The sequence below is a fragment of the Salvia hispanica genome, chromosome 2 (genome assembly GCF_023119035.1).
Source record: "Salvia hispanica cultivar TCC Black 2014 chromosome 2, UniMelb_Shisp_WGS_1.0, whole genome shotgun sequence".
Taxonomy (NCBI): Eukaryota; Viridiplantae; Streptophyta; class Magnoliopsida; order Lamiales; family Lamiaceae; genus Salvia; species Salvia hispanica.
The window spans coordinates 13,032,191-13,255,494 of NC_062966.1; the positions used below are offsets into that span (position 1 = coordinate 13,032,191).

At 36.5% G+C, this 223,304-nt stretch overlaps 29 protein-coding genes, 1 long non-coding RNA gene and 1 pseudogene across 49 annotated transcripts; 18 read left to right on the top strand and 13 right to left on the bottom strand.

Annotated features, from left to right (window-relative positions):
* Positions 1-2,122: 2,122 nt before the first annotated feature.
* Positions 2,123-2,724, bottom strand: LOC125206310. Its single transcript, XM_048105582.1, has 2 exons — positions 2,544-2,724; positions 2,123-2,436 (listed from the first exon to the last, which is right to left on the bottom strand). Exons 1-2 carry the CDS (start codon positions 2,722-2,724, stop codon positions 2,123-2,125), a joined length of 495 nt encoding a protein of 164 aa, XP_047961539.1.
* A 616-nt stretch (positions 2,725-3,340) lies between these two features.
* On the bottom strand, positions 3,341-8,190 carry LOC125207242 (nuclear transport factor 2). The gene is made up of 9 exons (XM_048106506.1): positions 8,017-8,190; positions 7,766-7,900; positions 6,974-7,280; positions 5,926-6,227; positions 5,191-5,362; positions 4,700-4,821; positions 4,556-4,621; positions 3,801-3,879; positions 3,341-3,578 (listed from the first exon to the last, which is right to left on the bottom strand). The coding sequence occupies exons 1-9, from the start codon at positions 8,053-8,055 to the stop codon at positions 3,526-3,528; spliced, it is 1,275 nt and encodes a 424-aa protein (XP_047962463.1). The 5' UTR covers positions 8,056-8,190; the 3' UTR covers positions 3,341-3,525.
* A 5,106-nt stretch (positions 8,191-13,296) lies between these two features.
* Positions 13,297-14,792, bottom strand: LOC125208210 (plasmodesmata-located protein 3-like). Its single transcript, XM_048107793.1, has 3 exons — positions 13,915-14,792; positions 13,655-13,815; positions 13,297-13,555 (listed from the first exon to the last, which is right to left on the bottom strand). Exons 1-2 carry the CDS (start codon positions 14,669-14,671, stop codon positions 13,661-13,663), a joined length of 912 nt encoding a protein of 303 aa, XP_047963750.1. The 5' UTR covers positions 14,672-14,792; the 3' UTR covers positions 13,297-13,555; positions 13,655-13,660.
* A 4,640-nt stretch (positions 14,793-19,432) lies between these two features.
* Positions 19,433-26,776, top strand: LOC125205142 (probable inactive histone-lysine N-methyltransferase SUVR2). 2 transcript variants are annotated; one of them, XM_048103963.1, is made up of 11 exons: positions 19,433-19,525; positions 21,216-21,466; positions 21,616-21,651; positions 21,790-21,825; positions 21,960-22,485; positions 23,330-24,549; positions 24,688-24,953; positions 25,299-25,365; positions 25,474-25,524; positions 26,028-26,121; positions 26,561-26,776. In XM_048103963.1, the coding sequence occupies exons 2-11, from the start codon at positions 21,278-21,280 to the stop codon at positions 26,581-26,583; spliced, it is 2,508 nt and encodes an 835-aa protein (XP_047959920.1). In that variant the 5' UTR covers positions 19,433-19,525; positions 21,216-21,277; the 3' UTR covers positions 26,584-26,776. The 2 variants fall into 2 exon arrangements, with proteins under 2 accessions (XP_047959920.1, XP_047959919.1); XM_048103962.1 differs by lacking the exon at positions 19,433-19,525 and adding an exon at positions 19,949-20,026.
* LOC125205143 (glutathionyl-hydroquinone reductase YqjG) lies at positions 26,768-28,214 on the bottom strand. The gene is made up of 2 exons (XM_048103964.1): positions 27,122-28,214; positions 26,768-27,054 (listed from the first exon to the last, which is right to left on the bottom strand). The coding sequence occupies exons 1-2, from the start codon at positions 28,103-28,105 to the stop codon at positions 26,881-26,883; spliced, it is 1,158 nt and encodes a 385-aa protein (XP_047959921.1). The 5' UTR covers positions 28,106-28,214; the 3' UTR covers positions 26,768-26,880.
* Positions 28,215-31,348: 3,134 nt separating this feature from the next.
* LOC125205963 (protein PHOSPHATE STARVATION RESPONSE 1-like) lies at positions 31,349-37,034 on the top strand. 2 transcript variants are annotated; one of them, XM_048105198.1, is made up of 9 exons: positions 31,349-31,568; positions 31,806-31,923; positions 32,673-33,381; positions 33,469-33,676; positions 33,768-33,844; positions 33,940-33,979; positions 34,616-34,670; positions 35,949-36,018; positions 36,323-37,034. In XM_048105198.1, the coding sequence occupies exons 3-9, from the start codon at positions 32,740-32,742 to the stop codon at positions 36,671-36,673; spliced, it is 1,443 nt and encodes a 480-aa protein (XP_047961155.1). In that variant the 5' UTR covers positions 31,349-31,568; positions 31,806-31,923; positions 32,673-32,739; the 3' UTR covers positions 36,674-37,034. The 2 variants fall into 2 exon arrangements, with proteins under 2 accessions (XP_047961155.1, XP_047961154.1); XM_048105197.1 differs by lacking the exon at positions 31,806-31,923.
* An 827-nt stretch (positions 37,035-37,861) lies between these two features.
* LOC125207615 (cellulose synthase A catalytic subunit 7 [UDP-forming]) lies at positions 37,862-42,831 on the top strand. 3 transcript variants are annotated; one of them, XM_048107024.1, is made up of 12 exons: positions 37,862-38,002; positions 38,076-38,289; positions 38,420-38,508; positions 38,896-38,974; positions 39,047-39,200; positions 39,304-39,916; positions 39,989-40,126; positions 40,262-40,387; positions 40,484-40,696; positions 40,820-41,338; positions 41,515-41,865; positions 42,027-42,831. In XM_048107024.1, exons 1-12 carry the CDS (start codon positions 37,964-37,966, stop codon positions 42,606-42,608), a joined length of 3,117 nt encoding a protein of 1,038 aa, XP_047962981.1. In that variant the 5' UTR covers positions 37,862-37,963; the 3' UTR covers positions 42,609-42,831. The 3 variants fall into 3 exon arrangements, with proteins under 3 accessions (XP_047962981.1, XP_047962980.1, XP_047962982.1); XM_048107023.1 differs by having other exon boundaries at positions 37,908-38,002; positions 38,073-38,289; XM_048107025.1 differs by having other exon boundaries at positions 37,908-38,002; positions 38,073-38,289; positions 39,053-39,200.
* Positions 42,832-43,247: 416 nt separating this feature from the next.
* Positions 43,248-47,174, bottom strand: LOC125207614 (probable leucine-rich repeat receptor-like protein kinase At1g35710). The gene is made up of 2 exons (XM_048107022.1): positions 43,799-47,174; positions 43,248-43,714 (listed from the first exon to the last, which is right to left on the bottom strand). Exons 1-2 carry the CDS (start codon positions 46,995-46,997, stop codon positions 43,344-43,346), a joined length of 3,570 nt encoding a protein of 1,189 aa, XP_047962979.1. The 5' UTR covers positions 46,998-47,174; the 3' UTR covers positions 43,248-43,343.
* A 21,314-nt stretch (positions 47,175-68,488) lies between these two features.
* Positions 68,489-71,826, top strand: LOC125204784 (heterogeneous nuclear ribonucleoprotein 1-like). Its single transcript, XM_048103516.1, has 2 exons — positions 68,489-68,755; positions 70,672-71,826. Exons 1-2 carry the CDS (start codon positions 68,528-68,530, stop codon positions 71,635-71,637), a joined length of 1,194 nt encoding a protein of 397 aa, XP_047959473.1. The 5' UTR covers positions 68,489-68,527; the 3' UTR covers positions 71,638-71,826.
* A 555-nt stretch (positions 71,827-72,381) lies between these two features.
* LOC125204783 (protein NRT1/ PTR FAMILY 5.2-like) lies at positions 72,382-74,546 on the top strand. 3 transcript variants are annotated; one of them, XM_048103514.1, is made up of 5 exons: positions 72,382-72,398; positions 72,517-72,647; positions 72,726-72,943; positions 73,011-73,582; positions 73,657-74,546. In XM_048103514.1, exons 2-5 carry the CDS (start codon positions 72,518-72,520, stop codon positions 74,495-74,497), a joined length of 1,761 nt encoding a protein of 586 aa, XP_047959471.1. In that variant the 5' UTR covers positions 72,382-72,398; position 72,517; the 3' UTR covers positions 74,498-74,546. The 3 variants fall into 3 exon arrangements, with proteins under 3 accessions (XP_047959471.1, XP_047959470.1, XP_047959472.1); XM_048103513.1 differs by lacking the exon at positions 72,382-72,398 and having other exon boundaries at positions 72,483-72,647; XM_048103515.1 differs by lacking the exons at positions 72,382-72,398; positions 72,517-72,647 and having other exon boundaries at positions 72,810-72,899.
* Positions 74,547-75,552: 1,006 nt separating this feature from the next.
* On the top strand, positions 75,553-81,053 carry LOC125203450 (succinate--CoA ligase [ADP-forming] subunit beta, mitochondrial). The gene is made up of 12 exons (XM_048101792.1): positions 75,553-75,780; positions 76,228-76,338; positions 76,433-76,544; positions 76,723-76,787; positions 77,750-77,827; positions 79,182-79,256; positions 79,351-79,503; positions 79,631-79,765; positions 79,862-80,026; positions 80,217-80,339; positions 80,509-80,580; positions 80,673-81,053. The coding sequence occupies exons 1-12, from the start codon at positions 75,679-75,681 to the stop codon at positions 80,745-80,747; spliced, it is 1,266 nt and encodes a 421-aa protein (XP_047957749.1). The 5' UTR covers positions 75,553-75,678; the 3' UTR covers positions 80,748-81,053.
* A 163-nt stretch (positions 81,054-81,216) lies between these two features.
* Positions 81,217-85,998, bottom strand: LOC125208035 (glutathione gamma-glutamylcysteinyltransferase 1). Of its 2 annotated transcripts, none has more exons than XM_048107578.1 (9): positions 85,842-85,998; positions 84,854-85,010; positions 84,093-84,331; positions 83,799-83,962; positions 83,525-83,576; positions 82,676-82,903; positions 82,043-82,555; positions 81,891-81,960; positions 81,217-81,749 (listed from the first exon to the last, which is right to left on the bottom strand). In XM_048107578.1, exons 1-9 carry the CDS (start codon positions 85,914-85,916, stop codon positions 81,451-81,453), a joined length of 1,797 nt encoding a protein of 598 aa, XP_047963535.1. In that variant the 5' UTR covers positions 85,917-85,998; the 3' UTR covers positions 81,217-81,450. The 2 variants fall into 2 exon arrangements, with proteins under 2 accessions (XP_047963535.1, XP_047963536.1); XM_048107579.1 differs by having other exon boundaries at positions 81,659-81,749; positions 81,907-81,960.
* A 750-nt stretch (positions 85,999-86,748) lies between these two features.
* LOC125203371 (CRIB domain-containing protein RIC7-like) lies at positions 86,749-87,742 on the bottom strand. Its single transcript, XM_048101702.1, has 3 exons — positions 87,550-87,742; positions 87,310-87,459; positions 86,749-87,229 (listed from the first exon to the last, which is right to left on the bottom strand). The coding sequence occupies exons 1-3, from the start codon at positions 87,605-87,607 to the stop codon at positions 86,946-86,948; spliced, it is 492 nt and encodes a 163-aa protein (XP_047957659.1). The 5' UTR covers positions 87,608-87,742; the 3' UTR covers positions 86,749-86,945.
* Positions 87,743-88,785: 1,043 nt separating this feature from the next.
* Positions 88,786-90,434, top strand: LOC125204386 (60S ribosomal protein L14-2-like). The gene is made up of 5 exons (XM_048103040.1): positions 88,786-88,892; positions 88,969-89,070; positions 89,666-89,795; positions 89,874-89,986; positions 90,265-90,434. The coding sequence occupies exons 1-5, from the start codon at positions 88,890-88,892 to the stop codon at positions 90,319-90,321; spliced, it is 405 nt and encodes a 134-aa protein (XP_047958997.1). The 5' UTR covers positions 88,786-88,889; the 3' UTR covers positions 90,322-90,434.
* Positions 90,435-91,873: 1,439 nt separating this feature from the next.
* On the top strand, positions 91,874-94,884 carry LOC125204384 (vacuolar protein sorting-associated protein 2 homolog 3-like). The gene is made up of 11 exons (XM_048103039.1): positions 91,874-92,014; positions 92,113-92,157; positions 92,501-92,535; positions 92,621-92,671; positions 92,773-92,877; positions 92,973-93,044; positions 93,220-93,291; positions 93,394-93,474; positions 94,229-94,264; positions 94,379-94,434; positions 94,638-94,884. Exons 1-11 carry the CDS (start codon positions 91,981-91,983, stop codon positions 94,684-94,686), a joined length of 636 nt encoding a protein of 211 aa, XP_047958996.1. The 5' UTR covers positions 91,874-91,980; the 3' UTR covers positions 94,687-94,884.
* An 86-nt stretch (positions 94,885-94,970) lies between these two features.
* Positions 94,971-100,384, bottom strand: LOC125204383 (casein kinase 1-like protein 10). Its single transcript, XM_048103038.1, has 14 exons — positions 99,836-100,384; positions 99,714-99,754; positions 99,315-99,384; positions 98,667-98,815; positions 98,478-98,573; positions 98,111-98,181; positions 97,957-98,018; positions 97,775-97,838; positions 97,562-97,646; positions 96,942-97,068; positions 96,759-96,832; positions 96,622-96,679; positions 96,035-96,165; positions 94,971-95,565 (listed from the first exon to the last, which is right to left on the bottom strand). Exons 1-14 carry the CDS (start codon positions 99,909-99,911, stop codon positions 95,290-95,292), a joined length of 1,380 nt encoding a protein of 459 aa, XP_047958995.1. The 5' UTR covers positions 99,912-100,384; the 3' UTR covers positions 94,971-95,289.
* Positions 100,385-106,949: 6,565 nt separating this feature from the next.
* LOC125204519 (protein CHROMATIN REMODELING 8) lies at positions 106,950-113,763 on the top strand. 4 transcript variants are annotated; one of them, XM_048103197.1, is made up of 8 exons: positions 106,950-107,135; positions 107,470-107,575; positions 108,129-108,677; positions 108,786-109,191; positions 109,420-110,278; positions 110,665-111,274; positions 111,536-111,994; positions 112,549-113,763. In XM_048103197.1, exons 2-8 carry the CDS (start codon positions 107,483-107,485, stop codon positions 113,227-113,229), a joined length of 3,657 nt encoding a protein of 1,218 aa, XP_047959154.1. In that variant the 5' UTR covers positions 106,950-107,135; positions 107,470-107,482; the 3' UTR covers positions 113,230-113,763. The 4 variants fall into 4 exon arrangements, with proteins under 4 accessions (XP_047959154.1, XP_047959157.1, XP_047959155.1 ...); XM_048103200.1 differs by having other exon boundaries at positions 109,459-110,278; XM_048103198.1 differs by having other exon boundaries at positions 108,786-109,188.
* Positions 113,764-114,138: 375 nt separating this feature from the next.
* On the top strand, positions 114,139-115,341 carry LOC125204164 (H/ACA ribonucleoprotein complex subunit 3-like protein). Its single transcript, XM_048102737.1, has 3 exons — positions 114,139-114,286; positions 114,377-114,419; positions 115,072-115,341. The coding sequence occupies exons 1-3, from the start codon at positions 114,233-114,235 to the stop codon at positions 115,167-115,169; spliced, it is 195 nt and encodes a 64-aa protein (XP_047958694.1). The 5' UTR covers positions 114,139-114,232; the 3' UTR covers positions 115,170-115,341.
* A 17,547-nt stretch (positions 115,342-132,888) lies between these two features.
* On the top strand, positions 132,889-136,245 carry LOC125207749 (NAC domain-containing protein 21/22-like). The gene is made up of 3 exons (XM_048107225.1): positions 132,889-133,246; positions 134,608-134,873; positions 135,568-136,245. The coding sequence occupies exons 1-3, from the start codon at positions 133,078-133,080 to the stop codon at positions 135,997-135,999; spliced, it is 867 nt and encodes a 288-aa protein (XP_047963182.1). The 5' UTR covers positions 132,889-133,077; the 3' UTR covers positions 136,000-136,245.
* A 1,315-nt stretch (positions 136,246-137,560) lies between these two features.
* On the top strand, positions 137,561-139,369 carry LOC125207820 (glucan endo-1,3-beta-glucosidase 8-like). The gene is made up of 2 exons (XM_048107320.1): positions 137,561-137,990; positions 138,080-139,369. Exons 1-2 carry the CDS (start codon positions 137,671-137,673, stop codon positions 139,221-139,223), a joined length of 1,464 nt encoding a protein of 487 aa, XP_047963277.1. The 5' UTR covers positions 137,561-137,670; the 3' UTR covers positions 139,224-139,369.
* Positions 139,370-139,385: 16 nt separating this feature from the next.
* On the bottom strand, positions 139,386-142,484 carry LOC125207822. 4 transcript variants are annotated; one of them, XR_007174024.1, is made up of 8 exons: positions 142,149-142,484; positions 141,365-141,534; positions 141,007-141,067; positions 140,616-140,721; positions 140,350-140,404; positions 140,028-140,212; positions 139,828-139,904; positions 139,386-139,495 (listed from the first exon to the last, which is right to left on the bottom strand). It is a non-coding gene; the product is annotated as an uncharacterized LOC125207822 (long non-coding RNA). The 4 variants fall into 4 exon arrangements; XR_007174026.1 differs by having other exon boundaries at positions 139,490-139,573; XR_007174023.1 differs by having other exon boundaries at positions 139,490-139,680.
* Positions 142,485-149,220: 6,736 nt separating this feature from the next.
* Positions 149,221-150,386, bottom strand: LOC125207821 (protein LIGHT-DEPENDENT SHORT HYPOCOTYLS 3-like). The gene is made up of 2 exons (XM_048107321.1): positions 150,271-150,386; positions 149,221-150,055 (listed from the first exon to the last, which is right to left on the bottom strand). Exon 2 carries the CDS (start codon positions 150,051-150,053, stop codon positions 149,538-149,540), a length of 516 nt encoding a protein of 171 aa, XP_047963278.1. The 5' UTR covers positions 150,054-150,055; positions 150,271-150,386; the 3' UTR covers positions 149,221-149,537.
* Positions 150,387-166,925: 16,539 nt separating this feature from the next.
* On the top strand, positions 166,926-193,810 carry LOC125203913 (structural maintenance of chromosomes protein 1). Of its 2 annotated transcripts, XR_007173465.1 has the most exons (19): positions 166,926-167,581; positions 168,284-168,520; positions 168,828-169,058; positions 170,066-170,304; positions 170,411-170,677; positions 170,768-171,038; positions 171,383-171,507; positions 171,992-172,101; positions 172,217-172,324; positions 172,416-172,555; positions 173,224-173,313; positions 173,410-173,618; positions 174,111-174,280; positions 174,605-174,714; positions 174,907-175,286; positions 176,222-176,340; positions 192,325-192,484; positions 193,026-193,258; positions 193,344-193,810. XR_007173465.1 is itself a non-coding variant. In XM_048102424.1 (18 exons), the coding sequence occupies exons 1-18, from the start codon at positions 167,144-167,146 to the stop codon at positions 177,671-177,673; spliced, it is 3,681 nt and encodes a 1,226-aa protein (XP_047958381.1). In that variant the 5' UTR covers positions 166,931-167,143; the 3' UTR covers positions 177,674-177,908. The 2 variants fall into 2 exon arrangements, 1 of the variants encoding a protein (XP_047958381.1); XM_048102424.1 differs by lacking the exons at positions 192,325-192,484; positions 193,026-193,258; positions 193,344-193,810 and adding exons at positions 177,310-177,537; positions 177,625-177,908 and having other exon boundaries at positions 166,931-167,581; positions 176,222-176,500.
* On the top strand, positions 178,510-180,193 carry LOC125203917 (11S globulin-like). The gene is made up of 4 exons (XM_048102431.1): positions 178,510-178,822; positions 178,897-179,156; positions 179,230-179,646; positions 179,717-180,193. Exons 1-4 carry the CDS (start codon positions 178,525-178,527, stop codon positions 180,101-180,103), a joined length of 1,362 nt encoding a protein of 453 aa, XP_047958388.1. The 5' UTR covers positions 178,510-178,524; the 3' UTR covers positions 180,104-180,193.
* Positions 181,433-183,313, top strand: LOC125203915 (11S globulin-like). The gene is made up of 4 exons (XM_048102430.1): positions 181,433-181,754; positions 181,838-182,094; positions 182,260-182,718; positions 182,794-183,313. The coding sequence occupies exons 1-4, from the start codon at positions 181,463-181,465 to the stop codon at positions 183,187-183,189; spliced, it is 1,404 nt and encodes a 467-aa protein (XP_047958387.1). The 5' UTR covers positions 181,433-181,462; the 3' UTR covers positions 183,190-183,313.
* LOC125203914 (pentatricopeptide repeat-containing protein At1g62260, mitochondrial) lies at positions 187,703-191,561 on the top strand. 5 transcript variants are annotated; one of them, XM_048102427.1, is made up of 4 exons: positions 187,703-189,808; positions 190,429-190,599; positions 190,909-191,018; positions 191,203-191,561. In XM_048102427.1, exon 1 carries the CDS (start codon positions 187,709-187,711, stop codon positions 189,749-189,751), a length of 2,043 nt encoding a protein of 680 aa, XP_047958384.1. In that variant the 5' UTR covers positions 187,703-187,708; the 3' UTR covers positions 189,752-189,808; positions 190,429-190,599; positions 190,909-191,018; positions 191,203-191,561. The 5 variants fall into 5 exon arrangements, with proteins under 5 accessions (XP_047958384.1, XP_047958383.1, XP_047958382.1 ...); XM_048102426.1 differs by having other exon boundaries at positions 187,703-190,639; XM_048102425.1 differs by having other exon boundaries at positions 187,703-190,599.
* Positions 193,811-198,843: 5,033 nt separating the features above from the next.
* LOC125204729 lies at positions 198,844-199,694 on the top strand. The gene is made up of 2 exons (XM_048103441.1): positions 198,844-199,159; positions 199,230-199,694. The coding sequence occupies exons 1-2, from the start codon at positions 199,041-199,043 to the stop codon at positions 199,549-199,551; spliced, it is 441 nt and encodes a 146-aa protein (XP_047959398.1). The 5' UTR covers positions 198,844-199,040; the 3' UTR covers positions 199,552-199,694.
* A 2,555-nt stretch (positions 199,695-202,249) lies between these two features.
* LOC125205254 (pre-mRNA-splicing factor SLU7-like) lies at positions 202,250-206,522 on the bottom strand. Its single transcript, XM_048104084.1, has 10 exons — positions 206,363-206,522; positions 205,878-206,041; positions 205,670-205,782; positions 204,942-205,355; positions 204,628-204,763; positions 204,235-204,534; positions 203,418-203,634; positions 202,749-202,852; positions 202,556-202,624; positions 202,250-202,470 (listed from the first exon to the last, which is right to left on the bottom strand). Exons 1-10 carry the CDS (start codon positions 206,376-206,378, stop codon positions 202,393-202,395), a joined length of 1,611 nt encoding a protein of 536 aa, XP_047960041.1. The 5' UTR covers positions 206,379-206,522; the 3' UTR covers positions 202,250-202,392.
* A 3,944-nt stretch (positions 206,523-210,466) lies between these two features.
* LOC125208191 (thylakoid membrane protein TERC, chloroplastic-like) lies at positions 210,467-215,520 on the top strand. The gene is made up of 14 exons (XM_048107774.1): positions 210,467-210,787; positions 210,882-211,046; positions 211,469-211,608; positions 211,704-211,780; positions 212,211-212,298; positions 212,414-212,494; positions 212,643-212,699; positions 213,394-213,475; positions 213,922-213,971; positions 214,247-214,303; positions 214,394-214,472; positions 214,833-214,891; positions 215,104-215,161; positions 215,248-215,520. The coding sequence occupies exons 1-14, from the start codon at positions 210,643-210,645 to the stop codon at positions 215,352-215,354; spliced, it is 1,245 nt and encodes a 414-aa protein (XP_047963731.1). The 5' UTR covers positions 210,467-210,642; the 3' UTR covers positions 215,355-215,520.
* Positions 215,521-216,371: 851 nt separating this feature from the next.
* LOC125207483 lies at positions 216,372-219,550 on the bottom strand (annotated as a pseudogene).
* Positions 219,551-220,076: 526 nt separating this feature from the next.
* On the bottom strand, positions 220,077-223,299 carry LOC125203429 (WRKY transcription factor 44-like). 2 transcript variants are annotated; one of them, XM_048101767.1, is made up of 6 exons: positions 223,190-223,299; positions 222,108-222,330; positions 221,889-222,011; positions 221,000-221,700; positions 220,722-220,871; positions 220,077-220,427 (listed from the first exon to the last, which is right to left on the bottom strand). In XM_048101767.1, exons 2-6 carry the CDS (start codon positions 222,303-222,305, stop codon positions 220,262-220,264), a joined length of 1,338 nt encoding a protein of 445 aa, XP_047957724.1. In that variant the 5' UTR covers positions 222,306-222,330; positions 223,190-223,299; the 3' UTR covers positions 220,077-220,261. The 2 variants fall into 2 exon arrangements, with proteins under 2 accessions (XP_047957724.1, XP_047957723.1); XM_048101766.1 differs by lacking the exon at positions 223,190-223,299 and adding an exon at positions 222,727-222,997.
* Between the last annotated feature and the right edge of the window lie 5 nt (positions 223,300-223,304).

Below are 223,304 nucleotides of genomic sequence, written 5' to 3' on the forward strand. Positions count from 1 at the left end.
AAATAACACAAATTTTAATATTTTGTTAGTAAAATTTAAAATATATGAATAATGGGATGGGAGAGTGATCAATTGCTAACTCATCCCGAAGTTGCTAACTATAACTAATTTAAGACCATAAGATTTTAAAAATCTTGTGGTCTACAATTTGCCATGTGTAATTTCATTTTTCATTTTTTAATATTAAAAAGATAATAACAAGTATCAAATTTAGGGTTTAGAAATATAATGTCAATACGAGTGTATGAAATACATCAACACGAAGACATAATAATGTCAACACAATTTCATATTGACATTTTACAAGCATAATATTGACATATTATGTAAGGTGTATTGACATAAATCTGTACGTAAAAAATATGAAATTTAAAAAAAAAAAAATCAAATTTTGTGCATGTAGTATATCGTTGGAATCCTTATAAAATTATCTTTAATTTGATATATGTTATATGAATTTAAAGTTTTGAGATTTCTTTTAAAAGTTAGTTATAACTAACTTGACACTAATACCCCTATTGATATTTATTAGAATTTACCCTATAGCCTTATTGATGTTTTTGTTGATCGTATTGATATTTAGTGGTTGATGATCTAGGCCTTTAATTTGAATATCTAATGATTATTATTGAGTTGTAGTTAGCAATTAAGCATTGAGTTAGCAATATAACACTCCCCTATTGGGATGTATTCAAATCCTTTTAATATCTTTTGTCCTTTTTCCTTCTTAATCCTAGCCCCACGATTTTGTCATCTGACGGTTAGATTAATATCACGTGTCATTTAATAATGCACATTTTCATTCTAATAATGCACAGTGGCTAATAATGCAACATTATAGTATAATAATGCACATTTTCATTCTAATAATGCACAACATTATAGACTAATAATTCATTGATCACAATCATCCAATTCAATGATCCAAGGACTGAGATTAAGAAGGAAATAGGACACTTAGGTGCAAAGGAGCCTAACGCACCCCTATGAATATTTTTGCATATTTAGGACTTAGTCCAATTTTGGAAGATTGACTAAAAATGCTAAACTTAATTTATTTCACTTTTTGAGGATGGAGGGAGCACGAGGAGGACAATATTTCAGTTAAAGATTTAGCTGTACAAAATCACATTGGGTAGGAGAGCAAATACTCTTGAAGTGAAAGACTTTATTGGTTGTTAGAGCGTCTTCGCTCCCACTAGTACTTCCCACAAAAACTTTCTGCCACGTCATCATTATGACTTCCCATTGTATTAGGACTTCCTACTAAGACTTCCTATATTAAAATTAAATTCACAATTAAAATTAAAATTTACGAAATTAAAATTCGACACAAATACGAACGGAGAAATGTGAATATTTCATTAAAAAAAAACATACATCATATTAAAAGAAAAAAAAATTACATAGTAGATAAAAAAAAAAAAGCAACCACATCAATGTCCACCCCTCCACGTCCAAACCTCTTCAATGATATCCTCCTGAAGTCGAATATGAGCATCTCTTTGCCGCATGTCGGCAAATGCGCGCAACCGCTCAACCTCTCCATGAGGTACCCCCATGTTCACATTCGCGCTGGCCACGCCGTGGCTTGGACCGGCACCCGTATCATCTTCGTTGGTCCACTGAGTCTGTTCGTCCCCTTCACTCTCGACAATCATGTTGTGCAAAATGATACGTGCGTACATGATGTCGCCGATGTTGGGAATATACCACTGCCGTGTCGGACCCTTCACCATCCCCCATCGACTCTGGAGCACACCAAATGCGCACTCCCTCCTGACGGCTCGCAAAGTAGGACTTCTTTGGTCCGATCGCATGCTTGATCGTCTTCACAAAGACGGGTCAGTTTGGGTATATCTCATCCGCCAAATAGTATCTCACATTGTGCTGGTTGCCATTGGCGACAAAACTGATGGCGGGACCAACGCCATTGCACTGATCGTTGAACATGGGCGACGACTAAAGGACGTTGAGGTCGTTGTTCGACCCGGCGACTCCAAAATAAACATGCCATATCCACAGCCGGTAGTCAGCACAGCTTCAAGGATCATCGTTGGATGCTTGGCTTTGAAGCCGGAAGTGTGTATCCCCTCCAGGCGACGGGGCAGTTCCTCCACTCCTAATGCATACAATCTATGCTGCCCAACATCCCAGGGAACCCGTGCACCGACCCGTGCATATTTATCAGCCGCTGGCAGTCTTCGGGGCTCGGACGCCGAAGATACCGATCCCCGAATATCGATCTAACGCCCGCGCAAAAATTCAGCAGACACTCGACGGCTGAAGACTCGCCAATGTGGAGGTACTCGTCGAACATGTCGGTCGGGCCTCCGTACGCCAGTTGCCTGATTACGGCAGTGCACTTCTGTACGGCCGTGTGTCCGGGTTTGACAGCCGCATCCTCCCCGATCCCGAAAAACTCGTATCTTCTCTCTAAAGCACCCACGATATGCATAAACAGAGGACGATGCATCCTAAAACGTCGCCGGAATAAGGCATCCCCAAAACGCGGCTGCGGAGCAAAGTAGTCCTCATACAACCGAATATGTGCAGCAATGTGGTCCCGGGGTACATGACGTCGGTGATGGATCGGGCGAGGTATCGCCGCCGCCGCTGCCGGAGCAATCGATCAATCGCCTCTTGCACATCGAGATCCAATTCATTATCACTATCACTATCACTAGCGCCTCCGCCACTACCACCCGCACGACTACTCGCCATTCTAGATATACTTGAAAATAGAGTTTAGAAAGAGAATTTGCCAACACAAGTGGTGTGAATGTAATGAAGTTCAACGAGCCCTATTTATAGAGTTTTTTTAAACAAAAAAAAAATAATTTAAAACTCGAACGTCCGCCCGCCCGTGGGGGTGACGGGCGAGGCCATCCAACGGGCATATGGGACGGGCGTGGGCACCCTTCCCCTTCACTACGGCGGACGTCCGGTCGGACGTCGGCAACATCCTATCGCGACGTCCACCATTGGAGACGCTCTTAGTACGAATTCAATGAAAACAAGATCCGTATAAATGAGCTTTTAAGGTAAATACTAGTACTAAGAAAATTGAAAACTTACAATCCATTCCTACACTTAGTATCATTTCTCAACTATTATGCCTTTGAAGTTTCAAATGGAATATAACCAACAGTACAAGGCCGAATTTTTTCTTTTCGGTTCCATTGTTTCCAATAAAAAAACTAACATCTCTTTAATTTCTCACTACTGATACAACAAGAACCCCTCACCCCCAAAATTGGAAGATGAAAAGCAACAAAGAGATTACGGCAAAAACCCATAAACGTGAGAAAATTTGAGTCCCAAGGCCACTCAGAAGATCTCTCAAAATAAGGTTTCATATAAAAAAAAGACATCAAACAAAAGGAAGCATTTGCTTCAGCAATAAAACTGAAAGTCATGGCAACATGCCAACCACTTTTGTTATTGAATGATACAACACTACATCAAGTGCAACACCAAAACCATAAGTTACAAGTTCTAACTCTGGTCTTTGCTGCACTTCGCTCACCTACCAGAACTCCTTCCACCGCGCCCACCTCTGCCTCGAATCCCGCTCCCTGAACAAGAAAATTTCAAGACACGAATATTGTCAGAAAAGGACATTCAATCCATATATATCTTCTGGGCTTTAAAATTCCAGATAAAAACATTGTCTAGTGCTGAGTATTCCATATATCTAGGAAGCCAAAAAGTTTCTTGAATGAAGAGATAAGAAATCCACAGAAAGCAATTAAGGCATATCAAATTTATAATAAAATGTAGCAGGGGGAGATGCATACTTCCACCGCGAGCAGCACCACTGTTTGGTCTTCTCTCCTCAACATATACTTTCCTTCCACCCAATTGAATAGGAGAAGCCTATCAAAGAAAAGGCCGTTAATTCAAATTAAGGAACATAAAAGTGAGGCTCGAGTATGGAGTATAGACGCCATCTAAGACATTAATGATATCATAGATGACAAAGATAAGCTACAACCAGAAACAGACTATGTTTCTTCAAAGTTATAAATTGTAACAACATCAGACTCATCCCAAAAGCACACCACCTACAAAAGGATAATTTACTATAGTCACAGCATGGAAAATCTCTATATGCGTTTGTTACTTTTTTAAGTTGCACGTTTCTCATCTATATAGCTTTCAAATTCTCAACTGATCAAGTGCCAAACTGCTAAGCAGGGGCACCAGCTAAAATGCCCTCAAATAGCATGATTGAAAGAGTTGCCACCTTTTTCTCTAGACACTAGATAAATGATTATACACCATTGTTTTTTCCTCAAAAGTACTCCCTCTGTCCCTATGTAGTTGAGTCGTATTCTTTTTTGGATTGTCCCACTGCAACCGAGTCATTTCTTTTTTTTGGAAAAAAGCAACCTATTTCTTCTCACTTACTTTATTCTCTTTTCATCTCTATTTTTTTCCTTTCCTACTTTATTCTCCCTTCACTTAACACAGTTTTAACATAATTTCTTAAATCGTGCCGAAAAGAAACGACTCTACTACCTAGGGATGGAGGGAGTAGTAAGTTCCATACCTTGAGAGCATTCCGAACACTTTGAATATCTTCAAACTCAACAAAGGCATAACAGACACCAGTATCCTGTATACCAAGATATTTTTCAGAGATTCCACGACCAAATAAATTAAAATAAAAAAACTATATAGGAAAGAAAAATACCATGCGGTTCCTCAAGAAGATTCCATCATACTTGATTCTCCCAAAATTTTCGAACTCTTGCTGAAGATCAAGGGTTGTTACTGATGATGGCAAATTTCTCACATATACAGATTTTGGTTCTCCTGACAAAGTAAATGTCATCAAATTGAATGTGTTAGGGAATCAATTAATTAGCAGTCAAAATATTCATAAGTAGAAAAGTTAGGCAAATATTATAAGCCATATTTCCTGGTCAAGAATCCATCAATACACCTCCTAGCAGGTCATGAGAACAAATAATAAAATGTCATCCACACCCAAAGCTGAGCCTTATATAACATACAAAGATTCAGACTTTTTAAGTTTTAACCATCTTATTAACGGAACATCCCAAGAGTAAGACACAGCAAATACAAAATAATTTGTGGTTTAAATGAACAAAAAGAGGTTAGATATTCAGGCTTTTTGCATGCTTTCATGAGCACAGCTATAAAGAAATTGTCATCCATTACCTTCTTGTGCCGATAAGGATTCTTCCATGACATCCAGACCAGATGATGGAGGAGTAGAGATTGGCTGCTGCACCACTGGCTGTGAAATATGGTCCCAGTTTGTAACAGGTGGTCTCGGAGTGTAAGCTGGTTGAGAAATCGGTGGGGGTTGAACTCTTCCTTTAACTCGCAACTTATAATTCAAGAGGGAGTCGACAATTAGACATAGTTATAATAAGTAACTGGATTTAAAGTTGAAAGTAGGATATATTTGATCTCGAAATCCAAGAAATTTCTAGGTTGACATTTACTAGATAAATTAGCAACACTATAAATGAATGAATATGTCAAGTTTTTAGAAGAGACAACCCGCCTGAGCCTGAAGGTGATAAAGATTGACATATCTCAAATTTCAAAGCTTTAAGTAAGCAAAGATTAATAGCACTTGAGATGCCACAAGAGCTCAACTGTATAAATGCAAAATTGTTCTTATTAGACACATACATGCAGGAACAGTGGAACACAGCCACATATGATCAATATTAAGCTAATACTATTACTCAATCCTAGACTAATGCTTAGCTTTCCCAGTTAATAAATGTGTAGCAGTTTAATATTGAACTTCTGCATCTTCAACTTGCTATCAGGTAGGACAACTCAGTCACATTCTTGGACTGTGACGCAAAATAAATCTAAGCTGGCTTAAAGATAGTGTCAATCTAAAATTTTGTGTAAGCTAAGACAAATGATACTTACTATAGAAGCATAGGTGAGTTTCTCTGGTTCTCCAATGGGTTCCTCCACAAAAATCTGAGGTTCATGCACAGCAGTTTGTGGATTTTGAAGCACGTGACTTGTTTCTTCATAATGTTGTTCCTCTTCAAATCTGTCAACTTCAGGCTCCGGCACCTGCTCCTGCTCTGGCACCAGCTCCGGTTCTGGCTCAGGATCCTGTCGAAGATGCTCCTCGTAATTGTATTCTTCAACTGGTTCAACTCCTTCGACATGAACAGTGTTACCATAATCACCTACCTCCTCCTCCAATGCATAATCGGAAACTGTTATAGTTGTAGAACACACTGAATCAGACTATTGATAACGTGTCTCAACTACCACATATTGAGCTTCAAAAACATGTTGGGCTCAAAATGAAAAGACTTTCTGATCATGAAGTCCAGAAGTTTCATTACCATTAGTCCGTGTAATGAAAAAAGACCACATGAAGTAACGGATATTGAAAAAAAAGTAGGAGTAGTAATTTTTGCAGAATCAAAACTTTCACCTTATGTATTAAACAAACTTCTACTTCAAGAAGATAACTGTGAGTTCATACGAATATAAAATATTCAGGAAAATGTAGCATTGGTGTAGGTTAAGTTCAAATTGGTTAAACATGCATTTACTTCTGCATCAAAATCTTAGCATACATTTAACACATGAAACCTTGTTTAAAGGCATTAATGGAAATAATAGTTTTCATTTATGCCTAATAGAAAGAAAATTGTGCAATGAACTCTAGCCCTACTTCAGTTGAAGAACAAGGAAAGTAATAACTTTGGTAAACTGATACAGTTGAGTATCGGTATGTTCGTAATAATTTTCAGTAACAAGACACTGTATAGTGGTTCAGACTATATCTAATTCAAGTAATGCCTTGAATTTCAGTACATACACCAACCATTAAAAAAAAATTTAACAAACACAAGAACCTTTGCTTGTGCCTCTTAGTGATAAGGATGATATTTGAGCACTATACAGGAAGCATATTGAAAATTTTGAAAAGACTACGTGCAGTCTATTATACCAGGTGGATCAGGAAGATGAGATGAACTAGTCGGCCGATAATCAACATGCTGTTCCTGAACGGGAGCTGAAGGTTGGTGTGTCACCTCATCATCGGCAAAATGAAACATATCATTCAGAACAAAGTAACCTTTCTCTTGAGGAGCAAGGAAAAAGGTCTGCACAAATTTCCTCCAGTAACTGAAGTCTCTCAACTTGACAGAGCCAGTGACAACTACAAGAACACCTCCATTCCATGATTCAAGTGACTTTATTGTCTTGATCTCAATTCTCAAAAAATTAAGAGACATAAGCACCTCATGAATTTTCTGCAGCAAGAAAGACATACAAGTGCATTATTCAACTGCAAAATAGGCTGGGATCATGTAAGCAATGATTACAATCCAGAAGAGATCCAGCAGAAAATTCCAATGCAGATGGATTAAAAGGTTTAGATGGAAGAGCTCGACATTGGCCTCAACGACAAGAGCAAAAGCGAAAATGTTGCTTCAAGAAAGAAGACACTTAAAATAGAGAACAGACAATTTCAATTGCTTCGCACATGAGTAATTAGTACTAAGCTGCTTAAGCCACAGCCAAGGAGCACAAGAGACTGCACAGGCCACCGGATCTGTTTGCACCATATGATACCAAATAAAAAAATCTCTGATCCATGGAATTAGATCCAAATCAAAGTTAACATACTTTTCTACTAATAATGAGTTATAAAAAGTTAAGCAAATTAACCAGAGCCAAACACTTTTAATCGCTCAAAACATAGATTAAGATCTGCGAAGTGTGAAACGGCATTTACCATCATATCCGTGGCGGACTCGCTGAATTCTCCATCAACTCGCATCATAGAGCTCGAATCATTGTAAAATTGATGCACATACTCCCGCTGCTGCTGAAACACCTGATAGTACTGCTGAACGAAGTACGAACCAACCTGAAGAATTTCAAAAACCACGATTAAATCACATAGCTATACGACAGTGAAGAGACGAACTCACGACTACTCGCAAAACATGGGGAGCGAATCCGAAAGGAGATTGTAAGACTTACCTGCGATGCAGTGACTTGAGCTGCGTACTGGTTCGCCATTCTCCGATCGAATCCGCCGACGGCGATGATAAACCCTAGATCGAGATTTCTCGATTCGAAATGGAATTTCGTCGCTCGCGTTAATTTGAATAATTAAAGGAATTTATCCCGCTGTTTCACTGATTTACGAGAACGGCTTTTCGGAAAAGAGACGATAAATTCTTATATATTTCTGGGTTTTTTCGTTATTTTCTTTTGTCAGTGAATTGAATCCGACGTTACGTCACCGTTGTTTCGTATAGGTTTAAGAGGATCTTGACCGTCGAATGTGAATTCTTAGGTTGTGCTATCGAATATTTTGGTTGTGCTATCGAATAATTTGATAATTTAGGTAATCGCAAAATGTGGTAAATTTTGATTTACGAACTTAAACATTTTTTTTTTTTTTTTAAATTCAAACTACTATAAATCATATGTTATGAACATAATAAATCAACCGTGGTTGATATAATTAGTTTAAATATTCAAACTTCACTCAAAATTATAGGGGCACATAAATTTATTTTGAAGGCGTTTTTTTTTTTTGGTTTTTTTGAAGGAGCTTATAACTTGTGTGATTAATCAAAACTCGTATAAATGAGAGAGTATAATGAACTAGAGAGATCATTGTCAATATTTAGTAGTACTTTAGTTTCTTAATAAACATGTTAACTAATTTTGTTACTAATATATTGGAGTTTTTCAATATTTTTCTAAAAAAAATCGTTTAAAATACTTCTCCATATTCCAGCCACGGCCGGTGGCATGGAGCAAATTTTTGACAAATTGAAAAAAAAAATCTTAGTCTTAAAAACCCAATTATGTTTATGTGACTTACAATTTGGAAGACAGACTTCCATCACATATCCATATTGGTCATTCGATTCATTTAATTGATTATCTTTTTTAGTTTGGCATACATATAATACTGATAACAAACCACACACTATAAATTTTGATATTACGTAAAAGTTTACGAATATTGTAATTGCAAAAATTCAAAGAACCTAATTTAATTGGGATATTTCAAAAGTCATGTTATATTTTCTAATTTTGGTCGAAGGCTTTGCAAAATTTGGTAATTAACCTTAAAAATATGCATACATGAACTTCAAAAAATATGTTATTGTTGGGTGATGAGATTCGCATTAGGTGAGATGTCTAGGTTATATAACTCGATCATTCTAATAAAAGAAAATTGCTAAGTGATTAAATAATGGCACACGAAATACTCATTATTTGTTGGGCATAAGTTAAGGATTTGTTTATGCAGTTATTCACTTTCCTAGTCAATAGAATCATTGACCCATATGAATCGCCTTTAATTCACTTTCATTCTACTCATTAGAATTTTCTTTTATCTTTACTTTTTGTTGTGCATAATTAAGAATTTGCAGTTATTTCCTTTCCTAGTTAATAGAACCGTTGACACATACTGATCGACTTTAATTCACTTCCGTTCTATTAATCAGAATTTTATTTTATCTTTATTTTTCATAATTTCCATTGCCTATATGAAGACACATGTCAAAAACCATGACAAGACATCTAAGATTACAGGAGTATATTAGTTGACTTAACTCACTTCCTTTCTAATTATTAGAATTTAAATTTGTTTTTGTTTTTTCAAAATTTTCATAACCGAAACCGTAAGAATTTATCCGAACCGAAACCGTCGATTTTTGAGCCGTGGTTCGGTTCAAGTTTTAAAATTTTCGAACCGAAATCGTGCCGGAACCGTCGGTTCCGGGCGGTTCAAATCCAGAACTGCGAAAAACCGCCGAAAAACCATGAAATCAAGCCGGAACCGCAAAAACCTGCGGTTCGAAACCGTAAAAAACCGTCGGTTCGAAACCGAAACTGGCGGTTTTGGAACCGGAACCGGAACCGGCGGTTCCGAACCGTAACCACCGGTTCCTGAACCGTGGGCACCTCTAACCGGAACTGACCGAATAAGCAGGCCTATCTAGATGTGTTTTGCCTCTATATGTTCAAATCTTCCACAACATTGTTCTAATTATTCATCATTATTCTTCAATCAACTGACGAGGATTATATCATTATGGTTCCTCACTTCATCCTTTACCAACTAGCATATCCTTCCATCTACGAGTCAAGCGATGAGCTGGAACTTTGATTTCGTTGTTAGTTTATTTTTTTATTATCAGACAAACATAAATTTTTAAGGTCGTATAATGGTGAACTCGAACTCGTAACCTTTGGTCCAAGCATGGACTAACTCATGACCTTTGGTCCAAGCATTGACCAATATACCAATTGACCAAGACACATTTGTTAGTTTACTTCATACATTTCCATGCAGCTCACACACTACGCTAATTTCCAAGTTAGCGCATTCGGCGGTCTCGGCGGTATAAAGGGATCACCTACTACAATTCATACTACTTTTCCTAATACATTATAAAGTGAAAAAGTAGATCCTCTATTTACAAAAGAGTAAAAGTCAAAATTGGTCCTGAACATATGACCATTTTATCTTTTTGGTCATAAACATTATCTTTTGGATTTTTTGGTCCTGAACATATGAAAATTTGATCATTTTGGTCCTCCATCAACATTTCCGTTAAAAACTAACGGTCAACGGGTTTAATCCCGATTTTGACCAAATTAAACTTTTAATTCTGATTTTTTACTTCCTAATTAATTCTCTAATTATTTTTATAAATATTCTTTTAAAATTCCCTTATTTCTTCCGATCCCAGAAACGGCGAACCCGTCTACTCCTCCGCCCAGCTCTCGTCGCCCTCACACCGGCGACTGCCGGAGGCAGATTACTACTCCCTCCATCACCATCGGTCAAAATCTCTCTCTCTTAACCTCTCCTCTTCACCCACAAGAACAAATCCCCAATTCTGTCGACACAGAACAAATCCCCAATTCGAAGGCGGTGAAGAACACCGGTGGCTGTTCACGAACAGCGGCGGCAGTTTCTGGTGTGGAGCGGCGGCGGTGTCCCTGACCCCGTCAGCGAGCAGCGAACAACGACGATCTTCGCCGGGGTGGACAGTGACGGAGGCTGCTCTGTACAGCAGCAAAGGCTGAATTCGGACAGCCGAGACGGGGCTGTTTTGGCGGAGGAGACCTACCCCCCCCTGCGAGCTGAGCGGCGGTGGAGAGTGAAATGGGGAAGAAGGTAGCGAAACCTAGGGTGCACAATTTAGGGGTTCTCGCTGAAATTGGGTGACGGAACAGTGGTGACTTAGCACCGACAGCTTGGAGCGATTCTGGCGAGGGGTGAGGATTCGACTACGATATCGGTGGGTTTGGAGTCTTCTCGGTTGTGTCGACAGAATTGGGGATTTGTTCTTGTGGGTGAAGAGGAGAGGTTAAGAGAGAGAGAGAGAGAGTTTGACTGATGGTGATGAAGGGAGTAGTAATCTGCCTCCGACAGTCGCCGGTGTGAGGGCGACGGGAGCTGGGTGGAGGAGTCGACGGGTTCGCCGTTTCTGGGATCGGAAGAAATAAGGGGATTTTAAAAGAATATTTATAAAAATAATTAGAGAATTAATTAGGGAGTAAAAAATTAGAATTAAAAGTTTAATTTGGTCAAAATCGGGATTAAACCCGTTGACCGTTAGTTTTTAACGGGAATATTGACGGATGACCAAAATGATCAAATTTCCATATGTTCAGGACCAAAAAATCCAAAAAATAATATTTAAAACCAAAAAAGCAAAATGACCATATATTTAGAACCAATTTTGGCATTAACTCTCTACAAAATAAAAACCTATTTCCAATATAACATCTGTCGTGCACTGTCTCTCTCATTTTTCAATCTCTTCAGTTTTCAATTTAAACAGTTAATTATCCTTTCTAAAAGGCCCATTTGTTTTGATATACAATTGAAATTCTGGAATCGATAATTATGGAATTAGAATTCCAATTCTAACTCCAATACCGACAAATTTTATTTTGATTGCACAATGTTCTTTATTTAAGTAATTTTTTTAAAAAATAATGGATCATTGTTTTTCATTTTCTTTTTCTGTCTTTAAAAAATGATAAATATAAGTCGAAGCTCGTACCCGAATTAAATAGCATGTTGGATAATAAATGGTTTCAAAAAGAAATTTATGGTTTTGGAAATTATGAAAATCTAAAGATTTAGAAAATTCAAAAAATTATTTTGTACGAAAAATAATAAAATCTCAAAAGTTTGTGTATTTACAAACAAATTACATTATTCTGTTCAAACTAATTAGTTGTTAAAAACTGTCATCTTTTGCCATGGTGACACTTCTAACAAACACATCATCTTCACATGAGAAGATAAATTTGAAAAAATATATATAAAATGTTAAAAATTCAATCATTTAAATTAGAAGAAATTTCTAAAATGAAAAGCAACCAAATAAATAGAGTTGAAAAAATGAGATTCGTCCTTCCCAAACTCAAAAGGAAATTTAAGAAAACAAAGAACTGGAAAATTTCCAACGTCTAATAGAATCCAAATACATTCCACTTCAGTTCTTCAAAAACTTATTGTTTAATTCCATATTATCAAAGTGAATTCGTACACATTAATCAAAAGAAAATGAGTAATAGCCAACACACACATGGCAATGCTAAATAGGCCATCTCAGTATCATAAGAGCCTTCACAATAGGAGCGTCGTCCCGCCGTCGTGCGGACGGCGCCTATTGGAGGAGGAGCGCCTTCGGACGATGCTCGGCGATGGCCACAGGGAAGGACAGGGCTTGACGCCGCTCGGTGGATGGACAACGTCTATTATGTGTCTATTTCACTTGTCATTTTATTTTACTATTTTTTTTAATTGTACTAGTATAATTTTTATTTTATTTCAATAAAGTACTCCCTCCGTCCCCGATTAATAGTCACACTTTGACCGGGCACGAGTTTTAAGAAATGTAAAGAAAAGTTGTTGAAAAAGTTAGTGGAATGTGAGACCCATTTTTTTATATTAGTTTTATAATAAAATGTGGGATCTACTTACTATTTATGATAAAAATGAAGTGTGACTCTTAATTGAGGACGGACCGAAATGGAAAAGTGTGACTCTTAATCGGGGACGGAGGGAGTATGTTTGAGTGTTTTATATATTTTTTTAATCCAATTGATTTCGTTTTTGTTGGTTTAATATTTGATAAACACCAATAATTTAAATGAATTAAACTCGAGGGCTAGTAGATAGTGGAATGATGATATGGCAGGAGGAATTTTTTGGAGGGATGTTGGTAGGGCTCTCTTCCTAATTGTGAATGCTCTAAAGCACTTATCAATTTCAAAGCTCATCTTCACTGCAATCATCCTTTGCTGAAACTGACATTTCTCAATCTCTTTTTAACAAAAAAAAAAGTTGTTCAACATAAAGAGATCAACCAAGCATCATGATTCATAAACTTGGCCATGAAGAAAACTCCACTTCCAAAAGCCAAAACTAGTACTACTATAACCCCTTTCCTTTTTACATTCCCCAATAAAAACAAATTTAATCTGCCACTGCCACTACCTTCCTAATCAAAACCTCCAATTCTGCCTGCCAAAATCAATAATTAATCGTTAATTATCATCGTTCGATCATTAACCAAAAACACACACATTCGTAAAATAAAATAAAAATGAACAAGAGAAACACCATTTACTATGTGTGCGTAGTGTAGGATCGATGATGATGATGATCATAGGCCTTCTTCTTGAAAGCTGATTTCATGAACATCAAACACGCCGTTATGAGCCCCATTCCCGCAAGCCCTCCCATCACTATCGCCACCGTCTGCTGCGTATTCTTCCCTCTCCCTTCAAAATCACCTCCAATTTCAATTGAAACAGAAAGAGAGATGCAATATTACTAGTACATGAAATAGAGGATAGGATCGATCTGGTGTGAGTGATTACCCGACGACGGAATCGAGGAGTGATGGTTGGTAGGAGCGCCGTTAGGGTAGTACGTGTAGCTAATATAGCATTCCAGCATATAAATCTGCGCAGAAACTGCGCTTCCACACTCCGATTTAGCGCTCTCCGCCGCCATTTTCACACAGCTCACGCAGTCGTTGCTGTTCAAATCCCCCTCGCACTGCCCTAGCACGTACACCGACTCGTACCCGCCCGCGTAGAACCGGGTCGGCTCCACGCCCTTCGCGATCCCGCCCAGCGCCGCGTCAAGCCTCTCCCCGAGGCCGGCCCGGGTCGGCCCGCAGACCTTGTACACCAGCTCGGTCGCGCTCGCCTGCCGGAACCCGGCGATCTCGTACCTGATGTAGCAGCCGATGAGCTGGACGCGCGCCGCCACGGCCGCGCCGCAGAGCTTCCCCGCCATGGACGTGGCCTTGGCGACGCAGCGGCTGCAGTCGGAGAAGGAGAGGTCGCCGCGGCATTGGTAGAGGCCGTTGATGTCGCCGGAGGCGGTTTTGTAGTAGTTGGCGGCGGAGGATCGGGAGGTGAGGGCGGAGGCTAGGGTTTTGAGGTTTTGTTTGTAGAGGGGATTGGAGTCGGGGAATTTCTGGTCTGCGCAGCCTTTGAAGACGTAGGTTGTGTAGTCGGAGGAGGAGGCCAGGATGGAGGAGAGAGAGAGGATGAGAGAGAAAATGATTGGAGATGGGCCCATTTCGAATTTCTTTAAATCTCTATTGCATTTGAAGTTGGAGTTCATTTATATAATGAATTGTTATAGGAGAAAATTATAAGGGGACTGTGGTTTTTTATTGTTTCTACAGATTATCGATTGAGATTATAATTTTTGGCTACAATTATGATTATTGGGTTTGTGTGTGAGAGAAGCAGATACAGATAGAGAGACGGTTGGAGTGTGGAGTGCGTGTTCTTTTTGCTCTGCCACCTTTGCAGTTGGCAAAGATTAGTGGATTGTGATTCATATATTTAAAAATTAAAATGGTTTTTTTTTGGTATTATAAAGTGTGTTGTTACTGGTTTTGAGTTTAATCCTATTGCATATCAGCATATGAATCAAATTCAATAAGTTCAGATATGCATCTACTGGCTAGTAAAGTAATGATTAGATTATGTAGCTAGTAAAGTTATAATGAATATGCAACCAACCAAATGCCATAGTCCATTCCATCAACATACTCATTTGTTTTGAGTCAATTTTTTTTCTGCATGATGATACTTGCGTACATATGTTAGCGATTTGATACCAAGAACGACACGAGGATTTGACAACAACTATATGTGTTTATAAAACTTTAAAATGCTCTTTCGACATCTTTCTACGCAACTGTGCCTCTTATTTTAATGCAAAAAGTGCACTTTTTGGGTCTAGTAGGAAAGTTAGCATCTTCACAAAGATTGGATACCTCAGATAAATATCATTGGCGAAATAGTAACTAATGTTATAGCGTTGATTGTTGGCCCGAAGGTTATTGTCGGTGCTCTATTGTTTAAAACATCATTGAAGACGTTTGAATGGTTGAACACGTTGATATCACTGTTCGATACGAGGATACCGAAAAATGAATGTTGAATCCAAATATAATAGTCGTCGACCGCCTCAAACACTATTGTCGGGTGAGAGCCTTTTGTGCCGGCTCATGTACACCCATTTTGTTAGGATGAAACTACCGATTGAAGACTATCTCAAACAAGAAAAGTAAAGCACTCTTCAGCAATTACGTGGTTCGGCAAAGGCTGCCTACATCCACGGAGAAGTCACTCAAAGTTTATTGAATCAACACTCTCAAGAAGATGGCTCACACTTACAAATTGAATGCTCTAAACTAATCACAAGCTAGAGCTCACAAACCCCCAATCTGCTGTGTGTGTGTGTGTTTTCACTCTGCTATACAAACTGAGAATACCGAGTTAAAAAATAGAAGACTTCAACTTGAGATAACCACAACCAATTTCAAAACAGAAAATCAGTTATAACTACCACTTCACCAACGGCTAGTTTTGGCTGATGAATGAGTCTCAATATCTGTTCCCTCCCCGAGCCTTCACCGACTCTTGTCACAGCTTCAGCTCGCTCTCTATACTTCATATTTGCAAAGGGCATAATCCCACACATTTCCATGTCGTGTAGCAATTCTTTAATTGCCAGTGCATGCAGTTAACGCTGTCAACAATCCTAGGGAAGTCGTGACGTGCTTAGTGAAGACGAAGCAATTGCTGACATAAAGTTGGTTGTAGGTGCCCTTAGATATTCAACATTGGATGCGTCGCAAACGCCATTACAAAAATTTCTCTAGAAATTGCGACCAATAAACTCGACAATATGCAAATACTCGTCGAAGATATCCGAAGTTATCCAATCCCGCCAAAGGAGTGGCATTATAAATATTAAAGGTGAGCCACTTTCAGCCAAGTCCAACACAAACACAGTCACATAACTCTTTTTGGGAGGTTGAGAGTTCTCTTGCGACCTTAGCAACTGCGGGGTCAATCTTAACCCCATCAGCGACAGCTGATGGCTTAACCTTATCATCATTAGTTGCTTTCAAAGTTTATTTTTCTTCGTCAATTTCTAGATGATCAGTAGTTTGCTCAGTGCTAGTATGATCATCATCATTGGCAGCTGTCTCAACTCTCAAGCACAATCAACTCGATTGCGGCGTTCTTAATCTATACACTCGTAATAAGAATTTTGGAAAAAAATAACAAGAATGGCGATATAAATTTTTTAATAAAACTAGAAAAATGAAAAGGTTTCATTTATTTGTATGATATTTATTTGTGTGACAATTTAGAAGAAATGAAAAGATTATCTATTTATGTTATAGTTAAGGATATGAAAAGGTTTAATTTACTTTGGAATTCTAACATTCCTTTTTTTTTTACTTTCCCTCCATTTGATAACATTTAGTCTGTCTGGGCATATCACCATAACATGTCATATTTTTTTTTTAAAGTTGTGTTTTATTAATGTATTTCATTTAAAAGCTACGGTATATTTTTTATTAAATGTATTTCATTAAAAGTAATTATTCCCTCCGTCCCAGATAATTCGGGACACTTTGATCCGGCACAAATTTTAAGAAATCTAATGGAAAATGAGTTGAAAATGTTTGTGGGATGTGGATCATACTTTTAAAGTATTAGTTTTATAATAAAATGTGAGTATGAATGAGTTAGTGGAATATGAGGTCCACTACCAAAAATGGTAAAAATGAAGTGAGATAAATTATGTGGGACGACTCAAAATGGAATATTAGGACGAATTATCTGGGACGGAGGGAGTATTTGTCAGTGGCAGTTTTACTAATTTGGAGAGTGGCTTTTAAAATGAATTAAAATTTAATGGGTTTTTTTTGTGTAATCAAAGCCAACACAACAGTTGTAAATTCAAAAGAATGACAAAAGTTACAAAATTTCCTATAAGTATTAATTTCATGAATCAAAAGTTTATTTTTATGTTTATAATTGGTATGTGTGGCAGCTAAAGGGAGAGAGTAGATGGGTAGAGAGGAGGAACATAATAAGATAAGGCAATGATTGACGACTACAATCAGAGATTTTTTTCGGTGGAATTTTGTTAGAAATTCTTTATGTCCGGTGGATTTTTGTTTGATATTGCAATATAGCGTCTGTAGTTGATTTTTGTTAGAAATTCTTACATGCAAATGGAGAAAAAGACCGAAGATTTTCTTCGTTGGATAAGAAAAGGCGCTGGTGCATGATGAAGAAAGTGCAAAAGAAGATGAACTTAATAGTTAATGTAGTATATAAATAAGTTCTCTAAACCTTACGAGTAATACTCTTTTGTTTAATTTGTTACTGTGATAAGTTTTTATTTCATATGATTTAACATTGAACATTATATTTTGTGATTAATTATTTCATGTTTAATATGCTTCAATATTTGTATTTAATCTATTCATTTTTCGCTTACAATGATATTGTTAATAATTTTATTTATTTAATTTATAAATCAAATCAATGATTTAAATTTTTTCAGTCTGTGCATCGCACGAGTGTGAAACTAGTTTTTGAATAAAACCAAAGTGCCCCTTGCTGGATTTGAGCTTCAATGGAGTGACGCAATTGAGTGCCAAACACTCCTATGATTTTCCTTTCGGCCTTTTTTAGATGTTACGCATGTCCGTTTTCTTCTAAACTATCAGCATTCTTCTCTAATACATTACAGAGCTTCTTCGACAACAAATGCTCAATGGATAGTGAGACGTTGACGATGAGTTGGTGAGAAGTTGACAATGAGTTAGTGAGAGTTCCCAATGAGGATGCAGATTTGACTTTTGATATACTCCCCCGTCTTAAAAAACATGACAAAGTTGTAAATGACATGATTTTAATGTGTAATTGGTAAAATAAGATAGATATGAGAAAAAGTAAGAGAGATGGAGAAAGAGAGAGAGGTAGTGAAATGAGCGTTAGGGGATTGTGGGGTCCATATTATAAATGATATGTAGGATTATTATTCGTTGAAATTTTTTCCATATTTAGACTTTGTCTAATTTTGGAGGACGACAAAAAATGGTAAAATTAGTCTATTTTTTGGTAACAAAGGAGTACTTAAAAAAAGAAGGATACTATATACGTGTTATGAGTCTCTCCAATTGGTGATAGGAGGATAGACTCATCAGTCTTATATAGTGATTTCATATCTATGAACACTGATGTAGGATAATTATATTTATAGATTTAGTTTCAATTGCCAATACACTCACTTACACCCTCCAAGCTGGAGTTGGACTTCTTTTTTATTTATTTATTTATTTTTCCTGTTCGATTGGACTACTAACCTAAATTTTAAGCCTAGATAATAACAATGTCCCCGAACTCCAAATGCAATGGGTAGTATGCAAAATAAGAAATAACCTACAAGGAAGATTATTACCAATTTTGTGCCCTAAGCTAATATACTTCCTCCGCCCCATTAAATATAAAACATGGTTTTTAGCAATAAATTTTGTTCAATGTTGTTTTGTGTATTAATAAAAGAAAAAGTATAAATGATGTTTAAATTTTAGCAAACGTCTCATTTCTAATAGGACAACTCAGAAAAGAAAATATTATAGGTCCTTTATCTGTGATTTATGATCTTCTGTCACCAACAGCTCATCAATGATGTTTAGTTTCCTTTTTAGATTCATAATAAGGGCTTAGACTTAGGGATAGGTCGGTACAGTATATCTTATCGAAATCACTATAATTTATATTTTATCAAAAATTTGGTATGAGAAAAATGTACTTTTATCTTATTAAAATTTTCGGAACGGTAAATTTTAATACCGATATCTTACCTCATTGTTGGTACGTTTTACCAAAATTCGTATACCAGGCTTTCAATAAATGAAAATAGAGTATTAGAATTTTTAAAATAGTACTATATTGACTGTTGATTGAGGGATTACGAAATTTTACGATGCGGAGTAAAAAATATTACTCTTTTAGAAATTTAAATTGTTGAATTAATCAAATTTTACAATTTTACCCTATTTTTCCATTGCATTCCTGATTCCCCCGCTCTCTCACATCAAGCTCCCACTCAGGGAGTCTCATGGCAGCTGTTTCTAAATTCTAAGCGACGGTATGAAGAATTCAGCTCCTTCGTGAATTTTTTATTTTCCTGCAAAATCTCGCACACCTTTATACATCTCTATAAATTTCTTCCAAAGTTGTATTTGAAAAAAAAAAAAAATCATCCATTTTTCTTGAATGCATGCTGATTATTTCCTCGACGATTCATTAATTTAAGCTGTAAAGAGTCTCTCTTACATATGGAATGTTCATTTGATTTTTTGTGGCCGACATTTTATGGACACAACCTTTTTCTTCAATTTTTATTTTATTTTTAATTTCCGTTTATTTTGTGTGAGTAATTAGGGTTTATGGTTTAATGCACTATAGTTGAATTCACTCGTCTCCCCTCCTTTTGCGCTTGCGGAGAAATTCTCGTTTCCCACGCGCCTTTGTTGTTTAGACTACGTTTTCATTGCAGAAGGTGGAGTGCTTTTGTTGCATGGGTAGCGTTGTTTCATTAGTAATATGTTCAATCGTACACGAATTCATGGTCTAATTGTTCTTCTAGGTGAGTAAAAACTAACAAAGTTACTAGCATTAGTATTTGTTGGGTTGTTCAATTTGAGTCTGCAATGAAATTGTTAGCTAAATAATTTTTGTTTTGATTAAAAACTTTGTGTGCACTTTATCTGGATATAGGAGTATTTGTTTACTGATATTAAAGATTTCAGGCATAATGCCTATGTGATTCTCGTGAGAGAGGAGAAATCCTATTGCCTCTAAGCTTGAAAAGTTGTCGTTGAATTATCACCAAGCTAAATTGTAGATGAGTTTAAGAGCTTGTCTGAGTTAATTAGTTTCATAGATGATGGCTGATTAAGAGAAAAAGGCCTCATTCTTTTGTTATATCTTTGAAACTATGCTGCAATCATTAATTGTACCGATTGCATATAAGTAATGTTGGGGCCCAAGAAATCCCACACCGGGGAATAAATAAAGTTGCAAGCAATAGATAAGTGTTTCACCAACTATATTAGTACGAGGCCTTTACATTTGATTTAACTTAACCCCTTATAAATGGTGAAGCTTCTATCAATATTAATACTATATAAGTTGAAAATATGCTGCAATCATTAGTATAAGTTGAAAATATGCTACAATCATTAGTATATGCATATATTGCATAATATGCTAACTTTACCCCCTCTAAATGGTGAAGCTTCTATCAATATTAATTTGATTTAACGTGCTCTATTTTCATTCTTAGTATATGTTGATTAACACGTGTTGCGGGTACAGAACATATAAATTACTAACATAATTCCGTTTTCATGCTTAGCATGTGTTGCGGGTGCAAAACATATAGCACCAAAAAGTTGTCTAATGGTAGTTGGTACTATATTAAAGGATACATAGGAAAGAAAAAAAACATTGTGCCGTGTTCTTCAGTAATTTTAGGGGATTAGGAGTTCTCTCGATTTTTCATTTGTCTCTCGCTACCCTTTCTGCCACTTTTATGAATGTGATGTACCAGTTATAATGAGTTTTTGTGTGTGGTTGTTATTTGGCTCGTCTGCTTGGGTATTTGTGCAGTTGAATGATGTTTTGAATGTGCATGGTGTTGAATTAATATTTCTGGTTCTGGGTGGTGGCTGTATCAAACTCCACTAGTTTTCTTTTATGGGGCAGCACACTAAGTACTAATTAGTTTACTGTTTCGTGTGTTCTTCTTATCTAAGTTTTGTTGTGCTTAATAGAAGTCTGAAGGATTATTGGTGCATTCAAAGTTTACGAGCCTGATTTATAAAAATCTGCTAAGATGAGCAAGCAGACAAAAGCTAAAGTTGCCAGTGCCTTTCGAGCTATGAAGGATCTGGGAATCTCTGATACTCTGGTGAAACCAGTTTTGAAGAATTTGTTAAAATTGTATGACAAAAATTGGGAGCTTATTGAAGAGGAGAATTATAGGGCGCTTGCTGATGCTATATTTGAGAGACAAGAAGCGGAAGTAAGTGACTTATGCTGAACAACCAGCTCACTGGTTTCTGTTGAAGTTCTGTTTCCATATCTTTGTTATTTTTGTTTAGTCGCTAGCGTACTTCACATGGTTTGATCAAAAGTGCTGATTTGTAGCTGTTGATGCTTATTTTCATTCAGGCAAACGAGCAATCAAAGAAGACTGCAGACAGGGAAGTATGTTATCTTTCAATTGAATTGCTTATATTCCAATCTCTGCAAAAGCTTCTGTTCATTCATAATTACTCTGCTCATTAATTATAGCAAATTTTACAAGAGATTTATATGTGCTTATATTTTTCACTCATCTTTCAGGCTGCTGAGCGTTCCAAGAGGACAAGGAATGCTGAAGTAGGTTATCCATTTTTTACTTTGCCATCCCTTAAAATTTCAATATTTGAGTGATAATTTAGTTTTGATATTTTTCATTCAATTTATTTTCCTTGATCTTGTGATACTATGTTCTGGTTGATTCTCCAAAATAGAAAAGGTTGGAGGAACAAGCTCAGGCAGCTGAAGAATCACCACAGCCTTTGAAAAGGGTGCGACTCAGATACCAAGATGATCAAAGCACTTCCTGTGTTGCAGCTATTGATACTAGTCCTATGATGCCCCTGGTCATCCCTAAAGACGAACCAACTGAAAGCGAAAGGCCTGATCCTCAGTTACTTAGAAAAGTAAAAGGAAAGCAGCCTATTTCTTCTGAGTCCTTGGTTGCCCGTGAGGTATGTGACCCCTGCCAGCCTAATTGCACCACGAGTCCTCATGCTCTGAAGATCAGAGATGGGGAAAGGCAATCCATCTCTCCTCAAACTGCAACTGTGGAAAAGAGTTCACTGCCTCATAGTTCTCCTCGGGCCACTTGTAATAAAGAGTGGAAGGTCATACGTGGTAGGGTTCCGGCTCCCAAACAGAAGCGTGCTTCAAGTTTTCCTTTAGTTATTCCTAAAGAAGAGCCTGTTACTGATGACATGCCACAACTTGTGCTTCCTCTTGCTGTGATTGATCCAGGTTGGCATTTCCTTTGTGGCTGAGTGCTAATATGGTTCCAGATATTGCTTTCTTTTTTGCTTTTAAAACTATCATTTGTATCTCGATCAAGGTACTAGTCTTAGCTGAATGCATTTCTTGTTACTCCATCCATCCTCTGTGCTGATTAGACTCCCTTGGATCATGAAAATCTACCTCTACGAGTCCAAGAAATTCTTAGTTTTATTTTCTTGTCCAAACTCTGAAAGCAATGCTATTGCATGTTACTCCCTCCGTCCACGAAAAATAGACCACATTGTGAATGGCACGGGTTTTAATGTGGAATTGGTAAAGTAAGAGAGAAGGGAAAAAAGTAAGAGAGAAGTAGTGTTAGTGGAATCTGGGGTCCATATTATTAGTAGTGTTTAATTGTGTTAGGTAGCAAATGTGGGGTCATTTCTCAAACTTGGTCTATTTTTCGTGGACAACCAAAAATGGCAAATGTGGTCTATTTTTCGTGGACGGAGGGAGTATTATTTACTTATTATTTTTCATTTGTAATCTTCTGTTTTTGGGTCTTTGTTTTAGTTTCCAGGGAGTCTTGGTTGATTCATGATGATGGTCCAGTAATTTCTGGATTCTGATTTTTCCTTTTATGTGCTAAATGTCAAGGGGTGTGGCTGTTGTGTAGCTCTCAATAGTATGTTGTTCCAGACTAGGACTTATTTGAGATAACCAATTACATTTTCAGTAACCTTCCCTTCGAGGAACATAATGAGTAATTGATGATGTTGATTACTATCTGTCACTATGTAAGAAACTTATGGCCTTATGCAGAAATTGTTGTTTAATATTCACCATCAGTGTCTTTGTTATTAATTTACAGGGCCATATGTTGAAGGAGATTCATCTGTGAATGGTACAATTAGAGAACCGTCTTGTCTTGAACCCTCAGCTTCACCATCCAGAGATGAAAAAGAAAGAAATGAAGGAACCGGCATTCCAAATGAAGCGAGAACAAATGGTGAGCTTGAACTGGTGCCAAATCAGTTAGCTTCTAACCTAGAGATTGCTTCCTCGCCTCTTGGAGAGGTGAAAATTTCCTTGAGCTGCAACTTGGCTCTTGTAAGGCCTGATTTCGACATGCCTAGTCTTGAAACAGTTATACAATTGGTGGAGGATAAATGTCTCCAATCATACAAAACTTTGGACCCAAACATTTCCGTGATGAATATTATGAAAGAAATTTGTCAGTGTTTTCTAAATTTAAGATCAGATCAGAATCGTCTGGATTCTTCAACCCTAGACGTGCATCCAACAACCATTGACTTACCAACGAAATCTTCTGCTACGGATGATCTTGGCGACGGGGGACTGCAGTTATGTTCTTTAACTGGAGTAAATGATCCCCAGTCTAATACTGAATTACCTGTACCTACAACACCACTGGTTACTTCTTGCAATGGCACAGATGATGGCTGTCAGTTGGAGAAGAGGGGTGATGGGGATGACAACGGAACCCATACTGAGGACAAAGAGCATTATGTAGAAGAAACAAATGATCTGAGCTTGGTGGTTGTTGATCAGACAGTAACTCCTGAAAATTTCAAGCCTGTGCATGATCTTTTTGACGTAACAAAGGGACAAGAAAAAGTCATTGTTTCACTGGTGAATGAAGTAAATAGTGAGTCCCCGCCATCCTTCTACTACATACCTGAAAATGTGGTCTTCCAAAATGCTTCTGTTAATATCTCCTTGGCCCACATTGGAGATAGCAGTTGTTCTGCTTGCTCTGGGAATTGCTTGTCATCATCTGCACCTTGTGCATGTGCACATTTAGTTGGAGGTGAGTTTGCATATACTACAGATGGTCTGGTTAAGGAAGTACTTCTTAAAGAGTGTATTTCCATGAAACGTGATCTGAAGAAACCCAACCAGTTTTTCTGTAAGGAATGTCCTGTGGAAAAGTCAAAGAGTGATGATATCCCTGAACCGTGCAAAGGTCATCTGGTGAGGAAGTTCATCAAAGAATGCTGGTTGAGATGTGGCTGCAGTAAACAATGTGGCAATCGTGTGGTGCAGAGAGGAATAACTCGCAATTTGCAGGTAGCAATTTACTGTTGACTACATCAGTTTTGTATCCCTGACTCTAGCAATTCATTGTATGGACTTAATGAGTTTCTGCATCCTTTGACAATAAATACATAATATTCTCCATGTGTTTTACCTGTTGAGTGTGATCAGGTGTTTATGACCCTGGAAGGAAAAGGGTGGGGTCTGCGTACTCTAGAGGACCTGCCAGAAGGTGCTTTTGTTTGTGAGTTTATTGGAGAAGTTTTAACAAATACAGAGTTCTTTGGTCGCATTTTGAGGAGTGCTAAACCGGACAAATATCCATATCCTGTGGTTCTGGATGCTGATTGGGGTGCTGAAGGATCACTGAAAGATGAAGAAGCGCTTTGTTTAGATGCTTCAAATTATGGAAATGTTGCAAGATTTATTAACCACAGGTAAGTTTGTTTCAGTATTGAACTTGTATTGCAGTTATTTGCTGTCTTTAGTTTCAACTCAGTTGAATTTATAAGGGTCGTGTCAGCTAGATTTGGCATTGGATAATTGGTTTCATAAAACTTTGTTTGTATCCATCGGCATTGTTGTTGTTAAACTAATTATGTTCCTGAAAGTATTTGTTTGTGCTTGAGTAAGTCAAGTACATGACAAAACGTCTTTCTAGAATACCCATTTGCTTTGCAAAGTGAAGATCCAGGAGGATTGTCTTTCAAAGATATGCCAGTTTTTCTGATTCAAATTGCAGATTTTCTTAAACATCCATTTTCTCTTTGCTACCATTTTAGATGTTATGATTCAAATTTAGTGGAGATACCAGTGAAAGTGGAGACTGCTGATCACCACTACTATCGTGTAAGAAGTTGGTTCATACTTCAGATATATTTAACCCTGTTTCTGCCTTTTTCAGTTTTTTAAGACCAAATTTGTGGATGATATTATTAACAGTGTCCCTAAATGCAGCTCGGTCTCTTCACCGCAAGAAAGATAAAGGCCATGGAAGAACTCACTTGGGTGGGTCTAATTATTTCATTTGTCATGCTCTATCCTTTTTATGGTTGTAAAAGGCATAATGTGAAAAAAGCTACTACAAATCAGTAAGGATAAATTACCATTGAGGGGGGAAATGCTATGGCTGATCAAGTAATGAAAAGGCCAAATGCCTAATCACTCTTTTAAATCCTTTAGTATATGGAATCGACTGGTATAGGTTTTTAGTAATATTTCTGTTGTTTTATTGGGAGACGAAGTTCCTTAAGAACTGTAGAATATGATTATGCCTTGCTAACTGTAGAATATGCTTATTCTGAAGTAAGATTTGTATGATATTGTTAATTTCTTTCCAATAAACTATGCTTTCAACTCTCAAGATCTGTATAAGTTCTCTTATAGTGCCGTTATGAACTTCTTACACGTTCATGAGTTAATTGTACGGTGGCATCATTGGAGATTTAGATGTTATCAGTATCAGCATTGAATATAATTTGCAAAGCTGACAATCGACGTTGCACTTTCAGGATTATGGCATTGATTTTGACGACCATGATCACCCTATTAAGGCGTTTCACTGTCAATGTGGTAGCAAGTTCTGTCGCAACATTAGACGGTCAAGTAAGAATGACATTTTATGATTTTATCTCTTGTTGTCCCAGCTTACTGCTCATCCATATATTCCTCTCAACAGTTCAGCTGTAATATAACTATTAAGGATGTGCATGATAAGAACTCTTCCTTACTGCTGATCCATATATTCCTCTTACCAGTTAGTACTATTAAGGATCTGCACGATAGAGAACTCTCCATTCCTTCTCTTACACACATCCCCTCTTCTATGATTTATACCTACTTCAATTTTTCTTTTTGTTACTGCTCTACTTTTCAGTAACAAAATATAAGTGTGAATTCTCTTCTTCAGTTAGAAATTGTAATTTAGCCCACTATTTGTTGAAACTTCTACAGATGGAAGTTATGATCATTACTGTTAATTTCAAATTTGGTCCATATCTTTCTTAGTTTTACCAGCTCCTAACGAGAATGTTTTGTGCTGTAGGAACTAGAGGTTCAAGAATATGACTAGTTGGCTTTGCCCTAATTCCAACTGACAGAAACAGTTTATCTCGTTTAAGGGATTTTTGTGAATGCCATTTTTTTTGGCTTGTGCTTTCATGTAAATCCCCTCCTTGGATTATTCGAGGGAATTGATACTTTATGTAAGAAAAACCTTGCTTATTTTGTTCAAGAGACCAGTCTTGGAGGCTTATTTTAATTTGGTGTTTGCTTGCATTCAAAATTGCTCGTGCAAAGACGGCCCAGGAATGTAATTGAGGGAGTTGACCAAGAGTATACATGTATTTTATAGCTATTCTGACACTACACGACGGCGTTTAATGATAACAATTCTCTGTTATGAGGCCTCGCTAGCGCTTCACGTTCGCATGCTGCAGGAATGGCTGGTCGAATGTTACTCGGATTGAGCGGGAAAAGCGTTTTGTAGTATCCATCCATAATTGCTCCAAAATTGCATGTTTCTGCAACTCCACTCATCTGTTCAACCCAACCACATACATATCAACACAAACTCAACTAATTTTGTATAAATGTGTTGATGTACCTGGTAAATGTCCCTGGTGTATCCATGGAGGTTTTGATACTCGAGGAGCTTCTTCTTGGTGCACTTGAAGAGCACGTTGTAGACGAGGTCGAATCTCACCAACGTCGTGAACAGACACACATCCGCGAGAGTGAGTGTGTCCCCACACAAGTATCTGTTACTCCCCAAATGCTCTTCCACCATTTCCAAAGTAGTGAACAACTCATTTGCTGCACTATCATAAGCCTCTTGGCTCTGAGCAAATCCACACCTGTAAACTCCATTGTTGATGTTAGGATAGATGATATTGTTCCAGCGATCAATCTGTTTCTTCAAGGGCGGAGGAGCAAGATCCAATCCGGGATTGGTGGCGACGTCGTTGAGGCCGGAATTGAAGAATTGGATGATGTCGTAGCTCTCGTTGCAAACGACTTCCTTAGCATCGGCGTCCCACAGCATCGGCACCGTGGACCTGCCGCCGTAGCCGCCGCGCCGCAGATTGTACACCTCCTTGAGAGTCCTGCACCCATTCGCCCCGTCCGAACCGGGCGCCACGACGCCCGTGTCCGTGTCGGCGGCGAAGGGGCGGAATTCCCAGAGGCCGTCGGCGGCGGGGGAGGCGACGGAGAGGGGGACGGCGGAGTGGAGGCCCTTGAGGGCGCGGACGATGAGGGTGCGGTGGGCCCAGGGGCAGGGGAGGCCGACGTAGAGGTGGAGGGAGCGGGTGGTGGTGGGGGGGGAGAGGCGGAAGGGGGAGGAGGGGCGGGTGTAGCGGCCGGCGGAGTCGGAGGGGGCGAGCTGGGACATCATGAGGTGCCAGGCGGCGGACCAGGTGGAGCGGGCGGTGGAGACCAGGAGGTTTGGGGGGAGGGATTGGCCCCACAGGAGTCTTGTCACGGTCGTGATGGGGTTTTGGGAGGCCGACATTTTCAGTCTGCGGCGGCAGACGGCGGTGGACGGCGGTACGAGGAGGATTGGGGCGCCGAGGAATGTTGATTTCGACATTGGGTTGATGTTTCTTGGCGCAACCAATTTCTCTGATTAATTTTGAGCTTTATTTTATTGGGAATTAGTAGTACTCCTATTAGATTTGGAGACAATTGACGGTTAATGGCTGTTAAATGAGGCTGAATGTAATCTATCCATCTTCGCAGTATAGTGTATTTTAGTCTAATTATTTCTTGGGGTTTTAAACTTTTAACCAATTCATGACCAACATAACCTCTTGTTATTGATTTTGTGCCATAATTTTTAAACCAATTCATGACCAACATAATACACTATTTTGTATTTAAAATGGAAATATCAGTATCATATGGGCCTATCTCACATATCTTAGCCAAAAGGCCCAGATCTATATCAGCTATCGAATATGTAGATGCTTTATAGTAGTAACTTCAATACTAGTATGGGAATTTAAAAGGAGATGGCATGACGTACTTTGTCCATCTTCAATGTTGGATACAATTTTCGTTCTTCACTAGAAGTTTTTTCTACATCTGAAAACTTCTATTCACTGGTGATCTTGTTGCTTATGGAGTATTAATGACATTAATTCTGTAATTTAAATAGAATTTACAATGTCAATAATGATTTTACGTTTATAATTAAAATAAATACTCTATAAAATAAAATAAAATGAATAATGCTTACTTGATGAAATGAATGTGATGCTGATGAATGGTACTACTTCGTGATTAGCTTAGTTAGATAAAGTTTGCACTTCTCCCCCTTAAAACTAAAAGCAACACTTTCTTAGGTAGGAGTACCTCCCAAAGCAACAAATTAATTAGTCATTAATTTAAATATTTTCAATTCATACCCTATTGTTCCAATAATTTTCTCACTTAATATTAAACACATATTTTAAATATTAAAAGACGAGAAATTTAAGATGATATCACTCATAACAAATTAACAATTAACATGAGGTGTGTGTAGGGCCGTATGCAGTCTTTAATCAAAAAACAGAAGATTGTCTAAACATAACAATTTTTCGAAATAAAGAAATTGCTAACCATTTAGTTGGAGTATTTAAGAAATGTAATTGCTAAACTAAAAAAGTAGTTTATGAGTAGAACTTAGGTACGTATGATTCATCATGCGGACAACCTAATTTAGTACCGACTATAGCTTTAATTAAACACTATTGGGCTAATGAATCCTTACAGGTCACTAATCATGAATTATTGAATTCAATTAACATCAATCTCCTAATCACTCCCCAAATAGCATTTCGACTAGTTTATTAGTAAATGATTTTTTTAGTCATAGTTTATAGAATCCTATTGTGACGCATTAGCCAAAATTGGAAAAATTGAAACACAAGTCTCACTTTTTTCCACTTACTCCATATTTTAAGATTTGATCAAGTATGAAGTATTCGTCTTGTACTCTTCCTTTTATTCTTGTAGTTTTATACATGGAAATATATTATAGAGGCTTTGAATTGTTGATTTCGACTGGACATGGCATCAAGCAGGGCATCTGGGCACAAAACGATACTTGGACCCAAACACATTGTCATAACAATAGTAGTAATAATTTAATATTTATATTGGAAAATGACCACATATATTCATTTCATGAGAACCCTACATTTAATTGAAAATTCCAATTATAATCCAGCCACTACATGATGGACACGTATCAATAATCCCACAAAAAGAAAGGAACCAATCCACTTCACTGCCACCGTGCCACGTCACCAAATTGCCCTTTTGGCCACTGAAGAGAGCACAATGTAGTGATATGCCAATTGCGTTTGTGATTCCACAAACATTATTTTATGCATTGCATCTAATCTCCCACATGACAATCACTAGATTTAACAAAATTCTTTTGTACTACTATTATTTATAATTTCTAGGGCTTTGTAGTGGATCTCTATAATTATTTATTGTATACAGTTGCATGTAGATCACATTTGTTTTTTTTCGTTCATACCTAAGTCACAAAATTTTTTTAGTAAATTTTATTGTTTATCTCCAATTCCCTCTTCATCTGATCTAACAAATGCTATATACTCTCTCCGTCCCAGTTTTAGAGTGCCAATTAGTTATGACACGAGTTTTAAAAAAATAGTGGAGTTGTAATAAATGAAGTGACATGGTGGAGTGTGTAATAAATAAAGTGAGTTGGTGGAAAGTGACATGGTTTGACTTTTGAGTTTATTTTTATGTAGATAATGACATTTGAGTATAATTTTGATGAATAATTGGGTAAAATTTTATGTTCAAATATGGAAGATTCAAATATGACTCCTAAACTGGGATGAACTTTTATGGCAAAATATGACTCGGAACGGAGGGATTATATTTTTTTGAAGTCCACTAATGTGAGAACTGAGTAGGGATTCGTCACTACTACATCTTTTTCATTATTTTATTCAGTTAAAAGATAAAAGAATAATAGTCGCATTCATTGAGAATATTTTTCATTTGTATTTTCGTCATACAATTTCCAACCACATTTATTTGTCTGTAGTAGTAATATTTTAATAGGAAACCTACAAAAAAAGTTGGTACTCGCTTGTTGAGATCGGAATTTAAATGTTTATTGGTTTCGTATACAACTAAACAAAGGCTATAAACTTCCAATTTTAATTTTAGACTCACTTTATATAAATCGAAATGATATTACTATCATATTTTAATTTTGTTGTAAATTATAGAACTTTTTTTGTTTTTAAACTAGACATCTCCCTTCGTCCTATTGAAAATGACGCACTTTCCTTTATAATTTTTATCACCGAAGACACCCATTACGAAAGATAAAAACCTATTTATCTTTACTTTATTTCAGTATCTTACTTTATTCTCCCCACCTAACACACAAAATAAAACTATATAAAATCTTGTACCGCCCATAGAAGGGGTTATCCCTTGGAACGGAGAGAATTTTAATGACCAATTCTCTTGCAGATTTAAATACTCTGTCTAAGTGGAACAATTGACTCAATAATTTAAAGTCGTTTCGTACCTAATTAAATACAAAATCACCGGCATAGTTAAAGCTGAATTCAATAAAATGATTTATTTTCTTAGGAATTCCAAGGAAACAAATGTAAGAATTTAAAAAAATGATCATACTGGAGGAGATATATTTTCGAGTAGTAAAAAAATCCGACTTACATATTTTGCTACAAATAAAAAAACTTAAGTCATTACTAAAACATTTAATAAAAATAATAATATAAAAAATATGAAAAACAGAAGCATAAAATTGGAAGAAGCCAAATATCTGTAGAGAGAGAGAGGCAAAGGAAAAAAGGCGCACTCTTACTGTACCGTTAAAGCACTCCCGGGGTTCGTGAATCGTGACCCGTAGAAAAGTCCAGATTTTGTCCTTATAATCGAAGCCTCTGCACGCTCGCAGCTATGCTCTACCATCGTCTGCCTATAGCAAGCTCAGCCATCTTTCTGATCTTTGTCTGCTCACTGGTTATATGACTCCTTTGTGGTTTTAGGTGAGGGCTTCACGTTTATTCTTCGATGTTCATAAAGAAATTTTAATTATGAATTACGAAGCGTGTCAATTTTTGTGTTGATTTTTAAGATTATTCATTTTTTGCGTGGAGTTTTTGAATTGGTAATGGATTGAGGCTCTCTTCCCCTTTGTGTTTTTCTGTTAGGATTATGTTGTTCTTGACGGCCTGTCGGTTTTTTAATATTGAGATTATTATGATATGAAGTTGATTTGTAAGGTGTTTTGAGTTGACAAGAGTTGAATTTTGGGATCTATTGGGGAAGATGGAATGTGCATGGTGGATTGCCGCATGCTGGTTAAGTTCATGGGGAAAAATTCATAGCGCTCAAGACTATGTAAGAATTGCAATTGGCACTAGTACTAGTAAAACATCACATTCCTAGAGCCAGTCAATCAGTGGAATTGTTTTTGTTTGATAGATACATAGCCCATGGGATGAGATGAAAGAAACTTAGTGATGCATGGTTGATTAAAATACCATTTTGCCAAAAGTAAATCATTTGTTAAACTTCATTCACTCTTACTTTCTTTATGATTGGGCTGTTTCCAAATGGGGGGTTGCTTCTACATCTTCCTCTCTTGATTATGAGAACCAAGATGTATGATTTAGTTTTCAGTTAGGTTAAAGAGTTGTGTTCTTTAAGATTACATGACACCATATATTTCAGTTTGCCTCAGTTGATTACATGGAAGAAATACTGCTCACAGATATAAAAACAACTCTAATTTTACTTGCATGAGAGTTACCATAGGAGTGACTTTGGCAGAATTCAACCAGGCACATATCCATTTTCATATATGAACCTTGTAGTAAGTTATGCTTGCTTCTATCCTCATAATATCCAAGAACAGCTCTGGTTGCGTTGCATTTGGCCATTGTAAAAGTAGGTTTCATGCTGCAATATGTAATTAAATGTTTAATCTATGCGAAAGCCTGTGCCTTAACTCACAAGTGATAAAATTTTTGCCTTGCTGTTGTCAAATGGTTAAGCATATACAAGCCACGATGTTAATTGCAAGCTTTCCTTCAAATTTTATTCTTATTGTGAACCACCTATATGCATTTGTGTTTTATGTTACACAGGGGCCTGGAGAAACTGAGCTTGGTTGTTAAAGTAAATTTAACCTTTTGAGGATCATACCAACCAAGAATGGGAACAAAGCCAGCTTTATCTGTTCAAAGACCATGTGCTGGGCAGCTTGGTAACTGTGGGGCGTCTGGAGCTTTATCTTCTTCTTTGTCTGTGCTTTTGACTTCTGAAGATGGAAATTACCCCAACTTTCCTGACTCCCATCAGGGTTCCACGGAGAGGAGGGTATTCAACCAGCATCCTCCACCAGTCATTCCACTATTGCCTTCCAGCGAAGGGGTTGTTGGACATATGTTTTCTTCATCTTCAGGATTTTCTAGTGATCTTCAGTTTTCATCTACTCCGCAACAAGAACAACATCCATCACAATCCCCTTTCATTTCCCAATCAACAAATAGCAGTTCTGCCATTTTAGTACAACATTCTAGTGGTTCCGGATTTCTCCAATCGACTGCATCAAGCCATTCTAACAAGGATAATATGAACGCTTGGAGTACAGATGCTCCACCTGATTTTTTTAATTTTCAGAATAGTCAACCTGATGGTAGCAACAGTTTTTCTGTTGAGGTACCACCCGAGGATCTTGGTAAACCAGGTGAGTGGCAAGATTGGGCTGATGAACTCATTACTGATAATGATCCTTTGACATCTGATTGGAATGAGATTCTTGCTGATGCAAGTAATGTGGATCCGGAGCTAAAGGTTTAATACCATTCATCTGTGCACGAATGATAACTCTTTTGTTGCCGCTTTTGTTCCCCCCTAACCTCTTCTTTCTTTCTTTCATAGTTATTGCGTCAAATGTCAAATCAGTCAACATGTGTGCCAATGCAACACCGAATATCCCAGCAACCTATTGCTACATATAAAGACATAAGCAGTGCTACTGGGCAATCATCCTCCACAAACTCAGCTCAAGCCAAGCAGCGCATGCGTTGGACTCCCGAACTTCATGAGGCCTTTGTGGAGGCAGTCAACAAACTCGGTGGAAGCGAAAGTAGGTGCCCTTACTTTGCGTCCGAAGAATGCTTACGGATCCATGAGTCTGAAAATCACCTTGTTACTCCACTTTTGAATTTTGATTGCAGGGGCTACTCCCAAGGGTGTCCTGAAAATAATGAAAGTTGAGAGCTTGACAATCTATCATGTTAAAAGCCATCTGCAGGTATGCACATTACACAATCATGTTGTAGACCTACTTCTATCATGATTCAAATTGACTGTTCTTTGCTAAATGTGTGATCTGTTTGTTAACTGCAGAAGTACCGTACAGCTAGATATAAACCTGATAGCACAGAAGGTATGTGGCAATTTATGCTATTTAGCTCTTCACTCTCCATTTGTTTGAAAAAGGGGTTTTACAGTTGTACTTGATTATTATGTTGCCAGTCACTGCTATATAACATCAGATGCATGTAGCTCATACCAATTCATTTTTATTGACGAACTGTTTTAGATGCACTTTTGCTTTCTTTCTGTCCTGTATCCCATGGCATGGATAGGTAGATACTAGCCTTCTGTTTTTCTTGTGCCTTCTCTCTCCATGTCAAATAGATTACTTACAAATTAAAAATTACAGACTTTTTTAGTGGGCCTGTATGTCTGGTAATTGCAACATTAAAATTTTGAAGACCGCGCCATGATGGACTCGAACCTGTAACCTTTGGCCTCATGCACTAACTGCTCTACTGCTAGGCCAACACACCACTAAAATTCCATAGTATTATGTCATCAAAGCGTCATAATTATATGAGAAGTTTTTCCTACTTTTTTTTAGTTTTGTTCTGCTTTTTCTTTCCCTTGGTTGCATATTTATAAGTTGTCATCACCTTAAAATGGTTGAAAGAGACCACTGGTATACTTGATACGCCATACGATTCTCCCATAATCAGTTGTATATTTTTGCATAATATCAAAGCCATGTTTTCTCTTGCAGAATCTTTGGAGAGAAAGACTTCAATTGAAGAACTTTCATCTCTCGACTTGAAAACGTAAGTTTACTTCCCTTTGTTGGGTCGTTACATCTGAGATGGATATATTTTCTTTCGTATAATGCATGTTGTTCTTGAGGGAAATAGAAACAGACAGTTTTAGAAACTGTAGGTATATTAGCCATAATAATTTTATACAAATTGTTAAGCATATTTTATCTCTATGGTTTTGTAGGTTATTTGCAGTGCTTCCGTTGATATTTATTTTGTTTGATCATTTGCGCTCCTTCTAATGTTCAATATTAGTACATGACTCTTGGATTAGTATGTAATCACCAAATTCACAGGCTAGTCCCTATTTGAGAATAATTGAATAAGTTTGTCGGGTGTGTGTGCACGCGCGCTATATGAATTGGTCTGCAAATTGGTCTCTTCATTGATTTAGAGGCAGGGGAAATAAGTTTAGGGGTGAGGATATACCCCACTATATAAGTTGGTCTAGAAGCCCTTTCCATATGGGAGGGCAGTCCATCTGTAATGGCCATATGAATCTTATGTTTATTTTTATTTTTTTCCCACTAGTCAAGAGTATAATTGCATCAGATTCAGAGAAATATTTATAGCTGCTACCCTGCCCTTATACATACACAAGCCACAACTCATGCCTCCTGGATTCTGTGTTTAGTTACTGTTACCTTTTGTACAAAACTTACCTCAGTCACTTTATAGGTTTATGCTATTAGTTGAAGATGTGTATCAATAATTTGACTAACCTGTAACAGCAGGACTGCAAGTAGGATTCTGGTTATGCTATTAAAGTTTGTGAAAGGATAACGCTATAGGTTTTGGACATTAGAAAATTTCGAAACCAGGGAACCACCACAAACAATTAATGTATAAAAATGCAGTAGGGATTCAGCATGAGCTTCAGATAGCTCTTCCACATGGGATTCCAATCAAAGAACACTGCGTTCTCATTTTATATTCTGAATAATGACTGTAAAAATGAAAAGGAAGTATTTCCTTTGCGAACTCCAGAGAGCCTCACCATTTTGAACATAAATTACTTTCCTCGTTCATGATCATACATATTTTGTTTCAAGAGGATAACTAGTCTGTGAACTATGAATCTGTCTTGTTTTCGTTCACATAAATTGCAAATGTTGGTTTCAAGGTTTAAATTAAGACAGCACTTACAAGCAATCTGGATCTGGCACAATGCATGACATTTTTATTATAAAAAGTCCTGTATTTTATATGCCTTAGATCAATGTCGAGAGACTTTATACCTTTATGTTTTCTGGCTGATTATTGTGCTCCATGAACATTATGGATCAGGGGTATTGAGATCACTGAAGCTCTGCGGTTGCAGATGGAAGTACAAAAGAGGCTTCATGAACAACTTGAGGTATGATGTTTTGATTTGTGAAAATTTTGCAAGAGACCGCTAGGCACCAACTTACTGAGCCTGCGTAGTATTTCCTTGTCAACATGCCCAAACTAGTGGCACACTTGAATCAAACTCTATATACATTTGCTAGTTTCAGAAAATGGGAAACAAGCAGAACATAATGCTGACTGCTGATATGGCCTTTGTATATCTGTATCCATTGGACGTGTAATAAATATGCAAAGCGTCACTGTATTTGTATATACTGGAGGCTATTCTAGTCTTCTCGTACTGTTCTGACACTGGTTATTATTTTTTGCAGATCCAAAGAAATCTACAGCTACGAATTGAAGAACAAGGAAAGTACCTTCAGATGATGTTTGAGAAGCAGTGCAAATCGGGGCCAGAGTGGGTCAAGGGGGATTCATCTACCAGCGAGGACCCTCTCAAAGAGTTAAAAAATGCATATCAAAATTCACCTACCAAAGATAATTCGGGAGTAGAAACTGATAAAAGTAATATGAGAGGTGACTTGGCTAATATTCCCTCTGGATCAGGAGAAGATCGCCAGCTAGTGGGAGAGAAACAAGAACTGTCTAACACCGAAGTTCTTCAGATTTCCAGTGCAGAAGTTGAGGAGCAACCGTCAAAGCGTGCAAAAGTGCATGATTAAGCTCCATGTTATCTTCTAGATGCTAGCAGGACCAAGTTGATAAACAAAAGACCAGTCCCTAGGGGAAAGCTCTCTGGTTTAACGAAGCTTTGTGTGCATTGCCTCATCGTCTCGAAATTTACTTTTGAGGGTATCTCAAACTGATTGTCTTAGAGGGTCCTTATGGATTTTTCAGTTTTTTCACCTCAGACACTAGCAATGAGGAATTTTTCTCGTAGACGTGTAAGCTTATTATGTCGTAGTGATTTTAAGCCATTATTTAGTAATATGGTTTCTGTAAATATGAAGTTTCTTTGAACATGTCAACTGTCAGACATCTTTGTTAGTTGAGTTTGCTTAGAAATTTCGTCTTTGGGCACTATGCAAAATATCTCACCGTGACTTCTAATTTTGTAACTGACATGCTGATCTGAGTAAATCAATGAAAATGAGGGTTAGGATTAAAAACTTTTCAGCATGAGAGTTTCTTTAATCCCTCTGAAATGAATTATGTCAATCAAACCTAAAACTGACGCATTAAATCGGAGAAGGAAGGTTGGAATCAAGGATTTATGGCATGAAATTTGTGTAGAGCCCAATTGATTTGAATCACATAACAAAAACTTGATAGTGTGTGTGTTTGTTACTGATATTGAGTGTGATTCAAGTTACTATTGGAGACCTTTGCTTTCTATGAAATGAAAATCGTTGCTTGCAAAAGGCCCAACAACCAGAAGACAACTATAAAAACATAGAAATAAAATATTAACACAAGAGGTTTCAAAGAATATTAAAAAAAAGCTGGTAGTAGTAGTAGTAGTGTGATGGAGAATTTCATTTTATGCTTAATAATAAAGAAAAATCTCTATCATAAGGAAAATACTTACTTGCTATCAGGTGTGGGATCCAGAAGTTGGCGATATTGATGCCTAAACCAAAACAATACTAATAAACAGAGAGAAAAGATCACCTCAATTTCAATAATAGTGTAATACAAATATACATTTCTATAACACACATTATAGTTGAAGAGTCTACAAGGATGGTCACATGATATTTTAGAGGCAAATATGATGTTTCTTTCCCATAGTGACAGATAGAAGAGCAATTAGCAAGCAATGTCTCTCTTTTCTCTCTCTCACACACACACCTAACTTATCTTCCAACCAATGCCGACTCCTCACCAAGAAGCTGGTACGTACACACACACACTCAACATTCTCCCCATTGTGAAAATAGGAATATATATTTCTTGAAAACTCTCACTTCATTCCCTCCCCATCTCATCTCATAACTTGTTTCATTTCCACCATGGCTGGCCTCTACACCGGCTCCCATGGCCGCCACGAGGTAACTCACTTTCTTCTTCTTCATCCTTTTTTCGGGGGTGATGCTAATATGCATGCATGGATGTGAATAGCAGGACGATGGTGTGGTTCAAACTCATGCAAACGCGACGTTGAAAAGCAAAACTTGTAATATATGCGGAGATGAGATAGATTTGAAGGAGAATGGGGAGATGTTTGTCGCATGCCATGTTTGTGGATTTCCGGTGTGCCAGCCTTGCTACGACTACGAGAGGGCTGAGGGCCAGCAGAGCTGCCCTCAGTGCCACACGCGCTACAAGCGCCACAAAGGTTCGTCTGCTTTATTACAAACTATGTTTCATAGAGTCAAGATTGGTCAGTCGAATTCAAATTAATATTCAATGAAATTAAAATATTATGATGATTCATGTTTGGATCTAAATATTAACCCAATCATTAGGTTGTCGTCGGGTTGAAGGTGATGAAGACGATGCTGAGGATGACTTTGAAGAGGAATTCCAGCTCAAGAATCCCACCCATCAACCTTCGGTAATTCATTCTCACATTGCTTTTCATTACTATAACGCTAATTATTTATAAATAAGTTTCAGTTTTCATTGATACACAAAAAGATTGAAGAGAAAATAAAAACGTCTAAAATGCTAGTAGCAACATCCCTTTTCACTTATAGTTTTTTAACAATACACTTCAGATTGATCATTCTAATCTGATTCATCTTTTTTTTAGATCACATGTTTTTAAAAAATTTCTGAAAACAAAATAAAAAATTTTCTCAAACTTTATTTGTAATCTACGGTGGTTAAGAAAATTTTAAAAAGAAAACAGAAATTAAAAAGTTGAAATAAGAAAATTCAAAAAAGAGAGAGCAGAAGCAATAGAGATAGCGGATCAATAACATTTTGCATCACATGACAGGAACATAATGTTAATGGCGATTACAGTCACCACGAAAGTCATATCAATGGAGGAGCCATTCCTTCCGTCGCAGGGAGCGGTAATCATACTTCAAAGCCCCTTTTCCACAGAATCGCTACTTTAATTTGCTGAGCACGTGAATATTATACAGTTACAGGCAAAGATTTCGACGGTGAAAAGGAAGCTTACACCCCTGAGGAATGGAAGGAGAGGGTGGAGAAATGGAAGACCAGACAAGAGAAGAGAGGCCTCGTTACCAAACCTGAAGATGGAGGAAATGATCAAGACGACGACGATTATTTTCGGTATTGATTTTTAAACCTATTTATGGTTTCGACTCGAAATATTATGATTTTTTTCAGCTAAAATTGTGATATCTGTGCCAATTGTTTGTTATTTCTCAATCAGTGTGGCTGAAGCTCGGCAACCGTTATGGCGGAAAGTCCCAATCCCTTCACGGCTAATCAGCCCCTACCGCATTGTGATTGTTATACGTTTGGTCATCCTGTGTTTCTTCTTCCATTTTAGAATCTTGACCCCAGCTTATGATGCATTCCCCCTGTGGCTTATATCTGTAATCTGTGAGATATGGTTTGGTGTGTCTTGGATCCTTGATCAGTTCCCCAAATGGCTCCCTATTACTCGGGAGACCTACCTCGACCGCCTTGCCTTGAGGTTTGAGCGCGAGGGCGAGCCGAGCAAGCTCCTCCCGGTTGATTTCTTTGTCAGTTCAGTGGATCCTCTTAAGGAGCCTCCCATTATAACAGCAAACACCGTGCTTTCAATCTTGTCTGTTGACTATCCGGTGGAGAAGGTGAGTTGCTACGTGTCTGATGATGGCGCATCCATGCTTCTGTTTGACGCATTGGCTGAGACTGCTGAGTTTGCGAGGAGGTGGGTGCCCTTCTGCAAGAAGTATAGCATTGAGCCAAGGGCACCTGAGTTTTACTTCTCCGAGAAGATTGACTACCTCAAGGATAAGGTTCAGCCTACTTTTGTGAAGGATCGTAGGGCCATGAAGGTAAGTCATGGAAATTTGTGTCTTCTGTTATCATTTGATGGATAGGTCTTCAAGTGTGTTTAACTGTTTCAGAGAGAATATGAAGAGTTCAAAGTAAGAATAAATGCCTTGGTGTCTAAGGCTCAGAAGAAACCAGAAGAAGGATGGGTTATGCAAGATGGCACGCCATGGCCAGGGAACAACACCCGTGATCACCCTGGCATGATTCAGGTACAAAAACTACTGTTACGAAAAAATGTACTCCTGGAATGATGCTTATGTTCTATATCAACTGGTTGATTTATAATTAGGAATTCTAGTGATCCTGGTATAGTGTAAGTGACAGAGAAGCTTTCTCTGTTGCAGGTCTATTTGGGAGCTGAAGGTGCACTTGATATCGAAGGCAAGGAACTCCCGCGGCTAGTGTATGTGTCACGTGAGAAACGCCCAGGCTATCAGCACCACAAGAAGGCTGGGGCAATGAATGCACTGGTAAGTGGCTGCTATTCAAACATCTCACTGCAGTTTTCACTTAGTGCGACATTCATGTGGCTGACGTTTGGGACCTTTTATACGCTCAATCAACAGATTCGAGTTTCTGCAGTGCTTACTAATGCACCATTCATGTTGAATCTGGATTGTGATCACTACGTCAACAACAGCAAGGCTGTCCGGGAAGCTATGTGCTTTTTGATGGATCCCCAAGTTGGGAAGAAGCTCTGCTATGTCCAGTTTCCACAGAGGTTTGATGGAATTGATCGCCATGATAGATATGCTAACCGCAATGTTGTCTTCTTTGATGTAAGTTGTGCAGTATATAGTTGCATTTTCATGCATTTTGAATGATAATACGAACTACAGGTGCACTCACTTCTTTCTTAATCTATATTGTTAATTCTGATACTACAAAATGCCATTTTACAGATCAACATGAAAGGCCTCGATGGCATCCAAGGACCAGTATATGTTGGAACTGGGTGTGTCTTTAACAGGCAGGCATTGTATGGCTATGATCCACCAGCATCTGAGAAGCGGGCCAAGATGACTTGTGACTGCTGGCCTAAATGGTGCTGCTGCTGTTGTGGTGGATCACGGAAGCCAAAGTCTAAGAAGAAAGGACTTAAGGCTCTGCTTGGTCTTGGCGGACTGTATAGCAAGAAGAAGAAAATGATGGGTAAACAGTACACTAGGAAAGCATCTGGTCCAGCTTTTGATCTTGAAGAAATTGAAGAAGGTTTCGAAGGATACGATGACTTGGAAAAATCATCACTTATGTCCCAAAAGAATTTTGAGAAAAGGTTTGGAATGTCACCAGTTTTCATCGCATCGACTCTTATGGAGGAAGGTGGTCGGCCTGAGGGGAGTAGCCCAACTGCACTTATCAAAGAAGCCATTCATGTTATTAGTTGTGGGTATGAAGAAAAAACTGAATGGGGTAAAGAGGTAAGTCGAAACACTAAGCCGTTGCAAGGTCATTTCTGATGGAGTCAATGAACTTTATTTTACTTGATACTTTCAGTCAGTGAAACCTATTGCCTGTACCCTTGCTGTAATATTAATTTTAAAATGTGTTTGTATCTACACGTTAATGATACCTTTTAAACTCGTTTGATCAACAGCTTGGATGGATTTATGGTTCGATTACGGAAGACATTTTGACAGGATTCAAAATGCACTGTAGAGGATGGAGGTCTGTGTACTGCACACCCAAGAGAGCGGCTTTCAAGGGATCAGCTCCAATCAATCTGTCCGATAGGTTGCACCAAGTTCTTAGATGGGCTCTTGGTTCTGTTGAAATCTTTCTTAGTCGTCATTGTCCACTTTGGTATGGTTATGGAGGAAAGCTCAAATGGCTTGAGAGGCTTGCTTATATCAACACCATCGTGTACCCATTCACTTCCATTGCTCTAGTGGCCTACTGTACGCTCCCAGCAGTGTGTCTCCTTACTGGAAAGTTTATTGTTCCAACTGTAAGTATCATCAACCTCAAAAAATCACAGCACGATATATTTAAATTAATTGATTGGATAGATTTTTCTGGAATCCATACCTAAAAATTTGAACTTAGGGCTAAAGCTTATGTTATTGGTAATGGAGACTGTTGCTGATATGTTCTTTATACTTCATGCAGCTGAACAACCTGGCCAGCATATGGTTTATTGCACTTTTTATGTCCATCATAGCAACAGGTGTACTTGAGCTCCGATGGAGCGGAGTTAGCATTGAGGATTGGTGGCGCAATGAACAATTTTGGGTCATTGGTGGTGTCTCAGCACATCTCTTTGCAGTTTTCCAAGGTCTTCTCAAGGTCCTTGCAGGAGTTGATACAAACTTCACAGTCACATCAAAAACAGCAGATGATTCTGAGTTCGGGGAGCTCTACCTCTTCAAATGGACAACTCTTCTTATTCCACCAACGACGTTAATCATCATAAATATAGTTGGTGTAGTGGCGGGAATTTCTGGTGCAATTAACAACGGCTATGGCTCATGGGGTCCTCTCTTTGGGAAGCTCTTCTTTGCCTTCTGGGTTATTGTTCATCTTTATCCATTCCTCAAGGGATTGATGGGAAGGCAAAACAGGACTCCGACAATTGTGGTTCTTTGGTCAATTCTTCTAGCTTCAATCTTCTCACTTGTTTGGGTCCGAATCGATCCTTTCTTGCCCAAACAAACTGGCCCCATCCTCAAACAATGTGGGGTGGATTGCTAGACCAACAAGCTGTCCTATTGCTCTCATCTTTTTTGCTCGTTCCGCTTATATCTTGTTATGTGTAGTGCGTTGTGTCATCAACATTAGTAAAACCAATATGCTTGGATCTCCGATAAGCAGGGTTTCACATCTGCCCATTTTTTACTCCTTGGATGATGTAAATCAATTGTCAATTTCATCTACTTCAATGCTGGATTTTAATGCAACTTTTGCTCCATTCTTACTCATAGTTTCACAAAATTGTCTCATAATTCTGATTTAGAGTTTCTTTTGGTTGTCTTCTTCAGTAAATCACTTGTATCTTATTCGTCACGTCGTAAAATAGAATCTAATGTGGAAAATAAATACTGAAATTAAAGAAGAGGAATTGCTTAAAGACTACATTGTAATGCTTGGATGATACAAAACACATATGTCTTCCTATATAAGTCTTCTCATATAGGAAAACAAGAGTTTGTATCTTCCTATGGAAGGCATATTGCCTTGGGATGCAATTAAAATAAGTTGGTATGATTCTCTCATTTCCTGAGCCAAGTGTTGTCCTCTTTGTTGACTTCTGTGTTCTCTCTATTTTTCTTTCTATCTTCTAACATTATACTCCCCCTTTCACATATATATTGTTGTCATGGAAGAGATCAATTTACTCAGTAGATAAATCTATTAACACTTCTTGATATCTTGGTGGCACTTAAAAAAAAACTTATTCATGTACAGTTCTTGATTACATAATTTCCACTATTTTGAGTAACTTGACAGTTTGCTCACTTTAATTGTTCCCAGAGGCTCTGGTAAGTATGCCTGTGTATGAGCTGACAGATCCTGTGCAACAGAACGCATGTTTGGCCGCAACTCTGGGGCGGTCCTTATGCATGACAATGCAGTAGTTATTACAAAAACCACTTCCTCTGCCATTATTCCAGTGGGAGGTGAAAGCCGCTGATCAATCAAGTCCTTCAGAAATAGTTCTGGATTACCATCCAATGCTGCCTTTTCTGATAGTGAAGATATGAGCTCCCCTGGATGTCTTCCCATCATAACCTCCAACGCCACCACTCCGAAGCTGTATACATCTGATTTCTCTGTGACCTTCATGGTAAGTGCTAGCTCTGAACAAGGAAATGACTTGTGATCAAAAATATATTGGTGCAGGTTTATAATGGATCGAATTCTGAAGTGAGGATAAGTCATACCTGGTGCCATGTAACCATAAGAGCCAGCTGCTGTCGTCCAATTTGATGAGTCCGAGGCCAGTAATTTTGCTGTACCAAAATCCGAGAGTTTTGCCTCCAAGTCGAACTCCAGTAAAATGTTGCTGCTTGTTACATCACGGTGTACAATGGGAGGGGAGCAATCATAATGCAAGTAAGCAAGCGCATGTGCCACTCCTTGAACAATCTTCACCCTCGTTGCCCAGCTTAGTTCCGTGATTTTCTCATCATTACACAGAATATTCCTCAAGCTACCTCTCTCGACATACTCATAGACCAAGTACATCGAACCCTCCTTGGAGCAATACCCATAGAGCTTGATTATGTTCCTGTGTCGCACTTCTGTCAGTGTTCGAATTTCATTCTCAAAAGCATTGCGATTTATCGGTGGGGTATCACTTGGATCTGATATGTTGAGCCTTTTGACTGCTACAACCTGTCCAGCATCCAATTCAGCTCTGTAGACGCTTCCAAATCCTCCTCTTCCAATGCAATATTTTTCGTCAAAATCTTCAGTTGCCCTCACAAGTTCTCCAAAAGTCAGTTTCCCATCTCTCTCCCAAATGAGTGACTCAGAATATTCGTATGTGGCACTGCCCTTGCTTTCTTGGTCATCTTTCTTGGCTTTCCTCCGAAGGATGAGACATACAGCAATGGTGGTTGCCAAAACCAGTAGGCTAGCAACTGAACCAATTATAGCAGCAAGAATCTTTGTCCTATTTCGACTTGGTGAGTTTTCATCACAAGATGTTAATCCTTGTGCAGCTCCACACAAACCAGTGTTTCCTCCGAATGCTCCTGCAGGTGCTTCCCTAAAAGCACCCCCAGTGGGGATTGGGCCAGACAAATTGTTGTAGGAGAAATCAAACGTTATCAGACTGACCATTCCAGACAATTCTGCTGGAATTCTCCCTGAAAGATTGTTGTGAGACACGTTGAGAATTTCCAAAGAGGTAAGCTTTCCCAAGGAAGGTGGTATCGTCCCTGAAACTGCGTTATTACTGATATCCAGCAGTACTTGTAAGCTCGTCAACCCTCCAAGTTGGAATGGGATGCTCCCTGAAATGAAGTTATTTCTCAAGCTCAAGCTCAGCAATCTTTCGCAGTTCCCAAGCGCCGCTGGGATGCCTCCTGTGAGTTTATTTCCTGATAAATCGAGACGCAGGAGCCTTGTCAATTGGCCAACAGTTTGTGGGATTTCTCCACTCAAGGCATTGTTGCTCAGATTCAAAGCTATCAGCTCCCCAAGCATTCCCAGTTCAGCAGGGATTTCACCTGTGATTTGGTTTGAATCCAAGGCAAGAACGCGCAGCTGAGTAAGGTTCCCCATCTCAGCCGGGATCACTCCGGAGATTCTGTTGTGGTCTAACTGAATGTTTGTGAGCAGCGGATACAGTCCCCACTTTGGTGTAAGTTGGCCAGTAAATTGGTTTCTGCTGAGAGAGAGGAAATCTAACTGTAAATGGATTCCAAAAGCCTCTGAAATATCTCCAGATAATTGGTTGCCTTCCAGCCGCACTCTACTTAAGCCTGAGCAGTTCTTCAAGCACTCTGGAAGTGGCCCTGAAAACCTGTTTCCGGTGGCTGTTAATTCTACAATGTTAAAGCCACTGCATAACTCTGAGGGCAGCTCCCCAGAGAAGCTGTTGAACGAAAGGCTAACATTGGACAAAAAAGGACTGTTTTTACCCAGGTCCCGCGGGAGGCGGCCTGAGAGGTTGTTTCCGAACATCTTTAGAGTCGTGAGATTGCCAAGGCTCGATATGGATGGAGACAACTCCCCACTCAATCGGTTGGAGCTGATATCAAGAGTGTCTAGGAACATTAGATCTCCAATGGGGGGGAGGGTTCCGGTCAGATTGTTTGCGAAAAGGTTTATGATTTGGAGATTTGTGAGTTTTCCAATTGTTGGAGGTATTTCACCTGAAAAGTTATTGGTTGAAAGGTCCAGCCCCAACAAATTTTGTAGGTTTCCTATTTCTGGTGGGATTGAGCCTGAAAAAGAGTTGTTAAAGAGAAACAGATAATTGAGGTTTGTGAGCAGGCCTATCTCTGATGGAAGTTCCCCACTGAATTCATTGCCTTGAACTTGCAGTGAGATTAGTTTGGTCCAACTTTTGATGAAACGGGGCAATATTTCACCAGTCAGCCTATTACCAGAAAGTCCAAGCTCAGTTAAATTGTTCAGGTTTGATAAGGTTGGTGGCAAAGGCCCCGAGAATGAATTCTGGGCTAAAGCTAAGTAGGTCAGCTTGTTACACAGGCCAAGCTCCTGGGGAATTGAGGAGTTGAAGCTGTTCATTCCAAGATCTAGAGTTTGGAGATTTGTGACTAGGCCTATAGAAGGAGGGATTTCTCCTGTAAACGAATTATTGAACAGCTTCAGATCCTTCAACTTGGAGAGGTTAGTGATATTTGGTGAGAGGGGCCCTTGGAAAGAATTGGCGGTGAGGTTAAGATATTCAAGTTTGACCAAATTGGTGAATAATGATTCAGGAATTTGGCCTGTGAAGTTGTTTAGAGACAAATCAAGGAAAGTAAGGTTGAGACAGGTGGTTATGAAGTGTGGAAATTCCAAGGTGAGAGAATTGTAGTAAAGATTAAGGTGAGTTAGGAAAGGGAAAGTGGAAAATCTAGACCAGTCAGAACTTTTAAAGTAATTGGAGCCCAAATCCAAGAAGCTAACCTTCCTCAGATTGCCAATCTGATATGGGATTTCTCCAACCATATAGTTGTTGGAGAAGCTCAGGTATCGAAGCTCTGTCAAGCGGCCGATCTCTGGTGGAATGGCGCCGTCAAACAGATTGCTGGAGAGGTCCAAGAGAGTGAGCCTTGAGAGGCTGCCAACAGCAGCTGGTATGGAGCCGTTGAGAGCATTCCCATTGAGGTTGAAAGTGGTGAGATTCCGCAATGCAGTGAAATTGAACAGGTCCAATGTCCCTTCAAGGTCTGCACCGGGGAGATCAATCCCCGAGACAGATCCCCCGCCGTTGCAGCGAATGCCGATCCATCTGCAGTGGTTGGTGATGTTGTTGAGGGACCATGACTCGAGAGAAGCAGATGATGATAGGCTGGATTTCCATCTCATCAAAGCCTCTGCTTCAGTTGTGGATGCTCTTGAAGGAGTCAGACACAGTGTTAGGAGAGAAAGATATGCAAGAAAAAGGTATGCTGTTTTCATGGCTGATGATTTTGTCTATGCACTCGTCTGCTTCATTTGCCTATTTATGGCTTTCTACTTAGTTTCACTGTAACAAATGAAGAGAAAAGGCTTCTATTCTACAGAGATACTGTATAAGGTAAAGGTGACTATGCTCTCATAGTCTGAACATGATCATAAATACATAAATATTTTCAATGAAAGTATCAAATCTCTGATGAAAAACAGGCTTTGGTTTTGTTTTCTTATTCTTAGCTGTGTGAAGGATCCGTGGACCCACCAAATTAAAGTAATGGTTGTTGCTATATACGCATACCGTGTTATCAAGAGTTGACTAAAAATAAAATTTGAAATTTATGAGGTTTCGCAATGACAAGGAAGAATTGGTTTGTTATTTAAGTCTTGTAGCACTATTTAATTTCTTTTGACTTGTCTGCATTGCTTTCGATTTCCGTTGCACCATAAAACTTTAATCACATATTGCTCGTATTCAAGTACTAGTTCTCCTTCAATTGGATTTTAGCTTAACAAATTGTCAAATTCAAGGTCGTCCACATCAATTACAGCTTGAATTCAGAAACCTTTTTTCCTTGAAATTAAATGTTATTGGTATCATTTTCAAATAATTGTCGTATAGAGAATTTGCTTTAACAGCTAGTTTAATATATTCACTTGCACTAAAATAAAATACAATCTAAAGGGGAAAAAACGGAAGGAAATTAATAAAGGAGAGAAAATTGTCGGAAATGAAATTATAAATACACTCCAAGTCTTCCCTTGCCCCTTGAAAAACTGCCCTTAAATAAGTCAAGAACCACAAAGCTTATAGCAACATTTACTTTCTAGTTTCTATAGTCCAATCCAATATTCCACAGCACTCACAATCCAGGTAACTACCTTGAAGTTTACAAATCTTGACTAATTAATTAGATAATCCATTTACTAACGAGATAAATCAGGAATTGGTAACTAACACTATATGGTTAAATTGTGTTCACATTGAATCTCTGGGGTAAGTACCTATTTAATATAGTTCTGGTTGGTGGTATCTCAACAAACTCAATAAAATGACAAAAAGTAAATCAGTTCCACACACCTAAGAAGTCATTAATGTTCAATAGTCTGTCAATATTATTATTAATAAATTAGATGACATAGAAAATTGATAATTTGCTAAAACACTGGCCTTGGTTCTTCAATATGGATTGTCACACACTACTTGACGTAAATTAAAGTAAATGAAAATTAATTTCATCGGAGACCTCTATATATTGAAGGTCTTCTTTTGTAATTTAGAGAAATCTAGAGATCAAATTTTATAATTTCATTTCACCCAAGTAATAAAATAGAAAATTAAGAATAGAAAAGAAACTTTTAGAACTGAGCTCGAGGACTAGAAATTTAGTTGGCATATTATAAAAAAAAAATCATAATATTTGATCAAATTTGATCCGTTCATAATTTATAAAATTAGCTTAATTTCACCACACCCGAGCTTCACGTTTCGATATCATAAAAAAGTGATTCTTATCTCTTATCTTTTTCCACCACCGAACTGCTAATTTCTGTAATTATCGAAAATCATGTACTGAAGATAAAAATTGATAAATATTTTCTCAATTTTTTAAGTTGATGATATTGTTTATCTTCCACTCAGAAAAATAAATGATACTCCCTCCGTCCACGAATAAGAGTCTCGTTTTTTCATTTTGGTCCGTCCACGAATAAGAGTCTCGGTTTATAATTACCATAAATGATAAAGAGACTCATATTCAACTAACTCATTCCACTCATATATCATTTAAAAGTAATATAAACAAGTAAGACTCCTATTCAATTAACCTTCTTCGACTTATTTTTCTTAACATTTCTTAAAATCCACGCCATTTAGAAATGAGACTCTTAATCGTGGACGGAGGTAGTATGTATATATCATTTTCACTGTTTGTAAATATAAACAGTACTTATAGACTATAGTGACTTATAAGTAAATTTTAAGTACTCCAACTCGTTGCACATTAAATATATACTATTCAATAGTCGCGTTTGCATCATACTATTGGAAAATGCAAATAGAACTTATACTATAGTATTACATCTAAATGTATTTAATTACAAGAATATCAAAGCTATATATTAAAAAAATTGTCATGTCAAGCTATAATTACAATTATATAGATGTAGGTGGGTGTATTTGTCAGTCAAAGGTTGAGTCTGTTATAATGATAATATGGTTGACTTAATATCATCATCGGCAGCGACAGTAATTTAATATTTTTTCCCTTTCCCGGTGTTGATTTCGGTGGATGAAGTGTACTATTTTTTAATATTTGAACTTTTTATAGTGTTAATTCCACTTGTTACTGGAAACATCATACTATTACAATTTTGATTTTTGGATTTAATATTATTTATCACGGAGCTATTCGTGCACTTTAATTGAAAAAAATCAAGAAAGAATCATGGTTAAGCCACTACTCCACCAATGTTCAGTTGTGCTTCACTAATTATTACTCCAGGATTCACTTGTGACTTGTGATGGGATTACTATTTTACTACTAGTATTTTACTACTCCTATGTTATGATTTGCTCCATTCAAATGAAATAAATATTGGTATTTCAGCTTCTTATTCTTAATTTTGTGGGATATACATTTATTTATTCTATTAGTACACCTATTTGAGTATTAATACATGGTCAAAGAGAGTCTTTTGCAATTTATGATTAGAAATAAATTTATATCCAAATACTTATAAAAAGATAGCCTCCAATCTACTCTTCATAGCCTCTCTGTTCAAAATCATTTAAATTATTTATCAGTATCCCATAACCCCAAGTTTAAAATAGTGACAGAAATCCAAAAAACTGAAACCAATTAGCACCAGAAATTGGATGATTTGTGAAAAGTTTCGGCAGCTCTCGGAATCTAATTACAAAATCAGCCTGCATACGCAACACATTTATGTACTACTACTATTTGATTATCAAAAAAAAATAGTGGTGGTTTGTTCTTCATCCTTTTTTTTAATTTTATTTTTAAAGATAGATCAATAATAGTTTACTCAATTAATTTAAAAATAACCCAAATCTATGAATCATTGGATCAATGAAACTTGTCTTATTATCTAAGTTGTGTTATACTATCACAACACAAGTTATTCGTTGAAGAGGAAGACGTTTCAATGGTTTGATTGGAGAGAAGAGGAAACAAATTTAATCCTTTTACTAGGATCCATCTAGTTCGACGCCAAGTGTTTCAACTATAATTTGTAATCATTCAGTGCATCTTCCTTTTTGTTGAACTGCAAATGGTGTATATTTGAACCTTTGCATGTTATTATTTCTATTTTAGGGTTCTTTAGGTGAAGATAATATTTTTGAAATTGGGGCTATAGAGATAAACTAGCTAGTAAATCAAAAAATAATTTTCACATTTAATGTAAGAGGCTATAATGAGTAAATTGAGGATATGCTATATAGAATATGTACGAATAATTGAATGAATAATTATTTAAAAGAACTTTATGATGATTAACCAAGAACAATATAGAAGGAACACAGACTATAGAGCAGAAGCGTACATAGATCCATATTGAACTGTGTGGTTGAATTGTTCTTATGACGATTGGAGATGATTAGAGACGTTCTTTACAAATGTAGAGAGAATATTGAGATATCGAATTGTTCTTATGACGTCTGGGGATCATAACCTAACTTATATTTATACTCCCCCCGTGCCACAAGAATATGTACTCTTTTTCTTTTTAGTATGTCCCACAAGAATATGCATTTTCTAAATTTGGAAACTTTTTTCTCTCTATTGAGGTGTGTCTCATTCTCCACTTATAATACTTTGATTACTTTTTCTTTCGACCTCTCTCCTACTTTACCAATTGTGCGTTAATTAAAACTCGTGCCCAATCAAAAGTGCATATTCTTATGGGACGGAGGAATTATAAAATATAAGATACTATATTTTCTATTGGATCCCTCAACAAATAAAAAATCTCATATGGTATCTACACTTCCATAATAAACTAAATACTCCCTCCGTCCCGCTTTAGCAGTCCCATTGACTTTTCTGCACTCGTTTTGTAAAAATGATAATAAATAGTTAAAGTGAAGAAATAATAAAGTGAAAAAGAGAATAATGTAGATAAGACTCTTCTCTATATTATTCTCTTTTTCACTTAATTATTTCTCCACTTTAACTATTTATTATCATTTTTACAAAACAAGTGCAAAAAAGTTAATAGGACTGCTAAAGTGGGACGGAGGGAGTACACTTTAGTCCAAACTTTAAACTTTAATGAATCACTTTAATTGACCAACTGAAAGATAGTCATACACTTTATATTAATCATATGGAAGCCCAAATTTCCAACAAAATTGCCATAGTTTTATAAATACCAAAGGTTCCAAAATGACAAGCTTAGCAATTCATAATTGGTAAATTTCTCTACGTCGTATTATATTATTATTTGTGCAAGAATATTCAATCTGCCACCTGTTTAGTTAAAGGTATTATAATATGTTTGCATGGTAAATGTTATGAATCATGAACATGTAAACAGAAATGAAGCAATGTAAATGCAAGGAGAATTCTTCAACAACCTTCGTCCATGGGTAAGAAAGAATTTACTATGATATCGATGGCTTACAAACAATACACAACCACTCAAGAATCGTAATGTACAACATTCACTCTAATTCTCTCCTCATAACCAAAAGATGAACTGCATATGTTTTTCAGCTCTTGATGAACATCATGTGTTTCCTTGAATGGAATAATTGTTTCCCTTAGATCCTTATATATGGAATTCCACTTTGGCTATCCTCAACTCGCAAGCCAAGCTCGAGTCCAGTTCACTTTGATCACACGCAGCTTGTGCACCTCTCACTCTTTAATTGCACATCACAACTGCTTTCATAACCGGAATAAATAACCCAATCAATCCTAGCCACTAATTATCATCCAACGATGTCATACTAATTCATGGTTATTTTAATAGTAAAAGGTTATATAAATAGAAAATCTATACTAATATAAAAGCCGAGTTTTGACCTTAATTGCAAATATTTATAAGTTTTGGATTGTTTTGTAAAATGTAGATATTTTGGTTGGTCTACCAAAAAATTAATTCAATTTATTAATATTGCTGTTACAAATTAATCACCAATCAAAAAAATTATTTGAATTAATTCATCTAATTATATTTCATGCTATAGACCATGACACTAATTAGAGTGATAAATGTGTTGTGGAAGTTTTCTTCATAAAGATTAATAAATTTTTGGCAGTTACAGATTTTTAATAATTATAATTTAATCTTAGTATTCAATTATAAGCACTACATAGTAACAGCCACATTTTTACACACTATTTGGAATTGTATTAACCATAGTAATTTAATAAAAATTTTAACGCACTATAACTTCTCTATAATTTTTGTCTATATATATGTGTCATTCACTAGCTTATTACTCACTTTCTCATTACCTTTATCTATAATCTATTCCATCACTTTTTTATTAATGGACTTGACTAATTTCTATTGTTAAATCAATTTTCAATTAGTGAAATTATTGAATATTGTAGGATCATTAGTAATTAAATGGATTGATGAACAATATAATTAATTTCAATATTATTAAATTAAAAATTTGAACGTTATTAAAAAAAATCTACAAGACAATCATGAAAAGCTATTTTGATTTTTCAACATTGCCAAAAAATTATTAATAACATAATTAAAATTATTAGCTATTTTGATTTTTTAATGCCATTGGTTTGAATTAGATTAGTGATTTAAAAAAACTATATAATTCTATTTTTTTATCATAGTTTATTTAATTTATGTTTTCAATTTTGTATGAGAAAATTCAATAGGCCGTGCAACGCACGGGGTTAGATACTAGTGAAAAGTAAATGACACTTAAGAATACGCATGATCAATTGGAGATATCAACATGAATAGTTGAAATAATAATAATAATATTAATAATTTAATGTTATTGGCTTAAATCTGAATATGATATTTGGCGGACCCACATACAATGGGGGAGGGGCTTTAGCCCCGAATGAATTCTTTTTTTCAAACTTTTTTCTATTATAAAGTTCTAAAATTTATTCATATTTTATACATATTATTATATAAAAGCCCTTATTAATAATCCAAACTACATAGTAAATTTTGAAAATTTAGCCCATACTCACGTTCATTTTTGCGTCCGCCACTTATGATAATTAATATTCACATAAAATAAAGCATTCTATGACACACCGTGAACCTGCCACTATTTTAATGTTCGCTCTTTTTCAACACCAACCGTATTCTTTCATAAACCTTAGCCACCAACAACCTTTGCAACCATTCTCATGACCTGTAGTTGAGTACGTTATGGAAGAAGCGGTCCATATTTTTATGGAACTCAAAACTTGCAGATAGAAGAAAGACTTATAAAAGAGATAATAGACAGAAAATACAAAACATCATCCTTGGGGAGTTTTTTTGAAGAAAGACTTATAAAAGAGATAATAGACAGAAAATACAAAACATCATCCTTGGGGAGTTTTTTTTTTTTTTTTTGATAAACTAAAATGCTCAAGCTAGAAAAGTGGCGAGCTAAAGAGTACAACAAGAAAGTCCAGCAACAACCAAAGCAAAAAAGCCAAACAAAACAAGAGCTAAGCACCACAAAAGGAAAAAAAAACTACCAAACAAAGAGGTCCCTGAAAACGCACTCCACGCAGCACACCCAAAAGAGAGGAAAGAGCAGCCTACAAGCAGAGAAAAGGCAAGGAAAACGAACCATAACACATGCCCAAGACAAGCCCAAAAAAGCAAGCAAGCACAACACCTCTTTGCATCTCCTGCGGTCACAATGATTTGAAGTTTCATCCATGCAATCAGTCAAGAGACCTCATTTTAGGGGAGTTCCAGCACCAGCCCTTTGCTCGGGTATCTTGGAGTCTTCCATTCTCTGATGTCACCAAAATTTTCCATTGCTTGCATCGGGGAAAATGGGAGATCCGGGCACCATCCTTTCACCCATATGCCTAAGCGCAAAAAAAGTCGTCTCTTTTCGAATTCCTAGTTAGGCTTGAAAGCTTGAAAGATAATCTTATTTTGAATATCCCAAATGGACCATGTGATGACGTAGAACATGGAGATCCATAATTGCTTGTCAAAGTTTTTGAAAGGATTACCGAACTAAGAGAGAAGACACATCCTTGTATGCTTGGGGAGGCAGAGAGACATGTTCCACTGATTGCAACAAAAATACCAAAATCTACTGGATATCTTGCAACTAAAAAAGAGGTGATCAATGGTTTCTGGTTCCTCCATGCATAGAGCACATCGATCATCCTCAATACCGGCAAACTTTAATCTATGTAATCTTTCTTTTGTATCGAGTCTTCCTTGGAGAATGAACCACAAGTGAAGCTGAGCTCGTGGCGGGGCTCGATTCCTCCAAGGTAGTCGACCAAGGTATGATGGTGAGCTATCCTTCTCCATCCGATGGCCAACCTGCAAGACAAAGTTAGATACCGAGAAAATATTTGACTTATCCCCTGACCACACCCTCACGTCCCTCGTGTTTGCTCTCAACGGAGACTGATTCACGACTACCAGGAGGTCACAACTAAGTCTTCTTCCCATGCGAAAAGTTTCTTTCTCCATTTGAATATCCATCTCCAGCCTTCTCCTTCCCACTCCCCCATGTTCTCAATGAGACTTTCTTTTTGAATTGATAGCATGAACAATCTAGGGTAACGATTTTTTAGACTTTCGGTCCCTACCCAATGGTCGTGCCAGAAGCTTGTACACTTTCCATTGCCAACTTTCACTAGAATCCCATTGTTAGCAATATGCTGCACTACGTCGTTAAAGTTACTGAAATCAGTGACCTGGCCCCAAATACTTGTTAAGCTCTTCTTATCCATCTTCTGGAAGTCCCCGATGTATTCAATATCGTGGTTGGATTTTACAATTTCCTTCCACAATGGCTTGTCTTCGTCAGCAAACCTCCACCACCACATGAACAACAAGGCTGAATTTCTAGTAGTGATATCACCCACACCCAAACCTCCATGCTTGATCGGTTTTTGGATGGTTTCCCAAGCTATGAGACTCCCTCCCTTGTCACCGTCTCTTTTTCTCCAAAAAAACCGTCTTTGTATCTGAGCAATACGCCTCACCACATTTTTTGGTATACGGAAGATGCTAAGATAGTACATTGGGAGGCTATTGAGGACTGCTTTGATGGGAACTAATCTTCTTGCTCTTGAAAGATTTCTTGCCTTCCACATTGCGAGTCTCTTTTCAATTTTATCGATAATCGGCTTCCAAGTGCAAGATTTCCGAGGATTTGCACCAAGGGGAATGCCAAGGTAGGTAAACGGCAACTTTTCCAGGCCACACCCCAAATATACATTAGCTTCTACCGCCCATTTCTCATCACAATTCAGCGGGATAAGGGCTGATTTTTGGTAGTTGATCTCAAGTCCTGACATCAAGGCAAAGCATCTCAGAAATTTCTTGTAGTTATCCAGATTCTTGATATTTGCCGGTGAGAAGATGATAGTATCACTGGAAAATTGCAGATGGGTAACTCGGATCTGCTTATCTCCAACCGCGACTCCTTTAAAGATCCCAATATCCCTGCCTCTAATAACTATTCTGTTGAAGGTTTCCGCAACCAACAAGAAGAGAAGAGGTGAGAGCGAGTCCCCTTGCCGCAATCCTCTTTGTAAATGGAAAGGTGACGTGGGCGCTGAAGGGGTTGGCAGCGGAAGCGCACACATAAATCAATTACAAATAATTCAGATCTATTTTTTAGCGGATTATTTAGACAAATTCTATTCGCCTAATTATCTCACGTATCATGCTCATAACTCATATAATAACATGCTTTAAATTAATTGAAACCTAAAACATTCTTTTCTAAGGTTCAGCCATTATACCTTGATGATTCTTCAAAGAATCGAAGATAGTTAGCGCCTTCTCCACGTGAAGTACTTTAGTACAAAACCACAGATCTTCTGACTGGTTCCCGACTGTGAGCTGATATCAGGGTGGGCTGATCTCACCAGTGCACTAGGACTTAAATAGAGAAGACAAAATCCTTTCCCACGGAGGAGAAGAATTCGACCACTCCTAGGAATAGGGGGGGCGAAAATTTTGAATAAAAATTAAGTATATTTTCTGTCTCCTTTATTCTCCTATTTATAATAAGTCACCAGTATTGGGATCTATGGAAGGCTTTGGATATGGGCTCCTCCAATTAGCTTTTTACTAATTAAATTAAACCCAATTTAATATAAGCTTAAAATTGGAATATTACGAGCAGCCACTACAGAAGTAATATTGCACTCCCCATCCAAATCCGAAATTATAAGTACTTCGGGTTTCCATTACTTTATATTTATTTCCCGCGCTTAAGATAGAAACATCCATTAATTAATTATTGTCTGCTATGGACTTAATTAATTAATATCTTATTTATTCCAAGAGAGGAATCGGCAAGAAAATCTTATTTATTATTCATAGAGTAATTAAACTCCAACTAGCTAGGTTCCGAATAATAAAACCTTATTTCAAGCTTCTCTTGAGGATGTTATCAAACGAGACTCACCTCGCGTTAATCACCACTACCCAATATACCAGGCTTATTGGGTTGCGAAAAACCCGCACCATTTGGTAAGTCAAAGTAGTGCATAATCAATACCGTATGCTCAATGCTAACGTACATTGATTGAGAAATAATTTACGAGACCTCGTCTTTCAGTAGATAGCATAAAGACTGTCTCGCTGTTAGATCCATTCAGTGCTATACCACACCAACGTCATCTTATTTCAGTAAGGCTTAGAAATAATCGGACTGACATTGCAACCTTTCACGATAGGTAGTCTAAGCCTATCTAGGTTGTGAAATTATTCTTTTTCTTTGTTTAGAACTGACCGTGTTACCTTAAAGTGAACGACGCCCACAACCGGTCTACTAAAACAAAGACTTAGACTTTGTTAAGTTACTTATACATTTAAATATGCAATAAACATCCATTAAATGTAAAACATAACAACATTATGACAAAAATAATCTGTTTATTCATTTGGAAAATAAAATAAGAGTTTTAACAGTATTCAATCACTCGAAAGGTGATTTCTAGTATACAAACTCTAACAATCTCCCACTTATACTCAAAACAGCTTTCGAGTATACAAAAAAAATGTGCACTACGTCTAATTCTCCCACTTATACTGAAAGCGAGTTGAGGTCTCGAGCGAGTCGAACTCCCATTCCTTCTACATGGCGCTCGAACGGTTTGACCGCCAATGCCTTAGTAAAAGGATCTGCCAGGTTGTTCTCTGACGCAATCTTGACCACTTGTATGTCTCCTCTCTGCACTATATCTCTGATGATATGATACTTCCTCTCAATGTGTTTGCTCGCTTTGTGAGCTCTTGGTTCCTTCGAATTTGCCACAGCACCAGAATTGTCACAATAAATGGTGATGCTCTTGGGCAGATTCGTAACCACACCTAAGTCCATAAGAAAGTTCTTGAGCCATACAACCTCCTTTGCAGCCTCCGAAGCGGCCACATATTCGGCTTCCATGGTAGAGTCTGCAATGCATTTCTGCTTTACACTCTTCCAAATTACGGCTCCACCTCCTAAGGTAAACACATAACCAGAAGTAGATTTCCTCGAGTCCTGATCAGCTTGAAAGTCTGAATCAGTATATCCCAAAGGACATAGCTCGCCTGCTTTGTAAACTAGAACATAGTCCTTAGTCCGTTTAAGGTACTTGAGTATGTTCTTTACTGCAGTCCAATGTCCTTGGCCCGGATTTGACTGATATCTTGCTACCATGCCAACAACAAAGCAAATATCAGGCCTTGTACAAAGCATAGCATACATGAGACTACCAACTGCCGAAGCGTATGGTATCCTTCTCATCTCTGCTATCTCAGATGCAGTCTTAGGACACATCTCTTGAGATAAATGGATGCCATGTCTAAAAGGTAAGAAACCTTTCTTGGCATCTTGCATGCTAAAACGACTAAGTACAGTGTCGATGTAGGGTTCTTGGGATAAGCACAACATCCTTTTCTCACGATCCCTAAGGACCTTGATACCTAGGATGTGTCCCGCATCTCCCATATCCTTCATCTCGAACTGGTTTGACAACCAAGTTCGAACTGATGACAACATCTTTTTATTGTTTCCAATTAGAAGAATGTCATCTACATATAAAACTAAGAACACCACATTCCCTTTTTCTACCTTCTTGTACACGCAGCTCTCGTTAGGGCATTTTTCGAATCCAAACTTATGAACAGTTTGATCGAAGCACTGATTCCATGATCTAGATGCTTGCTTGAGGCCATAAATGGCCTTCTTAAGCTTCCAAACCATGTGCTCTTTGCCCTTCACGGCATAACCCTCGGGTTGTTCCATGTAGATGGTCTCCTCAAGACTACCGTTCAAGAACGCAGTCTTAACGTCCATCTGCCATACATCCCAATCCATATAAGCTGCTATAGACAACAGTATCCGGATCGATTTGAGCATGGCTACCGGGGAGAAGGTCTCGTCGTAGTCGACACCTTCCTTTTGGGTATACCCCTTAGCCACTAGTCTTGCCTTAAAGACTTTAACTCGTCCATCGGGTCCACGTTTACGTTTGTATATCCACTTACTCCCAATGGCAGTACAGCCTTCGGGTAGGACGGACAAATCGTAGACGTCTTTGTCTATCATAGATTGTAGTTCCGAATCCATTGCTTTCACCCATTCGCAATGATCGACATCCGCCTGCGCCTCTGCAAAATTCCAGGGATCTAGTACATTGCTGTCCGAGGAGTGATCCATAGATTCTCCCAAACCAATGTACCTTTCGGGCTCATGAGAGACCCTCCCACTGCGGCGCGGCACTACAATATTAGGTGTAGAAGTTGAAGGTTCGGGAATTGGTTGTACTATAGGTACTTGTTCTTGGTTAATGGAACTTGTGACTGAAGTGAGCTCTTCAAGAGCTACCTCACTGCTGGGTTTATGATTCATAACAAAGTCTTCCTCTAAGAATGTCGCGTGAGTACTCACAATGACTTTCTTGTCTCGGAGACTATAGAATTCATAAGCTTTCGAACCTTTGGGGTACCCTATAAACAAACATACCTCTGTCCTTGAGCCCAGCTTAGTTGGATCCTTTTCCAAAACATGAGCTGGACACCCCCATATCTTGAGATGTTCTAGATTGGGCTTACGCCCAGTCCACAACTCATATGGAGTAGCAGGAACAGATTTTGACGGTAAATTGTCTAAAATATGACTCGCGGAAAGCAAGGCATGTCCCCAAAACGAAATAGGCAGTCGTGCATAACTCATCATCGATCGGACCATGTTCAACAAGGTCCTATTCCTTCTTTCAGCTACGCCATTCTGCTGGGGTGTGCCCGGCGCAGTCGTTTGGGATTCAATTCCCTCTACTAATAAGTAGTCCAAAAACTCGGCACTGAGGTACTCGCCTCCGCGATCAGATCGCAGGCTCTTGATACGTTTTCCATGATGCGTCTCCGCATAAGCCTTAAACTCCTTGAACTTGTCAAAAGCTTCAGACTTAAAGCGCATCAAATAAACATATCCGACTTTCGAGTAATCATCAATAAAAGTGATGAAATAGCGAAAGCCGCCTCTTGCCTCGGTTGACATTGGTCCACACACATCAGTATGAACGAGTTCTAGTGCTTCCTTGGCCCTATTACCTTTCACCCTAAAAGGTCTCTTAGTCATCTTGCCTTCCAAACAGGATTCACACGTGGAAAATGATTCAGTATCTAGCCCTTTAAGAAGGTCTTGATCCACGAGAGTTTGAATCCTCTTTTGGTTGGCATGACCAAGTCTAAGGTGCCATAAGTACGTTTCGTTCATTGAACTTGAAGGTTCTTTTCTTTTCTTTGAAATTTTCGATGCATTATTGAGTTCTAATTTGCGATTATTAAATTGTGTAGATATGATTGTGTACAGATTGTTTTCCATGATACCACGACAGATATAAGAACCATCTTTCTTAATAACACAACTGTCATTAAAAGAAATCGAATATCCATCAAAAACCAATTTAGAAACTGAAATTAAATTTCTTCTAAAAGAAGGTATCAACAAAACATTCTTCATAACCAAAAATCTATCACTACTAAAACGCAAATAAACGTCTCCCACTGCTACGGCCGCCACTTTAGTAGCGTCGCCCAGCTGGACTTCGATCTCTCCATCATATAGCCGTCTTGTCACCTGCATTAAGTCAGGATCAAAACAAATATGATCAGTAGCTCCAGTGTCAATAACCCAAGTATGAGATGAAGTCGAAGCCAAACATGACTCAACAACTAGAGCTTGGTGCATACCTGTAGCCTTGCTCCTTTTAGGGCAATCTGGCTTCCAATGCCCCTTCTCTCCACACTTGAAACACTTTCCGGTTTGCTTCTTTCCCGACCTCCTCTTTTTCTTTCCCTTAGCTTCCTTAGGTGCGACCTGGTTTGTCACTTTCTTCTTTCCTGCGCCAGGCCTAGGGCCAGAGGAACGATGTGACGAACTAACCATCGCAGCCTTAGCTTGGTTCATGAGATCCTCTGCCGACTGAAGTTCAGTCAACAACTCAGCCAAGGTGTAATTCCTTTTGTTCATCTCAAAGTTGAGCTTGAACTGCTGGAAGCTAGGGGGCAGACTCTGAAGGATAATAGTAACTTGGGACTCGGCATCAATGACGCCTCCCAAAACCTCAATTTGATTGAGGTGGCTCATCATCTCGAGGACATGGTCCCTCACAGACGAGCCTTCCTTCATAGACTTGCACATGATACTCCGAAAAGCTTGAGACTTAGCCGTTCGATTCTGAGTACCAAAGAGATTTGTGAGATTTTCCATAATCTCGGTGGCAGTTGCCATGGCGGCATGCTGATGTCTAAGCACTGTTGACATGGAGGCCAACATATAACACTTAGCCATCTCATTCGCCTTGTGCCACCGTCTATGGGCATCTCGCGCTGCCTGCGCGGCGTTAGCCGCCGGCACTGGGGGCCGAGGAGTAGTGAGCACAAACTTGTACTCATCAGCCGTGAGAACGATGTCCAAATTTTGTTTCCATTCTATGTAATTTTGGCCCTCGAGTTTGTTTTCTTTAAGAATTGCAGAAAGAGGATTGAGTGACATGTTGACGATTTAGGTTGCACTGCAAAACAGAATATTTACTATTTGTCATAAACTTATGTGAAGAAATTGAGTAGATTAAACCATAAAACTTTTCAAATTCTCACAACTGTAAAATTAAAATTTTGTACCCTCAAGCAGAGGTCAATACGCATTAAAATTTTAACATTTTTACTGGTCACAACACCGACGAATAGTCCAGAGACCGCAGCACGGCATGGCCGCCAAATGTTGCCTAAGCACGACCATCAGATTTAGCATTACAGAATCTCGTTTCTACAACACACTCCCATAACAATGCTCATGCGTTGATAACAAGACCAAGCTATCTCGTAAATTCTGTTTGAACTTCTGAAACTTGTAATTTCTTAGGATTATTGTCCCCACAGCATGGGTGGCGATAATATTGGAAACTACTTTCTAGTCCATACTATTTACAATTGAGAAGTCCACCTATATGAACTCGCTATTTCTTAGGATTATTGTCCCCACAGCATGGGTGGCGATAAGATTCAGAAATTAGCTTCATAAGTTGTGGACCAATCGATGGAGACCATATACAAACTTAGTTCGTAATTATCGCTTAGATATTTAAGTTATGGTTTTTCATTAATTATCCTTAGCCTTAGTGCAGATTAAAGGCTTAATTAAATTCTGTTGGTATTTAATTGACTGGATAATTAAATCTTTTATAATCTTTTAAACATCTTATTAAAGGATAATATATTAATTACTAAAGTTTAATCCATATTCATGTCTTCTATAAGATTTATCTAAAATAATTAATTATTTATATCTTTGACGGACATGAATAAATAAACTTAAATTAATTCCTTATTAAGATTGGGAAGAGAATAATATATTTTATTATTTAATGAAATCCTACATATCTATCCTTATTAGGATTCTAGATATATAATATAATTAGGAAACTATTAAATTATTCTTGTCCACATCATCTAGGATTAAAAGATATCCCTAGATATGGTCAATAATCTAAATATTCCTAAAATCTAGGGAAATCTTCCCAAAATATTTTATTTCCATTAAATAATAATATTTTAATGATATCTTTTAATTTAGGAATCAAATAATCATTAAAATAATATTTCATAAAAACAAGAACATGCTTCGAAAACAAAAACGCATGCATACATGAATTTCGAGAAATTTAAATCCAAATAATCAGAGCCAAAGACTGGCTCTGATACCAATCGAAGGGGTTGGCAGCGGAAGCGCACACATAAATCAATTACAAATAATTCAGATCTATTTTTTAGCGGATTATTTAGACAAATTCTATTCGCGTAATTATCTCACGTATCATGCTCATAACTCAAATAATAACATGCTTTAAATTAATTGAAACCTAAAACATGCTTTTCTAAGGTTCAGCCATTATACCTTGATGATTCTTCAAAGAATCGAAGATAGCTAGCGCCTTCTCCACGTGAAGTACTTTAGTACAAAACCACGGATCTTCTGACTGGTTCCCGGACTGTGAACTGATATCAGGGTGGGCTGATCTCACCAGTGCACTAGGACTTAAATAGAGAAGACAGAAATCCTTTCCCACGGAGGAGAAGAATTCGACCACTCCTAGGAATAGGGGGGGCCGAAAATTTTGAATAAAAATTAAGTATATTTTCTGTCTCCTTTATTCTCCTATTTATAATAAGTCACATATCAGGGATCTATGGAAGATCTATGGAAGACTTTGGATATGGGCTCCTCCAATTAGCTTTTTACTAATTAAATTAAACCCAATTTAATATAAGCTTAAAATTGGAATATTACGAGCAGCCACTACTGAAGTAATACTGCACTCCCCATCCAAATCCGAAATTATAAGTACTTCGGGTTTCCATTACTTTATATTTATTTCACGCGCTTAAGATAGAAACATCCATTAATTAATTATTGTCTGCTATGGACTTAATTAATTAATATCTTATTTATTCCAAGAGAGGACTCGGCAAGAAAATCTTATTTATTATTCATAGAGTAATTAAACTCCAACTAGCTAGGTTCCGAATAATAAAACCTTATTTCAAGCTTCTCTTGAGGATGTTATCAAACGAGACTCACCTCGCGCACGATTCAACATAATAGCAATCCTAGCACCACTAGATATTAATCACCACTACCCAATATACCAGGCTTATTGGGTGTCAAAGTAGTGCATAATCAATACCGTATGCTCAATGCTAACGTACATTGATTGAGAAATAATTTACGAGACCTCGTCTTTCAGTAGATAGCATAAAGACTGTCTCGATGTTAGATCCATTCAGTGCTATACCACACCAACGTCATCTTATTTCAGTAAGGCTTAGAAATAATCGGACTGACATTGCAACCTTTCACGATAGGTAGTCTAAGCCTATCTAGGTTGTGAAATTATTCTTTTTCTTTGTTTAGAACTGACCGTGTTACCTTAAAGTGAACGACGCCCACAACCGGTCTACTAAAACAAAGACTTAGACTTTGTTAAGTTACTTATACATTTAAATATGCAATAAACATCCATTAAATGTAAAACATAACAATATTATGAAAAAATAATCTGATTATTCATTTGGAAAATAAAATAAGAGTTTTAACAGTATTCAATCTCGAAAGGTGATTTCTAGTATACAAACTCTAACAGGCGCACTGTTAACTAGGATGGATGAAGAGGTTGTTTTAATGCATTCCATAATCCAGCTGATCCATTTCCTCCCGAATCCCATACCCTGCATTGTCTCCTCTAAAAAATCTCATCGAACCGTATCATAAGCTTTCTGGAAGTCAAGCTTAAGTATAGCGCCTTTTCGTTTTGTCTTCTTAATCCACCATAGAACTTCATTTGCGATCAGCACCCCGTCTAGGATCTGCCTATTCTTCACAAAAGCATATTGTGTTTCCCCTATCAGGTCATTTAGAACTATTGAGAGCCTTTTTGCCAAAATTTTCGCTATAATTTTGTAGAGACATCCAATCATGCTGATCGGCCAAAAATCCTTCACCTTAGGGAGCTTCCCAGAATCCAAAAATCAAGAATGAAGTTATACACCTCATGCTCAATGTCTTTCCAGATCGATTTCACAAATTTGAGGTTGAAACCATCATAACCAGGTGCTTTAGAGCCATCACAATCATGCAGTGCTAAAGAGATTTCCTCCATAGATGGCCTCTTTTCAAGACTCTGAAGTTGTTCTTCTGAAATTTTGGGGAGGATGGAGCTATCAAGATGTATCTTTGGTTTCAGCTCCTGTCTGTACAACTTCTTATAAAAACTGAGGATTTCTATATTGATTGTTCTCGGTTTCTTATGCGTTCTATTCCCACTTTTGATTTGATTAATCCTCTTGAATCTTCTTTTACCTAGGGCCACAACATGGTAATATTTGGTGTTTCTGTCCCCAGATTTGATCCACTTTTCTCTCGAAAGTTGTTGCCAGTAGCTCGCCTTTCTATCAAGCCATTTGTTCAGTTGCGTTTCCAAAGCAGCGAGCCTAGCGAAGTCACATTCATCATTATCACCAGCTTCGATCTTTCTATGAGTTCGCACTTGCTCCTCTTCCAACTTGTTAATGTTGCTGTCAATGTTCCCAAAGCAATCTTTATTCCATTTCCTGATCGGTTGATGTAAAGCTTTAAGCTTCTTGGTTGGAGGCATATTCCCTAGCTTTTTCCATTGCTCCTTGACCATTTTTAAAAAGCCAGGATGAGAGAACCAGGTGTCAAGGTTTCTGAATGGGCGGGACTCACGCACTTGCTTGTCTAGTGAAAGCAATATCGGCGTGTGATCAGATATTGAATTTGGTAAGGCTGTGAGTGTTGCTTCCGGAAATCTGAATCCCCAATCTTGATCCATAAAAAATCTATCAAGCCTGGATCTAGATTTGCCTCTAGCCCATGTGAACCTTCTTCCAATTAGGGGTATATCATCAATTCTCATATCCTCGTTCCATTCCAAGAATTCCTTCATACTCCCCATACAATTAGATCCTCATCCTTGGGGAGTTACACCTGCTGCAGCATGGGGAATAGGTAAAAAAATGATTTGACACCTGTACCAACGTAGCAATGTGTGCAGGTTGAGGGTGTTTGAAAGTAAAAAAAATGCCCTTCAAGGCCCGGGGGTGTTTTGGTCCAAAAAAGTCAAAAAAGTGAAAAATGACCTCATTCATGAATGAGTGAATGCTAGGGGTTAACAGTGTTATTATTTTGCTAGAGGTATGTGGTGATAGATTTGAAAACGCTAGGGACTAAATATGTAGTTCACTCAACATTAAAAAGTGAATTACTACATTTGTCCTTGCAAAATAAATTTTTTTGAAATGACATGGGTTGTAATGCACGATTGGTAAAATAAGAGAGATGAAAAGAAAAATGTGTATAGTAAGAAAGAAAGTAGTGCAATTAGTGTTAGTGGATTGTGGGATTCACATCCTAGAATAGAAAGTGGGGAAAATCTTCATTTTATGAGACGACAAAATAGAAATAGTTTCTATTTGTAAGGGGCGACAGAGGTAGTACGTTTCAGAGGCGGAGGTAGTACATTTCAGTTAGTGTTAATGAAGTATTTTTTTTTATCCCCTTCCTACATGTTTGCACTGGAGGGTTAAAATGTCTATTACTTATTTTTTTCTAATTCTGATTTTGACGTTTATATATTTTCTCTCTTTTTTTAGTTATTCCTCTCTCATTTCTTTCTTTCTTTTGCTTTTTCCATCTCTATCTCTATATCTTTGGAGATTTGGGGGCCAAAAAATAGAGTTGTCAATCGGGCTAACCTATTCGGGTTCGGACGAATCCACTTGGATTGTCGGGCTATTTGGGTACAGGCTATTCGAGTTATGAATTTTGGTCATGAATTTTCAACGTTAACCCTAACCCTAACCCTCCAGGTTTTGGGCTACCCCATTAGGCTATTCGTGCCTAAAACTTTTGAAAATAATCTCTTGTTATCAAAATTTTCCTCTATAAAATGATTTTAAATTTAGATATTTTTTCTTCTTAGTTTTAGAATCTTACAAAAATTTTCAAATTTTCATAGTTTTCATAAGAGTTAGAGAGAAGCATTTCATCTCGATTAACTACAACATAAACACTGATAATCAAAATTAAATCAGTCAATTTGAATTTAAGCTTGTGGTCATGTCATTATTTTGGCATTGTTCATAATTAATTATTTATAAAAATTAAAAATCATATCTTACATGAATCATTATTAAAATGACAAATATATTGAGATTTTGATGGGTTAATTCTTAATTTTGTCCTGATTAGTGGTGGTAAGAGTAAGACAATAGTGGCAGATGAAGAGAACATGGAATAATGAATCGAGGTGGAACTTGAAAGTTGATAGTTGGAATCGAGTGAAAAAAGTGTAGAATGAAGATTGAAGAAGACTAATGCTTGTGCCACATGAAATTCAAAAATAAAAAAAAAACCTAAAACTTAATTTTTTTAATTAAAAGTTATAACCTGTCAGGCCGACTCGCAACCCATTCAGGCCAATCCGTTTAACCCACCAACCCTAACGGACTAAAAGGGCTATTCGGACCGACTCATGTGTTTCGGGTTGGATTGACGTCCCTACCGAGAAATATCCTGACAAATTCTAACTGAGTGTTGAATTATAATGCAGATAAATAGAGTAATACGTATACTCCCTTCGTCAGCCAATAAATGTCCCATTTTTCTTTTTTCATCCGTCCGCCATTGAATGTCTCATTTCACTTTTACTATATTTGGTAAATGGACCCTACATTCCACTAATCCATTGTAATCACATTTTATAATAAAACTAATATAAAAGTAGATTTTACATTCCAGTAACTTTTTTACCCACTTACTTTATAAAGTTAAATATTTTTTTAAATTTCGTGCCAATCAAATATTAGATATTTAACTATGGATGAAGGGAGTAATAATGCAGATAAATAGAGTAAGGAGATAGAGATAAAGAGACGGGGAAATAGAGATATTAGATATGGGAGGGAAGAGAGAAAGATGATACTAATACTTAAACAAAAGAAGAAGAAAAAAGTAAATGCTATAGCCGGAAAGGAAAAATGAGTAATTGACATTTCAATCCTCTAATGACAAAAATGTATTCCCTCCGTTTCGGATTAAGTCTTATATTTTGTCATTTTCGTTCATCACCTATTAAGAGTCTTCTTTCACCTTTATCATAAATGATAAGTAAATCTCACATTCCATCAACTTATTTCATTCACATTTTATTATAGTAAAACATATATTTCACTAAGTTATTATTTGACTAACAACTTTTTATTATATATCTTTAAATCCGTGTTGAAACTAAATATGACTATCGAGAAAGTAGTAAAAGAGGGAGATAAAAGTACAAAAATATCTTATATGCGTTATATGTCCACATACCATCAATAATACGGAGTATTAAAATTCACAAGAAATAGCAAATGTTAGAACTCAATTATCCAAGAACCTAAAATGTAGTTCACCTAAAATAAGAACAAATAAAATTACTTGAATTCAACTTTATATAGAAAATTATTTTATTTAAAAATTTCATAAGTAAAACCTTAGTGCCTGTATAATTTACAATTGCATGGCATGGCCTCAAGACCACCCAATTATACTTATTTGAAGATTTACAACTTTGACGTTCAATCTGCTTCATTAAAATTTTTAATCCAATGATCAATAATTGTTTATACTAGCAGAAAGTTAAACCCTAGTAAGGCATATATATAATCATGGAAATTGTTAAGCTACACATCCCGTTTAAAATATAAAATACGAATCATAAATTACTAACACACTTATTATTCTTCACTTAAAAATAGACATTATTTTCATTTTGGTCTGTCTCCTAAAAATAAAAATTTTCTTAATTTTTTATATTAGGAAAACAGCCACACAGTTCACTAACATTACTTTCACTAGTTTTTCTCTCCGTATCTCTTACTTTATCATTTCTTACTTTACCAATTACTACTATATAGTATTACAATTCGTAATATTTCAAAAGTTTCTATTTTTCACTAGCGGAGATAGTATAATAAAAACTGTACTCCATAAACTTACTAACTAATGAAATATTATAATATGTGATTTTCGTTATATACTTAAATTAATATTTTAACCACGAAAATTGTTATTGTAATAGTGAAAAGATCAATGTGTGACCATTTACTTACTAGAATTATTTAAAAAGTGATCAACTAAGGAAACGAGGTCGTTTGTAGGTGACAGGGACGGAAACGACGGCGTTTGTGAGCGCATCACGGGGTCGTGCCCTAATAAAGCATCAAATCTAAAGTGGAGATTGAATTCTCACGCACAACACACACTTATGGACTCTTTCACCGACGAGGCGAAGCTCTTCATCGGCGGCATAGCCTGGGACACGACGGAGGAGCGCCTCCGCGACCATTTCAGCCACTACGGCGAGGTTGCTCATGCCGTCGTCATGCGCGACAGAGTCACCTCTCAGCCCCGCGGCTTCGGCTTCGTCGTCTTCTCCGATCCCTCCATTATCCCTTCTGTCCTCCAGCAAACGCACAACATCGACGGCCGTACTGTAATTCTCTCCCACCGTTTATCATGTTTGCCTAATCGAATCTATTTATGCGCACTTTTTGCTCTTGCCAACTGCTCTACTTTGATGGACGAAGGGTTTACCTTTTCAAATCGAATATGAATTAATTGCGTGATGCGCTGATTGTGTATAGCTATGGTGATTCTTATGTGTTTTTTTTGTTAAAAACATATATCCCCGGCAATTGCTATGGAGTGTTTAAATTAACTGCTACTGACATGTTTAGTTGAAAATGGATTGAGGCATGTAACAGCGTTAGCTACCTTTAATGCATTCTTCATGTCTTTATTCTGAGATCTCAAGTATGGTTGCTAGTACTTGTTTTTATTTGATGGATTAACTTGTGAATTAATCAGTTGTAGGGATGATTCTATTGTTGTGAGGGATTGATGAGAGCATATATCCGGAATTGGGTTCTATTGAAAAATATTTCCTCGTCCCACGCATTCTCATAGGTGTCTAGCTTGCCTTTTTGTTGCCAAGGTTATTAAAGATCAGCAAAGTCATTGTACTTTTTTGCAATTTTTGCAACTTAGGTGATAAATAATCTCTGGGGATTCGATGGTATAATCTTACAGCTCTTCTCCTTTTGTCCAATTTTCTTTATCAAATGTGTTTCCTACTTTGTCTTTGGACCTTCATTTTTGCTGTAATGTATGGGATTCTGAGATGACAGATTATGTTTCTGTAGAAATAGATCTATCAGGTAGGTCGAGGATTATAGTAGTATGCGAGGAGTTCGCGGGGGCGTACAGGGTGAGGATCGACTCGCTGGGGCAATTGAGATTCATCATTCATGTGACGGCAGGGGTGGCTGGGCGGCCTATTTTTCTGTGTGGAATAGATTTTAGCCCAAGCCCCTTATGTTTTAAAACAAAGCCACTCTAAACACTACGCATCGAATCCTTCCCTCTACACCAGAAGGCGCCATTCACACCCTCGGTCTTCCCTTTTTTTTTTTTCCGGCGACCTTCAATAGCTATATTCATTTGCAATTTTCATATGGCAGCCAAGGACCGACCCAAACGGTGGCAACAGATGGTCAAGCAGTGGTGGTCGGTCGGAAACCAACGGGTGGCGGTGGATTGTAGAGTTAGGGTTTTAAAATTGTAACTAGGGCTTAAATTTTTATTTTCTAATTTCAATTCATTTTCTCCCTCAATGATACAAAACTCTGGCGGAGCTTGGGGCTATATGGGTGTTTTTTCGAATCATGTTTGGATCATTCTGCAGCTGATATAGCCTATATGGTGTTTTTGGTTTCCAGGGGTAAAATCCTTGGTTAGTTATTGTTCCTATTGTTCATTGGGTGAAGAGGAATAGAAGAATTTTAAAATAATATTGAGGAGCATGTCATTTAATGCTAGGATAGAACTACATTATGGGTAGCTTTTTGGGTCCTAATTCCTAAGCATAGTGGTTTGGTTTGTAGGTATTTCACATATGTTTGCATCAGATATTGCGAGATAGTTAGACTGGAGTCTAGCTTTATGACTTTTTTCGTTTTCTTTTTTTGGGTGGATATCATGTACACTATTTCCTGATCATTTTTAAAAGAACCTTTTTGTATTATGAAAAATGGCTGTTCTCATCTACACGGTGCGGTAGTGCTGTTATGAGTAATTTGATTATGTACACTATTTGGTGTTTTATGGTGCAGTAATTGTTTTTTTCATTTACTTGTATACTGTAGCTGTAAGCTGTTTTTTAGCTTTCAAAAGCTAATAAGTTGTCTACATAGTATTTATAAGGTTCTTGCCAATATGAAAATGCTATCTCTGGTTGAAACTTTAAAATGATAGGGGTTTTACGGATATGAGAATATCAATTATTCATTTGAGTTTTGAAATTGTGTTTTTTTTCAATGCATGGCCATCTGAAGTTTCTTTTTTATTCAGGTTGAAGCTAAGAGAGCAATGTCGAGAGAACAACAGCAGACTATGAAAACCGGAAGCAATAGTTCTGGAGGAAATTTTGTAGGGTCTGATAATCTTAAAAGCAAGAAGATATTTGTAGGAGGGTTGCCTTCTACCTTAACTGAAGATGAGTTCAGGGGATATTTTCAAGATTTTGGTAGTGTAACTGATGTAGTGATCATGAATGATTCAAATACTGGCCGACCACGTGGGTTTGGTTTCATCAGCTTTACCACAGAAGATTCTGTTGATAGAGTTCTCCAAAAGACCTTTCATGAGCTGAAAGGAAAGCTTGTTGAGGTAAAGAGAGCACTTCCCAAAGATGCAGTCACAGGTGCTGGTTCTCGTGGAAATTCCAGAGGCTATGGTTCACACTTTTCAAGTAATGAATCATACAATAGTCCACTTCCAAGCAGTAGAATGTTACAGCAAACACAACCAACAAATGGTGGTTATCAGCCAAATCAACCAACAAGTGGTGGTTATCAACAGGGACAACCAACAAGTGGTGGTTATCCACCTTATTCAGTTTACGGAGGTGCAAACTATGGTTATGCAGGAAATAGCAATCCTGGCTATGGTGCTTATGGTGGTTATGATGTCGGTGGTCATGGAAGTGCGAATGCTGGCTATTCTGGTCCAGCAGGAGTTTATGGGAACCTAGGTTCACCAAATACTGATTTCTTGAAAAACCAATGGAGTAGCCAACAAGCTGGTTATGGTGCCTCTGGATACGGTCAAACTGGTAACTATGGGGCTTCTGTTCCTTGGAGCAATGCATCGAGGAGTGGTGCCAGTGGATATGCGCAGGCAGGAAGACCTCCGAGTGGTGCTTCTCAATATGTTAATAAAGGGTACAACTTTAATGGGTATGGGGACGATGCATCTCATGCCTATGGTGGTGGGAATGCAATGCATCCCGATGGTAGTTGGAAACCAGAAAATTGAATTCCCAGTGATGATGTGCTTGGTGACCAGTGAGCTTTGTTTGGAGTATGTATCGAGCCTGTATTTGCAGTGTGCTTAAATTTAGTCGTATTATCTTTTTTTACATTATTTCTAAATTATGAATCTAGACACAAATAATAGCGATTTTCCAGACTTTTGTTTTGCTGCTAATATAGTTATTCGGTTCAAGATTTGGAGTGAAATGTTTCGCATACCTTGACGAGCATGATAGTGTTTCAAAGCAAATCCCATTCATGAGTACAAGTAATATTGGTGTGCGATCGTATTAGCTGGTTTCTTGTTTTGGCAACCTGCGGCTTTTGTAGCTGTTACCTTCTCGCAAATTTTTGGTTAGCAGATTAATATGTGATATGCATCCCAAATGTGGAGATATTTCTTCCCATTTGTTATTCTCAAATTTAGAGAATAGATGCAGCAGTCACCTTGGCATATAGATGCAGAGGCGGCAATTTGATTATCAGACATGATGTTTTGTATCATATGAATGACTTATCCTCAAACTGGCATCGTCTCTATCCATTCCCTCCATATGTGACAAACATATCGTTTTACTTATACCATCATTAAGATTGGACGTGAAGAGTTTTTTAAGACCAAGAAATACGACTACTAACAAGATTATCATAACAAGATATGTATTGCAACTTTGGTATATCCAAGCTTCATGATAATTTTAATAATTTCATTGAAAAGGTCTGATTAGTGAAATTTCAATATTCATGCTAAAGATACTCAATTGTGTATGTGATCGATTATTAAAAATATATGGCCTAACTATCCCAATAATTACTATTTATATCTAATCAGTCTAATTGTTTGTAAGCATAGTTTTTTAATCTCTCTCTATTTCATGTCCAGGATGCAGATTGAAGAGAGAGGCCCTGTGGGAGGAACTGGGGACTACACAAACGATGGTACAGTCGACCTTAAAGGTAGACCGGTCCTCGTATCATCGACTGGTAAATGGAAGGCTTGCTACTTCATTGTTGGTAAGAAGGCAATGCACATTCTTTGTTTCCTGTTGGCCTAAGCATAATCATACCATATGCACATGCCTCCTATCTCAGGATACGAAGTATTTGAGAGGATGGCTTACTACGGAATTGCATCAAATCTGGTGATATATCTCACAACAAAGCTCCATCAAGGCACTGTGGAATCAGCAAACAATGTGACTAACTGGATTGGCACAGTTTGGATGACACCCCTTGTCGGTGCATACATAGCAGACACTTATCTCGGTCGATATTGGACTTTCCTGATAGCATCGTCCATTTACCTTATGGTAAATAATCTCATCTGATATTGTGTGATGAGTATGTGTTTGATGTCTTTGCTACATATTATGACAGGGGATGGTATTGTTGACCCTCGTTGTCTCGTTGCCGGCCTTACGGCCCCCGTCGTGTGGCGATGGGGTGAAAGATCAAGATTGTGACAAGAAGGCATCAACTCTTCAAATAGGCATCTTCTTCCTTGCCTTGTACATAATTGCAATTGGAACTGGTGGGACAAAGCCTAATATCTCAACCATGGGGGCTGACCAATTTGATGACTATGAGCCTAAAGAGAGGCTCCAAAAGTTATCCTTCTTCAACTGGTGGATGTTTAGCATCTTTCTAGGCACCCTTTTCTCCAACACCTTCCTCATCTACATCCAAGACAACGTCGGTTGGTCAGTTGGCTACGCACTCCCCACTACCGGCCTTGCAGTAGCCATCATGGTCTTCATTGCTGGGACGCGCTACTACAGGCATAAGCCTCCACTGGGAAGCCCGTTGACTCAGATGGCTAGGGTTCTCGTGGCCACCGTGAGGAAGTGGGGGGTTGCTTCCCCCCACGACCCCAAAGAACTCTATGAGCTGCCCTTGGATGAATACTCGAGCGCTGGCCATAACAGACTCGACCACACTCCTTGTCTCAGGTTCGTTCATAACTAGTTTTCCACCTATGACTCGAACCTCTGACCTACTGGTTATCTGACTGTTGTTTTTGCAGCTTTCTTGACAAAGCAGCCGTGGAGACGGGTTCAAGGTCACCATGGATGCTGTCACCGGTTACTCAAGTGGAGCAGACGAAGCAGATGATGAAAATGATCCCAATCCTAGCAGCAACATTCATACCAAGCACCATGCTTGCACAAACACACACACTCTTCATCAAGCAAGGGACAACGCTAGAGAGGGCGATCGGCCCACACTTCGAGATCCCTCCAGCCTGCCTCTCCGCATTCACAACCATCTTCATGCTCATCACCCTCGTCATCTACGACCGCATCTTCGTCCCCCTGGCACGCAGGCACACCAAAAATCCGCGAGGGATCAGCCTGCTGCAGAGGATGGGGATAGGCCTCGTGCTCCACGTAGTGGTGATGGCGACAGCATGGCTGGCCGAGAGGCGGAGGCTGAGCGTGGCGAGGGAGAACGGGATCTTTGCGAAGGACGGGAAGGTCCCTCTGTCGATATTCATCCTCCTCCCTCAGTTTGGGCTGATGGGAGTGGCGGATAACTTCGTGGAGGTGGCGAAGCTGGAGCTGTTCTACGACCAGGCGGCGGAAGGGATGAAGAGCCTGGGCACAGCATATGCTATGATCAGTTTGGGAGTTGGATATTTCTTGAGCAGTTTGATGCTGTCGACTGTGGCAGATGTTACCAAGAGAAAGGGGAATGGATGGATATTAAACAATCTCAATGTGTCTCACTTGGATTATTACTATGCATTTTGTGCAGTGTTGAGTTTTCTGAATCTTGGTTTCTTTCTGGTTGTTGCCAAGTTTTTCGTTTATAATACGGAGACGGAGGCCAGCCGCCAAGTACCAGAAACCAAGTTGATTGAATGAATGAGTTTTTCTGTATTTATGCAATATACAGAATTTTATTTTTTTTTCATTTTCGTACTGATCTCTCTCAACTAATTAACACAAATGATATTGCTTTGATTATATACAAACAAATAACGTTGTAGGTTAATAATTAAATAGAATTAAATAATAAATAATGATAGCAAATACGTAGAAAATTGGGTTTGAACAATTAAAGAAGAATATTCATTTTATTGACTAATATGTTAATTCATTTATTAACCTAACCTTCAATTGTGATTCAAGTTTTAGTATTGATTACATAACTAAAATCATTGGGATCATTAAATATAAAAGTAAGATGAGATTAAATATTAGATAAATTAATTAGAAAGCATCAGAGTTAATTACTCTCAAACGCTAAAATTCGAAATGTTAGCTATTCACAGACAAATAAATTCGAACTACAAGAAAATTCATTTTTAACATAAAATAAATTTAAAACTTCTAGTGGAGAATTTTGGGGTGGGTATTTGGTTTGGTTTTTGGCCAAACTGTAAAATCGAAATTTCATAAATATTTACCAAAAATCCAAAAAGCCGAAATGCAAACTACAAAACCGAAAAACCATAATTGCACAATACATCTAAAAAATCAAAAAGAATAATTTTATATATTTAACAAAAGAATTTTATCATATCAACCAATTAACATATCCAAACAATTACAATCTTTTTAAAATCTAATATAAATCAACACAAATAGAGTTTAATTTTTAAGTATCATATATTAATAAAAATAAATTTGGTTTTTCAAATTTTTTTTACCTAAATCGAAGCCAAAATTTGAAATTATCTAAAAATATAAACCAAATCGAAAAAAAAAACTAATTAAATTTTGGTTAGATTTGAATCAGATATTCGCTTACAATTATTTTACTCACCCCTAAATAATTATATCGAGTTCAAAATATTATATTATGAATCCATGTAATCTATTGAAATCACATCCGTTTATATACACATGGAATATAAAATGTAGGTTGAAAATACAATGGGGAAATGAAAGAGAAAATAAAATAAGAGAAATAAAAAATGCTATAGAATTATTAGGGTCAGCTCTTGCTTCCTTGACGCGCCTCCGCTTACTGGTAGACGGTAGTAGTATTATTCTTCTGTAAATCTCTGATCCCATTTCCATCTTCAAACAACTTGCGAGAAATGGTGCGACGATTGCTCGGAAATCTCGCTACTCGATCTCTCTCCGTCGCCGGAAAATGGCAGCAGCAGCAGCTCCGCCGTCTCAACATACACGAGTATCAGGTAACGGTTCCCGCGCACGATTGCAAATGTTCCTCACATTTTATGTGCGTATGTATGTATGTTTGTTTGTTGATTCACGCTATATGTTAGCTGTATAGCATATATTGCATCTATGATTTTATGATGCTTTTTCAGAAAATACTAGTAAAAAGGATCAATAGTGGTTCTCTATTTACTGTGGCCGTGGTGACTCGAACGTGACCTACATTTAACATATATGCAGTTCTAGTGTGAAATCAGTGGAGTTTTTTTTTTTGAATTGTATAACAACTCTATACTTAATTTGTAAGTATGCATGTTTTTTTTTTTTTTTGAGAGAGTGAGTTTTGGGTGTTAATAATGAAGTTTATTGCTGAAGAAATGACCAAAGACTTTTGATGTCAGCGATTAATTTGCACTTAGAACTCTTGCCCAATTGGTTTATATCCTTAATTTGATTGCATTTAGGGAGCTGATTTGATGAGCAAGCATGGAATCAATGTTCCCAGAGGTGTCGCAGTGGGATCACTTGATGAGGTCAAGAAGGCATTACGGGATGTATTCCCCAACCAGAGTGAGGTAATGTGGGGAGATCAGAATTAGCATTGTTCTCTTTATTAAATGATGTCAGATTGTAGTCTAGTAATAACGTTTGGAGTTTTCTGTGATCCAGGTGGTGGTGAAGTCACAAATCCTTGCTGGTGGGCGAGGGCTTGGAACATTTAAGAGTGGTCTAAAGGGTGGTGTTCACATTGTGGAAGCTGACAAGGTTGCAAGCATTGCTGGTATGATGGAAAACTTTATGGTTTACTTTTTACAGCTACAAGTTTCAGTTTACTGTTTCGCTTTCACATATCTGATTCTCATTTACGAGTCAATGTGGAAGTGGGACGTGAATAATTGAATTTTAGTACTCCAATGTTTTCTTGCTTATTTTGTACTCATGAGAATAATGTCATTCAGAGCAAATGCTTGGACAAATACTTGTCACTAAGCAAACTGGAGCTCAAGGAAAAGTTGTCAGCAAGGTTTGAATTGATTATTTATTATTTTTGTATCTTATAGCTCTAAATACATTTTCATGAATGGCTGGCGTTGTGACACATAGAAGTATTTTATCAACTTGAGCTGATCGATATCTCATTCATGCTGAGTTTCACCTCTAAAGTCCTCCTGTGCTATGTCATGAAGGATACTTGCGTTTATGCATACTCTAAGTCTCTAACTAGTTTCACACTATCAAGACTTTGAGATATTGTAATTATGCAGAAAAAAAGATGCCCAGAGTGAATTATTCTCCATTTTTAAAGAAGTTTCGTGGAGCTTGCTTTCAAGCCCCTAATGTACAAATAGTATTGTATTGTAATCAGGATCCAAATCATCTTAATAGTCTATTACTTTTGCAATTCGCCCACCCCCTCTCTACTAATTAATATTTTACTATCCCAAAACTCACATTTCAGCAGAATCCTCAACCTTCCAGATCATCACATATGACATATGACATTACATTCAAATTAAATATTCAAACTAGGTCCTATGTATGCACAGAACTAGTAGAAATGATGCCACTGAAAGTCTGAAACTATTCATAAAAAATAATTTCACGTATTTAACATATTATCATGTCTTCCTTAACAAACCTAATAAAAAATATGTACTTCAGCAGACAAACTCTAATGCCACACCAATATAAGTTCACAGTTACACTTATCCTAGCACAATTTTTTAAATATTTTTCAAATGAAACCTTATATGGCTTCAAACAATTTCCTACATATCCTATAGATTTGAATCCTCTTACAGAATGAAACCAAGCAGGGCTTAAATTTTTCAATGCTTGTCTTATAGTGGTCTATCTCTTGTTTGGTATTGATGTCATTTTGTTTCTTCTTTGCTTCTCAGCATACTTGATTTCAAGTTTTAGTTCATCATATGATGATGAGTTCAACGTGAAATTAAATTACATTCAACCATATCTTCCTCGCAGGTTTATTTGTGCGAGAAACTGTCACTTGTCAATGAGATGTACTTTGCCATTACTCTTGATCGTAAATCCGCTGGCCCTGTAAGTTCTTGAAAATGACTTTATGTTTGTTTCAGAGAATTTCATTGGTCAATAGAAGTCTCATTTTAGCCACCCCACCACCCACCCAATCCCATAAAATTCCATTCGTAGACTGAAATCTCGTCATTAAAATGAAGATGGCTTAGAAGAAGCATGGAGCCTTTATTTTTTATGGTGCCTTGGCTGTTTGATTAAAAATTTGGGCATGTATGTTTCTTATTATACTGCGTCTGAAGCTGGTGAGAGTTCCAGCATGCCATGTTGCCATGCATCCTCCTGTCAATCTACTTTAATTTTGTCTATCTTGTTTGAAATTATATAATCAAACATTTATTTAGTTCTAGGTTGCAAAAAAATCATCAAGTATCTTAAGATCATTCTGATACAAATGTGGTAATAGTCTTTAGTTTTCTTTTTTTGTTAGATGTAATAGGAGCTTCTTTTGAATAAAATTACAAGTGAGGATAGTAAATTATGCTAAACTGACAACTGAAAAATATTGAGCTTCTAGGCTGCTTGGAAGAAGATACTGATCTTGCTAAAGGATTTTTCTCCGGCTCCCTGATATTATGTTCTCCAGTCATGGACTGTAAAATAGCTCCCTGGTTATGAAAATTCCATAAGAGCTTTAATCATGGACTGCAACATATAACCTAGTGTCTGTGTTGGGTGTTAGAAATAAAATTGGAAGTAAGCACCTTTAACACATGCTAGTAAGAAAATAACATTTTTTCAAAAAAGTATTGGTAAGAAAAATGAAGTGTATGCTTCATGGTTGTATTTTCTAGAGAAGGGGGAGAGGAAGAGAGCAGTTTGCAAAAGGCCAACCAAAATCACACTTGTAAGGGCAGAAGTGCTTGTAAACAAGTTGGTTAGATTTTACAAGGGCATGCGTATGCACTTTCATGGCACCAGTCATACTGGTAAATGGTTGGTCTCATAATGCCTCTTTAGTTCTCATGGTTCTAATCAAAATATATGGTTGTTTAGATGTGAATCATCTACTGATCCAATACTTAGAAAAAACATCGTCTCTTTTCACCTAGCTGATCAAATTCTAATCATGATTTGTTATTGTAGAAAACCTTGTGGAAGGAAATTTCTTGTCAGTAATCTTATATGCTGTCCCTCTCTATAATTTTGTCTATGTAGTCCGTGTGTGAGTCATGAGGCCTCATTTTTTCTATATAAGGTAGGGATGCCTGCATTCAGTCTCTCTCTATATAACATATTTTGCTATAGTTATGTATGCCCTACAAGGCTAACATTATCTTGTAAATGCTGAAATAAAAATCAGGCTACTCATTCATCAATTTAGTTTTCTGCTGAGCTGTGAACTTCTCTCATTTTTCAGCTTATCATTTCTTGTAAAAAAGGAGGAACCAGTATTGAAGATCTTGCGGAGAAGCATCCAGAATTGATTGTAAAGGTAACATCCTATACTGTACACTTGTATTGCTTTGGAAGATTACTTCTTTGGGACTGGATTGTAGTTGTAACTCTTCCATTGCCCCTGCTTGCAGGTTCCTATTGATGTTTTTACCGGAATTACAGACGAGGATGCTGCCAAGGTAGTTGATGGGTTATCTCCAACAGTGGCTGATAGAAATGCTTCGATTGAACAAGTGAAAAAGTTATATGAACTTTTTTGCAAATGTGACTGCACATTGCTGGAGGTGATTGATGGATTTTCTCTCTCCAAAAGTTTCTTTGTTTTACTGTACCAATGCTAATATTTATATGTACTATTAGCTTTCGTAAGTGTCCTATTATATCTGATTCCGACTGTAATGTGTGAAATAGATCAATCCTATTGCTGAGACTTCTGATAAGCAGTTGGTTGCTGCTGATGCCAAACTCAACTTTGATGATAATGCTGCATTCCGCCAGAAAGAAATTTTTACTCTGCGGGATCCGACGCAAGAGGATCCGCGTGAGGTAAGTTGATCTTGATACACATGAGTTGCAAGAAGCCACTGAATCTTCACTTTAAATTGGTTAATTAATTTTGTTGCAATGTCTATCATTTATCAGGTTGCTGCAGCAAAGGCTGATCTAAATTACATTGGTTTAGATGGAGAAATTGGTTGCATGGTCAATGGTGCTGGACTTGCCATGGCTACAATGGATATCATTAAGTTGCATGGAGGAACTCCAGCTAATTTTCTTGATGTTGGTGGAAATGCTTCTGAAAGCCAGGTATAGGTGATTTGTTTCAGTTGATACCATTTTCCCTGTAATCAGTGTAAGCCGACTGTTAAAATGCCTAAAGTCTGTCACTATGGGTGTCTAAATTTATTTAACTTATACATAGCTTGATAGTTACCTGCGAAAATTGTTCTATTTTAGACTTTCTGTAACTTCTAGCCTTTACTGCATATGGTAACAGGTTGTGGAGGCATTCAAAATTTTGACTTCAGATGAGAAAGTGAAAGCCATTCTTGTGAATATTTTTGGAGGAATTATGAAGTGCGATGTGATAGCTAGCGGAATTGTGAATGCTGCTAAACAGGTACAGCTTGATTCACTTGTGCTTAGTGCTGATTTGGCAGTTCCTTACTGTCAGAAGTTATCACTTTCTGTTGTGCTAGTTCAGCCTCTTCTTAGATCACTTAATCATTCTCATATTAGTTATCACTTTCGGTTGTACAATTCTGAACATTTGTTGGCTTCTTCTAAAGGTTCAACTGAAAGTACCTGTAGTAGTCCGTCTTGAAGGCACCAATGTCGACCAGGGACGAAGAATTCTGAAGGTGAATTTCGAAACAATGCCATCCTTATAAATTTTACTGGACAATGCAGATTATCTAACATACCTCCCCCGGGATCTTTTTCTTGTTTACAGGAAAGTGGTATGACATTGATTACTGCAGAAGATTTGGACGATGCGGCTGAGAAAGCAGTTAAAGCCCTCAGCTAGGCTAAATTCCTGCCATTTATCTTTGGCCTTTATTGCTTTACAGGCTGGTAAATGTTTTTTTCCCTAGATATTTTGGGTTTAAGTTTCATAGTTTTCATTGTCTCCTGAGTTGCGGGAAAGGAGCTTCTCAGCATAAAGAGAGACTGTTGATCTCCATTAGATGTGTGGGGGAAAACTGACTATTGATATTTATTTCTTACGAAACAAATAGCCATATTTTGGTTTCAGAGAATGAGATTTAACTGAGGAATTTACATTTCCTTTTTCAAATTGATTAACAGGATGAATGGATTGGTCTGACTGGTATGACTTTATGAGAATATCTGACATATACGTATAAATATGAAATAAGTACATATATATATATATATATTTGTGTATATGTGAGATGGTCTCATATGTCAAGATTGATAAGATGATGCTCATGATTAGTTGTGTAGGATTTGAATATAGAATTGAAACAGCAAAGTGTAGCAATTCTTTATAACCATTTCCGAAGAGTGTTTCTATTCACAAACTATGTATTGTATTCAACGAGTTTTCAGTTTAAATAACGAATAATTGTAAAGTAATGTATATTTCCTCTGACTACTGTGCTCTCTCATGAGCATCAATATACAGAACAAATTACATGACCAAAAACCTAAAAAATATGATTTCTTCATAACTTTATATATGTACTTGAATCCCTATTCCATGCCCGTCAAGCTAGAAGCATGCTTTTCCTGCCGCAAAGTGCAGCACTCTTTGGGAAGGAAACCATTGATGTAAATTTATAAGCAAGGCCAAAAGGCGAGAAGTCATTGCCAGGTCTTCTTATCCCTGGGCGGAGGACACCTTGCCAACGAGATGGCGCTATCTTGATTGAACAACGGGTTAAAGCACGTGAATTTTTTTGACACGAGGTTTGCTTTGGATAAAAATTGGATCTTTGGGATGATATTGCTACATCGTGCAGAGAGTTTGAGTTGTGGGAAGTACCTACTGTTACTCCAATTGAACCTATAACATGGAAAACAAATGTACTAGAGCAGTTGCCCGAAAATGTTTATTTGTGCTTCAGGTAATTTTGACCTCAGAAGCATGTTCATACATTAGATTCATAGAATATGTAGGAAAAATGAAGTTAAACAAGGGGAGCACCTAGATCGTCTTCTACCTTGTTATCCTTGCATCTCTTCAGCATAAGTAGTTGCCCACGCAAATGCAAAATCTGCCGCATCCATAAAAAACGAGTTAATACCTCGTATGAAAATGATAGAGCCCTGGAACCTATAGTTATTAATAATTCGTACCTCTTCTTGAAGTAATGGATGAAATTGTTCGGTCGAAACCAAATCAGATACTTCCTCAAAAGTCTTTTCGTCTTTAATACCTGACCATGTCTCTGGGGGCAATGCTAGTAGAAGTGCTGTCAAAACATCATTACTAGCTGGGTGCATACCAGAATAACCACATGAGCCAAAATTGGAGCAGCTAGAATCTGTTTGTGATAAAGGGACCAACATATCAACTCCATGCTCTCCATTGCTGTTGACCACTGTTCCAGATACTACGGTAACAGGTTTGTCCCCATTAGTGGCTCTGTAACTTCTCACACATGTCTCCCGGCAGCAAAACATATCTGAAGAACCTGACTTTCCCGTCAAAATCCCCGCCCCTTGGGAGCATACGGAAGCAGCAATGTTAGGCAAGCTATCTTCGCGGCCCAACGTTTGCTTGAACTGGCACCCAAGTGTCTCTGAAGACAGAATATCAGTAACATGCTTGTAAAGGTCAGTTTCTTGCATTCTTTTCAACACCTCCTCCTGGAAAATAGGATTTAGTAAATATAGTGGACCTTCAACATTTTGTTACCAGAATCGATAACAGAAGTATATGAAGATCTGGCATACACAACAAGGCCCACATGGTCCATTGGCATTTACCTTGATACGAAGCCTCCCTTTCTCTTCTTCACTCAAAGTTTGACTGTTATCCTCTTCTCTACGAATCTCTGCCACCCATTTAATGAACTCTGCAAAGTCTGCTGGAAGAGACATGAAGACACTTGCAAGCACATTCTTGACATTTTGCATATTGTCGGAACTTAATAGCACCGGGACATCATCCATCAGATATTTTGCAGTAGTGATCCAACTCTCATGTTTACAGCTCTGCCATGCAGCAAAAAGCATTAGCTAGATTGAACTGCTCAGTAAGCTGCATAAAACTAATTTGAGGAAAGTTCTAGATGACCTCAGTGTCAAATGAATTGCCAGATGCATAGGCAATTTTTGTTGGCAATGCTAACTATTTTTTTGGTCATTGTATAAAACTCGGTGCACGGATTCCAATGATTAATGCACTTCCTCAGTTATTATCTTATAAAGAAATGATGATGCACCACTTTTTAAACCTAGGTTCCTTTCAGTAATACTCCCTCCGCCCCATGTTACTCGAGGCGTTTCTTTTTGGCGCGGGATTTAAGAAAGTTGTGTTTAGTGAGTTAAATAAAGTAGAGGAGAGAATAAAGTAAGATAAAAAGAGAGAGTAAAGTAAAAGAAAGAATAAAGTATGTGAGATTAGATGTTTTGTTTTTAGCAAAAAAAAAGAAATGACTCAAGTAACTTGAGACAATCCAAAATGGAATACGACTCAAGTAACTTGGGACGGAGGGAGTATAAAGAAGATGGTTAAGGAAAAATAAAACATGCCCTGATAAAAGTGCCAGCCATTCTTTTGTTCATAAGGATTGGGAGCAATAGCAAATTATGAACTACGTATTAAAATAATACCAGGGTGTAAAGTAAAGCAGGTGATCTTTGGTGCCTAGTCACGAGCAAAAACCTGCAAATTATCGAGACTGGGTTAAATGGAGAACACAGGAAGGCATCTGTTTCAACAAGAAAATATATAAAGACTTCATCATTGTAAAACAAGCTTACACCCAGAGTACAAACATGGGAAGAAGATGAGAATGACGTAGTTACAAAAGGGAGGAGATATCCCAAAATTTTAATTGGCTACAAAATCAGAAGAGGTGGCAGATAGAAAGGATGATTCACATACCCTCTGTGTAGTCCATTTGATTCATCAACTGTATCCATAGCTTCCCAAAGAAGACGAAGTGGAACCCAGTGAGGAGGATATTTGAATCTTGCAACATCTAGGATCAGAGCCATATCACGTTCAGCGTGATATCCACCAATTGGTGAAAAATGTCCTGTTCCAGTCTGCTAGTGAAAGCATTCAATTTCATTAACACTTAAACAACTAAAGTACTACTAGACAACATAGCCTATCAAAGCAAAAAACACAAGTCATCGTGAATATTTTACAGATAATAGCACAATCAGTATTGACCTGTTTAAATACTCCTCTGTGATATGCTGAAATCACATGACAATCCTCTGAAGAAGCACATGCCATGACATATTTCCGGAAATCGTCTATAGTGCTCTGAGTTGTCCGAAAAGCTTCAACCTTAGCTCCAGCACAGTGAGCCAAGCATACAACTTTCCCGAATGTGATACCTGTGTTCTTTACCTTTTCTAGAGACTCACAGCAATCCAACATGTTTTCATCAAACCATCTCCACGGCCCTGTACAATGCAGAACCGTGAATCTATTAAGTTCATGATTTGAAGAAAAAGATAAACCTAACAATAACAGAAAAAATGCAATATGCAGATGCACCAAACCACTTTCAACACATGTCTCCTCCCAGTTCTGGTAAATAGCGCATACATGTTTTGGAAAGCACAGCATTGATGTTTCGAGTTGCACAAAATAACTGGATAAAAGGTTGCAAGTATTTCAAAGTTCCCAAGAACAAGTGAGAATCATATTTAACAGAACAGTAAATGAAGTTATATAATCAAATTGAGATACGAAACCAGCCTCTAGGCAAAACGAGTTACATGTGAACTAAATAGATAAACAATAACATCGGCTGAAAATTTAATGAAAAATAGATATCCTCACAACACTTCAAAGAGTGAAGCACAGCTGAACATTCCATACAATTTGGCATAGTAAAAGATTTTACGCCTCTTAGGTGATATAGAATCTAGTCCATCACCTGCTACAAATTCACCATATATGTGAGTCACAGTATTGGTTACCTTTCCATTTTCTACGAGGATCAATCGCAAGGGCGTTCAAAACCATCGAAAGGCTAGCCAGACCACAATATGCAGGTTCAGATTGTGTCTGGAAATAAGAAATCAACTTGAAGAAACCTTCCATGGTTCCACTGTGAATGGCTTCTGTAAATAGTTTCTGCAATACCATTCCAAAAAACAAACAAAAAATAGCAATTACTTGACTATGCATAACAGACTGAAACCACTAGATATGGCTGAAAGATGTTATGAAGCATGTAGGTGCTCTTGGCTCATAAACAGCTGAACCATAAGGATGGATATGCTTAATAAGAACATAATGGAAGCAGTAACAGTGGTGTGGCAAATGCGGTCTAAGAAGCAGCACAATATCCACCATGTATTAGATAAAACTCCAATTAATAACCAATCAATTTGAAAACTAGTAACAATTTGAGATCATCATCAATTGCAAAAAAAACTAGTATCTAAACACCAGGCCCTTAATCAAACAGAAACTGCTCCAGATTTTAATCGGCAAGGTCATATAACTAAATAAAAAATTTCCATTGCCAAATACAGTCCATCTACCACCAACTGCCACAGAAACTCTGAGATATCTCTTCTTGGGTTTGACAAAATTATTCTTGATAGTTTAACGCTGGAATGGTCCTAAAGATAAATCATACAAAGACTGTGCATAGCTCTTTAATTTCTAGAACTAATAGCTTTCAACGATCCTACAATCACCGCTAGTTTAATTAAAACTCCCAGAATTGGCTTGTTTTTTTTGTCCTTCGGCAAAACAGATTACACCGAATTCCAAGCTAATTTCAATTCAACATCCCGAACCTCCACATTCATAGTAATATGATATCAGGTAAATAACAATCATCAGAGTCATAATTCAAACAAAAACAGTAGCAAAGATCACTATAGGAAAAAGGGGAAACGCGTGAAAATTAAAGCAATCAAATAAAAAAAACAAGGAAATAGACCGTGGCCATACCTTGCCTTCGGAGGAAGCGAAGTCAATGGCAGGTGGAGAAGGGAGGATACGCCGGTATAAACTTGCCATCGCCATATTCACACAAAATTCCACACGCGCGCGGACGAAGGGTTTCCACCAAGCAAAGTGAGGAGAAAATAATTAATAAAGAAATTAAAATCAGTTAAGGCCCCGCGTAAATAATCGTTTTGAAAAATATTATTAAACCTAATTTGACCACAATTGGGATACATGTAAAAATTAATTACTAAATTAATTAATAATATAGCGACCGAGCTCATATAGAATACTACTACTACTACTATATTGAAAAGAAGTGGGAGCCAGGAATATTATCTCGGAAAAGTAAAATCATGATATTAAATGATTAAAATACTTAGTACTAGTAAAAATTTATATTACGATAAAATTGGTGATAAATATAGCCAAATCTTTGATATTGTTTATATACAATAAAATCGGTGATGAATATACAACTTTAAATCTTTTTCCCAAAATTCAAGCTGAATCGAAGACAACTTAAATAGTTAGCAATATATCAACAAAATATTTAAAGTGATACAATAAATTAAAATTTCAGGTTCCATGTCTATCAAAAGAGGCGATTATGTCAATGCATTGTTTACCCTCTAATTCCTGTATCACGAGATACTCAGGATCTTCCTCTTCTATCACAAGATATTCGGAATCTTCTTTCTCTATTGGCGTCATCTTTCCAACAATGTCAGCTTCCATTTAGGCAAAATTTGATATTAAGTTTGGGTATTTTGTCCTTGAGTTTCTTGTGTACGGTAACACTCAAAAATTGATTATAGTGTACAGATTTATAACTAATAGGCTATTTTCCGAATTATGGCATTCCTAACCTTCGCCAAAAACACATAATAATTTCATAAAAGAACGCTTAATTCAAAGTCTAATTTGTACAACATCATTAGTTTAAAAAGAGTCATATTCATTGTTCACCTCAACCGCTATCTAGCCAAAAACGAAATACAAAAGTCCAAGGAAGGGAAAAGCAATGCAAAAATTGAAAGCAGATTATCACCAATTCCCTCTACTTTGTCTGTCTTCGTCGTCTTCACTCAACTGAGCTCCCAGTTTCTACCCAGCAGGGCCGCTATCGGACCCATAATCAACCATTACATCCCCGCATGATCTGTTCTTGCGGCGCCTGCCTTGATCCGTGCCTTCAGCCTTCTTCCGACGCGCTTTCTTGGGGGCGTCGGGGTCCTGCGCCTTAGCATCCGATGGCTCTCTCGGGGCCCGTTTGGGTTTCCCGAGGGCGTCCAGTGGATTAATACCGTCTGTTGATCGCCGCCGCGACGCTTTTTTACCTTGCTCCTTCTCTTGGGCGGATTTCTTTGGTTTTTGTGCCCTCTTCGAATCTGTCAAAACCACAAACCAAATCATTTTCGCACATTAATAGGAGTTTTTGGTATTTTTGTGTTGGAAATTTAGAATATACCTTCTGACACCCATCTGACATCGGAACCGTCTTTATCAGGTTTGGAATCACATGGTGCTGAATCAGATCCATCCCACCCTACGTGAGCAACATGCTTTACATCTGTGGGAAGCCCAATCTGAAAGTCTTCTTCTGCCTGCTGCTCATCATCTGCACATACAAATTAATTTTTCAAATTTGGAGGGATAAGATAACATCTTTTAAAATTTGCAAATTAATCCAAATTGTGTAAGTACTTACCAAATATTTGAGAAATGTATCTGATGCCTTTGAAAATGCCCTTCATCTTTGTCGACATCTTCGTTTATTTTTCTATGTAGGAGTCAGATTAAGTAGTTTCATGTAGAAACGCCATATGCTTTTGATATTCATGCTAATTTTATGGTTTTTCATCCTCCAGCTACATAGATATATACACAAATTATTGGCATTTTTCAATATATTACACTAACTTTTTAAGATGGAGAAGCAAAGATTCAAGAAAAATATCCAAGTTTTGAGGATGGAATGGTATTATTGATAGTTAATGCACGTTTGAAAACCATTGAAGTTTTCTGTTGGGGAACAAATGTTGGTTTTTTTACTATGATGTCGCTGAACCCGCCACCACTTATAGTTCTTCTCAGCCTCTAACACAATCATTTCAATATTTAATATTTTAATATTTTTTTGAAAAAATACTACTAATTGTATAACATGCATTCAATATTTGTCCTTTTTCTTTATTTTCCACCATTCACTTTTATGCTCGACTTATATATGTCCGCTCTAACCTTTTGGATATTACTCCATTTGTTGTATTATTGTTATAATATGTGTATAAAAATATAATGATTGGGAAATATATAAGCAATTAATTGAATTGAGCATATCAAAATTAAATTATCATTTAAAGGCATTTACTGAAGGTTTTTTTTTACTTTAGATGGTACATTGAATTGATAAAAGTAATTTAAATGAACCTATTTTTTATGTAATGAATTGATGAAATTTGAGTTTGTTTGATCATCTTATTCTACAAAGAGTAAATTCTATGTTTTTATCAATATAATTAAAGCTACAAGATAGGAGAATATTGATAAACATAAAATTGAGTATTAAGAGTTAGTATAATGGTAAAACAAATTTATAATAATAGCAAACGAAAGATTGTTTGTCTTTGCTTCAAATTCATCAGTTAATAAGAATCTAAAATTATCTTGTCAAAATAATACTAAGATATGAAGTAATTTAATAATAATAACTATTCCATTTTCAATATAATTGAGTCATTTCTATTTTTTTTTTTATCTCATTTACTTTGTTTACTATCTATTTAATAAATTATTCTTAAATTTTGTGGTGAAAAGGAAGGTATTAATGGAGTAGAATGGGTATAGACGAGAAATTTAAAAAATATGTAAACATTGTAAGAATTGTAGAAAATCTGACCCAAAGTAAAAGCCCACTTAGAAAAAGGGGTCAAAGCCCAATACTCTGAAATCGAAAAAACCCTAGCAGTATATCCCAACAAACCCTTTCACCTCTACATTTGCTGCCTCCGCCTCTTCTCTCCCACATCACACAACACACAGCACTAAATGGTAAGCTTCTTCTCCACCCGCTACTCTCCTTTGCTCTATTCTCTTTCACCTCAATCTTATTTGTTCTGCTGTGTAGACGTTCAAGAGGTATGTCGAGATCGGGAGGGTGGGCCTCATCAACTACGGAAAGGACTATGGCAAGCTCGTCGTCATCGTTGACGTCATCGACCAGAACAGGGTACGTCTCCCCATTTCGATTTTGGTAATTCGTCAATTATGCTGATTGCTCTTCAAAGCAAATGACATGTAGTGCGATTTATTTGGTTGAGCTTCCTTTACAATTTGCACTGAATTTAGATTATTAAATTGGGAGCTTCTCTAGCTTCTAATGAACTTAGATTATGGATCCTTTTTGTTTGCACCTATATCTATTTTTTGGTTTCTTCTTACTGTATTGATTAGGAAAAACTGTGAGAGCCAGTTTTGTTAGGTTTATAGATGTCAACTTATCACACTATTTTGATATTGGCCAAATTTTTATATAAATGCTGTAATGTTTCTCTACCATTGGTATTCTTGAGTTTTTTATTTATTTGATCCTGTTTGTATTATGTGTTCTTGATTTATTTTGTATCTCAAGTTCCATTTGTTGAAATATTCATTGAACAAGATGATACAACCATTATTTTGACTGTCCTGTTGTTTCGCTACTGATTAGTGATTTGTTCTACTGATATTCATAAATCACATTGATGTTTAGTCTATAGGTGCTTGTGTTGAATGCTTTCAATGGACACGTGGTTGATCTTACAGTCATTTTTCTCATGACACAGGCTCTTGTTGACTCCCCTGACACGGTAAGAAGCCAGATTAACTTCAAGAGGCTTTCTCTTACTGACATTAAGATTGATATCAAGAGAGTGCCAAAGAAGAAGGTTCTTGTTGCAGCTATGGAGGCTGCTGGTAAGTACTCAAACGATAGTATTGGGGTAATATTTTTCCTCCATTGATTGATATTGATTAGAGGCATTATTTCTGCAGATGTTAAGGGAAAATGGGAAAACAGCTCCTGGGGAAGAAAGTTGATTGTTCAGAAGAAAAGGGCTTCTCTCAATGATTTTGACCGCTTTAAGCTTATGTTGGCCAAGATCAAGGTATTTATGCTCTTACTCTGGTATTTGATGTTCATTTGTGCTTCCTGAGTTTGCTCAAATTACTAGGGAGTATTTAAAATTAACAGTGATGTCAAAAAACTGAAACCAACAAGTAATTACCAATTCAATATAGTTTTTCTTGTTATTTGCAAAGAAACATATTATCCCTCTTGTGTTGCTCGAATCACATGATCTTATCCTTGGCTACTTTATTTTCCTTGATATTTATGTCGATGTGCATTCTAAGGCTTAACTTTGCCCTCATCTTTACTTTGCAGAAAGCTGGTGTTGTGCGACAAGAGCTTGCCAAGCTTAAGAAGGAGATTCCTGCTTGAGTAGTATAGATTTTGGTTTAGTATTTTTGAGACTTATTTTGTTTCTTATGCAGCCGCCTTGTTGTGGAAATCAAGAGAATTAAATTTATATTTCAGATTTCTTGCTTCGAAAATTCATTTTGCACTTGACTCTTCCTGTTTTGGCTGTTAAAACAAACTACGGTGTTCAAGTGTGATTTTTGTTAACATAATCACTTTTTTTGAATTCCAAGCTTTGATAGTTATAACAACCAGATAGTTTTGCATGCCAAATTTTCCTCTGAAATAAAGATGATGCGAAGTATCACAGTTTTCTTTTATTTTTACATAATATTAAATTGCTCTTCATTTATCAGTTTTTAATTTTTTATTGTTTAATTTTGAGTAGTGAGTTGTGGTTAATCGTTGGAATCGGTTTGATTAAAATAGCGGCTAGAGATTAGAATGATTAAAACTAATGATGAATTAATTCATCATATATTGTTGTGAAAAAATTGTCCCTACGTAAGCAAAACAATTTTTTTGGGCACATGATTTTTTATATTTAAAGAGTTAAAGCAGAGAGAGTAAAGTATGAGAGTGAATTTTTTACTAAAAAGAGAAATGATTCACTTATAGTATGACATCCCGAAAAGGAATATAGTTCGCTTATCTTGGAATCGCGGGACTACTTATTGTGTTTAATAATGGAATGGTAGAGAAAAGGAGATGAGAAGATCACGGAGGAATACCAACATGGCGTGATCTAGGGGTGGGAATATAGGTATCCATGGGTACCCGACCCAAAAAATTCGGATACCCAAATCCAAATATCGTCTAAATGCACACCCAGTACCGACCCAATATGTTTTTCGTTTACCCAAAAATCTACTACGGGTATCCGAACTCGATGATTGGGTATCCAAATATCCAACTCTTTACATATATTAATAATTAATAAAAAAAAAAGTAAGAATGAAATAGCATGTATTATAAAGCTAGAATTCTCTTCATTCATTGAGCATATTTTATTTTTGTTTCGTATGCTAATTATGTATTTTTATGAACTTAAAAATGTCAAATGTATATAGAGACTTGAAAAAAGAAAGAGAAGGAATGAGAGTAGAGTCACTTTAAATGGAGAAAGAGAAGGAATGATTGACTTATTTATAAATGTTAGAAAAAAATTAACCTAATTAATTATAATTAGGTAAATAATTTATCCCATGCCCAACAACCCTAAATGGTTAAACCTAATTAAAATTTACCGTAAATAGTAAATTGGGTATTCGGATAATAATACCTGATACCCGATTGGGTTATCCAATACTCGACTTATCTTAAATTTCATTATCTGACCCCACACCCAATCCCATTTTATTGAATATCGGGTATCCAATACCCGATATTCATATTCTCACCCCTTATTGACATCCTAGTACTATAAAATATGGTCCACATTGATTTTGCATTTACCTCATTCTTCCTGCCGTCCAAATTTATTTTCTAAATAAGTGTAGTAAATCAACTTGAAAATTTAATCTTAAAATAAAAATATAATATGTGATATTTATAGGGATATAAATGGTAAAGTGGTTCGTTCAGCTGTGCAAACGCAGCAAAGGCTGGTAGAGCTGATCTTCGCGGTAATTTGTGGCGCCATCATATCATCCATTGACACGAATTCCGACCAAATAAAACATGAACATCTTCTCCAAGAAACCTACCGCTAAAGGTTGGGCTGGATGAGTTTTGGTGCCCTATCGTTGACTTTTCATAGGACTAGATGAATTTTCGATTGCGATCTCACTTTTTTGATTCGGTTTATTTCAGAGGCTCTTCGAGAGAGCAAGCGGGAGATGGCCCATGCAACAAGAGGTGTTTTCCTTGGCCATCATGTTTATGTGTATTTTTTTTGTGTTTGTCAGTTCTAGTTTAAGTGTTTATAAATCATGATTCGTAAACGAGATGAAATTGAGGAAATGTATGCGACACCGCAAATCAAGCTAGACTCACGGTGTGTAGATGACCGTATTTCTAAACGTTCAAATGAAATTAGGTTTTTGTTGGGATGATTTTTTCCATCAAGGCATGTGGAATGGAAGTAGTACTATAAGTTTCCGAGCTAACATTTCTTTGTATTTGCAATTTAAGAGACCAAGCCACACAAGCAATATTTTTATAATGCATTGTATTTTGGTGTGTTGTGATTTTAATTTAGGTGTAGAGAGGGAAATTCAGACACTCCAATCAGAGGTATATCAAGGCTTCAACACTTGTTTTTAGCAGTTCTCTTCTCCTTTTGCGTGTAATCTAAGTGTTTCTTGCTTCGTAAATGCAGGAAAAGAAGCTTGTGGCTGAGATAAAGAGAACTGCTAAAACAGGGAATGAGGTGTGTAACAGATTTAAAGCTCTGCATTAGGACTGGTGTGATACTTTATAAAAACTGTACCCGTTGGTCTCCGTACGACTTGTTCTCCCTGCATTTTCCAGGCTGCTACCAAAATTCTTGCACGTCAATTGATCAGGCTTCGGCAACAGATAACCAAATTACAAGGTAGTCGAGCTCAGATGAGAGGTATATCAACACATACACAGGTATATATTTGTTCTGCATTCAGTTCAATGTTTTCTTTTTCCAGTTGCTCTAGTTCGCATCACTGTTGCTTATAACTAGGCATGTCCATTTCCAGGCAATGTCTGCTCAAACGTCTGTTGCTGTTGGTATGAAAGGTGCAAGTAAAGCTATGGCTGCAATGAATAAGGTTTTGTTCCTAATCTCGATATGTTCCCTTCGGTTGCTTTTTCTCCCTTTAGGTGGATAGTTTCTAGAAGCTTACTTCTGATTGTCTACGCAGAATCAGTTGTTGGTTACTTTCTAGTTTGGCTGATTAATTTTTTAATTACCCCATTAATTCTTTGAGTTGCATTTGTCTGCAGCAAATGGACCCCGCAAAGCAGATGAAGGTCATGCAGGAATTCCAGAAGCAATCAGCACAAATGGATATGACTGTAAGTTTTCACCCATGCATATAATAGAGTGTATTTTCTCTTTTATGTGAGTCTATATTGATATTCTTCTTTATTTACTGTGATGCATGTTTGCATTTGTAGACTGAAATGATGTCAGATGCCATAGATGATGTGCTTGATGATGATGAGGCTGAAGATGACACTGAGGACTTGACAAATCAGGTATGTCATCTCTTCTCTACTGAGAGTTGGTTTCATATCATATTTATATTCATGTGCAGATTTCCATGGTTGGAAATATCTGTATTGATCTTTTTGTAGAGAAAGCATATGTTTGCTTCAATAAATTGTGTTCTAGTTTTACATAGGCTAAGGTTTGATATGTAAATGTATATGCTCTTTTGTTACTTTTTGCATTCACAAGAACTATATAGCAACTTTGAGATGAAATTGCGGGTGCACGAAAAAGCATGAAATGCTTCTATGTTTGGAACTTTCTCAGGATGCAATCCCAAAATTATTTTCGTGAACATGACCAATGTATTTAAAAAATTTTCAGTGTTCCAAAACTAGAATGAATGGAAATAAACAGACCAATTTTCTGTCAAATATCATAAATTCATAAGAACCAGCCTCTCCTTTTGTTTTATGATGTCTTATACTGTAAGCATCTAAAACGGATGTGAAGTCCATATCTTATCTTGAGAGCAACAATGCTAGGAGTAATAGAATTTCTGTCAGTAGATAAGTTCTGCAAGCAGCCAATTTTCTTTCTGGGGTTAGGCAATCCAGAAATTTGAGTGCTTTTTTGCACCAACCAAATCAGCTTCTGAACTTCTAATCACATCCAATCTTAAACCTTCAAAAATGTTTTTTAGGATATTTGAATCTGTCAGTCTTGTCAATTTGCAGATCTTGCACTATTATTGTACTCCGTATATTTTACTACTAGTTAATGAATGATATTTTTTTCCAGGTGCTAGATGAAATTGGTGTCGATGTTGCCTCACAGGTAAGGGATTTGTTTTTTTTTTTTTTTAATTTTTTATTCAAGGAGCCTAATTAACTGTTCTATATACTTTTCCAATGTGGTTTACAATTTAATTGTTTACTTCTATCATGGCAGTTATCAGCTGCTCCAAAAGGAAAAATTGCTGGAAGGAACACAGAGGAGGCCGACAGGTATCTCTTTATTTTCTCTTAGCTCTCTCATAAGCATGTTGATCTTTTTTCTGTTATGTAGATTCCAATATTCCACTTTGTATTTGGTTAAAAACGGGCCTATATACCAATTTTCGATGCCTTGTTTCTAAAATTGAGCTCAAGTTGCAGTCTCCGGACCCCCTCACGTATGTACATTGTAATATATTGCATATCTTGTGTAGTTCGCGCATGGATGAACTAGAGAAGAGGTTAGCAGCACTTCGGAATTAAAGCTTGCAGCAGCATATTTTGGATCTTGCTGAATTCATCGTGGTGCATCTTGAATTTTTCCTGTATCATATCTTCTGTACATGATTCCGTCTTAAAACTATAAGTTGACCCCCTTCATTGCATTTTTTTGCGTGAGCACAATGTGATGTCATTAAAACATATATTCTATAATATATACACACATCAAGTTCTGTTTTAGTGTCTTACTGTTAAATTCTTGAAGCCTCTCTCTCGGATTGGAGTTTAGCCTACTAGTGAAAACACAGAGAGCATTAATTCTGATATACTTGAAGGAGACACCACTAGCTAGATGACGTTTATTTACTAATTTGGTAAATAAATATATCCATACCAATCAATGAACGAAGTTAATACAGCTATTTTCTCTAGAAAAATGAAAAATTCCCACCCATCAATTCCTTGGATGAGCATATAATGCACTACAACAGACAACTCGAAATATGAAAAAGAAGGAAAAAAAAAGGTCATGGAGAGTAAATACCGGCAAAAGAAGATTAGGTGAGGGCACATTTACAAGAATGGGATGGAGCGAAGATCTTTCCTTAAAAGAGATGGATGACATGAAAAACATCATTCAGTTAGCTATTTCCTTGATGAGAGGAACTCAAAGCTTCGTAGGTCATCACGAGAGCCGGTGCCTGTCGTTGCACCACGCGAAAAAGCTGATGGCTTCGGCTCAATGCTGGGCAAAAATTTGTGTGTCGTTGTACTGGATAGACGACCATTGCTTGATACCAATTTGCTAGACCGCCCATCAGTAGCCTCAAGCGATGAGCTCTGTCTGCTGCTTGAAATGACTGCTGCTCTCCTTGTAGAGCTCACGTTTCGTGCAGCACGCCCTCTTTCTATATCAAGTTGCTGCACAAATCACCACATCACAACACAACCATCTTTGTCACCTTAAAATGCTGTAAATTTTCTAAAACAGAATAATTTCCTGGGGGGCTGACATTTATATTGACAATATATTCCAAAAAATAGGAACTTTTGAAATGGCACGGGTTTTAATGCAAGTTTGGATAAAAAAGAGAGATGGAGAGAAAAGTGTGACAGTGGAAAATGGATCTCACTTCATTATAGAGAAAGAAATTTCCTTAAATAGAAAGTTTATATTTTAAGGGAACGGACAAAAAAGGAAAAAATTTCTATTTTTAGGGGACGGAGGGAGTATTAGATTTGAGTATTTGGAGGATTACACTATCAAACAAGCTCAAAATTGTTTGATACATCAAAGTATTTGGTTGATTAGCTTATGTTATGTTTATCTATCTGCTATCATCCAAAGTAAGTACGCCCTAAAGAATCTTAGAAGGGAAAAATAACACACCATATCCCTGGATAAATGAACATCTTCTAGTGTTCTGTGTCTTGAAGGTTCACCAAGACGACCAGCTGAAGTATTTCTCCTAGCAAAAGCTTCAATGGCACCCGAGAATCTGTCTTTCATATCTTGCCCAACTGCAAATAAATGACCGATATACAACGACAATCAGATACTACTAATAGGATGCAAACAATAAAAATATTTCAATACGAAACTGAATTGGTTGGTCATAAAATTCAAAATTCTCTTAAGAATCCCTAATGTTTTTTATTTGACATAATGCACTTTTACACTTTTGATCTCTGAATAATGATAGCAATATCATTTTAGTTTCAGGACTGTAGTTTTCTTTCTCTCACAGAAAGAGCTAAGGGATAAAAGACCAAACAAGCACATTTTTAATGCATGAAAGCACCTAACAGATTTCAGCATTTTGGCTGTGAAAAACTTTTAGATGTTGGCTCAAGTTTTTAATAGTAAGAACTCACATTTCAACATGATACAAAGGGTTCTGGTAACTAATTAGGTATGATCCTATAACTTTGTTCATTTTAAAGAGCATAACTAATAATGAATTAATCCTTCTAGACCTGATGTTCTTCTTGGCTTTTCACCAGAGGTTCCAGGAATGGCATTGGCAGACGGATTCTGCAAGCAAATCCACTAGTTTATTCATTTATACTCTGGAAATAAAGAACAGATAAAGATTAAAAAATGCAACTTTAACCCTTGCTTTGGAGCTAGAACCAATCTGAGGATACTTCAATACGGTCCAATCGAACACATAGTCAAACTGGTATCCTGCATGAAAATTTACAACAGTTCAGGCTGAATTACAATATTCTCAAGGAGAAACTTTTAAGCAAGAGCATATCCAGAACGGCCTTGCATAATTTAAAGTATCCATTACCTTCACGAATAAATAAATCTCGAAAGAGCTTCTTCAAGTAAGAATAATCTGGTTTGTCTTCAAATCTTAACGCGCGGCAATAGTGAAAATATGAAACAAACTCTGATGGATATGACTTGCATAGTCCCTGCAGTAATTACACATGTACTGAACCTTTTATTTACTTAGTAGCATGTAATTCGTGAAAGTAAAAACCAATAATGGAGGACACTTAACAGTCATGGACCAAGATGAGAAAGTCAGACAGGATTTACGATTTAAGATCAGGCAAAACAATGATGTATCAAACTTCAGTCTAGTTACTTGAACTGAATATAGATTTTATAATTTTCTTCTGACTTTCTTTTCCAAGATACTTAAAATTGCTTAAATCAACTAAAGGGTTTCAGGCAGCAGCAATCTAAAAAGCTGATGTGGATTGATTTTGCTGATCTTTGGATACTGTCATTAAAAGAAACAGCTGACTCAATAAAGTAACTTTGGAACAACTAAATCTGATTCACAAATCAAATATATTAAGATTCCAGCTGCAAATTTGGGGTTCTAGCTCAGCACTTAATATTGAAGCACATGCATTTCAAACAAGGACCAAGCATGCCGACATGGACTATGGTATGTACCTCTATGGGAGTCAACATTTTCTTCTCACTGATTCTGTCATATTTTTGCTTTTTGGTACCAGCTTTAAGTCCTTGCCAGGGTAGGCTAACAAAAAGAAAATGTAAGTGTGGAACACAAAATCTCAACAACTGTAAAATATAGCAAAAAAAATCATCCTAACATGTAGAAAACGTCTGCAAACAAAATTAAAGTAGTGATCACCGTCAACCAACCTTCCTCTCAGAAAGTACATCAGGATATAACCAATAGATTCTAAATCATCTCTTCGGCTTTGTTCTGCCAAGCACAGGAGAATCAAAAGCAGCTTACAAAAATATTATATCAAATCATTCTCAAGAGGAACATATTGAATAGAAATACTAGTAAACTAATGCTCTAATGATTCATCACTTACCAACCCCTAGGTGTGTATTAACACTGGCATAGCGAGCAGTTCCGATGAGATTCTTGTTTTCCCTGGATAAGAATTTAAGAGGTACAGTCAACAAGTTAACAGATGGAACAACTAAATCGGGGCACAGCCACAAATATTACAAAAGCAAATATACCTATAGGGTATGTGCCTATGAGTTTGGAGATCCCTATATTTCTTAGCAAGACCAAAGTCTATTATGTAAACCTGCAGATGAAAACCAGTGTCATTGAAGAATAAGGTACATGCCCCAGCAACACTCACCAAATTCAGTCACAAGATAAAAAATGATAATATGAATTGAATAAACAAATAGAAAGCTGGAGAATGAAATTGATAAAACTGGAAGTTCATGTTGCTATTGAAAAGTGATCCAGTATCCGTGATTATGCCTGCTCTAGGTTGAATACTTCGCGATTGTCAAATTTCATTAATCATTGTGTATCGAATAGACGAATAGTCCAAACAACAGTAAAGAACCAAAAAATGATAGAAATACATGCCTGGTTTGCTTTGCGCCCCAAGCCCATTAAATAATTATCAGGCTTAAGATCACGGTGAAGAAATCCCTTTGAATGTGTGTATTCCACTCTATTAATCTAAGATTCATCCATAAAAGTAGACATTATGCACAAGTTTATAGCCATAACCGCAAGTTTGATAAGTGAATTGCAAAAACTAAATCATCTTACTAATTGATCTGCAAGCATTAAACATGTTTTTAAGGAGAATTTCCGGTTACAATAGTTGAAGAGATCCTCCAAACTCGGTCCCAGAAGGTCTATGACCATGATATTATACTCATTCTCAACTCCAAACCATTTCAAGTTGGGTACGCCAGCTACATGAAAACATAGGGCAACAGACTCAATTTCATTTAACTCATGCTCGGAAGTGAATATTTCTACAGTATCACCTCAAGACTCGGTGAAATAAGGATAAAAGGACAGGACGACAAAATTCTGTACATAAAAGAAAGCAAACATGTGTAGAGCGAAACCAACAAAAGATCACATTCCATTTAGTCCCGTATGGTATCATATCCTCCTCAGGACACAGACGAGATAGCCATAAAGAAGGTTAATGAACTTTTAAACAATCTTAAATGAACATCATAAAATATGCGATGCAGAGTTACTCAAGAAGACATTAGACATATCATTATGAATTATTAGTACTCCACATATATCTAGACAAGTGCAAATGGGTGAACACCATGATTTCCACTTTCTAAGACTAAACCGCTAATGAGATTATGGTCAATCAGAACTGGCCAAATAATTCAATTGAACTTTATCTTAATATTTTTTATTAGGGGGGGAGGAGATAGAGGTACTTACTTCCTCCCTGTAGAATCATATAAATTTTTGACTCGTAGTGAAGTTGAGGGTGTTTGGTCCTAACAGATTCCTGGTAATCACAGATGTTAGAGAACAGGAAAATAACATAATAACAGTGCCATAGAGAAGTAACATAGGAATTTGTCTTGAATAAACGACTCACGCTTGAGCAATAAAGAGCTTAAACTAATCAGAAGTTAAATGTAAAAACTAGATAAATAAATTTGAACTCGAGAATGATAATGAAGAAAGAACATATACAACGAATAACTGGACAAAGCTGATTAAAAAGTCAGATGTAAACATTCAATTTAGCAGATTGCTACGCTCCAAACTCTTCATAAAACTCGGACAGGTAGTATAATAATAAGAATAGTGAATTAAACAAAAAAAACATACCAGCTTGACAGCTACTTCTTCCCCAGTCTGTATGTTCACACCTACATAGAGACAAACTCAATGAAAGGAACAAGTTCCTCGACAAAATGGAAATATAACCAAGCGAAGCACTAATCGAGTACCTAAATAGAGTTCACCAAATGAACCACACCCAATTTTCCTCCCAAGCTTAAACTTTCCACCCACAACATGATCCATGGCAACGTCGATTAAGTAGCTCCTGATAAAAAACCAGCTCCAATATCTGTTCAATTTCAACCTAAACCCCGAATTTCAAACGTCGCTGGCGCTAAATCGCCCCGACCAAATGCAACACCAACAAAAATAACGATAGTAATATATTTTTTTTCCTCCAGGCTACATTTACATCCCTGGAACCCCAAGCTGAAGCCCTAATTGTAAAAATTAGGAGCAATTGGCATTGATCGCATTGATCATATCCGTGCGAAAATGCCAAAATTAAAATGCGCCAGGGAGGCGATGTTGGTGATCTTTACAGGAAATGCATTGATCGAGGAAGGTGGAGAGGATGGAGAAAAAAGGAGCGAAAAGTGTGGAAGAGAGAGAGAGGCTCTCATGGAGGATAACGTGTAGTCGGTAATTTGCGCGCGGGATAGGGGGAGAGAGAGAGCATGCAAACATTTATGATTGATTGTGATTGTAGGGAGAGAATTCAGGAAAACAAACCATACTAGTACTAGTATTTTCTTAATTATTTTATGGACTTCAAGAGGTGATTAGATTGAAGGATTTACATGATGTTTTGGCAATTTCTAAAAGATATATCTAGTACAATCGAATAAAAAGGAACCGAGACTATAAAATATGTATGCATGATTGATATACTAACATGGTATGATTAGTTGAATTAATGTCACACATGCTATATTGGAAATTATTATCTTCAAAAATACGTAATTGAATATAATTAATGCAACATTTTTAAACATTATATATTATTAATTAACTATCAAGATAACATGATCGAAAAATTACTTTAACGATCAATAGCAGAAGGCGATTAGGAAATAAATAAAAGACTTTCTTGAATTTTCTTCTTTGATGTAGTGGCACAACTCCAACTCCAGTAATTCGTTTCTCTCTTTTCCTCGTTTATATGTTCTATGTGTGATATGATAGGATCACACACTTATATTTATAGGCAAGAGAGGACAAACCCTAATATAAACAATTATTACCATTTCCATCAAATTGTCAAAGTAATTATTTAATTAGGATATTTCTTTTTTACCGAGTAATACCAAAATCAAATCAAATAATTTATCACAATAATTTGATTTGATTTTGTTAGTCGATGATAAATTCCTAGCAATCATAACCTTATATATATTCTTAGACTAAATCAATGCTAATTAGGAAACGTCCTATTCAAATAAATATATTCAATCAATAGCTAATTAATTAGAGAAAAAATTATACTATAAACAAAGTTAATATTTATATTAAAAAAACCAATTCTATTTAAGATTTCATCGCATGTCACACAGGCCCGAGAAAAGGATTCTATGAGACTATAAACGTGAGACATAAACCTTACATGCTAAATATGTAAGCATGATCTCGACAGTCGACACTACTCTTGGCATGACTGGTTATAACACATACCATGCACACCAAATCCTCAGTGCAGTTATGCTGAATATCATTCAGCCTAAAAACTACACTCAGCTATCATAAAAATCAATAATATAGTATACAATTAGTACCTTATAACTATCAAAATGGATATCGGGTATTGGATACCCAATATCCGAACCCGAAATATCGGGTAATTGAATATCCGATATTCGATTTTTTGGGTTTCGGGATTGGGATCGGGTATAGGATTTTTGAATTATCGGATATCGGATAACTCGATACTCGATTGAGTATACCCAAATTACCCGAATTTTTTTAACAAAAAATAAAATTTAATAAATTATGTATTTATTCTATTATTTAAAAAAATAAATAATTAAATCTAGTCCCGAAATCTTTCACTCTTAAGTCATATTTAGGGTCAATATATAAATTGTAATATTTATTATTGATGAATGATTGATGCTATAACTCATCACCCATAAATTAGAACTTAGTTGTCTTTCAAACTTAGACAAATAATGCTCACAAATCAATCATGATCTTATGACTGATGAACTGTTACTCACAAATATGTCATGATATATCAAATACTCCCTCCGTCCCACTTTAGGAGTCCCGGTTGAGTTGGACACATGTTTTAAGAAAAAAGTGTTTGAGTGTGTAATAAATAAATATTGTAGTGGATGTTGGGACCCACTTTTAACACTTTTTTATTAGTTGTAGTGGATGTTGGGACCCACTTTTAACACTTTGTAGACATTTTTTATTAATTTATCGCAACCGAAACTCCTAAAGCGGGACGCCCAAAATTGATCAACCGGGACTCCTAAAGCGGGACGGGGGGAGTAATTTAAAGAAAAAATATTTTATAGTAAGCTATAAAAGCAATATAAACTAAAACTGCTTATAGCATCTCCAATAGACGGACTTCCCCGACGCCTTTTCCACAGCCCTTCCCAAAAACACCTCATGCCACGTCATAAGGACTTCCCACCCTCCTGCCACGTCATAAGGACTTCCACTGCACAATCCGCCCTTCCCATCGCCCTTCCTGCGCGGACTTCCCGCAATTAAAAAAGTTCACAAATATTCAATTTACGTTACGGAGTTAAAATTTCGACATGAATACGGACGGAGAAAATGCAACAACTTCATTAAAAAAAACATACATAATTATATATAAAAAAATTACAATTCAAACAAAAGAAAATAAAAATATCAACGTCCACCCCTCCGCGTCCAAAGCTCTTCTATGATATCGTTCAACGAGCCGTATATATAGAGTTTTTTTATATATATAAAAAAAAATTAAAATGGCGGGTGTCCGCCCGCCCTTCCCGAGACAGTCACGGCCTTCCCGTGTCTTCACGGGACGTCCGCGTCCTCCTCTCCGTGCCTCAATGGCGCCCTTCTGCGACGGACTTCCCGGAAGCCTCTTAGTTCACAATCTTAATTTCTTAGAGCATCTCCAAGAGGAGAGGTAAATGGAGAGGTAAACTAATATAACTACCATATTTACCTTTTTTTCATGAAAAATCATTCTCCAAGGGGAGAGGTTTATGAGATGGTATTATACCTTTTCCCATTTTGAAGAGGTATCTTTACCTCTCCGTCAATGAAGAGGTAAAATCTTATTACTACCATATTTACCTACTTTTCATGAAAAACCCTTCTCCAAGGGAAAGACATTTGAGAAGGTATTATACTTTATATTTTTTAATGCATTTTGTACTATTATTTTATTTTAAAAAAATAGTTTACCTTTCTATATACCTTTTCCCTTTGGAGTGTGTTACTTTTAAGAAGAGTATATTTCACTTTTTAAAAAGGTAAATACATAATATACCTTTTCTATATACCTTCTCCCCTTGGAGATTCCAAGGCTCTTAGAGCATCATCAGTGGCAGCCGTCCGCCGGGCGTCGGACCGGCGTGCCCGACGTCCGCGGTGGACGTCCACTATTGGGAGAGGAGGGGCGACGGACGAACGTCCCATGCGGACACGGGAGTTCCGCGGCGATCGAACGACGTCCGTGGCGAAGGCGGCGGGACGTCCGCCGCTGTGGCATGTGGACGTCCGATAAATTATATATATATTTTTTTAATTCAAACTCTATATATACGGCTCGTTCAACTTCATTTCATTCGCACCACTTGTGTTAACAAGTTTCTATCTCTCTCTATATTCATTTCTTCTGGCGAAATATGTCGCATTACGATAGTGATTCCCCCGTCACGAGCAAGTCACAAACGCATAATATTTCCTCCCCGTGTATTCCATCTCGATTTGGGGGAAATGCCAACGGAAGTGCACCGATGTCCGGGATGATGCCCGGAATGTCGATGATGATGATGCAGCAACCCCAAATGGGGGGGATGATGCCTGGGTATTACAATATGCCCGGGATGATGCCCAGGTACTACAATATGCCTGGGATGATGACGAACCAAATGCAACAAATGCCCCAAATGCAACAGGTGCCGGAGATGATGCCCCAAATGCAACCGGGGGGGGTGATGCCCCGGCTGCAACAGGGAACCACTGCCGTTGCGGGAGGGAGCAGGCAGGGTGTCCCTCAACCACACGGGGACAATGCCTATCGTCCCTATATGGATTTATTGAGCAATGATTCTCCCATCCGTACTTTGCTAAAGACTCGTACTGCCCTGGAGACTCAGTTCCCGGACTCCGAGTTGTTCTCTTTTGATGATTTGGGGATCTCTCCGCGGAATACGCCAGCCACGCAGCTAGCAGCGCCACCGGTGAGGACCCGGAGGCCGATGAAGAGCAAGGCCACTACCTCGCGTGCGGCGACCGATAGTGGGGCGGAGGAGGTAGGCGGCAGGAGAAAGAGGACCATCTGGAAGATTGAGGAGTGCGTAGCGCTGGCAAAGGCATGGATCAGTGTAGTCGATGATCCATACGTCTCGGCCAACCAGGTCATCGACAGAATGTGGTACCGCATTAGTCAAAGCTACCTCGAATGAAAACCGGCCAACGGGAAGGCTCACGATGCAGAGCAGTGTCGGAAACAGTGGGAGCGGCTGAGGAAACAACTCAGCCGATTTGTCGGCCTCTACCAAAAGAACCTCCGGTTAGCAACCAGCGGCATGACCTCCGAAGATGTGAAGCTTCTGTCTCACCAACAGTTTCCCGACAGTGAGAAGGGGTCTGGAGAGTTTAAATATTGGGATGTTTATCTTGAGGTGGAGAATTCCCCCAAGTTTATGACGGGTGTTGAAGCTGGGTGGCCGAAGCGGACAAAGATCAACGCCTCTGGCGTGTACAGCAGCAGTGTCGGTTCCCACGAACTCCCTGAAGCCGAGGTAGAGTTACCAACACCTCGATCGTCTTCCCGCCGCCGTCGCCCGATTGGGCAAAAGGCCGCGACGCGGATGACTAGGGGAAGTTCCAGCGCCTCGCAAGAGGTCCACTCGGAAGCTCCTTCGCAGATCACTCCCTAGCTGAGCAATCTCGTCGAACTGCAAATGACGCAGTTCATGATCGAAACAACAGAGAAGTGGCATGTAGCGACGGATCCCATGTACAAACGGATGTTGAAGGATGAGATCGACACAATGAGGAGAAATCTGAGGCTGCCACCTCTGCCCGATTTTGATAGCACCACCGACGACGAGGAGGACGGGGAGGACGAGACTGATGACGGGGAATGAGACGGGGGCGCATTTGTCGAAGCTTGGGGTAGTTTTTTTTTTGTTGGTTAAGTTTTTGTTTTTTAAAATAATTATGTACTTTTAAAAAAAATAAAGTAGTTGCATTTTCTCCGTATTCGTGCCGAAATTTTAATACCGTACATTGTTTATTAATTTCGTAAATTGTTAATTTGGTGAATTTGTGAATTTTTTTTATTGCGGGTGTTGGTTTCTGGATTTACAAGAGATAAAAGTCGGGCGTAATACAACCCAAAAGAAGGAATACAAAAGAACAAACTGAAACGAAATTACAATGGAAAAATCGAAATAATAAAACCGTAAAAGGAATTTAGCCGAGTCGAGGAGGCCTCTTTCCACAAGACGAAATACCCCCGGTAGTGCTCTTCGGATTGGCGTTTCGTCCCCAAAGATAAAACGGCAACGTCTCTGGTGAAGCAGCACCGCTATTAGCAGAGCTCCGGCGAACTGGATGGAGGAGAGGGCGAGTTTTCGACAGAAAAACAATGCATAGAGAGGAGTGAGTGTATGATGCAGAGTGCTATGAGGATTCTAGTTTCTGGTGTGTAGAATGCTAGAATGACTAGCCTATTTATAGGCTCAGTCCACTGCAGGGGTCAATACAATCTTGATGGCTGTCATCAATGCTAGAAGCTTCTAGATTCGATCATGACGTGGACTATCACGTGTCAGCCACGTTGGCTTACCGCGTCATACTGACGAGGTGTCACCCCGCTTGGCTCGCTGACGTGGAAACGGTGGTGGTCTAAAAGAACTAGACCACTAGCCTTGGGTCGAGCCCAAGCACCAAGCCCACGACCAGGCCCAAAGAACAGCCCAAAGACCAATTGCCAAGATCCAAGGACAAGGGCACGGGCTCGAGGCTCGCGGTGGGGCGGGCGACGCGCGCGTGCGCGCGCGTGTGGGCTTTTACAACCCATCTTAGTCCACTATAATTATTACATGTAGTAATCCTTCTTATTAAATACTCCCTCCGTCCCAGATTAAGAGTCACTTTTTGCCATAAAAGTCCGTCCCAGTTTAAGAGTCACTTTTAGAATTTTCCATATTTGGTCATACAATTTTACCCCATTCTTCATCAAAATTACATCAAAATGCCATTATCTACATTAAAATAAACCAAAACAAAAATCAAAAGGGACCCACCTTCAACCAACTCTACCATTTCACTTCATTTATTACACACTCCACCATCTCACTTCATTTATTACACACTCCAACTCTTTCTTAAAACTCGAGCCATAACAATAAGTGACTCCAAATGTGGGACGGAGGAAGTACTAGTTTAATAAGATTGTAACTTCTAATGTGGGATAATTAACCCTCTTAGTTATTCCCTAGAATTCTCTCATAGCTCATTAAGTTTGCAATTTTGCACAACTTTAATCCATTATTTCTCACTCACCGGGAATCGGATTTGAGAAAATGAATATACCACGGTCATCTACTCCGAACGTAGATCGACGCTATATCATTTAATTTCACAAAATTAAATGTCTCGTTGAAAGTATAATTGGTCAAAGTCCATTGACCGGCATAGATTCCAACAGCGGGGAGTTCGCACGAGAAGGCTATGGGATGTCCGCCACTGTGCAGGGAAGACTATGAGAAGTCCTTATGACGTGGCAGTGCTGGGAAGGCTATGAGAATTTCTTATGACGTAACGGGAGGTGTTTTTGTGAAGTCTGTCGGAAAGACTATGGGAAGTCCGTACCACTGGAGATGATCTTAGTAAGAGTTTGTATTCAGTATTCTATAGATCGAAACTATAAATTACGTAAAATAAAAGGGGAAAAGTATTTGGCGGTTGACATCGCGCCACGTGGTCCCCATATCTGACGAGCGATGCTTCGGCCAGGTCAACAGTTTGCTTCTGAAAATCAGAGGTATAAAATCCCAAAATATAAGAAAATTAAAAATTCGTATCTCTTTTTTCTTTACCGCGGGGATCGATCTTCAACGAAGCCAAGAAGCTTAGCCGCCTCAGCGTAGTCGATAACAACAATATTGCGATCATCCACTTTTCAATGATTTTCTCCAAATTTTGAGTAGTTGTTCGTTTGCTAGAATTTATTCGAGAAATTTGCAGGTGAAAGGTCTGGAGAATTTTCTTCTTTGGAGATTGATAGTGCGTGAGAGCAATTTCCTCATTTAATTTTATGTTTCTTCGGTCAGCTGTAGCGAGTGGTATGAGATTATTAGAAAATTGGAGTGAATAGCGTTCTAATTCGTGGGCATTCGAGCATCAAATATCAATTGTCATACATGTTACTGTTTTATGCATTTGTAGTTTGGTTGAGTGAATTGCTTGTTGTTTGCTTCAGAGACTCTCGACTAATATTAGCAGCATTTTTTGGTTGGAATTTTAATTAATTCTTACTTGCACAATGGCTAATTTGTCAAGTGCAAATACAGTATCAGTTTTCATGTTGCTGAATAGTGAACAAATCATGTGATTGCAGGTGACGCAGTTCAATGGAAGAAGAGGAAGAAGACAGGATTTTACTGAGCACTTTAGGCGTCACGTCGGCCAATCCTGTAGATATTGAGCGTGACCTCATAGAGAAGGTTGTATTCGTGTATCATATGCTATTTTCTCATCTAAAATGGCTATCTTTTCCAGTTGTGTGCTAACCATGATGCCAATGTATTTGTCTTTGCAAATGTTGCCTGTTGTGTGCCCCAATTATGGTATTTGAAGGTATTCATGATAGAATACTAATTTTATTACAATGGCGATTGCTTTGAAATTCCTTTTATCTCAAGAGATATAGGGGGTTGATGTAGTAAATTTGTTTGCTGGTCCTTCTACTCCCATATCCACATTGCTGTAGTATTTGCTACTATGCTTCACTACTGGAGACATTTTGTACCTTTTATCAAGTTATGCAGAATTTTGTTGTCATTATTAAGCCAAGAACCTTGCATGACAGCAAGCTCACATCCAAAACTGAACTACTGTGAAATTTCTGAAAGTCAATGGAAATTATATATTTGCAGTGCCCCAAATTTATGTATGAAGTGGGGCACTTTGTTTGTACATTTCGCTAAATTGTATACATACACTAGTACACACATGAAATATCTTTACTTTGAATTGATGAAATATTTGTGTGGATAGGCGAGAGAAGATGCAGGAGACTCTCATAAAGTTGCTGCAGACATTGAGGAACATGACACTGTAAAGAGCAATGGGACCTCATCTCATGGCCATGGTAACTTGGTTAACAAATTGAGGGCAGTTAACCTTGAATTAGATGCTGTTAGATCTGCTGTAGAACAGTTAGAGGACTTCAAGAGAGACAAGGATCAACTTTCGGATGAGGATGACAAGACAGAGCAGGATAATGCAGAAGGGGATACAATTGTTCGTCAGTCATCATCAAGTGTGACCCTTCAGCATGCTCTTGCCACAGATCGATTAGACAGCCTGCTAAAAACGAGGGCTCAGCTTGAGAAAGAGATCTCCGAATCTTTTAAGAGTAACCAAGATGATGACAGGTTGATAAGAAACCTTGTAAAAGAAGTGCCCAAATCTAAGCGAGGATTGAAAGAGGTTGATAATATAAGCCGTAATAAGAACAAGCGGCTTAAAAAAGTTTCAGTAGATGATGACGATGATGATTTTGAAGCCATTCTGAATGCAACATCTGCGGGGTTTGTGGAGACTGTGAGTGAATTTCTTTATGTTCTTCTTGATTTTGGTCAAGTATACCACCTGAAGTGTATCTAGATATTATCCTTAAAGTTAGCTAATGCATCAATGCTCATGTTATAGGAAAGGGATGAGCTAATTCGGAAAGGAATTTTAACTCCTTTTCACAAGCTTAAAGGATATGAACGTCCTATCCATGAGCCTGGATCATCCAGTATGCACGTAGCATCTGAGGATCCAATGGAATATAATGATCTTGCTTCCTCCAGCATAGCCAGGGCTGTCCAGTCAATTTCGAAGGCCTCAAAAGCACGCCCGGCAACCAAAATGCTTGATCCTGAAGAAGTACCTAAACTTGATGCACCCAGCTTCCCATTTCAAAGACTTCAGACTCCTTTGAAGATCCCTCAGTCCCTCAAAACAGAATCAGACAAGGTCAAAGAAATTACAAGAACGAAAAGAAGGCCTCAACCTGGGAAGAAGTGGAAAAGGTTGATTTCCCGTGAGGAAAAGCTCGAGGAAGAAGGTGGTATGCCAAGGCTGTTCAATGTATTTGTTGGTCTTTGTGTTCGCTGCTCGCATTAGTTGGAAAAACTTTATATGAGATTATATATTAGTTCTAGTCTGTGTCAAGTTCCATTCATTTTTATAATTTATTTTCTCTGAGTTTCCGGTTGTTTGTCTTTGTTATAACGTCTAGTTTTTTCTTCCCCTTCCATGACTAATCTTCTGAGAATTTATTTGCTTACTTATGAAGATTTGAAGACTTCCAGTAACAGAGATGATAACCTTGAAGGTGTAGAAGATGTGGATGATGAGGAATCTTCATTTGTTACGCTTGAGGGGGGATTAAAAATCCCAGAAACAATTTTTAGCAAACTTTTTGACTATCAGAAGGTTGGTGTCCAATGGTTATGGGAACTTCATTGTCAAAGAGCAGGTGGAATAATTGGGGATGAGATGGGCCTTGGTAAAACAATACAGATCTTGGCCTTTCTCGGATCATTGCATTTCAGTGGATTGTACAAACCCAGCATTATTATTTGTCCAGTCACACTCCTACGGCAGTGGAAGCGAGAAGCTAAGAAATGGTACCCAGACTTCCATGTGGAGTTATTACATGATTCTGCACAGGAAACACCCTGTAGAAAAAAGCAACCAAGATCAAGTGACAGTGATAGTGATTCTGATGATTTGAGTGATGGTGATTATGAAGAAAAATCATCGTCAAAAAGCACTAACAAGTGGGATTCTTTGATAAATCGTGTCATGAGATCAGAGTCTGGACTACTGATAACCACGTATGAGCAACTTCGCCTGCAAGGGGATAAATTGCTTGATATTGAATGGGGATATGCAGTTTTAGATGAAGGACATCGAATTCGGAATCCAAATGCTGAGGTTACTCTTGTTTGCAAACAGTTGCAGACTGTTCATCGCGTAATAATGACTGGTGCTCCTATTCAGAACAAGCTATCTGAGTTGTGGTCTTTATTTGATTTTGTGTTCCCTGGGAAGTTGGGTGTCTTGCCAGTGTTTGAGGCAGAGTTTGCGGTTCCCATATCTGTTGGTGGTTATGCCAATGCAACTCCATTACAAGTATCCACTGCCTACAGGTGCTTTCAGCTTTGTAGCATGTTTCTCAAGATTTGTTATAGAATCCAATTGTTGAGCGTGCATGTAACTCTTAAGATTGGTTAGTCAGTATTGTTGTTAGCCTTCTTGAAGTTGCAAGAATTAGATGAGAAGTTATCTGTTTAAGAAATATAAATACTTAAAAGCACAAAAAAAGAGTTTTATTATTGCACCGGAGTCTTAGTACTTGACATTCCATATTTGGTCCTGTCTAAGTAAGCTGTTTTTAATGACCAATCACCTGAGTAAATGAATGGAAAAGAGTATCAGTTTGAAATTAGGCTGCCACAACTGTCATAGTATCTACCTTGGTGTTGGCTTTGTCTCTGCATTTCTCCTCTTTGATGATTGTATATGGTTTTTGCAGATGTGCTGTTGTCCTACGTGACTTAATCTTGCCTTATCTCCTACGCCGAATGAAGGCAGATGTAGATGCTCACCTTACAAAGAAGACTGAACATGTCCTCTTCTGCAGTCTTACTCATGAGCAGAGATCTGTGTATCGTGCTTTTCTTGCTAGCTCGGAAGTTGAACAAATTTTTGATGGAAGCAGAAACTCTTTATATGGAATTGATGTTATGCGTAAAATTTGTAACCATCCCGACCTTCTTGAGAGAGAACATTCTCATGGAAATCCAGATTATGGGAATTTCAAACGCAGTGGAAAAATGAAGGTTGTTGCTGAAGTACTTAATGCATGGAAAGATCAGGGACACCGCGTTCTTCTTTTTGCACAAACAACTCAGATGCTTGACATCATGGAGAATTTTCTTGTTGCCAGTGGCTATATTTATAGGAGAATGGATGGTATGACTCCTGTGAAACAGAGAATGGCCCTGATAGACGAGTTTAACAATACAGATGATGTATTCATTTTCATTTTAACAACCAAGGTTGGTGGTCTGGGAACAAATTTGACTGGTGCTAACAGAGTGATAATCTTTGACCCCGACTGGAATCCCTCAACAGATATGCAGGTATGCATTTGTCTGATCTTAGTTTAGTTTGCATACATTTCTTGAAATAGGGTGCTAAGTTGTTACTTATATTCTTGAATGTTTGTTCCCATAAGTAAACATGGAATGCTTCTATAAAGTTCTTTCATGGGTTTGAGTGGTCGGGTTTCTACTTCAATTTTGATGTGTGTTCCAAGTCTGAATATGAAGAAGTAAATTTGAATTGATTTGGCCAATTGAAATACTTGATACCAACATATAACTTTTTATGGTCTGAATCAGGCTAGAGAACGTGCTTGGCGTATTGGCCAAAAAAAAGATGTAACAGTCTATAGATTGATTACTCGTGGAACCATTGAAGAGAAGGTTTATCAGAGGCAGATATATAAGCATTTCCTGACAAATAAGATATTGAAGAATCCGCAGCAGAGAAGATTTTTTAAAGCCCGTGACATGAAGGATCTTTTCATATTGAATGATGATGGCGATGGTGGCTCTACTGAAACATCTAGCATTTTTAGCCAGATATCTCACAAAGTAAATATTGTTGGAGCTAGCAAAGATAAGCAGGATGAGTCGACTCCCGTGAAACCTAGCACATCCAAAACAGATGCTTTAACAATTGATTTAGAAAACGAGGTAGGTAAAAACATTGGTCAAGACAAAGCCAGTTGCAGTGATGCGAAAGCAGATGAAGAGACAAACTTTTTGCAGACTCTCTTTGATACCCACGGGATTCATGTGAGTTCCTAATTCCTAGCCTCATTTATTTATCTGGTATTTAAATGTCTTCTATAAATATAGTATGACTTGTTGGCCTTAAATAGGAGTATCATAAACAACTTTTTCTGAGAAGAAGGATAACTATAGTGATGGAATACTGTTAGTATTTTAAAGGTAAATTTATTCTGAAGGAAAAAGTTGGTCACAAAACTTTTCAAAGGCAGTTTATGTGATTGATTTTTAGCAAGTACCAACTTCTGCTTCATTTTTGTTTGTTCTCTTTGTGCTACTTTAAAATTCTGGTGCTGAGTCCTTGTAAAAGTGTTACTAGAATATTAATTGTCATGCTAATTTATTAATAAATTGAATGATTCTGTTATATATTGCCATGTTCTCGGCCCTGCCTAGAATAGAAATGATTTCATATTATTACTGTTTATATCTTCATCTGACTATTTAGATATTTTAACATATGTTGCATGATACTTTTAGCTAAAATTAAGCATGTTTCATGAATCAATTTTCGTTGGACTGTTGCCCATTTTTCCCTTCTGATTGGTTGGATTTTCTAGAGCGCTGTAAACCATGATGCAATTATGAATGTAAATGATGAAGAGAAGATGAAGCTTGAGGAGGAGGCCTCAAAGGTAGCCCAAAGAGCCTCGGAAGCATTGCGACAATCACGAATGCTCCGGAACCGAGAAAATATAACCGTTCCAACATGGACTGGAAAATCAGGAGCTGCTGGTGCACCATCATCAGTGAGGAGGAAATTTGGCTCCACAGTTAATTCCCACTTGGTAACTTTGAGGCAATCAGAAGTAGTTTCAAATAATGGTGCCAGCAAGTTAAATAGATTTGCTGCTGGTGCGTCTTCTGGTGAAGCCTTATCTTCCGGAGAGTTGTTAGCTAGGTTAAAAAGAAACCAAGAACAAGCTGTCAGTGATGGTCTTGAACATCAGCTAGCTATTGGTACACCTTCCAATGGAAGAGAACGGTCCGCAGCTAACAGTCATTCTAGATCAGCAAGCAACACTGTAGTACTTCCAGAACTTCTGATTCGTCAAATCTGTTCTTTCATTCAGCGACAAGGTGGGAGCTCAACTTCAGCCACAATAGTGGATCACTTCAAAGACAGGATACCTTCAAAAGATTTGCCTTTGTTCAAGAGTCTTCTCAAGGAGATAGCTTCATTGGAGAAAAACCCTAGTGGATCATATTGGGTTCTGAAGCCAGAATATCACGATCAATGATGTCCACTGAAGCCGTTCTTCTTGGAAATCTTCTTCTGTTTCACGATGGGACACTCATATTTGCTGAACTAACAGGAACACCACCCTCTGGACAACGTTTTTGATGTACAGGGAACATTACTTGGCCTTTTGTCATTCATTGCCACACACCAGGTGGTTAAAGTGAAGTATCTTCACAGTTTTGAGTAAATTTTTTCTGGCTTGGTGGGCGCTGTGATTGTTGGCATGTCGCAGGTTCTCATCTTCTCGTATAAATTCATTTTAAGTTGATTTAAGTGCGTCCGAAGATGGTTTATTGTGGTGCTCAGAGTTTTCATGTGATGAATATCATCATGTCGTGAGCAACGAATGATATTGGAAGTAATCTTCCGACTTACAAATTGTGAATTTATGTGGTGTAGAAAATGGAACTATGAGGGCTATTGTAAGATTAAAATTTTCAAAGTTGAAGGACACCATGAAGGGTGGGGTTAGGGATTTGAGATCTCTCAATATTCATTTGAAATATATATATAAAAAAAAAATCATTTCGCGTATTGTGTCTAAAATGAAAATTTCCATTTTTTATGATCCAACAATTTGTTTGAAAAAAAGAAATCTACTTTTATACGCTGTGGAGATTATTCACGAGCTTCTTTAATTAATATGACACATTTTTAGAAAAATGAAACAATTTTGTAATCAACAAACTAGATTATTTCTGAAATGCGTTGCGACACTATTAGTCCCGAGTAGTTTGAATCATCAATATTTATGAATGTAATGACTAAATGAATTTTTAATTAAACGAATATAAATAGATTTAGCAACAAATTAAAAAAAGAATAACAAGAATGCAAATTGGTTGTACGGACTGCACAAATGGGCCGGTTGGCCCGCTAACCAAATAGGACTGAAATACCTATTTATTGCCAAACCCTTTTGCTAAAGCCGCCAATTTCAAGGGTTGAAGCTGAAGCTCAACATATTTCCCAGATTAAGGTGGTTTTGAGTGTTGGTGAAGATGTATCTCCAATTTTACATCAACGATAACGGTGACAAAGTTTACACCACCAAGGTCTTCCTTTTCCCCCTTCGTTTTCTGTTCAATTTTCTTTTCATTTAATATGTGATTAATCGAATTTTTCTGGCGATTTTCTATGTGCAGAAGGAGTCACCGTTAGGGTTAGCGACAGAATCAGCCCATCCTGGTAAAATTTCCGATTCTGTAATTAATAGTGTGCGCTATTGTATCCTTTCATTCTCCTCATTGAGTTGGTGTGTGAGTAGACGTGGGAGGAGGGGGGTTAAATGAATTAATTTATTTTCTTTGACCATTGTTTTGTGAAATAGCATTGAACCGTGATGTTATTGGTATTGTGATGGAGACAAATTATAGTTGTAGATGATTCAGTGATCAATGACGACAAAGTATTCTATAGCCTGAAACCCCGTCACTGGTATAAGTGCAAGATTATATTTCATGATTGAATATGTACAATGTTTGGATCATGAATTTCAATCTTACAACTTAATCTTAGATGAAAAATCATATCATAATAAGTTATGAAGATAATCATATGATAATGAATTATAGCAATCGAACAACACCTTTTCGTTTTCTTGTGTGTACTATCTACTACTTGTATGCCAGAATCTCTTGGTGGAATTCTGGTTTCATCGTTGTGGACTCTAATTGCCAGCCATTTTACATGTTATTTAACTTGACTTACTGGGTAATCTTGTATTGTGAAAATCAAACTCATAAATTTGAACTGCTATTCGATGTCAGTACATCAGTAAGACTGAATGAAACTTGTTCTGAGTTTTGCGCTTATGTTCTGATTCTTCTCCTGCATGCAGCCCGCTTCTCCCCTGATGATAAATACTCGAGGCAGAGAATTCTTCTGAAGAAGCGCTTTGGTCTGCTTCCAACCCAAGGCCCTCCTCCCAAGTACTGAGTTTGCTAGCGAGATCCATCCCCTGTTGCAGTCTTGCAGATATGGTAAATGCTCAGAAATAGAGTGTGCTGTCTACATGGGCATATATTTGTAGGCTGTAACATTATCATGACTGAATTAATGTTTATCACTCCCTTTTAACAAGTTTATTATTAATACTGTCTTAGTCTTATGATCATGCCTTCTAGTTAGCCCGTTTCCTTTAATATATATCTTCACTGGAATTCTGTTTTAAGCTCTGCTTTGAAGTTTTTTGTGCAAGGAAATTGGGTTTTAGCTTTCACATGCAATACTCGAGCACAACTATAGTTTGTTACAAATGTCTTGTCATCTACTTTCATTATGTTTCAGTATCCCTATTAAAACTTTTATTTAATTTTCTTTGCACGTCGTTTGGTCTTAAATAAAACGTAGATTAATTGAGCTTTAATTCTGAGTGGGTTTTTTTTATAAAATTACATTCAATCTGGACGCGCTTAAATAAAACATAGATTAATCGTTTGTTGCGAACAAACCAATTAATCTTTCTCTGAAACTTTATAAATTTATACTACTATTATTGTCCAGTTTTAACTTTAAAAAGTATTAACAGCCGAATAATACGTCTGTAACGTTGATGGAGTTGTTTATGCGTATCTGATGGTGATTGTGATTGGGAGAGACAGTGTTGTTGAGCTTGAGGATGGAGGATCGCGTGGGTGAACGTTGTGGCAAAGTTTCTTCAATCGAGCTCGCAATTCGCGCGTCTTCCCCTTGGATGGCCCCTTCGAACTCTCAAACCATATGTCCCAGCTGAAACCCCAACAATACCATCAATTTCTAACTTTCAACTTTTACAATCTCATAATATTGACTTTTATGTTTCAGTCCTCTTATTACTTGCATGCATACTTTTGCTAAACAAACTAAGACTCAATAAAATTGGACCCATTTTAGATAGGACTGAAAAGCGAACGTCATACCTCCAAACTCGTATATTTTTGGACTAATCATAATAGTATAATACTAGTAGATAAATAGAAATAGAAATAGAAATAGCTCATGCTCTTTTACGGGAAAATACTTTTACCTTTTTTTTTAATTCACACTTTTGTTACCTCCATACCTAAATCTATACACCTGTGGCCCATACTTTATATTTTCTTTACTTTTCTTCTTTTTTTCACACAAAAATTAAAAAATAATGTGAAGTATACTCCCTCATCCCGCTGTAAGCTAGGCACTCTTTTGGGCACGAAGTTTAAAAAATTACTATAAGAGTTTAGAGGAGAAAGAGTATGGTATGACAGAAAAAAGTAGAGTGGAGAGAATATAGTAGTTGGTAGAATCAAGTACTATAAAAGTGATTAAATTGTGCCTCTTCTATTGCGGGAAGATACGCAATAATCATACAATAAGATGCGGTGGAATATAGGAGTATTATAAAACCTAGTTATACGTTCCCTTACCATGGAAAATCTTATTTTACTTATTTGTTTCATTACCATGGAAAATCTTGTTTTACTTATTTTAATTTCCATACATTCCAGAACGTTCCATTACCATAATGATACTTTTTCTTGTAGGATTTGGTATCAATTTGTTTCCTTAAAACTTTTATTTTACAAATTAAGATTTCCAATACGTATTTTACTTATTTTTTTGGCATAATTTCGTTTTAATATATTCCTATTACCATAAATTATACAAACCTTCAATTATAAATACCATGTAATGAACTGTGAAAACATATTCGGTAAAATTATTACTATTAGTTTACAAAACCATAGGCGAAATGAAAATTCAAGGCATGGTTTAAGTAATTTTGATTTTGCAGTTGATATTGAATGCTAATTCTGTAAGAGTATTCAATATCAAAGATTTGAGGGCCTAATATTGTAATAAGCTCTCAAATCTTTGATATTGAATACTCTTACAGAATTAGCATTCAATATCAACTGCAAAACCAAAATTACTGACACCATGCCTTGAATTTTCATTTCGCCTATGGTTTTGTGATAGTCGATTTTGTAATGTACTACTAATATTGTATTTGTAATTGTTTATTATAAACTAAATTTTTATTAAATCTCTGAATGATAGTTGATTTCATGATGTACTAATAATATTCTAGTATTTGTAGTTATTTCTTACTCCACTATTTACTAAATTTTTGTTAAAGGTGTTGAAGCGAGCATGGAGTGAGGCCGTTAAATCAACAAAGACAAATCAAGTCTTGATCCCACAAGGGGATTGGAACTTGAGTCAGGCGATATTGTCGGGGCCGAACAAGGCCGCCAAGACTCCTATTTTCTCATTTCAATTTCATGATCCCAATGTACTGGATTATGATATCATTAATACAGATGCATAAATATTTTATGAAAGTTTTATTCTTTCGTTTTTTTTTCTTGTCGCCGAAACTATTTTTCTGCTTCAATAATTAGAATCTTAGTAGACATTTTTATTTTAAGAAACATTTATTGATTAAAATTGGAATTCGGCAATGCATTATGAACTTGTATCTGTATGGATTGTGTTCTTCAGCTGAGGGTGATTGTTTCCTTTTAACATTTTTAATTAGGACAGAATCCATTTTATTTGTATAGTTACTTGATAAAAACATCTGTTCCCTTCCTAGCGAATTAAGTGAGTTTAAAGCTCTCAATTAATAATTTCCAGATTCTGAAATAAGTATGAATTACTCTCTGAAATTGTAAATTTAATTCTCAAATGTAACATTTCCGTCAATTAGGGAGCGAATTAAGTGAGTTTAAAGCTCTCAATTAATAATTTCAGATTCTGAAATAAGTATGAATTACTCTCTGAAATTGTAAATTTAATTCTCAAATGTAACATTTCCGTCAATTAGGGTTTAACATAAGATGGAATATTAATATGAAAAATGTACTCACTTGAAAAATCAGCTGTTCTCACTGATTTACGAGTCTTGTCACGTCGAGTGTTTTCTTATAATGATTTACGAACATCGATTGCTTCTTTGATTTTAATGGAGACACTCAATGATTTCATACAAATATTATCATCTTCTAATAAATTGTCGTGTATTACATCAAAACTAAGTGTATAATAGAATGTTTTCGAGGCAAAGTGTGTTGAATGGATACAATGATACATTATTTCACCACAAAAACATGACATCTGGAAAAACCCAGTGTTGAAGTTTTTTAGGTTGGACACAGCCTAACATTAGACTCATCATATTTGTGTTGAAATAAAGATTTGCATAAAAATAATAACACTGAGATAATGATACATATTCCATTTGTTTCCGCTGTGTCCATTTCATTGATAAACACAGGGAACGAATTTCGTCCAATAAAAAAAATTCAAATCCTATGGTAAAAACATGTTCATGTTCGTTGCTGCTGAACATTAGTAGTAATATATATTGGTAAGACTAGGGGTGCATATATATTGCTAACTTAAGTTCCTAACGCTGCTAACTCATTAACGCAGTGTATTAAAAATATCAACACGATGACAATAAAATATCAACACATAATGTCAACACAGTATATTGAAATGTTAATAAAATTATGTGTTGATAGTTTAATGTCATCGTGTTGACATTTTTAATACACTGCGTCAATAAACTAACAGAGTTAGCAATTTAAAAAGTCAGCGATTGATCACACCCCAGTAGGACTATATATTAAATATTAAGTCTTAATGTATTCATTTTTCTATAACTTTAAATAAATATATAATTAACAAATCAAACTTTGATTTTTTTTTAAAATTAAAAATGGAAATAATAATTTTAATAAATTAAAATACAAAAGCAAACTTTTTCCACCTGACAATCTATATAATACGTGGATTATTTGTGACGACAAGAGATTACATATGTATATAAGTAAATAAATTATGAGTATTATTGATTAGAATTTAAAATGATGGGAAAGTCTTGACGTAATACGGAAGTGGGCTCCAACTTCTTACCCTTTGCACGTTGGGCTGAATTTAGATATGGGAATGGATTATCCACGTAATCCTCATTAGTAGTACTATTCCCAATTTTAAGATTATCTGGACTTGGTTAGTTGTTTGTAACTAATATGAAGCTATTGCAAGCATGCATCATAGAAAGTTTTGTTTTGTACTAAGGACTTATGAAATCTTATTTCTCACCTATCTATATAATCAAATTATACAGAATGTGGTCGCAAAAATGTTGGATGTCTTTCAATAATCAGATAATGCAATTAAAATGGTTGCAGAAGGATTTGTAATCAGGGTGTTGAGTATGTAATTAGGGAGTTGAGTGTATATCTATCTATCTATATGTTTCTTTGCATATGGAGTACTAGTTAAAAGTAAAAAAGAATTATAGAAGAAAAGTACTCTCTCCGTCCCCCATTAGCAGTCACAGTTTGACCGGGCACGAGTTTTAAGAAATGTAAAGAAAAATTGGTTGAAAAAGTTAGTGGAATATGGGACCCACTTTTTTATATTGGTTTTATAATAAAATGTGAGTGAAGTGAGTTAGTAAAATATGGGACCTATTACCATATATGATAAAAATGAAGTGTAACTCTTAATTGAGGACGGACCGAAATAAAAAAAGTGTGACTCTTAATCAGGGACGGAGGGAGTATAAGAGGACCTTATAGCATATAGATAATGTATCAGGTATATATAAATAGTATGTGTGAGGAATTGAGTCAACTAATTGATAACATCAGTCATGGAAAAGTATGCCTTTGTTGTAAGCAAGAAGTAACAACGCCGCTTGACAATAAAAAGGGAAATGATAAAGAAATTAAAACTTTACAATTTTGTCAAAAAAGAATGAAGTTTATCTGAAAAGCTGGCTCTCACCTTCTCGCATAAGTTTGATCAGATAAAATATTATCTTATCGACAACGGACACCAAATTTAATTAAATCTGGTTTTTATTTAGATTAAAAGGATTAAGAATCTATAAATAATTAACCTTACAATTGATATGGGAATTAAGAATTAGAAGATTGATACTGAAAGCAAGCTAGTTGTCAACTTCAATGGGGAATCTTGAGATAGTGAATGTAACCATAAAAGATTAAAAATGATAACATATCTATTTATTAATTAAATAATTTCCCCCACAATTCTGTATGCGACACCACGAATTATTTTGGTGACTTGGCAAAAGATTTGATATTTTTTGATTGGTGTATTTAATTACACTCCATATCATGTACAGTCAAATTTTGATGTTATAGGGAACAAAAATAAAATAGAATGTCATGTCATGTCAAGGTTATTCATAATATAGACACACGAACTATTTTCTAGCGATTTGTAATCTCTATACATGAACAAAATCTATTCGTCGACATTAATATTAATATTTGTCAAACCCATTAATTAACATTATTGTTCTTGCCACGCATTTTTATTTTCAGATGATCAGTATTATATTTCAAGGTTTAGAAATGACTGTGGGACGAGTGACGAAATTTTCAGAAAACATTAGAACATGAATAGGGGCGCGCGATGGACCTATAATCACGGGCTCCAATAAGTCAAATAAAATAATCAAATTATTTCATTAATTTATTTGACTTGTTAATTAGAATATAATACTACTACTATAATATAAATTTGGACACTTTAGTAAATTATTATACTATTGATATTTTATTTCACATGAACTGAGCTAGGGTTGTCAAAATGGATATCGGGTATTAGATACTCGATATCTGAACCCGAAATGTCGGGTAATTGGATATCCGATATCCGATTTTTCGGGTTTCGAGATCGAGTTCGGGTATAGGATTTTTGAATTATCGGGTATCGGACCCGATACCTGATCGGGTATATCCAAATTACCCGATTTTTTTTTAAAAAATTAAATTTTATAAATTATGTATTTATCTATTATTTAAATAATTAAATAATTAAATCTAGTCCCAAAATCTTTCACTCTTAAGTCATATTTAGGGTTATCATATGAATTTTGATGTTTATTATTGATGAATGATGGATGCTATAACTTATGAATTTTTTATTTCTAAAAATTTGTAGTAGTTTTTTTTTATCTTAATCGAACTAATTCAAGTTTTTATCAAATTCGAACTATTATAGGTTTGTATTTTTAAGACTTTGTAGTTAATTTTGTTAAAAAAATAAAATCAAAATTAAAATAAAAATCCAAAAATCCGGATTGGATACCCGAGTCGGGTATCTGGGTACCCGAAATTATTTTCGGATCGGGTATCGAGTATTAGATTTTGGGAAATTCAGGATCGGGTATCCGCGGGTACCCGATTTGACAGGCCTAAACTGAGCCATGTAAGGCACCCACAACGCATAGCGTAGGTGTCTCCATCTCGTCTCTCCAAGACGAGATGGCAGCGAGACAACGATGCAAGCTCTGTCTCGTCGCCATCTCGTGTCCGTCGCGTCCCGCATCTCATTCCGAAGAGGCGGCTGGCAAGACAGCTCTCCACGCGACGTGGCGAGTTGTGGTTCGTGCGTGACGCCCACTTTATATCCGTTAAAATTGATTTTTTTTAAAAAAATTTCAGAAAAAATTCAAAAATTGAAAAAATATATAAAAAAAATTCCAAAAATTATACTAGCCGTTTATAGCCGTTTTTTTGAAATTTGTAATTTCTTTTCAATTTTTTACAGCCACCAATCACTTCTATAAATACCAAATCATTCCCACAAATTATCCACCATAAAAAAACTCTTTATTCTCACTCAAACACTCTACATTCTTCATCTCAAAACATTTTTCTTCTCCCAAATTGAATCAATTCATGGATCCATTTGAGCAAATGGAGCACATTTGGGCAAAATTTGGCAACCAGTAGACGCACATGATCTTCATTAGACAACTCTTTCTTCTGCTTCTTTGCCTCCATTTTTTTAATGGTGTGTTTTTTTATTTTTTTATGATTTTAATTATGTGTTTTTATTTTTTATAGAATTTTAAATTGTAATTTTATTTTATTTAATGAAGTGTGATTTTTATTAATTGGATTTGTTGAAAATAAAAATAAAAAATGAAATCTATCTATACATATATAAAAGGGGAGTTTTGGGGGTATTTATGTAATTATAATTAGAATTTTAGGGGTATTTATGATATAGTGCAATTGTTTATCTCTCTTATCTCCTTTTTTTTTCAATGGAAGGGAAGGGAAGGGAGAGAGATGATGTAGAAATGAGGATTGCGTTCATGCATTTGTTGTAGTGGTGGGTGCTATTATTTTTTTTCCTTCTTTTATTATTTTTTGTTTTTGATTATGTGTTTTAGTTGTCCTTTAACTTTTTTGTACATGCACCCAAAATATATTAATGATTTATTGGCACATGTACTGGGATTATATGTGGATGAACGTTCCTACTTATTTATTAATTATTTCAAAAAAAAAATATATTAAAAAATATATATTTTATATACATATATAAAAGGAGAGTGTTGGGAAAATTAAAAAAATAATGTCATTGTTGTTAATTTAAATGCATATTATAACAATAAAACTATATAATACTCCATATGACATGATATTTATAATAATGTTAGCTATTTTATAGTATTAGCATTGTGGTGTTTTTTATGTAATATTTAAATGTTAATTATATATTTAATATATTTTTATTTTAAAGTTAGTGAAATTTGTATTCAATTTTTAGTATATTTAATATATAAATACAATTAATAAACAAATTGTGTTAAATTATTTACTTTATGAAGTTGTTGTAGTTGGATATATCATGGGCTTAGAAAGAATTATTAAGGAGGTAGCTTAGCCGTTTAACATAAATACGATATCTAAAAACTGTTATAAAATTAGATGCACAAAATTAATGACAAATAATTTATTGATTGACAATTAATATTAATTAGTGCCAATTTCATTTTTAATTTTTGGAATTGAAGAGATTAATAAAAATAATGGTATTTAAATAATTAAACGCTTAATCATAATAATGTAAATGAAATAATGGTATTTAAATATATAAACAATATAGTACTACATGTTTTGAGCTTTTTTTCCTATTACAAGAAGATTGATTTGAGTAGTAAAAGTGAACTAAACGTTGATTGACTTGCAACTTTAGTGGCACAATCTTTTACATTGTTCTACTACGTTTCTACTTAGTTACGTTAATTGTACATTATAAGTTAAATGCACATATTAAATTATATGAATAAAATATAAATAATTTAATTTAATTTTCGGCTCCAATAAATAATACCATTGGATGAATAGATGCTTAAATGAATGCAAGCAAGATTTTTTTTGGTTTACCGTTCACATAGCCCTATTGTAAAGCACTTTCTTGATATGAGTATATAAACATATTTACAGCCAAGATTCGGGTAAAAAAACCTCTGCTATCAGTAAGGATTAGCAAGTAGGCCGACCCAATGTAATGGAATATATCAAATACAGATCTAAAACCTCCAAAATAGAATAAGTGATCAACAATGTAAAATTGAACTGTGATAGAGGGAGAATTTTATTGATATTTGGATCATTTGTTGGTCATGATGAGTATATTTTAAAGTTAAAGGTTTAGAATTTAGATTTCAATGTTTGGGTTTTTAGTGTATAGGGTCACTATATTGGGATGAAATAAAGCTCGACTAGAAAGTGTCTCACCAGTGCAATCTTAAATTATAGCTTTTGATAAATAATATCTTAAAATATCATTAGGAGAAGTGGTAATTATACATTCCTTAGGTTTTTTTTTTGTTTTGTGTGATGTAAATTTGCTTTATTTTTTAGTCTCACGGTCAGAGTTATTTTTCTATTTTGCAAAAATAATGTACAATATTATTTTTCACGTATTTATATTTTAGCTGAATCTCAACATGATCACATTAAAATGTCAACACAAATTTGTGGTGACATTTTAATAAAATGTGTTGACATTTAAATTTATGGAATTTTAAACGAATGCTTAAATGAATGCAAGCAAGTTTTTTTTTTGTTTACTGTTCACATAGCCCTATTGTAAAGCACTTTCTTGATATGGGTATATAAACAGATTTACCGCCAAGATTCAGGTAAAAAACATCTACTATCAGTAAGGATTAGCAAGTAGGCCGACCGAGTGTAATGGAGTATATCGAATACAGATCTAAAACCCCCAAAATAGAATAAGTGATCAATAAAGTAAAATTGAACTGTGATAGAGGGATAATTTTTATTGATATTTGGATCATTTATTGGCCATGGTGAGTATATTATAAAGTTAAGGGTTTAAGATTTAGATTTCAAGGTTTGGGTTTTTAGTGTATAGGGTCACTATATTGCGATGAAATGAAGCTCGACTAGAAAGTGTCTAACCAGTGTAATCTTAAATTATAGCTTTTGATAAATAATATCTTAAATCTCATTAGTAGAAGTGGTAATTATACATTCCTTAGGTTTTATTTGTTTTGTGTGATGTACATTTGCTTTATTTTTTAGTCTCATGGTCAGAGTTATTTTTCTATTTTACAAAAATAATGTACAATATTATTTTTACGTATTTATATCTTAGCCGAATCTCGACATGATCACATTAAAATGTCAATGTGTTGACATTTTAATAAACTGTGCTGACATTTAAATATCAATGTCAATATAATATATTAAAATATCAACTTAAGTTTGCGTTGACATTTCAGTATCGTCGTGTTGACATTTTAATACATTGCATTGATGAGTTAGCAAATTAGTAATTTAAGAAAAATTAACAACGGATTACACGCCTGTGGGTTGTGGTCATATTTATTAAAAATATGGAAATGTACATTGATTTTTTTTTTCAAACTTGCTATATCCACATATATTTTTTTTCTATATTTATGTACAGTTTTCAATATTATCATTATATAATACAGTGAAATTTTCTTATCTGAAATTTGTGACACAAATTATTATAAACTCATCATTTGTATATCACAACTTTATTTTAATAAAATTACTACTTTAATCGAATGTATCATTGATATTAATTATTAAATACTTTATAATTAAGACCTCATATAATTTTATTATTTAAAAAAATATTTCATATTTGAAGAGAATAAAGTGGACCATGCATAGTTAATTTGTTATTAATGTTATCATGTAAATTAATTTATAATCTTAAATCAATGTTTAAAATACCTTAGTCCGTGCATAGCACGGGTGTGATACTAGTTGAATGAATAGTTAAGAGATGGAGGGATGTAGGTGCTATCTCTTAGTTAAGAGATGAGTGAAAAAAGTACAGTGGGGCCCGTGAATAGTGAACAGATGAGGGGGTTAAGAGATGGATAAGAGATAGCGTTGTGGATGACCTAATATCATTGATTGAACATATAGTATTTATTTATGTGCATATCTATGTATTTGTGCATTGCGAACACATTTGTAGGAAACGATGATTATTTCTAGTAGCGCGCAAAATATTCTGGACGCAATGGGTTCTCGACATTATAGAAGTGCCCAACGACAATTACGTAGCTAGCTTACGAAGAGATGCCAGACCAATTAGATGACATAATGTTGCGGTCTCGACCAACCGCTATTTGGTGAAGAGATTTTTTCTCGTGGTCGTGGCGGCCTTTCATGATTCTTATTAGAGAAGGCCAACCACTATGGACGGCCAATTCTTGATGAATTTAAACGAGAGGATTTAGGGCTTTTCCAATATGCTCAATAACATCGACTGTGTGCACTGGGTATGGAAGAATCGTCTGACTATATGGAAAGATGTGTAAACCAATGACTACAAGGGCTAGCATGCGACCATCAACCTCGAAGGTGTTGCTAACCAGCGTCTTTGAGTCTGACATGCATTCTTTGGTAGCCAAGTCGAACAACGATGTCAACGTCCTCAACTGATTGCCTTTTCTCAATGTTGTTTACGCCGGTAGGGCCCCGAGTGTCAAATTAACGATCAATCGATGATGATACCATACGAAGTACTACTTGGCAGATGATATCTCGTGAAGTCGATTGCATGTCTAATGATCTAAAAAGGCATTATATGCAATGACATGAGGCTGAACGGAAGAATGTTGAGAGGACTCTCGGTGTGCTACAAGCGAGCTAGGCAATAAGTGAAAATGATTCATACGTGGTATCAATCATCACATCACATATATGCATGTATCTTAGTGCATAATAGCTCAGTCCATCTCAATTTCAATAAAATTAATATCGGTAGATTCCCCCTTACAACCAACTTCAATAAGATTTGGTTGCAAAATTGGTGCACATAACAATTGAAGTTTAATTAGGTGTTTAAAGCATACAAATTTTAGTATTTAATTATGAAATTTTAATTAATTAATTAATTAAAATAATTTTTAATTTCATTTAATTTTAATATTTGAATTATCAAGTAATTTATTTATTTTAAGCATTTTTTCAGTTCATTGTAATTTTAAAAAATATGTAAAATTAGACAATAATAAAAATAATGATAAAATTGAAAATTTGAGCTGTCTTTGAAATGTGGCTGATGTTGTAGCAGACACGAGAATTGCTTATTTGACAACAAAAATCGATTCTGAGCATGGAGGGCCTTAATTAGAACAAAGTTTTAACTGGCAAATTAATTAAAATCACAAATTTCGGGCCATTTCACAATTTTTTTCTCAATACTCCAAACTATATTGATTGAATGAGTGTCCTTACTTTTCGGAATCTTGTAATACATTGATCATTGCAGATCTGACTGAATATCTAAAATGAGAGTGTATATAAGCTCCACAAATGAAATACAGAGTACTATTTTATTGTATCGTGATGTAACATGAATAATATGCAACATATATATCTTATAAACTTGTGAAATCATATGCAAAATATACACATATACCTATATAGAAATATACTCAGCGAGAACGTGATGAAGTGATTTTTAGTCCTTGGAACGTAAAAATCTAAATGAATGTATTTTCGGATTCGAATCCTAGAGACGAAATTTGTATATTTTTCAATGCAATTAAATTAGTAATAATACAGTAACTTATACATTAAATGCATTGTTCACATATTCAAATAATAAAGAAATATTTTCTTTAAATAAAATAACATTCTGTCTATGTAATTTAATACAATAGCTTTAATCATAAATAGATTATATAACACAATTTTTTCTGAAATAAATATGCATCTAATGTAAGACTAATATAATTTTCGTTTATTAATTTGAAAACAATCAAAATTTACTAGAAAATTTCAACAAAAATACTCATATATAAAATTTTTAGTAGGATAAAATTTTTAGTCAACTTCATAATATTTAATAACAAGCAATTATAATAACCGAACGGAGGCTAAATAGAATAACTCTTATTTTTCCATCATGATTAATATTATTTTCCTGTACTTCTTCAATTCAATTGAATATTAGTATTAAATAACAAAAATTAATAGTTTTAATCAATATTTATAGTGTCCATGAATTAATAGTTTTCATTAAAAAATTTTATTGATATTTAAAAATCTAAATATTAAATTTAATTTTATAAAATTAAATCTAATATTGAAATAAAAAAAAACAAATTCAGTGAAGGATAACAAAATGGAAGAAGAATGATAATTTTGAAATAATATCAAAGTTAGTACATAACTAAAATAATATCAGATTTAAAATGTTAAAAGTGTAAAAAGACCAAATTGCCCAAACCCCCTAAAATAATATCAAAGGGTATTTTCGTACCAAAAAAAGCCAAAAGGACCAGTTTCAAGATAAACCCTTAGTCCAGGGACTACTGACGATATTTTTAAAGTCCAGGAACTATAAGCGAGATAAACCCATAGTCCAGGGACTAGTTTTATAGTTCACTCTATAATTATTTATATCAATCATACATTCAATTTCGATTCCGAACGTTATGTATCAAAAAGAGGGTTTCATTAGTAATTAATGCTATCTATCGTGATATGCTTGATATATTAATTACTGAATACTACTCCTAATTAGCAAGTTTAATGATCCGATTCTTAACTATACTACCCCGTAGCGATATGTATTGATGAAAATTGAAAAGGATAGGAACTTATAAAAAAGAAAAAAAATGAAGGGATAATATATATGTATACATTAGTGATTGGTTAAAAGGAAATGATTTAGTGTGAAAATGACAAGTGAGAAGGGGTCCCTTTAATTATGGTGAGTGTGGGCATGACTTATGGAGGTGAATAATCTCAAAATAGACTAAGGAGCATACAATTATTGGCTCCAATCTCAAGATGCCAAGGAATAAGAAGCCGTCACTCTTTCACCAACATCCCATGTACACATACATACTAATTTCACACATACTACCTAATTAACACACTCATACACAATCCACTAGGTGTAGTATATACTTCTAGCCATGGAATAATATTTTTATAGGAGGCCATAACAAATAAATAAATATTACTGTAAAAGTTAGAAGTTAAAGTAATTATGGATCATTAATCTATATAAAATAATGATGTTGTCATTAATTGATTTACTATCCAATCTCCAGAGTAAAAGTTAATCATGATCAATCAAAATTTATGAATATGATTCGATATTTAATACCATTATTCATGTACTTTTCACTACTATTTATAACTACGTAGTAAGTACAGCATATATTAAGAATACTGATATTGAGCATTGCATTATTCACTTAATTTTTTCTCCTCCAATTTTTAAGTTTTTCAAAGTATAACATCAAATTCAATTAATTTATGAATGAATTAAAAGAACTAAAAGTTTTATCAAAAATAGAAATTAAAAAATACATCTATAAGCATCCCAATTTGGCCTCGAGTATGTTGTTCTCATTTAACAAGTCTCCACACATGACGTTGTAGTACATCGCTAATACATTCTCAATGGATTATCGCATTTTCTCCTTGATTTCCTTCATCTTTCTAGACCTTCGCAACAAAAGATATGATCATTGGCTTCATTCTCCTTTCCCTTGTGCGTGGCTGCCTGCCACGTCGTGTAGTAGCGCACCTTCTCCTAAGCCTCGAGGAACTTTAAGGCCCATAATTGATAGAGATTATGCGCTTCTAATTTGATCAAATTGGTCTCACTCGAGTCGCTTTTCCACCACGACTAGACTTAGTTGTAGATGGTGCATAATTTCTAGACTTGTGGGTTAGCCATCTTGTAGTGGGTGCGAAGCACAAGAGTCAGTGTTTGTTACTTTGTCACATACATTATTGTATATATGTGGAATTGTCTATATAACGACATACCGTTTGAAGACAGATAGAGGTGTCCACGGTTCTAAAATTATTGGTACCCGTTTGAAAAATGTTGGAAATGTAATAGAACCATAAGGGGCTTCACAACTCCGGTTCAGAGTCGTGAACCACTAGTTTAGGTTCACAGGCCCACAGTTCTTGTCTGGTTTCTATTTTTTTTTCTTTTTCAAAAAAGCATTTTCTATGTTTTAACTTATACTTATAACTTAATAGTATTAATAATTTTGAACAATAGAATGCTTAAATTAAATGTGAAGCTAAGGCAACAAGAACAAAATTTGTGACTGTATTAATTTAAATTAATAATGAGAATTAGTTGGCAAAGGAGATATTCTAGTTGGCTGAATTGGGGATGACTTTTAGCAATTTAACCTTAAATGTTGAGTATTTATGCTATCGACAATCTTGACAAAGTTGGTCTAAATCTCAATGGGCTTATCCTAATGGGGAAGTCTCATTTTACAAGTCTAAAAACCTAGTTGTTGAAAATTTTAATTTTATAATAAAATTTGAACCTTTTATATTAGAAAACGCCCGTAAATGCCACGTGTCTCATTGTCATTGTCCAACGGACAATGCGGTGGCAGACAAGCTCATGAACGCATAGGCGTGTACGCTCACATGCTCTCAACTTTGCAAGCCCATGCTCGATGCTTCAGCGTTGAGCACGGTGCTACCAATGCTCTGAGTTTGATTGCTATCCAGACCCACTCCCCCAACAAACAAACACATGCTAAGACCTAAAATTAAACTAGTTTCCAATTTATATAAATAAATTAATTTTATTTAGATCAAATTAATTCATCAAAAGCGATTTGCGTCTGCACCCAACTTTACATGTAGTAGGTCGAAAATGGCAAAAAGACATACATTCTTGCAATGCATGTGATCCTTGCTACCCAATAAACAGATTGGATAAGGGTTGCCTGAAATGTGTTTTGTAATTTATATTGTGGTACAAAATAAGCCCTAACCTTATTTATGTTGGAATGAAATTATTGATGCTGTGTAGCATTTCACATCACATGCAGATCTAAGTTATACAATAACTATAGGCCACGTACGAGTCATCAAGTATGATGTTTACGGAGTACATATATAATTATATTCATGAAAAAATAGCAACATAATTAGCAAGTTCTGCCACATTCATGGTAACCTACTAATTAAACATGACTATAATTAATCATAATTATTTTGACTATTAATATTAATTTCCTGTACACTCCAAAATTAATTAGGTCATTAATAATTTTCATTTTATTGCCTTGGTTCATAGTTTCGACGGAATTCTGGGGACATATGTATTATATATTAAACAATCACCAAATTAATTATAGTATGACAGAATAAATGGACATTCACGAGTCATAGATAAATGATATCATGAAGAAATGGGTACATGCGTGAATAATTTTTCCTAGGATATCGAAAAATCATTTTTCTTGAGGTTTCTAGGATATGTATATATGGTGTAAAAACTGTCTATTCAACCAAAATAAATTAGGCAAAAGTATTAAGTTGCTTAATTAGGGCTATGAAAATGATTTAATGTGAACATTGACACAAACTAAGGAATATATCTGCTGATTAATTATAGATATGGGTCAGATGAGATAACTATAGTTAGTACATTAATTTTTCTCAGTCTGATCTGGATTAACTAGTATAGAATTATAGATATCTCAGCAAAATTATTGCTCATACAAATGTGTAAATGGTGTGTTTGAGTGAGGGAGAGAGAGGGAGAGTCATCGCTGTTGGAAAACTCCATATCAGAAACATTCTGAGGCCCACACTTTAGGTGATGTAGATTGAGATTTTAGCTTAAATGGACTTCTCTTCTTTCTATGATTAGCATTCTACATCATCACATCGCTTCATCCTCAATTATTTGGTACCAGGAATACATATATGCAATCATTATATTTATTTCATAAATACAAATGCCACTAATCAAATTAGCTGGTTCACATGGTAATAAATTTCTTAAGATAATCTCTTGTGGATAATATAAAAGAGTGCATAATGTTGGGTGCCACGTAAGGATTTTTTTTTAAATAAATTATAATAAAAATAACTTAATATACAATTTTGATTTATTTAAAAGTTAAAGAATACTAAATTTATCTATTAAAAAAATTCCTGTGTGAACAGTCAGTCTTATTTTCTACTTTGATTTATTCATTAAAATTAATTCCATTTTTATTTTTATCATCACTTTTTTTTCATTTTCTCTCTTCTATTTTAGATATATTTTCTCTCCTTTTTCTCGTAATTTACTAATTTGGTATTTAAATACTCCCTCCGTCCCATAAAGATTGTCCCATTTTTCCATTTCTGTCCGTCTCATAATATTTGTCTCATTTCACTTTTTATCATTTTTGGTAGTGGACCTCATATTCCACTAACCCATTCATATTCACATTTTATTATAAAATTAATATATAAAAGTAGGACTCACATTCCACTAACTTTTTCAACTCATTTTTCATTACATTTCTTAAAACTCGTATCCGGTCAAAGTGAGACAATCTTTATGGAACGGAGGGAGTATGTGTCATCCACGGCTGAAACTATATTTTCCAGAAAAAATAAATAAGAATATTCATGCAACGAATTTGCATTTTTTAATTAATGTACTGACTTGCACAGAATCGATCCTCTATTTAACGGAGGAGTAATAAAGCTGGGGAAGAGCTAAACCCCAACCAACTATTTTTTTTTTTTTTTTTAATGATCGTATTTTCATTTTTTGAATAAGTTGTTGTGATATAAATAACGGGAGCTAGGCCCCCCACCCAAGTATTATATGGGGCCCAAATATGTTGAACAATTTATTAAACATTTAAAAAAGTTACAAATCATTTTCTTACATTTATTCATATAATGCAACATAATATGGAAGCTTTTTTTGCAAATCCAATAGAGTCCCTCATTAATTGTGAGTATCAATACTTTAGTCTCTTTTCATAGACTTGTAATATGGAAGACTTATTTATAGTATATTGAGTCACATGAAAAATGACTCATGAAAAATGTGGAGTACCTACCCTATATTGAGTCACATGAAAAATGACTCTTCGAAATCTCAAACTCAACAATATTCCTCAAATCCGAATTTATTTGCAGCCTTGCAAAGTTGCAATACAACGGAAAAGAATAGTAGTAGTAGCATTTAATTACCTCTATAATATTTTATTTAGAAATATATATATGGATGATATTAATGAAGCATTAAATGTTGTTGAGGAGTGGGGTTGTTATGTCCTGTAGCAAATCTGGCTAAAAATAATTTGGAATTATCCTAGATTAGTTGGTTAAGCATTCTCTAACCTGATGCCTGATGTCCACATAAACACTAATTTCTTGTGAGTATGGTTTTCTATATAGCAGTAACTAACTTAAAGAAGCATCAACCCCTACAATAATTCAAAACTTATCTTGGATTTAATTTGTCATTCATCATTCATCAAATATAGTTACATATATACATACATAAACGCGTGACTTTGCCAACCTCCTTGTCTCCACCGCTCTCTAGAAAAACGGAAAAAGCTTGCTCGACCTTTTTCCCTCAAAAACCTACTTTTTTCTTGACAAAGAATCAACCTTTTTGTATTCATATATATAAATATACTCCATATATATTTCTACAACACACAAAACCACATAAAATTAATTGCTCCATCTTTCTTTCTTTCTTTCTCTCTCTAGTTAGAATGGGTCTGAGAGACATCGGGCATTCATTGCCACCAGGATTTAGGTTTTATCGGAGTGATGAAGAGCTGGTTTGCCATTATCTTCGAAAAAAGATTGCAAACGAGCAACTTCTTAGAGGCACTTTAGTTGAAATCGATCTTCATACTTGTGAGCCATGGCAGCTACCTGGTATGTCTATCACCTCTTCAGTTTTTTTTTTTTTTTTTTTTTTTTTTTTTGCTATTTTTTAGTCTAACCAATTTACCTATTAAAAATAGATACTCCATATCACTTCTTCTTCTTCTTCTTCTGTGAAAAATATATAAAAACAAAATATCAAAGTCGAAATTATACGGTGCATGCATTTTATCTCGTATTTTTTGAAAAGAACTACAATAAAAGCCAATCCAGAAATGAATATATCTGTCCGCCAATTAAATTGGGATTTTCTCAGCTTAAAGAGTTGGACACTGTGTAGTAATTAATGCTAAAGAATTTGCAGTCCTATTTCCGGATCTATGAGCATGTGAGAATCATTAATTTTTTTCAGGAACTTCCGAGTTTTTATTCTTTTACTTTTGGTATTTCAAAAGATTTAATAAATTGATATATTCATTCAATTTGAAGATTAATGACCTTAAACAATGATTTTAAAGTTGATCTCTTTCCTATTTTCGACAAGTTAATCAATTGTGAAAGGCTATTCTCTTTTTCAAGAAATATAAGTTCATAGAGCCGGACTGACAGTTTCTGTGCTTTCACTCTGGTTTGAATGCTTCTCGTTACTCTTTTAGTGATTTTTATATTAGAATAATAAATCAATTTTCGGAAAATATATCATTTCTTTTAAGGTAAGCTAGTGAAGAAATTAAATATTCCTTTCGGCTGTCGCTATCAAAATAATACTATTAGGAATGCAAAGTTTTATTTTACTGACGCAATAAATCATGTCGGTTATAAGTCGCGTACACTTGAAAAGAAATACATATACGTATTGACATGACATACAAGCGTATGTATATACATAAACGTACATACCTCCTCCGTCCCAAGGAAGATGACCTCTTTCTTGGGCGGTACGGGATTTTATGCAAATTTATTTTGTGTGTTGAGAGGAGAGAGTAAAGTAAGAGAGAGGGAATAAAGTAGAGATAAAAGTGTTTCCATTTTAAGTAATGAGTCATCTTAGTTTGGACAAACTAAAAAGGAAAGTGGGTCATCTTCAATGGGACGGAGGGAGTAATTTACTTTAATAAAGTTTGTGATGAAGCATGAATTATAGAGCTTGTAGGAGAAGCCAAGAACTGTCGATAACGACACTTATTTGTTGATTAAATTAATGTGAGTATTTGCTCTTGAGAATCTGTTATGATGATTCATAACTTTCATCACATTAAAAGAAACAACATATAATGATATATATATGAGGCTAATGTAGGATACTAGGTTTCCAATTCCATGTCCCAAACATAACTGGCACGTGTTGTACTTAAATTTAATTTTAAATGTTCTTGCAAGCTCTGAGTTTTTAACAATGTGGTGATTTTCAGATATGGCGAAATTGAACTCAAAGGAATGGTTCTTCTTTAGCTTCCGTGATCGGAAATATGCAACCGGATATAGGACCAACCGGGCCACAATCTCTGGCTACTGGAAGGCCACCGGCAAGGACCGGGCCGTGCTCGACCCGGTCAGCCAGGACATTGTGGGGATGAGAAAAACTCTAGTTTTTTACAAGAATAGGGCACCCAATGGGGTTAAAACTGGATGGATCATGCATGAATTTCGCCTTGAGAACCCTCATATGCCTCCTAAGGTTAGTAAATAATTTAATTTATTTTTATCTTATTAATTCTATCTAAAAAACTAACTTTGATATGAGATCCTCTATTTTATAGTACTTGAAATCTTAATTCTATCCCATTTTTTGGTATTTCACTCACGCAATGTTAGTTTTTCAAATTATTTTCTTCAATCTAAAGTTCTAGCATGTGTTTTTGTTTGATTTTACAAATATCAATTAGGATTTATAAATAGCGTTTAATTTCGTTTCACTATTACGATTGATTATTCTATAATTAGAATATATTTTCTGCATTCAGATTGCTTCAATTTTTATAAATGCTTGTTATCATAAAAAATATTATTTTTATTATATTTAATTTGAATCGTGGAAACTACTAGGAATTTGGATATAGAATCTGAATCGATATTATTACATTTACACCCAATTTTTTTTTCATGTTTTACTTTAATCTTAATAATAAACATGCGCAGGACACTGTTTCGAACAGAATAATCCATTTATTATAATTTAAGTATGCAAGAAATATTACGTTAGCACAAAGCTTGTCAAATACTAAAGGAATTGTACTTTAAATATTCTATGTCCACTTTCATGGGTGAAGAAAAATGTACTTACCTTATTTTTGCCAAAAAAAAAATCACATATTTAAGTTATGTGTAACAAATTTGCTAACCAAATTGATATTTTGTGGCATCATTCACAGGAAGACTGGGTATTATGCAGAGTATTTTATAAATCAAGTAGCAACCCACAAAATTTGTATGATCATTTTACAGCTGGTGACACTTCTCCTAATTTGGCTGCATCACCAACAAGTGAACATGCCTTGCTCAATAATGATGCTCATCAAAACATTATCACCTCTTTCTATCAACCCCAAAACCCTAACCTTAACCATAACCCTAGCACCTCCCTCGGCCTATCGCCCGAATATATGCATATGTGCCCGGATGAGCATGACAAGGATGTTGCGACTCATCCATTGGCCTCCAATCTTAATCACAGAATGATCGAGACCAAGTGCGAGGGTGACTATGGATTCTTGTTCGATATGAGCATAGACTACTCGAACGGTGTAGCCTCTTATCTGGAGGATGCTAGATTTGATAATGGCAGCAGCTCGGTTTTTATATGAATTATGTGTGAATATATATATGTATGTATGTAACATTTATTTATATACTTGATTCATCTAGTAAACTGGAGTAGATGTAGAATTAAGGGGCATTTGTGGATTTGTAATTAAGAATTTATGTGGTAGTTAGTATGTGATGTTTAGGTGAGGAAATATATATGAGTGAGATGTGTATATGTGTTTTAGAAAAAAAAAATGAATTGAATTTGTTAGGTTGTATTAGTTCTGAATTTGTAATTTGTGTCACTTGCTTTTGTTCGTACAAGTCTATCAGAATTTCCATTGATTCAATTAATGAGTGGGAGTACTTACTTGTTTATAACTTCATGTTGCTCCCATTTCAAATAAAGTAACAACACTGCTTATAAATTCTACTCCATATGTCTGTTGTAGCTCCTTAGTTATATATAGACTATAGTGAACAGAGAAAGCAGCATATATACTATACAGCACAAATTGATTTAAGCCATAATGAAATCAAACTAACCAATTAAAGGTCGAGCTTCGAAGTACTGTGTATACGTGTATATATTATATATACTTATATTAGGGTGTATTTGATAGATCGAAAAGTGAAGAAACGTCTTGTTATTTTAGTTTATCCAATGTTTGATAAGAAAAGCTAAGAAAACACATTTTTTAATTAAACTTCATCTTCTTACTATTTCTCTGTTTTAAGTACAGGATGCATGCCCCAATTAAATATCTAGGTGGAGCTACATAGGGGGAATATAATAGGCTATGCTCTGAGCAATTTATACTTTCATCTAATTAGGATTCTTATACCTTCTTTGTATAAAACACATCACATATCACAGTCCTTGAATAATTGGATTGGATAGTTATGATAAGCATAGTCGAGCTACATTGACTAAAAATAACTGAAAATCTACATTATTGGGACTAAAATGTTATACATTATCAGCTAAGATACATTATAAAACTAAAAATCAACATTAATCTTAACAAGATCCAATTAATGGGCTGACAAGTGTTTTGTGTTTTACATATATTTAGAGTTAGGATATTAATGTATCTTGTACATATATGTTATACATTCATAATATAAATTTATTCGGGTGCTAAAACAACTAATGTTGGTGTTGGTGTGTGTCTCATGTCTTTCTAAATTTTAATTTTTTACAAATTCATTCTTGTTTAGTTTTTTCTCCCTATTTTGATGCACGTCAGAAAATCTCTTTTTTTTTCCGTGTATATTTGTAACAATTATTAGTAAAATACTAAAATTACATTTGATTACAATCTTGATTATTTGATTGGCATTTTCGTAGTTTTAAAAGTAAAATGCACTGTTGGCTAAAAAAAATACTCCCTTTCTATTTACTTTTATTATTATATTATTATTAACCAAATTTTATATCTTGCAGCAGTATCGATTCAGAATTTCTAAAAAGTTATATTATCTGGTGGTCTGACTAATAGCCTGAAATCAAGACAAATAGTCACCTCACAATATATTCCCACCGAAAAAAGGTGGTAATATCAAAGTTGCACATATAAAATCTTGCAAACAAATCAACAAAGGTCTCATATTTCTGTTCCCATTCCAAACATTCTTTTGTGGGAAAAGAAACTTGAAAATTTGTAAAAAAGTGTCCCTAAACAAATTAGGCTCGCAAAGGAGAAATTATCTCCTGCGAGCCTAATTTGATGGCTTCCAAAACGATCCCCTTTGTATATTTGTTAATGATTTTGATGGCAAAGACAGATGTAGATGCCGTAATAGGCGTAAACTGGGGAAGGGAGAGTGCTCAAAGATTGGTACCATCACAAGTTGTGGATTTGTTGTTGCAAAATGGGGTGAAAGAGGCTCGAGTATACACAACCATGGTGGATTTATTGAAGGCCTTCGTCGGTAGTGGAATCGGTCTCTCGTTGACCGCCGGCGATCTAAACGTCCTCCAAGACTACAACCAATGCCTGAAATGGGTCCAGAGTAGAATGCCTTATTTCAACGACTCCAGCGTTAGGTAAAAAGAAAAAACACTAGTTAGTTAGTACTCCATTTTAATTTAACCTGGAAAACATAGATTTTTTTATTTATTTTATTTGCATGCAGACGGGTATACGTTGGACTCTATCCATTTATGATCGGATTGTCGAACAACAAAGCTGTACTGAAGCAAAGTATGAAAGTTATGTACAATTTACAAAAGGCATTGAATGATGCTGATTGGGGGCATCAAGTTAAGGCGATCTTCTCGCATGCTAGCACCGAGTTGAAGCCCAACATCACGAAGCCTTCAGACGCCGAGTTCATCGACGAGATCAAGCCGGAGATGGAGGAGACAATTCGCTTCCTCGAGCTGAACAACGCCCCGTTTGTGGTGGACATGATCCCGCCAATAGAAATGGAGACGTACAAGTTTGACCCGAGCTTCGCTTTCGTGGGGGAGTCGACCCAAGTCATCAAGGACGTGAACGGGGCCATCTACACAAACATCTTCGAGTTCATGCACGATGCCTATGTCTGGGCTCTCATCAAGCTCAAGGCGCCCAAACTCAAGATCATCGTCGGCCAAATTGGTTGGCCCAGCGACGGCTACGCCCGCGGTAATGCCTCCACCGTGGAGCGATTCTTCAAAGGCCTACTCCCATATGTGTCGAGCAACAAGGGGACCCCGCTCCGCCCTGGGGCCCCCATCGACACTTTTGTCCATTCACTTACTGACGAAAATAAAACGCCCAACAATTTCATGCGCCATTTCGGGATCTACCGCTCCAACGGGAAACCTAAATTCAAGATCGACCTGATGGGTTTAGGTCGGGATATTTACCCATCATCGGCCAAGGGGATCATGAGGATGCCAGAGAGGTGGTGCGTCTTCAATGGGAACCGGACAGACTACCCTATGGTGGAAAATCAACTCAAATACGCCTGCAAGAACAGTGATTGTAGTAGTGCATCACCGGGCAGTACTTGCGGCGACCTCAGTTTCAACCAGATGGTATCGTTTGCGTTCAACATGTATTTCCAGTTTCAATTTCAAGACGAGAGTGCTTGCCACTTTAACGGCCTAAGCTACATCACAGTCGATAATCCGTCAACGCCCAAGTGCATGTTCCCTATAGAAGTGGTCCGAGGCCAGCAAGAAAATTACTATTATCAACCAGTCCCCAAGGCCAAAGGAAACCATCAGAGCCCTAATTGTGTCGTCTCTCTGTTTTTGCTTTCACTATTGGGGGCATTGTTTTGGAACTGATATACATTACACATAGCATGGAAGTTTTGCATGTCTCGTCTGTTATTTCATCACATATGCAATGTGTAGAATGACATCATCATTATAAATGTATGTAATGTTTTTTGAAAAATATTCATAGCAATAAAAGGGAAAGTGAGAACCAATTTAATGCAGATTGTATGATAAGAAGGAACAGATATTTAATGAAAAGACAAGAGATGAAAATGGCCTTCTGTTTACCCAAACTCTTTGAAGATAGAACTGCAAAGATAAATCCTTAGGAGGTATCCCTGAAGAAAGGAGGAGGCAGAAGTCACCTTCATGTAAGTCGAGATGCCAGAACGAAAATGGCTTTCGCAAATGTGTGCCTGAATACAAGTAAGGTTCATATGTATGCACATAGTCACATAGATATACTGATCAAATGGAAGATCTGATTGTGTCTCCGACAATGCACAGGTATCAACAAGTACAACTAGCACCATGGAAAAGGAAATGTGCTTTAGAAATAAGTCTCAGCGGAATACTATCAAGAAATGTATGACATGTCATATGATGATAAAAAGATTAGGGGATACCATAATAAACATATAAAGCAAGATTGAAGAAAGGTTAAAAATACCATCAAATCCCTCGCCTTTTCTTGAAGAAAATCCATTGCTTCAGATAGTTGTGGTACGTGAATGCAGGAACGCGAGGCTTACGGAGCAGAGAATCCATCAACAACCCGTTTCAGAATAAACTTGAAAATGGAAGTACTTATATAATCCCTCACAAAGTTGAAACACAATCATTTTAGTTTCAGAATGGAAAAATTTGTACCTTTAAGATTCCAGCTTTGTGAGAAGCAATCTGATCTCCTGCAAGTCATTGTGAATACACATAAGGTGATGGCTATGTGTGAACAAACAGATGGACAATGAATATGAAATGAATAAGGCCGAAGCGAGCATTTCCATATGGTCCATGCCCAGCGGCCTTACACCACAGACAACAGGATTCTTGATCTGCAAAATTTATCACCAAAGGATATCAAAGTAACTAAACGCGAAACTAATTTACTACTATGTATACAAGAGTGAACAGTTAAGTTTTACGAAGTTGACTATGTCAGTATAAAAACCATTTAAAATAGAACACTTACAGCATTTGTTGAGTCCCTGACCCCCAAGGACAACTTCAATGATAGCAACATCTACCTACATGCACATGCACCTATTTAACAGTTAATTCAAAGATCTAACGTATGTATATATATGCTCCGAATACATTGGATACTATACAAGTCTTCAGATTTAAAATCTATAGGTATAGAGTAGTCGTGACTCGTGTGTGTATCTCATCTTTGTGTGTGTTTATGAAGGAGAAAGGGAGGGAGAAGAAAATTGAAATTGGATATTGATTTGGTACCTTATCACAAAATTATCCTTTTTTGAAGGCCAATACAGTAAGAAACTGGAAAAATGGAGGCGTAGGCAAGTAATCATATGTGATATTCTGCTGATAACAAAAATTTCTATAGTCTGGTCAGTCCAGAATTTCAAATTTATAAATGCCAACAAACAAACAACACATAAATATAGAATGTTATAGTAAATGAATTTGACATAAAGAGCCTTCCAAAAAAATTATATATCCACCCAAACACTTATAAGGTGAAGTCTATAGTTAGCTCCCGGCTCAAGGCCAGTGGCTTGGCAGGGGAAAATCACGACAACACGTAAATCTGCATCTTTTCAGAATTATATAGCTAGGGAGCTCTATTCAAGAGATCAAAATCAATGAATTCGAGAAAGAATACCTTCAGCTGGTTCCAACATTCCCAAAAGTAGTGGAGAAACTTTTCTTCAGATATATCCAGTCTATGAAGCCAGAAAGAAGAAGACAATGAGGAAACAGAAAAGTAGTGATTTCAAACAGATGCAAACTTATACAATTACAATATCATAAGTATCCTTCGTCATCCCTAGGTCTCTGACAAGCTTGTTAGGACAATTCATAAATGCTAGTTATACGTAGTAATTTCTAGATCCAAATATTAGAAAAAGATGACATATCATCCTTCACTTCAATTTCAATACATCAAAAGGAGTTGAAGGGCTTATGGAGAATTTGAAACCAAATCGAAAAATGAATAAAAAAAATGTACCAAGTGTTACCTTAACATACATTTCCTTCCTTTCTAATTTGCTATATCTATTACTGATTGTTCGCACATCTACCTCCACAGTTGTATCATATGTAGGATGTATGTGGTCTGCATTTTCTGCAATCACTGTGTTCATCTCCATCTGTTCCTGAGCCAGTGATGAAAGCTCCCTCACTCAACCTGCAATGTTCGAAGAAACAACTTAAAAAACTACTCAGCAACAAACAGACAAGTATGAGCAAGATATCCAATTCTATGCATAACAGTTTAGAGCAAGTAAGCATATAAGTATAACTTTGAGACTAATTTGTTGAGAATGGAACCTTTTACTACTTCCTAATATGAAGTTGCTTATGTCAATCTAGAGTGAATGGTGAGCTCTTTTTTCTGGAAGCTTGAATCGTCAATCAAACCCCGGTGTCAGAAAAAGATTCTTATACTTGAGCATAGACCTACCAAATCCTAAGATGAAGAAGCTTTAAGTTTGCTGTGATATGAGAATTAATTCGAAACTGAATGAAAAAAGGGACTTCTCAATGAATCATTCCAAGCAGTATTATTCAAATTTAGCCAACTGAGATAGTGATACTATGAGTTGAAGAAAATGACAATCCTCACCTATAACTCAAGATTACAAAGAAAACAACTTGTTACTATTTCATACTCCAGAGTGCCTCTTCATTTGAACAAATAAATCAATACAATTATAGGTGACTCTAATTAAATAAGCTAGAAAGATTGCACACAATAAAGGATTTTTATGTGCTATTTCAACATAAGTCATAGTATCATACACATCCATAAACATTCAGATCAGACCACCATTTATCTAGTCCAGGAGTGAAAATCCCCACATTGCAATTGTACGATTGTGAGCATTTTCCCTCTCCACGGATTCATGAATCATACTGCTCTGTTCCGCATAAAAGTTGCCAGATTCAAAAATAACATCTGAAAACTGGGAAAATTCGACACTTCAAGTAAAAAAGTTAATACTACATAAAAGCTTCACTTTCAGAAATACTACATCGCCATAGATAGAGAACACAAACAAAAGGAAGGCGAAGGTAACTTAAATTGAATGAACAATGATCATCATTAGAATTTCAATTATATTTTGTCTCGGTCTTATTTCATTTTTTTTCTTTATTCCTTTTTTATTTTTTATCTCTAAGAATTTGATCTGTTTATTTTTCAAAAACTTTTGTGACCTCTCCTCTAAAATATAAAAATAACTAAAATGTATTAATTTTTTAGAATAATCAAGTCCTTATCTATTCGGGTTCGAAGTTAGTAATTGTTTTCTCTCTGCTAAAATTTTGAATTTCACATGACTTTCTCGATTAAATATATTTTTCACAAAATGTAACCAAAGAAAAATTAATTTTATAAGGTACTATCTAACAAAATCTCAATTGTACGTGTTTGGATCAAAAAATTTGTATTTTTTTTATCATGTTCCTATATATATTTGCGAACAACAATACTCTCCTTGTCCTATTTCAATTTGTGATCAACTTTGTATTTTTTCGGTATCCCTTTTCAAGTGATTGATTTTTTTTTGTGGCAAAAAATTAACACGTTATACTCTATGTTACTTTATTTTCTTTTAATTTTTTCTACTTTATCTCTCATATTTTATTCACTCAATTTAATCATATAAATATTATTTTTTAAAAATCTTGATGACTTATGGCAGGATTGAATGAGAATAATCATATTAATGTTACAGAGACCTGAATATTTTGCGCTAAAAAAATTCCGTTTTGCATTATAAACAGATATGCTCAGTTATGTCATCATTAGTTGAAAAAAATATGATAAAACTGCTACTAAAACATGTTCAATTATTAATTGATACGCTCAATAATATTGTTAGTATAAACATGTTTTACATTGTAAACTAATATGCTCAATTATGTCATCTTTAGTACTCCCTCGTCTCACAAAAATACACACTTTTTCCCTTTTAGTCCGTTTCACAAAAATATGCACTTCCTAATTTTGGAACTCTTTTCTCTCTAATGAGGTGAAACTCATTCTCCACTAAGAGCACTCCCAATGGTTTGGGGATAAACTCCCTTATTTCTCCCTAACTCCTGCCACATCAGCGCCACATCAGCACCAAAATTTATCCCCAGTTTTTAGCCAACTTTTAGCCAACCTCTGCAATGGTTTCTCCCTTATTTCTCCCTAACTCAACATTTCATTTTTATATCATCACTAATTTAATTGTTTTATTTTTATATATAATAAAGCTAGCTTATTTAATTTATAAGATAAAACAAATAATAGTAATAAAGTTCGTTGTATTAAACACGGGTACACATTACAACGAAGAAAATTAAAAAAAAAAAAAAAAAAAAAAGTACACGAATGGAAAAAAAAAATCAAAAAAAAAATTCAAAGAAAAAAAAATTCAAGGGCGGCGGGCGCGGTTTCTATTTGCCCACAATTCTTCGATGATATCGTGTTGTAGTGCTTGATGGGCCGAAAAAAAAAAAAATCAAAAAAAAAAAAAAAATTGATCATCGCCGAAAAATCGCCGAACAGCTCCCCACAGTGGCCGGCGATAGCCCGGCGTTAAAACGCCGCTTGGCGTAAAATCGGTAGGAATTTCGCCGAAAAATCGCCGAACTCCTCCCAATGGCCGGCGATAAGTCGGCGATATCCGGCGAAAAATCGCCGGATTTTCGCCGTCGCCATTGGGAGTGCTCTAACAATACTTTATTTACTATTTCTCTCTACCTCTCTTTTATTTTACCAATTTTGCATTAAACTCGTGCCGAACCCAAAGTGCATATTCTCTGGGGATGAAAGGAATATATAAATATATATCAATTTCGAATATAAAACATATTAATTTTATATTCTCCTCTAACATTAATTCTGTGAGTTATTATGCATTTGGCAGCTTTTCGAAAATATATGAAACATGTTACCAAATATTATCATAAAATTTATTGGTTTAAACATATAGAATAATGACGTCATGAGATTATTAATAAGAGTACATTTAATTTTATACTACATTTATTTCTTTTTAAGCTATATGTTTTACACTACGACATTATAATTGATAGTTGAGCATATGTGTTTATGATGCAAAATATACCAGTAATTTTCAATGCAAATCATATCAGTTCTCTGTAATGCCATGGTCGCGCTCTGACTCTATTCGATTTGGAAAGGATCGTGTTGTTGTCGAGCGCATGTCCTGACCCGCAAAATAAGTGTTTAGTTCCAACTGCCATATGATTTTACCTAGGTTAGCACAATGGTAAGGTAGGTTGTTAGGCATTTCTTGGTCCAACCCTCTCAATGTTCGGATCTGTTTGGTGATTCCGCCATGCCTGAGTTTGTTTCTCTTTAGTGCACTAGTTATTCCCGGTGAGTGTTGCTAAATACTGATACTTTATCTCTCATATAAAATTAGAGATTCTTTCTATTTTGGTATGCCTCACAAAAATAGTATATTTATATTTTTGGTTACTTCTTTCTTTATAATAAGATGGGCCTCATTATCCACTAATATACACTAATATTTTTTTAATAATCTCTCTCATATTTAATCAATTATGCATTAAATTTATGACATCCCAAATGTTTCTATTTTTATGGGATGGATGAAGTATTTGAGAATTATAATCAAACTAGACAATTTTGAAAAGAACAAATTAAAGCAGCGTAAATGATTAACATGCAACTATTGTATTTACGTTTCAACAACAAACCCAAACTTATTAATTAATCTGTTAATTTAAGTTTCTCTATAAATCTAAAAACATAAATGGTAATTATTCTATAGGTTTACAAAATTCATATTAAATTGACATGTAGTTTTCCACCCACCTCTTAAAAGAGGGATCATAAGGGGGAGAGTTATCCACACTTATATAGAAAAGCTAAGATCATTACTAAGTCGATGTGGGACAAAAGTTAGAGGAGATAAAGAGATAAACTCCGTCATCGACTTGGGTCCTGCTCTGATACCATATTAGAAATGAGTCACTCATCTTTTAAAAGACCTCATAAGGGGAGGGTTATCCACACTTATATAGAGAAATTAGGCTCATCACCAAGTCGATGTGGGACAGAATTTAGAGAATTTTAACTTTACTCCTTATAATATCAAATTTTTGAATTGGTTATTATATTTGGAGACGTACGGCGAGATTTATAGATAGTCATTTGATAAATTGTGTATTGATAAAAGAGGTGGGGTCAGCTGCTATTGAAAAAAACGTAACTAATTAAATTGTTCACAGGGAGAGGAAAATTTCGACTCCATGGATATCGTATAGCTAGATCCATCGTCACGGTTAAATTAAAGTCTTTGCGCTTACCCCACATTAGGATAAAGTTTAGGGTTTAGAGTTTAGGGTTTAGGGTTCAGTTACATATCTTGACCAATAATATCCTAATATAGCTTGGGGTGCTTAAAAACAGTTCTCCGGTTCTCGATTAACCGAATCGAAACCAGAACCGACCAGTTAATTAAGGAATTCGATAATACCGGTTCGAACATTTTAAATAAAATTAGTTCGATTCGGAACTGGAACCGACTGGTTCCTGACCGGAAACTGGATTATAATTCAATTATATTTTTTTATAATTTAATTTACTAATAAATCTAATATAATTATATTAATTTTGGATTAAAGTAAAATAATTTGAAACATTGAGTGATTTTTAGATTTAAACAGTGTTAGATTTGCGAGTTCTGTTTTCTGAAGTATTTAAAATTTTTAAACCGTGATACTTTGAATCTATAATTATTTCCTCAATCCATTTTTTATGAACTAACTACAATGAGTAGGAAATGATAAGTTTATTTTTAATTTCCAAAATAACTTATACAAATACAATATCATTTCATATAATAGAAATTTAACTTTATAACAAATTTATGTAACAATTTATTTAACATACGATTTTAATCTGTTTGAATAATTTATTAATTGTTCCATTATGAACCAAAAAATCACAACAAGGTCAATTAGTATTGGAAACCCATTGAATATTTGTTTAGCCAAAAAAAGGAAAAATGGAATTCAATTTTAAAATAAAATTACTATATTTTAGAACTCCTATTTTTTTTATATAAAAATATTGCTAGCATAAACTAGTCTGACTTACTACACTTGGCATCACTCTTATCCATATATGAATATTATTGTATTGTTGGTTTGTAAATTTTATGTATTTATTTGAATTTTAAGGTATTATTTGTTATATTTCTAGATGTTGGATTATTATTTTTTTAGTATTGATCTATTTAAAATTATATATAAATTTTTCGGATTAAAATTACATATCGGTTCTGAAACTGGAACCGACTGGTTCTTAACTGGCCAGTTCCAAACCGAAACCGATCTGTTTCGGTTCCGGTTTTGGTTCTAGGATTTATGAAAATTTAAAATCGGTTAATCAATCAACCGATCTGATTAGAATCGGAATCGGCCGAATAAGTAAGCTACTTGTGAGTTGCGACTTGTGATACATAAATTGTAAACCATATGCTCCAAGGGAAGAAATTAAGGATTTCCACTTTTTTCCATTTCAAGTCAAAAGTAATCTTGCCAATCATATGCCAGTTGTCGGCAAGGTTCATTCTTTGTACAAAAATGAACCCTCTAAAATGGAACCAATTTTCATACACTAGTGAAATACATACTACATCAAACTAATTATATGTAATATTGTTATTATACATATGTAGCTATGTTTTTTCTCATAATGTAATTATTCGAATTTCAAATTTTTCAATTTTATTCATTGATAATATGAATTGGAATTTGGATTTTAACATATTGGCTGATTTTCCCCCAAAATAAAATATATTCTGATTTAGTCATATTTAGCAAGTACTCGCACTACTAAATACACTTATTACAATGAACTGTCGGTAAAGGAATGGTCACTGTATATACATTCACAAAATATTTTAAATGTATAGTACTATACATGCATGGATCATAACTAGCTCGATTACTTATCAAATTGACATGCATGCATCATTTTTAGACATGATCATCCAATAATCAAGATAATTTAACAATACTTTTCGGCCGGCGTCATACCAGGTGAAAGCATTTGACCAGAAATTAATAGCGAAAATTGCATTTGCTGTCTAATTATAACATAATTGTCGGCCAATTTTCATTTGAAGTGACAGCACTAAGGTTTAACAATTTTAGTAATCACTCACTTTTTTGTTTACTACTGTATTTAATTTATCTTTTAAACTTTTGCACTTGTGGGACTTGTTACTCCACCTGTACCGCCGTCCTATAAAAATAAAGATACTTTTATATTTCATCCGTTTCATAAAATTATTTCATTTCTTTTTATAGAAAGTTCTTCCAAACTTATTATCTATATATACAATTTATTTATAACTTATACTACTATGACCCACCATTAAACACTAATAATAATATGAGTCTCATTATCTACTAACACTATTTTAACTATCATTCTCTTCATCCCTCTTACTTTACCAATTATACATTAATTCTTGTGTCGTCCTAAATGTCCTTATTTTTTTTGGGACCGGGGGAGTATATGTTTTTTTAGGATAGAAACCATCTCTTAAAGTACACTAAAACTTAAAAAGGGACGGACAATCAGCTTCAATGGTACTCTAAAACCAATCATATTTTTGTTTTTAAGTGAAAAATATTACCTCCGTCTCTTAAAAATATAAACTATTTCCATGTTAGTCTAAACTTTCTAAATTTTTCTAAACTTTATAAATTTTTCTAAGCTTTCTAAACTATTTCCATTTTAGTCCGTCCCTACAATCCACTAACACTACTTCAATTACTTTTTCTCTTTCTTTCTCTTACTTGACCCTTTTTTTCTCTTTATATCTCTTACTTTACCAATTGTGCATTAAAATTCGTGCCGTTTCAAATGTTTCTATTTTTCAAATACAAAGGTAGTACTATCTATTCTTTGGTTTACACTAAAAATAAAATCAAAAACTTTTTCAAATTTTAAGTGAAAAATGCATAATATAGAGAATATTCTTTTAAGTTTAAATTTAGTGTATATAGTTGGAGTAAAATTATATTTGACGTGAAATTTACACTAAAATGAGTTTGAGTGCAAATGGTCGAAGATACTACGATGGAAAGTGGATCAAAATGTTTAGCAACTAATTGTGACCAACTTTTCAATCGATGCCCGGCCTATCCTGAGTTTGAGTGCAAATGGTCGAAGATACTACGATGGAAAGTGGATCAAAATGTTTAGCAACTAATTGTGACCAACTTTTCAATCGATGCCCGGCCTATATATATTGTATACGCAGTTTGTGTATTGAATATTGTCATGTATACAGTACGGAGAATATTAATCCTTGTTACAAGTGGACTTCATATTCCACTAACTCATTCCTACTCACATTTTATTATAAAACTAATAATTTAAAAGTAGGATCCACATTCCATCAACTTTTTCAACTCACTTTTCATTAGATTTGTTAAAACTCGTGCCGGGTCAAAGTATCCCAAATTATTTGGGACGGAGAGAGTAACTTACCGATGACTAGTAGATGAAAGAAGAGTGTTTCCTATTCAAGATTCCTCAAAATTAGTAAAAATTTGCGAACAAAAATGGAATATAATTTGTGCATATCTCAAAGTAATTGTTGTTGTTTGGATGATTTGTCTGATTCAATTATTATCCAACTAAAGGAAGTACTACTATTATTAGATAAAAATTCATGATATATAATAAATTCTGAATAGTAGTAGCATAATTATAATCGGGCGTCGGTGGTAGACCCGCTACAATAATTCAACACAGACTTAAAATTCGCAGAAATGCGAGTGCGTATTGCTACCAATAATCCCAACAAGAAAATCTGACGCGTTTATGAAATCGCAGAAATTTATGAGATTTGATGCATCATAATATTTCTACTATTCCAACAGCCTTTTTCGGACAGCAACTGTTTATGGACTTCAAACTGCAACAGTTTTTTTTTTTTTTTTTTCCCCAAATCAAAACCTCATATTCATAAGTGATCGTAAGCAACCCCCATAATCCAAACTTAGACATAAACTAAATATTAGTACTACTAATTCTAAAATTAAGATCTAGGTGATCATTAAGAAACAAATTAAAAGAAGCTAGGAAGGGGGAGGAGCCTCGCATGCTAATTAACTAACCGATCATAAAGCTTCACCCGGCGGCGGAACAGCCGTGTGCGGCAGCGGGCGCTTGCGCTTCTTCTTCTCGTAGCTGACACCCCTTGCCTTGGACTGCATATCGCGGACCTCGCGCAGGTAGAGGCGGACGGCCCTGGCGCCGAAAGGGTTGGTTTCAGGCTTGCCGCCGTTTTCCTCGTAGGCGGCGCGGAGGCGGCCTACGAGGGCGTCGAGGCTGCCCCAGGCCTGGCGGAGCGGGCAGGGGCAGGGGGCGGGGGGGACCGGGTGGCCGAAGAAGGGGCAGATGGGGTTGTGCACCTTCGTCTTCCCGAACTGGTCAAGGTAGCGGAGGAACTCTAGCACGTGGGCCCCGCTGCACCGGCTCAGCGAGAGAGGCGGCCGGTGGTTCTTTAGGTACTGCCCGAAGGTGTTCCAGTCGCGCCGCTTCTGATTCTCGTAGCGGCTCAGCGTCGCCGCGGATGAGGACGAGTTTGGATTGCTGTTGTTGCTGCTGTCCGAGTTGGGGCATTCCACATCCATAGCTGCGATAATGAATTTTATATGTCAGAAAAGGGGAAGACAGAAATAGAAGAAATTATTTTTAATGTTGCTAAAAATGAAGGTAGTAGCTGCTAGTTAGGGTTTTGTATATTTGGAAAGGGAGAGATTTGGGCTTTGGAATTCTTTTGCAGCATGAAATTAAGGTGAATCTATGTATGATTGAAGGGTGTGATGAAAGTGGAAGTATAGATAATACTTAAAAAAACAAAGCGGAAAGACGATAGTGGAGTTTCTTGAATGACATATTAGGAAATTGCTATTTTAGTGAGTGAAGGTGTGTCTGTTGATGAAGAGAGAGAGCATTTGATTGGGTAAATACTAAATAGTGGAAACAATGAATTCTTGTATGACTGCTTTGCTTGGGGTAGGTTTTGTCGATAAAGATATTTGGGTATCCCAATAATAATATAGTGCTCCCTCCATCCCCTATTAGGAGTCACTCTTTGATCGGGCACGGGTTTTAAGAAATGTAAAGAAAAGTTGGTTGAAAATGTTGGTGGAATGTGGGACCCATTTTTTAATATTGGTTTTATAATAAAATGTGAGTGAATTGAGTTAGTGGAATGTGGGACCTACTTACTATTTATGGTAAAAATGAAGTGTGACTCTTAATTGGGGACGAACCGAAATGGAAAAGTGTGACTCTTAATGGGGGTTGGGGAGAGTAATAATATGAGAAATAGCTGACCTATTAATTTTCTTCATAAATTGGGGAGGACTTAAAAGTGAGAGTGAGTTGTGGAAAAGTGGGAGAGGATGCAGAGGAGAAGTGGAGATGGGAGAGGTAGTGATCAGATGCGTAAGGAGGCACTAGAGGTGGCAAATCGTGCGTGTTGTGTCGTTATTGTGTCGACACGATAACGACACGATACAATAACAACAAACACGAATACGACCCGTTAAGAAAACTCCAAACACGAACACGACCCGCTATCCTCAGACACGAACACGACACGAACCACTTCGGGTCAACACGACACGATAACAACACATATATGACACGACACAATAACGACACTATAATAATAATATTATAATATATAAATATTATTTCTAATATTAAATTTTAAATTTTAATTTTAAAATTTTAAAATTTTAAAATAAATAAAATAATAATAATATTGTAATATATTAATCTTATTTCTTAATGTGTAACACGAACACGACACGACACGACACGAACGCGACACGAAGTTTTCGTGTCCTTATCGTGTCGACACGATAAGGACACGAACCCAATAAGCTTTGACACATACCCATTAATTTCGTGTGGGTTCATGTCGTGTTATCGTGTCGTGCCAAAAATTGTCAGCCTTATAAGGAGCCCTTGTAATATGTAGCATATCATTTCACTTTTCTAAATTTTAAGGTTATTTATATTTCGAGCATTTACAATGCGAGAGGATGTGGGCTCAAAGGGGCGCGGCGCGCTGCTCCCACATTGTGGAGGTCGAGGATAGGCGTGGGGACGGTCTAAGGCTTCTGGAGGGGCGTCGTGACAAGTGTCGGGACAGGCACGGCAGCGCGCGACGCTCATGTGGCTAGCGAGGCTGCGCCGAAATGGGGTGGTGAGGGGTGGGTAGGATTTTTCAATATTTGTTTTTCCTTTTTTGTATTTTTAATTTTTAAGTATTTGTAATTTATAATGTTTTAATAAAGTGCGTTTGTTTTGTATTTGAATTTTAGAAGTAAAATACTAATTAATAATACTCCATAAGTTAAATATTGTGGCATGATCAGGATGGGCGTGGGAAGACGGCGTACATTATGGGCGCGTTTGGTTGCTGTGATAGTATTGTTTGTGATAGTATTGACATATCTGATATTCAATGATTGTGTGATGAGATTTATATCAAGGTTGATGTTTGGTTGGTCTGCTAGCATCCCCCTTGATAAGTTCCATGGTGTTTGTTTGGTAATGAATAAACTACCGATACAAATAAGCATGACAAATATGTCCTCATAAAAATAATGTTTTGGCACATTTGTCCTTATAAACCCTATTTCTTTTTGAGAACTCTCATTTAAAAAGCCCGCCTACATCTTCCGCCAAAATTCACACGGCTCATCGATAATCAACTCCTTCGACGGCTGCTGCTCTGTTCCCTTCCGATAATCGGGCTTCCGTGGTTTCGTGTTGATCTACACAGGTATGTTCCGAAAGCTGTTGTCGTGTATTTGAGGTAGAATGCTTCGTATGTGCGTTTTATTATGTCCGATATGTTTGTCATCTGTGCAAATTTTGAAGTGCCTCTTCATACTGCAATCGACAATAGTCGTGTTGTCGGATTTGTGCCTGTTTTGATATCGTATTTTACAGTAGCTCCGAAGTGTTTCGTATAACTTAGGGTGTTCTGGGTCGTTTTGATACCATCGCACATTTGTCAAATTCCCTGATAATGTATGGGGTGCATTGTTGTGTTCTCTGTGTTCTCGGAGATGGGCTTGACATGTGTTGAATTCAATTAATCATTATTGATTCACCAATCTGATGTGATGAAGTTTTTGTCTTAATTGCTGACTAATTTTTTGATGCAACATTAGTCTTCTACCAAAGAGCCTTACTCTTGTGAAAAATGGCCTCCGAACAGATGGGTGGTAGTGATGATGAAGGTCTCCCCATACCAGAGGGTAATATTACTTCACATCAGTGGCATATGCTTGTGTTGTTGTGCTGACTATGGGTTGCAGGTAGCAATGAGGTTGGCAAAGGCAAGTCCATCAAATCGGACAGGTCAAGGCGCGTCTGGTCGGTGCGGGAGGAGGAGATCCTCATGGCAACATTGAAGGATTTGACAGCGAATGGATGGAAGTCCGGTAATGGCTATCGAGCTGGGTATTTAACTCGTATCAAGGAGGCGATCAAGCGTGAATTCCCAAAGACTAATATCCAACCTCACCCCCACATCTATTCGAAGATAACTACTTGGAGGCGAAACTATGGCTCCCTCAAGATGATGCTTAATTATAGTGGGATTGGCTTTAATTCAGATGGTCAGTACAAGATAGAATGTGACGATGAGCAGTGGACACAATTCGTTAAGGTTGGTGCTAGTTTAGTGACCATAACAATGCATCTGTAATAAGTTGGAAATGTGGTGATTATATTGAATTGTTTGTCAAGAGCCAGTTCCTACATATGTATGTAATAGTTGTGTTGATTACTTTGTGCAGAAAGATAGTAACGCAAGGTACATGAGGAACAAGTCTTGGCCTCAATTTGAAGACTGGAAAGAGGTATTTGGTCAAGATCGTGCTGATGGTGTGAAATGTGTTGATCTAGGCGATTCAGTTCGAACAATCTACGGAAATAAATTCGACTTGCCCGATGATGCGGGTACATCCCATACTATCACACTCGAGGAGCTATTCCCTGATGAAGTATTTCCCCCTGGTATTCTCCCAGAGATGATAGACGAGAGTCAATCTGCTACTGAGGGAGATGGGGCTGTAGCTGGGGCTGGTGAGGTGGCTGGGGCTGGTTCGAACTCAGGCGCTGGGAGTGGATCCAACTCAGGAGCTGGGGTTGGGGCAGGTTCTGGGTCAGGGGCTGGTACTGCCGCTGGCTCGGGGTCACGGCCTGCTGGTTCGGGAGCAGGGGCACGTGCTGCTACTGTGGCAGCTCCGAAGGTGTCGAAGAAAGTTGTTAGAAAAAGGAAGATGGATGACAAGCTTGACGGAGTCCTTGCACTAATGAGCCAAATTCACACCGACACAAATGACCGATTGAAAGAAATTTCATCTAGGATTGGTTATGACTTCGACCTTAGTACTAAGCGGACTGAAGTGTTTGAGCAACTCAAAGGCATCCCGGGCCTAACTTTGAAACAACAATTCTACATATCAAAGAAACTAGTGAAGGAGCCGGAGCTTATGGATCTGTTTCGGGGCTTGCCAGAGATTGCTCGAGGTGCCTTTGTCTTTGACCTACTGGAAATTGATCAGATGCTTTAGTCGAAGAAAGCATGAAGGTAACGTTCTCTGGGTACTTTATTTTGGATAACTAGATGGGAGCTTTTTTGTCAATGATACTTTTGAAGAGTTGTCTAAGCATTTACACATGGTGTTGGTATATGTTTGGTCACAACTCTCTTCTTTTGTATAATCTTTTGTATCTACTAAAACCATTCGAACCTTCTGTATTAGGGTGAATGTGTGCGATATTCTGTAAACTCCCAAACTTCTGGAACCCTTCATTTATTAACTCTATCTATTATCAGTGGGTATATTTTGATTATTTGTTTGATTATTTGTTTTGAAGCATTTGGTCATATGACTCCTATTCATAAGTACCATATCACAATCACTAGCAAGTAGCAACAATCTATTCTCAATTAATATACATATAATTTTCCTCTAACTTATCTTTAATTATTATTGACATGCAATGGATAAAAATACATATGTGTTGATTAATAAGATACACTCATGCTTTGCATGTATGAATTAAAAAAAATGCTTATAAATTTTGGTGTACTTGTGGAATTAAACACATATTTCAAAATATTATATGATTTCATAACGTGGCATCTTCAACACTATTTGATATTGAATTAATTACTTTTGCACACAATTATGTAGTTGTTTTTAATATGATCTGATTATTGCATTTTGATAACATCTTTTAGTTTACTTTATTTGACCAATAAATATGGCAATAAAATATACTCATTATACTTTTTTATTGATACGTGCAACACCGTCTATCACCAATTAAATATAGCCAAAAAAATGTATAAAACGTGTAGAAATAAATTAATTTGATTGATTTTTAGATAATACTTTTTTATATTACATATACGCCAAATTGGCTAATGCAACAAAATTGATTTGTTGAATTTTTAAATAATAATGTTTTATGATTGTACAACAAATTAGCAATTAAATGTTAATATTCCTAGTACAAATAAATTGATTTTATTGCCAATATGATATTAAATTTGTGTATAACGTGCACAAGGTAACTAGCACATATAAATCTGCTTTTACTTCCCGATAATTTTGCAAATTTTTAACCTCATAAAGACTAACTAATAGGGTTTAGGGATGAGATTTTATTCTATTTCCACTGAAATATCCAAACAATTATATTTTGTATGGACTCCTGTATTGGTATATGCTATAAAAACTTGTTTATTTATGAAGCAAGATCAAGCATACATTTGGCCGTATTTATAAAAGGAGAACTAATTGTCCTCATAAAATGAAAATGAGCTTAACGCAAATGATTGCATATCCATGGCCTCTTATGAAATTGAGAAGGAAAAATAATTGTTAGAAAAAGCAAGTTGCATTACAGTTCGCAAACATTATGTTTAAACACACAGCAAAACACAAACCCTATGAATATCCAAGAAATAAAATGCAAGAATTAATCGAAGACATCTGCACATCCTCGTTTACATGTTCTGTCTCTCCTCCCACATTGCTCTCGCCAAATCGTACCTTTTCCTATTCCACGCAGCTGACGGTTCCACACTGTTGATATGATCAACAGCAGCTTGCTCTTGATCCGTTTCATCTCCATCGTCGTCGTGGGTACCCAACTCCTCCTCGATCGGATCAACCTCCATCTGATCGCGAATGAAATTGTGAAGTAAGAAACAGGCTATAATCAAGCCTGTTTGCACCTCAATTGGATAGAAACTGGCTGAACGGAGTATACCCCATCGCATCTTCAACACCGCGAATGATCGCTCGATCACATTTCTAGCCTTGCTGTGTCTCAAGTTAAACAGCTCCTCGGGCGTTTGAGGTGCTTGGGTACCTCAAACGATACCGGACTCCTTTAAAAGGGGTCACAAAGCCTTCGGCATTCGGGTATGCATTATTATCACAAAGATAGTAACATCCTGTATCCGTGGATAGAAAAAGTGTACAATGAGCTTTCAAACAGTTAACTACATCGGCTAATCCTATATGCACCAGCACAAACAAAAATTGTAAAGCTACTAAAAAATGAATCGAATGTTCTTACAAAATCAAAAGGTTTCACAAAAACAATAGCCGACCCTTTTCTATCGATTGAGGCTAAAAATTGATGGAGTGAAGGGGTATAATGGTGACTTGGCCGAATTTGCACAAGCCGGCTTCACGAGATTGAGGTTTATCGGGGGGGAAGACCTGGTTAGGAATATACGGCGAAATGTAGTAGCTATCATAAATGTTTCCGGGTCATGATTTGTTTACCGGGTCTACTACATAGTATATCGGTACAACCAAATACCTGATATATGTCCGATAGGCGGCCCTATCAAGGCCTATCAGTACAACTAAACGCGCCCTATAGGAGTTGTGGTTTGAACTAGAAATGGAAGACAATGATAACGTAGTAAGAATCACGACCTGGGATAAGGGCTAGGGTGGTAAATGCCCTTTAATTATGCCCGATCCTTTTACATTATTCATGAATTGCACGTAAATGCAAATTTGGTAGTATAACATTACATGACTTTAGATTTATCAAGATTTTATTATGGCGAATTTTATTTAATCCATTACATCTGACATGGATATTTGAATTGACATGTCATTAACATGGAAATGACATGTCCGAAAATGGACTAGGTGACAATTTTATGAGTCAAGCGTCTATGTTTTTGCCTCTCTCGAGGGAGAAAGGGCGTTGTCGGAATTGCATTGTTTCCTGAATTAAATCATCATCAATTCATTGAACAAAAACAAAAATACAAAATCATATCATGAACTCCTCTCAAGCATTCTACCACACACCGCTATTTTTTTGCAAATTCATATCTACTTCCTCAAATCTCGCGCACGTAGGCAATTTACAGCCTTCCCTTCACGCCATCTCAAATTTTGAGGATTTTAATTTAGTGAAAAATTCAAAAGTTAGGGAATTGTCATATCAAATTTTGAATTTATGTGTGTATCATGAATAGTGTGATTTTTTTTTTTAATTTAAAGATCAATAGTTGTACATTTTAGACAGAGTGTATGCAGGGTCACTTTCGGAAGTCTTTTTCTTCTTATGATAATTACACATTGTTATGAAAATAATTAAAGTAAGATAGTGCATATATTTGACATCTAGTAAATGAGCTAGCATAGCAATTCGTCAACCTTGACTTAATCGGTGGGTCAGGTCACAATTTAATTACTCTGTATTCCCTCTGTTCCAAGGATGACCCCTTCCTCGGATGATACAGGATTTTATATAAATTTATTTTATGTGTTAAATAAGAAGAGTAAAGTAAGAGATATGGAATTAAATATAGATAAAAGGTGATTTCAGTTTTAGTAAGAAGTCCTCTTAATTGAGACAATCTAAAAATAAAAGTGGTCATCTTCAATTAGACGGAGTGGAGTACTCCCTCCGTCCAGGATAATTCAGGTCACTTTGACCGGGCACGTGTTTTAAGAATTGTAATGAAAAGTGGGTTGAAAAAGTTAGTAGAATGTGGGTCCTACCTTTATATATTAAGTTTTATAATAAAATGTGAGTAGGAATGAGTTAGTGGAATATGGGGTTCACTACCAAAAATAGTACTCCCTCCGTCCCGGAGTATTAGACTCACTTCTTTTGGGCACATGATTTAAGGAATTGATATTTAAATAGTTAAAGTGGAGAGAGTAAAGTATGAGAGAGGGAAAAAGTAGGGAGAGAAGAGAGAGAAAAGTAGGTGGAAAATAAAATAAGATAGATGTTTTTTGCTAAAAAAAGAAATGAGTCTAATATTTTGGGACATCCCAAAAAAGAAAGTTGGTTAGGACGGAGGGAGTAAAAGTGAAATGGGATAAATTATATAGGACGGACCAAAATGGAAAACTGAGACAAATTATCTGGGATAGAGGGAGTATTATTTTTAGAACATGTTGTATCACTATAAAGTGGATGAAAATGCAACAAAATTAGAGAACAATTTTTTATTTTATTTTATAATCATCTTCCTGTGCTCATGTCCCTCCCAAAACCACATGCCATGAACAAGTTGTCATTAGATTTTGCATCAATCTTGTTAGATCATTTCCAATCATTTATATCAAACTCAAATTTAAACTCATTTTTAAATATTCACGCCAATTAAATTTTAACACAATTTTAAAGTATAAATATATATATTCACATATTTTTATAGTAGCTCCATATTTGGTGTTTTTCCTTAGGAAAACGCAAAAATGTGTTTGATTTTGCAATATGATTGAAAAGGTCCTAATTAATGGAGTAACTATATATACTACTAATACATAATTTTACCGATTTTGCCATTATGTGACTTCTAAAGGCAGATATTCTTAGTAATTTTTTTGGGGGAGTATACAGCTTATTACGATGAATATGATATTTATTTTTAATGGAAATAAGCCTTGATCCTATCATAATTGGGATCGTGGTGAAATTGACTTAAATCACATTCTTACTAATACTAACTATGTTTGGCTCAAAAAATTGGCTTCATAGGATGCTCATATTTTTAGGCTTTATAACTCAACGTCTTTACATTATTACGTATAGTGCAATAAATACTAGAATTAATTGCTGGTAATAATTAATTCGAAGTTTACATTTAACTTGTACCTTTCATCTAAGCTTTAAAACGTTGTAATAATCACCTTTCCATTTTGCAATTACCGGATGTCATTTTTTTTTTCACCAGTAGAACCACATCATTTTAGGAGGAAGATACCCCGCTTGCCTTTATGGATGAAGAAATGGAGTACTCCCTCCATTCTTTAAATTTTGTCATGCTTTGACCGGATACAGATTTTAAAAAATATAACAGAAAGTGAGTTGAAAAAGTTAGTGGAATGTAAGTCTTATTTTACATATTAATTTGTTTTAAAATAAAATGTGAGTGATAATGAATTAGTGGAATATGAGATCAACTGTTAAAATGGTAAAAAGTGAAATATGATAAATTTTGTGGACCGATATAAATGAGAAAATGCCACAACTTTCAGGACAGAGAGAGTATAAAATTTATGTAACCGCTAAATATCATTTTCATTGGAGCCAATAGGCGATAGGTATATTGATTGCACACCATTGGGTACTCTACCCTTAGATCCATCCATATCTAGACCAATATGTAACTTTCGAACATTAACTTTACCTATGAATACACATTATGAATATGGATATATAGTCATAATCACACATGTGGTAATCCATGCAATTGTATATACTATATGAAACTTCAAATCAAATGCGATATATGCATATGTCATCTTCCAATGAAATCAATAAGATCTTTCTCTCTAGTCATGGATTGTCATAATCATGCGTGATGTTTTAAGGCCAACCGCATATCTATCTCTAATCCGTCTCTTAACCGTCTCATCTCTTCACTATTCATAGGCCCCACTTTACTTTTCAGCTCATCTCTTAACTAAGAGATAACACCTGCATTCCTCCATCTCTTAACCATCTCATCCCTTAACTATTCATTCAATTTCATTTTTTATTTATATTTCCAACAAATTCAATTAATAAAAACACACTTCATTAAATACAATAAAATTACAATTTAAATACCTAAAAAAATAAAAAAGACATAATTTAAAAAACTAAAAATTATAAATTGCACACTTAAACTCATATAAAAAAAATGGAGGCAAAGAAGCAGAAGAAGGAGTTCTCTAGTGACTATTATCTAACGGTTGCCAAATTTTGCTCAAATGTGCTCCATTAGATCCTCCTGGAGTTGGGCGTGGGCGGTAGAATCACGTGTCCTTGCCCGAATAGACAACCGCTCTTGCAAAGACGGATGCACTCCCGTTCGAGGCGGACTACTTGCGGTTGAACTTCCCGGGGTTTCAGGGTCGAACCAATTTCCCGCCTCAGGTCCTTCGTCGGCGACAATCATGTTGTGCAAGATTATGCATGTATACATGATGTCGACCATATTCTCCATAAACCACTGTCGAGCCGGGGCTTTGATAATGTTGAATCGAGCTTGGAGAACCCCGAACGCTCTCTCCACATCCTTGCGAGCAGCCTCTTGCTTCTGCGCAAAAAGAGACTGCTTTTCGTTCGCAGGCCTGTTGAACGTCTTCACGAAGGTTGGCCACTTCGGATAGATGCCGTCGGTAAGATAGTACCCCATTTTATACTGGCGATTGTTAGCGATGAAGTTGATGGCCGACGCTTTACCATTCAGAACTTCAACGAAGAGGTCGGAATTGTTGAGCATGTTGACATCGTTGTTCGAGCCGGGGACCCCGAAATACGCATGCCAAATTGATAAGGCTAATTTCATGCATCGGTTATATGGTGAAAAGCGTTACAATTTGCTGGGTCTAACACGTTTCCTAAGCCAGGTGTGTGATAAAATCGCTAGATCGAGGGAATGCTGAAGGGAGCAGTCTAGCGAAAGAATGAAGTGAAGTGAGCAGAATTCAAAGGAAAAGAAGGCGTGACGGAGGGATTCAGTAGCTGAGGGCAACAATGTCTATCTATACCTCGCTGGGCCCCACTCCAACGCCTATAAATAGAAGAGCATGCAGCGCACAAATCATCACTTTTTTATCACTCTTTTTTGCTCTCTTTTAGCTCACACACATAACACACACTTGGGAATGGGAGATCTGGGGTAGTTTGGGTCACGAAGGGGTTCATTTCTTTAGAAAGTTTCAGTTGCAACACCGTCCGCGTGTGGGCGAAGATACAATCTCTTTAAATTTCAGTTGTTTTTGCACTTTTGCGGTTGAACTTCACTTTTGGGAGTCGACTTGGCTGTTGATGTTACTTGTTATCCTTTCGCTTCTGTTGGTTTGCGTTTAATTGTGATATTTCAAGTTGATTTACGTAGATCTTACTGCTGAGAGTTTATTTTGACTAGTTATATGCCGATCTCTGTTTTATTTTGATGCTGTGGTACTCGATCTGGGAATTTGGTGATAGATCTGTGGTTTGTTGACTGATTGGAGGTTGTTGTTGAAATCTGAAGTGATGAAGTGTTTCTGTTGGTTGGAGTTTGTTTCGGACGCTTGGATCCGGAGTGGATTTAGCGTCTAAGGTTGGATTCACAGTGAGGAGATTAAGTTGCGCATGAATTTGAGTTTTCAGTTTGCTTTATGTTTTACTTCGTCTAGCATCCTTAGATCTGTTGAGTTCTTGTTGTTTTGCATCTAATTGGTTTAGATTTAGTCTGCTCTGCTCTAATTTCGTTCATGTTGATTTTCTTATGAGTTTTTACGCAATTTGGTTGAAGAAGATGATGTCGCTGTTAGTTAGTACCCGAGTTAGTTATTCTGCCAGCTTTTCGTCCGTACTCTACTTTTTCAGTCATGGTCTCCACAGTCAGTTTGTTTCCCCAGTCTAGGTAATTAGAGTAGTTTTTTTTTTCTTTTTAGATCTAGTGATTGTGCGGTTAATTTTCCTTGCATAGTTTTCTTTGTTGCTTCGCCTAGGTCTAGTTGTTAGCGCAGCCGTTTTAAAAATCTCAAGTCAAGTTTATTTTTGTCCTCAACCCAAGAAAAATGCGTGGCAGCAGCCAACACCAAAAACAAGTCCAAATCCTTGAACATGATTATGACGCATCCTTCTCTGTGGGGATCGATCCCTACTTCCCTATACTAGGTTTAGTAAAGTGGTTGAGGGTTTATGAAAGAGTGCTCTGTGTGTCCGACGACCAGGATTTCCTACGACCAACGAGTTCCTAGACCGCGTGATCTATATCAAATGGCAAACTAAGTGAACTATATACTATACACCCACGTCCATTTTTATATTGTTTAATTTGTTCCTGTTTTATCTATGAAATGGCTCTTTAGCTAATTATACGTGAATTAGTGTATTATTTTTATACTCATATTGGAAGGGTGCCAATGTTAATCTTGATCAGCTAGTAATCTTTTTCATGTTTAAAAAAAAAACATATATCTATACCATAAACTCATAATAATTCGGATATTTTTCTGCTATAGGGTCATGATTCGACAAACCGTTTCGTAATATCTGCACCTAACTTTGATGAAATGCATGGTACTGGTACATATTGATATCAGCTAAATTTGGACAAAAGATTTGGGAAAGCAGTAATTGCATATGTTTTAGAATTGATATTATGAAAGCTGCAATTTCATATAAGTTGTGCTATTTAATCAACCATTTATTATATGCCAAACAACCTAATCTGTCTACCTACCTCCGAACTAGTGTCACCTATATAAAAATACTATTTCGACCAACATAATTAGTTTTGCAGAATAAGAAAATGCATCAATTTTATTTGCAAAATATAATTCATATGCATTTGTTCCTATTCCGGAAGGAATATAGTTTTCATATCATTTTAGTAAACAAGAAGTTTAAATCTGATTCAAGTGAACTATAATTTTGGAGTTTGGGCATTCAAAAAAGAGAATAAATGAGTAATTTGATGAGAGGGAATGATATTTATCTAAAGACCTTAATACCTTTTTTGGAGGGAAAATGGAACTGAGGTGTCTTCTATCTAAAACATTTTTTTAAGGCAAAATAATTGGACAAATAATAGCCAAATAAAATGCTAACTTCTTGAAAAAGTTTTAAAACACATTTAAATAGTGCACTACCATTATTTTTTTTATAATTAAGTTATAAAATTTATATATTAATTAGCCTTATATTTGAGTTAAATTGGAATTGTGCTAGAGAGTTTAGTTTGCCTTCCATTTATTTAGGTTAAAATTGAAATTTAATCATTTATAGCAATACTTTTCTCCGAATTAATTCACAAGCTAAACGACAACACATATATGTAATGCTTACAATTTTCATCCTATATTTACTCAATTAAAGTTTTTAATTCTTATATTTTAATTCTCCCCTAATTAAACAATCTACTAAGTTTATAGATTAAACTAAGGAATAAGATGAAATTATATATATTTGAAATTAAATCTAACTTATAAAGTTTGTATAACTTCTTGATCATCTCAGGGTATGCACGGGCGGGAAAGATGAAACTTGCTCTTTATTTTTTTTCCAGAAAATGCCTTAGAAGAATCAAGTTTCTTGGAATACTATGATAGCTGGATATGAAAAGAATGGAGGCATCAAACAAGCAGTAGAACTGTTTCTTTGTATGCAGGCGGAAGGAGAGAAACCAGACATACATACTTTGTCTTCCCTTCTTAGCATTTGTGCTGAATGTGCAGCCCAGTTTACAGGTATGCAAGTTCATCAGTTGGTGACAAAGATAGTTATACCAGATAACCCTTTATATAACTCTCTCATTACCATGTATGCGAAATGTGGGGCTATATCCGAAGCCAGGACAGTATTCGATGAGATGAAATCTCAAAAGAATGTTTCTCTTGGAATGCTATGATTGGAGGGTATGCATCACATGGGTCAAGGGAGGCATTGGAACTTTTTGAATCAGTGAAGTGCTTTAAAGTGTAACCAACATATATCACATTCATTTCAGTTTTGAGTGTGTGTGCACACGGTGGTCTAGTGGAAGAAGGCAAGTCGTATTTCAAATCCATGTTTGAAGATTTTGGAATTAAACCAAGAGTAAAACATTTTTCGTCTCTTGTGGATGTGGTTAGTAGGCACGGGAAGCTTGAGGAGGCAATGGATATCATTAATAGCATGCTAGTTGAACCGAACAAGGCTGTCTGGGGGCACTTATGGGTGCTTGCAGAATGCACAACAATGTGGAGCTGGCAAGAATCGCAGCTCAAGCATTGATGAAGCAGGAGCCAGAGAGCTCTAGCCCTTATGTCTTGTTGTACAATATGTTTGCTGACACTGAAAGATGGAATGAAACAGATGAAATCAGGATGGTTATGGAAAAGAACAACTTTAAAAAGTCACGTGGTTATAGCAGGATAGATTCTAGTTAATCGCCATAGTTGTGCTCCGTTTGGACACTATCATGGAAGCATAGGGATTACCATGCATGTATTTTATTTACCTTTCACCTGTAGTTCCACCATGTGTATGTAACTGAATATGTTTTAGTAGCCATCACCTGTACAACCCTCATTGTTGTGATTTACCTTTGGGAGTGAGATATCATACCACTTGATAATGCATATAACACTTCAAAGTAAGTTCCACGGAGCGAAGCACTCTCTCTCTCTCTCTCTCACACACACACAACACACACATAGAGATATACTAGATCGGAGACATTCTTCAAAGAGGTGTTGAAGATTACCATTAGTTTGAGGATAGTTTTGGTTGTCTTTCATGTTTATTCTTAGAGATTTTTTTCCAAAGTTGAGTAGATGTAGGATTCTTTTCCAGAGCCATCAAACAATACGAAATCGAGGAGTACCCGCTTCATATCAAAAAAGGGGACATGACTTTGTAGTGGAAGTCGAGAATGCAGGAAAGCTTCCAGGTGAGCTCTTAGCGGAAGAGGACGGCAGAGAAGGAGGTAGGAGACGTCAAGGACATCGAGCATGTGCGGGGTGCCCACCGCCTCCGGTTGGGGGAGGCTATTCCCGACTTGTCCATTGTTGATGCTTAATGAAATTTAAGAACATTCATTATACATTTCGACTGTAAAAATCCTTTTGGGATCAGAAGCTTTCGACTGTAAAAATTATTCATTGTTAACGGTAAAAATCCTAATACACCATTATAAAATGGACAAGTGGATCATATTTATAGAAAATAAAATTTTATTTTCAGTATGTACTTTCTCTCTTCTCCACTTTCTTTTTCCTTCTGTCTCTCTGTTATTTTTAATCTAAATAATTATGTTAACCTTTTTTGACAAAAAAATTTAATAATATCAGTTAGTAGTATAACATATTCGCATATAAATTTTATGCATGTACTTTGAATGTTTTAAAATATAAATTTAATAATATTAGGATGTACTACTTTGAATGTTTTAAAATATAAATTTAATTATATTAGGATGTACTCTATCATATATTTTAAAATATTAAAATATAAACGATAAATTACTTCCAAAATCATGAACTTTTATAATAGTTTGGTTTTCCCGTGAATTTTAAAAGTTGCGTAAAAAATCATGAACTTTGCTCTCGTGTGCCGATTTTCTGAGTCGGGTATTCCGGCTAAGTAGAGTTTTGACGTGTGTAAGTATCTGACGTGGATGATGTTGTGGACGCTGATATGTGCAATGACTTGGATTTAAATTTTTTGTATTTTTTAAATATTCTAACAACTTAGATGACAGCAATGCCTAAACAGACTCCAGTTTCAAGAAACCCCCAAAATTAAATTTTCTAGAACGACACTTTTCTATGCAATTGAACAAAAATCTGAGAAATCAAGCTGCCTAAAGGCCTTCTTAATCTCAGATTCAGACGAACCAGGGTGAATTCGCAGTGCCTGGTACGGATCAGCCACGGTAGAAGACACACACGAAACCCTAAATCCCTTACTATCGCCATTTTTATTCCTCAAACTTCTTCGTGATGAGATATCCTTGAATTGAGCCCAGGAAGACCCACAACCCACAGCAGCAGCCATTCTTTCAAATTAAATTAAAGAAATTCCAAGCAATTTTATGCCGACGAGTTCTATAAATTTCTATTGGGGTGGTCGAAAGTAGAGAAAATGCAGATGGAAAGCGAAAACTCAGAAATGAATTATTGGATTGGAATTTTAGGTGACATTCAGAGGTGATATGCAGCGAAATTTTAATTTTTGTTTTGTGCAGCGATATTATTTTCCTCCAGAAGCTAAATTGCACTCCCTCCGTCCCACCTAATTTGGGACACTTTGACCCGACACGAGTTTTAAGAAATGAATGGAAAATAAGTTGAAAAAGTTGGTGGGACGTGGGTCCTACTTTTAAAGTACTTAGTTTTATAATAAAATATGAGTAGGAATGAGTTAGTGGAATATGAGGTTCACTACCAAAAATGGTAAAAGTGAAGTATGTCAAATTATATGGGACGACCCAAAATGGAATACTGGGTCAAATTATGTGGGACAGAGGGAGTATGTGATATGCAGCGAAATTTTAAATATTTATTTTCGCCACAGACTAAATGACGTAATTTTGTGTTCCGACTGCCTAGTCACGCTTCCGACTGCCACATAGGATAAGTTTATACCGGAAAACTACCGGGTCGGGTCGTTTGAGAAATTTGCACAACCCGGTAAAGTTCATGATTTTTTATGCAACTTTTAAAGTTCACGAGAAAAACCAAACTATTGTGAAAGTTCATGATTTTAGAAGCAATTTACCCAAATATATATACTTCGTACATAAGTTTTTATATTGATTGTTTTGAATATAAAATGGCCAAATTAAATTATTTATATTTTTATTTCTTTTTTATTTTATTAAAATAATTTCATTTTTAATTTCACTTAATCTACTAGACTCATACTAATAATCGGAGTAAATTTAAGTACTCCACTTCGTAAATTTTAAATTTGCATACCTTTTAACTCACTATTAAGTTGGTCAATACATAGATTGTCAAATTTTAACAAGTTGTTATATTGACTAAATGATCTACTATAATTTAGGAAAGATATCACAAATTCATAATTAATGTGCAGAATCATTTTTTTGATGCACACTTATACGACCAATTTTGGAACATATATTTTTTTCAATATCATAGTACTACGGTGTATAATAACAATGAATCCAGAATTATCACTGATACTAAGATATCTCAAAATTCGAATCCTTTAAAGTATAACAAAACAAGAGGATTGCACATGCATGGGTTAAAAATCTATTTAGAATTTTAGACTAATGCCAAAAGTAAACATCTCTTTAAAATTGTTGAAATAATTAAATTTCAAATAGTTCAACTTGATGAAACAATTCAATTTCAATCATTTCAAATTGATGAAATAATTAAATTTCAAATATTAAATCAGAGCATTTGATTTTTCAAAAAATATGTAGGCAATAAAAATGTGGATTTGTCGCCGAATAGTGAGTCACAGCATATCTCCATTTTTCTTTTCGCGCTTCTTCCACTTCGCGCATGGGGGGAATCAATCACTCTCTCACTAAGGCAGTTTCATCTCTCTAAATCCCACCTCCGTCGTCATCGGAAATACTCACCTTCCGCAATTCTCCCCTATAAAAGCCCTAATTCTTACTCCCAACTAAACCCCCAAACTTTCCAATTCTAGGGCTTCCATTTCACCGGAATTTTCAACGATGCCTTCTGTGAAAGTCACCGGCAAAATAATCCGCCTGGAGCTTGAGAACTTCAAATCCTATAAAGGCCACCAAGTCATCGGTCCGTTCTACGACTTCACGGCTATAATCGGGCCTAATGGCTCCGGGAAGTCGAATCTAATGGACGCCATAAGCTTCGTCCTGGGCGTCCGTACAGGGCAGCTCCGTGGGGCTCAGCTGCGGGACCTTATTTATGCGTTCGATGACCGCGAGAAACAGCAGAAGGGGCGTAGGGCGTTCGTCATGCTCGTTTACCAGCGTGCGGATGGGTCGGAGATCAAGTTCACTCGGTCAATCACGCCTGCTGGTAGTAGCGAGTACAGGATTAATGACAGTATGGTGAACTGGGACGACTACAATGCGGAGTTGAAAAATCTTGGTATCCTTGTTAAAGCTCGGAATTTCCTTGTTTTTCAGGTGATCACTTGTTCTGTATAAACAATCTATGGTTAAGTTTTGCTAGTGTTGTTCAGTTGCAGAGTTTATTAGTAGCTAACTGTAGTTGTGAGAGGGAATTCCGGAGATCGAAACTTAGGAATGCTTAGTAGTTACTATGGGGTAAGAAAAGGCTTGAAGAAACGAGTTGGAGTGAATTGCACAATAATGAGTTGGAGTATGAAGAGAGTTGATATCTAAGGATGGTGGAATAGTTAAGATGAGTGTGCTACTTTAAGCGTTTGTTGTAAAAACTTTAGAAATTTATAACTGAAAAATGATGAATGGAGAAATAGTGGGTGAAAATAACTAAGAGAAGATTCTCGTTCTTCTTCAAATCCTCGAACCACTTTTCTTTCACCCATGCCTTCTTGTAAATTGAAGTTACATGCATGACTATGTCAACTTTTTTTTTTTTTTGGATAGAGCTGTTTACTTTGTTCTTTGTTTTTTTTTTGTACAAATTTCCTTCAATAGTACAGCAAGGCTGTATACATATATCTCTAGAATCTTTTCATGCGAGATTATAGAAATTTATTTGCACAGTCCTAACTAATGGAAGTTGGTGAAGAAATTCTAAAATATTCCTAAAGTGAGACAAAGACTGAAAATTCTGCAAAATGATTTTAGTCACGGATCAGGTTATGTTCGTCTACAATATTGTCAAATGTTTTTATGACTCAGGGAGATGTGGAATCTATTGCTTCGAAGAACCCCAAGGAGCTAACAGCCTTACTAGAACAAATATCTGGCTCTGAAGAATACAAAAGATCGTATGAAGAACTAGAAGTGCAAAAGGCTGAAGCTGATGAAAAGGCTGTCCTTGCTCATCAGAAGAAGAAAACCATTTCAGCCGAGAAAAAGCAGAAGAAGCTGCAGAAGGAGGAGGCTGAAAGGCATCTCAAATTGCAAGAGCAACTGGTTAATATTCTTTTAACATTTTGAATTTTGTATTTTTACCGTGTGTCTCATAATTTGTAATATATGGCATACTAATGCTTAATTGTATTTTCAAGCTTTGTCATGATCTATGCAATAGTGAAGCTTGAAATATATTAGTATTAACTATTGATATAACTTTCATTATAGACTTTCTTTATGCGATACCGGGTTCTTGTTCTTATCGGACTTCAACTTTGTTGACCTAAAAAATTCTTATTACAGTAATAAACAGTTCTTTTTTTCTTTACTCTGTGAATTTTCTCTGATTTCCGAAACTTGCATGCAGAAATCTTTGAAGCAGGATAATTACCTTTGGAAACTATTCAACATAGAGAATGACATTGAAAAAGCTAATGAGGACCTTTCTGTTGAAGAGGATAGCCTGAAAGAAATTGTGCGTGAATTGGAAACTTATGAAGATGAATTAAAGAAAAAGAGCAAAGAACAAGCTGGATATATGAAAGAGATTCAACTACGCCGGAGGAAGATTGCTGAGAAACAGAGTAGACTTGATAAAGTAAGTGTTTTTTACAGGCAAATGCACACTGCTAGCTCTGTTCATCCACATATTGTAGGTTTTAGTTTCAGCAATGTTACGTCTACTTACTAAGTAGGTTTAAAAAGAAGTCCTTGAGGAAGTGGTGGGAGGATTTTATACATTAAAGCAATGTGTCAGTCTATGAAAGAATTTATTAGAGGAAAAATATCTCAGTACCATCTGATTGCCAACGATGTTTTTGATTGGTCCTTACACTATTATGGTGGCTATATAACAGAATTTCATTGATACATTTTGAGGTGTAAAATACTGTTGATGATCTGATTGCTTTACTTGTAAGCTCCAGTCATAAATCAAATATGTCTTTAGTGCTATGTTATGGTCAAATTCAAAATATGAGAATATCTGTAGCTTTTCAAGAGCAGTTCATTATATGTGTTTCTTGAATCCCAAAGCTTCATTAGACAAAAGGATAATGTTTTGTGGGTTGATTTGTCCATCCTCATTTAAGTTTCTGTGGCTTGAAAGATGTATAAGCATCTATGATGATTGAGATGAACATTTGGACGAAGTGTGGGATAGGGTCACTTTCATGGTTGCTTGATTGGGCTCAAATCATAGCATGTTCAAATTCATTTTTGTATGTAATGCAATCAGAGATTGGAGATGTATAGTTTTTTTGGAGTGTTTTCAATTCTTAGAATCAAAGTTTGATTTTGTTTGAGTATCCACTTCTTTCTTCATTGTGGCTCTGATGTCTTCGGCTCTGTATGTGTCTTATCTAGAAACTAAAACTTTTCTATAAATGCTCAAGAATTAGATTTGAACATAGGAGCTTTTTTTTTGTCTTATCTTGACACCTTTTGTTTTCTCTTACTAAATAATCACCAAAGATATATTTCCTTTAGATTCTTCTCTTTGTTAACTTCATATATTTTCTCTTTGTTGCAGATACTTTGTTTGGTTTATGTAACTGATTAAGGTCTTTATCAACTTACGACATTTATCTTATTTTGATGCTGCAGCAATCTGAGCTTGTTAAGTTAAAGGAGGAGACAACTCGTATAAACTCAAAGATAAAATCTACTAATAAGGAACTGAGTAAGAGGAGAGAAGAGAAAAAGAGACATGTGCAGGAGATTGCGAAACTTGAAAATGACTTGAGAGATGTGACAAGGCAACTTGAAGATTTGCGTGAGAAAAGCCAGGATGCTGGTGGAAAGCTTCAGCTAGTTGACAGTGAATTGGAGACATATCACCAGATGTGAGTTTATGTACTCTGTTTTTCTCAAACTTTTGATGACTTAGCTCCATTTATTCCATGGTTTATCAAAGAAAAAATAAGTTTTAATCCAGTAATTCTTTTACAGCAAAGAGGAGGCCGGGATGAAAACTGCTAAGTTAAAAGGTGAAAAAGAGGTTTTAGACAGGCAACAAAATGCTGATATGGAAGCACAAAAGAACTTGGAAGAGAATGTTCAACAATTGGAAAATCGAAAAGAGGAACTGGAGTTGCAAGAGAAACAAATGCAGACCAGGCTTAAGAAAATTCTTGATGCTGTTGGGAAACACAAAGAAGAACTTATCAGAGTGCGTAAAGAACAACGTGAGATGAAGGATAAGCTTGGAGACTCTAAGTCGGGCCTTACCCTAATCCTCTTCCTTTTAGTCACACTGAGAATGATTTTTCGAGTAATCTTACCTGCTTGCTCATTCAACTTTTTCAGGCACAAACATGATATGCTGAAGTCAAAGATAAATGATGTAGATCTTCAGCTACGGGAGTTGAAAGCTGACAGGCATGAAAATGATAGAGATGCCCGGATGTCTGAGGCAGTTGAAACCCTTAAACGCCTTTTTCCTGGTGTGCATGGTCGCATGACAGATCTTTGTAGGCCAACACAAAAGAAGTATAACCTTGCAGTTACCGTTGCTATGGGAAGATTCATGGACGCTGTAGTGGTTGAGGATGAACATACAGGGAAAGAATGCATTAAGGTAGTGCCATCAAGAATATTTAAGTTGTATTAGTCCAGTAAGAATGAATTTGTGAGGAATCTCCACGTGCCACTTTCTTGTTTTCTTGACTTCCTACTTCTGTTATTCATTCTTATCATTCTACGACATGCCAACCAATCTACGAAGTGCTGTTTCTGCTTTGTGCTGACCCAATTAATTTTTTACAGAGGGCTTCTTTATTTGAACACTTCCTTCTTAGACCTTATTAGAGATCTTACTATACAATTTCTAGCCGAAGTTTTTTTTGCTTGCATTGCTTGGACCTCAGGTTTAGGTTTGGAAAAAGTAACTTCTTTTTGACCTGTTATTTTACTTGCCTGCAGTATCTGAAAGAACAGAGGCTTCCACCACAGACATTTATTCCTCTTCTTTCAGTGCGTGTGAAACCAGTCATAGAGAGGTTGCGCACTTTGGGTGGAACTGCTAAGCTGGCCTTTGATGTGATTCAGTATCCTTAACTATAGGCCTCTTTGATTATTTGAAGTATTTCACAAATCAATAAGAAACTGTAATTATGAATTCATTAAATTGTTCTTTTTTCATGTATCTTATAGGGAATCTTGCATGAGAACTTTCTTTAGCTGCAAATGCATAACACTCAGCATAATACACATTCTTTATCTAGTGATAGTAGTTCGGTATATTATGGTAATGGATATACATTTGACGCATAAGCCCAAGAGGTTTGTTTATTCTTAAGTAATCTCAATCCCATCAGTTTTAGTTAAACATTTGTGATATTTAAAATAGCAATTCTTATTTACTTAAGCTTTTGGTTTCCACCCCAAACTAGTATTCCGGAATCTTATTCTAATACCTAATTATTGAAGCAGGCTACATTGAGATATACCATCAACCAAAAAAAACTATCCCTTCACTGTTGGTCATTTTCTTTGGTATTACTTGTAAGTTTGATTCCTTTACAGTCACAGATTCGATCCTGTGCTGGAAAAAGCTATTATATTTGCTGTTGGAAATACCTTAGTTTGTGATGATCTTGATGAAGCTAAACATCTGAGCTGGAGTGGACAAAGATATAAAGGTATTATAATTGACTGGTCTCTCCATATGCTGGTGGACTTATGTAATATATATTTTTCCCTGTATTAAATTACAGTTGTCGGTGAGATTTATTTTGACCTGTTATTTTGTTACAGTTGTAACTACTAATGGGATCTTATTGACCAAATCGGGTACAATGACTGGTGGCACAAGTGGTGGAATGGAAGCACGCTCACATAAATGGGATGACAAAAGAATTGAGGGTCAGTGGGAATTTGACTCTGAGCACTGCTTGTTCTGTTCTGTATCTGTTATAGTTCAATTGCTCTATGGCTAAAAACTGTCCCTTTTCAGGGCTTAAGAAGAAAAAAGAAGACCTGGAGTCTGAATTGGATAAGCTTGGGTCAATAAGAGAGATGCAGCTAAAGGAGTCTGAAGCATCAGGCAAGATTAGTGGCCTTGAAAAGAAGATTCAGTATACAGAAATTGAGAAGGTTTATCCAATTTTCTACTCTTTTCTTTCCTTAATCTATATATATTTTAATTAATTCACTATCATAAAGCGTTTCTTATTTTTAAAGTACTAACAGTCATTAGTACATTGGTTCTTCACGCTCTTTTGTTTGGAAGTCAATAAAAATTCCCTATTTAAGTAAAATAATAGGGAACAACTTAAAAGATTGTTTGCCAAGTGACTATCACAGTACAGTCCGCCCACATTTAGTGATCCCTTCTTGAACTTGGAATTTAGTGTGCAACTTCAAACTGAAAATTCGGTGTACATAGTCATACATCAGATATCAGGTTAACCACTTATACCCTGAATCCCGGATAAAACTAGATGAGAAACTGTTAAAACTGGAAATCTGGCTTGCTCTGGTTTTTGTCTTTGTAGAAAAACAGTTGGGGCTTGAAGTTCAACTAGATGCTTGATCTCTATGGAAATTCTTTTAAATTTGATAATGGAGATATATACGATAAGAAGTACTCCATATTTTATAAGCAGAATTTCTTCTATTAATCTGCACATGTGTAATAAAATTGTATGCGTAGTTAGTTGTCTAAACAAAATGGGCATTGATTACATTGCTTAATGTGACATCCAATCATGTTCCAAGTGATTGGCATATGATAATATTATTTAAAAGACAATCTTCTGCAGAAAAGTATCGAGGACAAACTGAACAAACTGAAGGTGGAAAAACGGAATATTGAAGATGAGATAGGGCGCTTCAGGCCTGAACTTGAAAAGGTTCTTATTATATATTTCTGTTCATGAAGCTCTGCAATCTTCTATATGTATGCATATAAAATGATGAAATTCAATCTTCTGATTTCAATTCTGCAGTTGGAAAAAGTTATTGCCACCAGAACATCAAAGATCCAAACACTGGAGAAAAGGATCAATGATATTGTTGACCTTATCTACAAGAAATTCAGTGAGTCTGTTGGTGTTAAGAACATACGCGAATATGAAGAAAACCATCTTAAGGCTATTGAGCAGATGGCTGCAGATAGATTCAACTTGCATAGCCAGCAATCGAAGCTAAAATATCAGTATGAACTCTGTATATCAATTTCATGCTGTTTCATTTTCTTTGCGTCTGATGATGTCTTATTTACAGATGACTCTACCTCTGCAAGTTTGTTGCATCCTTAGCTGCAGTGTTTAATACATTGATCTACCTACTTTTGTTTTCCTTCTTGAAAGTTTCTTGAACCTATATGTCTAATATGTTCTATACTTTCAAACCCCTCAATAAAGTTTGTTTGAAGAGCTTTTAATAAACAATTATTGATAACTTGATATCTAAATTTCCTATCTGAAGACAAGAGAATTACACAAATTTCAAACCAGTGCTTTCCTAAACAGGTTTTATGAAGTTATATTGATGCACAAATTCCATATTTATGCCCCAAAAGTTCAGAACCAAAAGCTGCATCACATTGCATTGCATGCATGGAGTGTTCTCTAAGATTCTGAAGCATGGTGCAATCTTATAAGTTATAACATTGTAATTTATTGTTATTTCCTCTCCATGTGGCTAGACTGGAGTATGAGAAGAAACGAGATGTTGGTTCGCGTATTGCCAAGCTGGAATCAACGATTGCCAACTTAGAAAATTCGTTGAGAGATGTGAAGGAAAAGCAAAAGGAACTGGAGTCGGCAACTGAAACCGCAAATGCTGAGATCGAAGTTTTAAATGAACAAGTGGAAGGTAATTTAAGATTTTTGTTCTAATCATGTCATCAATCTCATTATTATTAGTATTGTGTACTCACTGTTTTGCTTAACTGTGTTATTTCTTTTATGTTTGTTGATGCGGTTTTTGTTTTCAATTCTGCAGAAATCAGATTTGAATCCTGTGTTTTATTCAGTTCTATTGTTTTGCTTGTTTTCCTGGGTATCAGTTGTCTTGTGCCTATTCATGTTTTTTATGCATCTAGTCTCTTTCGTCAGCTACCATTTTTTTCTCTTCGGATCCAAAAAAATTATTGTGCTTATCATGAAAATCCCCCATAACCATTTCTCTCTATTTTAGGTTTGAATTCAAAAGCAGAGGAGTGCGAAAAGGATATTCAGGGATGGAAGAAAAAGATCTCTGCTGCTACATCAAACATTTCAAAGCATAATCGTCAGATTAAGTCTAAGGTTAGTAACGTTAGTTTGATCTCAAGAAAAAGTGGTCTAAGATTTAGTTTAATGACTTATATTCTTCAGAAACAATCTATTCTCGCCATGTATGATTCAGCACACATTGTTAATCTAACAGCTGCAATGTTCAAATATTCCAAGTTACAAGTAAAATTTAATAAATTAAGTTAACCTTGCCTTGTGACCCAGGAGAGTCTGATAGATCAATTGAGTTTGCGTAAACAAGAGATACTGGAGAAGTGTGAACTAGAGCACATTGACATTCCAATAATCTCTGACCCTATGGATACTGGGTCATCAGGGCCAGGGCCTGTTATTGATTTCAGTACACTGAGTAGATCGCTTCAGCAAAAGGCAAAACCATCTGAAAGGGAGAAGATCGAAGCAGATTTTGCACAGAAAATTGCTGCATTGATTTCTGAAATTGAAAAAACTGCTCCAAATTTGAAGGCACTAGATCAGTATGAAGCTGTCTTAGAGAAGGAAAGAGCTGCATCAAAAGAGTGGGAAGCAGCCAGAGATGAGCAGAATAAGATAACTTCAGATTACAACAAAGTTAAGCAAATGAGGTACTGCAATTTCTGCTAAATATAGCTTGTACTATAACCTTTTGGCCTACATCTTTTTATTGAATCAGATACTGGCTTTTTATCTAATTTGTTTCTATTAAATGGTGAAGAAAGGTCTTTACAGATCTTTTTGTTTCTAGTTTGAAACAATATTCAATTCGTTTCTGGAGTGGCTGTCCTCCCTACATTGAGCTTAATTTGGATATACTTGTTGATACAGTACCATATACTCCAAATAAAACCTCTGCTGATTTACACTTTATTAGTAAAATCCCAACGTGATAGGGTTTCGGTTCTACCTTTTAGCTTACTCCCTCTGTCCCCAAAGAGTATGAACTTTGGGTTCGGCAAGGGTTTTAATAAGTAAAGGGAAAAGTAAGAGAGGGAGAGAAAGGGTAGTGGAAATAATGTTAGTGGAGAGTGGGGTCCACATTATTATAATGGTATAAGTGTTAATGGTAATGGTATAAGTTGTAAATAAAATGATGTGTAGGGGTAGTAGTTGTTTGAATTTTTCAAAATTAGAAAGTTCATACTGTTTAGGGATGGACGAAAAAGGAAATAGTTCATACTCTTTGGGGATGGAGGGAGTATAAATTATTTGTAGAAATATGCCAACATGTGCTTTTCTTGTTCATCCTTCTCCTTTCCCTGCTTCTGTATATATTCATTTATGAAGTTATGTGCCTTTAACTGGTAGTCTTTTTCTAAATAATCAAAGATAATGAAGAACAACATTTTGCTTATGATAGTGCTTTTTTTTCATGTCTTTGGTCCCTGTCCTCAGCTCTTGATTTTGTTTTTATCTCCAGATTATTTAAATCCTAGCCTTAGACTGATGATCTATCATCAGCATTCTCTTGATTTTGCTCCATCTGTATTGTTATTTACCTAGTTTGTCAAGTCTTGACCACTGATTTTCAAGTTGAATCCAGGCATGAATGCTTCATGGCTGCTTTTAATCACATCTCAAATAACATTGACAAGATATACAATGAACTCACGAAGAGCAACACCCACGCGGTGGGTGGGGCAAGCAGCACCCATGCGGTGGGTGGAACAGCATATCTGAACTTGGAGAACCCCGATGAGCCATACCTTTATGGTATAAAATACAGTGCTATGCCACCAACAAAGCGATACAGGGATATGTCACAACTATCTGGTGGTGAGAAGACAGTTGCGGCACTTGCTTTGCTCTTTGCCATCCACAGGTATTAAAAATGAAAGCAAAAAATTTCTGCATTTGGTAGTCCTTTTAGGTGTGACAACTGACAAATGAAATTTGCTGCAATCCTGCTGTTAATTTTTTTCTTATCTTCATCTTTTCTGTAGATGCTTCTTGCAATTCAATTATTCAAAGAATAATTCTACTCCCTCCGTCCCACAATAAGAGTCACATTTTTCCATTTTAGTCCGTCCCACAATAAGAGTCGCATTTCACTTTTACCATAAAAAGTATGTGGGTCCCACATTCTACTAACCCACTTCACTCACATTTTATTATAAAACCAATATAAAAAAGTGCACCCCATATTCCACTAACTTTTCTAACCAATATTCTTTACATTTCTTAAAAATCATGCCCACACCAAATGTGACTCCTATTGTGGGACGGTGGGAGTATTTAGCTATGCCCATAAGAATTCTTTACTTCAACTCTGGGATGCAACTTCCTGTTCCATTTAATCTCTTCTTTAATTCCTTTGCAGTTCTCAACCTGCTTGTAGCTGTAAACTTAATAACTTAATGTGCATAAATTATCATACTTTTTAATTTCTTTTTATGTTGATACGATGGTTGACGTACTATATATATAATATTGTTTGCTCATCACCTTTAGTTTATTTATTACTCTTACTTTGATGCAAATATATCATCAGTGGTACAGATAGTCCTATTTATTCATCAATGTTGCTCAATGGAGTAGCTGTATACAGAGTATCCATCATCTATTTCTGTTTCGAGTTCTGATATTATTTCACAAGGAATTTCCTCACTAATCATATTCTGGGATTTGCAGTTTCAAACCTTCACCGTTTTTCATATTGGATGAAGTGGATGCTGCATTAGACAATTTGAATGTTGCCAAGGTTGCTAGCTTTATTCGAGCGAAATCTTGTGGAGGAGCAAAATTAGAGTCTGATGTTGACTTTGGATCTAGTTTCCAGAGCATCGTGATATCTCTCAAGGATAATTTTTACGATAAAGCTGAAGCCTTGGTTGGTGTATATCGTGATTCTGAGCGAGGGTAAGAAATTCATCATTGTTTGCGTTCTTGAGCTACTGCTTCCCCCTACCCAATATGCAGACTCTGAACTTTATGCTTATTTTGTAGGTGCTCACAAACCTTGACATTCGATTTAACCAAATACCGTGAATCTTGAGAGGAATTTGACCCAGCTGCGGGCTGCAGCTCTTTATAAAGTCTACACGATGTTGAAGACGTATGTAATAGAGAATATGTACATGATCAGGATGCTCGTAGACTTGTAATTGTTAACTGGTGTGTACTGCCATTTACCACTGCTATCCTTTATCAAGTTAGCTTAATAGGTTTGTAACGCATAATTTGTTCTATTGACATGTACTAGTATATTACTATTGATGTTTTTCGTTGCCTGTCGCCCAGTCCAGGTTTTCAATTAAAGTGAGGAGCAGAATAATCTATGTGTGGTGCCTTTTATTATTGATTTTTAATTACAGCAATTTGGCGCATAACACTCACAAAATTACGATGCATCGTCAATTAAGCTTTGTAGCCAAATATACTAATCGATGAATCTAACGTTTCTATACAAATAAATTCACTCTTACTTATCTTGACGGGTATCGACTGAATATTTGGTGATATACGAAGCCAATTGAACAGTGTTACACTGGACGTACGCATCTTAGGTATTGATGAAAAATGAGTACATTTGAATAGTTAAGGGCATTGAATGTGTCTCATGTTGTTCCCAACTTAGGTATTGATGAATTATTCTATGTGATCTATCTTAATGTATCCATGCACAAACAAACAGAAACTCTGGTTCAAAATTCAAGCATTCTCAGATAAAGAAAGCCACCTGCCTTGAGAAAAAATCATAGGTGGAAGCCATTAAAGCTCTCTACACATGCACACTGCAAGATGGCAAACTCCATCTGATTATGTGTCAATCGCAAACACCATGTTTTCCCCTATAAATTCCCATCACCTTTCTACTGAAAATTCATCTCCTCACAACAATCAGCCATGGCTAGAACCTTCTTCTCAGCTCTCAGCCTTGTTCTGCTCATCAGCTCGGCCTCTGCCTACAAGGGCAGCGGCGGCAGCGCAAGCTGGCAGAAGGGCGAGTGCGATATCACCAGGATCAACGCCCAAGAACCATCCTTCCGCGTAGAATCAGAAGGCGGAGTCTCAGAGTTCTGGGACCACAACTCCGAGGACTTCCAGTGCGCCGGTGTGTCGTTCCACCGCCACATCATCCGCACCAGAGGGCTCATGCTTCCTGCATATCACAATGCTCCAGTCCTTGCCTACGTTCTTCAAGGTCTGATTCTCCTCTACTTATAATTATATACTGATAAGTGAGGAGTAACATTTATTTATATTGTTTCATTGCAGGTAGGGGTATTTTCGGAGTGGTGATTTCGGGCTGCCCAGAGACATTTGAGTCGCCGCAGCAGCAACCAGAGAAGGAGGTGAGGGGAGGAAAGTTCAGCACCGATCGCCACCAGCAAATCGAGTACTTGAAGCAGGGTGATGTCATCGCAATCAGAGCCGGAGATGCTCACTGGACTTACAACAACGGCGACGAAGAGCTCGTCATCGTAGTTGTGCAAGACAACTCCAACAACGCCAACCAGCTAGACCAAAACCCCAGGGTGGGATTAACAATCTCTAATTAAGTTAGGAAAAGAGTAGTAGTAATTAACAACGAGAGTGTTTTGCATGCAGTCGTTCTTGCTGGCCGGAAACCCGGAGATTGCGCAGCAGCAGGAGCAGATGAAGCGATTCAGAGGCAGCCGCGGGCAACAGCACGAGATGGGCAACATTTTCAGGGGACTAAGCAATGAGATCTTGGCAGAGGCGTTCGATGTGGACGAGGAGACCGCGAGGAAGCTCAAGAGCGAGAAGGACGAGAGAGGCCCCATTGTGATCGTGGAGAAGGAGCTCCAGGTCATCAAGCCTCCATTCCGCCACAACGGCCTTGAGGAGACCGTTTGCAGCGCCAAGATCAGAGAGAACATCAACAACCCCTCACGCGCCGACATCTACAACCCCCAGGCTGGCCGCCTCTCCACCGTCAACAGCTTCACCTTCCCCCTCCTCAACTACCTGCGTCTCAGCTTCGCCAAGGCCGTCCTTTACAGGGTAAACTCACACTCACTCACCACATCAGCTTGCGGCATGTCGCTCACTAATTGATTTGAGTGAAGTGCAGAATGCGATAATGGCGCCACACTGGTTGACAAACGCACACAGCATAATGTACATCACACGTGGCGAGAGCCGAGTTCAGGTGGTGAACCACAAGGGGCAGGCGGTGTTCGACGGGCAGGTGAGGGCAGGGCAAGTGCTGGTGGTGCCTCAGAACTTCGCGGTGGTGAAGCAGGCGAACGAGGAGGGGTGCGAGTGGGTGGAGTTCCAGACCAACGCCAACGCCATGATCAACACACTCAGTGGCCGCACCTCCGCAATGAGGGGGCTGCCACTCGACGTCGTGGCCAACGCGTACCAGATATCCAGAGAGGAGGCAGAGAGGATCAAGTATTCGCGCCAGGAGACTCTCTTCTTTAGCGGATCTAGGTCGTCATATGCTACACAGTAAAATGTTTCTCTTCTCTGTATGAGACCAATAATAATGGCCGGTTGATATACCGTTATAAATATATCCCTCGCTGTTTGAGTTTTGCATCAATTTACTATCTTTTCTTTTCTAACTACTACTATTAAATTTATTTTTCAGCTTACAACGTCACAGATAAATTCTGAAACTCAAACTCTCAATATCACTCAGATATCTATGTTTGCAATATCAATAAAATTGTTTGGATCCTAAATTTATGGAGTATTAGATAGTTAAATGATTAACTAATAATAATTGAATTACAATTTTTAATTTAATTATTAATTGAGATAACTATAATATTAATATTCGGCCATCACTAGCCCTGTTTAGAGAAACAGGTAAGTTACACATAGTTTTAATATTTATGTGGTAAAGCAGAATTTCATCACAGTAACAAATAACTACTGTTTGATCATTTTTAAATTAACATGTAAAATCAGACTCCAAGATTTTTTTTTAATAATTCTATATTTTTAGGTTTGCCGATTAAAGATAATGTAAATTAAGTAGTACGTATATCATATACGCACAAAATTAAACATTGTCATTTTGCGTGTACTCTTAAAAGCTTACACCTTGTCGATACAATGTATTCTTATATGTTAAAATCAAGTAAACAAAATTTATCGCAGGCTTTCATATTTCCAAAAATATAACAATCGGGAGTATTATTTTTTGCTCACACATCATCTGTCAAGTAGATAATTGACCATATAATTTTTTGCAGGCTATTATATTTTCAAAAATAAAACAATATAATATTAAATGATAGTAATTACATGATTATATTTATGAGTGAATGTCCGAAATGATAGGGATAAAATTGACCATTTATTGGAAAGAATATGAAATATCATGACAAAATTGTTGTAGTGTGCATTCATTTTTTTTATCAATCAGATGCATAAGGGGCATCCATAACGCCGCGGGCCGGACCGCACTTGGGTCCTGGCCCGCAGCCCAGCGAACAATTTTAGGGAATCAATACACATGAATCTAAAAAGAAAAAAATTGCACCTCATGTATCTAAAACATTTGAAATATTTGATGGTAGTACTCAAATTTCTCCACCAATATTAATTCACATAGAGACGAAACATGTCAATTTATCCATGCACAACAAACATATGAAAATTGTATTTATTCTCAGATAAAGAAAGCCACATGCCTTGAGACAAAATCATAGGTGGAAGCCATTAAAGCTCTGTTAGACATGCATAGTGCAAATGGCAAACTCCCTCTCCTTATGTGTCAATACCAATCGCCTCTTTTTCCCTCTATAAATCTCCTTGCTTTTCCTTACTAAATATTCACATCTCTGAATAAGCATAAGCAGCCATGGCCACAACCTTCCTCTCTGCCTTGAGCCTCGCTCTACTCCTCAGCTCCGCCTCCGCCTACAATTACAGAGGCGGAAGCTGGCAGCAGGGCGAGTGCGATATCACTAGGATCAACGCCATGGAGCCCTCGTTCCGCCTCCAATCCGAAGGCGGTGTTTCCGAGTTCTGGGATCACAACGCCAACGACTTCCAGTGCGCCGGCATCTCCCTGCACCGCCACACCATCCACACCAGAGGCCTTTTTCTCCCTGTCTACCACAATGCTCCCATGCTTGTCTATGTTCTTCAAGGTTTCATCTATTTTCCATTTCCACACTTAAACATTTTTATGATAACATTGTTGTAATTGGGTATCTTGTTATTGGATGTTCAGGCAGTGGCATTTATGGAGTGACGATTTCTGGGTGCCCGGAAACCTTCGAGTCGCCCCAGCAATCGCCGGATCAGGGGATGAGGAGCCAAAAATTCGGTGATCGTCATCAGCAGATCGGCTTCTTGAAACAGGGCGATGTGGTCGCAATCAGAGCCGGAGATGCTCACTGGGCCTACAACAACGGCGACCAAGACCTCGTCGTCGTTGTCTTGCAAGACAACTCCAACAATGCCAACCAGCTCGACCAGAACCCTAGGGTAATATTCCATCCGTTCCGTATTAATAGAGTCATATTCTTTTTTGGAACGTTCCAACGTACTAATTTGATTAATTTCTATTTCTAGAGAAGTACTTGCTTATATTTTACTATTTCTTACTTTATTCTCTGCATTTAACATACTAAACTGTGTGGTTTTCTACAGTCATTCTTCCTAGCTGGAAACCCGAACTGGGGACAGGAGCAACAGAAGGAGCAGCTGCGTTTCCACGGTGAGAGACGCCACGAACAGAAACAGCACGAGTTCGGGAACGTGTTCAAGGGAATGAGCGTGGAGAGCCTGGCAGAGGCGTTCGACGTGGACGAGGAGACAGCGAGGAAGCTGCAGAGCGAGAATGACGAGAGAGGAATGATAGTGATCGTAGGCAAGGGTCTGCAGGTGATCAAGTCACCATTGAGGGAGAGGGAGAGGGAGACAGAGAGCAGGGAATACAACGGAATCGACGAGACCATTTGCAGCACCAAGAACAAGGTCAACGTGGACAGTCCCTCACGCGCCGCCATCTACAACCCCCAGGCCGGCCGCTTCTCCACCGTCAACCGCTTCACCCTTCCCCTCCTCCAATTCATCCAGCTCAGCTTCGCCAAGGGCTCTCTTCACAGGGTATCAAATTAAACTCAATTATGTATGCACATGCATTGTGATGATGAGATTTGAAATTGTGTATAATAAAACCAGAATGCAATAATGGCGCCACACTGGTTGACCAACGCCCACAGCATTCTATACATCACCCGTGGTGACAAGTTCATCCAGGTGGTGAACCACAAGGGGCAGGCAGTGTTCGAGGGGCAGGTCCGGGCAGGGCAGGTGCTGGTGGTGCCTCAGAACTTCGCGGTGTTGAAGCAAGCCGGCGAGCAGGGATGCGAGTGGGTGGAGTTCCAGACCAACGCCAACGCCATGATCAACACACTCAGCGGCCGCACCTCCGCCCTCAGGGGACTGCCCGTAGACGTCGTCGCCAACGCCTACCAGATATCGAGAGAGGAGGCAGAGACCATCAAGAATTCGCGAAGGGAGACGCTTCTTTTCAGCGCCAGCAGGCCTTCAACCAGAAGAGTTGCTTCTGCTTGAAGAAGGTTCCAATTTAGGGGACTCTAATTTCAATAATAATGAGACTAGTCATGTCATGTCATGTATGCGCACGTGTTTTTTGGAACATGAAATATCAATAACAACTCAAAACTCTTATTCTAAACTTGCATTTTTAGTTTAGTAGTACTCCGGTATGAAATTACTCCTAGTAATATCAATAATAAGATTTATATTGGAGCATGAAATATACATCTTTCCTGGTGTTATAACCAACAAAAATTAAAGTTTTTAAAAAGTTGGATCTGGTTGAAGCGTTATGAAAACCACACTAGTATTAATGAGAAGAGGGAAGGAGCTCAAGCCGAGGATACCTTTCCCACGCACTTTGGGTGGAACTTCAAAGCTGGCCTTTGATGTGATTCAGTATCCTTAAACCATAGGCCTCCCATTTGATTATTTCAAGTATTTCACGAATCAATAGCAACTAAATAAAAATATATATAAAAATAGCAACTTCTTTAGCTGCAATTGCATAATACACATTTTTTATCTAGTGGATAGTAGTTCGGTTTATATTATGGTTAATTGGTAATGGATATGTACATTTGCCGCATCTGCCCAAAAGGTTTGCTTATGCTAATTATTCTTAAGTAATCTCAATCCCATCACTTTTAGTTTTATAAATATTTGTGATATTTGAAATAGCAATTCTTATTTATTTATGCTTTTGGTTTCCACCACAAACTAGTACTCCATAATTTTATTCTTATAGGAGTATCTAATTATTGAAGCAGGCCAGATTGAGATATACCATCAACCAAAAAAACTCTCTTCACTGTTGGTGTAGTGGAAACACAACATGGTGCTGTGCTATAAAACGGCGTCGCTTTTATGTCGAGTTGCTTTTTTTTCTTTGTTATTGGTATATATTAGGAGTACTCCTACTATTTACTCCATCTGTCCACGAAAAATAAGAAACATTGTGAATGATACGGGTTTTAATATGCAATTGGAAAAGTAAGAAAGAAGAGAAAAAAAATAAGAGAGAAGTAGTCCATATTATTAGTAAGAGAGAAGTTGTTGAAAACTGTTCTTTTGATTGAACTACATAAATGGTACTTGATCTTTGACTTTTTGTGACATTACATCATTTTGCATATTGATATAATTTTATTTATTATTGCATATTGATATAATTATATGTTGTATATATATATATATGAGTCCTATTATCCACAAATCCACTCTTAGAGACCGAACCACCGAACCATACCAAATTAGGGCTTTTAGATCTAGTTTTTTATGGATAAGATACAGAAATTTATAAATTATTTTCGCCTTCATCACAAGCCTATTTTAATTCATCTGAAGGTAAATAAGTCATACTAACATGTTACGAAGATTTAACTTCGTTCCAGAATATATTACTTCATTCTAGTAGGTTTTTACTTCATTCCAATAGGTTTTTACTTCATTCCAGTACGTAAATGTGGTTTCGCCGTCGCGTGTCGTTCTTTCTCTCTACAATATCTATTACCAACGCCATGCGCTAATATGGTTTAATAAACACATGGAATAATGTAATAAATTGTTGGAATGAAGTATGTGTAGAAGCATTTGAAGTACAGAATGAAGTAATAAACCTATATAATGAAGTAAAATGGGCTTGTAATGAAGCCGAAAAAATTTTCACAGCAGCACATCTCATCAAAAAAACTAGATCTAATGGCCCAGATTTGGTCTCTAGTTCGGTCTTTAAAATTGGTTCGACATTGATCACAACTCTATATATATATATATATATATATATATATATATATATATATATATAACTGTGTGTGTGTACGCGTACTTTAAAATACTAAATAGTTAATTTAAGTGTATGCTAATATGAACGTGTGCATGAAAATATGGAAACATACTGTGCATTAACATATATATTTGTACGGTCTTAAATATGTATATAGTTATAAAAGTGAATTTTGACAAGTATCTTAATTATTAAGTAAGCTCTATTTTTATATATATTTTTTTATTTAGAATATTAAATGATTATGTTGTAATTTATCTTCATCCCATAATATATGTGGGTGACACATTACTATAAGCTTCACTATATACATGCTATTTGGATTAATCATATTTTAATTAATAGGCATAAGTCGGCAAGTTAGACGTGAACTTTGATATATAATTGTACATATTTATGACAAAAAAAGAAAGAGATAGGGAAGGAGAGAAAAACGAAAGAACAAAAACATGCGAGAAATTTATGGTCAAGGGTTATAAATCAAGAGTTGGAATCAGAAGTTCAATAAGTTTACTCATCGTAATCAGGTGTGTATAAATCACACTTTTGATTTTACATATTTTTATGTGATTGATTGCTATGTGTTAAATTAGAGTGAATATTTGAATTATATGATGTAAGACTAAAATGGTTATGTGTTATTTGATATTGATGGTGGATTATGATGTGGATATGTGATTTGTGTAACGCATATGTTTATCTATAGTATTGGAGTTAATTGATGGAATATATGGATATGTTATTGGTGCAATGAATATATTGATGTATGATATTGGAATTCTTTGAATCATGGAATTAAAGTGGATATGTGACAATCTTGCCATGGGTCTGATATCAGTGGTAATGAAAATAGACCTACGAGTCATATTCAATGATGGACCTACGGGTCAAAGAATATATGTAAAGAGGGACCTTCGTGGAAAGGTTAAATCAAAGAGGGGCCTTCGTGGAAAGGTCAATATGCAAAGAGAGGCCTTCGTGGAAAGGTCAAAAAACAAAGAGGGGCTTTCGTGGAAAGGTCAAATAATGAAAAGGGACCTTCGGGTCGTATACAATGGAAATCCCGGGCATATACCAGGCTTGATCTGTCACAGAATAATGAAAAAAACGGAGAGGCATATGCATATGAATATTAAATTGTTTATGATATTTATTACTTCTGGTGATATATTTTGGTTAAAGAATATGTTTGATTTTTGAGTACTGTGGAATTAAAGGTAAGGTTTATATACACTGAGTTGTGGCTCATATAAACCACTAATATTTTCAGGAATAAGATATGAGTGAAGTATTTGGTTGAGGTGAGTCGTAGGAATTGCACATGTTATCAGGGTCGGCGGCTGACGCGTTTTGGCAACCTTCACCTCCTAATCATTTCTGCATGTAAATAAGTGTATAGTATACAGAAAAGTGAGAGGGTCCCACTGCAGTTTAGAATGGTTTGAAATATGTACTTGATATATATTGGTTTTTGAAATTTTATAATATGTGTGTTTTATTTATTTGAAGTGTGGTTATTTATTTTAAATTTTAAATTTATTTATAATAAGTGCATACGTCATAAGGGTTGAGGTGTGACACTTTTGCACATAAATGGTATCTGATCTTTATTTTATATCGTTTTTAGTACCCTTGACAAAAATAACTCTAGATACCAAACATGTGATTTTTTTGTTATGGAGGATATTTTTAGAAATTTCAATTAAATGGTACCAAACATGTGATTTTTTTCCCTTCCAATTTTTTATTTCTTCTTTATTAGTTTCTTCTTCTTTCTTTTTTCTTCATTTTCTTCTTTCTTTTTAGTATTTTATCTTCATTTCTTCTTTCTTTTTTCTTAAAGGTTGTGTTTCCTCTTTTTTCTATTCTCTTCTTTTTCTTCTTTCTTTTAAGTGTTTTATACATACATCTAATTGCATTCATAATATAAATTAAGAACAAAAACGATATAAAATAAAGATCAGGTAAAAGATCAGGCACTATTTATGTAGTTCACTCCTTTTTTAAATGTGCTCTATTTTTCATGGACAATTAAAAATGACAAATGTGCTCTATTTTTTTTTAGACGGAGGAAATATGTTTTTTTTAAGTAATTTAGTTAGTTAAATGGTAGTAATAGTTAATTTGCTATTCTTAATAATTAGATCTTTGAATGATAGTGTACTAGTTAATTTGGAATTAGGACTAATATTTATATGACAGTATAAGGGGAACTGATCTTTTATTTCTTACTATGAATTTATATGGGTCATTTAATTAATTAGTTGCTCAAAGCAATAGTTATATTTTATATTAAACCGTTTATTTAATTTTGTTAATGAACTTCGGAGAGTAACTAAATTTTTCAAACAATAGAATTCCATATGTTAGAATAGTGTATTTTTAAAATTTTATTTTGCAGGCTTGCATTGTTGTAATTATTAACAAGTGTTGTAAAATGGCTGATTAAAAATACATTTTGTTAATACAGTTATAAGATAATTACCAATTAAAGTTGACAAAATCATAAAGAACATAAATATATAAAAGGGAGAAAAAAAAAGGCAAGTAAACATCAATGCGGCAAGTAAATATAATCATGAGATATTTTAATTTTTAATTAGTAAAATAAGTAATTAAAATTTAATTATTAAAGAAACTGAACTAGTACTATAATGAAGAAGAAAAGAAAAATCAAAGTAAAAAATGCAGCTTCATTTTATGATTCCAATTAATTCAAATTAATTAAGAATCGCCAATTAAGTAAAAATGCAGCGTGATTTTAGTGAGTGTAGAGGATTCATCGCCAATAGTAGGAGATCACAGCGGACGCGGCTCACCGCCTCTACTGTTGCCACTCATCATCTGCGTCTGATGCTTCCGAGGCTCCTGAGCAGTCGGAGATTTAAATTCCATGGTAATCGGGTCTTTTCAACTCTGATAACTCGGTCTCACGTCCCACCGGAAATCCTTCATGCCAATAAAAAAATCACAGCGTTGATCCGAACTGACCGCCTCGATGAAGCCAGGGCTTTTTTCGATGGCTTGTGGCAGCGGAACACCGTCACGTGGAATTCAATGCTCAGCGGCTATGTCAAACGTCGCGAGATTGCGAAAGCGCGGTGGCTGTTCGACGAAATGCCTGAGAGAGATTTGGTTTCGTGGAATTTGATGATTTCGGGTTATATGTCGTGTCGGGGGAGAAGGTATGTAGAAGAAGGTAGGCAATTATTCGATGAAATGCCTGAGAGAAGTGTTGTTTCCTGGAACACTATGATCAGTGGCTATGCGAAGAATGGAAGGGTGGATGATGCTTTCACGCTGTTTAACGCTATGCCTGAGAAGAATGTGGTTACTTGGAATGCGATTATCACAGGGCTCTTGGATAATGGTCGCGTGAAGACAGCTTGTGAGCTTTTTAGAGCAATGCCGGAGAGAGATGCTGCTTCGCTTAGTGCAATGGTTTCTGGACTGATTCAGAATGACCAGCTTGATGAGGCTGGGATGCTTTTGTTGGAATACAGGGAACTTGGAGAGGGGGTGGATGACTTAATCCATGCTTATAATACTTTGATTGCTGGATATGGTCAGAAGGGAAGGGTTAGGGATGCTCGGCGCCTTTTTGATAAGATACCCCTTTGCAGTGATGATGGAAGTGGGCGAAAATCAAGGTTTGAGAGGAATGTGGTTTCTTGGAATTCAATGATCATGGCCTATGTAAAAGTTAGGGATATGGATTCTGCAAGTAATTTGTTTAATGAGATGGAGAGCCGGGATATTGTCACGTGGAACACTATGATTAGTGGTTATGTTAATGCATCTGATATGGAAACTGCCACAAAACTGTTCTTTGATATGAAAACTCCTGATATTTTGTCATGGAACTCGATCATCTCAGGGTATGCACGGGCAGGGAAGATGCAACTTGCTCTTGATTTTTTCCAGAAAATGCCTCAGAAGAACCAAGTTTCTTGGAATACTATGATAGCTGGATATGAAAAGAATGGAGGCATCAAAGAAGCGGTAGAACTGTTTCATTGTATGCAGGCGGAAGGAGAGAAACCAGACAGACATACTTTGTCTTCCCTTCTTAGCATTTGTGCTGAATGTGCAGCTCAACTTACGGGCATGCAAGTTCATCAGTTGGTGACAAAGATAGTTATACCAGATAACCCTTTATATAACTCTCTCATTACCATGTATGCGAAATGTGGGGCTATATCTGAAGCCAGGACAGTATTCGATGAGATGAAATCTCAAAAGAATGTTATCTCTTGGAATGCTATGATTGGAGGGTATGCATCACATGGGTTTGCAAGGGAGGCATTGGAACTTTTTGAATCAATGAAGTGCTTTAAAGTGAAACCAACATATATCACATTCATATCAGTTTTGAGCGTGTGTGCACACAGTGGTCTAGTGGAAGAAGGCAGGTCGTATTTCAAATCCATGGTTGAAGATTTTGGAATTAAACCTAGAGTAGAACATTTTTCGTCTCTTGTGGATGTGGTTGGTAGGCATGGGAAGCTTGAGGAGGCAATGGATATCATTAATAGCATGCCAATTGAGCCGGACAAGGCTGTCTGGGGGGCACTTATGGGTGCTTGCAGAATGCACAACAATGTGGAGCTGGCAAAAATCGCAGCTCAAGCATTGATGAAGCTGGAACCGGAGAGCTCTGGCCCTTATGTTTTGCTGTACAATATGTTTGCTGACGCTGAAAGATGGAATGAAGCAGATGAAATCAGGATGGTTATGGAAAAGAACAACATTAAAAAGTCACGTGGTTATAGCAGGGTAGAATCTAGTTAATCGTATTAGGTGCGCTCCATTTGGAACTATGATGGAAGCATAGGGATTACCGTGCAGGTATTTTATTTACCTTTCATCTGTAGCTCCACCATGTGTATGCATGTGTTGTCCTCAACCGTAGTTGGTTGCCCATCAAAATGCGAGATTTGCTGGCCATAAAAATTTGAATTGAAGCTAGCTGCTGGGTAGAATGAGAGTTAATTCGTATATGGACTGGTTTTTTTTAGCATATCTTCTGAAAGATCTCTCTGGCTATAAACTGTCATGCTTTCGCATAACTGAATCAGTTTTAGTAGCATCACCTGTACAGCTCTCATTGTCATAAATTACCTTTGGGATTGAGATATCATACCACTTGACAATACATATAACATTCTTCAAAGTAAGTTCCACGAAGTGAAGCACTCTCTCTCATACACACAAATATAGATCGGAGGCATTCTTCAAAGAGATGTTGCAGATTACCATTAGTTTGAGGATAGTTTTGGTTGTCTTTAATTTTTATTCTTAGTTGTTTATTGTTGTCAAAAGTCTTGTTATTAATAGAGTTTTAGAGATTACCATTAGGAGTCTTTAGTTATTTTGAGATTATCATCTATGTTTCTATTTCTTTTCCAAAGTTGAGTAGAAGTAGGAGTTTTGTGTAGTTCTGTATAATACGTCTTTGAGGTTTGAAGAGGATCAAGGGAGGGGTACCCAGAGTCCGCAATGCCAGAGCCCTCAAACAACACGAAATCAAGGGGTACCCACTTCAGATTGAAAAAGGGGACATGACTTTGTAGTGGAAGTCGAGAATGCAGGAAAGCTTCCAGGTGAGCTCGTAGCGGATGACGACGGCAGAGAAGGGGGTAGGAGACGTCAAGGACATCTCATTATTATTAGTATTATGTACTTACTGTTTTGCTTAACTGTGTTGTTTCTTTTATGCTTGTTGATACGGTTTTTGTTTTCAATTTTGCGGAAATCAGATTTGAATCCTTTGTTTTATTCAGTTCTATTGTTTTGCTAGTTTTCCTGGGTATCAGTTGTCTTGTGCCTATTCATGTTTTTTATGCCTCTAGTCTCTTTCAGTCAGCTACCAATATTTTCTCTTGGGATCCAAAAAAACTGTTGTGCTTATCATGAAAACCCCCCTTACCCATTTCTCTCTCTCTTAGGTTTGAATTCAAAAGCAGAGGAGTGCGAAAAGGATATTCAGGGATGGAAGAAAAAGATCTCTGCTGCTACATAAAACATTTCATAGCATAATCGTCAGATTAAGTTTAAGGTGTGTTTGATCTCAAGAAAAAGTGGTCTAAGATTTAGTTTAATGACTTATATTCTTCAGAAACAATCTATTCTCGCCATGTATGATTCAGCACACATTGTAAATCTAACAGCTGCAATGTTCAAATATTCCAAGTTACAAGTAAAAATTAATAAATTAAGTTTACCTTGCTTTGTGACCACAGGTGAGTCTGATAGATCAATTGAGTTTTCGTAAACAAGAGATACTGGAGAAGTGTGAACTAGAGCACATTGACATTCCAAAAATCTCTGACCCTATGGATACTGGGTCATCAGGGCCAGGGCCCGTTATTTATTTCAGTACACTGAATAGATCGCTTCAGCAAAAGGCAAAACCATCTGAAAGGGAGAAGATCGAAGCAGATTTTGCACAGAAAGTTGCTGCATTGATTTCTGAAATTGAAAAAACTGCTCCAAATTTGAAGGCAGTAGATCAGTATGAAGTTGTCTTAGAGAAGGAAAGAGCTGCATCAAAAGAGTGGGAAGCAGCCAGAGATGAGCAGAATAAAATAACTTTGGATTACAACAAAGTTAAACAAATGAGGTACTGCAATTTCTGCAAAATATAGCTTGTACTATAACCTTTTGGCCTACATCTTTTTATTGAATCAGATACTGGCTTTTGATCTAATTTGTTTCTATTAATTGGCAAGGAAAGGTCTTTAGAGATCCTCTTTTTCTAGTATGAAGCAATATTTAATTCGTTTCTGGAGTGGCTATCCTCCCTTCATTGAGCTCAATTTGGATATACTTGTTGACACAGTTCCATATACGCCAAATAGAACCTCTGCTGATTTACTATATTAGTAAAATCCCAAGATGATAGGGTTTCGGTTCTACCTTTTAGATTATAAATTATTCGTAGAAAGTATGCCACCATGTGGTTTTCTTGTTCATCCTTCTCTCCTACCTGCTTCCGTATATATTTATTTATGAAATTATCTGCCTTTAACTGGTAGTCTTTCTCTAAATAATCGAAGATAAAGAAGAACAACATTTTGCTTATTATAGTGCTTGTTTTACATGTCATTGGACCCTGTCCTCAGCTCTAGATTTTGCTTTCATCTCCATATTATTTAAATCCTAGCCTTAGACTGATTCTCTATCATCAGCATGCTCTTGATTTTGCTCCATCTGTATTGTTATCTACCTAGTTTGTCAAGTCATGACCACTGATTTTCAAGTTGAATCCAGGCATGAATGATTCATGGCTGCTTTTAATCACATCTCAAATAACATTGACAAGATATACAATGAACTCACAAAAAGCAACACCCATGCGGTGGGTGGAACAGCATATCTGAACTTGGAGAACCCCGATGAGCCATACCTTTATGGCATAAAATACAGTGCTATGCCACCAACAAAGCGATACAGGGATATGTCACAACTATCTGGTGGTGAGAAGACCGTTGCGGCACTTGCTTTGCTCTTTGCCATCCACAGGTATTAAAAATGAAAGCAAAAAATTTCTGCATTTGGAAGTCCTTTTAGGTGTGACAAATGAAATTTGCTGCAATCCAGCTGTTAATTTTTTTCTTATCTTCATTTTTTCTGTGGATTCTTCTTGCAATTCAAAGAATATTTCTATTTAACTATGCCCATAATTATTCTTTACTTCAAATCTGGGATGTAACTTTCTGTTCCATCATAATATCTCTTCTTCTGATACCTTTGCAGTTCTCAACCTGCTTGTAGCTGTAAACTTAACGTGCATAAATTATCATGCTTTTTAATTTCTTTATATGTTGATATGTTGGTTGACATACTATATAAAATATTCTTTGCTCATCACCTTTAGTTTATTTATTACTGTTACTTTGATGCAAATATATCATCAGTGGTACAGATAATCCTATTTATTCAACAATGTTGTTGCTCAACGGAGTAGCTGTATACAGATTATCCATCATCTATTTCTGTTTTGAGTTCTGATATTATTTCACAAGAAGGAATTTTCTCACTAATCGTAACCTGGGATTCGCAGTTTCAAACCTTCACCGTTTTTCATATTGGATGAAGTGGATGCTGCATTAGACAATTTTGAATGTCGCCAAGGTTGCTAGCAAGCTTTATTCGAGCAAAATCTTGTGGAGGAGCGAAATTAGAGTGTGATGTTGACTTTGGATCTAGTTTCCAGAGCATCGTGATATCTCTCAAGGATAATTTTTACGATAAAGCTGACGCCTTGGTTGGTGCATATCGTGATTCTGAGCGAGGGTAAGAAATTCATCATTGTTTGCATTCTTGAGCTACTGCTTCCCTACCCAGTATGCAGATTCTGAACTTTATGCTTATTTTACAGATGCTCACGAACCTTGACGTTCGATTTAACCAAATACTGGTTGACGAACGCCCACAGCATTCTATACATCACCTGTGGCGATAAGTTCATTTAGGTGGTGAACCACAAGGGGCAGGCAGTGTTCAAGGGGCAGGTCCGGGAAGGGCAGGTGCTGGTGGTGGCCTCAGAACTTCGTGGTGTTGAAGCAAGCCGGCAAGCAGGGATGCGAGTGGGTGGAGTTCCAGACCAACGCCAACGCCAACGCCAACGCCATGATCAACGCACTCAGCAGCCGCACCTCTGCCCTCAGGAGACACTTCTTTTCAGCTCCAGCAGGCCTTCAACCAGAAGAGTTGCTTCTGCTTGAGGATGGTTCCAATTTAGGGGACTCTAATTTCAATAATAATGAGACTAGTCATGTATGCCCACAATGTTTTCGGAACATGAAAGTATCAATAACAACTCAACACTATCATTCTGAACTTGCATTTTTTTGTTTTGTAATTACCAAGGTACCATTGGCGGCGGGGTCAGTCTAAACTTCACATATGTAATCATGAGTTATAAAAGTGGATGCGATTTTCCGGAGGAGGCATTCGTGTTCGTGGTGCTATTTTTTCGGAGAAATTTCTTGAATCATGCCGATGGGCTATGGCTATGAGTGTTTACAATACTCCCTCTGTCCCATTAGAAATGCAACGTTTTCCTTTTTTTAGGTTGTCCTACTAAAAATGAAATTTTTTCTAAAATGGAAACATCACTCTCTCTACTTTTTCCTCTCTCTTCATTAACTCACAAAACAACACTTGCATAAAATCCTGTGCCAGAAACCAAATGTTTCAAATTTATTGAAACGGAGGGAGTATTTGGCTAACAGTCTTGAGTTTGACGCAGCGACACGTTGACCGTAATGCGAAGTGCATGGCATCCAACTGGACACAGCCTACTTCAGTAAGTTCCGTATGTATTTCAAATGCACATTCGATTTAGCCCCCCACGTTGCTACAGTGATTAACATACGACTATCACCAATTTTGAACTTTAGTCACGTGCACCCACCAATTACCGTCAGCTTTTATTTAAATTATCATCAACAAGGGAATAGCACGACTTTTGTGGTTATAGATACAGCCACGGTTCAAAAACCGCATCTTCCAAATTTAAATCCAATTTTAGCTCTACAATAGCTCAACTTTGTAACTCTAGAGGTGTTCACGCTTCTAAAATCTTTTCACAAAAGTCAAGGCAGTTCTGGTTTTAGGCTTGAAACTAATAGTTTTGTGGCCAGTATTTTACCGGTTCAGAGCCGGTGCATAAAACTCAAATTCAAATATTGATTTTTCCTCCTCGGTGAATAATTGGTCGATGCTTCACCCTCAGTGAAAATTGATTTTTCAAAATCAAAATTCAGTTGCAAAAATCATTTGGTCATACATAAAGAGTTTTTTATTTTTTTTATTTTTTATAATGTCAATAATTAATGTTGGATGAAAGGATGATTTTTTTTTATAATAGATCCACATCATTGAATGTTTTGGAAAGAAATTATGTTCAAACAAGCAAATATGTCATGGTTACAGGAGTCTATCCATCGCGTATAGGCTTTAAAGACATCGTGGCAGAACCGTCGAGGTTAAGTAGGGACTTAACAGATCGAATGTAACAATACATAGACAAGTAAATCCCTTATGAATTTGATTTATTGATCATTACATAGAATTCAATTAAGATATTGTATGAAAGTATCGTTTCTTCTATTCTCCTTTGAGAATTGGAGGATTTTTGGTTGGATGGATTTAAAGGACTTAGGTTACAGGTGTGGTTCTGGGAGTATTGACCGCATCTTTTGGCGTAACTGGTTATTCCTTACCTCGGGACCAAATTAGTTATTGGGCGGTGAAAATTGTAACAGGTGTCCTGAGGCTATTCCTGTAATAGGATCGCCTTAATATTCGTCTGGCGAAGGCATAGTTTTCTTTTTTCTCTCAAATATCATTGAGAAATAGGAATCCGCGTTATCAAAGGATTTCCTGCGATTATTTCTAGTATGGAATGAGTCAATCATCCACTTTGGTATCTTATTGAACAAAAAGGGCGTTCCTCCATTGATCAAGAATTTCATTCACTTATAAGTTATAATTATATGTTAGATCTCTCCCTCGTTCTTTTAGTTATATGAGTACTATAGTAATTATGAAATGTGATTCCTATACATGGACGGACTAAAATAAAAAAACAGGATACCTACTCGTGGACTGAAGGAGTAAATATTATAATATATTATTCATTAGTACTTTGTTTATCATTATCAATTCATATTATATACTCTCTCAGTTCTATGTTACTCGCACTTTTATTTTTAGGTCATAAATTTGTGATTGGTTTTTTTAATACTATAATTAAATTATTTTAAAAATATAATGAGAATCACTTAATAAGAAACACTTATTACTATAAATGTAATTTTTATGGTTGAGTAAATTTTTATTTAGAGTAGTATTATTTGTTTTAATTCTTATAAGTTGGATTATGGGAGTAACTGAAAATATTACTTCCCTCATTTTTAATCTACTTTTGTTAGGTACGCATTTTGAGAAGAGTGAACTGTAAAAATGGTTCTTGGACTATGGGTTTATTTCGTCCATAGTCCCTGGACTTTAAAAATATCGCCAGTAGTCCCTAGACTAAGAGTTTATCTCGAAATTGGTCATTTTGACTTTTTTTTGTACGAAAATGCCCTTTTGAGGGGTTTTGGGAGGTTTGGGCAATTTGGTCTTTTTACACTTTTAACATTTTAAATATGATATTATTTCAGTTATATACTAAATTTGATATTATTTCAAAATTATCATTCTTCTTCCCTTTTGTCATTCTTCACTTTGTTTCTTTATTTCAATATTAGATTTAATTTCACAAAATTTTAAATTTTAATTTTTAAATATCAATAAATTTTTTTAATTACAAAAATTATTAAATAAAAAAATTAATAGTCATAATCAATATTTGAAAGTGTATAATATTTAATCAATATGACAACGACTTAGTTTTAATCAATATTTAATAGTTTTAATCATAAATATATCATATAACACGATTTATTCTGAAATAAATATACATCTAAGGTAAGACTAATATAATTTTTGTTTATTAATTTGAAAACAATCAAAATTTACTAGTAATTTTCAACAAAAATACTCCTATATAAAAATTTTAGTAGGATCAAATTTTTAGTCAACTTTATAATATTCAATCACAAGCAATTATAACAACCGAACGAAGGCTAAATAGAATGGCTCTTATTTTTCCATCATGATTAATATTATTTGTGTGTACTTCTTCAATTCAGCTGAATATCATATTAAATAACAAAAATTAATTGTTTTAATCAATATTTATAGTGTCCATGAATTAATAGTTTAATTAAATTTTTTATTGATATTTAAAAATCAAAATTTAAAATTTAATTTTATAAAATTAAATATAATATTGAAATAAAAAAACAAAGTGAAGGATGACATAATGGAAGAAGAATGATAATTTTGAAATAATATCAAATTTAGTACATAACTGAAATAATATCAGATTTAAAATGTTAAAAGTGTAAAAAGACCATATTGCCCAAAACCCTCAAAACCCCTCAAAAAGGCATTTTCGTACAAAAAAAAAGCCAAAAGGACCAATTTCGAGATAAACCCAGGGACTACTGACGATATTTTTAAAGTTCAGGGACTATGGGCGAGATAAACCCATAGTCCAGAGACCATTTTTGAAGTTCACTCTTTTAAGAAATATAAAGAAAAATAGGTTGAGAAAGTTAATGAAATGTGGATACAACTTTTATATATTGATTGTATAATTAAAATATTAGTAAAATGAGTAAAGGAACGTGAAGTCTACTTACATTAATAAAAAGTGAAAGTTACAATAAATGAAGGGAAGACAAAAATGGCAAAAGTGGACTAAAAATAGAGAAGGGAGAATAGGAAATAAAATTAAGTTGCGATATAAGTAGATGTATGAAATTATTGATACTGTGGTTTAAGTTTGTGTTAAAATGATAATACCTCTTAAAGTGACACTGTGACACCACATATCCAATAATATTATAAACGTTACTCAACAATATTGCCACATGACAGCTTATTATTCGTCCACATATACAAATGATTGGTTATGAATAATTATATAGTGTTATTTTAAGAGGCGTGGTCTTTTTAACGCGTCCCTTTTAGTTTAATACAGATATATTAAGGGAAATGATGAGATAACAATATCTGTGGACTGCGGTACGAAAATTTGGGTATGAAAATGGATGCGAATTACTGGTATGAAATGAGGTATGTGTTGTAAAACGTAGTGAGGTTTGGGGTAAAATCGTAAATGAGCGAGAAGATTCAAATCGGAGAATGCAGAAAAGTAGAAGTAGGGGTGCTTAAACGGTTCTCCGGTTCTCGGTTAACCGGAATCGGAACCGGAACCTACCGGTTAATTGAGGAACCGGAACCGGAAGATCCGGTTCCGGTTCCGGTACCGGTTCCAACTTTTTAAATAACATCGGTTCCGGTTCGGAACCGGAACCGACCGGTTCCTAACCGGGAACCGGATTATAATTCAATTTTATTTTTTTATAATTTAATATACTTAAAAATCTAATTTATTGAATTAATTTTGAATTAAAGTAAAATAGTTTGAAACATTGAGTGATTTTTAGATTTAAATTTTTAATCTGTGATACTTTGAATCTATAATTATTTTCCTAATCCATTTTTTATGAACTAACTACAATGAGTAGAACATCATAAGTTTGTTTTTAGTTTTCAAAAGAACTTGTACAAATACAATATCATTTCATATGATATATTTATTACAAATTTATGTAACAATTCATTTAACATACGATTTTAACATATTTGTGAATAATTTATTAAGTGTTCCGGTATAAACCAAATAGTCACAACAATACCAATTAGTATTGGAAATTCCAATGAATACTATGTTTAGCCAAAAAAGGGAAAATGAAATTCAATTTTAAAACTCATTTTTTAAAAAAAAATTGCTAAAGTTTAGAACTCCTATTTTTGTATTAGTAAAAAATTGCTAACATAAACTAGTCCGACCCGACCTACTACACTTGGCATCACTCTTATCTATATATGAATATTATTGTATTGTTGGTTTGTATTTTGTGTATTTATTTTAATTTTTAGGTATTATTTGTTATAATTCTAGATGTTGGATTATTATTTTTTTAGTATTGAACTATTTAAAATTATAAATAAATTCGGATTAAAATTACATATCGGTTCCGGTTCGGAACCGGAATCGACCGATTCTTAACCGGCCGGTTCCAAACCGGAACCGATCGATTCCGATTCCGATTCCGGTTCTTGAATTTATGAAAATTTAAAACCGATTAATCGGTCAACCGGTCCGGTTAGAACCGGAACCGGCCGAATAAGCGGGCCTAAGTAGAAGTATTGAAAATACAATAAACAAAGCACACACTCACGCCTCACGAGGAAGAAGACAGATAGACTGACAGACACAACGCTCTCTCTCTCTCTTCCTACACACAATTGTGATCCAAATAGACAAATAGAAGCAGTGCACAACTACTCCTCCCTCCTCTGTTACACAACACATACCCCCATTTCCATCACAAAATCCACTTATTGGGAAAACCATGAAAAAGATGTAGTAACATTCTTTGGTGTAGCAATGCCTATCAACAATCCAATCCTTGTTCTCACATCCATCATTTTCCTGGCCGCCTCATCAATGGCATTGCCCAGGCCCGGATTCCTCTACACAAGATCCAGAGGAACCTGCACTCCTCAGTAAATTAACGACCTAATTTCTGTACAATCAAAGTTTGGATCTTGAAATTAAAGTGGTTGTTTATTGCAGGTATTGGAGCAGCAGGAGCGAGTTGTGGCCCAAGATGGTTCCCCACAGCTCCACCGTGTCCAACGTTTTCGGGTCGCAGGCCTTGGAGCGCTTCCGCCCCGACCTCACGCTGCTGGAGGCGGCGGCCAGGAATACCGACGAAAACGTCTTCGCGCAGCTGCTCAAGGAGTCCACGGCGGCGCTGCTCAACTCCTACGCTAGAAAAGGCTATCCCTACGCCGCCTGGGAGGTCAAGACGCTGCTCATTCAGGCTCTCGTTTCCGACGCTGCCGCCGCCGCTCTGGCGGAGAGGTTTCTTCAAGCCAATCACAACTGTGCTTGATAAATAAACGAAAAATAGGAAAGATGAAATTAGGATGTGTTGAAAGCGATAGTTTGGATTTTGTTATCTGTAATTATTTGCTTTTTTCTTTTCATTGTGATTTAGTACTACTACAAGATTTAGATCGGATTATAATTTCTTCATATGCATCAACGAAAACAGGGTGAGATCTGGTGGTAGTGTATTTCTTGACTTTTTACTGACATTTTGAATAGGCTTCAGAATAGATATTGATAATTGGAAGAATTTTTGAATACTCATAATTTGTGTTGGATTAGGATTGGGGCCACTTCTTTTTTTCATCCCGACTTTAATTAGCTTCTAATATAGCAGAGACTCACATTAATTATGAGTCCTTATTATTGAAATTGTATATTGGATTGGATTGAGATAGTAAATAATTAGTATAGTAAATAATTGTGCATTTACTATAGGAATATTGAAGGAATAGTGCAAGTTCATGTGATAATCATAGTTGCGAGGAGAGAGTTGATTGTGATTTATGAGAGGTGCAGAAAATGCGGAGGGAGTGCATGCCTCTAAAATCATCACCATCCATATTTGCAAATTTTCTTTTTGTTGTAGAAAATTCCTCCAATGGTGTTGCAAATCCAAATCCCTTTTGTACTTATTTTGCGACTTTTTTTACAGTGTACACTAAATTTAGGCCAATTAATTTCTTTAGGTAAATAGAAATGTGTTTGGTTTTGGATAAATTAATTTAATTCGTTGTGCCAACACAACTTAATTAAATAGGATTAGTTACTTATCTCATTAACTAAACGCATTTATTTTGGGAGAAATTAATTCTTCATATGATAAATAGTAAAAGGCTTAAATCATGAGTGGTGAGCATATGTTTGTGAAATGGCAAAACAAAGTGCAAAAGTTATTCAAGTAAACAAACTCCTTCAGTGGCAGCAACACAAGGAAACCAACGGGCACATAAAAGCTAACAATGTCGTCACACTAAAAATTAGGATAAAACCAACTTAAAAATCCAATCAACCGAAAAAAAACTCACCTATAGTAAGGTTTCAAAAAGTGGACCAATATATCAAATTAACAATTAATTCTCACCCAAAATCAAATCTCCGTTGGAATGTGAGAATTTTGGTGCCAACATTTTGTCCACGATCTTAATTGTCAAATCAATTTTTTCTTCTCAAGCTCCCAACGCGGCACAAAATCTTAGAAGATTATTTTATTCTGAATATTCCATATCAACCATGAGTTAAAATAGAACAAAGAATATCAGAAAAAATCAAATTTCAAGAATCATTAGTTAAAACTGAGTATTAAGACACCACATACGAGTCTGTTAACAATTCACATATTAAAAGAAGGGATATTGACCCCTTAATATCATTGAACTTTAAAAAAAAATGGATTTTTCTCGTATGAACGCACGTAAGTTGTAAGCTAAGAAAGAATCCTATTCAACTTTGTAAAAAGCATAACAATCATAGTAATAAAATGAAACCAGAGATTCGTTTTCTCAGAAGCATTTTTCTTATAGGGTAAGGTACCGACTACCGCCCTTGTGGACTCCACTCTCCAAAAAAGGATATTCGAATCTCCTGCATAACTAAATTAGTTAAATTACAAGTTAATTTGCTTCTACCCATAACCCATTTATCTAGAAACACAACTAGTTAGCGTAAGATTTAAGTCCAAAGATATGCTGATTCCCCTCACACACACATTATAAATATAAGATCTCCCCTCACCATATGATCACCACCCTCTTTCACCTTCGCTTCTAATTCTTTTCTGGGAAAAAACTCTGCAATGTCCTGTCTGAATTTGAAGAGGCTGCTGCCCCACAGAAGGTTGTGGAAGGTCTTAACAAACAAACTGCCCCTCAAACTCATCAGATCAAAGCTGAACAAGAAGCACAAACACAGATCCTACAAAACATCCAAGAAACTTTCCTTGCCAACCCTTTCCATTCAGCCCAAGAAGTTCAAGAAACACACTGTCATACACCACAAGAACCATCACTGCTACTCCCAGAGGCGGCCACCCCCTGTCTTCGTCGACCACCTCTTCGTGCAACCTGTTTCTCTAGTTAGTGAGCATGTTGTTTCACCCGGACAAACAAGCAAGCCTTCATCCTCCAGCAGCTTGAACAAAAGCCAGAACCCCAATCAGACAACCAGCAACGACGACTGTGGCGAGCTAGAATCCTGTAAGGAAGAAACAACTACTAATGGTGATGATGTGTGTGAGTCCTTGGTGCTCAGGCCAGAATCCAGTAAGGAAGAAACATCTACAAATGGTGATGATGTGTGGGAGTCCATGGTGCTTAATTCACCACAAATGGATGGGATTGATGCAAGGGCTGACGAGTTTATAGCTCGATTTCGGGCTGAGATGCGACAGCAAGAAACTCTGGCACGCCAGTTGTAGCCTTCATTGTTATCTTAGGTTTTGTCATTTTAGCAACTAGGAAATGCAAATAAATTCTTGCTAGCATTTCTGCAGGAGTATATCAGGAAATTGAGACATCAATTCTTTAGAATTATGTATTGCACTACCCAAATTCTCAAGATCATTCCGTGTAAAGATAATAATTAACATTCTTCACAATATGTATCCTACCATTAAACATTGATATTTTGAAGCCAGCATTACAACAGAGTTCATCATAGCGTATCATAATTGCATCAAGTTATTCCAGATCAACAACAGCAGCTCTCCGTTAACATTTTGATTTGCATAAAACAAGAGATGAAGCAAGTACAAGAACGAAGAACCAAAGTTAGCACTCTCTAAAACTTAAAACTGCAATTCTTTCAGCTTGCAACCAAGTTTGGATTTGTGTTCTTCAAACACCAATTAATTCAGGAAATCCTTCATTGGATCATCGTGATGGACCCTCTTCATCCTGAAAGCTTCCATATCTTCAGGTGTAACCTGAACGGCGAAGAAAGGTCAAAACCGGAAGAAGTATATATTACTATTATAGTTGACAGAAAGTTGATTGCATATGTCTAAGTACCTCATCGTTCCACTTCACGTTGTATTTCCGTTTCCTTTCATCCCTCTCCTCTCTCTTCCGTTCATCCTCCTATCATAAGAAAAAAAGTTTCAACCATCGATGAAATAACAAGGTACTACTAGAAGAAGAGCACAACAGAAAATGATTCAAGAACTGGACTGTTACAAAACAATATTGAATTAAAGAATTTCACCTTCTGAAGTGCCTCACTAAGTCTTTTCTGGTCTAGAACCAGATCGTCAGGTACCTCTGATCCCCATGTAGCCATTCTTTTCTCCTCGGCTGCTGCAGGTGCTTCTGCTTTCAAAAAATAAACTATCAGATACGCTGCAATCTATATACATGATTCTAGACGTACAAAGTAGTCTGTGCAATAGCTAACTTCTTCGCTGTAAAGAACTCACTTTCTCTAGTACGTTAGATAGATTTAATGAGAAATACTCACTGGTTTTGAGAAAATGGTATGTAGTATATGTTTTGAGTGGAAAAGGGTAATAACCAAGGGTCCCACTATGCAGTAAATATGTGATTTTTGGTAAATAAGAGGTATTCATAAGGTTAAATGATAAAGAAGACTGTGGGGCCATGATCTAAAACGGGAAGTGGTATAATTTTGTAGGAAATAGAGTAATTGTTGCATAAGGGGTAACATTTAAATTGCATTTTAACACTTCAAAAGAACTTATCACTTGAACAATTTTGCTTGCAAAATTTTAGGCAGCTACACATTGAATATTGAAGCAGGCATTAATTGTTTTGAGTAAAGAGTTACTCTAAACAAGGTTGTGTAATATGTAACTCCATCTCAGATTATGACAACATTCAAATAGCTTAATGCAGTAATCAACATCGACGTTATTACCTTCAGTAGCCTCCTTACGAGCTATATTAGCTTTCATAAGGTCTGCTGAAGCTTCAGCAGCCTCAATACCAGCAGCACCAGTACAATAACTGTTCCTTACTGTCTGGTGGCAACATTTGTAACCCCATTGATGATCTTTCCACCATGAGCCCCAAACAGTTGTGTGGTTGTTTATGTAAACATCTTCTTCATACTTGCTCTTTGGAAGAGCCATCTCCTGCAAATATCATGCAATCAACGTGTCATTTCCACTCGCGAAATGTATACCAAGACAGTAAACAAAGTGCACATAAAATTTTCTGCAGGCTAAGTATGGGGGCAACACAGAAATTTCATACTACTCAATTCACTTTTATCTCTCTCGATATGCAGTCACAATAAGAAGTGTCTACGAAATAGAAATCCAAGTGGAACACAACAAACATATAATGACTGCCAGATGAAATTCTAGTCGAAGGCACATGCAGGAAATACAAAGGGAAAAACACACATTGGATCATCATTACTGTAAAAAAAGAATTCACAAATATTTCCAAGAATCTAATGAAACAGCAGCATTTTGGGAGCAGTGTGACAGATGCACACTTTTGCACCACTGTTAGACTAACACAACATTTTGGAAAACTTTTGCACCACTGTTAGACTAACACAACATTTTGGAAAATAACTATGCATTAAAGTATCACATGACATGAGCAGTTACAATTTCTGAATGTCAGAGAAAACTACAGAGACATGGAAGCATTTCAGGGAGAAAAGAGATGGCAACAAGTCAACAACATCTTATCAAGGAGAGAGAGGCACAGTTGGTCCATACCTGGCCTTTTATGACCCTACCCGCACGATCATATTCAACCTCCCGCTCGCTTTGGCCCAGTAAAAGTTCTCGTGGAAGTACTTCGCCAGCAGCAGCATTACCATACTTCTCCATGATTTTATCTTTAGTATGGGACTTTAACTTCTCCTTGTTGATCTTGAAATTTTTATAAAGCAACTCGGCTTGTGAAGGAGCAGCTTGCATATGAACATCATGACCCTTGTCAAATGCCTCCCAAGCATGAACATTCAGCTGTTTGAACTCCAAAGCTTGACCACTAACTCTATTCTGGTTGTCTCCCTATAATTTCCATAGGTTGCAAATTGTGTGAGCAAGAATCATCATGCAAGAGCTATAGTAGCCATAACAACTAGCATGGATAAGTAAACTTACAGCATAGAACTTCTCATTTGGATCCATGTCTGGAAGAGGGTCCTCACGCATAGAACGGGTCTTGGGGTCATAGTGGGCAGAGTTAACATCAAGATTGAGAAGATATTTTGCAGTATCCTCTCTAATACGTAAATTCCTGATAACAAGAGAATGATAATCAGGTATAATTTTCAATTTAAGCTTCAAAGTGCTTGAAAACAGTTATTTCCAAGAACATTCTAGTTTCATCTCATCAAGAATAATGTGAGAGTAGATATGTTTCTGCGGAGTAGATGCATATATGTGGTGGTGGACGAAAGAATACACATATATACCTGACAGTTCCTGTGCTACCACCACCTGTAGTACGCACACGCTTCTCAACCTTTGCAAAGTCCATTTGCTTGCTCTCATCAACCTTGGCCTCATCAACTTTTAGATTGTCTTCATTATCCTCATCATCACTAACACCGTCTTCTTTGTTTTGATTATTATTTTTCTCCTCCAACTTCTTGAGCTGTTCATCCTTCAAATATTTGCTTCTTGCTTCGTCCTTGGCTTCATATCTCTGAATAACATGTTTATAAGATGCAGCATCATATCCATTCCATCGATCTCTCTTCCCATCATAATCAAGCTCAAAGGTCTCTATCTTCTCATCTGGGGCAATATGCTTGCCTGTCCATTTGGCTCCTAATTTTCGTGGTCTTTCCACACAAGCCTTCTTGTCGTGTGTTAAAGCCCCACAGCTGCAGCAAGCATGAAAGCTCAGAACCAGCATAACATTAAATTTGATCTAAAAATACAGTCACCAGTAAAATTAAACTTGTAATACATGCTTATTTGGTGTTCCCCATCACAATCATAAAAACAGCAATCCATGGTTTCCGTTCCTATCTATAGTGGCAAAGTCTAAAATGGCATTGTGATATTTGTAACTAAAAAGTGGACATACAAAAAACCTAAGAACACAAGGTTCAACATGGAATTCCAGTTTTTAGACTATAACAATATTTTCAGTAACTATCTCAGAGAATACAAATGGACACTTCGTTTCACTTACTTTTCACAAGCACCCTTCCTGAATTTTTCAGCTTGAAAAGTCTTTGCACCTCTGTCATACCACGACTTGGTATAATTTGGATCAGATTTCCACTTCCTTTGATGCTTCAAACTCTGAAGATGAAAAGAAGCTAAACAATGAGCACTCCATGAAACCACTCTGCCGAGTACAACAAAATAGAACAACAGCACATGATCACAGGACATACCGGTCTCTCCGCATTGAGATACCAAGGCGCAGAAGACATATACTGGGGAATGTGAGGATTGATTTCCTTTCCATCTTCATCCACTTCAGCCGGCGCGAGCCCAGCCTTACGGGCCTCTTCTAGTTCAAGTTGCTTTCGGTGATCCTCCCTTGACTTAAAGGCCACTGTGATCCCAAAATCCAAAAAACAACATTAACAACAAATCCAATAGGGAAAATTTGAAAAAAAACAATGACGAGTAATCCTGGAAAGATGGGCTAAATCTAGATGCCCCAATAATTGAAGGAACAAGCATTCGAAGACCAAAATGCATGAACTTGATCGTCATCACAGGTCACTTACGGAAAATCGATGGAGTTCGTGTATTTATTTCCGGTTAAACAAACAATCGAATAGCAAAAGATGGGGGAACAATCGATCGATGTAATACAGAGAGAAAAATTACGACATGGTGATGAATTAATATTAGAAAGTGCGGGATGTACCTGACGCAGTCGCCATGATTTAGAGAGCGAATTGGGAACGAACTTAATTGAATTGTGGAACCCTAGCAGGAACTTGGATGAGGATCACAGAGAATTTGGGGAATTTAGAGAAGAGGAGTAACGGGAATCCAGAGTTCTCAATTCTATTAATTTCGTTTTCGTGAATAAACTTATCCACCGACTTCAGCAATTAGAATTGCCCCTAATTCAAGCTTTTTCCCAATTAATTTGATTTACACTTAAATACTAACTAAATAAATACAAATATTAAATATAAAGTCGAAAGTTATTCTTCTATATCCGATCGGTATACTTAAATACTAACTAAATTGATCGGATATACCCGAAACCCGTATTAGGGTATCCGATTAATACCCAATTAAACCCGATTAATTATGTATTTGTGATAAATATTTTTATTTAGTATATGACATATGGCCGTAGGGTAAATCTAGGGAAAAATTTATTTTACCACATATAGATTTATGCCAAAAATTTATTTATTTTAAAATTAAATAGTGTCTATTTGTCTAATTTCTATTATATATATAGTCATAGAGTCATAATCTAGAGAAAGTTAAAGCATTAGAGCATCCGCAACGCGGGCTCGATTTTGGCTCGGTCTCGTCTCGACGAGACGAGCCAGCATCGAGTCAGCGTTGCGAGGCTCGTCTCGTCTCGACGAGACGAGACATCTCGTCGCGCGACGCGACACGGCGAGGCCGGCCTCGAGCTGGCGAGACGACGCGCGCGCCACGTTGAGTGACGCCCACTCGCCGGGCCGCGAGTGGGCGTCGTATTTATGACGTAATAATTTTTTTTTTTTTTATAAATTCGAAAAAATCGAATTTAATTAAAAAAAAAATCAAACGGTCAAATGACCGTTGGGGACCAAACGGTCGAATTTTTCAATTTTTTTTTTATTTTTTATTCTTCTATAAATATACTCCACACTCCATTCACCATTTTACACACAAACACAACTTTCATTCCTCATTCCTCTTCCATTTTACACACAAACACTACTCTCAAATTGTTGAAAAAATGTCCGACGATGGAAACTCCAGCCATGTGCGGCGTCTGCGGCTCGGCAGGCGGCGGCTCCGTTGGGTTCGACTTGAACTCGTTCGACGATTGGGCGAGCATGTACAACTTTTTGGGTACTCCCCGGTTCGTCGCCGGGCACCCAAGGCTCGACCACCCCGCCGGCGTACCAAACACCACATTTTGAGGTGGATGCATACTATCGTCCCTCCCCCCAAGAGGTACGGCAATCGCCGGGATTATCCCAAATTCCGGAGAATTTTCGGGCGCGCTCGAACGCACTTTGCCCGACCGGCCACTTGCGTGAGGCTCCGGCTCCTCGGCCCGGCTCCGGGCAGATCAACCTCGCCCTCAAGGCGTCAATGCCGAGGAGGAAGAGGAGGCAGCGGCTGCAGAGGTTGGTGGAGACGGCAGGGCCGGCATGCATACATGCCTGCAAGCCGAGACGTTGGCTTTGTACGACGCTGATCAGCTGTCTCGTACGATCCTCGTCGTCTGGGAATCAACAAACCCACAAGTGCTTTTGGGAAAAAGTCACCGACCTTTACAACGCCCGAAGGCCGACGACTACCGTTCGCCGCAACGTGAAGATGCTCCGCAGTCATTGGGACCGAACGGACAAAGATGTCAAAAAATTTTGCGCGATATACAGGGGAGAAGAGGCGAATTATCAGAGCGGAGCCAGTGGAGCCGACATTCTGAGAGCGGCGTTGCGGGTCTTCAAAGACGACGTCGGCAAAGATTTCAAGCTTGTCGATGTTTGGTCGCAAGTCCACCACCTTTACAGGTGGGCTGGCGATGTCGAAGTCGGCCTCGGGCTCGGGAACGCATGAAGCGCACGGTGCGTGGCCACTACTCGACTCGTCTAGTGATGGCGGCGAAGGCAACACCTCACGTGAGGGCACGCCAACCGATGATGCAGGGGGGTCTTCTTCCGGTGCACGACGCCGGCCGCAAGGGACCAAGGCGGCGAAGGCGGCTAGAGCTAGGGGGAGAGCGAGAGCGAGAGGGATGGGCCGCGGCGGACCAAGCCAGGCGGGCTCGGGCTCGGGCTCCGGCACGGGCACGGGCTCGCACACCCTAATGTCCATGTACCTAGTCGTCACGATGGCGGACCTCTCAAAAATGAAAATCCTGGCCTTTTATTAATTGAATTTGTTGGAATTCAAAATAAAAAATGAAATTGAATGAATGGTTAAGAGATGGTTAAGAGATGGAGGGATCTGAGTCTTGTCTCTTAGTTAAGGAGATGGTGAAGAAAATGCAGTGGACCCCATGAATAGTAAAGAAGTGGGAGCGGTTAAGAGGCGGATAAAGAGATAGTGTTACTTGGATCCTTTAAAATCAATCTCATTTTGGTTTTTTTTTTCAAAAAAAAAAATTATCTTGAATTTATACTAAATCAAAACTTAAAAATTTTTCAAATTTTGTGAATAAAAAAAATATAATATAAAAAATAATTAAGTTTGAATTTAGTATAAATGGTTGAAGTAAAAATTTAATATGACATTTGCATTCAAATGAGTTTGAGTTTAGTATAAATAGTTGGAGATACTCTTAAGCTATGACCATTGAGTTCTTAGTATATCACTAAAGTGGAATATAGTAATACTTCTAAATAAAGAATTTCATATTCAACACCGTATTTTATGCAGTACTTTAATTATTAGTTAAATGGAGATAATAAAGTAGAGAAAATGATGTTTTTATCTTAATAATGAGTCACTTTGAATAACAAGGAGAAAGTATTAACTTTAAAGACGAATGATGATTACATGATCAATAGTAGATTGTGTCACATTGTTTGAGGTGTTTAGAGCATACGCAATGGGGCGTCCTATAGCCCGCCCTATAGGATGACACCCTATCCTCCGCCACATCAATATTTTATCTTCCATCCCATCTCCATGCAATGGGACGCCCTATAGCTCGTTCTATAATTTTAACTTCTATTTTATATTTTTATTTTATTTTTTATGTCTACAAATATATCAATTAGCAAGAATAAATATAAAAACACTACAAATTAAAGGCAAATCTTATTGTCAGTATTTATTATTTATTTTTTATATTTTATGCTTGCAAATATGGAAAATTGTCGGAAATCATTATTGAATTTAGAAAGAATTTGAGACGAGGAAGAGAGTGGAGTGAAATGTATGAAATGAAGTATAAAAATTAGTGATATATATAGAAGAACATTAAAAAAAAAGAAAAAAAAAAGAAAATGTGTGCATCGTCCGGACCTATCCTCCTTACCCCCACAATGGGGAGGAGGATAGGCCGAAGGATGCAAAAAATAGTTCATCGTCCGCGGACGATGCATAGGGCGCGGAGGAAGGAGATCGCATATGGCGTGGGGCTGCAGTGGAGGACGATAGCCCGCCCGATGCTCTTACTAAAAAATGTAGTAGTACAACTATTTAGGTAGTTGTCATTTTTTTGTGATAAAATTTTTCAGAAAAAAAAAACCCGCGATAGAAACATTAACGTAGCAACTAGCAACTGAAGTTACACATCACTTGTCTACATGTCAATAAACATCTGATATGTAACTTAGAAGTGTTAGCTTACTCGATTTATCACATTGTTTAGTATACTTGTTTTCATCAAATCGTTAAAAGATTATGTCTCAAAGTTTTTGTCAAAGCTTGAAAGATGAACACCGGTTAGCAGAATTCACGGAATCCACACTCTTGCACCACCAAATTGCAGACATTGTGCTTCCATCTTCGTTACTCGCTTTTTTTAGTAGGTGTGAAAATAGATCTCGACGGCACAACTAAAATTAGAGTGAGTTTTGTTTTTTGTTAGGACAGGGTGGTAATAACCGGAGAGGATCTCCTGCTCCACTTCTTATCCATCTCTCACAATCAAATAAAATAATCCATCTACACTTATTAAAATTGCTCATAGTTATAATATTATTTTATTTGATTGTGCGAGGTGGATGAGGAGTGGAGCAGAGATCCTTTTCGGATAATAACACCAAACCCTAGGGATAAATTTGTCATGTTCGGCCTAAATACATAATCTAACATAAATCTAGCAGTGTGTGGTGCATCACAGTGGACTGTGGTGGAAAATCAACTAGTTGTCTAGCTCATTGGCGGGCGCAGTGTGGGATCAGAGGCATCCCATTCCATCATAGCCTCACCTCCACAACACCACACTTCTGTTCTTCACTCTAACTGCAGAAAAAAAATAAAGAAAAAAGAGGAACGAATTTTCGAGCCATGAAATTGGCTTCCACAATGCACACCAGTTCAATCCAAATCCATTTTAATTTGGATTTCAATCTGCTTAAATCATCCCCAGTCAATTGCCCTAAGAACGTCGCCAGTAGGTTTATTCTTCGACGCTCTCGCCCCCATTTCTCAGGTTTAATCTCAAGCATGCATTTTTATGTGAAATGATTCTCTGTCACATTGGATGTTGTTGGTGACTTTTACCTGTTCTATTGGAATAATTTCAGGTGGATGTTGTTGTGGTGGAAAGTACCATTTAACATCAGCGATCTCAGAAGGTGTTCTGAGCAGCAAGGCCCCAAGAAGACTTAATGCGAAAAAATATTCGACAATTACTTGTGCAAGGAAGACCGAGCATGAGGAGAAAGCTTCTATTTCGCGAGATGATACAGGTGAACTTTCGGGAGTTTTCTGTGTATGTGTGTGTTGATCTGCTTTCCGAGATGAATTTAGTTTCTCTTATACTAGTATATATATGCAGCATCATGTTGTTAATCTGTCTGAATACTTAATAGTGATTCAATTTTGTTCTAAAATTAGAACTGGCTGGAGAAAAATGATTATACGCATCTTTTTGTTATGTGTATGTGTGTTGATCTGCTCATTGAGAGTTTTTTGCATATAAAAGTGTCCCGATTACTGTACTTTGCATCATTTATGGTGGCTTTGCTTGATGCAATATCTTGTGGATCTTAATTACAGACTGAAAGACAATAGGTTGTAAAATTTTGCAGCTTTCATGTGTGGAAGTGCATGCATAGACGATTATGCTGATTTGTTATTTTTTAACTGAAATTGGTCCCGTATATTGCAGCTCATGATGTATCTAGATATCAGTCATCCAATGGCATGGGTGACCGTGAGGATTCATGTGATGATGTCTCCCGTGCTGATGCTGAAGAAACGATTTTGAGGACTGATTATGCTTCATCTCTAAGAACTGTGGGCTTGTGTGTATGTGTTTCCTGACTGTAATTCTGGCTATGCTTAAGTTGACTTATATCCGTGAATAAGGTGAATTGAAGTCTATTTAGTAACCTTTGTTGTAGGTGTTCTCGGCTGTGGTATTTGGTGTTGGTGTTGGTTTGAAAGATGGAGTTGGAAAGGCATCTGAGTTTTTTGCTGGGTATGATTACTGACCTTCTAGTGGCACACCTGTTCTTTTGGTTCTATGCAAGTTCTTCACATGGGCAGTAATAAACATTAATATTGTTCCCTTTTGGTAATCTATATTCTGTTTTACATATGCTCCAAACATGGCCTTGTTATCAGAGAATTTGGCTTATATGGAGTAGCTGAAAGTTCAATTATCTCCGTGCACAAGCTCATATACAATTGAAATATTTTATTAACTTATTCTTCTCATACTTGTTTCATAATTACATTTCATCTTCTGTATGTTTTTTTCTTTTACAGCTGGGTTGTTTTAATCTTTCAGAAGGATGACACATGATAATTTTTTAATGTCCTCAGTGTTTGAGTATAATTTCCCGTGCACAAATGCTGTATTGTGTTTTTGCATTTCTGTTGATGACTTAATGCTTGACTATGTTTAGGTATCTACTGGAGCAGAGTTTATCTGTGGATAATCTGTTTGTATTTGTCCTAATATTCAAGTATTTCAGAGTGCCGATCAATTATCAGGTCTAGCACCATAGTCCTATTAAGACATTTGACCTTTTCTTTAGAAGATAATTGGATGTAGCATACTTACCTGGTTTTGTGTTGGTTGATGGTTCAATATGCTTACTGAAAATAGAACCGCGTGCTTTCTTATGGTATTGCTGGTGCTGTAATCTTCCGATTGTCATTGATACTTCTTGGGACAGCAACACTTCAGGTCAGTTGTAAACTTCAGTGTATATGCTTGCTAAAATTAGAGGACTAAATGCATGAATAATGTATCAGTATCTCTATCTTCAATGCCATTCAAAAAAAATTTCTTCTGCTTTCTTCTAATTATTGAGTTGCTTTCTCTTGTCTTTTAGAGATTTGAAGCTGTAAATCTATTTCTGGCAGCAATACTCCTCTATTCCTCATTCAAGGTACCATCCGCTCTGGTTCATGGACCACCATTGTGTCAGTATTCATGTTTTTTTCTCTTTCCAAAAATTGTTCCAAAACTGATTAGCAATCAGAGATTGCATTTGAATATAATTATGCACATAGATGGATTTGAATCATATCATTTGGAGGCTGCCGTGAAGAGAACTTCCTTATTACCTTCTCTGGTAGTCTAGCCTAATTCTTTCACCTTTTGATACCTTTGAATGAAATTCAGAAAGACTTTCTCCACAAATTGTGAAGTTCTATTGTCCTGTGTCTCAGTAAAAATCATAGGATAATATCTTATCATGCTGCCATACAACTTTAAGTTTCTTTTGGAATCCCCCTGATTCTCAGCGATATCAGGTAGCTGCAGCAAGATGGGTCTAATCGACTTGATGGATATATACATTTGTTGTTTGACCATGCGCAGTGGCCACTCTATGCCCTCCCTGGAACCATTGCAACTAAAACAAATATCCGCTACATTCCATGAATAGCATGAAATTAGATTTCATTTTCTGTGGATATATGTGATTGCCTATCTGCTGCATTCCTGCATTACTAGCATGTTGTAGAACGGTTCCTATGCTTAATCATATATCTTTTGATTGCTTATATTATTAACTTGACAGTCACTTATTAGGTTTTCTTGGTGCTGCTCTCTTATTCTGGTTATATTTATCTTTTCAGCTATTTGGTGAGGATGATGAAGATAGCGATCTTTCAGATAATATCATTGTGAAGACATGCAAGAAGTTCATCCCTGTAACTTGTAATGTTCCTCATCCACCTTCCTTCCTATTCTTCTGGAAAATTATTTGTCGTAAAAGCACCAGGCACATGCCTGATTCCCGAGCTCACCTTATACATTTCTGGGAGTGCTTGCGTGAAGATCCTTTTTCATTTTTATTTTTTTCCTGTTTTGGCATGGTGTAAAATTTGATTATATTTTTATAGAAGTGTAGGTTAGTGCTTGATTTGGAGCTTGATATCATATCATTAATTTATGTCTGTTTATGGCTTTGCTTACCCCATATCATCTAGAAACTTAACTCATAGCTCACTACTGGCATTTGGTTCTGATCCCATCATACAACCTGCCCCCACCCCCCTCATCTTGTTCTTGTTTGGCAGCTGAACACTGCCTAGCACCATCTATGATTTCTTTTATTTTAATGAGTTAATAACTCTTACTCCTTCCACATGTCTAATCTGCAGCTGACTATGATGGAAATCGATTTTTTACTATCCAGGATGGCATCTGGAAAGTATGTTCTCAATTCACCATCTCACTGTAACTAATGTGACCTCACCTCATGTTGAGACATTTCTCCACTTGATGCATGAAATTTTGGGCACAAGCCTTTTCTAATTTCAATTAAGTCCCTGGACTCTCTCCTGAATATCTCCAAATTCCAACAGTTGCAAATGGGACCTAAAAGCTGTATTATGTGTTTCACGTTTTCAGCATCCCATGCACATAAATTCTTTAAGAAATTGATTTCTAGCTTCGTTTCTAACAGGAGTCAAACATTTTGGACAGGCTACACCTTTGCTTCTGACAGTAGCAGTTATTGAACTCAGCGACATTGCATTTGCTGTAGGTGTCCTATTCCTCAACTATCCGAAATGCACATTTGGAAGCTAAAAGATCACTGGTGTTTCATTGTCATATTTTTTTTCTTGTCAGGTGGACTCTATACCAGCAGTTTTTGGTGTCACCCGCGATCCCTTCATAGTTTTTTCATCTAACTTCTTTGCCATATTAGGTACTACTTGTCCGTCTGTGTCCCTTCCTTATTGTGTGCAGTTGTATTAAAAAAAATTATCATGTTAAGGCATTATTGTCTATGTTGATTAAACCAGGAATTTGAGGTAGTTTTTTGAAACCTGAAAGTAAGAAATATGAAACTTTAAGTTATAGTAGTATTGAATCTTAAAATTAAGCTATACAAGTTTTAGATGGAATCCTAAAAGGTTGGATGACATTAAAAATAAATTAGTTTAGATGTCGTTTTTTGAAATAACCATGATAACTTTTTCCTGGACTAACTGGCATACGAACCTGGTTTGATGTGCAACGGTTCTGGACAGGAACTAACTTCATCAGAATTTTGTTTGGCTTGTAGGCTTAAGGTCCTATTATACACTCATCTCAGAAGGCATGGCAGATTTGGAGTATTTGCAGGTGAATTTTTGCTTTCTTGGTTTAAGATTAGGTTGTTTATCATGGTTTGAACCTTTGAGGCTGTACACTCCATTTCACTCCACGGTCATAGGTTTAGTTTTTGTTACGAGTACCATTTTTTTGATATGATCGAAAGTTTATAACATGACATTTGGTCTTCATAAGCTACTTTTATTACGTACTAATGTCATTGCCAAATTTCTGCCAATCAGCCTGCTATTGGGGTGGTTTTAGGATTCATCGGGTGCAAAATGATACTAGAATTCTTTGGTGAGTGTTTACTATTGAAATAAGCTCAGCTCATGAATATCTGTAGTCTCGTTTAATGTATGTATTTCATTCCGACTTCTCTCCAGGTTTGCATATATCTACTGAGGTTTCCCTGGGACTGGTTGCCACATCTCTCACGAGTGGCGTCTTGCTGAGTTTACTGAAGAAGTCAGACTCGGAAACGACAGAGTGAGAAGCCGATGATGAACTCACTACCCGCCATTGACTCTTTCATTACGTGATTATAATAACTTCTTCTGTCGACCAACTAAATATGTATTCTTATTTGAATAATGATATCACGAAATAAAGCTCCAGGCCAGAATTTAATGCAATTGCTTTATAACGCTTTATACTTATTCGTTGCAAGTCTTTTGGGGAGAGAAAGTAGGACTTTTTTATGGATTTATTCATTAATTGCACCTCTTTAAATTCATTATTTACTTCTATGCACACAAGTCTTGCACAAAAATGCCACAACTCAATTCAAACCACACTCAAAATTGCCCTAACACGTCAATTATTAATCTCAGACCTTTTAACTTTCAAGGTTCGGAACATAATTTGATTGAATGACGCAGTGATTACAGTTGAGATTGTTATTTAAATTATAGTTGCATTGAACCTCATTATAACGAATGTTCACACTTTCACCATTTTGCCCATACACTTGCACACTTTCAAGTTGAAAGTTTGTTGGTTTTGAAATTTACACAGCAGTCAATCAACTACGTGTTTGATCCTAAACTGCATATTATACACAAACTCAAATAAATTTTGCAATTGATTTATGTTGATTTGATCGATTATTATCTGTGCGCAAAATTCACTCGATTAATTCATAAAAGTATTAGCCTCATCTTCGTATCGATTGTGCGCAAAACTCATCTCTTTGTAATCTTAGAAGCAAGCACGATTGCTTCTACTTTTAACTCACAAATTTGCTATCGTAATGTAAGACATTCTACATTTTGATGAGAGAATTGGATACTAACCTCGATGGACCATGTCTTAATACAACGCTGCTCTCCTCGTTCTCTTTGCATTTATATACACATCTTAAACGATGTCATATTTTACTACTGGATCACGCTAAGCTTAAGTTTGCAGACGAGATGACACGTTCCTTAAGAACATCTTTGCATCATTACAAAAACTAAAATTCAAGATATTGATCTCTTAAATCAAATTTATTCATGTAGCAATCCAATTCTATAAAATCTTGTCATTCACTCATTATACACTATCGTGGTCCATTGTACAAATCAGATAATAATAGTAATAGCTATATACATCTATAACTGTACGAAAACCAGTCATCTACACAATTATCCAAAACAAATACATGCACCCTACGTAGAAGACGACCAAGAAAACAATGCATGACACAGAATAATCCATACATTCACAGTAGAATTCCGAGGAAAAAATTTATTTAAGTAATAGCACAAACCTCAGAAACGGTTGTCAGTTTGTTCTCTTCTGGGGCCAATGCTTCCATCAATTCGTTTCTTATCACCTTTGCCCTTTGTTCTAGGAGGAGTGCAAGGTTTCCAGAGAGGGTTCTGAGCAGGATGTGTTTCAGAGTCATACTTCTGTGAAGACAGATATGTCAGAGCTGTGACAACGTCTGCAATCATGGGTCGCAGGTTAGGCTGCTCCTGAACGCACATTGCCGCAATGGCGAGAGCTTGGTACAGGCCTCTCGTTGGGTATTGACCTTGGAGCACAGGATCAGCAATCTGTGGGAATTTCCTCTTGTCCTTGAACATCGGTCTTGCCTGTAGAAATAGCAAAGGTCCAAGGGAATCAACTCAAGCTGCTGAAACAAGAATATAGTACTAAGTGACAAACTTACCCAAACGACGAGATTGTGCTCGTTCCCATTCTTTGAATTGTCAACAGCTTTCCTGCCTGATATGATTTCAAGAAGAACTACACCAAAGCTATAGACATCTGACTTGAGAGTCAGCTGGCCAGTCATTGCATACTCAGGTGCACAGTATCCATAGGTGCCCATGACCCTCGTGGATACATGCGTGTTATCCCCAACAGGTCCCAGTTTAGCCAAACCAAAATCAGACAGCTTTGGATGATAACCCTCACCGAGCAAAATATTGGAGCATTTTAGATCACGATAAATGACAGGAGGGCTAGCTTTGTCATGTAAATATTCCAATCCTCTTGCTGCTCCGGCAGCAATTTTCATTCTTGTGTTCCAATCAAGTACTGCCTTATCAGGCATTGGATCTGCACAGTAATAGTCCAAATCATTAGCACTGCCTTAGCAGTGCCAAGTGCAGTGGGTAAGGTTAAGTAACATACCATGAAGATGGTCCTCCAAAGAACCTAGCTCCATATATTCGTAAACTAGAAGTCTCTGGTCCCCATCAGCACAGTATCCAATTAGATTGACGAGGTTAGGGTGATCAAGCAGACTCAGCATCAATACTTCAACAAGAAATTCTCTGTTTCCTTGCAAGCCATTCCGATCAAGTTGCTTGATTGCAACAGCCTACAAAATGTGCGAGATAAACTCAAAAACTAACAAAAGGTAAAACAATTGACTGCCTTAGCAGTGCCAAGTGCAGTGGGTAAGGTTAAGTAACATACCGTGAAGATGGTCCTCCAAAGAACCTAGCTCCATATATTCGTAAACTAGAAGTCTCTGGTCCCCATCAGCACAGTATCCAATTAGATTGACGAGGTTAGGGTGATCAAGCAGACTCAGCATCAATACTTCAACAAGAAATTCTCTGTTTCCTTGCAAGCCATTCCGATCAAGTTGCTTGATTGCAACAGCCTACAAAATGTGCGAGATAAACTCAAAAACTAACAAAAGGTAAAACAATTGAAATAGTGGGGGTTGAAGTACTTAAAAAGATAAAATGGCAAGAATCAATGTTGTTTACATACTTGACTGGTTCCTTCCAGCTGTCCTTTATACACTCGGCCAAAGCCTCCCTCCCCTATAAAAGATTCTCCACGGAAATTTTTTGTGGCAGCTGCCATTTCACGGAAAGTAAAAGTCCTGGCTGCAATTTTATTGGACGATTATGCAACTTTGAAAATGTTGAGGCACACCAGGTGCACAAATAAGTACTTTTGAAGATAATGATAAGTTGTTTCATGCAATAAGCTGTGTGGTGGAATCAGAGCTCATTTCGAAATACATTTACTTCTCCTTCTTCCACCGAATACTTATTGAGCTGTTAGTGTTAGGAAATAAGCACAGATAATGACAAACATAAATGAAATAAACACAAGAACTGTTTACCCCAAATTGCCCCAGCCAACTCACCGGCAAGTTAGATAGCAATTGTCGTGGATCTATTCATGTCCTTTCAGGCTCTATACTCATCAGTTAGCGCTTAATTTTACGAATGAGAACAAGTCTTCATTAGCGTTGGATTAATAGGGTCTCATATAATTGTCCAAGACAGAAGTACTCTTCAAATTTCAAAGAATGCAATAAGGTGTCATAGTTAACTCGCCAATAAATCTGGTTTCAATTACAACACCAACTGAGCCAAGCACATTAGTTGTTTCAATAACAATTTCCTCGTACTCAACACTAACATCTTTCCCTGGTACGGTATAATGAAAAGTAACAGCTTTATCACAAGACCCGCATATCATTTGCTCCCGAGATTTCAGTTCATTGTCAATATAGAGAACTCAAGCTCATATCTAGTTATAGGAGACACCTTCAAATTTAACAGAGTGATTCAACTTGAGGTCCATATTTAGAATTATAAGCTTATCCTAAAAACTCTTCTATAGAAACTTTATCCCTAGCATTAAGTGATGCTTGATGGTCAATAAAGGATGTCAACAAAACAAGAAAAGCTCCCAAGAAACCTTATATCTCTCTGTTTTTTTGTAATAATTGGTAGCAAAAACATTAACAGATCCCAAAATTCAACAAAACGAAAGCCACAGTTAAAAAATCCCAACTCCGTCGAGGCCTATCAACAATTACACCCACAAATCAAATTACATAATCGAGAAAGGAAAGCGTGAAATGATAGATGCTGAAGTCCCACATAATCAACAACATTCAGAAGAGCTGACAGATTTCAAAATTGAAAGCAAACATGTGAAAAAAAGTCAATCTTTATAGAAGCCCTACCTGAAGAGGGCTCGACTGGATCGAGCGACCTATTCTTCTTCCCCAGCTTTTCCTTTGACTGTCCCGAGCATGGGAACCATCCCATTTGTTGCCGTCTTTGTCTCTCTCTCTCTCACACACACACACGCACGCACGCACAGTTGCTGCGTTGGCTGAGCGCTGCAGTCTGCAATGCGACGTTGAATACTGCTCGAGAGAGAGAAATCAAGAGAGGTGCATCAATCAGTAATTTAATTTAGTAGTATTTCCCAAAAGAATCAGTAATTCAGTATATGCCTTTTCTTTGTCCTTTTCCTTTTGAGTTAAATAAATAATTTGGGAAAAGCTCTTTGCTGTAATATGGGTCGATTATAGTAATAAAACAAATATATATGTGATTTAACAAATAAGGTATTGAAGTAATAGTAAATGCAAAAAAATATATAGCTAGTATACAAAAATTAAAATATTTCGTGGGCAGTAGCAATTATGGTTGTCATAATGAATAGTATATACTGAAATTAAAAATATTTTATGAGGCGTAGCTATTATGGGTGTCATTTATGTAGAGGCGATGTCGGATCTATGCCCACAACTTGAAGGCATCATTACTGTAGAGAATTGAAAATTAGTGCGAGCCCATTAACTTCAACAATGCCGTCCACATCCCAATACTACAAGTATTTTATCATTTCAACTAAACTCAGTTGAAAAGCAAGAACATTTTTTGGACCAATCATCGTTGCACTAGTTTTTTCAAACAAGTATTCAATGATTCACTATAGTCTCCGAAACCATCTCCAATAAAGTCAGAAAAACAGAATAAGATAGCTAATAATTAAGATTTGGTTACACATTGTTTGATTGTAGAGAATGATGAAATGCAGAAAAACAAATTAAGTTACATCCCAGTTAACATGCCTCAACACAATAATTGGGATCGGATGAATTCGTTGTTCAAGCAAAATCTTCTTTCTCTTTGGATGGGTTCAGTTTTTGGTACTTGTCTTGGATGCCTCTACATTTGCAGTTTTCATTGGCATGGCATGGTTGTGTTTGCCCTCATACGTCGTTATGAATGTGCCTGGATCTTCAGAGGTTCTCTCTACATACTTCCTCACGTTGCAGTCCGGGTTGGTGCATCTGTAGTAACTCCTGCAAAATCATTCATGCCATGAATATGATAGGATCAGTAGTTGCAAAATCATTCGTACCATGGAAGTAAAGAAAATTGAACAATGGAATTAACTAGACTATTAGCTTTGTAAATGAACTACTCATATTTCCATTTAACTTCCATTAATCAAGAAACTCTTGTTGTTTGGTCAAAACATAAATAAATATCATCTTCAACAGGTTCCATGGAATATGATTCGGACAAGTTCAATGTATTATTATGAATGCTGAAATAAATGAACCAGATAAGCATATTTAGTGCTAAGTACTAACCTAGGGTACATCTTTCCCCTCACTACTTTCTGGCCGTACTTCCTCCAGCGGTATCCATCCCCGATTATGCCAGAATCAGTATGGTTCTGAACGACAATGGATGAGGCTTCCCCAGCCATACTTGCTCTGGGTAATTGGTTGTCGGATTCCCTAGAGCAATAAACAACAGTTTAAGAAGGCCAAGTAGTCTGGTACTGTATCTTAGTATAATGCATCTCTAATATATAAAGCTACACAAAATAGCAATCTTAAACATTAAAAAAAGAAAATTCATTTACGTTCTTTTGCTTCTGAAGGCACCACCTTCTGCATCGACAAATTTACAAACTTCATCACATTCACCCAGCGAATTATGGGACACTGAGGGGCCAGCATTGCATGCTGCAGATGCAACAGTATAATTGGTTGGTGGAGTACCGGAAAAAGTTGATTGGTTAGATGATTCAGTAAGATCCTGAATGTCTGATCCCCCTTGATGAGCTCTCACTGCCTCAGCTTGTTGATTTATCACATGACTTTGCACCTCTTTCCGAGTGGCATCATAAACTGGCATCTGTGTGTGTCCATCTGCTGGAGTGTGATCACGTGGCTGGGGCTTTAAGTGGTTATGCTCACCATTGTAAACTATCTCTGCAATCTGCCCATCAAGCGATTTTTCTACTTTCTTTTTTACGGGACAGTTCGGGTATGTACACTTGTAGTAACTTCGAGGATACTCACTTCCTTTAACCTGTTTCTGTCCATATTTACGCCAATTGTGACCATCATATGAAGTCCGATCCCTGATGTTTGCAGGGACTGAGAATTTGGTTTCCTGAGCATGATTTTCTACTGGAGTAGTTGCCCTATGTTCTGACTGTGTGGGGACATCAGGATGGATGTCTAATTTGGTGCCGGATTGGTGAGTTACTTGGTTTGATGAATGTACTCTATTACCATCCTCACCAACTTCTTGTGTAGGAGCAATACCATTACCCCCCTAAATGATCAAAAAGAAAACATCAAGATCTTGATGAAAAAAAAGCATGGGTAAAAGATGTAAGCCAAAGCTATAAAACAAATTTTTACATGAATTGTGTTTTCCCAGGAGGCCTAATTAATAGTACTAGTATAAAAGAACATATGTGGGTCTTACATATCATAATATAACATAGTTTATATACTAACCAAATTCGACAGGAGAGAAACTGTTGTCCTTGAAACAAGCTTAGCTATTGGTTTGTAGACCACACTGCACGAGGTGTTAGATTCTAGGGCCCTTTTAGTTGGATGGCAAGCCGCAGCCTCATCCTGGAGTCATTATATATATTTGAGAAACAACAAAGATTACAGAAGTTTGCATAATAAGTAAACAGAAAGTAGTCTTTAATAATTAAAAGCTCCAACCAAATCAAGAGTGCTGTCAGGCTTAAAGCGCACTGTTGTTGGTCTTATGACTGTAGCAGCTTCAGTAAAAGCAGGAGGTGGAGAAGCATCAGTTGTAACAGAGAGAAGGACTGATAAGGATTTCGGATTGGAGAAACGAGGTCTACATGCAACTGGTTTGGCTATCACGATTTTCTCTTTCTCCTCGATTTCCATCATGACTGTAGCAACTGCTATGACTCTCCTGCAAAAATAATGTCATAAATAGGATTGCAGGTATAAGATCCTAATCCAAACTTATGAGAAGCAGATTAAAGCGCTCCATGTTCATCAATTTTGAGATTAAGATTAAGATGAGAAACATCATGCATCCATAATCTCCATTGACAAGGTGAGAACATATCTATAGACAAAGGAAACAAGAAACAAGATTTCAACCCGTTTTGTCTAAGAACATTAATAAGAAATTAGAGCATGGAAGCATCCTGACTGATACATGTGCAATTTCCGTGCAAGTACTGTTTCGAGAAAGACTCCACTAACAACCTTTTCAGACACCTTCAATTTACATTATTACTTATAGTTCTTGTAAATTGTATTTAGGAGGTTGCATCTGCATCAGTTAGAGCCGAACACTAACCTAACTATTGACCCTAACAAACATATTTGCATTTCAAATAAAAGTGATATCAATATGAGAGCATAAATCATGGCTTAATGAAGGAGAAGGGCTAAATATCCAGGAGCATAAACGCAGCATAATGAGACATCTCAACAGAAGGAAGATCAATGATGCTAATTTGGACAAGCTCAACATCATGTTTAAATATATGCCATTTTGCTTCAAGGTTATCCTAAAGCCATTCTGGAAAAAGATTAAACAATCTTCACAAGGTCATCATTTGAAGCCATTTTTGCAGTAATAAAAACAAGAACCTTTAGTAATGTACTAATTCCAATATCCATCTAAATGAAGAGATAGAAGGCGCCCAATCGAATCCAAAAAATCAACAGCCCTAACAATCACTTTCAAGTGTAAATTCATATCTCATTGGTACATAATTCTCAGCCACAAGCTCTAAAATGGGAAATGCATGACTTACAAGTAGATTTATAGAGCCAATCTGCATCCATTGGATGTTAAAACTGCATTCAAAAGATGAAATTAAAACGGAAGGAATATTATTGGAAGCATTCGCAATGGCCAATAATATATAT

Excerpts from the sequence above, each read along its gene's own strand:
- LOC125203429 (XM_048101766.1), bottom strand. The coding sequence starts at position 222,797 with ATGATTTATGCTCTCATATTGATATCACTTTTATTTGAAATGCAAATA. Across the intron at positions 222,331-222,726 it reads TTGTTAGGGTCAATAGTTAG|GAGAGTCATAGCAGTTGCTA; the intron begins GTTAGTGTTCGG and ends TTATTTTTGCAG. Across the intron at positions 222,012-222,107 it reads CTGACAGCACTCTTGATTTG|GATGAGGCTGCGGCTTGCCA; the intron begins GTTGGAGCTTTT and ends TAATGACTCCAG.
- LOC125208191 (XM_048107774.1), top strand. The coding sequence starts at position 210,643 with ATGAAATTGGCTTCCACAATGCACACCAGTTCAATCCAAATCCATTTT. Across the intron at positions 210,788-210,881 it reads CTCTCGCCCCCATTTCTCAG|GTGGATGTTGTTGTGGTGGA; the intron begins GTTTAATCTCAA and ends GAATAATTTCAG. Across the intron at positions 215,162-215,247 it reads AATGATACTAGAATTCTTTG|GTTTGCATATATCTACTGAG; the intron begins GTGAGTGTTTAC and ends ACTTCTCTCCAG.
- LOC125203913 (XM_048102424.1), top strand. The coding sequence starts at position 167,144 with ATGCCTTCTGTGAAAGTCACCGGCAAAATAATCCGCCTGGAGCTTGAG. Across the intron at positions 168,521-168,827 it reads TCAAATTGCAAGAGCAACTG|AAATCTTTGAAGCAGGATAA; the intron begins GTTAATATTCTT and ends ACTTGCATGCAG. Across the intron at positions 170,678-170,767 it reads GATAAGCTTGGAGACTCTAA|GCACAAACATGATATGCTGA; the intron begins GTCGGGCCTTAC and ends CAACTTTTTCAG.
- LOC125203914 (XM_048102426.1), top strand. The coding sequence starts at position 187,709 with ATGCAGCGTGATTTTAGTGAGTGTAGAGGATTCATCGCCAATAGTAGG.
- LOC125207821 (XM_048107321.1), bottom strand. The coding sequence starts at position 150,053 with ATGGATGTGGAATGCCCCAACTCGGACAGCAGCAACAACAGCAATCCA.
- LOC125205254 (XM_048104084.1), bottom strand. Across the intron at positions 202,625-202,748 it reads TTAGTGAGGCACTTCAGAAG|GAGGATGAACGGAAGAGAGA; the intron begins GTGAAATTCTTT and ends TTCTTATGATAG. Across the intron at positions 202,471-202,555 it reads ACGTGAAGTGGAACGATGAG|GTTACACCTGAAGATATGGA; the intron begins GTACTTAGACAT and ends TTCGCCGTTCAG.
- LOC125208210 (XM_048107793.1), bottom strand. The coding sequence starts at position 14,671 with ATGAACTCCAACTTCAAATGCAATAGAGATTTAAAGAAATTCGAAATG. Across the intron at positions 13,816-13,914 it reads CTCCTCGATTCCGTCGTCGG|GGAGAGGGAAGAATACGCAG; the intron begins GTAATCACTCAC and ends GTGATTTTGAAG.
- LOC125204729 (XM_048103441.1), top strand. The coding sequence starts at position 199,041 with ATGCCTATCAACAATCCAATCCTTGTTCTCACATCCATCATTTTCCTG. Across the intron at positions 199,160-199,229 it reads AGAGGAACCTGCACTCCTCA|GTATTGGAGCAGCAGGAGCG; the intron begins GTAAATTAACGA and ends TGTTTATTGCAG.
- LOC125204519 (XM_048103197.1), top strand. The coding sequence starts at position 107,483 with ATGGAAGAAGAGGAAGAAGACAGGATTTTACTGAGCACTTTAGGCGTC. Across the intron at positions 110,279-110,664 it reads CAAGTATCCACTGCCTACAG|ATGTGCTGTTGTCCTACGTG; the intron begins GTGCTTTCAGCT and ends TGGTTTTTGCAG. Across the intron at positions 111,995-112,548 it reads TTGATACCCACGGGATTCAT|AGCGCTGTAAACCATGATGC; the intron begins GTGAGTTCCTAA and ends TGGATTTTCTAG.
- LOC125205963 (XM_048105198.1), top strand. The coding sequence starts at position 32,740 with ATGGGAACAAAGCCAGCTTTATCTGTTCAAAGACCATGTGCTGGGCAG. Across the intron at positions 33,382-33,468 it reads ATGTGGATCCGGAGCTAAAG|TTATTGCGTCAAATGTCAAA; the intron begins GTTTAATACCAT and ends TTTCTTTCATAG. Across the intron at positions 33,677-33,767 it reads CAAACTCGGTGGAAGCGAAA|GGGCTACTCCCAAGGGTGTC; the intron begins GTAGGTGCCCTT and ends TTTTGATTGCAG.
- LOC125207749 (XM_048107225.1), top strand. The coding sequence starts at position 133,078 with ATGGGTCTGAGAGACATCGGGCATTCATTGCCACCAGGATTTAGGTTT. Across the intron at positions 133,247-134,607 it reads TGAGCCATGGCAGCTACCTG|ATATGGCGAAATTGAACTCA; the intron begins GTATGTCTATCA and ends GGTGATTTTCAG. Across the intron at positions 134,874-135,567 it reads ACCCTCATATGCCTCCTAAG|GAAGACTGGGTATTATGCAG; the intron begins GTTAGTAAATAA and ends CATCATTCACAG.
- LOC125204384 (XM_048103039.1), top strand. The coding sequence starts at position 91,981 with ATGAACATCTTCTCCAAGAAACCTACCGCTAAAG. Across the intron at positions 92,536-92,620 it reads TTCAGACACTCCAATCAGAG|GAAAAGAAGCTTGTGGCTGA; the intron begins GTATATCAAGGC and ends TCGTAAATGCAG. Across the intron at positions 93,045-93,219 it reads CTATGGCTGCAATGAATAAG|CAAATGGACCCCGCAAAGCA; the intron begins GTTTTGTTCCTA and ends ATTTGTCTGCAG.
- LOC125203450 (XM_048101792.1), top strand. The coding sequence starts at position 75,679 with ATGGTGCGACGATTGCTCGGAAATCTCGCTACTCGATCTCTCTCCGTC. Across the intron at positions 77,828-79,181 it reads ATCGTAAATCCGCTGGCCCT|CTTATCATTTCTTGTAAAAA; the intron begins GTAAGTTCTTGA and ends CTCATTTTTCAG. Across the intron at positions 80,340-80,508 it reads TTGTGAATGCTGCTAAACAG|GTTCAACTGAAAGTACCTGT; the intron begins GTACAGCTTGAT and ends CTTCTTCTAAAG.
- LOC125203915 (XM_048102430.1), top strand. The coding sequence starts at position 181,463 with ATGGCCACAACCTTCCTCTCTGCCTTGAGCCTCGCTCTACTCCTCAGC. Across the intron at positions 182,095-182,259 it reads AGCTCGACCAGAACCCTAGG|TCATTCTTCCTAGCTGGAAA; the intron begins GTAATATTCCAT and ends GGTTTTCTACAG. Across the intron at positions 182,719-182,793 it reads CCAAGGGCTCTCTTCACAGG|AATGCAATAATGGCGCCACA; the intron begins GTATCAAATTAA and ends TAATAAAACCAG.
- LOC125207615 (XM_048107023.1), top strand. The coding sequence starts at position 37,964 with ATGGCTGGCCTCTACACCGGCTCCCATGGCCGCCACGAG. Across the intron at positions 40,388-40,483 it reads CTGGGGCAATGAATGCACTG|ATTCGAGTTTCTGCAGTGCT; the intron begins GTAAGTGGCTGC and ends CTCAATCAACAG. Across the intron at positions 41,339-41,514 it reads AAACTGAATGGGGTAAAGAG|CTTGGATGGATTTATGGTTC; the intron begins GTAAGTCGAAAC and ends TTTGATCAACAG.
- LOC125207242 (XM_048106506.1), bottom strand. The coding sequence starts at position 8,055 with ATGGCGAACCAGTACGCAGCTCAAGTCACTGCATCGCAG. Across the intron at positions 7,901-8,016 it reads CTCAAGTCACTGCATCGCAG|GTTGGTTCGTACTTCGTTCA; the intron begins GTAAGTCTTACA and ends GAAATTCTTCAG. Across the intron at positions 3,579-3,800 it reads TGGTGCTGCTCGCGGTGGAA|GGAGCGGGATTCGAGGCAGA; the intron begins GTATGCATCTCC and ends TTTCTTGTTCAG.
- LOC125205143 (XM_048103964.1), bottom strand. The coding sequence starts at position 28,105 with ATGTCGAAATCAACATTCCTCGGCGCCCCAATCCTCCTCGTACCGCCG. Across the intron at positions 27,055-27,121 it reads ACACCAGGGACATTTACCAG|ATGAGTGGAGTTGCAGAAAC; the intron begins GTACATCAACAC and ends TGGGTTGAACAG.
- LOC125207820 (XM_048107320.1), top strand. The coding sequence starts at position 137,671 with ATGGCTTCCAAAACGATCCCCTTTGTATATTTGTTAATGATTTTGATG. Across the intron at positions 137,991-138,079 it reads TTCAACGACTCCAGCGTTAG|ACGGGTATACGTTGGACTCT; the intron begins GTAAAAAGAAAA and ends ATTTGCATGCAG.
- LOC125206310 (XM_048105582.1), bottom strand. The coding sequence starts at position 2,724 with ATGGCGAGTAGTCGTGCGGGTGGTAGTGGCGGAGGCGCTAGTGATAGT. Across the intron at positions 2,437-2,543 it reads CACATTGCTGCACATATTCG|AGAGAAGATACGAGTTTTTC; the intron begins GTTGTATGAGGA and ends TGGGTGCTTTAG.
- LOC125204783 (XM_048103513.1), top strand. The coding sequence starts at position 72,509 with ATGTCCAGGATGCAGATTGAAGAGAGAGGCCCTGTGGGAGGAACTGGG. Across the intron at positions 72,944-73,010 it reads CATCGTCCATTTACCTTATG|GGGATGGTATTGTTGACCCT; the intron begins GTAAATAATCTC and ends ATATTATGACAG. Across the intron at positions 73,583-73,656 it reads GACCACACTCCTTGTCTCAG|CTTTCTTGACAAAGCAGCCG; the intron begins GTTCGTTCATAA and ends TTGTTTTTGCAG.
- LOC125204784 (XM_048103516.1), top strand. The coding sequence starts at position 68,528 with ATGGACTCTTTCACCGACGAGGCGAAGCTCTTCATCGGCGGCATAGCC. Across the intron at positions 68,756-70,671 it reads ACAACATCGACGGCCGTACT|GTTGAAGCTAAGAGAGCAAT; the intron begins GTAATTCTCTCC and ends TTTTTTATTCAG.
- LOC125208035 (XM_048107578.1), bottom strand. The coding sequence starts at position 85,916 with ATGGCGATGGCAAGTTTATACCGGCGTATCCTCCCTTCTCCACCTGCC. Across the intron at positions 85,011-85,841 it reads TCGCTTCCTCCGAAGGCAAG|AAACTATTTACAGAAGCCAT; the intron begins GTATGGCCACGG and ends ATGGTATTGCAG. Across the intron at positions 84,332-84,853 it reads TCCTCGTAGAAAATGGAAAG|GGCCGTGGAGATGGTTTGAT; the intron begins GTAACCAATACT and ends TGCATTGTACAG.
- LOC125203917 (XM_048102431.1), top strand. The coding sequence starts at position 178,525 with ATGGCTAGAACCTTCTTCTCAGCTCTCAGCCTTGTTCTGCTCATCAGC. Across the intron at positions 178,823-178,896 it reads CCTTGCCTACGTTCTTCAAG|GTAGGGGTATTTTCGGAGTG; the intron begins GTCTGATTCTCC and ends GTTTCATTGCAG. Across the intron at positions 179,157-179,229 it reads AGCTAGACCAAAACCCCAGG|TCGTTCTTGCTGGCCGGAAA; the intron begins GTGGGATTAACA and ends TTTTGCATGCAG.
- LOC125204386 (XM_048103040.1), top strand. Across the intron at positions 89,071-89,665 it reads ACGTCATCGACCAGAACAGG|GCTCTTGTTGACTCCCCTGA; the intron begins GTACGTCTCCCC and ends CTCATGACACAG. Across the intron at positions 89,796-89,873 it reads TGCAGCTATGGAGGCTGCTG|ATGTTAAGGGAAAATGGGAA; the intron begins GTAAGTACTCAA and ends TTATTTCTGCAG.
- LOC125207614 (XM_048107022.1), bottom strand. The coding sequence starts at position 46,997 with ATGAAAACAGCATACCTTTTTCTTGCATATCTTTCTCTCCTAACACTG. Across the intron at positions 43,715-43,798 it reads TTATGGTTACATGGCACCAG|AGCTAGCACTTACCATGAAG; the intron begins GTATGACTTATC and ends TTCCTTGTTCAG.
- LOC125204164 (XM_048102737.1), top strand. The coding sequence starts at position 114,233 with ATGTATCTCCAATTTTACATCAACGATAACGGTGACAAAGTTTACACC. Across the intron at positions 114,287-114,376 it reads ACAAAGTTTACACCACCAAG|AAGGAGTCACCGTTAGGGTT; the intron begins GTCTTCCTTTTC and ends TTCTATGTGCAG. Across the intron at positions 114,420-115,071 it reads GACAGAATCAGCCCATCCTG|CCCGCTTCTCCCCTGATGAT; the intron begins GTAAAATTTCCG and ends TCCTGCATGCAG.
- LOC125203371 (XM_048101702.1), bottom strand. The coding sequence starts at position 87,607 with ATGTCGACAAAGATGAAGGGCATTTTCAAAGGCATCAGATACATTTCT. Across the intron at positions 87,460-87,549 it reads ATACATTTCTCAAATATTTG|ATGATGAGCAGCAGGCAGAA; the intron begins GTAAGTACTTAC and ends TTGTATGTGCAG. Across the intron at positions 87,230-87,309 it reads TGTCAGATGGGTGTCAGAAG|ATTCGAAGAGGGCACAAAAA; the intron begins GTATATTCTAAA and ends TGGTTTTGACAG.
- LOC125205142 (XM_048103963.1), top strand. The coding sequence starts at position 21,278 with ATGAGCAAGCAGACAAAAGCTAAAGTTGCCAGTGCCTTTCGAGCTATG. Across the intron at positions 21,467-21,615 it reads TTGAGAGACAAGAAGCGGAA|GCAAACGAGCAATCAAAGAA; the intron begins GTAAGTGACTTA and ends ATTTTCATTCAG. Across the intron at positions 25,525-26,027 it reads CCATGGAAGAACTCACTTGG|GATTATGGCATTGATTTTGA; the intron begins GTGGGTCTAATT and ends TTGCACTTTCAG.
- LOC125204383 (XM_048103038.1), bottom strand. The coding sequence starts at position 99,911 with ATGGATCATGTTGTGGGTGGAAAGTTTAAGCTTGGGAGGAAAATTGGG. Across the intron at positions 99,755-99,835 it reads ATTTGGTGAACTCTATTTAG|GTGTGAACATACAGACTGGG; the intron begins GTACTCGATTAG and ends GTCTCTATGTAG. Across the intron at positions 97,069-97,561 it reads AAATGTTGACTCCCATAGAG|GGACTATGCAAGTCATATCC; the intron begins GTACATACCATA and ends TAATTACTGCAG.